At 47.9% G+C, this 283,659-nt stretch overlaps 9 protein-coding genes across 25 annotated transcripts in view; 5 read left to right on the forward strand and 4 right to left on the reverse strand.

Moving 5' to 3' along the window:
* Positions 1–13,572, forward strand: part of wu:fa25f02 (uncharacterized protein C11orf24 homolog) — a 16,368-nt gene extending 2,796 nt beyond the window's left edge. Inside the window, exons 2-4 of one of the 2 annotated variants that reach the window (XM_062460875.1) lie at positions 6,333–6,601; positions 10,538–10,663; positions 10,759–13,572. In XM_062460875.1, the coding sequence (XP_062316859.1) occupies positions 6,445–6,601; positions 10,538–10,663; positions 10,759–12,092 (1,617 nt within the window). In that variant the 5' untranslated portion in view covers positions 6,333–6,444 and the 3' untranslated portion in view covers positions 12,093–13,572. Of the gene's footprint in view, positions 1–6,332; positions 6,681–10,537; positions 10,664–10,758 lie in introns of those variants that run through there. The other variant, XM_062460876.1, reaches the window with a different exon arrangement.
* Positions 13,573–36,746: 23,174 nt separating this feature from the next.
* Positions 36,747–124,575, forward strand: lrp5 (low density lipoprotein receptor-related protein 5). The gene is made up of 24 exons (XM_062460863.1): positions 36,747–36,944; positions 55,785–55,985; positions 59,827–60,043; positions 68,588–68,785; positions 72,672–72,868; positions 73,822–73,953; positions 81,473–81,869; positions 82,008–82,179; positions 106,660–106,876; positions 107,402–107,691; positions 109,355–109,581; positions 110,418–110,602; positions 110,681–111,004; positions 112,179–112,375; positions 112,860–113,077; positions 114,237–114,427; positions 117,512–117,721; positions 119,514–119,639; positions 120,109–120,345; positions 120,492–120,602; positions 120,836–121,075; positions 121,763–121,887; positions 122,267–122,364; positions 122,879–124,575. The coding sequence occupies exons 1-24, from the start codon at positions 36,860–36,862 to the stop codon at positions 123,138–123,140; spliced, it is 4,857 nt and encodes a 1,618-aa protein (XP_062316847.1). The 5' UTR covers positions 36,747–36,859; the 3' UTR covers positions 123,141–124,575.
* Positions 124,576–127,247: 2,672 nt separating this feature from the next.
* ppp6r3 (protein phosphatase 6, regulatory subunit 3) lies at positions 127,248–166,568 on the forward strand. 8 transcript variants are annotated; one of them, XM_062460869.1, is made up of 26 exons: positions 127,248–127,449; positions 129,332–129,557; positions 129,872–130,105; positions 133,001–133,187; positions 136,556–136,693; positions 137,003–137,068; positions 137,197–137,309; positions 137,459–137,572; positions 142,382–142,511; positions 142,710–142,862; positions 143,062–143,211; positions 143,362–143,426; positions 145,249–145,364; positions 145,664–145,749; positions 155,035–155,121; positions 155,514–155,560; positions 156,178–156,232; positions 156,474–156,601; positions 156,768–156,889; positions 156,967–157,150; positions 158,333–158,430; positions 158,626–158,809; positions 159,828–159,845; positions 160,820–160,942; positions 163,101–163,190; positions 165,407–166,568. In XM_062460869.1, exons 3-26 carry the CDS (start codon positions 129,879–129,881, stop codon positions 165,453–165,455), a joined length of 2,730 nt encoding a protein of 909 aa, XP_062316853.1. In that variant the 5' UTR covers positions 127,248–127,449; positions 129,332–129,557; positions 129,872–129,878; the 3' UTR covers positions 165,456–166,568. The 8 variants fall into 8 exon arrangements, with proteins under 8 accessions (XP_062316853.1, XP_062316848.1, XP_062316849.1 ...); XM_062460864.1 differs by having other exon boundaries at positions 127,249–127,449; positions 155,463–155,560; positions 156,471–156,601; XM_062460865.1 differs by having other exon boundaries at positions 127,249–127,449; positions 155,463–155,560.
* A 24,605-nt stretch (positions 166,569–191,173) lies between these two features.
* Positions 191,174–194,705, forward strand: gal (galanin/GMAP prepropeptide). 2 transcript variants are annotated; one of them, XM_062460887.1, is made up of 7 exons: positions 191,174–191,290; positions 191,403–191,477; positions 191,661–191,715; positions 192,995–193,066; positions 194,056–194,142; positions 194,305–194,376; positions 194,478–194,705. In XM_062460887.1, exons 2-7 carry the CDS (start codon positions 191,409–191,411, stop codon positions 194,537–194,539), a joined length of 417 nt encoding a protein of 138 aa, XP_062316871.1. In that variant the 5' UTR covers positions 191,174–191,290; positions 191,403–191,408; the 3' UTR covers positions 194,540–194,705. The 2 variants fall into 2 exon arrangements, with proteins under 2 accessions (XP_062316871.1, XP_062316869.1); XM_062460885.1 differs by having other exon boundaries at positions 191,236–191,290; positions 191,397–191,477.
* On the reverse strand, positions 194,692–198,634 carry zgc:110339 (uncharacterized protein LOC550490 homolog). Its single transcript, XM_062460884.1, has 6 exons — positions 198,343–198,634; positions 198,179–198,230; positions 197,788–197,975; positions 197,302–197,457; positions 196,823–196,933; positions 194,692–195,128 (listed from the first exon to the last, which is right to left on the reverse strand). Exons 1-6 carry the CDS (start codon positions 198,487–198,489, stop codon positions 195,015–195,017), a joined length of 768 nt encoding a protein of 255 aa, XP_062316868.1. The 5' UTR covers positions 198,490–198,634; the 3' UTR covers positions 194,692–195,014.
* Positions 198,635–211,316: 12,682 nt separating this feature from the next.
* Positions 211,317–216,286, forward strand: mpi (mannose phosphate isomerase). Of its 2 annotated transcripts, none has more exons than XM_062460888.1 (8): positions 211,317–211,463; positions 211,942–212,069; positions 212,384–212,584; positions 212,865–213,006; positions 213,208–213,387; positions 213,575–213,745; positions 214,101–214,309; positions 214,736–216,286. In XM_062460888.1, exons 1-8 carry the CDS (start codon positions 211,448–211,450, stop codon positions 214,946–214,948), a joined length of 1,260 nt encoding a protein of 419 aa, XP_062316872.1. In that variant the 5' UTR covers positions 211,317–211,447; the 3' UTR covers positions 214,949–216,286. The 2 variants fall into 2 exon arrangements, with proteins under 2 accessions (XP_062316872.1, XP_062316873.1); XM_062460889.1 differs by lacking the exon at positions 211,317–211,463 and adding an exon at positions 211,579–211,599.
* A 1,868-nt stretch (positions 216,287–218,154) lies between these two features.
* Positions 218,155–219,996, reverse strand: plex9.2 (PML-like exon 9.2). 2 transcript variants are annotated; one of them, XM_062462842.1, is made up of 3 exons: positions 219,819–219,996; positions 218,478–219,121; positions 218,155–218,384 (listed from the first exon to the last, which is right to left on the reverse strand). In XM_062462842.1, the coding sequence occupies exons 1-3, from the start codon at positions 219,874–219,876 to the stop codon at positions 218,295–218,297; spliced, it is 792 nt and encodes a 263-aa protein (XP_062318826.1). In that variant the 5' UTR covers positions 219,877–219,996; the 3' UTR covers positions 218,155–218,294. The 2 variants fall into 2 exon arrangements, with proteins under 2 accessions (XP_062318826.1, XP_062318827.1); XM_062462843.1 differs by having other exon boundaries at positions 218,155–219,121.
* Positions 219,997–220,179: 183 nt separating this feature from the next.
* Positions 220,180–222,134, reverse strand: LOC134021739 (protein PML-like). The gene is made up of 3 exons (XM_062462844.1): positions 221,999–222,134; positions 221,632–221,695; positions 220,180–221,081 (listed from the first exon to the last, which is right to left on the reverse strand). Exons 1-3 carry the CDS (start codon positions 222,005–222,007, stop codon positions 220,522–220,524), a joined length of 633 nt encoding a protein of 210 aa, XP_062318828.1. The 5' UTR covers positions 222,008–222,134; the 3' UTR covers positions 220,180–220,521.
* Positions 222,135–224,289: 2,155 nt separating this feature from the next.
* myo9ab (myosin IXAb) overlaps positions 224,290–283,659 on the reverse strand; it is a 96,784-nt gene continuing 37,414 nt past the window's right edge. The window contains exons 3-41 of one of the 6 annotated variants that reach the window (XM_062460890.1): positions 278,889–278,983; positions 278,536–278,598; positions 274,570–274,669; positions 270,981–271,034; positions 266,421–266,521; positions 265,933–266,059; positions 263,743–263,832; positions 258,486–258,602; positions 256,848–256,982; positions 255,261–255,382; positions 254,653–254,794; positions 253,662–253,857; positions 249,597–249,716; positions 248,527–248,602; positions 247,909–248,037; positions 245,509–245,671; positions 245,337–245,417; positions 245,148–245,258; positions 244,867–244,989; positions 244,450–244,599; positions 243,078–243,412; positions 240,298–241,725; positions 239,749–239,827; positions 238,963–239,310; positions 237,723–237,820; positions 237,515–237,609; positions 235,956–236,182; positions 235,650–235,766; positions 234,173–234,361; positions 234,007–234,054; positions 233,788–233,899; positions 233,386–233,447; positions 232,972–233,164; positions 232,735–232,863; positions 232,389–232,494; positions 231,362–231,493; positions 229,036–229,159; positions 227,743–227,933; positions 224,290–227,429 (exon numbers count right to left, since the gene is read on the reverse strand). In XM_062460890.1, the coding sequence (XP_062316874.1) occupies positions 226,946–227,429; positions 227,743–227,933; positions 229,036–229,159; positions 231,362–231,493; positions 232,389–232,494; positions 232,735–232,863; positions 232,972–233,164; positions 233,386–233,447; positions 233,788–233,899; positions 234,007–234,054; positions 234,173–234,361; positions 235,650–235,766; positions 235,956–236,182; positions 237,515–237,609; positions 237,723–237,820; positions 238,963–239,310; positions 239,749–239,827; positions 240,298–241,725; positions 243,078–243,412; positions 244,450–244,599; positions 244,867–244,989; positions 245,148–245,258; positions 245,337–245,417; positions 245,509–245,671; positions 247,909–248,037; positions 248,527–248,602; positions 249,597–249,716; positions 253,662–253,857; positions 254,653–254,794; positions 255,261–255,382; positions 256,848–256,982; positions 258,486–258,602; positions 263,743–263,832; positions 265,933–266,059; positions 266,421–266,521; positions 270,981–271,034; positions 274,570–274,669; positions 278,536–278,598; positions 278,889–278,983 (6,792 nt within the window). In that variant the 3' untranslated portion in view covers positions 224,290–226,945. Of the gene's footprint in view, positions 227,430–227,742; positions 227,934–229,035; positions 229,160–231,361; positions 231,494–232,388; positions 232,495–232,734; positions 232,864–232,971; positions 233,165–233,385; positions 233,448–233,787; positions 233,900–234,006; positions 234,055–234,172; positions 234,362–235,649; positions 235,767–235,955; positions 236,183–237,514; positions 237,610–237,722; positions 237,821–238,962; positions 239,311–239,670; positions 239,828–240,297; positions 241,726–243,077; positions 243,413–244,449; positions 244,600–244,866; positions 244,990–245,147; positions 245,259–245,336; positions 245,418–245,508; positions 245,672–247,908; positions 248,038–248,526; positions 248,603–249,596; positions 249,717–253,661; positions 253,858–254,652; positions 254,795–255,260; positions 255,383–256,847; positions 256,983–258,485; positions 258,603–263,742; positions 263,833–265,932; positions 266,060–266,420; positions 266,522–270,980; positions 271,035–274,569; positions 274,670–278,535; positions 278,599–278,888; positions 278,984–283,659 lie in introns of all 6 variants that reach the window. The other 5 variants (XM_062460891.1, XM_062460895.1, XM_062460894.1 and 2 more) reach the window with 5 other exon arrangements.

The following is a 283,659-nucleotide window of genomic DNA, read 5'->3' on the forward strand; positions in this document are numbered from 1 at the left end:
GCTAGCCTACTTCTTCTTCTGTTTAACAGTTCAGCTTTCAGCTTCTCCCACATTGTAGGCTATTTTAGCTCTTAGCTTTGTTAAGATGATGCAGTTCAGCTTCCACACTGCCTCTTTTGTGTGACTCACACATTTTTTAAATTCATTTCAGCTTGCGGGTATTTTCTCATTTCTCACTTTTATACTTTTTTAAATATTAAGGTTTTTGTGCAAATTATTCTCCCTTTAAAAGTAATGGTAAATCCTTTCAAATCATTGTTGGAATGCTGCTCCAGTCCCTTTCAAAAATACCTTTCGGTTGCTTTGAAGCTTCAGCTTATAACTTTCTACTAAATGTTCACTATTTTCAGCTTTTTTAGCATGGTCAGCTATCCCCATTCAGGTTTTCAGCATTCTCACTGCTGTTTCGCAGGAACAGCCGTTTCTAGTTATTGTGAGAATGCTGTTCAGCATTCTCACTATTGTTTTCCTGTTTCTCTTTATTGTGAGAATGCTGTTCAGCATTCTCACTATTGCTTTTCAACTTCTCAGTTCTTCCGCCGTTTTTTGGCCTTTAACTCGTTCTGCATACTTTAACCGATTCCTACAACTTTTGTATCAAAACGTTCAGCTCCTTCAGGAGATGATGGCTATGACTTTTGGTATTTCTCACTTTTATACTTTTTAAGACATTAAGGTTTTTGTGCAAATTATTCTCCCATTAAAAGTAATGGTAAATCCTTTCAAATCATTAAAAAGCTTCCTCCTCTTTCAAACGTAACTACTTCAGCTTACTTTCAGCTAGAGACACCATTCAACCTTTAAAATGTTCACAAGACATTCAGCTATTCCCAAATGATTCAGCTTTTTCAAATGTTCAGCCAATTTTGAATTATGACAGTTTGAAATACATTAAAATGTTTGCTCCTTCTTGATTTTTATGAATGAGCAGCAAGCAGAGTGGCACACTGCTGGCTGCTCTTTTTCTGATATTCAACTAATTTGTCAAACAAATTCCTCTAACGTTCATATAGTTTAACTTACAGAAACAAGTTATACCTTAAAATGTAGGAAAAACTGTCCTCTTTCAGCCAATGTAACTACTAAAGAGCTCACATTTACAGATTTTCAGCTATGAGCCTTGAAGCGAGAGCAGCCTTTCAAATTCTCTCACTAACTTCAATGGAGAGGTGAGTAAAATCAGTCAGAGAAAGCAAGAAGGAACAAGATTTTGAAACTGCCGATAGAGTCGTATTTCTGACCGCACAGACATATAAAGGACATCTCTGGTTTCGGCAGAGTCTTGGGTCTTGGAAAATATCCTTATATTTTGGATTGGACGTATAGTTTTGCGTCTAGGTCAACTTGTTTGAGGTGTGGATGCTAGGTAAATGTTCGTTGTTCTCTCTGCCTAGCTCGTTAGCTATCACAGCTGCGCCATCACCGTGGCAACCAAACAAACAAGCACCAGGAAAGCAAAAGGAACACGTTTTTGAAACTGCAGGTAGAGTCGTATTTCTGACTGCACAGACATATAAAGAATATCTCTGGTTTCGGCAGAGTCTTGGGTCTCGGAAAATATCCTTATATTTTGGATTGGACGTACAGTTTTGCGTCTAGGTTATCTTGTTTGAGGTGTGGATTCTAGCTACATTTCTCTTATTCTCTGCCCTCAGCGCGTTAGCAATCATAGCTGCACCATCACTGTAACGACAGACACGCACCACTCAGTCTCTCACACAGGTGATTGGTACGTTTACTTGACCATGAGAAACACGATTACTAGCAATTGTCGGTTTATGCCAATAATACGATTACTCCGTTTACATGTGTAATTAGTTATGCGATTACTCAATAAACGCGTCTACATGATTCTTTTTTATTAATCGTTGTATGCTCCACGGACAAAACTTGCACCATCATCCTTCTGCAACAAAGTGTCGCCGTGTCTTCCTGTATCGGCCCTACTGCTGTATGTTTCATTCCATCAACACATTGAATCCTACTAAGAAAGCCGAGTAAACGCATAGGCTACATCTGCTACTGCTATTACTATCCCAACTATAATTTCAGCTGTTAAAACGATAATATTCTTGTTCCGACTAGCTAGCCTACTTCTTCTGTTTAACAGTTCAGCTTTCAGCTTCTCCCGCATTGTAGGCTATTTTAGCTCTTAGCTTTGTTAAGATGATGCAGATGATGCAGTTCAGCTTCCACACTGCCTCTTTTGTGTCACTCACACATTTTTGAAATTCATTTCAGCTTGCGGGTATTTTCTCATTTCTTACTTTTATACTTTTTAAAATATTAAGGTTTTTGTGCAAATTATTCTCCCTGTAAAGGTAATGGTAAATCCTTTCAAATCATTGTTGGAATGCTGCTCCAGCCCCTTTCAAAAATACCTTCACTATTTTCACTATTTTCAGCTTTTTTAGCATGGTCAGCTATCCCCATTCAGGTTTTCAGCATTCTCACTGCTGTTTCGCAGGAACAGCCGTTTCTAGTTATTATTATATCAACTTCTTAGTTCTTCCGCCGTTTTTTGGCCTTTAACTCGTTCTGCATACTTTAACCGATTCCTACAACTTTTGTATCAAAACGTTCAGCTCCTTCAGGAGATGATGGCTATGACTTTTGGTATTTCTCACTTTTATACTTTTTAAGACATTAAGGTTTTTGTGCAAATTATTCTCCCATTAAAAGTAATGGTAAATCCTTTCAAATCATTAAAAAGCTTCCTCCTCTTTCAAACGTAACTACTTCAGCTTACTTTCAGCTAGAGACACCATTCAACCTTTAAAATGTTCACAAGACATTCAGCTATTCCCAAATGATTCAGCTTTTTCAAATGTTCAGCCAATTTTGAATTATGACAGTTTGAAATACATTAAAATGTTTGCTCCTTCTTGATTTTTATGAACGAGCAGCAAGCAGAGTGGCACACTCTGCTTGCTGCTCTTTTTCTGATATTCAACTAATTTGTCAAACAAATTCCTCTAACGTTCATATAGTTTAACTTACAGAAACAAGTTATACCTTAAAATGTAGGAAAAATTGTCCTCTTTCAGCCAATGTAACTACTAAAGAGCTCACATTTACAGATTTTCAGCTATGAGCCTTGAAGCGAGAGCAGCCTTTCAAATTCTCTCACTAACTTCAATGGAGAGGTGAGTAAAATCAGTCAGAGAAAGCAAGAAGGAACAAGATTTTGAAACTGCCGATAGAGTCGTATTTCTGACCGCACAGACATATAAAGGACATCTCTGGTTTCGGCAGAGTCTTGGGTCTCGGAAAATATCCTTATATTTTGGATTGGACGTATAGTTTTGCGTCTAGGTCAACTTGTTTGAGGTGTGGATGCTAGGTAAATGTTTGTTTTTCTCTCTGCCTAGCTCGTTAGCTATCACAGCTGCGCCATCACCGTGGCAACCAAACAAACAAGCACCAGGAAAGCAAAAGGAACACGTTTTTGAAACTGCAGGTAGAGTCGTATTTCTGACTGCACAGACATATAAAGAATATCTCTGGTTTCGGCAGAGTCTTGGGTCTCGGAAAATATCCTTATATTTTGGATTGGATGTACAGTTTTGCGCCTAGGTTAACTTGTTTGAGGTGTGGATTCTAGCTACATTTCTCTTATTCTCTGCCCTCAGCGCGTTAGCAATCATAGCTGCACCATCACCGTAACGACAGACACGCACCACTCAGTCTCTCACACAGGTGATTGGTACATTTACTTGACCATGAGAAACACGATTACTAGCAATTGTCGGTTTATACCAATAATACGATTACTCCGTTTACATGTGTAATTAGTTATGCGATTACTCAATAAACGCGTCTACATGATTCTTTTTTATTAATCGTTGTATGCTCCACGGACAAAACTTGCACCATCATCCTTCTGCAACAAAGTGTCGCCGTGTCTTCCTGTATCGGCCCTACTGCTGTATGTTTCATTCCATCAACACATTGAATCCTACTAAGAAAGCCGAGTAAACGCACTCAATGGTAGGCTACATCTGCTACTGCTATTACTATCCCAACTATAATTTAATCTGTTAAAACGATAATATTCTTGTTACGACTAGCTAGCCTACTTCTTCTTCTGTTTAACAGTTCAGCTTTCAGCTTCTCCCACATTGTAGGCTATTTTAGCTCTTAGCTTTGTTAAGATGATGCAGTTCAGCTTCCACACTGCCTCTTTTGTGTGACTCACACATTTTTTAAATTCATTTCAGCTTGCGGGTATTTTCTCATTTCTCACTTTTCTACTTTTTTAAATATTAAGGTTTTTGTGCAAATTATTCTCCCTTTAAAAGTAATGGTAAATCCTTTCAAATCATTGTTGGAATGCTGCTCCAGTCCCTTTCAAAAATACCTTTCGGTTGCTTTGAAGCTTCAGCTTATAACTTTCTACTAAATGTTCACTATTTTCAGCTTTTTTAGCATGGTCAGCTATCCCCATTCAGGTTTTCAGCATTCTCACTGCTGTTTCGCAGGAACAGCCGTTTCTAGTTATTTTTATCATTCTTTTTGCCCCCCTAAAACTCAGTCAATATTTGGCCTACATAGACAACCTAGGTGTCAAAAGTTTCGTCTTGGTAGCGATTGAGTTGCTTCTATTGGGATTTACGTTCCGTTGCATGGTTTAAGTGGAAATTAAGTTTTTGTGGCGAAAAGTGAAGCTAACGGTGGCTAACTTGCTAGCCACAGTCAATGACGCTACTTACGTCACTAACGTCACGAAAACTCGCGTGACTACCTCTAGCAGAACATTAGTTTAGCAGCTCGTTAACTTCTGGGAGAGCTAAGCTAACTGCTTTACTGCAAGGCAGCTGCAGAAACGCCACAAGCAAAGAGGCCAGGGTGATAACTATTTACTAATTTTACTTTGTGATATGACATACAATTGTGACGTGAAATGTACAATATAAGCTGATTTTATTAAGGAAGTACATCTACTTTCGGAAACAATAGTCTACTATGTCACTGAAGTATTAGCATCATGACATTAGCCTGTGTTGCCCGGGCAACACATACTACAGTGGTCTATGATGCATCTGTTTTCAATGTTTAAAATAAACATTCCTCACAAATACATTTTCGTTGTAGGATTTATTATGACATTACATTACAAGTAAACGATTTGTGGGTGAAATTATCATTACCTGTGGTTTCAAACCAGTGTTGCTCACTGAAACGCTGTAGCCTACGCGAGACACTACAAAAACATCTACACAGCTGTAGGAAGTCAAACGGCGACAGAACATGTTCGGCACTCCCCTTACTTAAATCAAAAATCTATCTAACTACTAACCTTAACTTCATTGCCACAGCCTAAACTTTGTCAATCTGTTCATGAAAATAATTAATTTCAGCCTAAACCGTACAACGGAACGTTAAATCCAATTCAACCAACGCAATCGCTACCAAGACGAACACAGCAGTAGTCTAGTACTGTACAGTAGTACAATTTACCGGGGCAGCTTCTCCACACAGGGCTATATCGCACTTGGCGTTGTTACTGACAATGATCGCTACCAGTGAGCTTTTTATGAAAGCGATTTTCCACTAAATAAATGTCAAGCTTATTTACGTTTTTGGGGGCATATTTTCAGTTAGCAGATGGTACTGTTTGAATCGCGATTCCATCTTATACTGCCGGTAACGTCGTAGAATAATCTTCAAAGGGGGTTCTTTATTCATGAATGAATGCAATATGAGTAGGCTAAATTCCTTAAAATAGAGATTAGGTCATTTTTTACACCGGTCTACCCAATTTATTCGTTTTGATTCAACGATGAGGCTGCCTCTTGCAGGTGAAATAAGACATCTATTTTATTCTACACTTCACTCGTATTTTCAGTTGTAAATGAGCAGCAAAAAAAAATGGTTTTAAATCTATGTAATCTTTATAAATAATAAGTATGCATTTTTATATAAAGTATACAGAAATATCAGTTGTAAAAATGTCATTCAAAAACCGACCCCTGTGCAACCGACGCAAGCAAGCACACCCTACAATTTCCCCAGAAATTGTACCCTCTCTAGTTTTATATCCACCAGGAACTACTGCTGCTTAATGCAAGCGACACTCCTTTGCAGTTTGTGTACACGAGATGGTGCTATTGAGTCAGATTTTACCCTTAAACGGCTGTAACGACCAGCTGCTTCACGATAAGGAACATACCTTTAACCTGGGAAATGGTAAAAGTTATATAGCATGTATTTATATCATAGTGGACTTGTTTGTAGAAATGAAAAGTTAAGAGTACCAGATGATGTCTTGTTTCAGGAAGTTGTCATGACATTTACTAGCTGTGTTTCTAATTGGGTTTCCTGCTCTGCAGATGTCACAGATGTGATTTGGACACCCTGCCCTCCTCACCAGCCTTCATCGAGACTCAGCTTCCTGTCCTCCTCTTCTTCCCCAGTGTCCCAGTGTGTGATCCCTCCCTCAGCATGACCCTGTCAACTCTCCTGCCCCAGGCTTTGCTGCTGCTGATGCTGCCCTGTGGGACTCTGGCCTCCCACAGCAGCAACCCCACCTTACTGGACCACCACACCACCTTACTGGAACAAAACATCACCACGGACCAGGGACACTGCCAACAGCTATGTACGTTTGGCCGTAGTGAGATAGAGAATCAGATCTACACATTCTGAATGTGTTTGGATGGTTTCACCCAGACCGCCCTGTGAGTTCTACATCCTCTGTTTGGGTGTAGTTGAGGGTTTTCTATGTTTTTATGTTTGTGACCTCTGCACTCGCTTGGGCTACCTCCACCCTCACCTCCACCCTCACACCTCCACAATCACACCTCCACAATCACACCTCCACAATCACACCTCCACACTCACACCTCCACACTCACACACCACCCACGCACACTCACACCTCTACCCACAAACCTCCACTAACACACACTCACACCTCCACCCACCCCTCCACACACACACACACACACACCTCCACCCTCACACCTCCACACACACACACACCTCTACCCTCACACCTCTACCCTCACACCTCCACCCTCACACCTCCACCCTCACACACACCTCCACCCTCACACACACCTCCACCCTCACACCTCCACACACACACACACACACCTCCACCCTCACACACACCTCCACCCTCACACCTCCACACACACACCCTCCACACTTACACATCCACCCTCACACATCCGCCCTCACACCTCCACACACACACACACACCTCCACCCTCACACCTCCACCCTCACACCTCCACACACACACCTCCACAATCACTCTTCCACACTCACACCTCCACCCTCACACCTCCACAATCACACCTCCACCCTCACACCTCCACCCTCACACCTCCACCCTCACACCTCCACAATCACACCTCCACAATCACACCTCCACCCTCACACCTCCACAATCACACCTCCACCCTCACACCTCCACCCTCACACCTCCACCCTCACACCTCCACCCTCACACCTCCACAATCACACCTCCACCCTCACACACACCTCCACCCTCACACACCTCCACCCTCACACACACCTCACACCTCCACCCTCACACACACCTCACACCTCCACCCTCACAGCTCCACAATCACACCTCCACAATCACACCTCCACCCTCACACCTCCACCCTCACACCTCCACCCTCACACCTCCACCCTCACACCTCCACCCTCACACACACCTCCACCCTCACACCTCCACACACACACACACCTCCACCCTCACACACACCTCCACCCTCACACACACCTCCACCCTCACACCTCCACAATCACACCTCCACAATCACACCTCCACCCTCACACCTCCACCCTCACACACACCTCCACCCTCACACCTCCACACACACACACACCTCCACCCTCACACTTCCACAATCACACCTCCACAATCACACCTCCACCCTCACACCTCCACCCTCACACCTCCACCCTCACACCTCCACCCTCACACACACCTCCACCCTCACACACACCTCCACCCTCACACACACCTCCACCCTCACACCTCCACAATCACACCTCCACAATCACACCTCCACCCTCACACCTCCACCCCCACACACACCTCCACCCTCACACCTCCACACACACACACACCTCCACCCTCACACTTCCACAATCACACCTCCACACTCACACCTCCACACTCACACCACCCACGCACACTCACACCTCCACACACACACACTCACACCTCTACCCACAAACCTCCACTCACACACACTCACGCCTCCACACACACTCACACCTCCACCCTCACACCTCCACACACTTACACACCTCCACACACTCACCTCCACACACTCACCTCATGGGTAAACTCTGTACAAATGACTAACATGGGAGTAGTCTGTACAATATCATTTTTATTTTAAAGTAAAGCCATATGTTTATTTATTTTTTCCCTACTTCCCCAAAATCACATCTTTCTACTTGAAGGACGTATCATTCCAAAGCAGCCATGTGTTCCAGATTTAAGATGAAAGCGGTGCCGAGGCCTGTGTTGTTTACAGGCTGCTGCACTGGGCTGCCTCCAGAGAGCCCCGCCCTCCAGGCTCTGTCATGACACGCTTATCTCTTTAAATCTCTCTACACCTCCCACGCTGCACACTCTACCTGAATTTCTTCACCAACACACACACAGCGTCAGACAGTGTATAGGCAGGGCGAGCAGGCAGAATACATGCCCTCCAGGAAGTGTTTTTACTCTGTTAGTGAGGAGGCCCAGCCCTCCTCTCCTGCCCCCTTCACAAGCCCCCACACTCAGGCAGGCACCAGCCCTCCTCTCCTGCCCCCTTCACAAGCCCCCACACTCAGGCAGGCACCAGCTCTGGGCCGCTGCGGTAATGCAGCTTGTAGCTTGCAGTAGGGCAGAGAGACAGGGCAGAGAGACAGGGCAGAGAGACAGGGCAGAGAGCAGTAGGGCTGAGAGCAGTAGGGCTGAGAGCAGTAGGGCTGAGAGCAGTAGGGCTTAGAGCAGTAGGGCAGAGCAGTAGGGCTGAGAGCAGTAGGGCTGAGAGCAGTAGGGCAGAGCAGTAGGGCAGAGCAGTAGGGCAGAGCAGTAGGGCTGAGAGCAGTAGGGCTGAGAGCAGTAGGGCTGAGAGCAGTAGGGCTGAGAGCAGTAGGGCTGAGAGCAGTAGGGCTGAGAGCAGTAGGGCTGAGAGCAGTAGGGCTGAGAGCAGTAGGGCTGAGAGCAGTAGGGCAGAGAGACAGGGCAGAGAGACAGGGCCGAGAGACAGGGCAGTAGGGCCGAGAGACAGGGCAGTAGGGTAGAGAGCAGTAGGGCAGAGAGCAGTAGGGCAGAGAGCAGTAGGGCAGTGAGCAGTAGGGCAGTGAGCAGTAGGGCAGTGAGCAGTAGGGCTGAGAGCAGTATGGCTGAGAGCAGTAGGGCAGAGAGCAGTAGGGCAGAGAGCAGTAGGGCTGAGAGCAGTAGGGCAGAGAGCAGTAGGGCAGAGAGCAGTAGGGCAGAGAGCAGTAGGGCAGAGAGCAGTAGGGCAGAGAGCAGTAGGGCTGAGAGCAGTAGGGCTGAGAGCAGTAGGGCTGAGAGCAGTAGGGCAGTAGGGCTGAGAGCAGTAGGGCAGTGAGCAGTAGGGCAGTGAGCAGTAGGGCTGAGAGCAGTAGGGCTGAGAGCAGTAGGGCTGAGAGCAGTAGGGCAGAGAGCAGTAGAGCAGTAGGGCTGAGAGCAGTAGGGCTGAGAGCAGTAGGGCTGAGAGCAGTAGGGCTGAGAGCAGTAGGGCAGAGAGCAGTAGGGCAGAGAGCAGTAGGGCAGAGAGCAGTAGGGCAGAGAGCAGTAGGGCAGAGAGCAGTAGGGCAGAGAGCAGTAGGGCAGAGAGCAGTAGGGCAGAGAGCAGTAGGGCAGAGAGCAGTAGGGCAGAGAGCAGTAGGGCAGAGAGCAGTAGGGCAGAGAGCAGTAGGGCAGAGAGCAGTAGGGCAGAGAGCAGTAGGGCAGAGAGCAGTAGGGCAGAGAGACAGGGCAGAGAGCAGTAGGGCAGAGAGCAGTAGAGCTGAGAGACAGGGCAGAGAGACAGGGCAGAGAGCAGTAACATAGTAATGTGTGGTATGGTGGAGGACTATAAATACATAATCATGCAGCATTCCAGCCTGGAGACCTGTGTGTGTTTTGAGCCACTTCAATAAAGTGACTCCCCCTCACTCCCAGACCCCCCCCCCCCCTCACTCCAAGACCCCCCCTCACTCCCAGACCCCCCCCCCCCCTCACTCCAAGACCCCCCCTCACTCCCAGACCCCCCCCCCCCCCGCACTCCCAGACCCCCCCCCCTCACTCCAAGACCCCCCCGCACTCCCAGACCCCCCCCCCCTCCCTCAACCCCCCCCCCACACACACACTCCCAAAACCCCCCTCTGTTCCATAAGAATTAGGAATGCATATGGCGAATGCTTTTCTCAAACTGTAGCCTTACTCAGCACTCAGGAAGTGTTGGCTGTGTGAGTTGTTTGGTGCTTGTATTGGTGTACTAAAGTGATACAACATTTGGACGTGAAAGCAAAATATGACTGTTGTTCATCTCTGTTTATACCCCAGGCAAGCTCAATAAAACATGCAATCGCTATATCTTCTGGAAGGAGAGATCCACATGCTTTCTGTTGAAATGCTTTAATGTGTCAGACTGCCCAGATGTCTCTGTGGAGGAACTATTTCCTGGAGAAGGTAGCTGTCATAGTGAACAAGATAAACAATTTGGTAAGCAGTGCATGTTACTTGTTGTGGACTGGATAGTTACTCTTTCATCTGTTGTTTGTCAGAGCTTGACAGTGGTGTCCTCCAGTCTGACGGCAACTCACCCGGAACGCTCCAGGATGCCGACAGCGCAGCCGACAGTCCGAGCAGTGGAGGAAGGGCCCCTCCCTCCCCCCCTCCCTCCCTCAACTCCTCTCCTGTGAGGGGCAGCAGTGGAGGGCTGTCCGCAGGGGACTCTCTCCTCAACAACACTTCAACTCTGTCACTGCTGCATACGCCGCCTGAGAACCCACACCAGGGTGGAAATGTGTCAGACCAGGGTGGAGATGTGTCACACCAGGGTGGAGATGTGTCACACCAGGGTGGAGATGTGTCACACCAGGGTGGAGATGTGTCACACCAGGGTGGAGATGTGTCACACCAGGGTGGAGATGTGTCACACCAGGGTGGAGATGTGTCAGACCAGGGTGGAAATGTGTCACACCAGGGTGGAGATGTGTCACACCAGGGTGGAGATGTGTCACACCAGGGTGGAGATGTGTCACACCAGGGTGGAGATGTGTCACACCAGGGTGGAGATGTGTCACACCAGGGTGGAGATGTGTCACACCAGGGTGGAGATGTGTCACACCAGGGTGGAGATGTGTCACACCAGGGTGGAGATGTGTCACACCAGGGTGGAGATGTGTCACACCAGGGTGGAGATGTGTCACACCAGGGTGGAGATGTGTCACACCAGGGTGGAGATGTTGAGAACCCACACCAGGATGGTAACATCTCCACCCAAGCCCCAGCATTGCACATGTCACACGAGCCAACGAGCTGGAGCCCTGAGGAGACGACCATGACCAGCGCCAGCAGGGCGACCACACCAGTGATAACATCAGGATCAACTACAGCATTATCAGCGACTGTGCCAACAACCACCACGACTACTGCAATTCAACAACCTACTATAGCAACAATGCCAACATCACCAATAACTTCATCAACAACAACAACATCATCATCAACAACAACATCGACAACAACAACATCATCATTAACAACAACATCCGCTGCCTCTGGGCCTCTAGAAACGGAACACAAGCCATCGACCTCTGACCCCCCTGGCCCTGGAGCGACCTCATACCTTCCATCCTCCTCCTCCACTGCGGCTGGATCCATGATCGCTGACGTGGAGGGGAAGAGGGGGGGCATCATGGACGTGGCCGGAAGCCCTCTGACCAAACAGCTGGTGGACACCAGCTCCCTATTGGCTGTCCTGCTGTTTGGCCTCCTCTTCTTCCTGGTTACGGTTGTCATGTTTGTGACTCAGGCCTATGAGAGTTACCACAGGAAGGACTACACACAGGTGGACTATCTGATCAACGGCATGTACTCAGACTCAGGGGTGTGATGGGCCAGACTGTGTTTACTTTTGCCAACATGCTTTCAGTTATTGAACTTTTTTTGATTTAGTATTTTCTAAAAGCACATGGTTCTGTTGTTTCACATGTTGTCAGAGTATCATTCTACCCCCCCAGGGATGGTTGAGGGGACATGGTTCATAAAGTTAACAGTTAAAACTGTTTTGATTGTCAGAGTTGCGCCAGTCTCTATTTGAGACTTTTCTGTCTTAAGGTTTTACCCACCAAATGCACACAGAGATTGACTTACGAGGCACACACTGTGTAAGCTGTCCCCAGCTGTGAGCCTTATTCAGACCATACAATCTTCTACAGGTTGAGTTCTGTACCTCCAGGTCGAGATGTGTACCTCCAGGCCTGAGGGGGTTTCTGTGTTTGTGGTTATGTTTCCAACCATTCAGCAGTGTGTTCATACTGCTAACTGCTAACCCTGCATGTGTCTTAAAGGGGCTTTCACTTTAAACAACAAATTGAAATTAAATATTTTAATAGTGCATAACAATGAGTATTTGCTGGGTATAACTTGGATAGTTCTGACTAACCCCCATGAACGTTTATAGTGGTGTTTGCTCACACGTTACACAGTTTGTGGGTTGCAGAAAGCACATTAACTTTGTACCCACCCACTATGTGTTTTATGTATGATCTCAAAATGTTATAGATTTTGAGGAAGGTTTTTCTTTAAGTTTCTCAGAATGGTTTTTCCAGATACATTCCAGAGGGAATGAATGTTATCTGGTCTTAGATTTCTATGCAGTTGATACTTCCACATGGCTGCCCCATAGGAGAATGGCCAAAGACTGTTGTAATCAGTTCATTTCCTCTCATGTCATTTTGGGTTGCTTTGTAAATTGGGTTGAAAAGGTGTAGCCTAATCATTTTCTTTGTTTACATTCGGCTTGTGTCCACCTGTATGGTTCTTACAGTCCAGTGTCGACCGTAGTCGTAATGAGCAGCTAGTCTGTGATGAAGGGAATCCATGTTGTCTTTTTTCCTTGACCAGATTCATTTGTTTGTCTCTACTCTCAAATTTTTCTGGATGCCAAAACTATCACTGTAGCACTAAAGCACATTAACGCAGTTGAGCCAAGGGAATTGTTTAGCCATTATGAATGAACTCCATTCCACGACATCGAGGATAGAGAGCTCAGAGACCAAAGGAGACACCTTGAAGGCAGCTCTGTCAAGGCCGGGCGTGCAGGTCTGCTGAATGTGATATGTGCCAACTGAAGTCCTTACTAATGCACTTGTGAAGAAGGATGTTATTTGCAGTAACAAATTGAGAAATAAAGGTGGTGAAAGAAGGATGTTACTTCTATCCTTTTTTGCCAAGTATTTCGACAAGTGTCAACAATCTGTGGAAGATCTTTAAATATAGTATAATATATGGAGCATCATAGCAGTAGTATTGTATAATATAGTAAAGTATACTTTATTAAAGTCAAGTATTAGTTATGTGTATCAGATGGATGCTATGAGCAGTGTGAGTGATCTGTGTCATGTTGACAGTTCTTGATAAGTTGACCACAACACCTACAGCTCCACAAAGGGCCTTAAGAACCCTCAAATATAAAGTTGTTTCCCAGAAATGTTTATTAGTGCTGCACATCTGCCAGACCGGCTATAATCAAGGTGGTAAACAAAACCACATCTGTAGACCTCTAATTGTTTCCTGGGAAACATGAATACCGCAGCCAGCGTGTGTGTTTGGGAAAAGTAATGAATGATTAATTGGCAGAAGATTAGAATAACTATAATGGGGTGTGTGTTGGTGGTCCGACACGGCCTCAACACTCACCCAGGAGAGCTGTGCTCATGTTGAGGAACACTACCAGAATCCAGGGTCTACTCCTACTGAGCCCTCATTTTTTGTGGTATTTATTTTTTATTTTCCAAGCTGTTACAAAATGCCACTAAATGTGGTTAGCATTCATACTAATTAGTTAAGGCCTACACACTCCAAGGGTTAAACCCAGCTGCTGCTGGTGTGGCCTAATACAATCAAACGACTCACATTCACTTGCCAACACTTCCAACAGAATGGAATCCTTTAGCTGAGTTCAGTCAATAAAACTCAGATCCACTGAGTTAGTGAACAATAGCTAAGTGAAACGGGGTCTAGTATTGAATATATTATTAATGTATTTGTTAAATAGATTTCAGTATTGAATACATTATTCATATATTCTGTCAATAGGGTATGCTATAGAATATAAATAAATGTGTTGACTATGGTGTAGTATGATGTAGAATAGCCAGAGATGGCAAAAGTACACACATCCTTCACTCAAGTGAAGGATGAAGGACCCCACCGACACTGCCACCAACACCCTGATATCCACATTACAGTTTTTCTCGACTGGTTACACACATTTTCTGAATGCATACCTCATACTCTCAGAACTCTACACACAAATAAAAAAAACACACACACAATGGGCAAAACCCCTAACTTCTCCTGCTATATTAAACTTAACATTCAAAACAATGTTATTTAATCTCAAAATGGTATTTTGTTTTCAAATGACAAACACAAACCATCATATGAATAGACATTTATAAGAACCATTTGAACACTGATGTGCTCAATGTAAAACACTATGATGAATAGAAAACACTTCTTCATTCATCATATGAAGGCTTAGGCCTTTTTTTGTTCAGTGTTACACTTACTACAGACAGTACATACATAAGTGTGTTGTAAAATATTTGAGAATATTGTTTTTTTACTCAGAACACAGAAATACACGGTAACAAATATATTTTACGGATTTTTCCCAGAAAAACAATGTACACAGTGTACATCCCAACCAACACAAAGTTGCACATACAGTGGTCTACATACAAAACAACAGAGTAATTTACTGTATAGTGTATACAGTTACATTATTATTATTTTTCTTTGTATTTGCCGTAATGTTATGGCGTTATTTTCTAGGACCATGTTCATGATTGCAGTTTCCTGTTCAGGAGACAGAAGACGTTCCCGACCACCTTGTGTTGGTAATCTTTCAGTTCTGCCAAACAAATAGTAAAATACTGTAAATACTGTGTAGGAATACAAAGTAGGAATACATTTTCCAAATACTTGAAACATACTTTATTTTTACAGTCCTACAGAACAGTCCACAGGCAATACTGTACTACTGTACTCATTGAGTACTGTATTGATATGCAGTAGTCCTACTGCAATTTTGTAGTGAGAGTAGATTTTTTACCTATTCTCATTTCGGAAAGTCCGGATGATGGATGCTACAGTGTACCTGCTCAAATTTGGCTGTACTCTTTGCCCAGCCTCCCTCATTGTTAGACCATGGTTGACCACATGGTCAACCAAAGCGGCTCGGATCTCATCAGAGATTATGGTCCTTGGCCTTCCTCATCCTCGTCCTCCCCGTCCTCCTCCTCTTACTCTCACTCCTCTGCCTCTGTTTCCAATGTTGGCATCCATTGCTTAAAAACAGAAGAGGTCACCTGTTGCCCTTTTATGCTAAAGCTCTGATTGCTAATTGTAAAACTGTGTGACAGGTGTTTGTCCATGCGATGAGTCAGTGTGCGTATTTGAATGGCAGTGTGTTCCTTGTGAAAACAAAAGATTTTCTTCATGAAAATTGTGCCAAATGCAGAGAATTGTGTGTAGTGTTTTGAAAAAAGTGTGTTTTAGAACTGCAATTTGAGTTTAAAGCAGGAATTGTGCTTGTAGTTTAGCAGATTTGTATCATGGGGTTGGTGCATGAGTTACACGTGGTCATTGCGTCTCAAGTACCAGTATTTGTGTGTAAACAATTGAGAAAAACAGTAACTGCGTCACTTGACACTCTGTCCCCTGTCAACCAGGCCTGCACGATCTTCTCCCTCCTGCCCATGGCTCTCGGTTGTTCTTCGTGAAGAACGATCCACCCTTCGCACAGCTGAGAGTACATGGCGCAAGTCCAAGATGGACCTCGATAAGTATCACTTCCTCCTTAAATCCGTTTCTGCTCACATAACTGGTGCTAAACCCCACTACTTCCTGAACAAAATTAACTCTGCCTCAAACCCTCACAAACTTTTCTCTACCTTCTCCACCCTTCTTAACCCACCTCCCCTGCCCCCCCTCTTCCCTGACAGCAGACGACTTCTCCTTCTTTACATTTACATTACATTTACATTTAGTCATTTAGCAGACGCTCTTATCCAGAGCGACTTACAGTAAGTACAGGGACATTCCTTGTAGGGACTTTCTTTGAGAAGAAAGTCGCTGAGATTAGCAGTCAGTTCCCTGAACCCACCTATCCTACTCACTCACCCTCTATGACTGACCCAACTAAATGACTAAACTCTTTCTCTCCCTTGAGATCTCTGACCTCATCCTCTCTCATCGCCCCACGTCTTGTCCTCTTGATCCAGTCCCCTCTCCTCTCTTTCAATCCATCTCTCCCTCCATCATAACTTTTCTTCTCCATGTCCTTAACTCTTCTCTTACTTCTGGCACCTTCCCCTCTGCCTTCAAACAGGCACGGGTTACCCCTCTACTCAAAAAACCCTCCCTTAACCCTGCCGTCCTCCAGGCCAGTATCACTGCTACCCTTCTTTTAAAAAACAATTGAACCTGCTGTATCTAGTCATCTATCTAGAAACTGCCCTCCTGTCAGTCACTACTGCCCTCCAGTCTGCCAGAGTTGCTTCAAGGTCATCCGTCATCATTCTGTTGGACCTATCTGCAACATTTGACACGGTCAACCACCAGATTCTGCTAGCTAGACTTTTTGAGATGGGCATCACTGGCACTGCACTTCAGTGGATCTCATCCTACCTGTCGGAAGATCCTACCAAGTCTCCTGGGGAGGTAATGGGACCCCGCCATCTCTCCACTGGTGTCCCACAGGGCTCTGTCCTTGGACCCCTCCTCTTCTCCCCGTACACCACCTCACTTGGACCGATCATCCCTTCCCATGGCTTCTCCTACCACTGCTACGCTGACGACACACAGCTGTACCTGTCGTTCAACCTGACTGAGCCGGTGATCTTAACTAGAATCGAGGCCTGCCTCGCAGACATCTCCGCCTGGATGACCAAGAACCACCTCCAGCTGAACCTTGCCAAAACTGAACTTCTCATCATCCCGGCCAAACCCTCCATCTCCCACGATCTCTCAATCACCCTGGGATCTGCGACGTTGACCCCTTCATCCTCTGCCAGGAATCTCGGAGTTACCATGGATGACAAGCTCACCCTCACGGCCCACATTGCTGCGGTCTCCCGGTTGTGTAGATTCACCCTCTACAACATCCGGAAGATCAGGAGATACCTGTCTGAGCATTCCACCCAGCTGCTAGTCCGAAGACTGCAACTCCCTGCTCGCCGGTCTCCCAGCATGCGCAACCCGCCCTCTGCAGAGGATTCAGAACGCAGCAGCACGCCTGATCTTCAACCTATCCAGGCGCTCCAATGTCACCCCGCTCTTCATCTCCCTCCACTGGCTACCCATCACAGCCCGCATCAGATTCAAGACCCTAGTACTGACCTTCCGAGCGGTGAACGGGACTGCACCTGACTACATCAAGTCTCTCGTCCAGCCTTACACCCCCACCCGCCACCTACGGTCTTCTTCTGACAACCATCTTGTGGCGCCACCTCTCCAGAGTGCCCGCTCCCAACCCAAGCTCTTCTCCTGTCTGGCCCCCCAATCGTGGAATCATCTCCCCACATCCATCAGAGATACTGACTGTCTTTTCATCTTCAAGAAAAGGCTAAAGACCATGGGCGTAGGTTTAGGGGGGGAGGCTAGGTACTAGCCCCCACCAATATTTTAAGATGACAAAATTGTCCCCACCAATATTTTAGCGAACTCCTTTGTGCTGCAATTTGGATGGATTCCGAAAAAAATATTTTGCAAAATATATTTGCAAAACTCATTCGCATTATTGTTCGTCGCCCAGAAAAGTGAAAAACACATTCCCAAGTTAACCAATGCGCCCTCGAGCCTGCCAGACAAGATTATGTCATTTAATTGGCTTAAGTGGCAGTCAGAAACACTTCGTGAATCTTGACTTGCAGAAAGAGAGCTGTCAGTATTCTGACACGGTAAACTACTAAATACGCCAGGAAATAATAAAGCCTCATATTAGTATTTCGTTTGGTCTCAACATTTATATTTTTTTACACTTTTGTGCTTTGTAGATAGGAAAATGTCACCCAAAAAGAAGAAATGTATCAGAAGTTTTTTCACCACCCATAGAGTAAGTAGCTATCAAGAAAGTCGTTATTAGTTAGCTAGTAGGAAAATTACCCACACAGTGCAAACCTGCTAGCCTTACATCGCCACCCATTCTACAATGGAAACATGTTTTGAAAGTTGTTACTGTAGAGCATGTAACTTTTGCCTGTATTAAATCTATCCCTAGCGTCTGCAATCTTTCGACCAGTGTGTTAGCTGCAGCTGGTCTTGTTGAAGCCAGAAGGATAAAGCTAACCTACCCACATAATGGGACCGTGCTAGTTTAGCCTAGTACCAGCAGGCTAGCAACTCAAAGTTGATATTAACTGGTAATAAGTAGGCCTATATGATCCCTTGGGTAGTAATATGGCTATCCCTGTAATCTAGACCAATGTCAGCAGTCAACTAAGCATCGTTAGTGTCTGTATTAAATTGATGAATTACTGTGCAGGAAAAACAGCACCCTGAAGCTACAGATGTAGAGCAGGTTGGTGATGAATCAGCATCAGGGGTTCAGGTGAGAAGTTGAATTGTCCATTTTGGTAAAGATTGCATTAAATTGCTGTTTTTTAAGGGATGTTTAGACAATGTTACCCATGAATGTTATCATTCACACTTATACTTGTAGGTAGTAAAAAGGTGCTATAAATTGGGATGCCCAAATATAATTCATTAATTCATTGCTCAGTCCAGTCCAGTACAGATTATGTAAGCCTAGTACAGCTCCATATTACCTGCCGGACAGTGTCCCTACCAAAGCTGAGACCAAACCTACGCCCTTGCTAATAACGCACTTGTTCCGGGAGTACACCAGCACTTAAGAAAGATTGTTGGATCAGATTTCCTCCAGGAACACAATGACAATTGAGGGACGTCTTGCTCTTGTTGGTTAGTTGTAACTGATTTAACTATTTGTACTCGCTGTGAATTATATTATTGTTGTTTGCTTTCCTCCAGGTACACTCTAGCACACTCGAGGATCCTGTTGTTTACAGTTTTTCCCCATTGCTTTGGCTCATTTCACGAAACAGAAATGACATTCTCAAAACAACACGTGCAAACCTCCAAACCACTGGGCACTTGTTCACAAACTATTGGAATTTTTCATTCCTTTAATCAAATTGCAATTGTATTAGCACATCCTCGTAAATGACAAGTGCAATTGCCTACAGTTTGCACAAATTTCAAATGATTTAGCACATCTTTGAAATGGTTAAGTACAATTGCCTTCAGTTAGGCCAATTACCAATTGAATATATCTTGCTGGTCTAAACTGACTGTTGCTTCTCAGTCAAGTGGTTATTCGCTGCAAAACATATTGGCATAATTTCCTTGTGTACATCACCTGCACAATAGTTCACTCCACTGTCAAAATCTTTCAGGCACATAATACCATGAAAAACATCATGGTATATACTGTAATATGGATCTCTTGGATCAACTGGTTACAGTCATTGTCAGGTGCAACTAGAACTTTACTAAACAAGGGGACACATCCGATCACCAATCACACAGTAAGTTTAGTTTGCTGACAGGAGCTATCCAGGAGTATAAATGCTTCCATCAAATATATAGAGCTTGTCCCAGGCTAGCTCGGGGGCAACATCACCATGTGTGCTGCCATTTCAGAGAATGGTGTAGTCACCCACATCCCAGTCTTGGCCCATACAATACCCAGAAGCACCTGGTGTTCCTGGACCACCTGCACTCCGATCTTATCCCTCTACATGAGAGAGGTTTGGTAGGGCCTCACTTGCTTACATTTGTCATTGTGTGGGACAATGTAAGCTTCCACCGTGGCCCACTCATCAGGGTTCACTGCCCATCCAAGAATGCTTATGGTGCTCATCACCTTACTCCCCATTCCTCAATCCTATCGAGGAGTTTTTTTCTGCATGTAGGTGGAGGGTCTATGAGCATTGGGCTCAAAACCAGAGGTCCCTGCTCCAGGCAATGGATGCTGCTTGTGATCATGTCACAGCAGATCAGTGTAGGGGATGGTTGCGGCATGCACAACGATTCTTCCCCTGTTGCATCGCAAGGGAGAACATCAGATGTGATGTCGATGAAATCTGTGGCCAGACAGACAGGAGCGTGAGGATGAGCAGGAAAGTGAGGACGACAACTAGTGAAACTCCAGCTTTGCTTTACTTTCTTACTGTATGTGTTGGTAGTGTAGGTTATACATAATGTTAGTTTTGATGTGCTTATTGTATGACATTATATTGTGCTGTACACATTTCATGTTACAGTAACCACAATGTATGGCAATTACAGTAACAATTTCCAAAGCAGTGTGAGTGCAATATGTGATGTGAAACCTTGTAGGCTACTCTTGAATTACTGTAATATTTTTTCTGTTTGATACACATTTACATTTTATATTTATTCATTTAGCAGCTTTTATCCAAAGCGACTTCCAAGAGATAACTTTACAAATGTGCATAAGGTCAATGATCATAAACAATGAGGTAGCCCCAAAAACATTGTGGGTAGCCAAAACATGAAGCATACATTGTGAAAAGCAAATAAGTGCCAATGGGAAGAAACATAGTTCTTGAAGGTGGAGGTGGGGAGGTGATTCCACCTGGGGGACCTGCTAGTACCTAGCCTCCCCCCTAAACCTACGCCCATGGTCTTTAGCCTTTTCTTGAAGATGAAAAGACAGTCAGTATCTCTGATGGATGTGGGGAGATGATTCCACGATTGGGGGGCCAGACAGGAGAAGAGCTTGGGTTGGGAGCGGGCGCTCTTGAGAGGTGGGACCACCAGACGGTTGTCAGAAGAAGACCGTAGGTGGCGGGTGGGGGTGTAAGGCTGGAGGAGAGACTTGATGTAGTCGGGTGCAGTCCCGTTCACCACTCGGAAGGTCAGTACCAGGGTCTTGAATCTGATACCGGCCGTGATTGGAAGCCAGTGGAGGGAGATGAGGAGCAGGGTAACATGGAAGCGTCTGGGTAGATTGAAGACACATAGTATTCTGGAAAGAAAACATCTACTACAGTAACTGTAGCACAGTGCACATGAGGGATATTTTTAAGGTCCACTGCCATACTGACAAAACATCTAATCATTTTGACCTGCAGTGTTTACACAATGCCAAAGGGACTTCATTTTGGGGGCACTGACTATTTGTATGAGAAAAGGATTTAGTTTGGACTGATGAGTTGTCTGTTTTAGGAGAAAGATGACCCTTTGCAGGTGTGCCATGGTGTTTTGCTGAACCATCTAGGTTATTTTGGCAAATGTATTTAAAGCTTTGAGAATGTCCTCTTTTTTCTCGAGAGATGGGCCAAAGCAATCGAGAAAGAACTTTTCATTTTGGGGGCACTGACTATTTATATGAGAAAATGATTTGGTTTTGAAGCACGAGTTAACTGTTTTGGGTGAGATATGACCTTTTGAAGGTGATCTATGTATTTGTGCTGAACCATATTGGCTATTTTGCCAGATGCACTTAGAGCTTTGAGAATGTCATTTCTGTTTCAAGAATTGAGCCAAAGCAATGGAGAAAAACTGTAATTGTAATCTGTTTAACTACCTGCTCTTCTGGTTCTACCCATTGCCACTTACTTGCTTTTTCACAATGTTTGCTTCATGTTTTGGCTACCCGCAATGTTTGGGGCTATCTCGCTGTTTATGATCATTGACCTATGCACTTTTTGTAAAGCTCTCTCTTGGAAGTCGCTTTGGATAAAAGCGTCTGCTGAATGAATAAATGTAAATGTAAGTACGGGGGGTCAGATGGCTGAGCGGTTAGGGAGTTGGGCTAGTAATCCGAAGGTTACCGGTTCGATTTTGGCTGTGAAAAAATGACGTTGTGTCCTTGGGCAAGGCACTTCACCCTACTTGCCTCGGGGGGGAATGTCCCTGTACTTACTGTAAGTCGCTCTGGATAAGAGCGTCTGCTAAATGACTAAATGTAAATGTAAGTAGAAGTACAGATACTCATGTTTAAAAATACTCTGTAGTACTGACTACACCTTTTCACTCAAGTTAAAGTAAACTATAGTAGCTCTGACATATACTAAAGTAAAAAGTAGTCATTACTATTACCTGTTTTAGTGGCACGCTGGTAACAACATAATTACAGTGTAACAACTGTGTAATAACAACATAATATCAGTGTAACAGTGTAAAATAAAATAAACTAGAGAGGGTACAATTTCTGGGGAAATTGTAGGGTGTGCTCGCTTGCGTCGGTTGCAGGTGGGTCCGTCCCCTTAAGTTTTTCCCATCTAGTGATATTTTAGGGTATGTAAGCATTTAGCCTACTCAAGAACCCCCTTTGAAACAAGCTACTATAACAACGTTGTCACCGGCAGTATTTCCGATGGAATCGTGATTCAAACAGTACCATCTGCTAACTGAAAATATGCCCCCAAAAATGTAAATAAGCTTTACATCTATTTAGGGAGAAATGGCTAATTCAAAAGAAGGCTAGCCAAACTTGACTGAGTGAGGGGATTGTTTTAAGCGCCGGAAATGAGAATGTTTCTTTTGACATAAAGTTTAGGCTGTGGCACTGAAGCCAGCGACGCACCACACAAGCTTGAGTTTAAACTTTACATTCTTTAATGTGACATTACTTACTGTACATGCAAGTCTTGATTTGCTTAAATGTACATGTATGATGCTGCTAGTAGTAGTACACCACGGCACGATACGATACTCGCTGTGCAACAGCACATCAATCCATGCATCGTTGCTAACGTGTGCTGACGTGGTGACGTAGCTAGCACTGATTACCCTTCGTTGACTATAGGCACTTTTTTGCCACAAAAACGTTGTAACCTCCTAAACCGTGCAACGGAACGTAAATAAAAATACAAGCAACGCAATCGAGACCAAGACGAACATTTTGACACAGGCGTTGTCTATGTAGTCCAAATATTGACTGATCCTTAGGGGGGCGAAAATAAACAATAAATAATAACTAGAAACGGCTGTTCCTGCGAAACAGCAGTGAGAATGCTGAAAACCTGAATGGGGATAGCTGACCATGCTAAAAAAGCTGAAAATAGTGAAAATTTAGTAGAAAGTTATAAGCTGAAGCTTCAAAGCAACCGAAAGGTATTTTTGAAAGGGACTGGAGCAGCATTCCAACAATGATTTGAAAGGATTTACCATTACTTTTAAAGGGAGAATAATTTGCACAAAAACCTTAATATTTTAAAAAGTATAAAAGTGAGAAATGAGAAAATACCCGCAAGCTGAAATGAATTTCAAAAATGTGTGAGTCACACAAAAGAGGCAGTGTGGAAGCTGAACTGCATCATCTTAACAAAGCTAAGAGCTAAAATAGCCTACAATGTGGGAGAAGCTGAAAGCTGAACTGTTAAACAGAAGAAGTAGGCTAGCTAGTCGTAACAAGAATATTATCGTTTTAACAGATTAAATTATAGTTGGGATAGTATTAGCAGTAGCAGATGTAGCCTATGCGTTTACTCGGCTTTCTTAGTTGGATTCAATGTGTTGATGGAATGGAACATACAGCAGTAGGGCCGATACAGGAAGACACGGCGACACTTTGTTGCAGAAGGATGATGGTGCAAGTTTTGTCCGTGGAGCATACAACGATTAATAAAAAAGAATCATGTAGACGTGTTTATTAAGTAATCGCATAACTAATTACACATGTAAACGGAGTAATCGTATTATTGGTATAAACCGACAATTGCTAGTAATCGTGTTTCTCATGGTCAAGTGGTGCGTGTCTGTCGTTACGGTGATGGTGCAGCTATGATTGCTAATGCGCTGAGGGCAGAGAATAAGAGAAATGTAGCTAGAATCCACACCTCAAACAAGATAACCTAGACGCAAAACTGTACGTCCAATCCAAAATATAAGGATATTTTCCGAGACCCAAGACTCTGCCGAAACCAGAGATATTCTTTATATATCTGTGCAGTCAGAAATACGACTCTACCTGCAGTTTCAAAAACGTGTTCCTTTTGCTTTCCTGGTGCTTGTTTGTTTGGTTGCCACGGTGATGGCGCAGCTGTGATAGCTAACGAGCTAGGCAGAGAGAAAAACGAACATTTACCTAGCATCCATACCTCAAACAAGTTGACCTAGACGCAAAACTATACGTCCAATCCAAAATATAAGGATATTTTCCGAGACCCAAGACTCTGCCGAAACCAGAGATGTCCTTTATATGTCTGTGCGGTCAGAAATACGACTCTATCGGCAGTTTCAAAATCTTGTTCCTTCTTGCTTTCTCTGACTGATTTTACTCACCTCTCCATTGAAGTTAGTGAGAGAATTTGAAAGGCTGCTCTCGCTTCAAGGCTCATAGCTGAAAATCTGTAAATGTGAGCTCTTTAGTAGTTTCATTGGCTGAAAGAGGACAATTTTTCCTACATTTTAAGGTATAACTTGTTTCTGTAAGTTAAACTATATGAACGTTAGAGGAATTTGTTTGACAAATTAGTTGAATATCAGAAAAAGAGCAGCTCATTCATAAAAATCAAGAAGGAGCAAACATTTTAATGTATTTCAAACTGTCATAATTCAAAATTGGCTGAACATTTGAAAAAGCTGAATCATTTGGGAATAGCTGAATGTCTTGTGAACATTTTAAAGGTTGAATGGTGTCTCTAGCTGAAAGTAAGCTGAAGTAGTTACGTTTGAAAGAGGAGGAAGCTTTTTAATGATTTGAAAGGATTTACCATTACTTTTAATGGGAGAATAATTTGCACAAAAACCTTAATGTCTTAAAAAGTATAAAAGTGAGAAATACCAAAAGTCATAGCCATCATCTCCTGAAGGAGCTGAACGTTTTGATACAAAAGTTGTAGGAATCGGTTAAAGTATGCAGAACGAGTTAAAGGCCAAAAAACGGCGGAAGAACTGAGAAGTTGAAAAGCAATAGTGAGAATGCTTAACAGCATTCTCACAATAATAACTAGAAAAGGCTGTTCCTGCGAAACAGCAGTGAGAATGCTGAAAACCTGAATGGGGATAGCTGACCATGCTAAAAAAGCTGAAAATAGTGAAAATTTAGTAGAAAGTTATAAGCTGAAGCTTCAAAGCAACCGAAAGGTATTTTTGAAAGGGGCTGGAGCAGCATTCCAACAATGATTTGAAAGGATTTACCATTACCTTTAAAGGGAGAATAATTTGCACAAAAACCTTAATATTTTAAAAAGTATAAAAGTGAGAAATGCGAAAATACCCGCAAGCTGAAATGAATTTCAAAAATGTGTGAGTCACACAAAAGAGGCAGTGTGGAAGCTGAACTGCATCATCTTAACAAAGCTAAGAGATAAAATAGCCTACAATGTGGGAGAAGCTGAAAGCTGAACTGTTAAACAGAAGAAGAAGTAGGCTAGCTAGTCGTAACAAGAATATTATCGTTTTAACAGATTAAATTATAGTTGGGATAGTATTAGCAGTAGCAGATGTAGCCTATGCGTTTACTCGGCTTTCTTAGTTGGATTCAATGTGTTGATGGAATGAAACATACAGCAGTAGGGCCGATACAGGAAGACACGGCGACACTTTGTTGCAGAAGGATGATGGTGCAAGTTTTGTCCGTGGAGCATACAACGATTAATAAAAAAGAATCATGTAGACGCGTTTATTGAGTAATCGCATAACTAATTACACATGTAAACGGAGTAATCGTATTATTGGCATAAACCGACAATTGCTAGTAATCGTGTTTCTCATGGTCAAGTAAACGTACCAATCACCTGTGTGAGAGACTGAGTGGTGCGTGTCTGTTACAGTGATGGTGCAGCTATGATTGCTAACGCGCTGAGGGCAGAGAATAAGAGAAATGTAGCTAGAATCCACACCTCAAACAAGATAACCTAGACGCAAAACTGTACATCCAATCCAAAATATAAGGATATTTTCCGAGACCCAAGACTCTGCCGAAACCAGAGATATTCTTTATATGTCTGTGCAGTCAGAAATACGACTCTACCTGCAGTTTCAAAAACGTGTTCCTTTTGCTTTCCTGGTGCTTGTTTGTTTGGTTGCCACGGTGATGGCGCAGCTGTGATAGCTAACGAGCTAGGCAGAGAGAAAAACGAACATTTACCTAGCATCCACACCTCAAACAAGTTGACCTAGACGCAAAACTATACGTCCAATCCAAAATATAAGGATATTTTCCGAGACCCAAGACTCTGCCGAAACCAGAGATGTCCTTTATATGTCTGTGCGGTCAGAAATACGACTCTATCGGCAGTTTCAAAATCTTGTTCCTTCTGGCTTTCTCTGACTGATTTTACTCACCTCTCCATTGAAGTTAGTGAGAGAATTTGAAAGGCTGCTCTCGCTTCAAGGCTCATAGCTGAAAATCTGTAAATGTGAGCTCTTTAGTAGTTACATTGGCTGAAAGAGGACAATTTTTCCTACATTTTAAGGTATAACTTGTTTCTGTAAGTTAAACTATATGAACGTTAGAGGAATTTGTTTGACAAACTAGAAACGGCTGTTCCTGCGAAACAGCAGTGAGAATGCTGAAAACCTGAATGGGGAGATCTGACCATGCTAAAAAAGCTGAAAATAGTGAAAATTTAGTAGAAAGTTATAAGCTGAAGCTTCAAAGCAACCGAAAGGTATTTTTGAAAGGGACTGGAGCAGCATTCCAACAATGATTTGAAAGGATTTACCATTACTTTTAAAGGGAGAATAATTTGAAAATTATAAAAAGTTAATATTTTAAAAAGTATAAAAGTGAGAAATGAGAAAATACCCGCAAGCTGAAATGAATTTCAAAAATGTGTGAGTCACACAAAAGAGGCAGTGTGGAAGCTGAACTGCATCATCTGCATCATCTTAACAAAGCTAAGAGCTAAAATAGCCTACAATGTGGGAGAAGCTGAAAGCTGAACTGTTAAACAGAAGAAGTAGGCTAGCTAGTCGTAACAAGAATATTATCGTTTTAACAGATTAAATTATAGTTGGGATAGTATTAGCAGTAGCAGATGTAGCCTATGCGTTTACTCGGCTTTCTTAGTTGGATTCAATGTGTTGATGGAATGAAACATACAGCAGTAGAGCCGATACAGGAAGACACGGCGACACTTTGTTGCAGAAGGATGATGGTGCAAGTTTTGTCCGTGGAGCATACAACGATTAATAAAAAAGAATCATGTAGACGTGTTTATTGAGTAATCGCATAACTAATTACACATGTAAACGGAGTAATCGTATTATTGGCATAAACCGACAATTGCTAGTAATCGTGTTTCTCATGGTCAAGTAAACGTACCAATCACCTGTGTGAGAGACTGAGTGGTGCGTGTCTGTCGTTACGGTGATGGTGCAGCTATGATTGCTAACGCGCTGAGGGCAGAGAATAAGAGAAATGTAGCTAGAATCCACACCTCAAACAAGATAACCTAGACGCAAAACTGTACGTCCAATCCAAAATATAAGGATATTTTCCGAGACCCAAGACTCTGCCGAAACCAGAGATATTCTTTATATGTCTGTGCAGTCAGAAATACGACTCTACCTGCAGTTTCAAAAACGTGTTCCTTTTGCTTTCCTGGTGCTTGTTTGTTTGGTTGCCACGGTGATGGCGCAGCTGTGATAGCTAACGAGCTAGGCAGAGAGAAAAACGAACATTTACCTAGCATCCACACCTCAAACAAGTTGACCTAGACGCAAAACTATACGTCCAATCCAAAATATAAGGATATTTTCCGAGACCCAAGACTCTGCCGAAACCAGAGATGTCCTTTATATGTCTGTGCGGTCAGAAATACGACTCTATCGGCAGTTTCAAAATCTTGTTCTTTCTTGCTTTCTCTGACTGATTTTACTCACCTCTCCATTGAAGTTAGTGAGAGAATTTGAAAGGCTGCTCTCGCTTCAAGGCTCATAGCTGAAAATCTGTAAATGTGAGCTCTTTAGTAGTTACATTGGCTGAAAGAGGACAATTTTTCCTACATTTTAAGGTATAACTTGTTTCTGTAAGTTAAACTATATGAACGTTAGAGGAATTTGTTTGACAAATTAGTTGAATATCAGAAAAAGAGCAGCAAGCAGAGTGTGCCACTCTGCTTGCTGCTCGTTCATAAAAATCAAGAAGGAGCAAACATTTTAATGTATTTCAAACTGTCATAATTCAAAATTGGCTGAACATTTGAAAAAGCTGAATCATTTGGGAATAGCTGAATGTCTTGTGAACATTTTAAAGGTTGAATGGTGTCTCTAGCTGAAAGTAAGCTGAAGTAGTTACGTTTGAAAGAGGAGGAAGCTTTTTAATGATTTGAAAGGATTTACCATTACTTTCAATGGGAGAATAATTTGCACAAAAACCTTAATGTCTTAAAAAGTATAAAAGTGAGAAATACCAAAAGTCATAGCCATCATCTCCTGAAGGAGCTGAACGTTTTGATACAAAAGTTGTAGGAATCGGTTAAAGTATGCAGAACGAGTTAAAGGCCAAAAAACGGCGGAAGAACTGAGAAGTTGAAAATCAATAGTGAGAATGCTTAACAGCATTCTCACAATTATTGTGAGAATGCTGTTTATACTTTTGGTATTTCTCACTTTTATACTTTTTAAGACATTAAGGTTTTTGTGCAAATTATTCTCCCATTAAAAGTAATGGTAAATCCTTTCAAATCATTAAAAAGCTTCCTCCTCTTTCAAACGTAACTACTTCAGCTTACTTTCAGCTAGAGACACCATTCAACCTTTAAAATGTTCACAAGACATTCAGCTATTCCCAAATGATTCAGCTTTTTCAAATGTTCAGCCAATTTTGAATTATGACAGTTTGAAATACATTAAAATGTTTGCTCCTTCTTGATTTTTATGAATGAGCCACTCTGCTGGCTGCTCTTTTTCTGATATTCAACTAATTTGTCAAACAAATTCCTCTAACGTTCATATAGTTTAACTTACAGAAACAAGTTATACCTTAAAATGTAGGAAAAATTGTCCTCTTTCAGCCAATGTAACTACTAAAGAGCTCACATTTACAGATTTTCAGCTATGAGCCTTGAAGCGAGAGCAGCCTTTCAAATTCTCTCACTAACTTCAATGGAGAGGTGAGTAAAATCAGTCAGAGAAAGCAAGAAGGAACAAGATTTTGAAACTGCCGATAGAGTCGTATTTCTGACCGCACAGACATATAAAGGACATCTCTGGTTTCGGCAGAGTCTTGGGTCTCGGAAAATATCCTTATATTTTGGATTGGACGTATAGTTTTGCGTCTAGGTCAACTTGTTTGAGGTGTGGATGCTAGGTAAATGTTCGTTTTTCTCTCTGCCTAGCTCGTTAGCTATCACAGCTGCGCCATCACCGTGGCAACCAAACAAACAAGCACCAGGAAAGCAAAAGGAACACGTTTTTGAAACTGCAGGTAGAGTCGTATTTCTGACTGCACAGATATATAAAGAATATCTCTGGTTTCGGCAGAGTCTTGGGTCTCGGAAAATATCCTTATATTTTGGATTGGACGTACAGTTGTGCGTCTAGGTTATCTTGTTTGAGGTGTGGATTCTAGCTACATTTCTCTTATTCTATGCCCTCAGCGCGTTAGCAATCATAGCTGCACCATCACCGTAACGACAGACACGCACCACTCAGTCTCTCACACAGGTGATTGGTACGTTTACTTGACCATGAGAAACTCGATTACTAGCAATTGTCGGTTTATGCCAATAATACGATTACTCCGTTTACATGTGTAATTAGTTATGCGATTACTCAATAAACGCGTCTACATGATTCTTTTTTATTAATCGTTGTATGCTCCACGGACAAAACTTGCACCATCATCCTTCTGCAACAAAGTGTCGCCGTGTCTTCCTGTATCGGCTCTACTGCTGTATGTTTCATTCCATCAACACATTGAATCCTACTAAGAAAGCCGAGTAAACGCACTCAATGGTAGGCTACATCTGCTACTGCTATTACTATCCCAACTATAATTTCAGCTGTTAAAACGATAATATTCTTGTTTTGACTAGCTAGCCTACTTCTTCTGTTTAACAGTTCAGCTTTCAGCTTCTCCCGCATTGTAGGCTATTTTAGCTCTTAGCTTTGTTAAGATGATGCAGATGATGCAGTTCAGCTTCCACACTGCCTCTTTTGTGTCACTCACACATTTTTGAAATTCATTTCAGCTTGCGGGTATTTTCTCATTTCTCACTTTTATACTTTTTAAAATATAAAGGTTTTTGTTCAAAATTATTCTCCCTTTAAAAGTAATGGTAAATCCTTTCAAATCATTGTTGGAATGCTGCTCCAGCCCCTTTCAAAAATACCTTTCGGTTGCTTTGAAGCTTCAGCTTATAACTTTCTACTAAATTTTCACTATTTTCAGCTTTTTTTAGCATGGTCAGCTATCCCCATTCAGGTTTTCAGCATTCTCACTGCTGTTTCGCAGGAACAGCCTTTTCTAGTTTTAATTTGTTTTTGTATTGGGTAAAATCGGGTAAACACAACGATGGTTCGTTATGAACCTTTGGGTCATGTGACCCAAAGGCAGCACGAGGGTTAAGAACCCCCTTTGAAACAAGCTGAACCCCCTTTGAAACAAGCTATTGTAACAACGTTGTCACCGGCAGTATTTCAGATGGAATCGCGATTCAAACAGTACCATCTTCTAACTGAAAATATGCCCCCAAAAACGTAAATAAGCTTGACATTTATTTAGGGGGAAATGGCTAAAGCGCTGGAAATTTGAACTTTTCTTTTGACATAAAGTTTAGGCTGTGGCATTGAAGACAACAACGCACCACTCTCGCTGTGCAAAAGCACATCTATGCACGTTGTATCCATGCGTCGTTGCTAACGTGTGCTGGCGTTGTGACATAGGCTACACTGTAAAATAAAACATGAAATTACCGCACTATTACCGCACTTTTTCTGTAAATTATACGTGTTTTTTTTCTGTATTTCTGAATGACAGGAAATACAGATACAGATAGAAATACAATGGCAAACTGTACATTTATAATTTTACATAAAAATTACAGCCAAATGTTGTTACTTAAAAATACACTAAAATGTCAGTTTTTTTACAAATATTAATAACATTTTCATCAAAATGTTCTGTTAAAACACATGATTTCACATGATTTCACATGATATCAAAACTGGCCAATTTAACTGTTATTTTGCAGATATTTACTTTCATCCCACGGACAAATAACTTAATAACATAATTTTTGGTTTAGACATAGGAACCTTGAATTGTGAACTGAGCTCGGGTAGTTGACGTCATGCAATCCCAGCATGCACCAGTCAATATCAAAGACTACAAATGTTTGGGGGCTATCTCGTTGTTTATGATCATTGACCAATGCACTTTTAGTAAAGCTCTCTCTTGGAAGTCGCTTTGGATAAAAGCGTCTACTAAATGAATAAATGTAAAGATTCCAGAGTAGGACGAAGGAAAGTTAATTAGATAGTTGTGTAGCGGCAACGCTCCTGTTACCCAAAGCTACAGAGTTAAAGGTTTAAGCTTAGTTAGATAAGCATTGTTTGGAGTTTTGTTGTTGTGTTCGTTCTGTTTTGATATGTGTAATGTGATGGTCTGTAGTTTGGATACATTAAGTGTTCACCCTGAGTGTGAATGTTGTCCAGTTAGATGGCAATCTAACCTGTCTATAAAGTCTAATTTGCTGCAAGCAATATTCCTCTTCAATTTGCACAACTAGCCGGCGCTACAGTTGTAATCTGAAGCGCCAGTAATGTCTGTAGTGTCTGGATACTGATTGCAGTATTCAGACACACGACATGTTTTGAATGAACGTGTTAAATCGTTATATCTTCAGGGTATCCGCGGGGTCTTAAGAAGTATTAAAAGTTGATAAATCAATTTTGGGAAAATTGAGGCCCTTAGAAGGTATTAAAAAGTCTTAATCCCGATTTTATGAGGTATTAAATTTTGTTCAAGCTTTGTCCAAAGAGTTTGACTCCAAAAAGTGCCTGAATATATGTATTTTCCTCCCCATATTATAAACAACGACATGCTCGGTCAGCGAGTCACATATTTTGCGAAATGCATGGTTAGGTGATGTGTCGCCCTCTACATGTCGCAGCGAAACAGACTCCGAAATGGGGAAATGTAAATTTGCGGACTCCTGGTTAGAGAAGGATGAGTTTATACAATGGCTGAAGCCTGTCGATGAAAACAACTGTGAGGCATTCACACTCCAGCGACGTGAATCGCTTGCCATCGCTCGCTTTCCCACAGTGCACCACGCTTGGGGGGTGTCAGACAGATTAATGCAGAGTTGTAGTTCTCTAAAGTCACTGTTGTAGTTTGTATAACGTAATGGAAAAGTGTGAAGACTTTACGTACTCACGAAGGGTTTACGTACTCGCAATATCGATCAAAATACAACTTGTAGCCTATACAAAATACAAAAATGTTTAATAGACATACACGTTGACATGTGTAAACACGTTTTATTATATTACTCAAAGTCTCTACTAATCTGTCGATACAACTACATAGGGAGTCCAGCCAGGCTAGCTAGCTAGTTACTGTACCACAGAACGAAGTTACGTAATGTGACGAGACTGAATTTGAAAGTACAAAAAAACCACCAGGAGCACCGACAACGTCGGCAACCCTGCGCCAGGCCTCATTCTTTTTATTAATGTCTCTGTACAAATACAGAGACGTATCGTACAGGACTGGATATGCAGCCACACAGGCGATTAGTTTCTCTATCTTGAAACTGAAAGCTAGAAATGTTTACCATGGTTGCTACATTACGAGAAACAAGAACACTCCGAAGCCCATGTTAACAAACAATTTCTAAAAACTTGTAGGCCTAATACATTTTTTGTTTGCCTTAATGTAAGTAATCAATTTAGTAATTTTCATGGTGATATCTAAAGGTTAAAAATGTTACCCTATTCACGTGAGAAAAAGAATGAATAGGTGTATGAATAGTCTTTTTTTAAACTTTCCCCTAATGGGATTCTTCTGGGCTTTTTTTTCCTTACTCGAGACATATTGAGGATACAAAATCAGTTGAGTTTGCTTCTGTTGCAATTTGTCCTAGGTTGACCCCCATTTTGGCTTAAAAGGACTGGACTATATCTGAGTTCTGTTGTATGGTTGTGCTCTATAGATTTATTTGCAAACTACAACTATTTATTAAGTTAAAGGTTTGTTGCAGATTAGAACTTGAAGTGGCGATGAGGTCTTAAAATATTTTGAGAAGGTCTTCAAAAGTCTTCAAAAGGTATCGAAATTAACTTCAGGATTCCTGCATACCCTGATCTTGTTTTGGCTTTATTTAGTATTATTATTTATTGAAAATGTTTTTTTACAGAGAAGTTCAATTAATAAAAGTTTTATTTACCGGCAAAGAACAGCCTATAATGTAATATTACAGATATATCTTGTAAATTTGGTACAGGAGAATTACAATTATTTTACGGTTAATTCATGTTAATGATTTTTTTTTTTTACTGTAATTTAATGGTTTTAATCTGGCGTCCCAGCTGCCAGATTGTTCCTGTTTTTTTACAATGTTTCTTTTTACAGTGTAGCACTGAGTTCCCTTTGTTGACACAAGGCACTTTTTGCCACAAAAACGTAATTTCAGCCTAAACCGTGCACCGGAACGTAAATAAAAATACAAGCAACTAAATCGCTACCAAGACGAAACTTTTGACACCGACGTTGTCTATGTAGTCCAAATATTGACGGATCCTTAGGGGGGCAAAAATAAATAATAATAATATATATGTGAGAGAACAATGGTTGTGCTCGCCGAAGGCGTGAGCCATCCAATGACAGCGTAACATCCTTCACTCAAGTAGAAGTACAGATACTCATGTTTAAAAAGACTGTAGTAAAGTACTGATATCAGAAAAATCTACTTAAGTACAGTAACAAAGTATTTGTACTTTGTTGTTTTTGAGTAACAAAGTATTTGTACTTTGTTACTTCCCATCACTGAGAATAGCAGTATATTGCATTGGGTTTAGTATGCTTAATAGAAATGTATTCATTGAATGTGGTGTAGTATGCTGTAGAATTGTAGTATATTAGTTGACTAGGGTGCAGTATTGAATAGAATACAGTATATTAGTTGTAAATATGGTAAAATTGATCCTTAGTAAACAGGTGAGTAAGTGTGGTAATAAAGTGCTCTGTACCTTGTTACTAACAACCTACACCAGACCTGGGTACTACCTCAGCCCCAACAACAGCTCAGGCTTGTTGCCAGTGAAGAGGAGATAGGAGAGGCAGATGGAATTCACATTCTTCATGCCACAGTAATATGCCCTGTCAGGAAGGGATTGGGGTTAGCTATAAGCCTTGTGACATGATGCCTGCTGCAAACCTGTTGTTGGTAGAGAATCCATCCCAGGTGGAAGTGGTTACAGAGCAGAGGGGGATATTTGTTACTCTGATACATGGGTCTATCACCACTAAGCCCCATATTTATAAGCAGCAGAGTGCAAGGGGGGGGCAGGTCGGTTTCATTTGTGAGGAGGTGGGGATGGATGAAACAGAGAGCCGAGGGGTAGAGCGTACAGGTGGAGAGCCGAGGGGTAGAGCGTACAGGTGGAGAGCCGAGGGGTAGAGCGTACAGGTGGAGAGCCGAGGGGTAGAGCGTACAGGTGGAGAGCCGAGGGGTAGAGCGTACAGGTGGAGAGCCGAGGGGTAGAGCGTACAGGTGGAGAGCCGAGGGGTAGAGCGTACAGGTGGAGAGCCGAGGGGTAGAGCGTACAGGTGGAGAGCCGAAGGGTAGAGCGTACAGGTGGCTGTAAAGGCATGTTTCATTAGGGCTGGAGCCTGGTCACATGTGCTTCCACTTTCCCTCCTTCAGAGCTCAAGCCAACTTGAGCAGCCTCAGTATTTAACCAGAGAAGAGCACTTTCTCTCTCGAAGTCTCTCTCCATGTCTCTCTCTCTCCTCCCTCTCTCTTTCCTCCCTCTCTCTCCTCCCTCTCTATCCATGTCTCTCTCCATGTCTCTCTCTCTCCTCCCTCTCTCTCCTCCCTCTCTATCCATGTCTCTCTCTCCATGTCTCTCTCTCCATGTCTCTTTCTCCTCCCTCTCTCTTTCCTCCCTCTCTCTCCTCCCTCTCTCTCCATGTCTCTCTCTCCTCCCTCTCTCTCCATGTCTCTCTCTCCATGTCTCTCTCTCCATGTCTCTCTCTCCTCCCTCTCTCCTCCCTCTCTCTCCATGTCTCTCTCTCTCCATGTCTATCTCTCCATGTCTATCTCTCCTCCCTCTCTCTCCATGTCTCTCTCCTCCCTCTCTCTCTTCCCTCTCTCTCCATGTCTCTCTCTCCTCCCTCTCTCTCCATGTCTCTCTCTCTCCATGTCTCTCTCTCCTCCCTCTCTCTCCATGTCTCTCTCTCCATGTCTCTCTCTCCTCCCTCTCTCTCCATGACTCTCTCTCTCCATGTCTCTCTCTCCTCCCTCTCTCTTTCCTCCCTCTCTCTCCATGTCTCTCTCTCCATGTCTCTCTTTCCTCCCTCTCTCCTCCCTCTCTCTCCATGTCTCTCTCTCCTCCCTCTCTCTCTTCCCTCTCTCTCCTCCCTCTCCATGTCTCTTTCTCCTCCCTCTCACTCCTCTTTCTCTCCTCCCTCTCTCTCCATGTCTCTCTCTCCTCCCTCTCTCTCCATGTCTCTCTCTCTTCCCTCTCTCTCTCCTCCCTCTCTCTCCTCTTTCTCTCCTCCCTCTCTCTCCATGTCTCTCTCCTCCCTCTCACTCCTCCCTCTCTCTCCATGTCTCTCTACATGTCTCTCTCTCCTCCCTCTCTCTCCTCCCTCTCTCTCTGCCCTCTCTCTCCATGTCTCTCTCCATGTCTCTCTCCTTCTCTCTCTACTTGTCTCTCTCCTCCCCCCTCTCTCTCATTGCCAGGCCTATCCTGAAAGAAGGAAAAGAAAAGGATTTCTTATTGTTATCTTTTCTGTTCTTGTTGTAATTTTGTGAACTTTGCCGAAAACAAAATTAAGATACATAAAGTGACATTAAGGCTTTCGTTCATGTGGCTTCTCTTTATTTGGCCTTACAGGATCAGATGTATCTTGTTGGATATGCCATCTAGTATCCAACTATTTATTTTCTTATCTTCTCAAATCACTACAGGGTAAAGGAGGTTAGTTCTGGGTGTTTGACTACTTGGAGTATGGTCCTGGTAAATAGTTTCTCGCTAAGGTTGGAAAGTTTGGTTTGTTCACCTTCTAGTTTCCCACATTCAGATAGTGAGGCCCCAGGCTAACACAGTTTACGTTATAAAAGACAACGTAATTGCCTCATAACATAAGTCGGAAGACATGAATGCATCAATCATTACTTATGTTATTGACATAAGTGGGGTCTGAACTGTGGGGTCAGAACACAATATATAACTGTATCGCAAAATATTTACCCTTAGTGGTTGGGCTGAAATATTAACACACAGATGTGCACAGAAAGATCTTTTACGTCTGTGTGGTGACGTCACGCAGTTTCCGCTGTCATTCCCCTTCGTTCCTCTCCGCTAGCAGGGCAGAGTGGAGCAGAGGCGCCTTAACAAAAGTATCGTCCGAGAGACCCGCACGGATTCATAACTTTCTCTAGCACAAATATACCGAAGAATGGAGTCGGAATTATGGAATTAAAGTCGAGAGCACTTGCAATGGGTGATTTACTCGCGGGATTACTTCTGTTCGGTAGTTTGCTCTCTGTAGTTGATGGTAAGTATGCTGCTTTAGTTTTGCTCGTATGATCCGCACGAAGGTGGCAAAGTTCGAACATGGTTAGAACATGGACTCTGAAAAACATTACGGGAATTGAACACTAGAATATGCTATGCCATAGGTTTAAGGCATACATATTTCCTGTATTGTAGCTTATTGGGGACAAAATGTTCTTCAAATTGTATGCAGAAGTAGTCAATTTGGAGCATTTCGTTATAAATTAAAGGCTAGGCTATAACCCGTGGCACAAACGCATATCCCAAGTTTCAATCCAAGCCGATAGTCTACACTGTGACGTGTGCGATATCAATTTATGAATAGCCTACGCCCTGCTATAATTTTACTGAAGATTTCTCAGGACAGTTTATTACCTGGCGTGGGGCGACTTAAAAGTTTGCGTTTTAAAGCATTTTGTTTGTTCGGAGGCCTTAACACACGGCGATCGATCTCCGGTGTCGGGTGCCCGAAGACCTTTCTAGCCTACTTAAAAAATAACGTTGATCTTAAATATTAGATCGTAGTCTAGATAAAATATCTCATAAACAAAGAAGACACTAAACAAGGTTTGTTCAATGTGTAAACATTCTCTATTTCCCAACACATAAATAATTATTTAAAAGACGCCGAAGTGAAGTAAATACAATGGTGCAAAATATTGCAGTCTGATAGTAGCCTATGTAGGTTTTGGATGGATGTAGCTATTGTGCCCCACTGTAGCCTCTGCATCAGTAGAGTCCAGTAAAACAACTATGCACCTACTGTGGTGTTTATACTGTAGGAATGGACTTTCCTCTGTTCAAAGTGTCAGTGTGTGGACTGTGTCCCATGCCAGATAGCAATAAGTTACGTTTTCAGTTTTGGTGGATTTCCTGGTCATTTCTATAGTTTAAGTTTTCTGCTGTTTTTGTCTTTTCATTTGCTGATAATACTCTAATGGTTCCCCAATAAATCCAGTGTTGGAGTGTTTTCCTTTTTTATGTTGAAAGTAAGGAGGGCCTAATAACTAGCCTAACTATATGCATCCGGCAGTCTTGTTTCACATTGAAAAACTTTTAACAAGTTTGACTGGGCATTTATGATTAAACATACTTTCCTAGTTCATTTATGATCAATAAGTCTTAGTTATTTTGAGTTCTATTAGTAAAATTCCCAGAGTGATAAAATAACCAGTTTTCCATTTTAGAATTTATGCTGTTCATGCTTAAATACCTTTGTCCACCGTGTGTGTGTGGAGGAAGCGGAAGGCTTAGTTGTCCGCTGAGAGGAGCTGGGAGGAGCTGGGAGGAGCTGGGAGCGAGCTGGGAGGAGCTGGGAGGAGCTGGGAGGAGCTGGGAGGAGCTGGGAGGAGCTGGGAGCGAGCATGGCTCTGCAGGCATGTCGAGAGGGGGTGCGAGGATTTAGCACACTTCACACTCACACTAAAACACTGAGTCAACAGTTAGACTACAGGCCTAAGCTGGGAGAGTGTGTCCAACAAATATTGATCCTTTTCACTGATGCTTTCCTGTAAGTTGCTTTACTTGGTACAGGCTGTACCAAGGGCACTTGAGAAGGGTACAGTTATTGGGCTTCAGTCCTGCTGATGTTTCTTAAACAATGCTTCACATGTACAGCCGTGAGGGTCGAGCGAAGGTGTGGAAGTCTGACTCCATGGCTGAGGGAATGTAAAGAACACATTGAATCTTTTCCTGTTCTTTTCTCTTTCTGGAAATATGAGCAGGTTATTTGTTTCATTCTAATGCAGCCAAGGATGGAAGAATTATTTTTTGACGGAAGTCTGGTGTAGACTACCCTGATTCCCCCAGGGTCTGTCCCTCTCTCTCTCTCTCTCTCTCTCTCTCTCTCTCTCTCTCTCTCTCTCTCTCTCTCTCTCTCTCTCTCTCTCTCTCTCTCTCTCTCTCTCTCTCTCTCTCTCTCTCTCTCTCTCTCTCCGTCTGTCTGTCTCGCTCCCTCTCCCTCCCTCCCTCTGTCTGTCTGTCTGTCTGTCTCTCTCGCTCTCTCTCTCTCTCTCTCGCTCTCTCTCTCTCTCTCTCTCTCTCTCTCTCTCTCTCTCTCTCTCTCTCTCTCTCTCTCTCCGTCTGTCTGTCTCTCTCGCTCTCTCTCTCTCTCTCTCCCTCTCTCTCTATCTCTCCCTCTGTCTCTGTCTGTCCCACTGTTTTTGTGGCATGAGGTTTTGGTCCTGATGGACCGCAGCCTTCTGCTGGAGAGGAGTGACTGAAACAGACTGTGTCCAGGGAGGGAGGAGTTGGCCACAATCTTCCTTTTGCCTCAGGGTGCTCAAGGTGGGCAGGTCCTCGAGGGAAGGCAGATCACCTTCTCAGCAGCCCGGATAATACGCTGCAGTCTGCTCTTGTCCTTGGCAGTGGCAGCAGCGTACCAGATGGTGATGGAGGAGGTGAGGATGGACTCAATGATGGCTGTGTAGAAGTGCACCATCATTGTCTTCGGCAGGTTGAATTTATTCAGCTGCCGTAGGAAGTACATCCTCTGTTGTGCTTTCTTGGTGAGGGAGCTAATGTTCAGTTCCCACTTGAAGTCCTGGCAGAGGATGGTGCCCAGGAAGCGGAAGGACTCCACCGTGTTGACTGGGGAGTCGCACAGGGTGATGGGGGTGAGTGGGGCTGTGTTCTTCCTGAAGTCCACAACCATCTTTACTGTATAGGTATGTAATAGATGGATGGTTTTGTTAGTTTGGTTAGTAGTGTCACCGTGTCTGCTGTGTGCAACTCTAGTGAGTAAAGTCAAATGTGTGGTCCACCAATGTGATGATGGCACCATCAGGATCCACACTCCTGAAAACTATCATCCCTGAGACATATCCCCAGGACTTATTGTTCCTGAGAAATCATCCCTGTACACCATCATCTGATCATTTGTGACAGATATTATCTTTAAATGCAGTTATATTCAAACAAGCTATCACCTGTAGTCAGCACCAGTCAGAGCTGTTTGGAAGAGAGCTGGCATTAGAGGTCGGAGGGGGAGACAGACACTGCCCCCCTTCAGATTTGCTGAAGATTGTGATGTCATACAGGACATGAGCCTGTCACCAAGCTGACGTCAGACCATCACACAGGACACAGTCCTCCCCTGTAGACCCGTGATGGTAGATACAAGGTCTGCAGCATGTCCAGCCAGGGCTCATAAAAGATGCAGCTGTGCAGAGATTTGGGCAGTTTAATCCCTGATGTGATGTATCCACTGGGGGGTGAGGTGTCAAGAATCTTCCCTGGTGGTGCTGACTCTAGTGACACTCTCTCTCTCTGTCTTTTTCTATCTCTCCTGCTCTCTATCTCTCTGTCAGTTTACTGGATCTCTCTCTGCTTCACAACAAAGCTTGTGTGTACCTTTTTTGGATGAAAACTGTATTGTTGTATTGCAAACATAATTTAATTGTGATTATGTCTCTTACTTTTACTCTTACCTGCAAACACTGTTTTTAGGTAGTATTTGTTTTCCATCAGCATAATATGCTGGACTGGTTTCTCAGGGCCTGCCCTCGTGTGGCCTCATGGCAGCATTCCTATAGTTTTCTGTGGCTGAAGGCGGTTATACAGTTCCCCATTGTGCTAATCTGCTGTGTAGGTCACATCTCTCGTCTTACACACCTGTCCTGAAGCCATGGACACAGCTAGACTGGGACACAATCTGGAAGCAGCCTGGACACAGTCTGGAAGCAGCCTGGATGCATCCTGGACCCAGCCTGGACACAGTGTGGACACAGTCTGGAAGCAGCCTGGACACAGTCTGGAAGCAGCCTGGACACAGCCTGGACACAGCCTGGACACATTCTGGACACAGTCTGGAATCAGCCTGGATGCAGTCTGGACACAGTCTGGAAGCAGCCTGGACACAGTCTGGAAGCAGCCTGGACCCAGCCTGGACACAGTGTGGACACAGTCTGGAAGCAGCCTGGACACAGCCTGGACACAACTTGGACACAGTCTGTAAGCAACTTGGACACAGTCTGGATGCAGTCTGGCACAGTCTGGACACAGTCTGGAAGCAGCCTGGACACAGTCTGGAAGTAGCCTGGATGCAGTCTGGACACAGCCTGGACACAGTGTGGAAGCAGCCTGGACCCAGCCTGGACACAGTGTGGACACAGTCTGGAAGCAGCCTGGACACAGTGTGGACACAGTCTGGAAGCAGCCTGGACACAGCCTGGACACAACTTGGACACAGTCTGTAAGCAACTTGGACACAGTCTGGATGCAGTCTGGCACAGTCTGGACACAGTCTGGAAGCAGCCTGGACACAGTCTGGAAGTAGCCTGGATGCAGTCTGGACACAGCCTGGATGCAGTCTGGACACAGTCTGGACACAGTCTGGAAGCAGCCTGGACACAGTCTGTTCTTTATATTCCATGAGTCTTCTGTGCATATTCTGACAAGGATGTTATGAATTGTCATCTGTGTTGCATATGAAAGGGTTACGCAGCACTCCAACATATCGATCCCTATGACACAGTTATATTCCCTTGTTTGTACAGGGACTATGATCCCCTGCTGGCTGTCAGCATGTTGGACACACTGTGGGGGGCGGAGGAGTGAGTCTGTGTGATTTAGATAGCGGCACATCTCATTTCACGTGCCTCGCAGGCTTCATCCTAGCGGCTGCCGAGAGCCAGGTTCAGCACACAGGCCTGAACATGCGGTTCATATGGCTCTTACACACCTGTCCTGAAGCAGACAGGAAGTTGTCCTGAGGAGCAGTGAGAGCTGGGCTCTGGTTGGATGATGGCTCTGATTGGATGATGGCTCTGATGATTGGATGAGGTCTCTGATTGGATGAGGTCTCTGATTGGATGAGGTCTCTGATTGGATGAGGTCTCTGATTGGGAGACAGCAGATGTGTCTTTGAAGTCCAGCTAGTGCAGTGGACAGTTATGCAACATGCACATGGAGAGCAAGACACACTGGCCCTCTGCTTCATCACATGGCACAGCCGTGTGCCTATAACATTTTAATTAATTTATTCAGATGCTTCAATCCAAAGCAACATAATTTATATACATGCATACATTTAGTCATTTAGCAGACGCTCTTATCCAGCGCGACTTACAGTGAGTACAGGGACATTCCCCCTGAAGCAAGTAGGGTGAAGTGCCTTGCCCAATGACACAACGTCATTTCACACGGCCCAGGAATCGAACCAGCAACCTTCTGATTAATAGCCCGATTCCCTAACTGCTCAGCCAAGTGCTCAGCCATCTGACCCATAGAAAAATTACAGCAGGAATACAAGGACCAGAATTTCCCAGTTCCAACAGTATTTGGGTGGTAGTCCAGGCAGCAGTATTTGGGTGGTAGTCCAGGCAGCAGTATTTGGGTGGTAGTCCAGGCAGCAGTATTTGGGTGGTAGTCCAGGCAGCAGTATTTGGGTGGTAGTCCAGGCAGCAGTATTTGGGTGGTAGTCCAGGCAGCAGTATTTGGGTGGTAGTCCAGGCAGCAGTATTTGGGTGGTAGTCCAGGCAGCAGTATTTGGGTGGTAGTCCAGGCAGCAGTATTTGGGTGGTAGTCCAGGCAGCAGTATTTGGGTGGTAGTCCAGGCAGCAGTATTTGGGTGGTAGTCCAGGCAGCAGTATTTGGGTGGTAGTCCAGGCAGCAGTATTTGGGTGGTAGTCCAGGCAGCAGTATTTGGGTGGTAGTCCAGGCAGCAGTATTTGGGTGGTAGTCCAGGCAGCAGTATTTGGGTGGTAGTCCAGGCAGCAGTATTTGGGTGGTCGTCCAGGCAGCAGTATTTGGGTGGTCGTCCAGGCAGCAGTATTTGGGTGGTCGTCCAGGCAGCAGTATTTGGGTGGTCGTCCAGGCAGCAGTATTTGGGTGGTCGTCCAGGCAGCAGTATTTGGGTGGTCGTCCAGGCAGCAGTATTTGGGTGGTCGTCCAGGCAGCAGTATTTGGGTGGTAGTCCAGGCAGCAGTATTTGGGTGGTAGTCCAGGCAGCAGTATTTGGGTGGTAGTCCAGGCAGCAGTATTTGGGTGGTAGTCCAGGCAGCAGTATTTGGGTGGTAGTCCAGGCAGCAGTATTTGGGTGGTAGTCCAGGCAGCAGTATTTGGGTGGTAGTCCAGGCAGCAGTATTTGGGTGGTAGTCCAGGCAGCAGTATTTGGGTGGTAGTCCAGGCAGCAGTATTTGGGTGGTAGTCCAGGCAGCAGTATTTGGGTGGTAGTCCAGGCAGCAGTATTTGGGTGGTAGTCCAGGCAGCAGTATTTGGGTGGTAGTCCAGGCAGCAGTATTTGGGTGGTAGTCCAGGCAGCAGTATTTGGGTGGTAGTCCAGGCAGCAGTATTTGGGTGGTAGTCCAGGCAGCAGTATTTGGGTGGTAGTCCAGGCAGCAGTATTTGGGTGGTAGTCCAGGCAGCAGTATTTGGGTGGTAGTCCAGGCAGCAGTATTTGGGTGGTAGTCCAGGCAGCAGTATTTGGGTGGTAGTCCAGGCAGCAGTATTTGGGTGGTAGTCCAGGCAGCAGTATTTGGGTGGTAGTCCAGGCAGCAGTATTTGGGTGGTAGTCCAGGCAGCAGTATTTGGGTGGTAGTCCAGGCAGCAGTATTTGGGTGGTAGTCCAGGCAGCAGTATTTGGGTGGTAGTCCAGGCAGCAGTATTTGGGTGGTAGTCCAGGCAGCAGTATTTGGGTGGTAGTCCAGGCAGCAGTATTTGGGTGGTAGTCCAGGCAGCAGTATTTGGGTGGTAGTCCAGGCAGCAGTATTTGGGTGGTAGTCCAGGCAGCAGTATTTGGGTGGTAGTCCAGGCAGCAGTATTTGGGTGGTAGTCCAGGCAGCAGTATTTGGGTGGTAGTCCAGGCAGCAGTATTTGGGTGGTAGTCCAGGCAGCAGTATTTGGGTGGTAGTCCAGGCAGCAGTATTTGGGTGGTAGTCCAGGCAGCAGTATTTGGGTGGTAGTCCAGGCAGCAGTATTTGGGTGGTAGTCCAGGCAGCAGTATTTGGGTGGTAGTCCAGGCAGCAGTATTTGGGTGGTAGTCCAGGCAGCAGTATTTGGGTGGTAGTCCAGGCAGCAGTATTTGGGTGGTAGTCCAGGCAGCAGTATTTGGGTGGTAGTCCAGGCAGCAGTATTTGGGTGGTAGTCCAGGCAGCAGTATTTGGGTGGTAGTCCAGGCAGCAGTATTTGGGTGGTAGTCCAGGCAGCAGTATTTGGGTGGTAGTCCAGGCAGCAGTATTTGGGTGGTAGTCCAGGCAGCAGTATTTGGGTGGTAGTCCAGGCAGCAGTATTTGGGTGGTAGTCCAGGCAGCAGTATTTGGGTGGTAGTCCAGGCAGCAGTATTTGGGTGGTAGTCCAGGCAGCAGTATTTGGGTGGTAGTCCAGGCAGCAGTATTTGGGTGGTAGTCCAGGCAGCAGTATTTGGGTGGTAGTCCAGGCAGCAGTATTTGGGTGGTAGTCCAGGCAGCAGTATTTGGGTGGTAGTCCAGGCAGCAGTATTTGGGTGGTAGTCCAGGCAGCAGTATTTGGGTGGTAGTCCAGGCAGCAGTATTTGGGTGGTAGTCCAGGCAGCAGTATTTGGGTGGTAGTCCAGGCAGCAGTATTTGGGTGGTAGTCCAGGCAGCAGTATTTGGGTGGTAGTCCAGGCAGCAGTATTTGGGTGGTAGTCCAGGCAGCAGTATTTGGGTGGTAGTCCAGGCAGCAGTATTTGGGTGGTAGTCCAGGCAGCAGTATTTGGGTGGTAGTCCAGGCAGCAGTATTTGGGTGGTAGTCCAGGCAGCAGTATTTGGGTGGTAGTCCAGGCAGCAGTATTTGGGTGGTCGTCCAGGCAGCAGTATTTGGGTGGTCGTCCAGGCAGCAGTATTTGGGTGGTCGTCCAGGCAGCAGTATTTGGGTGGTCGTCCAGGCAGCAGTATTTGGGTGGTCGTCCAGGCAGCAGTATTTGGGTGGTAGTCCAGGCAGCAGTATTTGGGTGGTAGTCCAGGCAGCAGTATTTGGGTGGTAGTCCAGGCAGCAGTATTTGGGTGGTAGTCCAGGCAGCAGTATTTGGGTGGTAGTCCAGGCAGCAGTATTTGGGTGGTAGTCCAGGCAGCAGTATTTGGGTGGTAGTCCAGGCAGCAGTATTTGGGTGGTAGTCCAGGCAGCAGTATTTGGGTGGTAGTCCAGGCAGCAGTATTTGGGTGGTAGTCCAGGCAGCAGTATTTGGGTGGTAGTCCAGGCAGCAGTATTTGGGTGGTAGTCCAGGCAGCAGTATTTGGGTGGTAGTCCAGGCAGCAGTATTTGGGTGGTAGTCCAGGCAGCAGTATTTGGGTGGTAGTCCAGGCAGCAGTATTTGGGTGGTAGTCCAGGCAGCAGTATTTGGGTGGTAGTCCAGGCAGCAGTATTTGGGTGGTAGTCCAGGCAGCAGTATTTGGGTGGTAGTCCAGGCAGCAGTATTTGGGTGGTAGTCCAGGCAGCAGTATTTGGGTGGTAGTCCAGGCAGCAGTATTTGGGTGGTAGTCCAGGCAGCAGTATTTGGGTGGTAGTCCAGGCAGCAGTATTTGGGTGGTAGTCCAGGCAGCAGTATTTGGGTGGTAGTCCAGGCAGCAGTATTTGGGTGGTAGTCCAGGCAGCAGTATTTGGGTGGTAGTCCAGGCAGCAGTATTTGGGTGGTAGTCCAGGCAGCAGTATTTGGGTGGTAGTCCAGGCAGCAGTATTTGGGTGGTAGTCCAGGCAGCAGTATTTGGGTGGTAGTCCAGGCAGCAGTATTTGGGTGGTAGTCCAGGCAGCAGTATTTGGGTGGTAGTCCAGGCAGCAGTATTTGGGTGGTAGTCCAGGCAGCAGTATTTGGGTGGTAGTCCAGGCAGCAGTATTTGGGTGGTAGTCCAGGCAGCAGTATTTGGGTGGTAGTCCAGGCAGCAGTATTTGGGTGGTAGTCCAGGCAGCAGTATTTGGGTGGTAGTCCAGGCAGCAGTATTTGGGTGGTAGTCCAGGCAGCAGTATTTGGGTGGTAGTCCAGGCAGCAGTATTTGGGTGGTAGTCCAGGCAGCAGTATTTGGGTGGTAGTCCAGGCAGCAGTATTTGGGTGGTAGTCCAGGCAGCAGTATTTGGGTGGTAGTCCAGGCAGCAGTATTTGGGTGGTAGTCCAGGCAGCAGTATTTGGGTGGTAGTCCAGGCAGCAGTATTTGGGTGGTAGTCCAGGCAGCAGTATTTGGGTGGTAGTCCAGGCAGCAGTATTTGGGTGGTAGTCCAGGCAGCAGTATTTGGGTGGTAGTCCAGGCAGCAGTATTTGGGTGGTAGTCCAGGCAGCAGTATTTGGGTGGTAGTCCAGGCAGCAGTATTTGGGTGGTAGTCCAGGCAGCAGTATTTGGGTGGTAGTCCAGGCAGCAGTATTTGGGTGGTAGTCCAGGCAGCAGTATTTGGGTGGTAGTCCAGGCAGCAGTATTTGGGTGGTAGTCCAGGCAGCAGTATTTGGGTGGTAGTCCAGGCAGCAGTATTTGGGTGGTAGTCCAGGCAGCAGTATTTGGGTGGTAGTCCAGGCAGCAGTATTTGGGTGGTAGTCCAGGCAGCAGTATTTGGGTGGTAGTCCAGGCAGCAGTATTTGGGTGGTAGTCCAGGCAGCAGTATTTGGGTGGTAGTCCAGGCAGCAGTATTTGGGTGGTAGTCCAGGCAGCAGTATTTGGGTGGTAGTCCAGGCAGCAGTATTTGGGTGGTAGTCCAGGCAGCAGTATTTGGGTGGTAGTCCAGGCAGCAGTATTTGGGTGGTAGTCCAGGCAGCAGTATTTGGGTGGTAGTCCAGGCAGCAGTATTTGGGTGGTAGTCCAGGCAGCAGTATTTGGGTGGTAGTCCAGGCAGCAGTATTTGGGTGGTAGTCCAGGCAGCAGTATTTGGGTGGTAGTCCAGGCAGCAGTATTTGGGTGGTAGTCCAGGCAGCAGTATTTGGGTGGTAGTCCAGGCAGCAGTATTTGGGTGGTAGTCCAGGCAGCAGTATTTGGGTGGTAGTCCAGGCAGCAGTATTTGGGTGGTAGTCCAGGCAGCAGTATTTGGGTGGTAGTCCAGGCAGCAGTATTTGGGTGGTAGTCCAGGCAGCAGTATTTGGGTGGTAGTCCAGGCAGCAGTATTTGGGTGGTAGTCCAGGCAGCAGTATTTGGGTGGTAGTCCAGGCAGCAGTATTTGGGTGGTAGTCCAGGCAGCAGTATTTGGGTGGTAGTCCAGGCAGCAGTATTTGGGTGGTAGTCCAGGCAGCAGTATTTGGGTGGTAGTCCAGGCAGCAGTATTTGGGTGGTAGTCCAGGCAGCAGTATTTGGGTGGTAGTCCAGGCAGCAGTATTTGGGTGGTAGTCCAGGCAGCAGTATTTGGGTGGTAGTCCAGGCAGCAGTATTTGGGTGGTAGTCCAGGCAGCAGTATTTGGGTGGTAGTCCAGGCAGCAGTATTTGGGTGGTAGTCCAGGCAGCAGTATTTGGGTGGTAGTCCAGGCAGCAGTATTTGGGTGGTAGTCCAGGCAGCAGTATTTGGGTGGTAGTCCAGGCAGCAGTATTTGGGTGGTAGTCCAGGCAGCAGTATTTGGGTGGTAGTCCAGGCAGCAGTATTTGGGTGGTAGTCCAGGCAGCAGTATTTGGGTGGTAGTCCAGGCAGCAGTATTTGGGTGGTAGTCCAGGCAGCAGTATTTGGGTGGTAGTCCAGGCAGCAGTATTTGGGTGGTAGTCCAGGCAGCAGTATTTGGGTGGTAGTCCAGGCAGCAGTATTTGGGTGGTAGTCCAGGCAGCAGTATTTGGGTGGTAGTCCAGGCAGCAGTATTTGGGTGGTAGTCCAGGCAGCAGTATTTGGGTGGTAGTCCAGGCAGCAGTATTTGGGTGGTAGTCCAGGCAGCAGTATTTGGGTGGTAGTCCAGGCAGCAGTATTTGGGTGGTAGTCCAGGCAGCAGTATTTGGGTGGTAGTCCAGGCAGCAGTATTTGGGTGGTAGTCCAGGCAGCAGTATTTGGGTGGTAGTCCAGGCAGCAGTATTTGGGTGGTAGTCCAGGCAGCAGTATTTGGGTGGTAGTCCAGGCAGCAGTATTTGGGTGGTAGTCCAGGCAGCAGTATTTGGGTGGTAGTCCAGGCAGCAGTATTTGGGTGGTAGTCCAGGCAGCAGTATTTGGGTGGTAGTCCAGGCAGCAGTATTTGGGTGGTAGTCCAGGCAGCAGTATTTGGGTGGTAGTCCAGGCAGCAGTATTTGGGTGGTAGTCCAGGCAGCAGTATTTGGGTGGTAGTCCAGGCAGCAGTATTTGGGTGGTAGTCCAGGCAGCAGTATTTGGGTGGTAGTCCAGGCAGCAGTATTTGGGTGGTAGTCCAGGCAGCAGTATTTGGGTGGTAGTCCAGGCAGCAGTATTTGGGTGGTAGTCCAGGCAGCAGTATTTGGGTGGTAGTCCAGGCAGCAGTATTTGGGTGGTAGTCCAGGCAGCAGTATTTGGGTGGTAGTCCAGGCAGCAGTATTTGGGTGGTAGTCCAGGCAGCAGTATTTGGGTGGTAGTCCAGGCAGCAGTATTTGGGTGGTAGTCCAGGCAGCAGTATTTGGGTGGTAGTCCAGGCAGCAGTATTTGGGTGGTAGTCCAGGCAGCAGTATTTGGGTGGTAGTCCAGGCAGCAGTATTTGGGTGGTAGTCCAGGCAGCAGTATTTGGGTGGTAGTCCAGGCAGCAGTATTTGGGTGGTAGTCCAGGCAGCAGTATTTGGGTGGTAGTCCAGGCAGCAGTATTTGGGTGGTAGTCCAGGCAGCAGTATTTGGGTGGTAGTCCAGGCAGCAGTATTTGGGTGGTAGTCCAGGCAGCAGTATTTGGGTGGTAGTCCAGGCAGCAGTATTTGGGTGGTAGTCCAGGCAGCAGTATTTGGGTGGTAGTCCAGGCAGCAGTATTTGGGTGGTAGTCCAGGCAGCAGTATTTGGGTGGTAGTCCAGGCAGCAGTATTTGGGTGGTAGTCCAGGCAGCAGTATTTGGGTGGTAGTCCAGGCAGCAGTATTTGGGTGGTAGTCCAGGCAGCAGTATTTGGGTGGTAGTCCAGGCAGCAGTATTTGGGTGGTAGTCCAGGCAGCAGTATTTGGGTGGTAGTCCAGGCAGCAGTATTTGGGTGGTAGTCCAGGCAGCAGTATTTGGGTGGTAGTCCAGGCAGCAGTATTTGGGTGGTAGTCCAGGCAGCAGTATTTGGGTGGTAGTCCAGGCAGCAGTATTTGGGTGGTAGTCCAGGCAGCAGTATTTGGGTGGTAGTCCAGGCAGCAGTATTTGGGTGGTAGTCCAGGCAGCAGTATTTGGGTGGTAGTCCAGGCAGCAGTATTTGGGTGGTAGTCCAGGCAGCAGTATTTGGGTGGTAGTCCAGGCAGCAGTATTTGGGTGGTAGTCCAGGCAGCAGTATTTGGGTGGTAGTCCAGGCAGCAGTATTTGGGTGGTAGTCCAGGCAGCAGTATTTGGGTGGTAGTCCAGGCAGCAGTATTTGGGTGGTAGTCCAGGCAGCAGTATTTGGGTGGTAGTCCAGGCAGCAGTATTTGGGTGGTAGTCCAGGCAGCAGTATTTGGGTGGTAGTCCAGGCAGCAGTATTTGGGTGGTAGTCCAGGCAGCAGTATTTGGGTGGTAGTCCAGGCAGCAGTATTTGGGTGGTAGTCCAGGCAGCAGTATTTGGGTGGTAGTCCAGGCAGCAGTATTTGGGTGGTAGTCCAGGCAGCAGTATTTGGGTGGTAGTCCAGGCAGCAGTATTTGGGTGGTAGTCCAGGCAGCAGTATTTGGGTGGTAGTCCAGGCAGCAGTATTTGGGTGGTAGTCCAGGCAGCAGTATTTGGGTGGTAGTCCAGGCAGCAGTATTTGGGTGGTAGTCCAGGCAGCAGTATTTGGGTGGTAGTCCAGGCAGCAGTATTTGGGTGGTAGTCCAGGCAGCAGTATTTGGGTGGTAGTCCAGGCAGCAGTATTTGGGTGGTAGTCCAGGCAGCAGTATTTGGGTGGTAGTCCAGGCAGCAGTATTTGGGTGGTAGTCCAGGCAGCAGTATTTGGGTGGTAGTCCAGGCAGCAGTATTTGGGTGGTAGTCCAGGCAGCAGTATTTGGGTGGTAGTCCAGGCAGCAGTATTTGGGTGGTAGTCCAGGCAGCAGTATTTGGGTGGTAGTCCAGGCAGCAGTATTTGGGTGGTAGTCCAGGCTTGGGTGGTAGTCCAGGCAGCAGTATTTGGGTGGTAGTCCAGGCAGCAGTATTTGGGTGGTAGTCCAGGCAGCAGTATTTGGGTGGTAGTCCAGGCAGCAGTATTTGGGTGGTAGTCCAGGCAGCAGTATTTGGGTGGTAGTCCAGGCAGCAGTATTTGGGTGGTAGTCCAGGCAGCAGTATTTGGGTGGTAGTCCAGGCAGCAGTATTTGGGTGGTAGTCCAGGCAGCAGTATTTGGGTGGTAGTCCAGGCAGCAGTATTTGGGTGGTAGTCCAGGCAGCAGTATTTGGGTGGTAGTCCAGGCAGCAGTATTTGGGTGGTCGTCCAGGCAGCAGTATTTGGGTGGTCGTCCAGGCAGCAGTATTTGGGGTGGTCGTCCAGGCAGCAGTATTTGGGTGGTCGTCCAGGCAGCAGTATTTGGGTGGTAGTCCAGGCAGCAGTATTTGGGTGGTAGTCCAGGCAGCAGTATTTGGGTGGTAGTCCAGGCAGCAGTATTTGGGTGGTAGTCCAGGCAGCAGTATTTGGGTGGTAGTCCAGGCAGCAGTATTTGGGTGGTAGTCCAGGCAGCAGTATTTGGGTGGTAGTCCAGGCAGCAGTATTTGGGTGGTAGTCCAGGCAGCAGTATTTGGGTGGTAGTCCAGGCAGCAGTATTTGGGTGGTAGTCCAGGCAGCAGTATTTGGGTGGTAGTCCAGGCAGCAGTATTTGGGTGGTAGTCCAGGCAGCAGTATTTGGGTGGTAGTCCAGGCAGCAGTATTTGGGTGGTAGTCCAGGCAGCAGTATTTGGGTGGTAGTCCAGGCAGCAGTATTTGGGTGGTAGTCCAGGCAGCAGTATTTGGGTGGTAGTCCAGGCAGCAGTATTTGGGTGGTAGTCCAGGCAGCAGTATTTGGGTGGTAGTCCAGGCAGCAGTATTTGGGTGGTAGTCCAGGCAGCAGTATTTGGGTGGTAGTCCAGGCAGCAGTATTTGGGTGGTAGTCCAGGCAGCAGTATTTGGGTGGTAGTCCAGGCAGCAGTATTTGGGTGGTAGTCCAGGCAGCAGTATTTGGGTGGTAGTCCAGGCAGCAGTATTTGGGTGGTAGTCCCAGGCAGCAGTATTTGGGTGGTAGTCCAGGCAGCAGTATTTGGGTGGTAGTCCAGGCAGCAGTATTTGGGTGGTAGTCCAGGCAGCAGTATTTGGGTGGTAGTCCAGGCAGCAGTATTTGGGTGGTAGTCCAGGCAGCAGTATTTGGGTGGTAGTCCAGGCAGCAGTATTTGGGTGGTAGTCCAGGCAGCAGTATTTGGGTGGTAGTCCAGGCAGCAGTATTTGGGTGGTAGTCCAGGCAGCAGTATTTGGGTGGTAGTCCAGGCAGCAGTATTTGGGTGGTAGTCCAGGCAGCAGTATTTGGGTGGTAGTCCAGGCAGCAGTATTTGGGTGGTAGTCCAGGCAGCAGTATTTGGGTGGTAGTCCAGGCAGCAGTATTTGGGTGGTAGTCCAGGCAGCAGTATTTGGGTGGTAGTCCAGGCAGCAGTATTTGGGTGGTAGTCCAGGCAGCAGTATTTGGGTGGTAGTCCAGGCAGCAGTATTTGGGTGGTAGTCCAGGCAGCAGTATTTGGGTGGTAGTCCAGGCAGCAGTATTTGGGTGGTAGTCCAGGCAGCAGTATTTGGGTGGTAGTCAGGCAGCAGTATTGGGTGGTAGTCCAGGCAGCAGTATTTGGGTGGTAGTCCAGGCAGCAGTATTTGGGTGGTAGTCCAGGCAGCAGTATTTGGGTGGTAGTCCAGGCAGCAGTATTTGGGTGGTAGTCCAGGCAGCAGTATTTGGTGGTAGTCCAGGCAGCAGTATTTGGGTGGTAGTCCAGGCAGCAGTATTTGGGTGGTAGTCCAGGCAGCAGTATTTGGGTGGTAGTCCAGGCAGCAGTATTTGGGTGGTAGTCCAGGCAGCAGTATTTGGGTGGTAGTCCAGGCAGCAGTATTTGGGTGGTAGTCCAGGCAGCAGTATTTGGGTGGTAGTCCAGGCAGCAGTATTTGGGTGGTAGTCCAGGCAGCAGTATTTGGGTGGTAGTCCAGGCAGCAGTATTTGGGTGGTAGTCCAGGCAGCAGTATTTGGGTGGTAGTCCAGGCAGCAGTATTTGGGTGGTAGTCCAGGCAGCAGTATTTGGGTGGTAGTCCAGGCAGCAGTATTTGGGTGGTAGTCCAGGCAGCAGTATTTGGGTGGTAGTCCAGGCAGCAGTATTTGGGTGGTAGTCCAGCAGCAGTATTTGGGTGGTAGTCCAGGCAGCAGTATTTGGGTGGTAGTCCAGGCAGCAGTATTTGGGTGGTAGTCCAGGCAGCAGTATTTGGGTGGTAGTCCAGGCAGCAGTATTTGGGTGGTAGTCCAGGCAGCAGTATTTGGGTGGTAGTCCAGGCAGCAGTATTTGGGTGGTAGTCCAGGCAGCAGTATTTGGGTGGTAGTCCAGGCAGCAGTATTTGGGTGGTAGTCCAGGCAGCAGTATTTGGGTGGTAGTCCAGGCAGCAGTATTTGGGTGGTAGTCCAGGCAGCAGTATTTGGGTGGTAGTCCAGGCAGCAGTATTTGGGTGGTAGTCCAGGCAGCAGTATTTGGGTGGTAGTCCAGGCAGCAGTATTTGGGTGGTAGTCCAGGCAGCAGTATTTGGGTGGTAGTCCAGGCAGCAGTATTTGGGTGGTAGTCCAGGCAGCAGTATTTGGGTGGTAGTCCAGGCAGCAGTATTTGGGTGGTAGTCCAGGCAGCAGTATTTGGGTGGTAGTCCAGGCAGCAGTATTTGGGTGGTAGTCCAGGCAGCAGTATTTGGGTGGTAGTCCAGGCAGCAGTATTTGGGTGGTAGTCCAGGCAGCAGTATTTGGGTGGTAGTCCAGGCAGCAGTATTTGGGTGGTAGTCCAGGCAGCAGTATTTGGGTGGTAGTCCAGGCAGCAGTATTTGGGTGGTAGTCCAGGCAGCAGTATTTGGGTGGTAGTCCAGGCAGCAGTATTTGGGTGGTAGTCCAGGCAGCAGTATTTGGGTGGTAGTCCAGGCAGCAGTATTTGGGTGGTAGTCCAGGCAGCAGTATTTGGGTGGTAGTCCAGGCAGCAGTATTTGGGTGGTAGTCCAGGCAGCAGTATTTGGGTGGTAGTCCAGGCAGCAGTATTTGGGTGGTCGTCCAGGCAGCAGTATTTGGGTGGTCGTCCAGGCAGCAGTATTTGGGTGGTCGTCAGGCAGCAGTATTTGGGTGGTCGTCCAGGCAGCAGTATTTGGGTGGTAGTCCAGGCAGCAGTATTTGGGTGGTAGTCCAGGCAGCAGTATTTGGGTGGTAGTCCAGGCAGCAGTATTTGGGTGGTAGTCCAGGCAGCAGTATTTGGGTGGTAGTCCAGGCAGCAGTATTTGGGTGGTAGTCCAGGCAGCAGTATTTGGGTGGTAGTCCAGGCAGCAGTATTTGGGTGGTAGTCCAGGCAGCAGTATTTGGGTGGTAGTCCAGGCAGCAGTATTTGGGTGGTAGTCCAGGCAGCAGTATTTGGGTGGTAGTCCAGGCAGCAGTATTTGGGTGGTAGTCCAGGCAGCAGTATTTGGGTGGTAGTCCAGGCAGCAGTATTTGGGTGGTAGTCCAGGCAGCAGTATTTGGGTGGTAGTCCAGGCAGCAGTATTTGGGTGGTAGTCCAGGCAGCAGTATTTGGGTGGTAGTCCAGGCAGCAGTATTTGGGTGGTAGTCCAGGCAGCAGTATTTGGGTGGTAGTCCAGGCAGCAGTATTTGGGTGGTAGTCCAGGCAGCAGTATTTGGGTGGTAGTCCAGGCAGCAGTATTTGGGTGGTAGTCCAGGCAGCAGTATTTGGGTGGTAGTCCAGGCAGCAGTATTTGGGTGGTAGTCCAGGCAGCAGTATTTGGGTGGTAGTCCAGGCAGCAGTATTTGGGTGGTAGTCCAGGCAGCAGTATTTGGGTGGTAGTCCAGGCAGCAGTATTTGGGTGGTAGTCCAGGCAGCAGTATTTGGGTGGTAGTCCAGGCAGCAGTATTTGGGTGGTAGTCCAGGCAGCAGTATTTGGGTGGTAGTCCAGGCAGCAGTATTTGGGTGGTAGTCCAGGCAGCAGTATTTGGGTGGTAGTCCAGGCAGCAGTATTTGGGTGGTAGTCCAGGCAGCAGTATTTGGGTGGTAGTCCAGGCAGCAGTATTTGGGTGGTAGTCCAGGCAGCAGTATTTGGGTGGTAGTCCAGGCAGCAGTATTTGGGTGGTAGTCCAGGCAGCAGTATTTGGGTGGTAGTCCAGGCAGCAGTATTTGGGTGGTAGTCCAGGCAGCAGTATTTGGGTGGTAGTCCAGGCAGCAGTATTTGGGTGGTAGTCCAGGCAGCAGTATTTGGGTGGTAGTCCAGGCAGCAGTATTTGGGTGGTAGTCCAGGCAGCAGTATTTGGGTGGTAGTCCAGGCAGCAGTATTTGGGTGGTAGTCCAGGCAGCAGTATTTGGGTGGTAGTCCAGGCAGCAGTATTTGGGTGGTAGTCCAGGCAGCAGTATTTGGGTGGTAGTCCAGGCAGCAGTATTTGGGTGGTAGTCCAGGCAGCAGTATTTGGGTGGTAGTCCAGGCAGCAGTATTTGGGTGGTAGTCCAGGCAGCAGTATTTGGGTGGTAGTCCAGGCAGCAGTATTTGGGTGGTAGTCCAGGCAGCAGTATTTGGGTGGTAGTCCAGGCAGCAGTATTTGGGTGGTAGTCCAGGCAGCAGTATTTGGGTGGTAGTCCAGGCAGCAGTATTTGGGTGGTAGTCCAGGCAGCAGTATTTGGGTGGTAGTCCAGGCAGCAGTATTTGGGTGGTAGTCCAGGCAGCAGTATTTGGGTGGTAGTCCAGGCAGCAGTATTTGGGTGGTAGTCCAGGCAGCAGTATTTGGGTGGTAGTCCAGGCAGCAGTATTTGGGTGGTAGTCCAGGCAGCAGTATTTGGGTGGTAGTCCAGGCAGCAGTATTTGGGTGGTAGTCCAGGCAGCAGTATTTGGGTGGTAGTCCAGGCAGCAGTATTTGGGTGGTAGTCCAGGCAGCAGTATTTGGGTGGTAGTCCAGGCAGCAGTATTTGGGTGGTAGTCCAGGCAGCAGTATTTGGGTGGTAGTCCAGGCAGCAGTATTTGGGTGGTAGTCCAGGCAGCAGTATTTGGGTGGTAGTCCAGGCAGCAGTATTTGGGTGGTAGTCCAGGCAGCAGTATTTGGGTGGTAGTCCAGGCAGCAGTATTTGGGTGGTAGTCCAGGCAGCAGTATTTGGGTGGTAGTCCAGGCAGCAGTATTTGGGTGGTAGTCCAGGCAGCAGTATTTGGGTGGTAGTCCAGGCAGCAGTATTTGGGTGGTAGTCCAGGCAGCAGTATTTGGGTGGTAGTCCAGGCAGCAGTATTTGGGTGGTAGTCCAGGCAGCAGTATTTGGGTGGTAGTCCAGGCAGCAGTATTTGGGTGGTAGTCCAGGCAGCAGTATTTGGGTGGTAGTCCAGGCAGCAGTATTTGGGTGGTAGTCCAGGCAGCAGTATTTGGGTGGTAGTCCAGGCAGCAGTATTTGGGTGGTAGTCCAGGCAGCAGTATTTGGGTGGTAGTCCAGGCAGCAGTATTTGGGTGGTAGTCCAGGCAGCAGTATTTGGGTGGTAGTCCAGGCAGCAGTATTTGGGTGGTAGTCCAGGCAGCAGTATTTGGGTGGTAGTCCAGGCAGCAGTATTTGGGTGGTAGTCCAGGCAGCAGTATTTGGGTGGTAGTCCAGGCAGCAGTATTTGGGTGGTAGTCCAGGCAGCAGTATTTGGGTGGTCGTCCAGGCAGCAGCGGTGCTGAAAACTATGACTTCTCCCCCAGGGTCTCCTCTGCTGCTGTTTGCTAACCGGCAGGACGTCAGGCTGGTGGACGCCGGGGGGCCGAGGGCAGAGTCCTCCGTGGTGGTCAGCAGCCTGGAGGACGCAGCAGCTGTGGACTTCCTGTACTCAGAGGGACTCATCTTCTGGACGGACGTGAGCGAGGAAGCCATCAAACAGACATACTACAACCAGTCCACCAGAGGTAAGCAGTTCTGTGGTTCTAGAACATCTTAAGTCTGACTAATTGACTGTTGCTTGTTTTAGCGATAAATCATTCAAGAGTGAAGTCATAATCTAATTTAAGATGTATTGTGCTCATGTATTGATTTGACCATTTATTGCAATGGAAATAGGTTTGTGTTTAGCAGTTTTGTCTAAGGGGGAGCTCCCTGCCCAGGAGCTTGGCTAGCGTAACACATGTACATACACATGTACATACACATGTACATACACATGTACATACACATGTATATACACATGTATATACACATGTACATACACAAGTACATACACATGTACATACACATGTACATACACAAGTACATACACATGTACATACACATGTATATACACATGTATATACACATGTACATACACATGTACATACACATGTACATACACATGTACACGTGTACGTACACATGTACATACACATGTACATACACATGTACATACACATGTACATACACAAGTACATACACATGTACATGCACTAACAAGGCAGGGAGCATAGGATCTAAGATCCTGTGGTGGACAGGAATAATTTCTAACTTAAAGATCCTGTAAAGTGGAATTGAAAACGAGTTTTAAGTTCACCACACCTCAGAATAATGTGTTATTAACTACCCATCCAAATTCGACTGAAAAAAAACACCGGCAAGTATTTAAAATTAGGCTTTGAAATTGTGAAAAAATCAGCACTCTTCTCTGCTTGAGACTGGGGGGGCGTGTCGCCTGAAGGAGCTGAACTCCGCCCATCGCTGCCTACCTACGACCCAGATAATAGACGCTACGTCAAGCCGAACAAAACGGTATAGAATTAGAATGTATTTGTTCAATGAGAGAAACATACAGATGCATATAAATGAAATGTTCCCCGGAGCTGTAACACAGGAGTAAAAATGGACACCAGAGACAGCAGACAGTGAGCTCTCCAACTAGGCTACTTCTAACACATTAGCTACCATTTCACCAAAGTACCATCATTCTACACCGAGTAGCCTAATATCAAGTTAGCGGTTTGCACTAACTCATAGCAGAGATACCTCTGGAAAAGTTATCTAGTATAATTATAACAAGCACACAGAACTGAGTGATGAACTGCTGGCGTCGGTGGATGGTCCAGGTGCGACCTGAGGATGAGCGGCCGGGGGGGCGATGCTCGGTACGGCTCCGCGCTGCAAGAGAAGCCGTGTGTCCCTGAACCCCGTCTGTCTCTGGTCCATGTTAAAACTATCCGCTGTGAAATGGTCACTGCAGATGCGGCTGTTGGAGTTTATCCGAAGCTTTCCATCAGCGTGGCTCTTCACAAAATCAATCCACCTATTTTTCCTTTCCTCGTCAATAGGGAAATTAAATAGTGTTGCAGAGCAGCTGAAGTTCTTGCATCCAGGGAAGATTCAGTTGCGGGTGGAGGGAGACATCCTGACGCTAGCTAGCTAGCTGATGTAGGCTACAATAACAGTACAGCAGGAGGAGCCATTCAGTGATCTGACGTAGATAGGGCGAAATGACGTAGATAAGTAATTTTTTGGCTCCGGCCAATAAAACCTGATCTGAAAACGGAAGAGAAACTGTTCTACGGTCTAACTCCACATTTTAGTGCGACAAAGTTTTCGCGCTTTGCACATGCTTTCAGGAACTCATTTCACACGTATATAATGTACTGAGAAGCAAATCATGGAATTGCTTTACAGGATATTTAACCCTCGTGCTGCCTTCGGGTCACATGACCCAAAGGTTCATAACGAACCATCGTTGTGTTTACCCAATTTTACCCAATACAAAAACAAATAAAAATAATTTTCTTTTAACCTTCGCAATGTGGGGGGTCTGAGACAGCCCAACGGTTAAAAGAAAATGCTTCACTTTGTTTTTGTATGCGGTAAAGTTGTCGCAATACGACGGTGGGTCACAATGACTGATGGGTCAGAACGACCCGAAGATAACACAAGGGTTAAAGCAGATTTCAGTCAAAAGGCTTCACAGAGCATAACAACATCCTGTAGTGTCAGTACAAAAGACAGTATTGAGGAGTTGGGGATGGTGGAGGGAGGCAGCAGTTGCACAATATGCAGGTATACAGCAACGCATGATGTGTGAACATGTGTTCCTGGTTCTGTGAATTAATGCAGTATTCACGTCTTCTAGAGGGGAAGCCTGGACCTTCATCAGCAGTTCAGGATATAAACAAGGTTTTCCCAGAAGGGAACCTTTGTAATGTGTAGATGTGCTGCTGTACAACCGACTGGGGTAGGGCTGGGGTAGGTGTAGGGCTGGGGTAGGGCTGGGGTAGGTGTAGGGCTGGGGTAGGTGTAGGACTGGGATAGGGCTGGGGTAGGTGTAGGACTGGGATAGGGCTGGGGTAGGTGTAGGACTGGGATAGGGCTGGGGTAGGTGTAGGACTGGGGTAGGGCTGGGGTAGGTGTAGGACTGGGGTAGGGCTGGGGTAGGTGTAGGGCTGGGTTAGGGCTGGGGTAGGTGTAGGGCTGGGATAGGGCTGGGGTAGGTGTAGGACTGGGGTAGGGCTGGGGTAGGTGTAGGGCTGGGTTAGGGCTGGGGTAGGTGTAGGGCTCGGGTAGGTGTAGGACTGGGATAGGGCTGGGGTAGGTGTAGGACTGGGATAGGGCTGGGGTAGGTGTAGGACTGGGGTAGGGCTGGGGTAGGTGTAGGACTGGGGTAGGGCTGGGGTAGGTGTAGGACTGGGGTAGGTGTAACACTGCGGTAGGGCTGGGGTAGGTGTAGGACTGGGGTAGGGCTGGGGTAGGTGTAGGACTGGGTTAGGGCTGGGGTAGGTGTAGGGCTGGGTAAGGGCTGGGGTAGGTGTAGGGCTTGGGTAGGTGTAGGACTGGCATAGGACTGGGGTAGGGCTGGGGTAGGTGTAGGACTGGGGTAGGGCTGGGGTAGGTGTAGGACTGGGATAGGGCTGGGGTAGGTGTAGGACTGGGTTAGGGCTGGGGTAGGTGTAGGACTGGGTTAGGGCTGGGGTAGGGCTGGGGTAGGTCTAGGACTGGGTTAGGGCTGGGGTAGGTGTAGGGCTGGGTTAGGGCTGGGGTAGGTTTAGGGCTGGGATAGGGCTGGGGTAGGTGTAGGACTGGGGTAGGGCTGGGGTAGGTGTAGGGCTGGGTTAGGGCTGGGGTAGGTGTAGGGCTCGGGTAGGTGTAGGACTGGGATAGGGCTGGGGTAGGTGTAGGACTGGGATAGGGCTGGGGTAGGTGTAGGACTGGGGTAGGGCTGGGGTAGGTGTAGGACTGGGGTAGGGCTGGGGTAGGTGTAGGACTGGGGTAGGGCTGGGGTAGGTGTAGGACTGGGGTAGGGCTGGGGTAGGTGTAGGACTGGGGTAGGTGTAGGACTGCGGTAGGGCTGGGGTAGGTGTAGGACTGGGGTAGGGCTGGGGTAGGTGTAGGACTGGGTTAGGGCTGGGGTAGGTGTAGGGCTGGGTAAGGGCTGGGGTAGGTGTAGGGCTTGGGTAGGTGTAGGACTGGCATAGGACTGGGGTAGGGCTGGGGTAGGTGTAGGACTGGGGTAGGGCTGGGGTAGGTGTAGGACTGGGATAGGGCTGGGGTAGGTGTAGGACTGGGTTAGGGCTGGGGTAGGTGTAGGACTGGGTTAGGGCTGGGGTAGGGCTGGGGTAGGTGTAGGACTGGGTTAGGGCTGGGGTAGGTGTAGGACTGGGTTAGGGCTGGGGTAGGTGTAGGACTGGGTTAGGACTGGGGTAGGGCTGAAGGGAACCTTTGTAATGTGTAGATGTGCTGCTGTACAAGTGGCCCTGGGCCCTGTGTAGAAGTTCTGCTGTGTGACCTTCCTGTGCTTCTTGTCTCCAGCAGGGAAGGACGGTCTGGGTGCGGGTCAGACAGTGGTGGTGGCTGGACTGGACTCCCCGGACGGCCTGGCATGTGATTGGCTGGGCCGTAAACTCTACTGGACTGACTCTGAGACCAACCGAATCGAGGTGGCCAATCTGGACGGGACATCCCGGAAGGTTCTGTTCTGGATGGACCTTGACCAGCCCAGAGCCATTGCCCTGAACCCTGCCCAGCGGTGAGTCCCTCCTCATCCCTGACCCCTGAACCGGACTGGACTGGTTAGAGCTGGGGTGCAGGACTGGGGTAGGTGTAGGACTGGGGTAGGGCTGGGGTAGGTGTAGGACTGGGTAGATGTAGGGCTGAGGTAGGTGTAGGACTGGGGTATGGCTGGGGTATGGCTGGGGTAGGTGTAGGACTGGTGTAGGACTGGGGTAGGGCTGGGGTAGGTGTAGGACTGGGGTAGGGCTGGGGTAGGTGTAGGACTGGGGTATGGCTGGGGTAGGTGTAGGGCTGGGGTAGGTGTAGGACAGGGGTAGGGCTGGGGTAGGCCTGGGGTAGGTGTAGGACTGGCATAGGGCTGGGGTAGGGCTGGGGTAGGTGTAGGACTGGGGTAGGGCTGGGGTAGGTGTAGGACTGGGGTAGGGCTGGGGTAGGTGTAGGACTGGGATAGGGCTGGGGTAGGTGTAGGACTGGGGTAGGGCTGGGGTAGGGGTAGGGCTGGGGTAGGTGTAGGGCTGGGGTAGATGTAGGACTGGCGTAGGGCTGGGGTAGGTGTAGGACTGGGTTAGGGCTGGGGTAGGTGTAGGACTGGGGTAGGGCTGGGGTAGGTGTAGGGCTGGGGTAGGTGTAGGACTGGGGTAGGGCTGGGGTAGGTGTAGGACTGGGGTAGGACTGGGGTAGGTGTAGGACTGGGATAGGGCTGGGGTAGGTGTAGGACTGGGATAGGGCTGGGGTTGGTGTAGGGCTGGGGTAGGTGTAGGGCTGGGGTAGGTGTAGGACTGGGATAGGGCTGGGATAGGTGTAGGACTGGGGTAGGGCTGGGGTAGGTGTAGGACTGGGGTAGGGCTGGGGTAGGTGTAGGACTGGGGTAGAGCTGGGGTAGGTGTAGGACTGGGGTAGGGCTGGGATAGGTTTAGGGCTGGGGTAGGTGTAGGACTGGGATAGGGCTGGGGTAGGTGTAGGACTGGGGTAGGGCTGGGGTAGGTGTAGGACTGGGGTAGGGCTGGGGTAGGTGTAGGACTGGGTTAGGGCTGGGGTAGGTGTAGGACTGGGTTAGGACTGGGGTAGGGCTGGGGTAGGTGTAGGACTGGGTTAGGGCTGGGGTAGGTGTAGGGCTGGGGTAGGTGTAGGACTGGGGTAGGTGTAGGACTGGGATAGGGCTGGGATAGGTGTAGGACTGGGGTAGGGCTGGGGTAGGTGTAGGACTGGGGTAGGGCTGGGGTAGGTGTATGACTGGGGTAGGACTGGGGTAGGTGTAGGACTGGGATAGGGCTGGGGTAGGTGTAGGACTGGGATAGGGCTGGGGTTGGTGTAGGGCTGGGGTAGGTGTAGGACTGGGATAGGGCTGGGATAGGTGTAGGACTGGGGTAGGGCTGGGGTAGGTGTAGGACTGGGGTAGGGCTGGGGTAGGTGTAGGACTGGGGTAGGGCTGGGGTAGGTTTAGGGCTGGGGTAGGTGTAGGACTGGGATAGGGCTGGGGTAGGTGTAGGACTGGGGTAGGGCTGGGGTAGGTGTAGGACTGGGGTAGGGCTGGGGTAGGTGTAGGACTGGGGTAGGGCTGGGGTAGGTGTAGGACTGGGGTAGGGCTGGGGTAGGTGTAGGACTGGGTTAGGGCTGGGGTAGGTGTAGGACTGGGTTAGGACTGGGGTAGGGCTGGGGTAGGTGTAGGACTGGGTTAGGGCTGGGGTAGGTGTAGGGCTGGGGTAGGTGTAGGACTGGGTTAGGGCTGGGGTAGGTGTAGGACTGGGGTAGGGCTGGGGTAGGTGTAGGACTGGGGTAGGTGTAGGACTGGGGTAGGGCTGGGGTAGGTGTAGGACTGGGTTAGGGCTGGGGTAGGTGTAGGACTGGGTTAGGACTGGGGTAGGGCTGGGGTAGGTGTAGGACTGGGTTAGGGCTGGGGTAGGTGTAGGGCTGGGGTAGGTGTAGGACTGGGTTAGGGCTGGGGTAGGTGTAGGGCTGGGTTAGGGCTGGGGTAGGTGTAGGGCTGGGGTAGGTGTAGGACTGGGATAGGGCTGGGGTAGGTGTAGGACTGGGGTAGGGCTGGGGTAGGTGTAGGACTGGGTTAGGGCTGGGGTAGGTGTAGGACTGGGTTAGGGCTGGGGTAGGTGTAGGACTGGGTTAGGGCTGGGGTAGGTGTAGGACTGGGGTAGGGCTGGGGTAGGTGTAGGACTGGGTTAGGGCTGGGGTAGGTGTAGGACTGGGTTAGGGCTGGGGTAGGTGTAGGGCTGGGGTAGGTGTAGGACTGGGATAGGGCTGGGGTAGGTGTAGGACTGGGGTAGGGCTGGTGTAGGTGTAGGACTGGGTTAGGGCTGGGGTAGGTGTAGGGCTGGGGTAGGTGTAGGGCTTGGATAGGGCTGGGGTAGGTGTAGGGCTGGGGTAGGTGTAGGACTGGGGTAGGGCTGGGGTAGGTGTAGGACTGGGGTAGGGCTGGGGTAGGTGTAGGACTGGAGTAGGGCTGGGGTAGGTGTAGGGCTGGGGTAGGTGTAGGACTGGGATAGGGCTGGGGTAGGTGTAGGACTGGGGTAGGGCTGGGGTAGGTGTAGGACTGGGGTAAGGCTGGGGTAGGTGTAGGACTGGGTTAGGGCTGGGGTAGGGCTGGGGTAGGTGTAGGACTGGGTTAGGGCTGGGGTAGGTGTAGGACTGGGTTAGGACTGGGGTAGGGCTGGGGTAGGTGTAGGACTGGGTTAGGGCTGGGGTAGGTGTAGGGCTGGGGTAGGTGTAGGACTGGGGTAGGGCTGGGGTAGGTGTAGGACTGGGGTATGGCTGGGGTAGGTGTAGGGCTGGGGTAGGTGTAGGACAGGGGTAGGGCTGGGGTAGGTGTAGGACTGGCATAGGGCTGGGGTAGGGCTGGGGTAGGTGTAGGACTGGCATAGGACTGGGGTAGGGCTGGGGTAGGTGTAGGACTGGGGTAGGGCTGGGGTAGGTGTAGGACTGGGATAGGGCTGGGGTAGGTGTAGGGCTGGGGTAGATGTAGGACTGGCGTAGGGCTGGGGTAGGTGTAGGACTGGGTTAGGGCTGGGGTAGGTGTAGGACTGGGGTAGGGCTGGGGTAGGTGTAGGGCTGGGGTAGGTGTAGGACTGGGGTAGGGCTGGGGTAGGTGTAGGACTGGGGTAGGACTGGGGTAGGTGTAGGACTGGGATAGGGCTGGGGTAGGTGTAGGACTGGGATAGGGCTGGGGTTGGTGTAGGGCTGGGGTAGGTGTAGGGCTGGGGTAGGTGTAGGACTGGGATAGGGCTGGGATAGGTGTAGGACTGGGGTAGGGCTGGGGTAGGTGTAGGACTGGGGTAGAGCTGGGGTAGGTGTAGGACTGGGGTAGGGCTGGGATAGGTTTAGGGCTGGGGTAGGTGTAGGACTGGGATAGGGCTGGGGTAGGTGTAGGACTGGGGTAGGGCTGGGGTAGGTGTAGGACTGGGGTAGGGCTGGGGTAGGTGTAGGACTGGGTTAGGGCTGGGGTAGGTGTAGGACTGGGTTAGGGCTGGGGTAGGTGTAGGGCTGGGGTAGGTGTAGGGCTTGGATAGGGCTGGGGTAGGTGTAGGGCTGGGGTAGGTGTAGGACTGGGGTAGGGCTGGGGTAGGTGTAGGACTGGGTTAGGGCTGGTGTAGGTGTAGGACTGGGTTAGGGCTGGGGTAGGTGTAGGGCTGGGGTAGGTGTAGGGCTTGGATAGGGCTGGGGTAGGTGTAGGGCTGGGGTAGGTGTAGGACTGGGGTAGGGCTGGGGTAGGTGTAGGACTGGGGTAGGGCTGGGGTAGGTGTAGGACTGGAGTAGGGCTGGGGTAGGTGTAGGGCTGGGGTAGGTGTAGGACTGGGATAGGGCTGGGGTAGGTGTAGGACTGGGGTAGGGCTGGGGTAGGTGTAGGACTGGGGTAAGGCTGGGGTAGGTGTAGGACTGGGTTAGGGCTGGGGTAGGGCTGGGGTAGGTGTAGGACTGGGTTAGGGCTGGGGTAGGTGTAGGACTGGGTTAGGACTGGGGTAGGGCTGGGGTAGGTGTAGGACTGGGTTAGGGCTGGGGTAGGTGTAGGGCTGGGGTAGGTGTAGGACTGGGGTAGGGCTGGGGTAGGTGTAGGACTGAGGTATGGCTGGGGTAGGTGTAGGGCTGGGGTAGGTGTAGGACAGGGGTAGGGCTGGGGTAGGTGTAGGACTGGCATAGGGCTGGGGTAGGGCTGGGGTAGGTGTAGGACTGGCATAGGACTGGGGTAGGGCTGGGGTAGGTGTAGGACTGGGGTAGGGCTGGGGTAGGTGTAGGACTGGGATAGGGCTGGGGTAGGTGTAGGGCTGGGGTAGGTGTAGGACTGGGGTAGGGCTGGGGTAGGGCTGGGGTAGGTGTAGGACTGGGTTAGGGCTGGGGTAGGTGTAGGACTGGGTTAGGACTGGGGTAGGGCTGGGGTAGGTGTAGGACTGGGTTAGGGCTGGGGTAGGTGTAGGGCTGGGGTAGGTGTAGGACTGGGGTAGGGCTGGGGTAGGTGTAGGACTGGGGTATGGCTGGGGTAGGTGTAGGGCTGGGGTAGGTGTAGGACAGGGGTAGGGCTGGGGTAGGTGTAGGACTGGCATAGGGCTGGGGTAGGGCTGGGGTAGGTGTAGGACTGGCATAGGACTGGGGTAGGGCTGGGGTAGGTGTAGGACTGGGGTAGGGCTGGGGTAGGTGTAGGACTGGGATAGGGCTGGGGTAGGTGTAGGACTGGGGTAGGACTGGTGTAGGTCTAGGACTGGGATAGGGCTTGGGTAGGTGTAGGGCTGGGGTAGGTGTAGGACTGGGTTAGGGCTGGGGTAGGTGTAGGGCTGGGGTAGGTGTAGGACTGGGGTAGGGCTGGGGTAGGTGTAGGGCTGGGGTAGGTGTAGGACTGGGTTAGGGCTGGGGTAGGTGTAGGGCTGGGTTAGGGCTGGGGTAGGTGTAGGGCTGGGGTAGGTGTAGGACTGGGATAGGGCTGGGGTAGGTGTAGGACTGGGGTAGGGCTGGGGTAGGTGTAGGACTGGGTTAGGGCTGGGGTAGGTGTAGGGCTGGGGTAGGTGTAGGACTGGGATAGGGCTGGGGTAGGTGTAGGACTGGGGTAGGGCTGGTGTAGGTGTAGGACTGGGTTAGGGCTGGGGTAGGTGTAGGGCTGGGGTAGGTGTAGGGCTGGGATAGGGCTGGGGTAGGTGTAGGGCTGGGGTAGGTGTAGGACTGGGGTAGGGCTGGGGTAGGTGTAGGGCTGGGTTAGGGCTGGGGTAGGTGTAGGGCTGGGGTAGGTGTAGGACTGGGGTAGGGCTGGGGTAGGTGTAGGGCTGGGTTAGGGCTGGGGTAGGTGTAGGGCTGGGGTAGGTGTAGGACTGGGATAGGGCTGGGGTAGGTGTAGGACTGGGGTAGGGCTGGGGTAGGTGTAGGGCTGGGGTAGGTGTAGGACTGGGATAGGGCTGGGGTAGGTGTAGGACTGGGGTAGGGCTGGTGTAGGTGTAGGACTGGGTTAGGGCTGGGGTAGGTGTAGGGCTGGGGTAGGTGTAGGGCTGGGATAGGGCTGGGGTAGGTGTAGGGCTGGGGTAGGTGTAGGACTGGGGTAGGGCTGGGGTAGGTGTAGGACTGGGGTAGGGCTGGGGTAGGTGTAGGACTGGAGTAGGGCTGGGGTAGGTGTAGGGCTGGGGTAGGTGTAGGACTGGGATAGGGCTGGGGTAGGTGTAGGACTGGGGTAGGGCTGGGGTAGGTGTAGGACTGGGGTAGGGCTGGGGTAGGTGTAGGACTGGGTTAGGGCTGGGGTAGGGCTGGGGTAGGTGTAGGACTGGGTTAGGGCTGGGGTAGGGCTGGGGTAGGTGTAGGACTGGGTTAGGGCTGGGGTAGGTGTAGAACTGGGTTAGGGCTGGGGTAGGTGTAGGGCTGGGGTAGGTGTAGGACTGGGGTAGGGCTGGGGTAGGTGTAGGACTGGGGTATGGCTGGGGTAGGTGTAGGGCTGGGGTAGGTGTAGGACAGGGGTAGGGCTGGGGTAGGTGTAGGACTGGCATAGGGCTGGGGTAGGGCTGGGGTAGGTGTAGGACTGGCATAGGACTGGGGTAGGGCTGGGGTAGGTGTAGGACTGGGGTAGGGCTGGGGTAGGTGTAGGACTGGGATAGGGCTGGGGTAGGTGTAGGACTGGGGTAGGACTGGGGTAGGTGTAGGACTGGGATAGGGCTGGGGTAGGTGTAGGGCTGGGGTAGGTGTAGGACTGGGTTAGGGCTGGGGTAGGTGTAGGGCTGGGGTAGGTGTAGGACTGGGGTAGGGCTGGGGTAGGTGTAGGGCAGGGGTAGGTGTAGGACTGGGGTAGGGCTGGGGTAGGTGTAGGGCTGGGGTAGGTGTAGGACTGGGGTAGGGCTGGGGTAGGTGTAGGACTGGGGTAGGGCTGGGGTAGGTGTAGGGCTGGGGTAGGGCTGGGGTAGGTGTAGGGCTGGCGTAGATGTAGGACTGGCGTAGGGCTGGGGTAGGTGTAGGACTGGGTTAGGGCTGGGGTAGGTGTAGGACTGGGGTAGGGCTGGGGTAGGTGTAGGGCTGGGGTAGGTGTAGGACTGGGGTAGGGCTGGGGTAGGTGTAGGACTGGGGTAGGACTGGGGTCGTTGTAGGACTGGGATAGGGCTGGGGTAGGTGTAGGACTGGGATAGGGCTGGGGTTGGTGTAGGACTGGGGTAGGGCTGGGGTAGGTGTAGGGCTGGGGTAGGTGTAGGACTGGGGTAGGGCTGGGATAGGTGTAGGACTGGGGTAGGGCTGGGGTAGGTGTAGGGCTGGGGTAGGTGTAGGACTGGGATAGGGCTGGGGTAGGTGTAGGACTGGGATAGGGCTGGGATAGGTGTAGGACTGGGGTAGGGCTGGGGTAGGTGTAGGACTGGGGTAGGGCTGGGGTAGGTGTAGGACTGGGGTAGGGCTGGGGTAGGTTTAGGGCTGGGGTAGGTTTAGGGCTGGGGTAGGTGTAGGACTGGGGTAGGGCTGGGGTAGGTTTAGGGCTGGGGTAGGTGTAGGACTGGGATAGGGCTGGGGTAGGTGTAGGACTGGGGTAGGGCTGGGGTAGGTGTAGGGCTGGGGTAGGTGTAGGACTGGGTTAGGGCTGGGGTAGGTGTAGGACTGGGTTAGGACTGGGGTAGGGCTGGGGTAGGTGTAGGACTGGGTTAGGGCTGGGGTAGGTGTAGGGCTGGGGTAGGTGTAGGACTGGGGTAGGTGTAGGACTGGGATAGGGCTGGGGTAGGTATAGGACTGGGATAGGGCTGGGGTAGGTGTAGGACTGGGTTAGGGCTGGGGTAGGTGTAGGGCTGGGGTAGGTGTAGGGCTGGGATAGGGCTGGGGTAGGTGTAGGACTGGGATAGTGCTGGGGTAGGTGTAGGACTGGGTTAGGGCTGGGGTAGGTGTAGGGCTGGGTTAGGGCTGGGGTAGGTGTAGGGCTGGGGTAGGTGTAGGACTGGGATAGGGCTGGGGTAGGTGTAGGACTGGGTTAGGGCTGGGGTAGGTGTAGGACTGGGGTAGGGCTGAGTCTGGCATCTGCCTCTTCGTCCTTGCCTTATCCTCCCTGGCCCGTTAGTCTAATTCCTAGACAGCCCCACCATTGTTCATCTTCCACTTTGTTCCTGCAGTAACTGAATTATAATAGAGGGAGAGGGGGAGGGGTTAGAGAGAGAAGGAGGGGGAGAGAGAGAGAAAGTGTGAGAGAGAGAGAGCGTGCAAGAATAGGGGAACCTCTTAATTGTGAAATGACATGACATGAAATGCTGTGCAGCCATTGGCAAACAATATTGAGCTGCTCTGGGGGTAGAGCAGGTTATGTAGCTCTGGGGGTAGAGCAGGTTATGTAGCTCTGGGGGTAGAGCAGGTTATGTAGCTCTGGGGGTAGAGCAGGTTATGTAGCTCTGGGGGTAGAGCAGGTTATGTAGCTCTGGGGGTAGAGCAGGTTATGTAGCTCTGGGGGTAGAGCAGGTTATGTAGCTCTGGGGGTAGAGCAGGTTATGTAGCCCTGGGGGTAGAGCCCCCTCCTCACCCACCCTCACCCTCCTACCCCTCTATACCCTCCTCCCTGTATGTAACATGTATGTCTCCATAGTGAGATGACTGTATGTAACATGTATGCCAGTGAGATAGGACTTCATTTAATGGTGGAACTCAGATTATATTGTTGACCCCTATGTGACCCCTGTGTGACCCCTGTGTGACCTCAACAGTGTGTGTGGTTGGGAACAAACTGTTAGCTTTGGGTTGGAATGGAAACATTGCTGGTGTCATTAAAATTGTCATCTCGTGCCTGCACGGTTATATAGAGTAACTAAGTAATACGTCTCTGCTGAATTCATACTGCATGCAACAGTACCAACTCTTTAAGGGCAGCTGCACTGCATCCTAGCAGGATTCAGGACCCAGACTAGGTCTCCAGCCATGCCAGTCACACAACAATCTCTTCTGTGTGGTAAACTTTAGGTCCTTATTCAACATTTGTCAATCCAGTTTCAAACAAAACTTCTATATTAAGGTACATATACAACAGGCAGGCATCCCAGGCAGGTGGATGGACAGGAAGGGAAGGGACCAGGAACTCACTGTTGTCAGGGAGACCGATGTCCATGAACTGTGTTGATTGTCTCCCCAGCTTCATGTACTGGACGGACTGGGGAGAGGAGCCCAGAATCGAGAGGGCGGGGATGGACGGCAGCAACAGGAAGGTCATCGTGGAGGCGGAGCTCTACTGGCCAAACGGACTGACCATTGACCTGGACGAGCAGAAGTTGTACTGGGCCGACGCCAAGCTGAGCTTCATCCACCGAGCCAACCTGGATGGATCACAACGGTATGTGATTTATCTGTCTGTCTGTCTCTCTGTCTCCCTGTCTGTCTCCTTGTCTGTCTTCCTGTCTCCTTGTCTGTCTGTCTGTCTCCTTGTCTGTCTGTCTGTCTGTCTGTCTGTCTGTCTGTCTCCTTGTCTGTCTGTCTGTCTGTCTCCTTGTCTGTCTCCTTGTCTGTCTGTCTCCTTGTCTGTCTTCCTGTCTCCTTGTCTGTCTGTCTGTCTGTCTGTCTGTCTGTCTGTCTCGTTGTGTGTGTGATTAAAGCAGCTAGTGTGCTGTACTTCATATTGTTGACTATTATTCTTTTTTATGACTCTAACACTCTGGTTTGGTCTAAAGTTCACACATACACAAACACAAAACCTCATGTTACTTTAAACCAATCAATCACCAAGACCCAGATCAGCCCTCCTACTCCCTCTTCGCACAGTGTCTCTTCAGCTGTATGAGGAGGAGGGTATGGATGTAACCTCCAACCCAAACACTAGGGACTGTGGAGGCCCCAATCCAAACACTGGCTCTGCATGCGGAAACATCTCCAACTCCTCCTGCCCCTGCCCCTCATCCCCCTGCCCCCCCCTATTTCCTCCCCCATAGCCCCCCTGTCCCCCCAACTTCCTCCCCCTGCGCCCCTTGCCTCCCCCTTTCTCCCGTCCCCTAGTCCCTCAGCCTTTCCCTACACCCCTCAAACCCCGCCCCCATCTCTCCCCCAGTATGCTTCCTCCTCCCCCCAGTCCTGCTCATCTGTAACTCAATCTGACTTGGCACCGCCGGCCTGTTTGGCCCACTGGAGGCCTGGGGTCACATTTCCTTTGTGAAACAAGGATTTGATGACGGCCATTTTAATAAAGAGAGGTATGTTTACCTATGCTGGGGGGCTAGGAGGGGGACAGTACAGAGAGAGACAGGAAAGAGAGAGACAGGAGAGAGAGGAGGAGGATAGGAGACAGAGGGATAGGAGAGAGAGGAGGGGGATTGGAGAGAAAGGGATAGGAGAGAGAGGAGGGGGACAGGAGAGAGAGGAGGGTGATAGAAGAGGGAGAGGAGGGGGACAGGAGAGAAAGGAGGGGGACAGGAGCGAGGGGATAGGAGAGAGAGGCGGGGGATAGGAGAGAGAGGGATAGGAGAGAGGGGGATAGGAGAGAGAGGAGGGGGACAGGAGAGAGAGGGAGACAGGAGAGAGAGGAGGGGGATAGGAGAGAGAGGGAAAGGAGAGAGAGGAGGGGGAGGAACCCTTTCCATGAAGAGTCCAGGGCTTGGTGCTACTGGTGGAGTCAGATACAAAACCCTGCTTTCCTCACAACGTTACAGCTAGTCTGGAGCTCCTACACAGAGACACAGGTGTCCGACCCAACTCCCAGTCTTGACATGTGTCTTGAAGTGCAGGGTAGAGACTATAGGGTTAGGGTGAGGGTGACTATAGAAGCTGTGACCTGGGGAGGTCATCGGCCCTGAGGATGGATGACGCTATCCAGCTGTCTGGCCCAGGGCCAGGGTCTGGGCAGGGCTGATGTGATGGCCCTGGGCCAGGGTCTGGGCAGGGCTGATGTGATGGCCCAGGGCCAGGGTCTGGGCAGGGCTGATGTGATGGCCCAGGGCCAGGGTCTGGGCAGGGCTGATGTGATGGCCCAGGGCCAGGGTCTGGGCAGGGCTGATGTGATGGCCCTGGGCCTGCACATCAGCCCTGACCCTTGTCCTGACCCGTGAGAGGGGACATCATCACTTATCACAATGTTGTGGTAGATCTGGTTTATACACTATGCCTGGAGATGTCTTGTTCTCTCCAAGCTTACCGATGCTTTGTTGAACCAGTGAGGTTTGGCTTTCATCTGCACATTCTTGACACATTAGGATTAATGGCCCGGTGTGTAGTATGTTTTAAATGGCGCCAAACTCACACACGTCCTACTTCTAAGTACGTCAAACAAGAAATAGCTGTGAAGTCTAGGGGTCATTAGTCCTCCTCACAGCCGCTCTGGTCTTCCTCTCACACTGTTAAAGTTTGAGGAGAGAAAAGGCAGCTACTCCCTCCAACAACTTTGAAAATATAGTCGACCTTATGAACCCTCTGGCACACATGCACAAGCACACACACACACACAGATACACACACACAAACAGATACACACACACACACAGACAGATACACACACACACACACACACACACACAGACAGACAGATACACATTACACACACACACACATGCACTCACAAGGCAGTAATCCTGTGATTGATGGAGGAACCTCAGCAGAATGCTGCTGGATCAGGACTCTAAACAGCTGAGTGCAGCGTGTTAGCTTTGATCCTTCAGTGTACTTATGTCAGAGTGTGTGTGTGTGGAGCACGCATATGTAAGTGTGTGTGTCTGTGTTTCACAGTACCGTATGATAGACTGTGCTTTCTACAGTACTTAATAAGGACAGTGCCGTGCTGGGGTGGTTGCTAGCAACACAGGAGCAGCCTCACTGATAAACGTTATACCAGATGCCCTCTCTAAATGTTTGACGACAGCCTGATTTGTTTACCCCTCCCCCTCCTACCCCCTCCCACTCCACCCCCCTCCCCCGGGTCCCCCATGGTAGGAAATGAGCGGGGGGCTGGGATTGGGCCCCTCTACCAGGGTTCCAGTATGTTCCACTCTCAGCGTCTCCAGTCAGGGAGATGGATTTCCCAATTGTTGTTTTTGGTGTGAAACTGAGATGTGTGTCTGTGGGCTCCTGGGTTCTGTATTGCTTGTCCAGAGATGTACTCATTCTGTGTCAGCTCATTTGGCTGTCCCTTACGGAAAAAAAGTATATTACACTACAAAATGGATAGTACACTTTTAGTTCACTTTTGATATACTTTTAAGCAGTATGCTTAGAAAAAAAAAGGGTATACATTTCTTCTGGAGTAGGATGTACGTTTTCTTTTATTATACAGCAAAAACAGTCAAAATACTTTTAAAGTACATTACAAGTAAATTTTTTTAGATCCATCTTGTATATTCTAATTATTCATGTATAGGAAACTCTATTATGCATTGCACATTGAGTCTTTTTTGTTACTAAAGCTGTAACCTTAATTACTGTCAAAACATTTTGAAGCCCTATACTCTTATACTGTACTAATAATTATCAATTTGAGTATTAATGTAAAATACGAAAAAGCTACTTCAGAAAGAAGCCGACAGAAGGGTTGCATTATGCATTTGAAAGTTATACTGTCAAACTGACTGAAGAACGAAATAACGACGTGAAAAAATGAAGATAGCGTGGCTCATTGGCTGGTCAATTCCCATGATGCAAGGCGGTAAATAGTGTTAAAATTTGCTGATAAGTTTGCAGTTGGTTTGAAAGGGTTCGTTTTTTTTTTATGTGTCTGCTTAGAATGTAGTGATTTGTTGTGTGGTAATTGTCATTGTTGTGCTGGTTTACCATTGCAACCATGAGTTAAATGACTGTTATGTTTGATAAGAAGAGCTGGATTATTAGAATGTGAGTTCATACACAGTAATTAGCTTCTTTCAGCTAATAATCTGCAGTGTCACTTGGTGAGGGCCCCCGTTCTCGTCAAGTGATGCTAGATCGGCTGCGTTTGTGGGGCCCCTAAACATTTAAATATATTAGTGAATCATAGTAAATGGACATTTATTAAATTTACTTCTATACAAATAGTATACACATAAGTACACTGCTAGTATACTTTAAGTACCATGAAAATAGTATACTTTTTATACTTAAGTATACTTACAAATAAGACTTGAAGTCTACTTTTTTTTTGTAAGGGGTAGCATTCACTTTAGCCATAGGCCTTATGGTTAGGATTAGCTTTAGCACTGGTTGTAGCATTAGCCTTAGCGGAAGGCCTTATCCCTGCTAACCCTGCCCTTGCTGGTGTGTCCCTGCAGGGAGACGGTGGTTGAGGGAACCCTGACCCACCCCTTCGCCCTCACGCTGTCTGAGGAGACACTGTTCTGGACCGACTGGCAGACCAGGTCCATCCACGCCTGCAACAAGCACACAGGGGAGAAGAGGAAGGAGATTCTGAGCGGGATTTACTCTCCCATGGACATCCAGGTGCTGGGTCCGGAGAGACAACCTAACAGTAAGTATTCCTGCTGCCTGGGTCCTGTGTGTGTGTGGAGCATATATGTAACGCTTTTTAAATTAGAAAATCTGTTGCTCGTGAATTCATTAGACAATTAAGTTTTCTGAATATAAATGTTGGCATGTTGATCTGCCAGTGGAAGCTCACTGTAGGGGAGGAGAGAGGGCCGCCCACACCCCATCTCTCAGGGAGCACATTCTAGTGAAACGTTACACCAGTCCCCCAAGCCAGGGATGGAGAATGGTGTGTCCAAGTTCTGTGTGTGTCTGGGAAGTGTTTTGAAGTTTATGGCACATATCTTCTCAGTGCGGGTAAGCCCAGAAGAACTTGTTTTGGGTTCAGCTCCAATTTTCCCAGAAATGTAATTTCAAGTGTCTAGCATTCCTCTCTGGACAAATAAATGGGATGTTTGTGCCAAGTTAAGATGGGCAGAGATGTTTCCAGTTTTGAGTTCCCTGTGTGTGTTTCTACACAGAGCTGTTTGTATGTACTTGTGAATGTGTTTGGGTCTGCTTGGTGTTTGTGTTTTTTGTGGGAGTGTGTGTGCTTGTGTATGTATACGTTTGTGTGAGTGTGTGTGCATGTGTATGCATGCTTGTGTGTGGGGAGTGGAGTTGAGTGGAGGGGAGAAGGAATGGGGGGAGAGGGAGGGGAGGGGAGAGGGAGGGGAGGGGAGAAGGAAGGGGGAGAGATGGAGGGGAGAGGGATGGGAGGGGAGGGGAGAAGGAAGGGGGAGAGATGGAGGGGGAGGGTCAAGAGTAACATTACCAACTTAGCAAACTTAAATCCTTAATACCAGCTCAGCACCCTCTGTCACTTCAGCCAGTTTATCTGCCAGGTAATCATCTCAGGTTATTCTAACATCCTGTACTACTACTACTAAACATTCTAATGTGATGTCTATCTTTTCTTACTTTATCCCTCTTTCTCCCTCCTCCTCTGCCCCCCAGTCCAGACCCCCTGCGATGAGGAGAATGGAGGCTGTTCCCACCTGTGTCTTCTCTCCCCCCTGCAGCCCTTCTACAGCTGTGCATGTCCCACCGGGGTCAAGCTGAAGGAGGACAGCAAGACCTGCATGCCAGGTAAACCCTCACCTGACCAGGTAAACCCTCACCTGACCAGGTAAACCCTCACCTGACCAGGTAAACCCTCACCTGACCAGGTAAACCCTCACCTGACCAGGTAAACCCTCACCTGACCAGGTAAACCCTCACCTGACCAGTTAAACCCTTGCATTAAAATACAGCTTCGCTGCCTGCATGGTTGTTTGACTGTTTCTTATATATCTAAAATTCACGAGGTTAAATTTTAAGACCTTTGTCACATCATTTACCTGTTTTTTAAAGGAGAGATTAGAATCAATAAAAATTCCTAAATATTTAAAGTTTGATACTACCTGTTGCCTCTTACCAGAAACATAAACATCTGGCTCTGGTGACCCTTTGCAAGCCCTCTTTTTGAAGAACATACAAACAGTCTTCTTAACATTCAGGTGAAGGCAGGAATCTGCAAGCCATTTAGTTACATTTGTCATTGTAGATGTGAGCTTAAGTGCAGCTTGTTCTTTGTTTTTTGCATGCACATAAATCACTGTGTCATCAGCGTACATTTGAGTATCACACCCATTGCAGACACCAGGCAAATCATTAATGTACAAGTTGAATAATAAAGGTCCTAAAATAGAACGCTGGGAGACTCCCACTTTGGATTCAAAACTGTGACTTGCACTTTGTAGGACACCGTTTCAACCCATTGAGCTACCCTCAAGGATGAGAATACGTGGTCAGTTACTGTACAAAAAAAAGAAGCCGTTTCTCCTGTAGCACGGATTGTTCGATTCGGCCAAAGTTTAAACAGCTGTAATTCAATGATCTTTTGACATATCAAGGTGAAATTGCGCATGGTACTTCAGAACGATGTCATCCTGTTTAACTAAACAGATATTCAAATTTAAGACAGGCTCAACCACTGTGGCGGGATTCAAACCTACGACCTTATACTTAGCAGGTCACCGTCCCAGCCACATTGAGTTATTCTCAGTCTTGAATATTGTCATGTTCAGTTACTGTATGAAAAAGTAAGCTGTTTCTCCTGTGGTAAGCGTTGTTAGATTCAGCCAAGGTTGAAACAGCTCTAATTCAATCATATTTTGACATACCAAGGTGAAATTGTTTATGGTACTTCAGAGTGATGTCATCTTGAACCCTATTAGGTTTGAAAAACCATCATTCAAAATGACATTTGATTTAGTGACACAAACGTATTGAGGCAATGTGTACATTTAAATAAGTACACCCCTTTCAGCCATTTTGTATTTGATTCAACTGTCTTAAGTAATGTTTTTAGATACATCCATGATACATATCTGTTCAAAATTTCAAGTCAATTAGAGCTTTGGTTCAAGAGAAGAGGAATTTTGAAGGTTTTCCCAAATTATCACTGTACAGGAAAATCCATCATGGCGGACCTTATGGGTCCTTGAGGCTTTTTTGTTCCTCATGAAAAATGAGCCATGCACACCAAGTTTCAGAAGAATAGGAGCAATGGGGTGGAAATGCCATCACTTTGAAAATCTGACTTTTGGGCGTGGCCTGTGGCGCCCCCTATGGTCCGATGTGGCCCATATTTGGTGTGGGGGTACCCACTTGGATGTAGTATCAATGTGCCAAATTATAAAATTTATGACAGGGACTTTTTGAGATATTGGGGCGCAAGGAGAAGAAAAATAATAATAAATAGAGCTGCAAGCAGCGATGCGGGTTCCTCCGCAAAATGGCAAAATATTATAAACATGTACACTGCAGAAGATCGAGAGTTGGACAACAAGGGAGCAAAACTACTTCATGTTTGGCCAACAACAGGCTGAATGGGGATTTGAACTCATGAGCATAAGGTTACAAATCAGTCTCTCTATCCTCTCTGCTACACACCAAATGTTGAGATTGTATGAATAAAAAGGGCAGAGTATTAGCTTTGGTCAGCTTTTGGACAAAGGTTAAGAAACGGTTGACATTTCAAGGTGAAGTTGCATGAAATTGTGCATGGTATTTCAGAATGATGTCATCCTGTTTAACTAAACAGATAATCAAAATTATGATAGGCCAAAAGATAATGGCTGGATTCCAACCAACTACCTTATACTTTACAGGTCACCATGCCAGCACATTGAGCTATTCTCAGTGTTGAATATTGTCATGTTCAGTTACTGTATAAAAAAGTAAACTGTTTCTCCTGTGGTAAGCGTTGTTAGATTCAGCCTAAGTTGAAACTGCTTGTACATTTCCTATAAAAACGGGACAGCGGGATGACTGGATTGCTGCTGTAAAGAATAACTTTGTCATCGTTTTTTTAAACAGGTTGTTTGGAGTGCCATAACTTGTCATGGAAGGGAATTTAAAATAATGCCTAGCATCAGTGGGAATGTGTCCTGGCTTAGGTTACTGAAATGAATTTGTGCAACAGGCAAGCGATCCACCTGAACAATCAATTTACTTCATTAGAGATAACCATTAGAGTTATCTCTACCATGCGTAGACTACAAGTAGCTAGCTACTGTGGTGAACCTGGCTTGTTTTGCAGTGGTTTACACAGTCTCGCTAAACAGATGATCACAGTGTTGTGATGGGCTCAAATAAACACGCATTGCTATGTTTTTACAACCAGAGGATTGATTGGAAAACTAGAAACCGTTTTGTCAGAATAAAATTTTTACAAATATGCCTCTGACTGGTTTTGAACCTACAACCCTTTGCTTACCAGCACAACATCTCAGCCAATTGAGCCATTCCCAGACATGGATTGCACAAAACTGGATAATAAAAAAAGCTGTTTCTCCAATGGCGAGCATTGTCAGATTTGGTCGAAGTTCAAACAGCTGTAATTCAGTCATATTTCGACATATCAAGGTGAAACTTTGCATGGTACTTCAGGGGCATCTCACCTTAAAGCCTATTAAGTTTGAACCATCCTTCAAAAATAAATTTGATTTAGTGACACAAACATATTGAGGCAATGTGGACATTTACATAAATACACCCATTTCAGCCATTTTGTACTTGATTCAATTGCCTTAAGTAACATTTTTAAATACGTCAATGATACATATCTGTACCAAATTTCAAGTCAATTTCACCTTTGGTTCAAGAGAAGAGGAATTTTGAAGGTTTTCCCAAATTATCACAGTACAGGAAAATACATCATGGCGGACCTTATGGGTCCTTGAGGCTTTTTTGTTCCTCATGAAAAATGAGGCATGCACACCAAGTTTCAGAAGAATTGGAGCAATGGGGTGGAAATGCCATCACTTTGAAAATCGGACATTTGGGCGTGGCCTGTGGCGCCCCCTATGATCCGATGTGGCCCATATTTGGTGTGGGGGTACCCACTTGGATGTAGTATCAATGTGCCAAATTATAAAATTTATGACAGGGACTTTTTGAGATATTGGGGCGCAAGGAGAAGAAAAATAAGAATAAGAATAAGAATACCAACAATAACAATAGGTTCCCTCCTACCGGAGGAACCTAACTAGAGAGGGTACAATTTCTGGGGAAATTGTAGGGTGTGCTTGCTTGCGTCGGTTGTACAGGGATTTTAATGCAATTTTTACAACTGATATTCCTGTATATTTTATATAAAAATGCATAGGGCCTACTTATTATGTATAAATATTACATAGATTTAAAAGCATCTTTTTTTTGCTGCTCATTTACAACTCAAAATACGAGTGAAGTGTAGAATGAAATATGATGTCTTCTCATTTCCCCTGCAAGAGGCAGCCTCATAGCTGAATCAAAACGAATACATTTGGCAGACCGGTGTAAAAATGGACCTAATCTCTATGACTTAAACGTCCTTTTAAGTTTTCCCTTCTCGTGATATTTTCAGGCATTTAGCCTACTCATATTGCATTCATTCATTAATAAAGAACCCCCTTTGAAGATTATTCTACGACGTTACCGGCAGAAGATAGAATCGCGATTCAAACAGTACCATCTGCTAACTGAAAATATGCCCCCAAAAACGTAAATAAGCTTGACATTTATTTAGTGGAAAATCGCTCATTCATAAAAAGCTCACTGGTAGCGATCATTGTCAGTAACAACGCAAAATGCGATATAGCCCTGTGTGGAGAAGCTGCCCCGGTAAATTCTACTACTACAGTACAGTACTAGACTACTGCTGTGTTCGTCTTGGTAGCGATTGCGTTGGTTGAATTCGATTAAACGTTCCGTTGTACGGTTTAGGCTGAAATTAATTATTTTCATGAACAGATTGAGGCTGTGGCAATGAAGTTCAGGTTAGTAGTCAGATAGTTTCACCTATTGAAAGACTTTTGATTTAAGTAAGGGGAGTGCCGAACATGTTCTGTCGCCGTTTGACTTCCTAAACAGCTGTGTAAGTTAGATGTTTTTGTCGTGTGTCTCGCGTAGGCTACAGCGTTGCAATGAGCAACACTGGTTTGAAACCACAGGTAATGATAATTTCACCAACAAATAGTTTACTTGTAATGTAATGTCATAGTAAATCCTACAAAGAAAATGTATTTGTGAGGAATGTTTATTTTAACGATTGAAAACAGATGCATCATAGACCACTGTGGTATGTGTTGCCCGGGCAACAGAGGCTAATGTCATGCTAATGCTTCAGTGAAATAGTAGACTACCGTTTCCGAAAGTAGATGTGGGCCTACTTCCTTAATAATATCAGCTAATATTGTACATTACATTTCATAATTGTGTTTCACATCACAAAGTAAAATGAGTAAATAGTTATCACCCTGGCCTCTTTGCTTGTGGCGTTTCTGCAACTGCCTTGCAGTAAAGCTATAGTTAGCCTAGCTATCCCCCAAGTTAACAGATGCGAAACGAATGTTCTGCTACAGGTAGTCACGCGTGTTTTCGTGACGTTAGTGACGTAGTGACGTTAGTAACGTCAGTGACTGTGGCTAGCAAATTAGCCACCGTTAGCTTCACTTTTCACCACAAAAACGCAATTTCTACTTAAACCATGCAACGGAACGTAAATAAAAATACAACCAACGCAATCGCTAACAAGACGAACCTTTTGACACCGCCGTTGTGTATCCAAATATTGACTGATCCTTAGGGGGGCGAAAATAAATAATAAATAAATAAATATATATGTGAGAGAACAAAGGTTGTGCCCTTGCCGAAGGCAAAGCACACCCAATAATAAAACTAACAAATACAATAGGTTCCCTCCTACCGGAGGAAGCCTAATGAGCAGCATGAGTGGGCAACTTAGTGCAATGAGAAAACTGCTCTGCCTTTTCCATACAATGTCACTTATCAACAAGTACATTGTCGTCAATAAAGTACTTGTTCCAGGGTTTGCCGGCCCTCCGCCTCTCGTACCTTATTGCTTAAATAACACTGCTATAGTCTGGGCCTGTGTGAGATATCCAGGTCATCTGTTCAACCTCCACTCTGGTTCCCACCACACCCTTCATCCACCCCTTGTCCATCCACCCCTCTATCACTCCACCCTCTATCCCTGTACCCCTCTATCTCTCCATCCCTCCACCCCTGTATCCCTCCATCTCTCCATCCCGCCACTCTCTATCCATCTACCCCTCTCCCTTCCTCTCCCCTCCCTCCTCCTCTCTCCCCTTCTCAGACCGTCTCTGCCCTCCTCTCCCCTCCTCCTCTCCCCTCATTTACCCTTCCCAGCTCTGCTCTCCTCTATAACTCGGCACAATGACAGGATCTATCAAGATTCTCAGGCCAACAAACAATAGAGCCTTATTCAACTGACCCTCATTCCAGAGGTGCAAATATAACATATAAAAGGCCTGTGTGTGTCCATTCGGTGGGTATATCCCTGACAGAGCAGGGATGTGCTCAGAGTGAATCCAGGCCTGACGGAGCAGGGATGTGCTCAGAGTGAATCCAGGCCTGACGGAGCAGGGATGTGCTCAGAGTGAATCCAGGCCTGATGGAGCAGGGATGTGCTCAGAGTGAATCCAGGCCTGATGGAGCAGGGATGTGCTCAGAGTGAATCCAGGCCTGACGGAGCAGGGATGTGCTCAGAGTGAATCCAGGCCTGATGGAGCAGGAATGTGCTCAGAGTGAATCCAGGCCTGATGGAGCAGGGATGTGCTCAGAGCTAATCCAGGCCTGATGGAGCAGGGATGTGCTCAGAGTGAATCCAGGCCTGATGGAGCAGGAATGTGCTCAGAGTGAATCCAGGCCTGATGGAGCAGGGATGTGCTCAGAGCTAATCCAGGCCTGATGGAGCAGGGATGTGCTCAGAGCTAATCCAGGCCTGATGGAGCAGGGATGTGCTCAGAGTGAATCCAGGCCTGATGGAGCAGGGATGTGCTCAGAAATACTCCAGGCCTGATGGAGCAGGGATGTGCTCATAGCTAATCCAGGCCTGATGGAGCAGGGATGTGCTCAGAGTGAATCCAGGCCTGATGGAGCAGGGATGTGCTCAGAGCTAATCCAGGCCTGATGGAGCAGGGATGTGTTCAGAGCTAATCCAGGCCTGATGGAGCAGGGATATATTCAGAGTGAATACAGATTTACCAGTCTCCAGCGGTATTGACAACCAAGCAGAGAATAAAACAATGGCCCCTTGTAGCCCAAACCTTGACCTCATTGTAGCCAGTCTGATGAGGGAACCAGCCGGCTCCTCTGGGGGGTCTGGGTCAAGACTAAACACAGAGCCAGCATCCACTCTGCTGATTGGTCAAGACTAAACACAGAGCCAGCGTCCACTCTGCTGATTGGTCGAGCTTGGATGACTACGAGGGCTGTTGGTTGTTGTGAGGCGAGGAGGTCCATGTGAGGCGTCTCTCTTGTAGGCCTGAGTGTGAGATGTGAAGTGGACCGAGGGACCCTTGATGAGGCAACGCTCCTGTGCTGTCATTACTGATTGGCGTCCGGGCAGTAGCATACTCTGCTCTGATTGGTCGACTGGCCTGCAACTTGCGGGTGTAGTGGAGCGTGAGAGTTTGAAACGGGAGATTAGATGAGAGAGAAGCTGGACCTAATTGCGTTGCGTATGTGGGGTGTGTGGGTGTGTGTGTGTGGGTGTGGGGGGGCTGTGTGTATGTGTGTTTGGGGTTTGTGTGGATGGTGTGTGTGTTTGTGTGTACAGCTGCTGTTTAAACCTTCAGACTACAACACAACGTTCCCCCAGGGAACGGCTCTGCACACTGCGCTCTGATTGGTCCAACCTGAGAGGATGAAGAGAATAAATGTTAGAATAATTGAAACCAGACATCTAGTTTGTGTCTACAAATGTCTAATGGGTCAACGCATTACGATCATAAAAAAGCATAAAAACTTTAAAAAGCCCTTTAATGGTGGGATTGTCAAAACTCAACATGAAACATTTTACTTTTCTGCACTTATAACAGTACAGCTTGTCTCAGACCTGTCCTATACAGTCTCAGTAATGGAGGAGATGGTTTATTCAACCTTACATCTTCACCAGTCATATTTATATCTCCATCACGACACCTTGTCGCTTATGCCCCTATTGTTGCCCCACTGATCCCCTACTGCCCCCCCTGATCCCCTACTGCCCCATCTGATCCAATAATGCCCCACATGACCTCTTGTTGGCCCCCAGGTGCTGAGCAGGTGCTGCTCCTGGCTCGTAGGACTGACCTGCGCCGCATCTCCCTGGACCTCCCTGACTTCACCGACATCGTGCTGCAGGTGGACGACATCCGGCACGCCATCGCCGTCGACTATGACCCCGTGGAGGGCCACGTGTACTGGACGGACGACGAGGTGAAGGCCATCCGCAGGGCGCGCATCGACGGCAGTGAGGCCCAGACGCTGGTGACCACGGAGGTGAACCACCCTGACGGCATCGCTGTGGACTGGGTCGCACGCAACCTGTACTGGACCGACACGGGCACCGACCGCATTGAGGTGACCCGGCTGAACGGCACCTCCAGACGGATCCTGATCTCTGAGAACCTGGAGGAGCCCAGAGCAATTGTGCTGGACCCTGTTAACGGGTGTGTGTTTGTGTGTGTTTTGTGTTTCTCAACATTTATGAAAGTTGTGATCCACATCCACTCTGTAAATGACAGTAAATGATCCCCCCCATCCCTCCCCCTCCTTCCTCCTCGCCTCCCTTCGCCCCTCACCCCCAGCTACATGTACTGGACTGACTGGGGAGAGAACCCCAAGATTGAGCGGGCCACTCTGGACGGCAGTGAACGTCTGGTGCTGCTGAACTCCTCCCTGGGCTGGCCCAACGGCCTCGCCCTGGACCACGCTGCTGGGAAGCTGTACTGGGGCGACGCCAAGACTGATAAGATAGAGGTGAGCCTCCAGCAGCTCTGGCTCAGCGGAGCTGGGGAGAACATCACTCTGGAACACCTTTGGTGCTAGGTAGTCTCTGGAGGGTGGTTTGCGTGGTGTGTGTGTGTGTGTGAGTAATTGTTGGGTGCTGTTTTGCTCCACGGTTTGTTGTTTGTGGCTTGGTGTTGCTGAATGGAAGTGAAGTTAGTATTAGGGTTATAAAGTCAACAGTTTTTTTTTACCTTGAAAGGTCCATTTTTTGTCTTCGTTATGTCTGGATCTCTTCATAACACAGCAAGCTAGTCTGTCCTGCCTGCCTGCTTGCCTGTCTGCCTGTTTGCCTGTCTGCCTGTCTGTCCTGTCTGTCCTGTCTGCCTGTCTGTCCTGTCTGTCCTGTCTGCCTCTGTTCTGCCTGTCTGTCTGCTGGCTCAATAAGCTCCTTTTGTTTTCAATGTGACTACTTCCTCTTTCATTCTTGTGCTTGATATTTTCATACCAGCACAGAGTTTGAGATGCGTTTGTATGTGTGCATGCGCATGTGTGTGTGTGTATGTGTGCATGTGCACGTGTGTGTGTGTATGTGTGCATGCGCATGTGTGTGTGTGTATGTGTGCATGCGCATGTGTGTGTGTGTATGTGTGCATGCGCATGTGTGTGTGTGTGTTTCTTCAAGGTCCATGTGTGATTTATAGTCTACCTGCATGCACAAGTCCCAGGGTGTCAGAGTACCAAGGTGGCCATATTTCTGCAGTCACATGCTCCATATAATATGTAAACACAGGAAGAGCCAAGCTGCATCCCAGATGACTTCTCATGGAAGATTACTTGGTGGAAATTATGGTCTGTTCACTGGAGTTAGTTTTTCCATCCTCTGTCTGTCTCTTTCTGTACTTTCCCTCAGTTTTATTTTGACGGTTTATCTTCTCTTCACACCCAGACTAGTCTGCCCTACCTAGACTAGTCTGGGTGTGGCAGGACTAGACTAGTTTGGATGTGGCTGGGCTTGGGTTGTACTAGGATAGGTAAGGTTGTTGGACTAGGCTTGGCTAGATTAGACGTGTGGTCAGAATCAGAAAGGGTTTTTATCGCCATGAAAGATTGCACAGACAAGGAATTTACTTTGGCAGGAAGGTGCATACACTAAACATATAGGAATCTTAAAACTTAAATATGTGGTCTAACTATACAAAAGGAACAAAGTCTAGCTGATGGTATTTAGAATAAAAAATACAATATAAAATATAAAGTAGACATTATTTGCAATATAAAAATACAGATAGTACAAAAAATACAAATAGTGCAAAAGATACAATTAGTGCAAATGGCAATGTGGCAAGGTGTCATTGTGCAGATTGTGATTAACTCATTAAAGTCAGTGTGAGCCCTTGGCCTTGTTGAAGAGGCCAACAGCGGATGGAAAGAAACTGTTCTTATGGCGTGAGGTTTTGGTCCTGATGGACCGCAGCCTTCTGCCGGAGGGGAGTAGCTGGAACAGGGAGTGGCCAGGGTGGGAGGGGTCGGCAACAATCATCCTCGCTCGCCTCAGGGTCCTCGAGGTGTGCAGGTCCTCGAGGGTAGGCAGATTGCAGCCGATCACCTTCTCGGCAGTGCGGATGATACGCTGCAGTCTGCTCTTGTCCTTGTCGGTGGCAGCCGTGTACCAGATGGTGATGGAGGAGGTGAGGATGGACTCAATGATGGCTGTGTAGAAGTGCACCATCATTGTCTTTGGCAGGTTGAATTTCTTCAGCTGCCGTAGGAAGTACATCCTCTGTTGTGCTTTTTTGGAGGATGTAGTATGTGGTAGGGTTAGGGTTAGACTCTGACCCCTGGCCTGGATAGCACAATGGAGCCCCATAACAGAGGAGGGAAGAGGGGGGAAGGGGCAGAGGTTCCCCTCCCCCTCCTCTCTCCCCCTCCACCCCCCTCTCCGTTCTGGGGCTCCTCTCCGGCCAGATGCAGCCTGCTTCAGAGGCAGCTGACAAGTGTGTTCTGTTCTGCTCTTTTCAGCCGACTCCTTCAGCTTCACCTAATGAAGGCCTCGCCATTCTCCCTCTCACGCTGAAAAGGTCTGAGGAGCGCTTGAAGTGCTAATAGGGGCGGCCCCCCTCTGCTCAGCCCTTCAGCAACTTTTCATTTAAGTTTTTCTGAAGCTGTTTTTTGTTGTTTGTTTTGGGATTTATTTATTTAATTGCATTTCTTTTACACTTTATTTTATTCTCCCAATTGCTATTGGAGATTCTAGGTTTTCCTCTGTTCTGTAGGAGCCTGCCTTGCCATTTAGTTGTTACTGTTTATCCCTTTTCTTATTAAAGACTTTTCTCTCTTTCTAGATGAAAACAGCGTTCAGTCTTGAATGGGACGTTTTGAAAAAGTGCCTTCTGGCATTTGGAATGCATCAGCTCACTGCCTGAATGGTTTCCAATAGAGGTCTGAAGGCAAGCCCTCCTCCTGGCCTCTCCCCTCACCCTCCTCCTGGCCTCTCCCCTCACCCTCCTCCTGGCCTCTCCCCTCACCCTCCTCCTGGCCTCTCCCCCCACCCTCCTCCTGGCCTCTCCCCCACCCTCCTCCTGGCCTCTCCCCTCACCCTCCTCCTGGCCTCTCCCCTCACCCTCCTCCTGGCCTCTCCCCTCACCCTCCTCCTGGCCTCTCCCCTCACCCTCCTCCTGGCCTCTCCCCTCACCCTCCTCCTGGCCTCTCCCCCACCCTCCTCCTGGCCTCTCCCCCACCCTCCTCCTGGCCTCTCCCCTCACCCTCCTCCTGGCCTCTCCCCTCACCCTCCTCCTGGCCTCTCCCCTCACCCTCCTCCTGGCCTCTCCCCCACCCTCCTCCTGGCCTCTCCCCCACCCTCCTCCTGGCCTCTCCCCTCACCCTCCTCCTGGCCTCTCCCCTCACCCTCCTCATGGCCTCTCCCCTCACCCTCCTCCTGGCCTCTCCCCCACCCTCCTCCTGGCCTCTCCCCCACCCTCCTCCTGGCCTCTCCCCTCACCCTCCTCCTGGCCTCTCCCCCACCCTCCTCCTGGCCTCCCCCACCCTCCTCCCGGCCTCTCCCCCCACCCGCCTCCCATCCTCTCCCCCCACCCTCCTCCCGGCCTCTCCCCCCATCCTCCTCCCGGCCTCTCCCCCCTCCCTCCTCGCCAGCCTCACCCGCCACCCTATCCTCCCGGCCTCTCCTCCTCCTGGCCTCTATCTCCTCCCCCTTCCCTCTCTTTCTGCACCGCTGACAGGGCCTCTTCCTCCTCCCTCCTCCCTGTCTTTCTGACAGGGCTTCTCCCTCCTCCCTGTCCCAGGGCCTGACTCAAAAGAGCTCTTTCTTTTTTTCTCCTCTTTTTTCTTGTTGCTAAGTGAATAGCCTCAGGGTCTGAAGACGTCTGCCATTGTTCCTGTTTGGTGTGAGGGGAGACAGCCTCAGTGGTGCAGCTAAATGTCATCTTCACACCTAGCCGAGTCAGTCATGCTATGGGTGCGTTTCAGTCCTGATTTAGACTGAAGTAGCAGACTTTAGGAAGGGTTCTCTGGCGAGATGCCTCTTGCCTTAAATAAATAGTATTTCAGGGAAGCTGGAGGAAGTTGAAGTGTCATCAGTACAGTGTGATGTGAACAGCTACGGGGAACATTGTTGTTTTCCTATGCTAGACCGGCCTCAGAGTTTTGATATATGATCTAACCCACACACAGTATGGATATTCATACACACACAGTATATACATTCATACATACATATATATACACACACAGTATATACATTCATACATATGCAGGGTTCTAAATTAACTTTTTTGATCACCAGCCAATCAGAATTTCCACTAGCCCAATTTTTTCCGGTGAAAATAAGAACAATTATGAGTTTCACTGAATGCATTTGATCATTTTATTAACATTGTTGGCATGAAAAACACAGAAAATGAAGTAAAATGAAGCACAGAAGTATAATGCAAGGGTATGTGAAATCACCAACACGTGACTAAGTAAGGACACGATTTATTGTAAATGGCTAAAACGTCCATTCGCGTCATGATGAGATTGACTCCTGCCCATGCATTTATAGTAACGTTTTGTCCTAAGCAGGCATTAATTAAACTGACCTAATATACTCTTTATTAAGAACAGTGTATTTACATTACACTAGACTGTGTCAGTAAGCAACATAATTTTTCTTATGCGTAGACTACATGCGGCAATCCTTACAAAACATGACAACATTTTCATTGTCAAACACAAGCCATTCCCGACCCGTCAGCCATTTGGCATTACATTTTCTTTTCTTCGTTTCTCTAGTGCTATCAATATCCTCATCCCCTGCCTCGTTCTTCTTCTCGCCCCCAGAAGTTTGTCCTAACCACCGCTGCATTAAGTTAACTTTTTACTTAACTTTACTACTCTAGCTAGCTCTTATTACCTCCTATGATCCGCTATGCTTCGTTTGACTTCTTCCTTGTGTTTTCTGGTGGACGCTCCGTTCGTTTCCACGGTTTCTCGCGCTGGTTTCACTTCAACTGCGCGCAGGCAATGGGCGTATAAAACGTTATCACGTAGCATTACGGCACAGTATTCATGGGAAACTTAGGAAGTACTGCCAGGGGGATAAATGACCGAGAACCATGCCAAGAACAGAGCCTTATGTATCATTCATGTAATGCCTCATGCATCACCGGCCAAACTGGCTAGTGAGTTTTTATTAACACCCGCCAAAATTAATTTTAACCCGCATTTGGCGGGTTGGCGGGTGTTAATTTAGAACCCTGGACATATGGCATGTTCATGTATGGTGAGCTTCTCAGTTTGAGAGGCTGTTCTCTGATCAGGACAGTACAGAGACCCAGCACCTCTCTGCTACAGCAGGCTGATCAGGACAGTACAGAGACCCAGCACCTCTCTGCTACAGCAGGCTGATCAGGACAGTACAGAGACCCAGCACCTCTCTGCTACAGCAGGCTGATCAGGACAGTACAGAGACCCAGCACCTCTCTGCTACAACAGGCTGATCAGGACAGTACAGAGACCCAGCACTTCTCTGTTACAGCAGGCTGATCAGGACAGTACAGAGACCCAGCACCTCTCTGCTACAGCAGGCTGATCAGGACAGTACAGAGACCCAGCACCTCTCTGCTACAGCAGGCTGGAGGAGTTTGGCTGAACAATGACTACGTGAGAAGAATATGCAGATACACAGGGTAATTTAATTTACCTATTGAAGCATATGTTTTGTGGTTGGGTGTGTGTGTTTAGCATGTTTGGCCACACATGGCCGTGGTGGCTTCATGCTCTCTTGGGTTAGGGTTAGGGTTAGGGTAGGGTTAGCCTCTTGGTACAATGTGTCTGCCTCTGAATTTTGGAGGTTGTGGAAGATGGAGGTTGTGGAAGATTGACTTTGTGAACAAGCTCTAATATTGGCCTCTTTCCTCTCTGAGACCTGCCTGTCTGAAAGCAGGCTGGATGAGCCTGCATGAGGCTGTATGAGGCTGGATAAGGCTACATGAGGCTCAGGGGTTTGTGGAGGTTTTCAGCTGCGAGGGAATTGTGGTCTTTTATTCCAGTCTCACTGTTTTGGCCTTTTTCTGAAGAATCTGACTCCTCTTGCAACCTGCACACCACCACCCTCCCTCCCCCCTCCCTCCCTCCATCACCCCACTGCTGGAATCCTCTGATGTTGCCGCGATGTACCTCCCTCAAATATCATAACCCTCCCTCCCCCCCTCCTCCTCCCCCCCCCCTCCCTCCTAGCAGTGTATGTGCTGGGGGGGCTAGGGGAGCTAGCAGTGTATGTGCTGGGGGGGGCTAGGGGAGCTAGCAGTGTATGTGCTGGGGGGGGCTAGGGGAGCTAGCAGTGTATGTGCTGGGGGGGCTAGGGGAGCTAGCAGTGTATGTGCTGGGGGGGCTAGGGGAGCTAGCAGTGTATGTGCTGGGGGGGCTAGGGGAGCTAGCAGTGTATGTGCTGGGGGGGCTAGGGGAGCTAGCAGTGTATGTGCTGGGGGGGGCTAGGGGAGCTAGCAGTGTATGTGCTGGGGGGGCTAGGGGAGCTAGCAGTGTATGTGCTGGGGGGGCTAGGGGAGCTAGCAGTGTATGTGCTGGGGGGGCTAGGGGAGCTAGCAGTGTATGTGCTGGGGGGGCTAGGGGAGCTAGCAGTGTATGTGCTGGGGGGGCTAGGGGAGCTAGCAGTGTATGTGCTGGGGGGGCTAGGGGAGCTAGCAGTGTATGTGCTGGGGGGGCTAGGGGAGCTAGCAGTGTATGTGCTGGGGGGGCTAGGGGAGCTAGCAGTGTATGTGCTGGGGGGGGCTAGGGGAGCTAGCAGTGTATGTGCTGGGGGGGGCTAGGGGAGCTAGCAGTGTATGTGCTGGGGGGGGCTAGGGGAGCTAGCAGTGTATGTGCTGGGGGGGCTAGGGGAGCTAGCAGTGTATGTGCTGGGGGGGGCTAGGGGAGCTAGCAGTGTATGTGCTGGGGGGGCTAGGGGAGCTAGCAGTGTATGTGCTGGGGGGGCTAGGGGAGCTAGCAGTGTATGTGCTGGGGGGGGCTAGGGGAGCTAGCAGTGTATGTGCTGGGGGGGGGCTAGGGGAGCTAGCAGTGTATGTGCTGGGGGGGGGGCTAGGGGAGCTAGCAGTGTATGTGCTGGGGGGGGCTAGGGGAGCTAGCAGTGTATGTGCTGGGGGGGCTAGGGGAGCTAGCAGTGTATGTGCTGGGGGGGCTAGGGGAGCTAGCAGTGTATGTGCTGGGGGGGCTAGGGGAGCTAGCAGTGTATGTGCTGGGGGGGCTAGGGGAGCTAGCAGTGTATGTGCTGGGGGGGCTAGGGGAGCTAGCAGTGTATGTGCTGGGGGGGCTAGGGGAGCTAGCAGTGTATGTGCTGGGGGGGCTAGGGGAGCTAGCAGTGTATGTGCTGGGGGGGCTAGGGGAGCTAGCAGTGTATGTGCTGGGGGGGCTAGGGGAGCTAGCAGTGTATGTGCTGGGGGGGCTAGGGGAGCTAGCAGTGTATGTGCTGGGGGGGGCTAGGGGAGCTAGCAGTGTATGTGCTGGGGGGGGCTAGGGGAGCTAGCAGTGTATGTGCTGGGGGGGCTAGGGGAGCTAGCAGTGTATGTGCTGGGGGGGGGCTAGGGGAGCTAGCAGTGTATGTGCTGGGGGGGGGCTAGGGGAGCTAGCAGTGTATGTGCTGGGGGGGCTAGGGGAGCTAGCAGTGTATGTGCTGGGGGGGCTAGGGGAGCTAGCAGTGTATGTGCTGGGGGGGGCTAGGGGAGCTAGCAGTGTATGTGCTGGGGGGGGGCTAGGGGAGCTAGCAGTGTATGTGCTGGGGGGGGGCTAGGGGAGCTAGCAGTGTATGTGCTGGGGGGGGCTAGGGGAGCTAGCAGTGTATGTGCTGGGGGGGCTAGGGGAGCTAGCAGTGTATGTGCTGGGGGGGCTAGGGGAGCTAGCAGTGTATGTGCTGGGGGGGCTAGGGGAGCTAGCAGTGTATGTGCTGGGGGGGCTAGGGGAGCTAGCAGTGTATGTGCTGGGGGGGCTAGGGGAGCTAGCAGTGTATGTGCTGGGGGGGCTAGGGGAGCTAGCAGTGTATGTGCTGGGGGGGCTAGGGGAGCTAGCAGTGTATGTGCTGGGGGGGCTAGGGGAGCTAGCAGTGTATGTGCTGGGGGGGGCTAGGGGAGCTAGCAGTGTATGTGCTGGGGGGGGCTAGGGGAGCTAGCAGTGTATGTGCTGGGGGGGGCTAGGGGAGCTAGCAGTGTATGTGCTGGGGGGGGCTAGGGGAGCTAGCAGTGTATGTGCTGGGGGGGCTAGGGGAGCTAGCAGTGTATGTGCTGGGGGGGCTAGGGGAGCTAGCAGTGTATGTGCTGGGGGGGCTAGGGGAGCTAGCAGTGTATGTGCTGGGGGGGCTAGGGGAGCTAGCAGTGTATGTGCTGGGGGGGCTAGGGGAGCTAGCAGTGTATGTGCTGGGGGGGCTAGGGGAGCTAGCAGTGTATGTGCTGGGGGGGCTAGGGGAGCTAGCAGTGTATGTGCTGGGGGGGCTAGGGGAGCTAGCAGTGTATGTGCTGGGGGGGCTAGGGGAGCTAGCAGTGTATGTGCTGGGGGGGCTAGGGGAGCTAGCAGTGTATGTGCTGGGGGGGCTAGGGGAGCTAGCAGTGTATGTGCTGGGGGGGGCTAGGGGAGCTAGCAGTGTATGTGCTGGGGGGGCTAGGGGAGCTAGCAGTGTATGTGCTGGGGGGGGGCTAGGGGAGCTAGCAGTGTATGTGCTGGGGGGGCTAGGGGAGCTAGCAGTGTATGTGCTGGGGGGGGCTAGGGGAGCTAGCAGTGTATGTGCTGGGGGGGCTAGGGGAGCTAGCAGTGTATGTGCTGGGGGGGGCTAGGGGAGCTAGCAGTGTATGTGCTGGGGGGGCTAGGGGAGCTAGCAGTGTATGTGCTGGGGGGGGCTAGGGGAGCTAGCAGTGTATGTGCTGGGGGGGCTAGGGGAGCTAGCAGTGTATGTGCTGGGGGGGCTAGGGGAGCTAGCAGTGTATGTGCTGGGGGGGCTAGGGGAGCTAGCAGTGTATGTGCTGGGGGGGCTAGGGGAGCTAGCAGTGTATGTGCTGGGGGGGCTAGGGGAGCTAGCAGTGTATGTGCTGGGGGGGCTAGGGGAGCTAGCAGTGTATGTGCTGGGGGGGCTAGGGGAGCTAGCAGTGTATGTGCTGGGGGGGCTAGGGGAGCTAGCAGTGTATGTGCTGGGGGGGCTAGGGGAGCTAGCAGTGTATGTGCTGGGGGGGCTAGGGGAGCTAGCAGTGTATGTGCTGGGGGGGCTAGGGGAGCTTGCAGTGTATGTGCTGGGGGGGGCTAGGGGAGCTAGCAGTGTATGTGCTGGGGGGGGGCTAGGGGAGCTAGCAGTGTATGTGCTGGGGGGGGGCTAGGGGAGCTAGCAGTGTATGTGCTGGGGGGGCTAGGGGAGCTAGCAGTGTATGTGCTGGGGGGGCTAGGGGAGCTAGCAGTGTATGTGCTGGGGGGGGCTAGGGGAGCTAGCAGTGTATGTGCTGGGGGGGCTAGGGGAGCTAGCAGTGTATGTGCTGGGGGGGCTAGGGGAGCTAGCAGTGTATGTGCTGGGGGGGCTAGGGGAGCTAGCAGTGTATGTGCTGGGGGGGCTAGGGGAGCTAGCAGTGTATGTGCTGGGGGGGGGCTAGTAGTAGTAGTATGCTGAGGTCATAATAATTGTATTTTATTCGTTTTTCATTCATATTTTTTGAGACGGATGGATCTATTTCCTTTAATTTCTTGTGTGATGCTGAAATGTATTTAACAAGTCAACCGTGGTGTCTTACTCCCCCAGGAAGGTTTCATCGTTTAGTTTCCTCCACACAAAAGCTTCCCATTCAGAGAAAGACTATTGAGAACAGGAGCTGGGCAGCTGAGGCCATGATGGGTGCTTGCCTCTTCCCTTAAAGAGATCAATAATGTTTCCTTAAAGCTCTCTGCTCCCGGGCCATGGACACATTGTTGCTGGCAGGAGCCGTGAAACCTGATTTGTGGAGGATTTTCCAGCAAGGGGCCTCCCTCTAAAACACTGGCCAGGCTAGTGACAGCTTTAGTGGCCGATCTGGACCTTTCCCTGGGAGAAACAAGGAGACAGCAGAGAAAGTTGCACAGCAACACAGAAGCTATACTCTAGTGTAACATATCACATGTACAAATGTATAGAATATATGTTCACATACAGGAATCCGGTGTAGTCTGGGGTAACCTGGGGCAGTCTGGGGTAGCCTGGATAGTCAGGGGAACCGGGGGGAACCTGGGGCAGTCTGGGATAACCTGGGGTAGTCTGGGGTAACCTGGGGGTAGTTGGGGTAGTTTGGGGAAACAGGTGAAAACCTGGCATGGCCCAGCCTCAAGGCAGTGTTTCACTTTGTGTACAGGTCCTGAAACAGACTGCTCTCATTATGAGAGTGTGTGTGAGGATTGAGTCTAGGGAATGGAAACACATGTAGCGCATTAGTCAGACGTGTCCAATAAAAGGCGTCTGTTAGCGTGTGTTGTTGTGGTGAGCTAGTAGCAGCCATCACTGAGAGCTGCACCCAGTCAGCCTCGCTGAGAGGAGAGAGATCTGCAAACAGAAACACAAGGACTCCACCATGTCCACCTTGTCCAGAGAGCCAGGCAGTTAGTTGCCTGGTAACTGTTTTTCATACAGTTGCTCTGTTGCTTCTTTTTGTATACATGTGGAAACGCGCACACACACACACAGTGAGATCTTGAGACTTTGCTGTGCCAAGCTCTTAGGATGTACAGCCGTTTGAGAGAAATAAAAGACACCTGAATGTGGTCATATTTTCCACACTCATCTGCCAGCTCTCTCCTGTCCAAGAGCTCCCCTGAGTTACCTCTCTCTCTTTCCCAATCTCTTTCTCACTCTCACGCCAGCGTGTTATTAGGAAATACTGATCTGTGATTCACATTCAGCTGGGCTGGCCAGAGAGCTGCTCTGAGGTTGATTAACAAGGTCTGAATGTCCAGAGAGCAGCTCAGTGGTTGATTCATCAAGTCTGAATTTCCAAAGAGGCCTTTAAGTGCATTTCCAAGATGGCTGCCTGGCTGTACTGATGGTTAGCAGATGTTGGCTGTTAGTCCGTGAGTCAGAGAGAGTGTTAAATGGATGCAGATTTCCCATGCATTCAAAGTTCATCAGGATTTCGTGTTTGCTCAGGAAGAGGACTGTTAAGATTGTTTAGCTGTCTAACTGTAGATTGTGCACATGCTTTCGAGTGTCTTGAATAGACATTGCTATACAATACTTTCTCCTCATCTTAAAGGCATGGTAGGTCATGTTGTTGAGAAATACTTTTTGTCATATTTGCTGAAATAAACTTCACATCCTGACAGCAACCAATACATCTAAAGATCTGACAGTAAAATGAAATCAGTCCAATATCTGTGGGCGTCGCAGGACTGTAAAAAACAAGATCAATCATTAAGTTCATACCGACCTTAATGACTGGACGGCATTCGGACCAAACGCAGTGATTGGACGGGCTACTTGTCCGTCTACCTCCCGGCAATAGTCAAGCAGCGTTCATGTGTTTTGGTGGAGTGGCTTTGAAGGGAGAGGTGGGATATTTTGGTTTGAATCCTTTAGAACTCTAGCTATAATTGTTAGTCTCACAAAACTTACTGATCCTGCCTTTAATAGATCTGCACCATAAAAAACATTGCCCCAGCCTCAGCCCCAGCCCCAGCCCTAGCCCCAGCCTTAACCCCAGCCTCAGCCCCAGCCTCAGCTCCAACCTGGAAGAGGAAGGTGAGGGGGAGAGAACAAGCAGCAGGTTCTATGTGAACGTACAGGTGGTGAGGTGATATGGTGAGGTGTTGTGGTGAGGTGATATGGTGAGGTGATATGGTGTGGTTACATGTTATGGTGAGGTGTGGTTACATGTTGTGGTGTTATGGTGAGGTGTTGTTACATGTTGTAGTGTTATGGTAAAGTGTGGTTACATGTTGTGGTTTATGATGAGTTGTGTTTGTAAATCGGAGTACCTGCCGCACTGGAATATAGGCTGCACTTTAATCGGGAACAACGATACCATAGCGCCGACTAGCGTTGAGAGGAACAATGTTCACGACTGTTTATTTCTCCAGACACTCTTCCATTGGATAGCTTGGATAGCCTTAACTTTGTAGCTTTTCAGCTTGCCGCAGGGCATTCTGGGTACCAAGAGCATGAGGTGTGTTCGACTTCATGCAACGCCACAGCCGGCTGACTTGAAGCAGTGAATTTAATAATCCAAGATAGCGCCGACGAAGGCTGCCTCGGTCGTTAGGTGCACTCTTTTCTGTCTTGTTTTGTCTGTTAATTCAGTGTTCTGCCAAGATTTCCGGGGTTCTCTAACAAGAGAAGTACTTCTAAACATCAGGACTACAACTCCTGTGGATTTATTTCCCACTTTTTTGCTTCAAGCGGCAGAATTAGTGGGAATTATAGTCAAAGCCGCCCTCGGCTTTGTCCTAGCAGCGAAGCGTCGTAGGAGGCAAACGAGCCGGTGCTCTGGTGCGACTCCGTCGGCGTGGGGCACGCACAGTGTTACCGGGGATATTTCTCTCCAACGTGCGTTCACTGAGCAACAAACTGGATGAACTTCAGCTACTGGTGTGGAAAAACAGAGACTTTCATTCATCTTCCGTTTTGTGCTTTACGGAGACATGGCTGAGTGAACTGATCCCAGACTCTGCGCTACAGCTAGCAGGTTTCAAACTGCTGCGAGCGGATTGTGACCCTGTGCTCTCTGGCAAAACGAAAGGCGGTGGTATTTGTTTTTACATTAACAGTGGCTGGTGTGAAGATGTGACAGTGATTCTGCAGCACTGTTCTCCTGATCTGGAATCATTTTTTATTAACTGTAGATCTTTTTACTCGCCACGAGAGTTTGCATCATTCATTCTGGTTGGCGTCTACATGCCTCCGCAGGCTAGCGTCAACGAGGCTCAACGTGTGCTCGCCAGCCAGATACTGAGTGTGGAGCATGAAAGTCCGGATTCCTTGGTTATTGTGCTAGGCGACTTTAACAAAGGCAATCTCACTCAAGAACTCCCAAAATATAGACAATTCATCAAATGCCCTACCAAAGAAGGAAACACCTTGGATCACTGCTACTCTACAATCAGCAAAGCATACCATGCGGTCCCCCGAGCAGCACTGGGTCACTCTGACCACGCCATGGTCCACCTGATTCCTGCATACAGGCAGAAGCTAAAGCGCTGTAAGCCTGCTGTGAGGACATCAAAACAGTGGACCAGTGAAGCTATGGAGGATCTGCGGGCGTGCTTGGACTGCACTGACTGGGACATGTTCACGTCTGCTACCAATAGTCTGGATGAGCTCACAGAGGCTGTGACATCATACATCAGCTTCTGTGAGGACTGCTGTATACCAACACACACCAGGGTAAGCTACAACAACGACAAACCCTGGTTTACAGCTAAACTCAGAAGGTTGAGGTCAGCGTTTAGAAGTGGGGACAAAGACAGTTTCAAGGAGTCGAACAGGTTTAGCAAGGCGGTGAGGGAGGCTAAACGACTGTACTCTGAGAGACTAAAACACCAATTCTCTGCAAACGACTCTGCTTCGGTCTGGAGAGGGCTCAGGCAGATTACCAACTACAAGCCCAGAGCCCCCCACTCCACTAACGACTCCCGCCTGGCCAATGGCCTGAATGAGTTCTACTGCAGATTTGAAAGACAATTGGACAGTCCTGAACTACCCCTTCCCACCCACGAGGCCTCCCACCTCCCCCCCTCTACAGTGACGACTCTCTCCATTCAGGAGGGTGAAGTTAACAGACTTTTCAAGAGGCAGAATCCCCGCAAAGCAGCTGGGCCGGACTCTGTCTCTCCAGCCACCCTCAAGCACTGCGCTGACCAGCTGTCTCCGGTGTTTACCTACATCTTTAACACCTCCCTTGAGACATGCCATGTGCCAGCCTGTCTCAAGTCCTCCACCATCATCCCTGTGCCCAAAAAGCCAAGGCCAACAGGACATAATGACTACAGACACGTCGCCCTGACCTCTGTGGTAATGAAGTCTTTCGAGCGCCTGGTGCTGGCACCTCTTAAATCCATCACTGACCCTCTACTGGACCCCCTGCAGTTTGCCTACAGAGCCAACAGGTCTGTGGACGATGCAGTTAACATGGCCCTCCACTTCACCCTACAGCACCTGGACTCCCCAGCATCCTATGCCAGGATCCTGTTTGTGGACTTCAGCTCTGCCTTCAATACCATCATCCCCGCCCTGCTTCAGGACAAGCTCTCCCAGCCGAACGTGCCTGATTCCACCTGCAGGTGGATCACAGACTTCCTGTCTGACAGGAAGCAGTGTGTTAAGCTGGGAACACAAGTCTCTGACTCCTGGTCCATCAGCACCGGATCACCTCAGGGCTGCGTCCTTTCTCCTCTGCTCTTCTCCCTGTACACCAACAGCTGCACCTCCAGTCATCCGTCCGTCAAACTCCTGAAGTTTGCGGACGACACCACCCTTATTGGGCTCATCTCTGGTGGAGACGAGTCTGATTATAGGTGGGAAGCAGCCAACCTGGTGACCTGGTGCAGCCAGAACAACTTAGAGCTCAATGCTCTTAAGACAGTGGAGATGGTTGTGGACTTCAGAAAGAACACAGCCCCACTCACCCCCATCACCCTGTGTGACTCCCCAGTCAACACTATGGAGTCCTTCCGCTTCCTGGGCACTATCCTCTCCCAGGACCTCAAGTGGGAACTGAACATCAGCTCCCTCATCAAGAAAGCACAACAGAGGATGTACTTCCTTCGGCAGCTGAAGAAGTTCAACCTGCCAAAGACAATGATGGTGCACTTCTACTCAGCCATCATTGAGTCCATCCTCACCTCCTCCATCACCGTCTGGTACGCTGCTGCCACTGCCAAGGACAAGAGCAGGCTGCAGCGTGTCATCCGCACTGCTGAGAAGGTGATTGGCTGCAATCTGCCTACCCTCGAGGACCTGCACACCTCGAGGACCCTGAGGCGAGCGAGGAAGATTGTGGCTGACTCCTCCCACCCTGGACACTCCCTGTTTCAGTCACTCCCCTCCGGCAGAAGGCTGCGGTCCATCAGGACCAATACCTCACGCCACAAAAACAGTTTCTTCCCTTCCGCTGTTGGCCTCTTCAACAAGGCCAAGGGACCACACTGACTCTAATGACTTCCTGCTTAAAACACACTGCTTTTTGCACTGCATTACAAAATGTTATCTTGTACATTTGTATTTTTTGTAATATTTGTATTTTTGTATTTTTATATTGTAATTTACGGCAATTTATATTTTATTTTATTGTATATTTAATTAAAGAGGGGAACCACCACCCCGGTCTGCCAGTCCAGAGGCACTGTCCCGATGTCCACGCGATGTTGCAGAGTCGTGTCAACCAAGACAGCCCTACAACATCCAGAGCCTTAAGGAACTCCGGGCGGACCTCATCCACTCCAGGGGCCTTGCCACCGCGGGGCTTTTCAACCACCTCGGCGACCTCAGCCCCAGAGATATAAGGGCTGGACTGGCAGACTGGGGTGGTGGTTCCCCTCTTTAAAAAGGGGGACCGGAGGGTGTGCTCCAACTTTAGGGGGATCACACTCCTCAGCCTCCCTGGGAAAGTCTATTCAGGGGTGCTGGAGAGGAGGGTCCGTCGGATTGTCGAACCTCGGATTCAGGAGGAGCAATGTGGTTTTCGTCCTGGCCGTGGAACTGTGGACCAGCTCTATACCCTCGGCAGGGTTCTGGAGGGTGCATGGGAGTTCGCCCAACCAGTCTACACATGTTTTGTTGATTTGGAAAAGGCGTTCGACCGTGTCCCTCGGGGGCTCATGTGGGGGGTGCTCCGGGAGTACGGGGTACCGGACTCCCTGATCGGGGCTGTTCGGTCCCTGTACGACCGGTGCCAGAGTTTGGTCCGCATTGCCGGTAGTAAGTCGAACTTGTTCCCGGTGAGGGTTGGACTCCGCCAGGGCTGCCCTTTGTCACGGATTCTGTTCATAACTTATATGGACAGAATTTCTAGGCGCAGCCAGGGCGTTGAGGGGGTCCGGTTTGGTGACCTCAGGATCAGGTCGCTGCTTTTTGCGGATGATGTGGTCCTGTTGGCTTCATCGGGCCGTGACCTCCAGCTCTCACTGGAGCGGTTCGCCTACCGAATGCGAAGCGGCTGGGATGGGAATCAGAACCTCCAAATCTGAGGGCATGGTTATCGACCGGAAAAAGGTGGAGTGCAATCTCCGGGTCGGGGAGGAGATCTTGTCCCAAGCGGAGGAGTTCAAGTATCTCTGGGTCTTGTTCACGAGTGAGGGAAGGATGGAGCGCGAGATTGACAGGCGGATCGGTGCGGCGTCCGCAGTGTTACGGGCTCTGCATCGGTCCGTCGTGGTGAAGAAGGAGCTGAGTCGAAAGGCGAAGCTCTCTATTTACCAGTCGATCTACGTTCCTACCCTCACCTATGGTCACGAACTGTGGGTAGTGACCGAAAGAACGAGATCGCGAATACAAGCGGCCGAAATGAGTTTTCTCCGCAGGGTGTCCGGGCTCTCCCTTAGAGATAGGGTGAGAAGCTCGGTCATCCGGGAGGGGCTCAGAGTAGAACCGCTGCTCCTCCGCGTCGAGAGGGGCCACTTGAGGTGGCTCGGGCATCTGATAAGGATGCCTCCTGGACGCCTCCCTGGTGAGGTGTTCTGGGCACGTCCCACTGGGAAGAGGCCCTGGGGAAGACCCAGGACACGCTGAAGGGACTATGTCTCTCGGCTGGCCTGGGAACGCCTCGGGGTCCCCCAGGAAGAGCTGGTGGAAGTGGCCGGGGAGAGGAAAGTCTGGGCCTCCCTGCTTAGGTTGCTGCCCCCGCGACCCGACCCCCGGACAAGCGGAAGATGATGGATGGCTGGATGGATGGTATATTTAATTGAATTCTAATCCCACTTAGTACTGCTAGTTTATGTACCCTTAGTATAGATAGTCCACATATTTAAATTTTAGGTCCCTATATGTTTATTGTATGCACCTTCCTGCCAAAGCAAATTCCTTGTCTGTGCAAACTTTCATGGCGAATAAATCCCATTCTGATTCTGAATTCTGGTTAGACATTTTGTCCGACTTGAGACGGCATTGAGGCTAGGTCACTGTGACATATCCATCAAAGTACCGTGAGATTGATTCGAGAACAGCCGGCTGTGTAGCCGAGCGCATTTTCTCAAGAGCAACCTCACGTGTTCTAATGACGACACAGCTATTTCATGATTGGCCAGATTCACACACGACAACTTTGATGCGTGTTTTGTATTTATTCTGACACCTTCAGTTTCGCCAATGCTCAAATCGGGACCAAACTGTTTAATTGAATTAAATATTTGTTGAAGAAAAGGTTTTAGTCCGTCTCTTCACTAACGGAAAGACTACGTTTAATTGAGTTCTGGTTGAATTATCTATCTGAAGATTGGAGAAAGAGTTTAACATAGCCCAATACATAAAATGACACATTTCAGTGCAAGTTCGGATGCGAAAACAATTAAATTCACAACCATGCAGTTAGTCAGCGATAAAGTAAGCAAACAGCGCTTGATCGGCCATGACTGACGTCAACGCAGCAAACCACGTGAAGCAGGAATGTCCGACTTTAAGGAGGCGTTTTTAACTCCTCCCCGACTGCAAGCGGCAACTGTCGCCGGTCGTTTCATGCAGCAGCAGTTGATGTCGAACGCACCATTGTGGCTACTAGTGATGGGAAGTTTGGATCATTTTACTGACTCGGTTCTTTGAATCTCGTTCAGTAAAATGAACGAATCTTTTTTCGAGTCATTCGTTCATTTCAACGGGGGGGGGGGGGAATTTACGTCCACTGCAAACATTTATCATATTTTCATGTAGGCCTATAGCCTATGTTCGTGCATGTAAACCAGCAGATACTATTTTAAATGAAATGCCTGCTTTAAAATAATGAATCATGACAGTTTGTATGATTTGAAATGGTCATTTCACAGTAACATTTAATTATCACGGCAAACAATTACACTGCACTGAACTGTAAGTAAAGTACAAAAAAGTTAAAATAACAAAACCTGTAATTATTACTTGTGAACGAATATCATACACGTCTTACTAAACCTAGTCACGCAAAAGTGAACGAGGTAAACAAATCCTTTCTGTTTCCTCTTCTGAGCCTATGCAGGTCACTTGAAAAATGATCCAAAGACCCGTCAGATGAACGAATCGTTCACCACCAACCATGTCTTTGGATCAATGTTCCGTTCTTCTGCCAACCGAGTCTTCTGATCAATGTTTTTGTTCTTTTGCCAACCGAGTCTTCAGATCAATGATTCGTTCATCTGCCGGGTATGAGTCATTGGATAATTTTTCACGTGACCTGCATAGGCTCAGTACTGGTAGCTAGAGGAAATCAAAATGATTCGTTCATTTTGACTGGTTCTTCGGGTACGGGTCTTTGGATCATTGGGCGTGTTTGAGTGTCTCTGCTATGAGGAGCTCCACAGCCTTCTCTCCAAGTCCCGTCTTTCACGGGAGCTAAGCTATTTTGGAACAAGTTTTTCTAACAGTACTGAACGTTTATTTTTACTGATTCTTTTGTGGGTGATTTGTGAGACGCTAAACTTTGATATCATATATGCATTTTCACTATTTCAACAGAACTGTCTGGAGGCTTTAACCTATTACCTCTAGCTAGCGAAATCCTAACTTAAACAATGTGAATCTGATAGCAAATAAACAGGCTAAATAGCCTACATTTCAACTATACGTAATAGCATGCCCATTCAATTTCTGCAAATACATTTATATATTTAAAACTATTTCTGTAAAGAAACTCACCTTTTGAAGTAATTATTTTCGAGGTGAAAACCAATGCGTGAAAGGCGGTGGAACGTAAGATCCCCCTGCAAAATCTCTTCTGAAACCCCAGTTTCAGCGATGCGTTGAAGTGGGCAAGCGCAACGTTGTTGCTCAGGGGCAGACTAAGGGGCAGGTTTGCTAAGGAAGAACTGTAATATTCTGTGATGACTTGTCTTTGGAAATTAATCTCTTAAGAGTCGCTTACCTTTTGGTCACATTGAACAATTTTGTATTACAAAATTATTGGAGCACAAATTTGCATTGTGTCATACAGCTTTGGTATGCTATACAAAGAATGTTTGCTTATGTTACACATCACCAATTGATTGCTTTTGTACATGTTTATAGTAGGCTAAACAATGAAAGACTAAATTATATTCCAAATTCAGTGAAGTATTTTATTTATTAAAGCTACGTTTCTGCATATGAGAAAATTGATGACCAATGACATGCTGGGGCTGAGTTGCACATGAATTACATGCATTGTCTAGGCCTACATTTATACGTGCTGGGATGCAACATTTAATATTGTGTGTGATTGAAATTCATGTAGACTACATTACAAAAGTGTCAGAAATGAGAGCAGTCCAGTGTGATCTCTCCATCTCTGGATAAACCACATAATGCACTCGAGATCCGTTGTCCTACGACCAAAGAGCGACGTAACGGCATCGTAACCCATGGTACCAAAATTAACGTATCCAGCTGACCAAGGTAGGAAGGTAGGACGTCGCGCCAACGTTGTCCACGGGACCAACTGGCAACATTCAATCTATAACGTTGCTACGACGTCGCGGCAACGGTGCCAGAAGGTAATAGCAACGTTGCCGCAATGTCATGTGTTAGTTGGGAATGTAACGCCTGCTTATCGCAGCACAGCAGAGCGCAGGGCAGCTATTTGACCGGTAAACAAATTATATAAACACTTAAAAGTCGTTTTCAAGCCATCCAGTGAAAGGGTGTATTGTTGACTTGTTGTAGCACACGAACATAGCACATCTGGCACAAATCCACCTAATTATTTAATATTTTAGCAGCGGTACTTCTCGGCAGTTCTCCATTGACTTGAATGACATCCCCGGTAAACCGGAAGTGCCATTACAACGGAAGTACAAAAAGAAGAAAAAGTGGGCAGGGCGGAATAAGGTGAATAGGTAGGGTGACCAGACGTCCTCTTTTACCCCGACATGTCCTCTTTTCGAGACCTAAAAAATGCGTCCGGCAGGGATTCCAAAATTTTCCGGGATATTTGTGTTTCTCTGGGTCTTTCACAAACTATTACGCCCTTATAAGTTTTGGAAAGGGTATCTCCCTTACGTGCCACCTTCTTGCGCGAGCTCTGACTGTAGAGAGAACTGTCATTTTGATCACATAGTGCGGCATGCAATACACGACCAGCACCCCATCTTGTATATTCTAATTATTCATGTCTAGGAAAATCTATTATGCATTGCACATTGAATCTTTTTTGTTACTAAAGCGGTAACCTTAATTACTGCCAAAACATTTTGAAGCCCTATACTCTTATACTATACTAATAATTATCAATTGGAGTATTAATAGAAAAAACAAAAAAGGTACTTGAGAAAGAAGCAGACAGAAGGGTTGTGTTATGCATTTGAAGGTTATACCGTCAAACTGACTGAAGAACGAAATGACGAAGTGAAAATATGAAGAAAGCGTGGCTAATTGGCTGGTCAATTCCCATGATGCAAGGCGGTAAATAGTGTTAAAATTTGCTGATAGATTTGCCGTTTGTTCGAAATACAAATGCAACTTCATGAATTTCTTTTTTGTAATGTGTCTGCTTAGAATGTAGTGTTTTGGCGTGGTAATTGTCATTGTTGTGCTGGTTTACCATTGTAACCATGAGTTAAATGACTGTTACGTTTGATAAGAAGAGCTGGATTATTGCAATTTGAGATCATACGCAACTCAACTCATAATCTGTAGTATCACTTGGCGAGGGCCCCAGTTCTAGGCCTGGTTGTAGTTCCCCCTCCCCCCAGTACCGGCCTGGTTCTAGTTCTACTAGTACTGGACTGGCTCTAGTTCTGCCCAGTACCGGCCTGGTTCTAGTTCTACTAGTACTGGACTGGCTCTAGTTCTGCCCAGTACCGGCCTGGTTCTAGTTCTACTAGTACTGGACTGGCTCTAGTTCTGCCCAGTACCGGCCTGGTTCTAGTTCTACTAGTACTGGACTGGCTCTAGTTCTGCCCAGTACCGGCCTGGATCTAGTTCTGCCCAGTACAGGCCTGCTTCTAGGCCTGTGTGTTGCTCTGTATCCCTGAGTGTGGGCCCATGGTGATGCATGTTCTATCGGAAGGCTCCAGTCACAGTTAGCAGAGCGTCCAGTCTGATAGTCTTGTCAGAATCACTGCAGGATGTTGATGTGGTATTTGTCTGTTTAGAAGTTTAGTAAACAGGAAACACATGCTGGGTCTGAAAGCTGTGTTAACCTTGTTATCTTCACATGATGCTTCAGGTCAACTCCTACCCACTACTACTAGTTAGTCTTTACTGCTCTCTACTGTGAAGACAGAAATAGAGAGAAAGAGACAGATGACAGTGAGGCTGTGGTAGTTAGTGATGTTGTTATTGGTCTCAGAGGACAGAGTGTGAAACAGAGAGGAGGGAAGGGTGGGGAGGAGAGAGAATGGAGGGAGAGAGCACAGGAAGAGAGGAGAGAGAGAGAGGAGGGAGAGAGAAGAGGGGGAGGGGAGAGGGGTGGAATGGTGGGGAGGGAGAGAGGAGAGAGACAGAGAGAGAAAGGGGGTGAGGAGGGGAGGAGTGATGGGAAGTGAAAGAGCAGTAGGGACATTCTGTTTGAATTAAGGCTTCGCTGTTCTTGGCTTTACGTGAAGACGAAACGGCAGATAAAAAGATAACATCATCTGTTGCCGAGTCGGGCCTCTGAAGACTGGGCCAAACCTCCAGCGCAGGCCTCTAATATTTCAAAGAATCTCACATTGAATAGGGCGGCCTGGGGGGGGTCAGAATGGGTGGGGCAGGGTTAGGGGGAGGGTAATTGATAAAAATCTGCCAGGTAAGTGAAGTGGCAGTGTTCATCGGATGGAGGCAGTGGGCTGTGAGGTTCAGGTGTGTGTTTGTGTATGTCTGTGTGCGTTTGATTTGTTTACCTCTCTTCATGCAGTTCGGGACCGTCACCAGTGTGAATGTGTCAATGATGGCATTGAGCAGTTCATCTATCTCTAAAGTTCAAAGCTTTCTTGATTTTCTTTTTACTTCACTTTTTGTTGCTGACTAACAAAAAACTGGTACACTAATTAGCAGACTGTCACGTTTGTATTGAATTATTTATCCCACTCACTTCAGATACAAGACTGTTTCTTTAATTAGTAGAGTGTTCCTTTAGTTGGCTGTTTTACCTCCAGCTCCAAGACTGTCCTTTCCAGTTGCTGGAGTGTGACTCAGGCCCTCAGCCCGTCACAGAAGCCTGCAGATTGAATTAGTGGCGCCTGGAGACACAGAGGAGCAGAGCGCAGCTTCACAATCAGCCTCCATTGAAGCCTGACTTCTCTCTGCATCTCTGATTAGACTTTTGTGTTTTTGGTTTTGTTTGTTTTGTAACGTTTTTCCTCGGTCAAGAAAATGGGGGTTCTCACACGATATAGAAAAGCCCTCCCTCTACATGATTCTCCTTGACAAACCAGACCAGAGACGGAGAGAGACAGCTTCGTTCATAGGAGAGGGCCATGTCTAATTGTCTCTCAGGAAATGAAAAGCATTTTTGTAAAGCAGGAACGGCTTCATGCTGGCAGGAGCGCCTCTGCATTTGTTTGGTTTGGTTTCTTGATTGGGCCCAGAATCCGGCTGGGTCAGAACTAGATAGAAATACAGCCCAGTAGAAATACAGCCCAGTAGAAATACAGCCCAGTAGAAATACAGCCTAGCATCTCATCCATCTGTGTCTGGCCTCAGAATGTCACAGCCTGTTTTCACAACAGAGTTGTTGTCTTGTTTTGACACATTTATTTGTTGCCAACCTGAAATGTCTATCTTGACAGAAACATTTTCTAATACTTGTTCAGATGTTTGCTTATAGAGGTCATGGTTTCCCTCGATTACTGTTTGTTTGAGCAATTCACACAGCCTGGAGGCGTGTGTGTGTACGAGTGTGTGTGTGTGTGTATGAGTGTGTGTGTGACCTCAGCAGGTCTGTTCTGGGATAATTAGCCGAGGCAGCTGGGCTGCCTGAGCATCACAGAGGGGCCTGTGTCCACTGGCAGCCATGCGTTTACCCACACAGTCCCAGGACACCCCCCCCCCCCCCCAGGATACCCAACCCCTCCCTCCTACCCCCTACCTCCTATCCTCTACCTCCTACTCCCTACCCTCTACCTCCTACCCCCTACCTCCTATCCTCTACCTCCTACTCCCTACCCTCTACCTCCTACCCCCTACCTCCTATCCTCTACCTCCTACTCCCTACCCTCTACCTCCTACCCCCTACCTCCTATCCTCTACCTCCTACTCCCTACCCTCTACCTCCTACCCCCTACCTCCTATCCTCTACCTCCTACTCCCTACCCTCTACCTCCTACCCCCTACCTCCTATCCTCTACCTCCTACTCCCTACCCTCTACCTCCTACCCTCTACCTCCTACCCTCTACCTCCTACCCCCTACCTCCTATTCCCTACCCTCTACCGCCTGCCCTCTACCTCCTACCCTCTACCTCCTACCCTCTACCTCCTACCCCCTACCTCCTATTCCCTACCCTCTACCGCCTGCCCTCTACCCTCTACCTCCTAACCCCTACCCACTACCCTCTACCTCCTACCCCCTGCCTTCTACCCTCTACCCACTACCCTCTACCTCCTACCTCCTACCCCCTGCCTTCTACCCTCTACCGCCTGCCCTCTACCCTCTACCTCCTAACCCCTACCCACTACCCTCTACCTCCTACCCCCTGCCCTCTACCCTCTACCTCCTAACCCCTACCCACTACCCTCTACCTCCTACCTCCTACCCCCTGCCTTCTACCCTCTACCGCCTGCCTTCTACCCTCTACCCCCTACCCTCTACCTCCTACCCCCTACCCTCTACCCCGTAAGCGCTTTTCTCCGCCCACTATACCATACATTGCAAGAATTTAAACGCGCAATTGAATGGGCCTCCTTCTCTCTTTCTATCATGGATCAGCCACCAAAGTCAAAACAGCGAAGACTGTTTGAAATGATCCTGATGTCAATATTTGTAATGTAGCGAGGAGTTTAACAACTGCTGGAATGGAATGTGAACGCTGAGTCGGAGATTCAATGTAATCTTTGATTTCTTCCAGTAACTGTAATATTGCATGGCTGCTTAATCTGTAACGCGTAATGATTTTGTGTTCACTCAACTCAAAAAGTGTGAAAATTCTTTGTCCTATGTCTTCATCTTGATCGGGTTACGGCTGCCATTACACCAGGAGGCATATGCGCATCCTGGTTTACGCCTTTTGTAACAGGCAGAGAATTTTCACCGCAAAATAGAGGTGCGCTTTCACAGGCGGTTTTTGTACATACCGCGGAATACATAATTAGGCGCACTTTACGCATCCCCTCCCATCTCTTTATAGGAAACTCCCACTTTCCCCTTGACCCTCCCGTGAATGCATATGCATGACACGGTAAAGTGCAATTTGCCATTTTCAGTTCCCGCGACAGGCAGTCTACGCTTTTACCTCAGTGCGGCATGTTTGTGCATACCTCGCCATTCTTTTACACGCAAATTGCGAAACAAATACGCCTGAAGTGGGCGCAAAAGCGTTAGTACATAAGGCCCTCAGTGTGCAAGCCCTAACCTTAACCCATGTCTGGAGACGCTGAAATACTCCTGCAGCTGACATCAGTTAGCTCAAATCTACCAACTTGCAGCTATTTGCAGCCTCTGTAACAGTAATGCAGGCTCAGGGTTGAGCAGACTGTAATTGCTGCTTTCAGAGAAATTAGACACAAGCCTGTCCTCCCTCCCATCTTGTGTGTGTGTGTGTGTGCATGCGGGTGTGTGTGTGTGGTTCCCCATGTTCCTCATGTTTTTGTTTTTGATTGGCTGTATAACTTGAGACAGCTCTCAACTTATTCTCAACAATTTCAAACCCTGCCACCTTGTACAGACCTTGTGTGTGTGTCTGTGTTTACTTCAATAAGCGCTCTCCCTGCCCCTCAGGTGATGAACGTGGATGGCTCTGACAGGAGGGTGCTCCTGCAGGACAAGCTGCCCCACATCTTTGGCTTCACGCTGCTAGGTGACTTCATCTACTGGACCGACTGGCAGCGCAGGAGCATCGAGAGGGTGCACAAGACCCAGGCTATACGAGAGATCATCATCGACCAGCTGCCCGACCTTATGGGCCTGAAGGCCACCAGGGTCACAGAGACCTTTGGTAAGGGGGAGGAGCAGGAGGAAGAGGAGGAGCGGGAGGAGTAGCAGGAGGGGGAGGAAGAGGAGGAGGAGGAAGTAGAGGAGGAGGAGGAAGAGGAAGAGAAGGGGGAGGAGTAGCAGGAGGGTGAGGAGGAGCGGGAGGTAGAGGAATAGCAGGAGGAACAGGAGAAAGATGAAGAGGAGGAGCAGGAGGGGGAGGAGCAGGAGAATAGGAGGAAGGGGTAGAGGAGATAGTGGAGGAGGAGGGGGATTGAAGTAGGGAGAGGTACAGGGAAATGATGGAAGTTAAAAGTGAAGGAGAGGGTGTAAGTAGAGAAGAAAAGAAGAGGGATAAGGGATGGTGTGGTTTGATGAGGGGATGTCCACTAAGACCTTTGGTGAGGCGAGAAGGACAAGTCGTTGATAAGAGACCTGTGGAGAGATAGTAGCTACACATGCAGTGGTGCTTCAAATAGGGATGTACGTCTACACACACACAGAACAAAGTTACACTGACCTATCACCATTCCCCCCCGCCCCCATCCAGGTACCAACGGCTGTGCGGAGGTCAACGGGGGTTGCAGCCACCTGTGTTTCCACCGTCCGCAGGGTCTGCGCTGCGCATGCCCCATGGGCCTGGAGCTGCTGAGCGATCTGCACACCTGCGTGGTTCCTGAAGCCTTCCTCCTGTTCACCAACCGGGCCGACATACGCAGCATCTCCCTGGGCACCAACAGCAACGATGTGGCCATACCACTCACCGGCGTCAAGGAGGCCTCCGCACTCGACTTTGACGTCTCCGAGAACCGGATATATTGGACCGATGTCAGCACCAAGGTGAGGGGAGGAGGAAGAGAGAGAGGAGGAGAGGGAGGTGGAGGAGGAAGAGAGGGAGGAGGAGGGGGAGGAGGAGGAGGAGAGGGAGGAGGAGGAGAGAGAGAGGGAGGAGGAGGAGGAGGAGGAGGAGAAGGAAGAGGAGGAGAGGGAGGAGGAGGAGAGAGAGAGAGGGAGGAGGAGGAGGAGAAGGAGGAGGAGGAGGAGGAGAGGGAGGAGGAGGAGAGGGAGATGAGGAAGAGAGAGAGGGAGAAGGAGGAGGAGGAAAGGGAGGTGGAGGAGAGGGAGGTGGAGGAGGAAGAGGGAGGTGGAGGAGGAAGAGAGCAAGAGGGAGAGGAGGAGAGGGAGGAGGAGGAGAGGGAGGAGGAGGAGAGAGAGAGAGGGAGGAGGAGGAGGAGAGGGAGGTGGAGGAGGAAGAGAGGGAGGAGGAGGAGAGGGAGGAGGAGAGAGAGGAGGAGGAGGAATAAGAGAGGAGGAGGAGGAGGAGAGGGAGGAGGAGGAGAGCGAGAGGAGGAAGAGAGAGAGGGAGAAGGAGGAGGAGGAAAGGGAGGAGGAGAGAGAGGAGGAGGAGGAGGAGAGCGAGAGGAGGAAGAGAGAGAGGGAGAAGGAGGAGGAGGAAGAGAGGGAGGTGGAGGAGAGGGAGGTGGAGGAGGAAGAGAGGGAGGTGGAGGAGGAAGAGAGGGAGGAGGAGGAAGAGAGCAAGAGGGAGAGGAGAGGGAGGTGGAGGAGGAAGAGATGGAGGAGGAGGAAGAGAGCAAGAGGGAGAGGAGAGGGAGGTGGAGGAGGAAGAGAGGGAGGAGGAGGAAGAGAGCAAGAGGGAGAGGAGAGGGAGGTGGAGGAGGAAGAGGGAGGTGGAGGAGGAAGAGGGAGGTGGAGGAGGAAGAGAGGGAGGAGGAGGAAGAGAGCAAGAGGGAGAGGAGAGGGAGGTGGAGGAGGAAGAGGGAGGTGGAGGAGGAAGAGAGGGAGGAGGAGGAAGAGAGCAAGAGGGAGAGGAGGAGAGGGAGGTGGAGGAGGAAGAGGGAGGTGGAGAAGGAAGAGAGGGAGGAGGAGGAAGAGAGCAAGAGGGAGAGGAGGAGAGGGAGGTGGAGGAGGAAGAGGGAGGTGGAGGAGGAAGAGAGCAAGAGGGAGAGGAGAGGGAGGTGGAGGAGGAAGAGAGGAAGGAGGAGGAGGAGAGCGAGAGGAGGAGGAGAGAGAGGAGGAGGAGGAAAGGGAGGTGGAGGAGAGGGAGGTGGAGGAGGAAGAGAGGGAGGTGGAGGAGGAAGAGAGGGAGGAGGAGGAGGAAGAGAGGGAGGAGGAGGAAGAGAGCAAGAGAGATAGGAGGAGAGGAAGGTGGAGGAGGGAGGTGGAGGAGGAGGAGAGGGAGGAGGAGAGAGAGGAGGAGGAGGAGAGCGAGAGGAGGAAGAGAGAGAGGGAGAAGGAGGAGGAGGAAGAGAGGGAGGTGGAGGAGAGGGAGGTGGAGGAGGAAGAGAGGCAGGAGGAGGAGAGGGAGGTGGAGGAGGAAGAGAGGCAAGAGGAGGAGAGGGAGGTGGAGGAAGAGGAGAGGGAGGTGGAGGAGGAGGAGAGGGAGGTGGAGGAGGAAGAGATGGAGGAGGAAGATAGCAAGAGGGAGAGGAGGAGAGGGAAAAGGAGGAGTTTGAGTGTGGTGTGTCCTCTTGCTGTCCTTCAGACGATCAGCAGAGCCTTCATGAACGGAAGCTCTGTGGAGCACGTCATCGAGTTCGGCCTGGATTACCCAGAAGGCATGGCGGTGGACTGGATGGCCCGGAACATTTACTGGGCCGACACCGGCACCAACAGGATCGAGGTCTCCAGGCTGGATGGGCAGTACAGGCAGGTCCTGGTGTGTAAGGACCTGGACAACCCTCGCTCCCTCGCCCTGGACCCTGCCAGAGGGTGAGAACGACCTCCATAGGTTCACCTGGGGCTCAGAGGCATGCCAAGCCATAGAGAGATACCTACAAATGTCAGAGAACAAAATTTGACCCCGATAAAAACCCTTCCTCCAACCAGCACTCTCCCCAACCCCAACAACAGCACCCTTTACAACCCCAACAACAGCATGTGGATTTCCTGTAGCTACAGACTACTGTGTTCCTTAAGTACACCTCACGTCTCTGGGTGTGGCTGGCCTCCTACTGCTCCTCTAACTCTTACTGGCAGGTTGTCGTCTGTGTAGCAGGAACACACTCACACATGCTCACTGCACACACACCGCACAACGCCCACACACACACACATGCTCACTGCACACACACCGCACAACGCCCACACACACACACACTTTCACACTTGCTTGTGCCGCAGTCTTCACATGCCACTCTGGCGGTGATGTCATAGCCTGAGGCAGGCAGCAGTCATGCTTGTTCTCTTCTAGTAAATCTGTACAACATGTCCCTCCCCCAATGAAGTGGCAGAGAAGCCAACTGCCATTCACCAAATTACGCTCCATTCCAGTTAGTGTGGGAATGCAGACATGTGGCCTGTGGGTGGTGCTTTGATGGAGGGGGAGGTGACGGGCGTAGGGAACACCGCTCCAGTGTGCTCATACCTGCCTGGTGTTCCAAGTATTCTAGCTTCATGTTTGGTGCTTCTCAGCTTGAGGCACATCATCCCATCCATCCCCACTGCCAGCCCAATCCTAAAATCCTCTTGGTTGTGGTTCTGAGGCAGTGTTCTGGTTCTGAGGCAGTGTTCTGGTTCTGAGGCAGTGTTCTGTGTCGGGTCGGCAGGTTCATGTACTGGACAGAGTGGGGCGGCAGGCCTCGCATCGCCCGTGCCCACATGGACGGCAGCAGCATCGTCACCCTGGTGGACAAGGTGGGCCGGGCCAACGGCCTCACCATTGACTACACTGACCAGCGACTGTACTGGACCGACCTGGACACCTGCATGATTGAGTCCACCAACATGCAAGGTAACCCGAACACTTTGATAGACCTGTAATTTCCTCCACCCTACTTCCTCCACCCTAAACCCTTCCTCCTCCCCCCAGGTCTTCAGAGGGAGATTGTAGTGGATGACTTGCCCCACCCGTTTGGCCTCACCCAGTACCGGGACTACATCTACTGGACGGACTGGAACCTGCGCAGTATTGAGCGCGTGGACAAGCGCAGCGGTCTGAACCGCACCGTGGTGCAGGGCCAGCTGGAGTACGTCATGGACATCCTGGTCTTCCACTCCTCCCGCCAGAACGGCACCAACCAGTGTTCCCAGGGCAACGGGAACTGTGCCCACCTCTGCCTGGCGTCTCCCTCTGGAGCCCAGTGCCGCTGCGCCTCCCATTACACCCTGGACCCCAACGGACGCAACTGCAGCTGTGAGTCCCTCATAGACTGGGTTAACCTAACCCCTCTAATCCTGCATAAACTGGGTTAACCTAACCCTCTCATCCTGCATAGACTGTGTTAACCTAACCCTCTCATCCTGCATAGACTGGGTTAACCTAACCCTCTCATCCTGCATAGACTGGGTTAACCTAACCCTCTCATCCTGCATAGACTGGGTTAACCTAACCCTCTCATCCTGCATAGAATGGGTTAACCTAACCCTCTCATCCTGCATAGACTGGTTTAACCTAACCCTCTCATCCTGCATAGACTGGGTTAACCTAACCCTCTCATCCTGCATAGACTGGGTTAACCTAACCCTCTCATCCTGCATAGACTGGTTTAACCTAACCCTCTCATCCTGCATAGACTGGGTTAACCTAACCCTCTCATCCTGCATAGACTGGGTTAACCTAACCCTCTCATCCTGCATAAACTGGGTTAACCTAACCCTCTCATCCTGCATAAACTGGGTTAACCTAACCCTCTCATCCTGCATAAACTGGGTTAACCTAACCCTCTCATCCTGCATAAACTGGGTTAACCTAACCCTCTCATCCTGCATAAACTGGGTTAACCTAACCCTCTCATCCTGCATAAACTGGGTTAACCTAACCCTCTCATCCTGCATAAACTGGGTTAACCTAACCCTCTCATCCTGCATAAACTGGGTTAACCTAACCCTCTCATCCTGCATCCCCTGATCATACGGCATACAGGGATAAATGGATTGATTGAAACATTGATTGAAAAATGTATCGATCTTAACCCTTCACCAGTCTTGGCTGGTGAAGGGTTAGGGTTAGGTCCTGTCTGTTCCTGTTGCAGAGCTCCGTCTCTCCAGAGACCCTGTTTACATTCTAGTGAGCTGATGACTTCCTGAGTCATGGGGCGCTGGCTGGAGTTGGTGTGTGTGTCTGTGTGTGTATGTGTGAGTGTTTATATGTGTTTATTTTTGGACCCCTGACCTCTGTCCCAGCCCTACCGGCCTAACCCCAACCCTAAACCCAAAACTAAACCCAAAACTAACCAAACAGTCACTGTGCCAGCCATCCCTATATTCACCCACTTTTCTCCTCTTCCACCTTTCCACCATCACCCTCCTATATACACATCCCACCTCCTTGCTCCTCTCCTTTCCCCTCCCCTCCTCCCCTCCTCCAGCTCCCTCCAGCTTCCTGCTGTTCAGCCAGAAGACCTCCATCAGCAGGATGGTTTTGGGGGAGCAGAGCCCGGATATCATCCTGCCCATCCATGTTCTGAAGAGTGTTCGGGCCATCAGCTATGACCCCCTGGAGCAGCTGCTGTACTGGGTGGACGGGCGGCAGAACATCCGCCGTGCACGCGACGACGGCACGCAGGTCAGAAACTGAACCATCGTGTTCCTCCCAGTCATAACATTATGATATTATTTATATCAAATTGATTTATATTAAGAAAACAATAAGGTGACATGAGGTAATACTTGAGTGTAATACTTGATACTTGATACTTGATCTACTGATGATCATATGCCAGTGGCAATCAGCATGTCCATAACTGATCAGATGAAGTTAGTGAAAGCATCAATCAGCATGTCCATAACTGATAGATGAAGTTAGTGAAAGCATCACAATACACATCTGTTTATGTATGTGTAACATTTTTCTGGTGTGTGTGTATAAAGTATCACATCACTTATTCCTGCTTTTATAATACCCATACATCCCCTCCCCACATCCTCATACACCCCCCTCCCTTGCTGTTCCTCCATTCTTCCCTCACTCCCTCCATCTCTCCCTTCCTTCCTCTCCCTCCATCGCTGTCCTCTCTTCCCTACATCTCTCCTCCTCCTCCCCCCCCCAGTCCTCCGTGGTGGTGTCCACCTTGCCTCCAGCCCCCCAGCAGAGCTCAGAGAAGCAGCCCCATGACCTGAGTGTGGACCCGTACAGCCGGCGCCTGTACTGGACATGTGAGACCACGAACACCATCAACGTCCAGCATCTGGATGGGGAGGCCCTGGGGGTGGTGCTCAGGGACGAACACGACAAGCCCCGAGCCATCGTCGTCAACGCAGAGAAAGGGTGAGGGGGGCGGGGGGGGAGCATGGTTGATTGCAGGGTTACGGAATGAATCTCAGCACATCTTCCAATGCCTTCAAATACTTGAGGTACATTTGGTTCAGTTGGTGCAGCTAGTAGAAGTGATATTATCTCTGCAAACCCAGCCCACCCAGTGTGTCAGGAGAAGCACATCAAATGCACCTCCAGGACTTGAACTAAAGCTGTTTTGGACCTGGTCTGGAGGGCTGGAAGGTTCTGAAAGGTTCTGGCTGAACTAGGCCTGTCACTGCACCCCTCTACGCTGTGGTTGAAACAAATGTTGTTTTGAATGTGGTAGACTTGGAAATAAAAAGCAGAGGGAATTCAAAAAATGAAAAAATATGCAGGGACCAAAATAGTTCCTTGTGTTTCTTTATGAAATGTTTCAGAAGGATGCCACTGTGTAAATATAGTACAGTTAGCTCTGCTGATCTGGGTGGGAAGGTCCTCCAGCAGGGTAATTAGTGGGTGATCAGGTGAGGGGGGTTTTGAGGGCAGTTAGGAGTGGGAGGGGCTGTGGACATGGATGGGAGGGGCTGTGGACAGAGTTTATTTGCTCTTGATCGGCCAGGGAACCACAGGACCTCAGAGAGCAGGAGACAGGAGGAGGAGGAGGCAACCATGTGTGAAACAGATGGTGGCTGTTTGGGTGCTCTCCTCTTTGCCTTGGCTCCTCCTCCCCTCCTCTCCTTTCCTCTCCCCTCCTCAGGGAGGTTGGAGGCCTCCTCTGTAACACCGTGGTTCTACTGCTGAAACGTCTCTACTAGTGAGTCCCTGCTCTGAGTGGGAGAGACAGGAGCCAGACGGATCTGAATGACTAACAGATGAGAAGCTGTGTTGTCTGCCGAGATCTCCTGCAAACAACAGTTGGAGAGAAGCTGACATGTTATAACCCAGGACAGTCAGACTGGAAAGCTGTCGTCCTCCAGACACAAGCCAAGCAGACTTCACACTCAGTTTCCTCTCAGTTTACTCTTATAATGTTTACGGTTCTGTTTTCTAACCCTGTTTTGTCTCTCCCTCCCTCCATCCATCCCTCCCTCTATCCATCACTCCCTCTATCCATCACTCCCTCTATCCTTCTGTCCATGCCTCCCTTCCTCTATCCCCTCCCTCTGTCTCCCTCCCTCCCTCCCTGTAGGTACATGTACTTCACCACCATGCAGGAGCGCTCAGCCAAGATCGAGGGGGCGTCTCTGGACGGGACGGAGCGAGAGTCTCTGTTCACCACGGGGCTGATCCGGCCTGTGTCCCTAGCGCTGGACAACAAGCTGGGAAAGCTGTTCTGGGTCGACGCCGACCTCAAACGCATCGAAAGCAGCGACCTCACCGGTGAGCACACCAACATTGAGTCAAAACATGACTATTAAATCAACAAATATTGTTGATTTAAAAAATATAATTTAAAAGTGGAAGAGAGAACGAATTAAGAAGAGTACATTCGTATAAAATAGAAAACAGGGTAGACTGGACTGCAAATCTGCTGAGCATGTAAATGCTGCCACTCTGTCTCTAATGGGACACAACCTGGTCTAGTGGCTTATGTTGCCCCCTATGGTTCACATGCAGTACTTCAGTCACAGAAGGTGTAGCTTCTCGTTCCCTGGTGTCTGTTTATCCTCAGCCTGAACCTGGCTGGGCTGGGGAGCTAGGGGGCTGGCTGGCTGAGGGGCTGGGCAGGGGGGCTGAACTGGGGGCGGGCTGTGCTGGGGGGCTGTGCTGGGGGGCTGAACTGGGGGCTGGCTGTGGGGCTGTGTTGGGGGGCTGGCTGGCTGGCTGGGGGGCTGGCTGGCTGGGGGGCTGGGCTGAACTGGGGGGCTGGGCTGGGGGGCTGGGCTGAACTGGGGGCTGGCTGTGGGGCTGGGCTGAGGGGCTGCTGGGGGGCTGTGCTGGGGGGCTGTGTTGGGGGGCTGGGCTGGGGGGCTGGGCTGGGGGGCTGGCTGTGGGGCTGGGCTGCTGGGGGTCTGCTGGGGGGCTGTGCTGGGGGGCTGGCTGGGGGGCTGTGCTGAGGGGCTGGCTGGTGGGCTGGGCTGGGGGGCTGTGCTGGGGGGCTGGCTGGGGGGCTGTGCTGGGGGGCTGGCTGGTGGGCTGGCTGGGGGGCTGAACTGGGGGCTGGCTGTGGGGCTGGGCTGGGGGGCTGGCTGTGGGGCTGGGCTAGGGGGCTGCTGGGGGGCTGGGCTGGGGGGCTGCTGGGGGGCTGGGCTGGGGGGCTGCTGGGGGGCTGGGCTGGGGGGCTGGCTTGGGGGCTGGCTGTGGGGCTGGGCTGGGGGGCTGGGCTGGGGCTGGCTGGGCTGGGGGGCTGGGCTGGGCTGGGCTGGGGGGCTGAACTGGGGGCTGGCTGTGGGGCTGGGCTGGGGGGGCTGGGCTGGGCTGGGCTGGGGGGCTGGGCTGGGGGCTGGCTGTGGGGCTGGGCTGGGGGGCTGCTGGGGGGCTGGGCTGGGGGGCTGGCTGGGGGGCTGTGCTGGGGGGCTGGCTGGGGGGCTGTGCTGGGGGGATGTGCTGGGGGGATGTGCTGGGGGGCTGGCTGGGGGGCTGTGCTGGGGGGCTGTGCTGGGGGGATGTGCTGGGGGGATGTGCTGGGGGGCTGGCTGGGGGGCTGTGCTGGGGGGATGTGCTGGGGGGATGTGCTGGGGGGCTGGCTGGGGGGCTGTGCTGGGGGGCTGTGCTGGGGGGATGTGCTGGGGGGATGTGCTGGGGGGCTGGCTGGGGGGCTGTGCTGGGGGGCTGGCTGGGGGGCTGTGCTGGGGGGCTGTGCTGGGGGGCTGGCTGGGGGGCTGTGCTGGGGGGATGTGCTGGGGGGCTGGCTGGGGGGCTGTGCTGGGGGGATGTGCTGGGGGGATGTGCTGGGGGGCTGGCTGGGGGGCTGTGCTGGGGGGCTGGCTGGGGGGCTGTGCTGGGGGGCTGTGCTGGGGGGCTGGCTGGGGGGCTGTGCTGGGGGGATGTGCTGGGGGGATGTGCTGGGGGGATGTGCTGGGGGGATGTGCTGGGGGGATGTGCTGGGGGGATGTGCTGGGGGGATGTGCTGGGGGGATGTGCTGGGGGGATGTGCTGGGGGGATGTGCTGGGGGGCTGGCTGGGGGGATGTGCTGGGGGGATGTGCTGGGGGGATGTGCTGGGGGGATGTGCTGGGGGGATGTGCTGGGGGGATGTGCTGGGGGGATGTGCTGGGGGGCTGGCTGGGGGATGTGCTGGGGGGATGTGCTGGGGGGATGTGCTGGGGGGATGTGCTGGGGGGATGTGCTGGGGGGGTGTGCTGGGGGGATGTGCTGGGGGGCTGGCTGGGGGGATGTGCTGGGGGGATGTGCTGGGGGGATGTGCTGGGGGGATGTGCTGGGGGGCTGGCTGGGGGGATGTGCTGGGGGGATGTGCTGGGGGGATGTGCTGGGGGGCTGGCTGGGGGGATGTGCTGGGGGGATGTGCTGGGGGGATGTGCTGGGGGGATGTGCTGGGGGGATGTGCTGGGGGGCTGGCTGGGGGGATGTGCTGGGGGGATGTGCTGGGGGGATGTGCTGGGGGGATGTGCTGGGGGGATGTGCTGGGGGGATGTGCTGGGGGGGTGTGCTGGGGGGATGTGCTGGGGGGCTGGCTGGGGGGATGTGCTGGGGGGATGTGCTGGGGGGATGTGCTGGGGGGATGTGCTGGGGGGCTGGCTGGGGGGATGTGCTGGGGGGATGTGCTGGGGGGATGTGCTGGGGGGCTGGCTGGGGGGATGTGCTGGGGGGATGTGCTGGGGGGATGTGCTGGGGGGATGTGCTGGGGGGATGTGCTGGGGGGATGTGCTGGGGGGCTGGCTGGGGGGATGTGCTGGGGGGATGTGCTGGGGGGATGTGCTGGGGGGCTGGCTGGGGGGATGTGCTGGGGGGATGTGCTGGAGAGCAAGGTCTGTGAAGGCCAGGGGCCTCATGTATAAAAGTTTCCGTGACGGCCCGCACATTCTCACGTCAAGTACATTTTTATACATCACACCGTGTGCGTGAAAACCGGCGTACGCAAGCTTTCCGTGTGTACTCATCGTTTATACAGGAGGCCCCAGGCCTTGTTTGGTCTCACATGTCTGCCATCAATCCAGCATACCTGGCTTCAATCCAGCATACCTGGCTTCAATCCAGCATACCTGGCTTCAATCCAGCATACCTGGCTCCTGGGAGGAGGGAACTACTCTAGTTCTTCATCTGAGCCTGTCTGGTTAGGAGGAGCCAGGGGGGAGGACCAAGCAGTCAAAACAATACGCCATCTGGGACCAGTTATTTCAAAGTTCAAAAGTTTCATAAACTGTAACATTGTCAGTGTAATATTTTCATTAATAATACAGTCTAGTTTACATTTAAGCAGATGCTTTTAACCACAGCGTCATACAGGTGTTTGTGGGAAGGAACCCAAGTCCCCTTCTGATGATGTCACCCTCCCTCCCTGCAGGAGCCAATCGCATTGTGCTCCAGGACTCCAATATCCTGCAGCCTGTGGGGCTGACCCTGCTGGGGGAGCACCTGTACTGGATCGACCGGCAGCAGCAGATGATCGAGCGCGTGGACAAGCTGACGGGCGATAAGCGGACAAGGATCCAGGGACGCATCATCTACCTGACCAGCATCCACGCTGTGGAGGACATGGAGCCGGCAGAGTTTGGTACGCCCCCGTGGATCAGGCTTACATTAGAATCTAACACTGTATAGCAATTGTCGTGAAAAATCTTCTACGTCTTCAATCAATATCAACATTTTAAAACAGCACTGAAACTCAGCAAAGTTTGACGCGAAGTGTTTATTAGAATTCAGAGTGACAGAGATTCCAACAAACGTGAGCAAGATCCAGGGATCACACTGAAGTTTTCTCCGGACATTTCACTTTTATAGTTTTTTCCCCATTGTATGGCAATATGGTACAATATTTGTTGGTTACATATACATTAGGCATTCTTACACAGTGGGTTTCCAATAGTATAGCATGTACTAAAAGTGATTACAAGTTTAATTAAATCCATAATCATTACCCATCTTCATAAATAGAACAGTGTGATGTTTTTTCTACAACACAATGTGGATAACAGTTTAAATTAGTGGTGTAACGATGCACTCAGTTCACGATTCTATACATATCACGATACTGGGTTCACGATACGATACACATCACGATATTTTGAACAAAATTAAACTGAAATTCAATTGACAGCTTTATTTCCAAAACGTTAAAACATTTCCAAAATTTTCTTTGTTGTACATACAACTTGGATGGGATCAAACATCGTATTGTCATATTGCCATAACTCTACGATACATCTTGTTCAATTTTTGCATTGTGATATATTGTGCCATGATATATTGTTACACTCCTACAGTAGATATATTGTTACACTCCTACAGTAGATATATTGTTACACTCCTGTATAGTGTAACCTCTAGTTGAAATGTTTGTTAGCTGTGTGTGTGGCTGTCGTGTGTGTTAATAATAGTGTCAATAATAATAACTATGACTAAATATGATCAACAGTTTTATCATATTCAGAAGCCAGGGGTCCGTTTTTCGTACGCCGCTTATTAGATTGGAGATCTAATGGCACATCCAAGATGACATAATCTTGGGTTAGATCTGGCTAATTCGGTTCTTCAAACACCCTTGTTGTTTATGATTAGTATAGCTGGATTGAGTTATACGTTGGTCTGAAAGGGGGTATGTATCGATAGTAGAAACCTTGATCAGCAACGCTGCTATTGGCTGCTCACCATGGCCAAAAAGAGTGCCCCGTTTTTTTCCGCAACAACAGCAAGAGCTTGCTCGAAGGTTACTCCGAATTTGAAGATGTAATTAGAACGGCAGGGAACACCTTAAAGTCTACAGAATCCAGGAGAGAGGGCTGGCAAAGAGTAGCAGACTAATTAAATGTATAGTAGTGACCATAGATTACAGTAGGCTAGGCCTATTTGTTTTTGTATTTGCTTATTTTCATAATTACACTGTTTATCATCTTTAATGTCATATAGCCTAATTTAATGTGGTTCCAACAAATTAATGCTGTAAATGACACCCTCACGAGAAAACCGATAGGCTGTCTCTCAAAAACTATAGTAGCCTGTCTCGCGGTGCTAAATTATCAACAGGTTGTTGTTGGAAAAACGGACAAGACATGGCTGTGACAGACTTCCTGTATCACCTCTGCTTATAAAGTTGCAATTAAACATTGTTTACATAAAATAAACCTGCTCCCGAGCAGGTTTAAGCTAAAGGACTTGTTGCTATGACAGCAAGTTCTGAATGAGCTTCGAAGAACCGAAAAATCCAAGATAATGACAAATCGTCAACAATCAAATCCAGCTAACTGAGTTAGCAACGCACCAAGAACGGGCCCCTGAGGCATTTGGTCTATGTCACTGTTGTTGCTGGATGGTATGGGATGTTGAATGCTCATTGTCTTTCCCTCCAGTGTCTCATCCCTGTTCCCGTGACAACGGAGGATGCTCCCACATCTGCATCGCCAAAGGCGATGGGACGCCTCGCTGCTCATGCCCGATGCACCTGGTACTGCTGCAGGACCTGCTCCACTGTGGAGGTACACACACACACACCACACACACTGCTGCAGGACCTGCTCCACTGTGGAGGTACACACACACACACCACACACACTGCTGCAGGACCTGCTCCACTGTGGAGGTACACACACACACACCACACACACGCATACACCACTCATAAACATACACACCACACACACACCACTCGTACACACACACACATACACACCACACACACACGACTCATACACACACCACACACTCACACCACACACACACACCACATACACACACCACTCATACACACACTCACACCACACACACAACACACACCACTCATAGACACACTCAAACTACACACACAACACTCATACACACACACCACACACACAACACTCATACACAAATACACACACACCACACACACACAGAGGACAGCCAATTAAATGATTGTGATCATTTCTCCACTCCTCCACCCCTTCTCCTCACATGTCCTGCCCCCAGAGCCCCCCACCTGCTCCACAGAGCAGTTCACTTGTGCCACGGGGGACATTGACTGCATCCCGCTGGCCTGGCGCTGCGACGGCTTCCCAGAATGTGACGATAACAGTGATGAGGAGAACTGCCCTGTCTGCTATGCCTTCCAGTTCCAGTGTGACAAGGGTCAGTGTGTTGACGCCCAGCTGCGCTGCAACGGCGAGCCCGACTGTGCCGACCACTCAGACGAGCAGGACTGTGACAGTACGTTGTTCAACCTCAAGATTAGCCCTTGTGATAACACCCTCATGATAACTCCACTCATGACAACCCATCATACCCCCCACCTACCCAGTTATCATCATTATTGTCATGAATAACTGAGGTACAACATTTTCCTGTTGCTGCAGTCATCTGCTCTCCGGGCCAGTTCCGCTGCCTGAACAACCAGTGCATCCAGAAGAAGCAGCAATGCGACTCCTACAGCGACTGTTCTGACGACTCTGATGAGCTGGGCTGTGGTGAGCACAGCTCTGTGACTGCTCTAGTCTCGTGTCTCCTCAGTGTCAGTTTCAGGTTCAGTTTCTTTATTGAACATCTTGAACATCTCGGTAGAATTAGAACATCTTATTCATCGTTTCTCTGGATCTTAGAACATAATATGTTCCAATTCTCGTTCTCTTAATAGAACGTCAGACATTCTGTCTCCTCAGTATCTAGTAGAACATCTGACGTTCTGTTTCCTCTCTATCAGGAGACTTCCTGGTGCCGTCGTCCAGCGACCTCCCTCCCCACTCCAGCACGGTGGGCCCGGTCATCGGCATCATTCTGTCGGTGTTCGTCATGGTGGGCGTGTACTTCGTGTGCCAGCGCGTGGTGTGTCGGCGCTACAAGGGGCCTAATGGATCCTTCCCCCACGAGTACATCAGCGGGACGCCCCATGTCCCACTGAACTTTATCACCCCCAGCAGCTCCCAGCACGGCACCTTCTCAGGTGGGAGAGGGGAGAGAGAGGAAGGAGGGGGAGAGGGGAGAGAGGGAGGAGGAGGAGAGGGGAGAGAGGGAGGAGGGGGAGAGGGGAGAGAGGAAGGAGGGGGAGAGGGGAGAGAGGGAGGAGGGGGAGAGGGGAGAGAGGAAGGAGGGGGAGAGGGGAGAGAGGAAGGAGGGGGAGAGGGGAGAGAGGAAGGAGGGGGAGAGGGGAGAGAGGGAGGAGGGGGAGAGGGGAGAGAGGAAGGAGGGGGAGAGGGGAGAGAGGAAGGAGGGGGAGAGGGGGAGAGGGGAGAGAGGGAGGAGGGGGAGAGGGGAGAGAGGAAGGAGGGGGAGAGGGGAGAGAGGAAGGAGGGGGAGAGGGGAGAGAGGGAGGAGGGGGAGAGGGGAGAGAGGAAGGAGGGGGAGGAGGGGGAGAGAGGGAGGAGGGGTGGGATGGGATGGGGGAGAGAGAGAGGAAGAGGAGGGGTGGGAGGGGAGAGAGAGGGAAGAGGGGTGGGAGGGGGAAAAGAGAGAGGAGGAGGAGGAGGGGATGAGAGGAAGGAAAGGAGGTAGGAGACATCATCAAAAAAACAAAATTGAGCCATTTTGAAAGGAAAAATATTTTCACATTCTCGTTATATCCAGATGCCCTTTTACACTTTGAATGATTAAAAGGCTTTGTAACATGAATGTGTGTTGCCGTGGTGACCAGGTATCTCGTGTGGGAAGTCCATGCTGGGCAGCAGCAGCAGCGGAGCTCCGCTCTACGACAGGAACCACCTGACCGGAGCCTCCTCCAGCAGCTCCTCCAGCACCAAGGGGACTTTCTATCCTCAGGTACCTGCTGCCCCCTGACCCCACCTACCTTAGCCTGCCCCCCCAACCCCACCTACCCCAGCCTGCCCCCCGGACCCCACCTACCCCTACCCACCCCACCTCACCTACCCCAGCCTGCCTCCCGGACCCCACCTACCCACCCCACCTCACCTACCCCAGCCTGCCCCCCGGACCCCACCTACCCCTACCCACCCCACCTCACCTACCCCAGCCTGCCCCCCCACCCAACCCCACCTCACCCCCACTTACCCCAGCCTGCCCCCCCCCGACCCCACTGACCACAATCTGCCCCATTTTACCCTGACCTACCCCAGCCTGCCCCCCACGACCTACCCTATCTTACCCCAGAGTTTTATATTCTCTGTGTGTCTCTCTGTAGATGCTGAACCCTCCTCCGTCCCCGGCGACAGATCGCTCCCTCTACAACGCAGAGGGCTTCTACTCCTCCAACAGCCCCTCCACCACCAGGTCCTACAGGTAGGGGGCAGCACACACATGCACTACCAGGTCCTACAGGTAGGGGGCAGCACACACATGCACTACCAGGTCCTACAGGTAGGGAGCAGCACACACGTGCTGCCAGTGGGTATCTCTCATGTTGGGAAAGACAAGTTCAACTTTATTGAGTTTAAAGTGCATTTAATGAGATGGTCGCAAATACACTTTACAGCACAGAACAGGATATGCCTAGAAGAAGGCCCAATAGCGTCTCAGTGTTTGAAGGGGTGGCAAAGGTGGTTTAGTGATAATATAATGGAAACACATGACCTGTTCACTGTGAATTCTCAACATGTAACTGCTTCTCAGTCTGAACCTCACAGACTGTTTGTTCCTTCCTCTAACCTGTGAAACACTTAGGACTGTGCACTTCTGATCCATGATTATCTGATGGACTTGCTATATGCAATATTTGCTTGTTTTCTTTTGATAAAAGCAACTAATAAATGACTCAAATGTAAAGTTGTACCCCATGTCTCCCCTGCTCTGTGAGGCCGTACCTGAAGCGCGGAGGGGCTCCCCCCACCACCCCCTGCAGCACCGACGTGTGTGACAGCGACTACACCACCAGCCGCTGGAAGAGCAACAAATACTACATGGACCTGAACTCAGACTCCGACCCCTACCCCCCGCCCCCCACCCCCCGGAGCCAGTACCTGTCAGCAGAGGAGAGCTGCCCCCCCTCCCCCTCCACGGAGCGGAGCTACTTCCACCTGTGCCCCCCTCCCCCCTCGCCCTGCACCGACTCCTCGTGACAGCTGGAGAATGTGATTCAGCCTGTAAATAATGTTTAAATACGAACATATGAGATGATTCTATAGTATTCATGCCTCCATCTTGGTGTGGTGAGAGGTGGGGGAAGGGGTCTGTCTCAGATCTCTTAAACAGTGTGAATCTTACCACTTTTCATCATGTTGCCATTGGGTGGAAACCCTCCAAATTAGATTTTCGAAATAGATACATTTCTACCTATCAAAATTTGCCTGCACCTTTCAGCAGTTATAAATGTGGCTCTTAGAAAGCTGGAAACACGAGCACACTGTAATATACCTTTCCAAATCAAGATGAAAAATACCAAATGAGCCTCTTAGAAAAAGAATTGTAAATATTTGTAATTAAACGTAAATAATTGATTTCTTTGAGTTCATTATAGCCATGAGATGTTCTTATTAATTATTATCTTTGTGAATCTGAATTGGTCCCATGCAGAAGTTTTGTTTTCCAGTTTGCTGCTACTGTACATATATGACTATGAGTTATGGTTTTAAAAAACACTTATGATTTAAATATTACAACCAACAGTAGATCATGAAGCTATTTTACTTTTTAAACAAATTGTATTATTCTTATAGCAATGTTGCAATTGTTGTATGTAGAGCAGTATGTATGTATTCTTGTTTATATGGGAACGTTTCATATTTTGAAGGAGTTTCTGTCTAGAATAGATTAGAAACAGCTTCATCCTTGATGCAGTTGTGAGTTGAGGGATCCAGGGCCGACAACCCTGGTGTTGCATCCAGACATTTACACCCTGTCACTTTATCATGTCATTGATGTATGCTATACATTGAGCCATCTCTCAGAAAATACAGTCATCCAACAATCTTAGAAATAAATGTTTTTCAATTGTCCTGAGGAAGATAGACTAATATCTCCCAATATCCAGCTAGTCTCCCGTCTGTGAAACATGCTCAATGTGCCTCACTATGTTCTCTGAACAGGGCTGTCCTGTTAGAGTGAGCACTTACTAAAGAATGTTGTAATCACGTTTATGAAAACTAAATTTTACAATTAATGAATTGCTATTAATTTAATTGTAAACCCACCACAAGAGTTCATAACATTGCATCAGGTTGTAGTGTTAAGATTTTAACTTGACGATCTACATCCCTGTTAGGAACCCTGCTAGGGCTAGATTAGCCCGGCTAGTTCTGGTGTGTGGAGCCGATAGGAACACACGCTGCTGCAGCTGTTCTGTCACACAGAGGACAGCAAAGCATCTTTTCATCCTGAGTGCTGCTCAGTGATCCTCACTTCTCCCAGGACAGGAGACACCCACTGTGCCAGTATAGCAAGGCTCTTGAAACAAACTGTGTATTGTCTTTTGTCTGTAAATGCCTTCTGTAATTTACACTTGTGACAATTTTTGTATCAAAACATTTTATATAATAAAGGTTCTATTTTAAAGAATTTATGGTGCTTGTTTTTGTAACGTATGAAACTTTCGTAAGTAGACATCAGAGACACTGACTGTCTCCCCACCTTCAAGAAAAGGCTCAAGACACACTTGTTCCGGGAATACAACGGTACTTAGGAATGATTTGCTGGACCTGATGTTAGTTTCCTCCAGGATCACAAATTACTCTTATTGAGAGACTTGTTGCTCTTGTTGGTTAGTTGTAACTGATTTAAAATTATTGTACACGCTGCGAAATATAATACTGTTGCTTGTTTTTTCTACAGGTAGCCTACACTCTTGCACTTTTGAGGTTCATGTTGTTTAATTGTAACTTGTTTAACTACATGCTCTTGTGGTTCTGGCCTGTGGCACTTATTTGGTTTTTACAATGTATGCTTCATGTTTTGGCTTCCCGCAATGTTGGGGCTATCTCGTTGTTATTATCAGTGACCTATGCATGGGCGGAAATCCCGGGGGGGACAGGGGGGACACAACCCCCCCAATCCTGGGAAAATGATTTGTCCCCCCCAATAAATCACTGTAAACATAACTATGTAATTTCAATAACATTGACAATATGCAATGAAAGCGCTTTGCTGATTATGGACACAATGGCGCTTTTTTTAGTTTAAAAAGATTGCGAACCCTGCCCTTGGTCCCACATGGTTTGATCCACAGCCCCATCCCACAGCAGTGATGCAGGTGCGTGTGTGAAAATCGGACAGTATCTGTTTCAGTGTGATGGTGGCTGATGTCCAGTAAGTAGTTGTAAAAAAGGATTGGTTTGACAATTTATTTCTACCACCCAATACAATAAAACATTCATAACTGTCACCATTTTCCCTGCATTGATCACTATGTTAGGTAGCTAGCTAAGTAACATCACCAGCTGTTTGAATTAGAGTCAGTGACTGAGAGAAGCTAGCAATGCAGTAGTTGTGTTCCTTATCTGACAAGGTGACTTGAGTGTCTACCATCTGAAATGCACGTAGCTAACGTGAAATTAATCCAGTTAATCGCACCATAGGGATTTCACTATGTTGGCAGGGTTCACACACACTAAGCTAGATGCATTTGCATAGCTAGCAAACAAACCGATGGACCAAACATTAGCTAGCACCTATTCCATTTGGCATTGTCAAAAGATGGAAACAGATGTCACAGCCATGGCAGGACCGGAGGTCAACCTTTATGCCAGCAGCACCAGTATAGGAGACACACACTGGCACAGCACTGTCTAGTTACCTCAGTGGTGGCACAGAACCATATCAGCCACACCCACAATTTATAGAACCGCAGACTCTTGCCAACAAAGTGTTGACATTTCAAGAGAAATGGTTTCGCGAGTTCCCCCGACTTTTTATGATGGTTCAATTGAGATTATTTTAGATGAGACTGCACCATGCCCATTGTAATAACATAAACTGCACACCTGCATTCATACTTGACTGATAAGAAACACTACTATAACTACATTTGAACAAGTTGAGACAACCCTTCAGTTACTAACTATAAATTATCCAGGAGTATTAATTATGGTTCCTCAATATACATTTAACATATTACAATTTAGGCTGTGTTACAGCAGTCATTTTGGTGTCCCCCTCAGAAATTGCTCTTGAGAAAATGTCATATAATTGTCCCCCCCAAAGTTGATAGCAGATTTTCGCCACTGGACCTATGCACTTAAAGTTCTCTTGGAAGTCGCTTTGGATAAAAGCGTCTGCTAAATGAATAAATGTAATGTAGACGAAAATTAACACACGTTAAGTTCTGTTCCTAATCCAACAAAAAGTGAACTTTAGAAATGTTCTAGAAACATTACGTATGACAATTCTTCTATAGTAGCCTAACTATTTGGAAAAGTTTATGGAAGTAGAGATGGACACACGGCACATTACTGCTGCTATAGTGCCACCATGTGGTCACGTCGAATCTCATGTAACAGCACCTCAACGCACAAGCCTTTTTGTCAATCTGCTTGTATCTCTACTCAACGAATAGCCTACTAACCAACAAATCCGTCTATAAGGTTGTATATTCAAGAAAGACTGAACGTCGACGTTTTAACTTGGTTGACTAGCTCTAAACTTCGCCATAAACCACACAGAATCACGCCCCATCTCTGGGAATTCAAAACGTCAAAACATCAAGTGCAAAACCATGAGGGCTGAGACTCCTGATTCTACAAGTTGGCATGGATGTGGCAGGCAGTTAGCCCCAACTCGGCATTTAGCGCCTCGGAAATATTTTTTGAACATTCAGCCAAGAAATTGAAACGTCGCTTTTGTTCCGCCCTCTACCTGCAGAGACGAGTTTCTAAACGCAACAAGGGAGAGGAAAACTCAGTTCTCTACTCGATATGGTTCGCCAAGCGTACCGAATGGGTGGAGTTAGTGTCACACAATATTATTATTTTTAATTAATTGACCAATCAGACAAAAGGGGGAGTAAATGAATACAATTTGATTTGCACAGCAGAATGTTTATAAACCAACAAACTTAAAATAAGGCGTAATAGTTCGTGAAATTTCTGAAAGTGCAACCTCCGCTTTAACGGCGTGCAAAATATACCAAGTCGAGTGAGCGTGTGGTAATAACCGACTTTAGTTGACGTGGTTCGTAACCAATAGAACCCCAGCGCTTGGTTTGATTGACAGGTACTTTACTTGTGGTGGGGGAAGGGGCCGTTGAAGTTGATGGAACCGCCATCTTGAAAAGTGCCCTCTGATGATCTACCTTTTCGCGCCTGGAAGAACCAGTTGTAAACACTTTATTTTTCTTTCTATGATTTGGAAATTTGTATATCTTTGTTTTGTTAAGACTTTAGGCAAATGGCCAAATGAACTACATGCCGGGGACTCGCCATTTACAGTTGTTTATCGGTACGTACTTGTTAGCCCCTTCACGAACCTCTTTTTTGCCTTACTTAGCGTTAGCTAGTTTACTGCTAACATCTTGCTACAGTATCTGTCGGTACTACGAGCAGTTTGCTAGCCGACGACGTACCCGGCCAAAGAGCAAGCCGGAATATTTTGTGCCGTTAGCTAGGTAGTGCTAGCAAATAATGTGCAGATCTTTGTAGGGTTAGCTAGCTAAACGGATAGCAAACTTAACCTGCGGGTATGTTTTAACCTACACTAACTCTGAGACTGCAGTTGACGTCAGGCTAGGTACTGTAGTGTAGCCCTTCTGGCGGTTTCATTGAAAATGTTGACTTTTAACCGGGGAAAGACAGACTAGTCACTGATGTTACAGTAGCTAACTAATATTATCTGGTTAGACTTAACGTAGCTACCGAGTATAATATTTTCCTTTCACGACAGAGAAGTGTACTACTGTAGTATCTACTAGAAACCTAGCAAGTCATCTTCTCATTGGCTAACATTTTGACAAGTTAGCTTCTAGTGCTGCTACCGAGTACCGTGACACGGCCTGTTCTCAGAGATTACGTTAACTGCTAGCTCTAGCTAGTTTGATACACTTACTAGTTACGTTAAACCATATTAATAAATTGCTAAACATAGAATAACACCTGCCATCAGGTGGGTGAGGCAGATGTCTCTCCTAGCACAAATGGTAAGCCCGGTTGGCTTTTTAAATATTGGCCTCCGAGTGCATTGCGCATTGAAATGGCTAAAGAAGGCCGTTGGCTACGCGGTTGCAGCTCAGTAGCAACTACCACTAGCTAACGTCGTTAGCTGGTAATCAAACAACGCTGACAGTAACTATCTTGCTATTCTACGCCCATTCAACCAACATTAGCTAGCTAGGTAGAGTAACGCATGGTTGCAAAGTAACTGAAGTTGTGTTGCTATCTGACCCTGATATTTGCATCAAGCTAGCCATAAATTATACATTAGTGAGCAAGAGATTGCGCTGGCCAGTTATACCTGTCTGTGCTGACTGATGGCATTTTGCTGTCTAACAACTGGTGCAAAGTTTGTGGTTTTAGACAGCAAACGCTAACACGACTTTGAGTACTAACGAGTTAATCGCCCAGCTCTCGGGCTTTCAACGTTAGTTTTTCCTTGGCATCGTTTACAGGATTGTTAAAGTCACGCGAAGTAGTGGATTTAATGTTGAACTGACTGGTTAATTTTTTCAACGTTAGCTACCTAATTGATGTCAGCCAGCTCAAAACAACAATTGGGGTAGTTTTGGTTTTGAAATGACTGGTTGGTTAACTAGCTATCTTAAATTTATATCGATTAGCTACAATTCCGTTTTCTCAGGTAACCTGTTTTCCTGTCTACACAGCGACTCGAGGGTGCATCTGATTGACTGATGTCACATGCTGCTACACAGCGTAAGGGTTGGGCCTCCAGGGCTCTGTGTTGTAGCTGTTGGTTGAGACGGGTGTTCTCATAGGATTAGGCTTCTTATTTTGTTCATAAGGCTGCTGCACTATTGTCATATTACCTAGTGTATTTTTACAGGCATGTTCTCCTCAGTACTAGTGCATCTGTACCTGTGCAACAGCAGGGTACTCTGCTAACTGTGTTCCTGTTAAGAAACTGTGACAAGTCTTTCATTTTCAACCAGGATTAATCCCTTGTAATACAAGGGACCTGAGTTGTTTCAGCCTGGTTTCTTGAGCTACTTACAGTAAGCTACATGAAGATGTGTGAAATGGTCATTTTTAATGTCGGTTCAGAAACAGCAGTTATGCTAAAGGGATGAAAACAGCGTTTGTAAACCATAAATAACGCTGACACAGCAGTGTTTACAGAAGGGTGACATGTCTGTATGTGTTCTGTGTTGCAGGTGAGCGCTGCTGTTGAGCTGAGCGCTGCTGCTGAGCTGGAGCTGGATGTGCTGCATGTGTGCTGTTGAGCTAAGCTGAGCTGGATGTGCTGCTTGTGTGCTGTGTCCAAGGGCCTCTTCTGTCACTGCAGCCTGTGGAGCCTGTAATGGGCCAGATCTCACAAAGAGCACAAACATTATTTTATTTTTAATCAGAGTTTCAACCTCTGGACTCGACCCCAGTCAGGTGAGCTTGATGTTTACTCTGAATCTGTCTGCAATTTTGTATATATATATATATATACATATACATACCTCAACACCACCATTACTGGGTAACCTGGAAACATACTGTCGCAATGATATGCTGTCAAAACAAAGCAGGTATCTGGGGGGTCAAAGGGTGTTGGTGTGTTTGATAACAAATATCCTGTTTACAGACGCTCCCTTTACATATGTAAACGGAGCATGTTTTTCTTTTGGATCTGATATAGACAGTCCTCCTATTCAATTTCCTGTATTAGATCAAAATAAAAAATGAACCCTAATATGGTTGTGCAGAAGCATCATGTTTTGGAAGTTCGACCTGCACACCACGTCCCACATCGACACTCTCCTGGAGAAGGAGGACGTGACGCTGACAGAGGTGATGGACGAGGAGGATGTGCTGCAGGAGTGCAAGGCCCAGAACCACAAGCTGGTGGACTTCCTGGTTCGGCCCCAGTGCATGGAGGACCTGGTCACCTACATCACGCAGGAGCCCAGCGACGACGTGGATGAGAAGATCAAGTATAAGTGAGTTTAGAACCCAGTTTTCTCATAATGTAATGTTAGGCTTTTTGCAGTCAAGTACATGCATACAGGGTTGCCCACAGGATTTTGAGAGACCCTGTCGGTCCCTGTAGGGTTAAATCCATTGAGCTGGTGCACTTTTTGAGCACCGGATCGCAAAATTGAGAGGCAGTCCATGAGCACAGTAGTACTCTTCTTTTAGTTAAGAAGATTATGCTGTTTGTCATGTAAGCGCAATGAGTTAAAGGTTTGGCACACATGTCTGTGACCTCAGTCATAATGCCGTCCAGGATTCCACCTTAGTGTTTCTTTTCACCTGGATGGCATAAACAAACAGGGTATCCGCGGGGTATTAAAAAGTATTAAAAGTTGATAAATCAATTTTGGGAAAATGAAGGCCCTTGAAAGGTATTAAAAAGTCTTAATTCCGATTTTATGAGGTATTAAATTTTGTTCAAGCTTTGTCCAAAGAGTTTGACTCCAAAAAGTGCCTGAATATATGTATTTTCCTCCCCATATTATAAACAACGACATGCTCGGTCAGCGAGTCACATATTTTGCGAAATGCATGGTTAGGTGATGTGTCGCCCTCTACATGTCGCAGCGAAACAGACTCCGAAATGGGGAAATGTAAATTTGCGGACTCCTGGTTAGAGAAGGATGAGTTTATACAATGGCTGAAGCCTGTCGCTGAAAACAACTGTGAGGCATTCACACTCCAGTGACGTGAATCGCTTGCCATCGCTCGCTTTCCCACAGTGCACCATGCTCGGGGGGTGTCAGACAGATTAATGCAGAGTTGTAGTTCTCTAAAGTCACTGTTGTAGTTCGTATAACGTAATGGAAAAGTTTGAAGACTTGGGTTTACGTACTCGCAATATCGATCAAAATACAACTTGTAGCCTATACAAATTTTTTTATAGACATACACGTTGACATGTGTAAACACATTTTATTATATTACTCGAAGTCTCTACTAATCTGTCGATATGACTGCTGTAGGGAGTCCAGCCAGGCTAGCTAGCTAGTTACTGTACCACAGAACGAAGTTACGTAATGTGACGAGACTGAATTTGAAAGTACAAAAAAAACACCAGGAGCACCGACAACGTCGGCAACCCTGCGCCAGGCCTCATTCTTTTTATTAATGTCTCTGTACAAATACAGAGACGTATCGTACAGGACTGGATATGCAGCCACACAGGCGATTAGTTTCTCTATCTTGAAACTGAAAGCTAGAAATGTTTACCATGGTTGCTACGTTATGAGAAACAAGAACACTCCGTTGCCCATGTTAACAAACAATTTAAAAAAACTTGTAGGCCCAATTAAATTTGTTTGTCTTAATGTAAGTAATCAATTTAGTAATTTTCATGGTGATATCCAAAGGTTAAAAATGTTACCCTATTCACGGGAGAAAAAGAATGAATAGACGTATGAATAGTCATTAAACTTTCCCCTAATGGGATTCTTCTGGGCTTTTTTTTTCCTTACTCAGGACATATTGAGGATACAAAATCAGTTGAGTTTGCTTCTGTTGCAATTTGTCCTAGGTTGACCCCCATTTTGGCTTAAAATGACTGGACTATATCTGAGTTCTGTTGTATGGTTGTGCTCTATAGATTTATTTGCAAACTACAACTGTTTAAGTTAAAGGTTTGTTGCAGATTAGAACTTGAAGTGGCGATGAGGTCTTAAAATATTTTGAGAAGGTCTTCAAAAGTCTTAAAAAGGTATTGAAATTAAGTTCAGGATTCCTGCATATACCCTGACAAAATAATTATTTCCCACATACACCAACTTCTGACCTACTGTCCCTTTCTCTGCTGTCAACCTCACTTGCTGTCCTGTTACACCTGAGAACTACCTGCCATAAAACTATCCTAGCTAACCTAGCTGGCTATTTCTGTTGATGTATATTACTGAATTGGTGGATTTAGTTCTCTTTAAAATAGATGATCTAAAAATCAAGGATAGAAACATTAAGCATTAAACAAGTGTTAGCTACTTCAACTTCATCTATAGCCATAGTTACATGATGAGCCAACTTGCTCCTCAGATGCTGAAAATGGTTACTTGTCAGAGCAGCTTGTAATTACAACGTTAACATTTATAATTAGCTGACTTTAGTTAGCTAGATGTAAGCAAGGAGTCTAACAACTAACTTTGTTAGCAGTCATACGATGTGTCTTGTGTGGCAAAACAAAGTGTCTTGGACACAGGCAGCCAGGAACGATCCAGTGCGGGTGTGAATGACTGAAAGCCTGCACATGTACCGCGGGGGGGACAGAGGGGGTGACTGACTGGGAGTGAGAGATGCTTTGCTAAAGCAACAGCGTAAAACACAACTTTAGAGATATCATGTAATATGAAGTGTATGAATATTTTCGGTTCATTTTGAAACGTTATGAAACTATGGCGGGACAAATTAGACGTCATCACTATCGCGTCATCACTCTCGTCTAGAGCACAACATTGTGATATTTGTTTTTGCACAAAGTTCATCCATCGGGCCTCTTCATTTAGCTCTAGAAGTTGCACCCGAGGTTCACACCAGATTGATGCATTTAACTTGAAAATGTGGACCTACAGTTCTACAGTTTCTTTCTGTGTCCCTCCCAGAGGGTCGCCGGGCCACCGACCACAGTCTCATAGACGAGCAATAGTCATTACTGTAGATCCCTGTTGCTGTTTTACTGACTGTATTCAGAAAGTGTCTCAATACACACGCAGTTTCCTCCATTTCATAAGCTGAGTACACTTCCGATTATTAAATTGTGCCAGTGTATTGTACCATCCCAGGGCTATCAAGACAGAACAACTGTGTAGATATTGTGGCTGTGAAACATGGTCACACCTGCATTCAGACTGAAGAGTGAGCTTGTCTCCTGTTCTCAGGTACCCCAACATATCCTGTGAACTCCTGACCTCTGACGTGGGCCAGATCAACGACAGGCTGGGCGAAGACGAGGGCCTCCTGATGAAGCTGTATGGGTTCCTGCAGAACGAGGCCCCCCTCAACCCCCTGCTGGCCAGCTTCTTCTCCAAGGTCCTCAGCATTCTCATTGGCAGGAAGCCTGAACAGGTCAGCTGCTCTGGGGGGAAACGTGTCCCTCAGACATGACCCCCACACTGCCCTCCTAGTCCCTCAGACATGACCTCCACACTGCCCTCCTAGTCCCTCAGACATGACCCCCACACTGCCCTCCTAGTCCCTCAGACATGACCCCCACACTGCCCTCCTAGTCCCTCAGACATGACCCCCACACTGCCCTCCTAGTCCCTCAGACATGACCCCCACACTGCCCTCCTAGTCCCTCAGACATGACCCCCACACTGCCCTCCTAGTCCCTCAGACATGACCCCCACACTGCCCTCCTAGTCCCTCAGACATGACCCCCACACTGCCCTTCTAGTCCCTCAGACATGACCTCCACACTGCCCTCCTAGTCCCTCAGACATGACCCCCACACTGCCCTCCTAGTCCCTCAGACATGACCCCCACACTGCCCTCCTAGTCCCTCAGACATGACCCCCACACTGCCCTCCTAGTCCCTCAGACATGACCCCCACACTGCCCTCCTAGTCCCTCAGACATGACCCCCACACTGCCCTCCCAGTCCCTCAGACATGACCCCCACACTGCCCTCCCAGTCCCTCAGACATGACCCCCACACTGCCCTCCCAGTCCCTCAGACATGACCCCCACACTGCCCTCCCAGTCCCTCAGACATGACCTCCACACTGCCCTCCTAGTCCCTCAGACATGACCCCCACACGGCCCTCCTAGTCCCTCAGACATGACCCCCACACTGCCCTCCTAGTCCCTCAGACATGACCCCCACACTGCCCTCCTAGTCCCTCAGACATGACCTCCACACTGCCCTCCTAGTCCCTCAGACATGACCCCCACACTGCCCTCCTAGTCCCTCAGACATGACCTCCACACTGCCCTCCTAGTCCCTCAGACATGACCCCCACACTGCCCTCCTAGTCCCTCAGACATGACCTCCACACTGCCCTCCTAGTCCCTCAGACATGACCCCCACACTGCCCTCCTAGTCCCTCAGACATGACCCCCACACTGCCCTCCTAGTCCCTCAGACATGACCCCCACACTGCCCTCCTAGTCCCTCAGACATGACCCCCACACTGCCCTCCTAGTCCCTCAGACATGACCCCCACACTGCCCTCCTAGTCCCTCAGACATGACCCCCACACTTCCCTCCTAGTCCCTCAGACATGACCCCACACTGCCCTCCTAGTCCCTCAGACATGACCCCCACACTGCCCTCCTAGTCCCTCAGACATGACCCCCACACTGCCCTCCTAGTCCCTCAGACATGACCCCCACACTGCCCTCCTAGTCCCTCAGACATGACCCCCACACTGCCCTCCTAGTCCCTCAGACATGACCCCCACACTGCCCTCCTAGTCCCTCAGACATGACCTCCACACTGCCCTCCTAGTCCCTCAGACATGACCCCCACACTGCCCTCCTAGTCCCTCAGACATGACCTCCACACTGCCCTCCTAGTCCCTCAGACATGACCTCCACACTGCCCTCCTAGTCCCTCAGACATGACCCCCACACTGCCCTCCTAGTCCCTCAGACATGACCCCCACACTGCCCTCCTAGTCCCTCAGACATGACCCCCACACTTCCCTCCTAGTCCCTCAGACATGACCCCCACACTGCCCTCCCAGTCCCTCAGACATGACCCCCACACTGCCCTCCTAGTCCCTCAGACATGACCTCCACACTGCCCTCCCAGTCCCTCAGACATGACCCCCACACTGCCCTCCTAGTCCCTCAGACATGACCCCCACACTGCCCTCCTAGTCCCTCAGACATGACCCCCACACTGCCCTCCTAGTCCCTCAGACATGACCCCCACACTGCCCTCCTAGTCCCTCAGACATGACCCCCACACTGCCCTCCTAGTCCCTCAGACATGACCCCCACACTGCCCTCCTAGTCCCTCAGACATGACCCCCACACTGCCCTCCTAGTCCCTCAGACATGACCCCCACACTGCCCTCCTAGTCCCTCAGACATGACCCCCACACTGCCCTCCTAGTCCCTCAGACATGACCCCCACACTGCCCTCCTAGTCCCTCAGACATGACCCCCACACTGCCCTCCCAGTCCCTCAGGCACCCAGACTGTAGACAACCTGGGCTCCGCTTCCCAAAAGCATAGTAAGCCTAAGTTGATTTTAGATTCCATCGTACGACAGATCTTAGTTTTATTGGCCGTTTCCCAAAGCCATCGTAGCTAAAGTTGAAAATTTGCATCTTGATATGCCCCAACTGTGAGGTGGATGAATTTTCTCGGCAAAGGAAAAGTACTCACTAACACAGATTTGTGAACAAGATTTGAGAGAAATAGGCCTTTTGTGTACATAGAAAAAGTCTTACATCTTTGAGTTCAGCTCGTGAAAAATGGGGGGCAAAAACAAGTGTTGCGTTTATAATTTTGTTCAGTGTAATTGTTGAAAGTGTACAGTCTCTCAAATCGACCTTTTGGGAAATCGAAAAGTTGTTCAAAATTTAATGCAGATGGTTAGACATAGCACAGCATAAGCAGACATAGCCTAAAACTTTCTGAAACATAAAAATCCTAGTCCTATATGCTACACACTGTAAAATAATGATCCGATGGCCAACTTAAGGTTTACAAGTGGTAGGCTACATCATAGTCGACGTTGAACTATGGAATATAAACCGTTGTTGGCAGTGTGCATTCAACATGTTTTGAGTCACCCGGTACTTTGATAAAATGCTTCCATACCACAGATTTCTTTGCCATTTTGCTTAAAGGATTACTAACACCAACTGTAGACAAAGTAAGCCTATGGTAGAGTTTAGGCTAACAGCTACAATTGTGCTCAAGTGCCATGTGCAAAAAACAGAACAAAACAAACGCAGATTAACGAAAGGGAAAACAGAGTAACACCTTTTTATTATTATATATTTTGAGTTGCTTTATTTGTCTTGAATAATATAATCTACAATTTCTGTAGAACATTTCTTTAAATCAGCAATGTTGACACAAGCGGGAATCAGATCTCACACTACCATACGACAGTTTGATTTAAAAAAATCGACCAAGAGTCAGGTGGCTGAGCGGTTAAAGAATCTGGCTAGTAATCCGAAGGTTGCCAGTTCGATTCCCGGCCGTGCAAATGACGTTGTGTCCTTGGGCAAGGCACTTCACCCTACTTGCCTCGGGGGGAATGTCCCTGTACTTACTGTATGTCGCTCTGGATAAGAGTGTCTGCTAAATGACTAAATGTAAGAGCATATAGACCAAACAATCAACTAGTCGACTGAGTGGGGACAGCCCTACTTACATCAATAGAAACGCAGAAAATCCATGTGCTTAATTGAACAGTTTGACACTGTGGCCTCTGACTGACGTGATCTAACTGTTATAACTGCTGTGTGTAGATCGTGGAGTTCCTGAGGCAGAGAGAGGACTTTGTGGACTTGATGATAAAACACATCGGAACCTCCGCTATTATGGACCTGCTGCTCCGCATGCTGACCTGCATCGAACCACAGCAGCTGAGACAGGACGTGTTAAATGTGAGTGCTGTCAGGCTGCTGGGGAGGTGTTTACATGTATGACTAGCTGTTAGGCTGCTGTGTTTACATGTATGACTAAGGTGCATTATGCTTGTATTGAGCCAATTTCTTTGTTTTCAAATTTTTAAGTGAATGTTTCGTTAAATGGAAAAGTGGGTTGTTTAAAGTGGAACACCCACAATCCACAGAAGCTAGTGAAGGCTGAAAAGTCGTCTGTGGTTTTGTTTCATGCTGTTATGTTATAGTAATTAAATCATAGCCTAATGATACAAGTCATGAGTCATCTTTGCCTTGGGGTTCTCTCCCTAGTGGCTGAATGAGGAGAAGGTGATCCAGCGGCTGGTGGAGATGGTCCAGTCGTCCCAGGACGAGGATGTGAGGAACCATTCTATCAGCTGTTTCTAAAAGAGACTGATCCTAAACCTTGTCTCTATATGAATGGTTTCTGTTTTCAAATGTATGTGTTTATACGGAGGTGGTAATGATGTCTTGGCCCCCCCCAGAGGCACTCCAACGCGTCCCAGTCCCTGTGTGAGATCATCCGTCTGAGCAGGGATCAGATGTTCCAGGTCCAGGGCTGCTCGGAGCCTGACCCGTTGCTGGCCACGCTGGAGAAGTAGGCCTGGTCATGCCTCTAGCTGTTTTCAGCATGCCCTCCTGCAAACAGCAGTCCTGAGTGGACTTGATGATTTATGCAATGTGTTGCATATTTATGCACGGTCTTAAAAATGGCTATAAAAATTTAGCTTTTTGTTTCCTCCTCAGACAAGAGACAGTAGAGCAGCTGCTTACAAACATCTTTGACAAGGAGAAGAATGAGTCTGCGATCGTCAGCGTGATTCAGATCCTCCTCACTCTGTTGGAAACACGGAGACCAGCGTGAGTTCCCTCCCCAGGGGCTGTTTGACCCTGTTCACACGTGGTACTGGTTTACGGTATACCAACATTTTGGTACTTTTCGATATTTATTTGTTAAAAACGGTTCGGTATTAGAATTTCCCAATGTTCGGTACTTGTAGGTCAAACGAGACTAAGCGATTCTGAAGTCTACTGTGGGGACTACTTTACCTACAGAGCCGACGCTGATGGCAAACACACGGACATTACGAAGCCTATTTGTAAAAGCTGCTATAAAAGTGTTGTTCAAGGGAGGAAATGCTTCTAACCTCGCCAAGCACCTCAGAGGCAGACACCAAGACCTACACGCCGAGTACAAAAAACGACAGGTTAGCGAAAAGGCTAGCTGGCTAGCCAGCTGGTAGGATGGTGAAATACGTATGTCAGGCTGACCCTATATCATAAATAGCATGACAAGCAAGCATATTAGAAAATGTGAGTTCCAAAACGACAAATATGTGACACGGTCTGATAAAAAGGGGACGTTGTCGGCCAAGATCATTTCTCACTTTTTTTTTTTACAGTTTGTGAAAGTGCAGATTGGAAGCTTTCAAATGATGTGAAAATACATTGAATACATTGAAATCTGAAAATAGTACGCGTATCTGAATGTTGATAAACCGAGAAGGCTCTATCCCAGATATTCAGCTTCAATTTCTTTTGACCTTTTCATGCTTTGAGAGAGGTGTGGTTGTTTTGTGTTAATCATTAGATGCGCTGGTTATTTCACCACATCAAATTCCAGGATCCTGCTTTCTTGACTTATCCTAGACGTGTGTTTTATCACGCACTATTTTTGCACTGACGACATTGCAATATACCTGACCCTATTATGGTTCAAGTTATGTGTTACGTTTTTGGTAGAGATGCTCCGATCAGGTTTTTTGGTGCCGATCACTGAAATCAGTATCTGCCGATCCAATATCACTGATCACGGTGTCGATTGAAGCATTCTATTTATTGTGTAGCATTATTTATGAAATAAATTATTCTTAACAACATTGGTATTGTATTTTAAGTATTTAAATAACGAGACGAGAGAGTATCATGAATTGACAACCATCCGTTCTATTGCAGGGAAAATCTTTAAATAAAAATCACAACAATAGAATCACATGTGCAACATTCCACTCTCTAGAGGCTCTCAAGAGAACTTGGAGCTTATACAGTAGCTTTCCTGTGGAAAAATAATACAAACTTAACTGCAACATAAACAGGCTATAGCCAAATATCCAATATGTTTCAAGTCAGTCAGTTTCAAGTCAATTTGTCTGCATTTAGGAGGAGATAACAGACAGAATAAAGATAAAAGGTGCACAGGAAGTCAGCAATTAAACAAAAAAACAAAACATGTATATCTATCTGTATATTTTTACATTTTAGTCATTTAGCAGACGCTCTTATCCAGAGCGACTTACAGTAAGTACAGGGACATTCCCCCGAGGCAAGTAGGGTGAAGTGCCTTGCCAAGGACACAACGTCAGTTGGCATGACCGGGAATCGTACTGGCAACCTTCGGATTACTAGCCCGATTCCCTCACCGCCACCTGACCCTTGGTCGATTTTCTTTAACCCTTGTGTTATCTTCGGGTCATTCTGACCCATCAGTCATTGTGACCCACCGTCGTATTGCGACAGATTTACCGCATACAAAGACAAAGTGAAGCATTTTCTTTTAACCGTTGGGCTGTCTCAGACCCCCCACATTGCAAAGGTTAAAAGAAAATTATTTTAATTTGTTTTTGTATTGGGTAAAATTGGGTAAACACAACGATGGTTTGTTATGAACCTTTGGGTCATGTGACCCGAAGGCAGCACGAGGGTTAATCAAGCTGTCGTATGGCAGTGTGAGATCTGACCGATCAAAACCGATAATGGCAATATCGGCCGATATGGATCGGCGCCGATCAGATCGGAGCATCCCTAGTTTTTGGTGCAAATCGCATATTCCGAAAACGGCCTGAAAGATGTAGCCCAGGGGTTGGCAATTAACATGGGCCGCAGGCCAGTATTTTTCCTCGCCACTAGATGGCGGGCCAGAGTCTGGGTAACTGCCTATTTAGACGCTGTGATACGTGCACTCGCAACAACTATATGGAGTCAAATTAGGGTCAATAATAATTTGCAGTCGCAGATAACGATTAGCAGGAGCAGAAAACGATTAGCAGGAGCAGAACACGATTTGCAGGAGCAGAACACGATTTGCAGGAGCAGAATACGATTTGCAGGAGCAGAAAGAGATTTGCAGGAGCAGAACGAGATTTGCAGGAGCAGAACGAGATTTGCAGGAGCAGAACGAGATTTGCAGGAGCAGAACGAGATTTGCAGGAGCAGAACGAGATTTGCAGGAGCAGAAAAGTGTCATAAATAATTCGCATAATACTTTTGCATAACACTTTTTTTACGGATGCAAAACTATTCCTGCTCCTGCAAATCGTTTTCTGCTCCTGCAAATCGTTTTCTGAAACTGCAAATTATTATTGACCCTAATTTGACTCCATACAACTAGGCCTGCATGGAGAATGGGTAGGTCTACTACAAATAACTAATGATAATAAACCATGTGAATTAGCCCATTGGTGGTCTGTTTGAATAATTTCATTATTTTAACGAACTCTATCAACATGGTCGTCACTGTCATCCCAACATGGTGGGTCGTCATCTTTGGTGCACATAAATACGGTCTCATCCAGTGAGAATAGGACTACTAGGACCTAGTCAAGGTTTTGATGTGAGGTGAAATCTGAACTTCTCATTAATGCGAGCAAATTTTTGCATTAATTTCAGTGCAAAATAGTTTTTTAAGCTTTATGTAGCCTAGCCTAATATAAACATTAGCTACATTGGACTCATATTCTTATATTTTCCGGAAATTACAACCCAAATGTTTACCGATTAAAGATTCAGGGCTTTTGAGAAAGCATTTTTCCCACCCTTGCAGGAACCTAGATTTATGAAGTGACAGATCTTTCTTTTTTTTTACCTGGCTTTTTCAGTTCCTCCTGGGATCTTTTTCCCTTCCATTTTATTCTTTTCGCATCAGCTTAATCTAGCTAACTCCCTCCACAACAATAAATGATGGTTTAGGGTTGTCTCCATAGCAACAACTTGGTACACGTACTTGTGTTTGAGAAAGAGAGCATGCGCGACAACTGAAAACAGCACTTTTTAATGCACGGTCTGATCATGCGCTTAATTAGATTAAAACCTAATGTAGCCTATTAGCTTACTCATCAGTCACAGTAACTTAACAAACTTAAGACATCCTTTTATTCGGTGTGTGTGAAAAAACAAAGAGAAAGCAGGCGATCTTCTGGCCCAAGCGGGCAGCGCGGCCCACCGTGAATTCTCCCTATTCTCCCAATGGCCACTCCGGGCCTGAAAACTATTAATTAACAAGCAATATTTTGGGGGGTGCTATCGGGTGCTTTGGTATTTCTTGGGCGTGCTGAAGCACCTGCTAGCCCCTCCCTAGCGCCGCCCATGATTACTAGCCATAACTGTGGCTTTCTTCTCAGGCGATCTGTCAGCCGTGAGGTGTAGCGATCATATGTCTATGGTAGCGATGACATAGCGAAAAAATACTTCAGAAAAGTCAATGACACCATACCCAGTTTCCGGTTTCAAAATAAAAGTCGACGGGGAAAAAAACAATACAAAAAAAATATTTTCTGAAATATTTTGACGGGCCAAATAAAATCGCTGGCGGGCCACAATTGGCCCGTGGGCCGCCTGTTGCCGACCCCTGATGTAGCCTATTCATGGTTTACCAGGTCAAACAAAGGAAAAAGTCCTGTGTGCGATGCAATGCCCGAGATTAGCCTATTCATTGTATAGTCCGTGGATGTAGGCTAAAACGAACGTATGACACAAATGTACAGCGAACACGCAGAAGGTACTTGACTCGAGTCCAAATCTGCCGATTCACTACTTGATTAGGAGGGGGGGATGGGGGCGTACTTTGTACAGACAAACACAGCCTACAAACTAAACATTACAGCTCGTACCACCGCGTTATAAGTAGCTTAGGGAAAAGTCTGCATTGTAATGCACATCACGCATGATGCGCCCACAACTTAACTGGAAGCTTGGGTAAACAAGAACAAATGATGAGTGTTTAGTGATCCTAAACATGTTGTTTATTGGCTTCTTCAACACAAATTTTTGGCGTATGCAAGAAAATTAAAACAATAAAAACAGCCCCTTTTCGCTGGACCGTGTCACATATATTAAGCTACAGTTATTTGGGGGTCTAATTTTGGTGCTTTTTTTAAAAGGTCACTAGCTAAATAGCATAGTAGAGATATGAGCTAGCTACATGTCAAGGTGGCTCTATATTGTCACAGAACGGCTGATTTAAAAAAACATTCATTGTAAATTTAACGAACAGCATTGCAATTGGAAAAACTAGTTTGAGACTTGCAACTTGACTTACAAGGCTGTTAATAAACTTTGAATTTGTTGAAAATGTGATCAACCCTTTTTGACTGTCTGTCTGTGATCTTTTAGGTATCAAATCAGTATCGTTTCGGTATTGAGTATTGCGATTCTAAACTTGGTATTGAAGTCAAAATTTTGGTATCGTGACAACACTACCTACTAACACACCCAGTACTGACATACCGGGTACTGACACATAATTGAACATTGACACTTTTCAGAAATGTAATGTCCACTTCCTTGTCAAAGGGACAGCTTATCATGTCCACCCAGCTGACTGTGGCCACACACAGCTCCGACCAGCTCCGGAGGGTCTGAAAGATCAGATCTCAACGCCTCTCTCTGCTGCAGGTTCGAGGGCCACCTGGACGCCTGTCCACCAGGCATGAGCCACCCAGCCTTCTCAGTGAACCACAGCATCCTGGAGGCTGTCAGACCGCGCCTCAAGGACTTCCACCTGCTTCTGCTGGAGCCCCCCAAGGTTAGTTAGCATCGTCACACCTGTCTAAGGTTAGTTAGAATCGTCACATCTGATCAAATATTACCCACAACACTTTTGGTAAAAAATATGATGTATAAATGTTTTAATTGTGTTTGTCTTTTTTAAATGTATTGATTAGTCCCGTTTCTGGATGAGGAAGTAGTGTTGGTACTGTAACCCAGGCTGTGTGTCTGTCAGAAACATGTGATGAGGACGACCTGGGGCGTGCTGGACCCCCCGGTGGGGAACACACGGCTGAACGTGGTGCGTCTGGTGGCCAGCCTGCTGCAGACCAACACCCACATGATCAGCATGGAGCTCATCACTCTCAACACCCTGGGGGTCATACTGGTGAGTAGGGAACAGACCAGGGGTCCTACTGGTGAGTAGGGGTCATACTGGTGAGTAGGGGTCATACTGGTGAGTAGGGAACAGACCAGGGGTCATACTGGTGAGGAAACACAGCTACCTCTATAATAACATTTCAACCTCAACAGATGACACCACCATCAAGGCTAAAGGTTTTTTTTCCTTTAACTCTTCTTTGTAGGATATGTACTTCAAATATATATGGAATAACTTCCTGCATATCCAAGTTGAGATCTGCACTGCCATGATCCTGGCCCTTCCCCCTGCCCACAGCCCTGAGATCAGGGAGCCACACCAGCAACCCCTGGCAGAGAGCCACCTCATAAAGCACGTGAGTCTGCCTCGCCCCTCCCTGCCTCACCCCTCATTGTAGAGCCAAGTACAATTAATGCATATAAACAGTACTCTTGTAGGTTGTTCTTCTCTGAGCAGTGCATTTTGCAGACTGTTCAGCCATGCTCACCCCTCTCTCTGCCTGCAGCTGTTCCAGAAGGGTCAGTTCATACAGAGAATCATGGACGCCTGGAGCTCCAACGAGAAGGAACAGTAAGTTATCTTTTAATCAGACTGGGAGCTAGTCTCTTTAGCCAGGTGGGTTAGGACCAGACTGGGAGCTAGTCTCTTTAGCCAGGTGGGTTAGGACCAGACTGGGAGCTAGTCTCTTTAGCCAGGTGGGTTAGGACCAGACTGGGAGCTAATCTCCTTACCCAGGTGGGTTGGGACTAGACTGGGCGCTAATCTCCTTACCCAGGTGGGTTAGGACCAGACTGGGAGCTAGTCTCCTTACCCAGGTAGGTTAGGACCAGACTGGGAGCTAGTCTCCTTACCCAGGTGGGTTGGGACCAGACTGGGAGCTAGTCTCCTTACCCAGGTGGGTTAGGACCAAGTCCTCTCTCTGCCTCAGGAACTCCACGATCTACACACAGCAGTTATAACAGGTAGATCACGTCAGTCAGAGGCCACAGTGTCAAACTGTTCAATTAAGCACATGGATTTTCTGCGTTTCTATTGATGTAAGTAGGGCTGTCCCCACTCAGTCGACTAGTTGATTGTTTGGTCTATATGCTCTTACATTTACATTTAGTAATTTAGCAGACGCTCTTATCCAGAGCGACTTACAGTAAGTACAGGGACATTATCCCCGAGGCAAGTAGGGTGAAGTGCTTTGCCCAAGGACACAACGTCATTTGGCACGTCCGGGAATCGAACTGGCAACCTTCAGATTACTAGCCCGCTTCCTTAACCGCTCAGCCACCTGACTCCCATAGTTAGGTTTAGGGTTAGGACCAGACTTGGAGCTAATCTCCTTACCCAGGTGGGTTAGGACCAGACTGGGAGCTAGTCTCCTTACCCTGGTGGGTTAGGACCAGACTGGGAGCTAGTCTCCTTACCCAGGTGGGTTGGGACCAGACTGGGAGCTTGTTGCTAGATGGTTGACCTTAGTGGTTTTGGTCTTGTTGTCACTGGAATAAAAATCTTACAATCTACTTTGCAGTACCAGCTGAAATGGGCCTGAATAGCTCAATTTATTTAATTCCACAGGGTTCCCACGAGGTCTTAAGTCTAAAATTCGGAACTTTAAATTTAAGGCCTTAAAACGTCTTAAAAACTGCAAGATTTTCATCCGAGGTCTTCTATTTAATTTAGTCAAGTCTAAAAAAGGTTATACCCTCGTTCATTTCCAGAAAAGCTGGCCGTGGAAAGTTATTACAACGTAGCAAAAAAGTATTTAGTCGTAGCCTACAAAGCAAGTCTTTGCTACAAACGAAACCAGCAGAATGCTGCCCTCAGAACATTGGTTCGGTGTGTTGTAGTTCTTTCTGGGGGATATTGGTGTTGGTACGTACGCGGTGATGAAACTACAAATCCTGTGATGAATACAATACCTGCCCGCGAAATACGTCTGTGCTTCCTCAGTTTATTAAAGTTCGGCTACGTGTGGAAAATGGGAAAGTGTACTTTCAACGAGACATGGCTAGCGATTTCTGCTGTTGGTTACAAGCGGTACCCAGCTCCAGGTACAAGGCTCTCTGCAAACTTTGCCCCAGAAATATTCAATTTGGTTACTAATGTGATTGCTTTATCTGTAAATTAAATGTATGGTTTTTCAATGACTGAATTCATTTAAATAAAATGTTTTCAGAATTTCTTAGATTTTTATATTTTTGGGGTAATATGTCGTGTAGGTCTTAAATTTCAATCTTTATGGTGTTAAAATGTCTTAAAAAGGTCTTAAATTTGACTTACTGAAACCTGCAAGAACCCTGATTCCAGCTGTAGTAATCTCAGTTCTGTAGCCTCTGCTCCCCGGACCTCCTAGGTGTTCAAGTGTTTCTGTTTAGCCGACCATGTTGTTGTTGTGATGCAGGTCTGAGGGTGGACGCCGGCGAGGCTACATGGGACACCTGACCAGGATAGCCAACTCCATCGTCCACAACTGTGACAAGGGCCCCAACGGAGCTCAGATTCAACAGCTCATCTCAGGTCACTAGGCAACTGCTGTCTTGATGTAAAAGTGTGAGAGAGAGAGAGAGAGAGAGATAACTCACCTGCTGTGTGGGTGAGAGAGAGTGAGAGATGACTCACCTGCTGTGTGAGTGAGATGGAGTGAGAGATGACTCACCTGCTGTGTGAGTGAGGGATGACTCACCTGCTGTGTAAGAGAGTGACAGATGACTCACCTGCTGTGTGAGTGAGGGATGACTCACTTGCTGTGAGAGTGAGGGATGACTCACCTGCTGTGTGGGTGAGAGAGAGATGACTCACCTGCTGTGTGGTTTCAGAGCTTGTGGAGGAGGACAGGGAGCGCTGGGAGGCCTTCACCTCCGGCCAGCTCGCCGACACAAACAAGAAGAACACTGTTGACCTGGTAGGTACCAGCACTAAACGCCTCACCTGTAGACCTGGGGGGTGTTCCATCAACGTCGATTAAGGAAAAGCGAGACTTATTTAGCCAAGTCTCGCTTACTTCAGCGAGAGTTCCGTTCCATTAAGGTGGCTTATTCTAGTTCTAGCTACGTAACCAAGGTAACTTATACTTCGGAACTAGCCTGATCTGTGTCAGGCTAAAAGTCAAGCTAAACTAAAATGTGTTGCAAATAATTTCAAACAGGCGGAAACAGAATCTCAAAAGACGGTTCCGTCGAGTAAATTCCTGCACGCAAAGCACTTTGTTCGGAAACATAAGTGCAGACTTTTTGAAGTGCAGACATGAATGAATTTGTGTTTACTTCATCTCCAAAGAATGTATTAATTTAAAGTGGCGATTGACTGTTTTTTTGGGGTATTTCACACTTCGTTAAGGTCTCTGAATAGGGTATGTAATATTGGTTGGGCTGAAAATGGCCCGGGTGCTGTTCTATGCTAGCCTGGCTGTGCCCTCCTACGTACTTCCGCTCAATTTTGATTTTGCTTCTGTACTAGGTCTGGCCATGAGGTACGTAAGTCAGATGTCTCCAGATAATTTTCTACCGGCCAATCAGCGAACAGAGAGAGTGGCTGAGAACGATGACATTCATGTAATGCGCTAGTTTGTGTTGTAGTTCCGTAATGGCGGCGGAGAAAGATGCGAGCGAAGCCATTCGGTCCGTTGTAGCAACGCTGCCGAATATCCATAAGCTAAAGCCAGAGCAAGAACAAGTTTTGCTGAGTTTTGTTGGTGGCCATGATGTTGTGGCCCTCCTCCCCACGGGGTTCGGGAACAGTTTGATTTTCCAGCTACGGCAGCTAGCTCTGTTACAGTAGTGGTGAAGGAATTGGCTAAGGCGAACGCTAGCGATTTGGTTATGGCAGATCAGAGTGGCTCTGGGCAGATCCAATAGTTTTAAACTTCAACAGAGTACCCGCCTACAAGGAAGTCAACGCTCGTCAATGGAGCGAGGCCAGACTCTCTGTACAAATGAAATGTACGAGAGTCTGGTTAGGACCAGGCTAGTTCTATGCCCCCTGAAATTTGAAATGTTCCCGGGAAAAAACGCTAGGTTTTCTCCTTTTATGGTATGCTTATTCATATTTAGATGAGCTGCGTGCTGATTGGTTGGTTTACAACGAGTGAAGCTGAGGAGCAAAGACGCAACACGGCCAACAGCACTCACTGAAACAACGAAGGTGGAGACTTGAAATAAAAACGAACAAATAAATCTATTGTGTCTACACAACACTGTTTTCAACACATTGACTAGATATAATTTGAAATTATTACGTTAGTTGTTTCCACTTCTGTTGTCGAAGCAAACTGGATCGACTTGGGTGGGTAGAACGTTACAGCTTAGCAACCAAACTATATCGTGATTCAACTCAGCTTCATTTAGCTAGATAAAAAATAACCTGACAAAGATCTGGACAAACATGCATTGTGAATTGGAGATTTACATGTATGGGTTATTTATTCGAATGAAAGTCAGGAACATGAAATAACGCGTTAGCCCCATTGCCAATACATTTACATTTAGTCATTTAGCAGACGCTCTTATCCAGAGCGACTTACAGTAAGTACAGGGACATTCCCCCGAGGCAAGTAGTGTGAAGTGCCTTGCCCAAGGACACAACGTCAGTTGGCATGAACGGGAATCGAACTGGCAACCTTCGGATTACTAGCCCGACTCCCTCACCGCTCAGCCACCTGACTCCCAATAAACTTCAAAAAAAATCATCACACATTCTACCTATGCTCTTGCGTTAGCAAGCTAAACTAGTTTACATGCCTACAGTAGGTGTTTTCGCTATCTAGCTGTTCTTGCATTCCTTGCAAATCAACGTTAACTAGAGAGGGTACAATTTCTGGGGAAATTGTAGGGTGTGCTTGCGTCAATTGCAGAGGGGTGCGGTTTTTTTAATGACATTTTTATTTCATTTTTATATTTCAGTGTATTTTATATAAAAATGCATACTTATTATAAAGGTTACATAGATTTAAAAGCATATATTTTTTTGCTGCTCATTTACAACTCAAAATTCTAAGAGTGAAGTGTAGAATGAAATAGTTGTCTTATTTCCCAAAAGTAAATGGTGATCAGACGCCTCATAGTTGAATCAAAACGAATACATTTGGCAGACCGGTGTAAAAATTGACCTAATCTCTATGACTTAAACGTCCTTTCAAGTTTTTCCCTTCTCGTGATATTTTCTGGCATTTAGCCTACTCATATTCCACTCATTCATTAATAAAGAACCCCCTTTGAAGATTATTCTACGACGTTACTGGCAGTAGAAGATGGAATCGCGATTCAAACAGTACCATCTGCTAACTGAAAATATGCCCCCAAAAACCTTATTTAAGCTTGACATTTATTTAGTGGAAAATCACTCAACCATAAAAAGCTCACTGGTAGCGATCATTGTCAGTAACAACGCAAAATGCGAGTCCTGTGTGGAGAAGCTGCCCCGGTAAATTGTACTACTACTGCTCTGGATAAGGGTGTCTGCTAAATGACTAAATGTACTACAGTACAGTACTAGACTACTACTGTGTTCGTCTTGGTAGCGACTGCGTTGGTTGAATTCGATTTAACGTTCCGTTGTACGGTTTAGGCTGAAATTAATTATTTTCATGAACAGATTGACAAAGTTTAGGTTGTGGCAATGAAGTTCAGGTTAGTAGTCAGATAGTTTCACCTATTGAAAGACTTTTGATTTAAGTAAGGGGCCCGCCGAACATGTTCTGTCGCCGTTTGACTTCCTAAACAGCTGTGTACTGTACAGTAGATGTTTTTGTTGTGTCTCGCGTAGGCTACAGCGTTGCAATGAGCAACACTGGTTTGAAACCACAGGTGATGATAATTTCTGCTACAGGTAGTCACGCGTGTTTTCGTGACGTAGTGACGTTAGTAACGTCAGTGACTGTGGCTAGCAAATTAGCCACCGTTAGCTTCACTTTTCACTTAAACCGTGCAACGGAACGTAAATAAAAATACAACCAACGCAATCGCTACCAAGACGAACCTTTTGACACCGCCGTTGTGTATGTAGTCCAAATATTGACTGATCCTTAGGGGGGCTAAAATAAACAATAATAAATATATATGTGAGAGAGCAAAGGTGCCCTTGCCGAAGGCAAAGCACACCCAATAAAAAGCAGGAGTCTAGCTAACATTGACTCGACGGGCATGGCTGATGTTTGTCTATACCGTAGCTCTAGCGAAGAAGATCCCTGTGCAAGCAAACAGGATCGACTTAGCTCTAGGTGGGTAACGTTAGCACTACAGCTTAGCAAACGATGTGATTCAACTCAGCTTCAGTTAGCTCTAGCTATTTTACAGAAAAATAGATCTGGACAAACATGCATCTTGAATTGTAGATTTACATGACAACACAGGTTATTTATTTGAATGAAACACAGTCAGGAACATGAAATACGTTAGCCCCATTGCCAATAAACTAAATCATCCCACATTCTACCGATGCTAGATACAGGCAGGATACGTTAGCATTGCTAATAACTGTTAGTGACGACATCATAGCTTGCCGCTGTGATGAACATAAGGTCGGAACAGCACCTCTTTACAGCAACAGCTTCATAGCAAATTATGCTTTACATTGTCCCAGGTTTTCAAAACTGTCCTCTGTGAAATGGTTCCAGCAAATTGAGGGTCGAACTGCACAGGGATCTTCTCATAAACATCACAGCCGTCGAGTGTTTGGTTCCTTAGGAAGACTCTGAAAAGTGTCAGCATTCCCTGTATAGGTTGGAACACTGCATTTACGACCGTAGTCCATTTTCAATATTCTTGAAAAACGTTCTTCTTTGTAATTCCGTGGAAGAACACAGAGCAGCGCGCAGGGGCGTGACAAAGGTACAGACCAGAGACAAAAAAGGTGGAGCCACTGAACCGACATCAGTTCGGTGGCTTTTTCAAAACCTACCGTTTTACAGCTAAATTTAATTGTGTGATTTGCATAGGAAAGAGGTGTCAATGGACTTAGGAGTTCACTGTGTGTCCATTTTACCCACTGAACTGTCGTTATTCAACTGTGACAAGGTAAATTCGGTTCTGCAATCAATGACTCCTTTAAATAAACAAGTTAAGAAATAATGTCACTCTAACTGCTTTCAAAAGCCATTGGTTAATTGACATAAAATAAGGCCTTAGAAACTAAACAGAGCGTCTACACAAGTTACAATCAATTATGGCGTATCCGTTCTTTGAGAACCCTGTGGATGAAGGTGCTCAGATTATACAAAGAGCGTTTATCCCACCAGCCCCAAGGGTCTTCAGAGACGGAAGTAATGCTTTCCTGACCAGTATATGTGGAAGAGGTATAGGTTCAGCAGGCCCAGCATAGTTTATCTTGATAGATTTTTTTGTCATTCTTAAAAAATATATAGAAAAACACTTCAGCAACTCTTAAGGATGGCAATGAACACGAGCAGCCTACCATCCTTTGAGAAAGTAGTAGAAAGGAGAGTAGTAGAATATAATAGTAGAAATGAGGGTAGTAGACTGCAGTCTGTGTAGGTAGATCTAGACTAAGTAGTCCGCTGGAATCGCACACAAGGAAGCAAACTCACTGTAGCCAAGCCTTGACCACTGTTCAGTCTGTCTGCATCTCTGTGTGTCTTTGCATGTGGGACATTCTTGAACAGGGTTGGTGACTTAAAAAGCTTTAGCAAAGGCAACTATGCCAGGAAATATTAGGGGTATACCTTGCTCCAAAGCAGTACTTGAATGTTATCAGTTTTCCGGGTCATATTGAAACACAAAGAATCAAGGAGACTTTTTATTCAATTGTATAACGCATTTTCATTGTTTTAAGTAGCCTATATGTTGACAAGCCTCTTACTTCATCCTCTCCATCTGGCTTCCCCAATATTATAGGTGCAATATACTGTCCCCATGGTGTATCCAGGCCCACTGGAAGACTCAGGGGGTGACTGCCTAGTGCCCCCAGGGTTGAAAAAGCGTTTTTAAAATGCTCTCTAGAGTGGCATGATGAGACCAAGTGCCCTCCTGTCTGCCATTCACATTGTGAAATATGCTTGAGTGCCCATGGTGCCCCTTAATGCAATAAATGATAGTGTGCCCTCTATAAATTTCAAAACATGTCTTAATGAGTTCCTTCATAGTAGAGAAAATGTGATGCAGTACCTTATAAGGTGCCCTTATAATGGTCTATATTTGACTGTTCCCGTGCCCTTACTTCCAATGGAAAAGGGTGCTGTTATGAAATGCCCTTTATGCTGCCCCTACATTAGTGTCCCAAATGGTGCCCTTTCCCAAGAAGACGATAAGATGCTGTGCCCAACAGTCTCCCCTACAATGTGCCCACTAGGGCATGCTTTCCCAAAGTGAGGCCGTGACGACACTTTGGGTGTCGTCCCATTACCATAGTTACACTGGTGAGAGCCCATGTCGTGCAGTAGCAGCCCTTTAAATGTTTCCACCCCTGACTGTCCAAGCCCTTCAAACAGCCACAGTCTGCTACTGTCCAAGCCCTTCAAACAGCCACAGTCTGCTACTGTCCAAGCCCCCTCTAGATATGTGGAGGCAGACTTCGCTAATTGGAAATATGGAAATATGGGGCCGCTGTCCATACACTGTCAGCCAGAATGGTAATATTTGGATTAAATCTGCACGTGTAATTTAATAATTATATATTCTTAGTCATGCTGAACAATTTTAAATGACTGTTCTGCCAAGCAAAGTGTGCTACAGTTTGGGTCACCTTCTGATCTGAACGTTTGTGCTGGATCTGTGCAATAATACTTATTAGTGAATCCCCATTTTAGTCATGGTTATCTTTCCCATTTATCTTAAATTTCTGCATTTACCTCAGTTAATAAATGTGTGTGGCAAAGTTATTTTGAAGTAATTTATTAATTTTGTTCAAGATGTGAAAATAATGATACATTATTAGCCCACATCAAGTGCAATTAACCATGGCCGCCTTCAGTGTTTTGAATTTTATCCTACAATTTTCAATTGCTGCCACGTTCTTTTTTGGGTCATTATTCTCAATCTCCTGTTGAGAATATTGGCCATAGGCTAGGCCTACTGTCAGAACGGTTTTAGACAGCTCATCAAATTACGCTAATCATCAGTAGGCCTAACTGCATATAGTTGTAGATTTGGTAAGCCTACAATTTACGCATTTTAATGGTTGTAATGGTTTGACAAGTTGTGTCCCTTGCCGTATTAAATGTGGCAACATAGCAATTTTTTGAGGACAAAAAAAATCAATTTACGCTGCTGAAAATAACACCCCTCTGCTGGTTTACGCTTTGCTTTTTGCGACATAACTCCTCTTCGACGATCGCCTGATCTGGGCTGCACAGTCTAAGCTTATTGAGGTCTAGCTTGAATTAGCGGTGCCTGTTAGTGGAAAGTAACGTTAGTGGAACGGCTTGAGGCTTAAGTCTAAGTTGACGTTTACCCAAGTGAGACTTATTCGTGTAAGCGCGACTTGCGTTAGCGACGTTGATTGAACACCCCGCAGTACTATAAACACCTCACATGTAGACCTGGGGCCCGTTCTCCGTACGTCGCTAACTCAGTTATAGGCCACTGTTAACAATTATGTAGCTATGAAAATAAACCTGGGATCATTTAGATTGAGATATACTGCGGTGAATCATCGTTCTCCCGTTGGGTCAGCGTTACAGGAACGTTCCCCTGTTGGGTCAATGTTACAGGAACGTGTGGTTAAGCAACAACACGGGCTAAGCCTGACAGTTAGCCTGCCCCGGACCAGGCTAGTTTTGCAGCATAAGTTGCCATAGTAACTGAGTTCGAACTACACTATATTGCCAAAAGTATTCGCTAGTCTGCCTTCACACGCATATGAACGTGAGTGACATCCCATTCTTAAAACCATAGGATTTAATATGATGTCGGCCCACGCTATGTAGCTATAACAGCTTCAACTATTCTAGGAAGGCTTTCCACAAGGTTTAGGAGTGTGTTTATGGGAATTTTTGGCCATTCTTCCAGTAGTGCATTTGTGAGGTCAGACACTGATGTTGGACGAGAAGGCCTGGCTCGCAGTCTCTGCTCTAATTCATCCCAAAGGTGTTCTATCGGGTTGAGGTCAGGACTGTCAAGTTCTTACACACCAAACTCGCTCATCCATGTCTTTATGGCCCTTGCTTTGTGCACTGGTGTGCAGTCATGTTGGAACAAGAAGGGGCCATCTCCAAACTGTTCCCACAAAGTTGGGAGCACGAAATTGTCCAAAATGTCTTGGTATGCTGAAGCATTAACAGTTCCTTTCACTGTAACTAAGGGGCCCCAACTCTTGAAACAACCCCACACCATAATCCCCCCTCCACCAAACTTGACACTTTTGCACAATGCAGTCAGAAAAGTACTGTTCTTTTGGTAACCGCCAAACCCAGACTCGTCAATCAGATTGCCAGACGGAGAAGCGTGATTGGTCACTCCAGAGAGCTCGTCTCCACTGCTCTAGAGTCTAGTGGCAGCGTGCTTTACACCACTGCATCCAACGCTTTGCATTGCACTTGGTGATGTAAGGCTTGAATGCAGCTGCTCGGCCATGGAAACACATTTCATGAAGCTCTCTAAGCACTGTTCTTGAGCTAATCTGAAGATCACATGAAGTTTGGAGGTCTGTAGCTAATGACTGCAGAAAGTCGGCAACCTCTGCGTACTATCAGCATCCACTGACCCCTCTCTTTGAGTTTGTGGCCTACCACTTCAGGCTGAGTTGCTGTTGTTCCCAATCGCTTCCACTTTGTTATAGTACCACTAACAGTTGATTGTGGAATATTTAGTAGCGAGGAAATTTCACAACTGGACTTATTGCACAGGTGGCATCCTATCACGGTACCACGCTGGAATTCACTGAGCTCCTGAGAGCTTTGCGATTTCACAAATGTTTGTAGAAGTAGTCTGCATTTCTAGGTACTTGATTGTATACACCTGTGGCTATGGAAGTGATTGGAACATCTGAATTCAATGATTTGGATAGCTGAGTGAATACTTTTGGAATTATAGTGTACGTTGAGCTGGCTTTATGGAACCGAATGAACTAGAAATGAGTCCGACTAACTGTCGATAAACTTGCTTTATGGAACAGGCCTCAGCACTATAAACACTTCTACCTGTAGACCAGCACTATAAACGCCTCATCTGTAGACCAGCACTATAAACGCCTCATCTGTAGACCAGCACTATAAACGCCTCATCTGTAGACCAGCACTATAAACGCCTCATCTGTAGACCAGCACTATAAACGCCTCATCTGTAGACCAGCACTATAAACGCCTCATCTGTAGACCAGCACTATAAACGCCTCATCTGTAGACCAGCACTATAAACGCCTCATCTGTAGACCAGCACTATAAACGCCTCATCTGTAGACCAGCACTATAAACGCCTCATCTGTAGACCAGCACTATAAACGCCTCATCTGTAGACCAGCACTATAAACGCCTCATCTGTAGACCAGCACTATAAACGCCTCATCTGTAGACCAGCACTATAAACGCCTCATCTGTAGACCAGCACTATAAACGCCTCATCTGTAGACCAGCACTATAGGAAACACACCATCTATTTGGGTTGTTGAAGGGTAGTCTCTGTGTGTGGGGAGTAAAGGCCGATTTATACTTCTCCGTTTTTACGGAGACAGGAACGCCCTCTCCGTCAAGGAACACCCTCTCCGTGCCCTCTCCGAGCCCCTTGGAGAGCTCTACGTGCACCTCCTGATTTTCCTGACTATCCGTCCGTCATTTTACGGATACCCCTTGGCTGTGATTGGCCCGTATTAAGAACCGCTTGCGTCAGGGGCGGGGGCGAGGTTGCCGTGATAAACAGGACGAACAGAATCCTTTGATCGTCATTGCTGTAAGTTTTTACAATTCATATTTCAGCTAAACAGTACATGTAAATCAGCATCTGAATTAAAATGTGACGAGAAATGGGCAGTGTAGTTGCTGAAAATGTGCGTATTTTATTGATGAAACGGCTAATTTGTACATTTGCTCCGACTTCTCGATAACCTAGGTAAATAAACACTCGACGACGACTTACAAAAAAACGTTGCGCCACCTACTCTAATGGCGGTGAATTGTTTTCAGCACCCACAGCCTTCGGAGTACTATAAATTCAACCTGTCCGTAACGGAGTCGGAGAAGTATAATTCGGCCTTTAGTGATGTGTGTGTGTGTGTGTGTGGTTGTTGTTGATGTTGTTCCCAGGTGAACACGCACCACATCCACTCATCCAGTGACGATGAAGTAGACTTTAAGGAGAGTGGCTTCCACCAGGACTCCTCTCTACAACAAGTAAGTCTGTACCCGTATCACACCTAGCTGGCAGCGTGCACCAAGCACGCTTCATATGTTAACTATGTTCTTGTACTAATGGAGTCTCGTGTCTAAGTAATGTCAGTTGTAATAAACAAATGTGAAAATAAACAAATGTGAAAACGATTACTGTAATACAATTGCAATGCATGCTTTTAATTTTTTGATATACATTTAACCTATAAAATGATTAACCTGTGTAGCCATTGCTAGCAAATTGTTGAATTTTTCATTAAAAAAAATGAAAAAGAAACAAATATTTGCCCAAGCTTTGTGTAGTGGCCAGACTATATCATTACCGTTGGTCCTGGGTTGGCCAGGCCTTTTCTGATTATCAGATGCAACAAATGACGTCCAATTTTATTGAGCAGTTTGGCTTCAATGACGAAGAGTTTGCTGATCGGGACGATGTTGTGGAGTGAGTACTGATCCTGCATGTTCCTGCTGTCTGTCCTCATGACCTTCCTGCTGTGAGGAGCCAGCTTTGCTGCCTAGTATTAATACATCCACTATCCTGCTTCACTTAACACAACTCCCAGGGACTCCTTAGTCTACTGCTCCTAGCTCTCTTACAAATATGTGGGGGTTTCAGTGTTGGTATTTACATAGACAAGACTCAGATTATTATATTTTATTTTGTAATGATCATATTTGAAATCAAAATACAACTGCCTAGGTTGACGGTGTGAATAGAATATGGTAACAAAACACTGGAGCTGATTTACATGGACTTGGCCTGAATCAACTTCACCCTCCCCCCTCTCATCTGCTCCTGTGTGGGTCATGTGTACTGCTCTGGGGTAGTCTCCAGGTGTTTCTAGTCTCCAGGTGTTTCTAGTCTCCAGGTGTTTCTAGTCTCCAGGTGTTTCTAGTCTCCAGGTGTTTCTAGTCTCCAGGTGTTTAGGGGATGGGGGGTGTAAGCAGTAGGGGGGCTGGTTGTGGGGGCCCGGGTGACAGTGTGGAAAGGAGTCATGTGATGTCATTGTATCTAACAACTTTTAACTAAACTAATTTATTTTCTCTTTAACATTGCAGTATTCCCTTTGATAGAATATCAGACATCAATTTTTCCTTGAATACAAATGAAAGTGTAAGTATTTTGTGCTTCAACGTGATGTTAGACCAGGTGGGCGTGATGAGATGTTATAAATGAATGCCCATCATTTTCACAGATGGGTTATAGTTGGAAACCCCAGATCTAGGGTGAAAGCACACTATTTATTTATTATGACAAGTGCATTTAGATGTCTTAAGTAGCTGATTTTTCCCTGCTGGTCAGTCCAGACAGAGGGTTGTATTATGTGACGGGGCCTGTTGCTGTGTTGCAGCAGAGCATAGCTCTGTTTGAGGCCTGCTGCAAGGAGAAGATCCAGCAGTTTGAGGACGCCGGCTCAGATGAGGAGGACATCTGGGACGAGAAGGATGTCACGTTCGCTCCAGACGCTCAGAGACGGCCTAGGTACGCACGCACACGCTCAGGCACGCACACACGCATAGGCACGCATCACCAATATTTCCAAATGTAATAAGTATGTCATCAATGCAGCAGGACCTGAATCATGTCTTATGTGCCATCAAGTCTCTGGTTGTCCTTAATCTCCCCTGATTGGTTGGCTGTGTGTCAGGAGTTCCGGCAGCACGGACAGCGAGGAGAGCACCGACTCGGAGGAGGAGGACGCGAAGAGAGACCCGTTTGAGCCTAGCAGCGCCAGCGCCGACGACAGGATGGAGGTGGACTCGGGTGACGGTGAGTTCAGCAGCGGCGACCCCATATGCGTGTGTTGCTGCTGCATTTTCTCTGTGCTGATCTGTGAGTGTGTCTAGGCCCAGTGTGGACAGCCAACTTTGACGACATCCCCATGGACACCGGCAGCTCCACAGCCAACCCTGCCCCCTCCCCTGCCAGCCCCGCCCAATCCCCGGCCGCCAGGACAGACACGGCGGGTTGGAGCTCTCCCCGCGACTCGGACACGGGCTGGGCTGACTTCACCAACTTCTCCCCTGTCAGGTCAGCATCTCTCACTGATGCTGCCAGCACAGTTCATTCAGCCTTGGAACACAGTCAGTGTTTCCCCTACCATTATATTAGGGGGGCGCCCCGCCCCCCCAACGGCACCCCCCGCTACCCCTGGAAGGTCAAGTTAATTTTTATTTTTATTAAATAAGTCATTTAAGGTTACCTTTCCTATAAAACAGGTCTATAGCTTGCTCTTTTATTAAACAAACTAAATGGCCTTATGTTATTTATCTTATTTACACGACGGCATGTCATTTCTGTTTCTACATGTTGGGGCGACCGTGTCTCTATATGGTCGCCCCCCCCATCTTAAATGTAGATGCCCATCGTGTTATTGCACGACTTAAAAACAACGGCATATCACGTAATTAATACGGGCCAGCAGTTCGCCTCGTTCCCCCAGGCTATTGAACTGCAGCAGAAGAATGGTGTTGACTTGGGTACTTAGCATTTCATCAGTATGATACTATGGAAGCTTTTATATATTAGCATTGAGGGACCAGAGGTTTCAGTTTCTGCCAGACAGTTGTGCAGAGATGGCTGTCAGCAGGGAAGAGAGCACGTCATGTTTGAGGTTGTCAATTGTTTTGCTGACTATTACCTTTTTATTTTTTATCACTAGAAATGTGATTTCATTATTGTTCTTTTTATATCCAGCATGTGTTTAATAAATGGTTAAACATGTTAACAGAATAACACAACTTCTAAGTCTTTGGTTTTGTTGTAACAATGATAAATTACAACTTTTGGAGGGGGGGCCAGTAAAAACTGTCTTGGGGCCAGCGGGCCAGTGCCAAAAAATGTTAATGTTGAGCCCTGAATAGTATTCCTATCTTGAGAACAAGTAAGAAGTTTAGACGTTCTAACAGTAGAGGGTCAGAGTCAAGGAATTTCCTGTGTAATCCCACAGTGTAAAGTAACATCTCAGCTACCAGACAGTGTAAAGTAACATCCCTACTACCAGACACAGTGTGAAGTAACCATATCTCAGCTACCAGACACAGTGTAAAGTAACATCTCAGCTACCAGGCAGAGTGCAACAACATTAATATTTCACCCAACACCCACAGCAAGACTCGCCGTCTATAAATTGACTATATTGGTCATAATTGGTAAACATATGATGAATTCTGGGATTATTATGGGATTCTGACTGGTCATCTCTCCCTCCAGCCCCAAACACCCCCTTAGAAGCAACTCTCCGGTTGCCATGGAGACCAGCATAGAGACCATGGACCCCCTGGGTGTGAACGCACCCCTGCAGTCTGCAGGTAAGCACTGCTCTCAGAACCAACCGCTTGGTTGATTTATTAATCGATCTCATTGATGGATGTCATTTGATCATGAGAAAGACTAGTTTAGAGGCCCTGTTGTTCAGGAGAGCATCTCTTGGTTGTAGTCTCAGACTCACTACCCTCCTACAGACCATGTCCTCATCTGCCCCCATGTCCTCCTCTCTGCCCCAGACTCAAACCCCTGGCAGGTTGTGGTCCCGCTGCCCCCCTCCCCGGGGGGCCAGCCTGGGAGGGGCTCGGATGCGGAGGAGGAGCTGGCCAGCGACCGCATCACAGAGACAGTCACCAACGGCTCCATGAAGGAAACAGTCAGCCTTACTGTAGATGCCAAAACTGAAACTGCTGTGTTCAAGAGGTGAGGAAACCACTGCCCTCTCCTGCCACCTGCTCTGGGCTGAGGCCCACAAGGCTGAACCGGCTTCTCTCTCTCCTCCTCTCCCAGCCCTCTCCTCTTTTTCCTCACTCTTCCTCCTCTCCACCTTTTCCTCCTCCAGGAAAACTCAACTCTTCCTCTACTCTGAGGACAGGATAGCTCTGCTCCTCCTCTACTGAGGGCAGGATAGCTCTGCTCCTCTACTGAGGACAGGATAGCTCTGCTCCTCCTCTACTGAGGACAGGATAGCTCTGCTCCTCCTCTACTGAGGACAGGATAGCGCTGCTTTTTCTCTGCTGAGGACAGGATAGCTCTGCTCCTCCTCTACTGAGGACAGGATAGCTCTGCTCCTCTACTGAGGACAGGATAGCTCTGCTCCTCTACTGAGGACAGGATAGCTCTGCTCCTCCTCTACTGAGGACAGGATAGCTCTGCTCCTCTACTGAGGACAGGATAGCGCTGCTTTTTCTCTGCTGAGGACAGGATAGCTCTGCTCCTCTACTGAGGACAGGATAGCTCTGCTCCTCCTCTACTGAGGACAGGATAGCTCTGCTCCTCTTCTACTGAGGACAGGATAGCTCTGCTCCTCTACTGAGGACAGGATAGCGCTGCTCCTCTACTGAGGACAGGATAGCTCTGCTGCTCCTCTACTGAGGACAGGATAGCTCTGCTCCTCCTCTACTGAGGACAGGATAGCTCTGCTCCTCTTCTACTGAGGACAGGATAGCTCTGTCCTCTACTGCTTCTCAGGAAGTTGCTCTGTGACCAATGTACTTTCATCAATGTGTTTTATGGTTAAACATCTTTGTATTGACTGGGTTTAGCCAGCATTGTCTACTGTATCTGCCATGTATGTATGTATGTATGCATCACTCAGTCTGCAGGTCCTACATTGCTGTGTGTCTGTGTTTGTAACCTAAAGAAAGACTGTCCTTCCCTCTGATTAACTGCAACACTTAAACATGAGCTTCCTCTCTCTCTGGCGTGCGTGTGGCTTCAGAGTGTTGAAATCTTATCGGTATGTACAGCCAATCGGGGGCAGTCGCCTGCCATGTCTTGTTTTCATGTCAGCCACTGAGTTTTATTTTGATTGGTTTATTTTGCCATTCCCATTTGCATGTTTCTCTCAGATGTCTGTCCGTTGTCCAGTGACGACGGGGAAAAAACTGGCCTTGATAGGCCATGGCCATTTTGGGATTAACCAATCCCAGGCTTTCTGAATTGGCCTTTGCTCTCTTTCTGCTGGTTGTTCAGTTTCAGTTGTGGAGGTCGATTGGTTAAAACAGTTTACAGGATTACGATTATCTGTTATTCTCTGCCTCTTCTCAATTCCAGTTCTTATTGGCTCTCAGCCAATGGCATTGTGAGGTGGACAAAGTTTGAGTAGGGAGAAAGGACCCTACTGTCCTGCTGAGCAACAGAAGCCTCCACTACTCTCCTGCTAGACCTTACCAGTACTGCTTGAGCATGTCAAGATTATCTTAAATTCCATAATATTAGCTTTCCTCATTTCATATATACACGTACATACAGTATATCAAGGAAATGGCTCTATAAACAGTAATACCCTCAGTTCTTTAGCACCTTGACTAGACTTTTGGTGGCTTTCTGACAAAAAAAAGCAAGACTGAAGGCTGGCGTGAGTTTCAATCAATCAGAACATTTCCAAATCTGTAGTTAGACCAATCGTCTGAGGCTGTGACGTTACCCAGCAGGCAGCTGGGTTTCTCCAGCTGCTGTGTGGAGTTACTATGGTTACTGGGGTCAGATCCGGACTCTGGCTCTCCATTAGCTGTACATGATGAAGCTCTCATCTGGTTTAAACAGCCAACCACATTTCAACACTTTCCTTTTGATCCTTTTTGCTTTGATGTAGTCTGTCCCATCCTGCATGCATCTGTCCTGTCTAAGCTGCGTGCGTGGGAGGGGGGGGGATCTGCCCCGCCTGCTGTGTGTTTATGCTCTGTGTAAACGTGTGTGTTCTCTCTGCAGTGAGGAAGAGAAGTTGTCTACCTCGGAGGAGGCTTCTTCTAAGTATGCCGTGGGAGAAGGAGCCGAGAGTGTGAAGAGCAGCCCTGCTCTGGCCCAGCCCGCCGCCAGCTGTCCCAGAGCCAGGTCAGACAGGTTTGGGTGTGTTATGGCCAAGGCTTTGAACTGGTTGGTATTTTTTGAAACAATTGGTATTTCGATATTTGTTTCGAACCAGTTTGGGAATGAGAATTTTAACCCCTTTGGTCATCCTGTTCGCCCGCGAGACAAAAATGCTGCCTCCCCCTCCCTCAGTTACGACGCACTAAATTCTAACAAATATATTTTTTAGACACTACACATGTTATACATCATTGGAAAGCTACGATTCTTGTGCTTCCATTGAAATAAACCAATTCAAGATCAAGTCGCAATAGCAAGCAAAGTCAACGTCTTTTTCCGGTGAACATTCCTTCAACAATGCCAAAGAAAAAAGTTTTACTCACCCTAAGTGGTTCAAATAGGTCCAGGTGTGCAAATCATGCCATCAAAACTTGATCTGCTTACAGTCCCAAGGGTTCAAAGTATCTAACCATGTAAAGTAATTCGTCCAAATACAATGTTTTACGTTCATGAATAGCCATTATCCTTTGTTTCATTATGCAAGTTAGCCGACGGAAGAAACAACTTGTTCACATAAAAGTGTTCTTTTCTCCGGTTAGCAACGGAGTATTTACAATATGAAGGCATCAAAATGTCCGTTGAACCCTCCCCTTTTGATTGACACCTTGTTTGACCCAATAGGAGCTTCCATGCCCCGTTGACAGCCCTCTAAAGCCAACTAGGTCTGTGCGTCCCGCCCCCCCCCCCCCCCCCCACTCGTTCTAAACAAATTTCTCGAACTGGCTTCGACTGGCTCTGAAATTAGCTCGTTAGCCTTGTAGCTGACAGCTAGCTGAAAATGCCAATACCTCATTTGTATGCGTCTGTGGAGCCTTCAAAATAAGTCGATTGCGCAATATGGTTGACAGAATCAGTGTTCTTTGTGCGCCAATCCTTGGAATCAGATAAAGCACTCCAATGTGTTCATGCTTCAGTTTTTGTGTTTCAGTAATAATAATTAGGGATTTAGCTATTATATATGATAGTTCTAAGTACTACCTTTCATTAGAGATAACAATTATGAAAAATAATACCTTTTTATCCTGAGTATTTGACCTTGGTTACAAAGGGTCATTTTGGAGTCTCCAAAAGGCCCTTTTAGAAAATGCCTGGATGTACTCTTATAAAAACGTGTCAAATATAAATATATTGTGGTATTATGTTTGACTTTTGATTTGAATTGGGTAAGGCTTCAACCTGTGGTCCAATTTAGTCTTCCAGCTAATACCTACCACCTCTAGGCCTCTTCAGGCCTCTGTTTTCAAAACAAAATCTAGGCGGAAATAGAAACTTTCACTTTCCTTGTGTTCAAGCTTCTATTACTCAACACCAGTAGGACTGACAGGGGTCCTGACAACAGGGGAAATAACTTCAGTGTCAGCTTTCAAAAGAGATCATTTACATGCATGTACTCCAAATGGTTCAAGAACAGCTTTCAATTTACTTTGGGTATGCTGTTTAGGCGTTTTCAGGCAAATTTAACAGGAATATGAAAAGGTTAAGGTGGACCTTTAAACCGGAAACGTTAAAGCCGATTCTGCTCAGAACAAACCAATTTGAAAATGTTTCTTGTACAAAGCCCAGATTAGGTTAGCCGTCCAGGTTAGCCACACCAGTTTATAAAAACCTGCTGTAGTAGTTTTGTGTACTCTTATTTCACGCACAGGCCGACTTACACCGTAGCAACATAGACACAGTACTGTCTACCTCTGTCTGTAGATAATAATATTTATGAGACTCAAATTCCAACTTCCGAGTACATCTTGGAAGCACCTAATGTTATTTTGTTAGTAAATCATAAAAAAAAGAACATTATTACAACAGTAAAGTGATTGTCTGGTTTGCATAGATTAAAGCTTGATTCAGCTCAGGAGTCGGGACTGTTTTGATTGTCTTAACACCATAAGGTATTATAGGAGAGGAAATGTTGTGAATGAAGAAATGTAGGTTGTAAGGTATGCATTAGGCAGAATTATGCATCAGTAAGTTGTTAATACAGTTAGTTAAATGGTGAGTCTCTCAGTGGTTAGTTGATTAATCGTTCTAATAAGTGTTAGATCTATCAAAAATAATACTTTGTGTGTGCGTGTGTGATTAAGCATGCTGTTGTCCCTCTCTCCTAATGTCCCCTCTCTTCCTTCAGCACTGCAAAGCAAACAGAAGACAAGTCCAGACCTGCTGGCGATGTGGTTAACGGCCCCTCAGAAGAGGCAGCTGTACTGGAGGAAGCCAAGTAAGAACCACCAGACTGCTTCTAGGGTTAGGGTCAGGCCCTGCTTCTCTAGGGTTAGGGTCAGGCCCTGCTTCTCTAGGGTCAGGCCCTGCTTCTCTAGGGTTAGGGTCAGGCCCTGCTTCTCTAGGGTCAGGCCCTGCTTCTCTAGGGTTAGGGTCAGGCCCTGCTTCTCTAGGGTTAGGGTCAGGCCCTGCTTCTCTAGGGTTAGGGTCAGGCCCTGCTTCTCTAGGGTTAGGGTCAGGCCCTGCTTCTCTAGGGTTAGGGTCAGGCCCTGCTTCTCTAGGGTTAGGGTCAGGCCCTGCTTCTCTAGGGTTAGGCCCTGCTTCTCTAGGGTCAGGCCCTGCTTCTCTAGGGTTAGGGTCAGGCCCTGCTTCTCTAGGGTTAGGGTCAGGCCCTGCTTCTCTAGGGTTAGGGTCAGGCCCTGCTTCTCTAGGGTTAGGGTCAGGCCCTGCTTCTCTAGGGTTAGGGTCAGGCCCTGCTTCTCTAGGGTCAGGCCCTGCTTCTCTAGGGTTAGGGTCAGGCCCTGCTTCTCTAGGGTTAGGGTCAGGCCCTGCTTCTCTAGGGTTAGGGTCAGGCCCTGCTTCTCTAGGGTTAGGGTCAGGCCCTGCTTCTCTAGGGTTAGGGTCAGGCCCTGCTTCTCTAGGGTTAGGCCCTGCTTCTCTAGGGTTAGGGTCAGGCCCTGCTTCTCTAGGGTCAGGCCCTGCTTCTCTAGGGTCAGGCCCTGCTTCTCTAGGGTTAGGCCCTGCTTCTCTAGGGTTAGGATCAGGCCCTGCTTCTCTAGGGTTAGGCCCTGCTTCTCTAGGGTTAGGGTCAGGCCCTGCTTCTCTAGGGTTAGGCCCTGCTTCTCTAGGGTTAGGATCAGGCCCTGCTTCTCTAGGGTCAGGCCCTGCTTCTCTAGGGTTAGGCCCTGCTTCTCTAGGGTTAGGATCAGGCCCTGCTTCTCTAGGGTTAGGCCCTGCTTCTCTAGACACCACAGTGGAGGCAGTCCTCTTGGACATTACACCAGTTTGAGGAGCTTTGCTGATGTTGTTAACCACACACTGTCACCTTTCTCTCCACCCCCTCCACTCCCTCCCCATCCCTCCCCCTCCACTCCCACCCCATCCCTCCCCCTCCACTCCCTCCCCATCCCTCCCCCTCCACTCCCACCCCATCCCTCCCCCTCCACTCCCTCCCCATCCCTCCCCCTCCACTCCCACCCTCCCCCTCCACTCCCTCCCCATCCCTCCCCCTCCACTCCCTCCCCCTCCACTCCCACCCCATCCCTCCCCCTCCACTCTTTCCCCATCCCTCCCCCTCCACTCCCACCCCATCCCTCCCCCTCCACTCCCACCCCATCCCTCCCCCTCCACTCCCTCCCCATCCCTCCCCCTCCACTCCCACCCCATCCCTCCCCCTCCACTCCCTCCCCATCCCTCCCCCTCCACTCCCTCCCCATCCCTCCCCCTCCACTCCCACCCCATCCCTCCCCCTCCACTCCCTCCCCCTCCACTCCCACCCCATCCCTCCCCCTCCACTCCCACCCCATCCCTCCCCCTCCACTCCCACCCCATCCCTCCCCCTCCACTCCCTCCCCATCCCTCCCCCTCCACTCCCTCCCCATCCCTCCCCCTCCACTCCCACCCCATCCCTCCCCCTCCACTCCCACCCCATCCCTCCCCCTCCACTCCCTCCCCATCCCTCCCCCTCCACTCCCACCCCATCCCTCCCCCTCCACTCCCACCCCATCCCTCCCCCTCCACTCCCTCCCCATCCCTCCCCCTCCACTCCCTCCCCATCCATCCCCCTCCACTCCCACCCCATCCCTCCCCCTCCACTCCCTCCCCATCCCTCCCCCTCCACTCCCTCCCCATCCCTCCCCCTCCACTCCCACCCCATCCCTCCCCCTCCACTCCCTCCCCATCCCTCCCCCTCCACTCCCTCCCCATCCCTCCCCCTCCACTCCCTCCCCATCCCTCCCCCTCCACTCCCACCCCATCCCTCCCCCTCCACTCCCTCCCCATCCCTCCCCCTCCACTCCCACCCCATCCCTCCCCCTCCACTCCCATCCCTCCCCCTCCACTCCCTCCCCTCCACTCCCTCCCCATCCCTCCCCCTCCACTCCCACCCCACCCCATCCCTCCCCCTCCACTCCCTCCCCATCCCTCCCCCTCCACTCCCACCCCACCCCATCCCTCCCCCTCCACTCCCTCCCCATCCCTCCCTCCACCCCCCAGAACAGAGCAGAGTGTGCCCTTGCCGGAGGCTGTGAACGGCCCAGCGTGAGACTGAGGGAGGTGGACGCTCTAGCCAGCCTGTTCCTGCCACGCACCACCCCTGGCTCACCAGCAGGGGGCAGTGCCAGTCCAGACTCAGAGCTGCAGCTGCACTAACTTCACCACCAGATCAGGACCAGCAATATTCATATTAGAATACTATTACAGTTGTACAGACCTGTTGGAACTGAAATGAAGAGACACACACATACTCTAATGGATTCAGATTTTTGTTTTGTTTTTTTGCATTTGTTTATATACTGTTGTTCTGGGGTGATCTGTCTATCTTGCCACTCAAACTTAAAAAGTAATGTTGCTATAGTTAAAAATGATTGTATGAATAAATATTTTATAAAAGAAATGTATACAGAAACAAAAGATGAATAAGGGTCAGAACCTTCAGTCACCAAGACCAAGCTGTTTATGAATAGGATTTTCTCTCCTGCACAAAATCTGATATTTAATTTTCAATTAAAGGCAAACAGCTACCTTGAGATGATAATGGGCTACCCATGTTGGTCTGTGAATGAGTACACTTGATATTAATGGAATTGATAATTTTAATATTCAAAAGGGTTTTTATTTTTGACACTGGTATTATTTGTAAATGTTTCTGTATTCTCTCAACATGAGCAACATTTGACAGCCTTTTTTGGTATAGTTAATTTAATTTATTGTTACAGTAGATGTGTCAGCAAGAGCCATACTCATGTTGTCTCCCTCCTCTCCTCTGACTAACTGTTCAACCCCCAAGGTTCCAGGGCTGGAGGGGGGGGGGGGGGGGCGTCGTCCAGTCCACACGTAGCTTGTGAGCCGGTGCTGGTCCTTTGTGGAGGCAGGTGATAAGTAGCTGAGCTTGGCTGTCTAGCTGCTGGGTAACTCATGTTTTAGAAACTATCAATCATGCATCTACCTGGCTTGATCTCCATGTTATGATTTTGATTTTTTATTGTTGGTGTGAGCAGCAGAGGGGAACATTTTTCCCACCCCTTTTTCCCCCACAGATAATTACATTTTATCCTGTAATTATATGATGTTATGAAGCTAATTCCTTTTAACCTTTCTGACACTGATTCAGGATTGTTTGATGAATGATGTCTTACTGTAAATACTCTGTTCATGACTGGTGTCTCCTTATTCTAGACAGGGTCACACTGCCACAACATTCTCCAGGAGAATGTCAGGGGTTTCATAAAAATGTCAAGAAGTCAACATTCACTTTGTATAAAAACACAACTGAAATGAGTTGTTTAGAATAGTAGTAATACTATGGTTGGTGTCATAAGCTTCCCACTTCTTAGACACATCCTCTCCTACACATCCTCCAGACGTGAAGGGATGTTTTGGTTTGAAAGTGTCGAACAAAACTCACAACAGAACACGTTTAACGTTCCCATAAAAACGTATACTTTAATGGGATACTTTTATAGGTATTGTATATGTATATTCTGGTTTGACCAGGTTTAAGTTGGTGTTCATTGATCTGGTTGGTTGGACTTAGCTACTCTGAGCATCCTACTGATCCCTGCTCTGAACTGGAATCTCTGGTTGACCCTCTGAATGCATGGAAAATGAAAACACATTTTGTCTAGCTTGAGCAGGTCTGGTGTTGTGGTTCTGGAGGCTGCTCACCTGGAGGCTGCTCACTTGGAGCCCTGGTGTCGTCTGGGCTGCTGTCTGGCAGGCTGTCCTCTGACGTCACCTGTACACATGAGGGACTATACATCTCTGGGGGACACTGGGACTTGTGTAAAGTGGGCTGGTATGTGTGTTTGCGTGTACTATGTGGAGCATAGGGTTAGGGTTCCCGATTCTTCAGGCCTTGAAGCTGCAACAGAACCAGCCCTCAGTGACGGTGCTCAAGCTACATGACAGTAACCATGGCTACATGACAGTAACATCACTGGCTCCAGGACTTCCTGCCTACCTCTCCTCAGCGCCGCACGTCTCAGGCAGGGCACACTATCCAGAGAGCCAGGGTCCCTCCTGCCATGCTGGGGCTGGGGATGACCATCAGCTTGGTGGTGCTGGAGGTTCCCACGATCTGCACCACAGATCAACATGCTGAGCAGACGACCAGCAGAGGGCGCCGACACCTCAATGTGTGTTAGATGCTGAAGCGTCTATAACCTCATTCAACACTGAGGACTTCACGTGTATGGTAACGCAGCATTCTTATAAAATTCGAAGGTTAAATCATGAAATGAGTATTGCAAATACTAATGATGGCCATGGTCAAGAGTGTGGTGAGAGAGAGGGGACCTCGAGTCAAATGTATCAAACTCTATATTCATCCGTAAAGATATGCATACGGAGAAAAAGGGAAAACTACGCAACGTTTTTCTCAGATTTATGAACACACTGACCCTGCCTACGTGACCGATATTACACATTTGTCTTAATAGATTCCACTTGTGATTGTGGCACGTGAACCAGTTCGTTGTCCACACCCCGTAAACTCCCATATTTGACCTGACATGGTTGATGAAACACCAATATTTTTTCAGGTTTCTCAATAAACTTCTCAATTAATCTATTGTCATTAACAATGAATGATTCTTAATGAGAAATGGCTAAGGAAACTAAAACGGTGAAAAAGATTTCCATTTGACTGAATGTCATACTCTTCATTTGCGAGTATTTTGTTTAGGCATGGTTAGGCTAGCAGTTGAGTTAAAAATGTATCAACCCATTGTGCTCTTATCGTAACGTGTACAGTCAATAGCACTTGTATTCGATCATCCCACACTTATGGCATCACTTTGAGGGTGGATTGGCTTATCCCCGACCTGTCTGCCAGCTCGCGAAAAGTCCCAGTTGCAGATAACTTACAGTCGGTGATCTAAAATAGACGCGCAAAACGCATTTGGTGGTGTGGTCCAACATAAAACTCCACGCTCAGCTTGGAGGGAGGGAAAACCTTATTGTTGAGTAAACAATTGGTGTCAAGTTCGCTCTGAAAATGGCAGGGGAAAAATGCTCAGCAAAACGAAATATGAATATGAACACAGGACGTTTTTAACAGTGGGAGACAGGGCCGGATGCAGCCTGCTTTGACTGGGGGGGCAGTGAACATTTCTGGGGGGTATCATGATTACGGAAAGGGATCGTATTGTTTTTTATATTACCATTATGTTACCATGTTTGAGTCTGCTTAACGATCCGAGTGTTAATCAGGCCAGACGTTATAAACATTCGGAGCTTAGCCCAAATCTATGACGTATCGGGTTTTATGTGATGCTGGATATGGACCTCCACGATTTAAGCGAGTGCGCCTAGCGCGCGAGCGAAGCTGTTGTGGAACACCTCCAACACCTCCTCCTCCATGCTGCCGTCGTACACCACCTCCTCCATGCTGCCGTCGTACACCACCTCCTCCTCCATGCTGCCGTCGTACACCACCTCCTCCATGCTGCCGTCGTACACCACCTCCTCCTCCATGCTGCCGTCGTACACCTCCTCCTCCATGCTGCCGTCGTACATCACCTCCTCCATGCTGCCGTCGTACACTTCCTCCTCCATGCTGCCGTCGTACACCTCCTCCTCCATGCTGCCGTCATACACCTCCTCCTCCATGCTGCCGTCATACACCTCCTCCTCCATGCTGCCGTCGTACATCACCACCTCCTCCATGCTGCCGTCGTACACCACCTCCTCCTCCATGCTGCCGTTGTACACCACCACCTCCTCCTCCCTGCTGCCGTCGTACACCACCTCCTCCTCCATGCTGCCGTCGTACACCACCTCCTCCATGCTGCCGTCGTACATCACCACCTCCTCCATGCTGCCGTCATACACCACCTCCTCCATGCTGCCGTCATACACCACCTCCTCCATGCTGCCGTCGTACATCACCACCTCCTCCATGCTGCCGTCATACACCACCACCTCCTCCTCCCTGCTGCCGTCGTACACCACCTCCTCCTCCATGCTGCCGTCGTACACCACCTCCTCCTCCATGCTTCCGTCGTACATCACCACCACTTCCTGAGGAGGAGAGAGGGGCTGCTAGCTAGGGAGGAGGAGAGGAGTTGCTAGCTAGGGAGGAGGAGAGAGGCGCTGCTAGCTAGGGAGGAGCGGGGCTGCTAGCAAGGGAGGAGAGGAGTTGCTAGCCAGGAAGGAGAGGATTTGCTAGCTAGGGGGGGAGGAGAGGATTTGCTAGCTAGGGGGGGAGGAGAGGAGTTGCTAGCCAGGGAGGAGGAGAGAGGCGCTGCTAGCTAGGGAGGAGCGGGGCTGCTAGCTAGGGAGGAGTTGCTAGCCAGAAAGGAGAGGAGAGGAGTTGCTAGCCAGGGAGAAGAGGGACTGCTAGCTGGGGGCTGGCGGTCAGAGGGTGGTAGCTGGGCCACAAAGTGAATCTACCCTCCCTGCTCTCTGTCACTGTCTAGTCATCATGTCACCTGGATCAAACTGGCTCATTCTAACCAAGTTTAGACACTGTCTAGTCATCATGTCAGCTGAATCAAACTGGCTCATTCTAACCACATTTAGACTGCATCCTAAAATGAAATCACATCAAATTGTGGTTCATGTGTTGAATGTGTTTAAACCCCCCAGGTTGTGGTTGACACGTCCAGGCTCTTCACACTGAGACTGATGCAGAGAGAGAAGCCGTTTATCTCACTGGATATACAGATGTGAAACTACAGTTACCAGATCATAAGATGTGCAAAGGTGTCGACACAAAGAGACACATTACTCCCTGTCCAAATAACCCATAATTGCTGTATTAGGCTGTAATGTGTTGAAATGGCTTATAATGTGCTCCATTTTAAGGTGACCAAAATTACAAGCGATTAAGTGTAATTTGCACATATTAAAGCACATATTAGCATTGACTGTGTTCCGTCATCACTTATAATGCACAGCACGGAGATAATCCTGAGATATCGTTAAACTACCCACCAATGACTATCCGGCCTACAGTTTTAATTTATGTTGCTCAAGAAAACAACCGGATGCGTAGTACAAAACGACATTCATGGTTCATGAGAAGAAAAATACGTTACACCCTACTGTTCTGTTCCTACAGTACAGATGACACGCCCGACTGTTTCTGTCCCTCTCCCCAGGGCTGAGTGCCCGTCCTGGGGCCCAGTGCCTCAACCCTTAGCCCGTCTCAGGGTTGAGTACCTTGACACATGTTACCTTGACCATGCCGGATATGATGAGGTGGATCCCCTGCGGAGCCTCCTTCTCCTGGATGATGGTATACAGCAACTTGGCCACCCTCTGGAACAACAGCGGCCAATCAGGACCAAGACACTCAACACCTCATCTGAGCGGAACTAGGGGCCAAATGTATCAAACTCTGTGTATATTCATCCGTAAAAATATGAATACGGAGAAAAAGGGAAAACTACGCAACGTTTTTCTCATTTTTATGAACAATAAACTTATCAATTAACCCATTGTGATACAATGAATGATTCTTAATGAGAAATAGCTAAGGCAAATAAAACTTCACTGAATGTGAATTGGAGATCTTAATTTGTGAAATAGGAGGAGCATCTTGTTTGGTGGGGGTGGATTGGCTTATCCCCGACCTGTCCGCCAGTTCCCGCTGAAATGACCCAAATTCACACGTTTTCTTTTTGGCTGAATAGGCTAAAGTGAGATCATTGGCATAATTTGTAGATAACCTATATAATGTACTCCCATTGTAGATCAAGTAAAACTGTAATTTGTTCCGCATGCACTTTCTCTCTGCCTCTCGGTCCCTCTGTGTGGCTCTATCACATCTCTAAGCATGGTGTACGCATGGGTTCTAAAGTGCGCTGAAGGTACGCAGATTATCACGCCACGTAATTTTTCATCAATCTGAAACTGTGTAGAAACACCCGTACACGAGTATGTAATGTTGGTTGGGCTGAAAATGGCCCGGGTGCTGTTCTATGAGCCCTGATGCATCCTGTGAAATAGCCCTGTAAAAAAACGAGAGGTTTTCTCCCTTTTATGGTATGCGCATGAATAGATAGTAAGCTGCGCGCTGATTGGTTGGTTTACAACGAGTGAAGCTGCGGAGCAAAGACGCCACACGGCCAACAGCACTCACCGTTAGCACTAGGGGTGGAACGGTACATGTATTCGTACCGAACCGTACGGTACGGGCGTCACGGTTCGGTGCATAAAATTACACGGAGAATACACGGTATAAAATAAATAAAAACTTGCGTGCAAATTAATTAATGTCATGCGGAACTACTGTTAGATACTTGTGTACTTTGGCAGGGTAGGCACTGCCTACCCTGCCAAACATTTTTTATTAAATCATTTTATTTAGCAGTTACGCATAATCAAATACAAAAAAAAGCAGAATAAGTAGTGTTTTTACTGTCCGTTCACTGCGGTTGACAAGCAAAAAACTCACTTGCGCAATTCGATCCTGTATTCTTAAACATGTACAGTACCAGTCAAAAGTTTGGACACATTTTCCCATTCAAGTGCCTAGCCTCTTACTGACATCACCGCACGTCACTGGTTGTGGGGTATGTGAGTGGAAATACAACATGCTAACGCATATAACACATCTGGCGTGTGCTAAATGACGAAAAATATCCGACACCATCACCCAGGTGTGCCAATCACTGGAACGAGACAAAAAACTGTCCAACTTCTTCTCCCTACAGTGCTTAACCAGCTATTAGATACACATACAAATAGGGCCAAAAAAATACTGACGCAATCGGAATTTACGTGTCCTCTTCAATGCGCCGTATTCACTCGTAGAGGAACCTGGTTTGTTTTGCTTTTCCCTCCATTACCAAACTCGTACCGAACCGTGATGTCTGAACCGCGGTATGAACCGAACCGTGACTTCAGTGTACCGTTCCACCCCTAGTTAGCACTACAGCTTAGCAAACAAACTATCGTGATTCAACTCAGCTTCAGTTAGCTCTAGCTATCTTGCTGAAAAATAGATCTGGAAAAACATGCATCTTGAATTGTAGATTTACATGACAACACAGGTTATTTATTTGAATGAAACACAGTCGGGAACATGAAATATCATTAGCCCCATTGCCAATAAACTAAATCATCACACATTCTACCGATGCTAGATACAGGCAGGATACGTTAGCATTGCTAATAACTGTTAGCGACAACATCATACTACAGCTTGCGGTTGTGATGAACATAAGGCCGAAACAGCACCTCTTTTCAGCAACAGCTTCATAGCAAATCATGCTTTACATCGTCCCAGGTTTTCAAAACTGTCCGTGGTGAAATGGTTTGAGCAAATGTGTAATTGAGGGTTGAACTGCACAGGGATCTTCTCATAGATAAACATCACAGCGCGTCGAGGTGTCAATGTACTTTGAGGTTCACTCTATGTCCATTTTACCCACCGAACTGTTGTTATTCAAATATGACAAGGTAATCTCGGTTTTAAATCAATGACCCCGATAAGGGAGGTGGTACCCTGATGAAGGTGGTCTTGTGGTGGTGGAGCCGGAGCAGGCTCTGAAGCAGCTGCTCTGCCGTGGGGGCGGAGGGGGTGGTGGAGCCGGAGCAGGCTCTGAAGCAGCTGCTCTGCCGTGGGGGCGGAGGGGGTGGTGGAGCCGGAGCAGGCTCTGAAGCAGCTGCTCTGCCGTGGGGGCGGAGGGGGTGGTGGAGCCGGGGCAGGCTCTGAAGCAGCTGCTCTGCCGTGGGGGCGGAGGGGGTGGTGGAGCCGGAGCAGGCTCTGAAGCAGCTGCTCTGCCGTGGGGGCGGAGGGGGTGGTGGAGCCGGGGCAGGCTCTGAAGCAGCTGCTCTGCCGTGTGTCGAGTGTTATACACTCGTGGTGTTATACAGTAGTGGCTGTACTGGGCTTCATACATCATTCCAGCCTAGGAGGCAGGTTCACAAAAAATAACTAGAGTTCAATACAAGAGGTGAAGACGAGATCCATGATAGGGTTAGGGTTATAATTCAGTACTGTACAGTACCCTAACCCTATACAGTACTGTACTGTACTAACTCTAACCCCAATACAGTACTGTACAGTACTAACCCTAACCCTATAAAGTACTGTACAGTACCCTAACTCCAATACAGTACTGTAATAGGGGTACTATACAGTACTGTACAAGATTTACTGTACAGTACTGTAATAGAGGTACTGTACAGTACTGTAATAGTGGTACTGTACAGGACTGTACAATAGGTACTGTACAGTACTGTAATAGAGGTACTGTACAGGACTGTAATAAAGGTACTGTACAGGACTGTACAAGAGGTACTGTACAGTACTGTAATAGAGGTACTGTACAGTTAGGGTTAGTCTACTGTAGGGTTAGGGTTAGTCTACTGTTGTCGACTCTGTCTCATCTAAGACGCCCCTAACCCTAACCCTGGCCTGTCTGGTTTCACTGAGATCACAGCTTGTGTGGTTAGGGTACTGCACTGAGATCACAGCTCGTGTGGTTAGGGTACTGCACTGAGATCACAGCTCGTGTGGCCTGTCTGGTCTCACTGAGATCACAGCTCGTATGGCCTGTCTGGTCTCACTGAGATCACAGCTCGTATGGCCTGTCTGGTCTCACTGAGATCACAGCTCGTATGGCCTGTCTGGTCTCACTGAGATCACAGCTCGTATGGCCTGTCTGGTCTCACTGAGATCACAGCTCGTATGGCCTGTCTGGTCTCACTGAGATCACAGCTCGTATGGCCTGTCTGGTCTCACTGAGATCACAGCTCGTATGGCCTGTCTGGTCTCACTGAGATCACAGCTCGTGTGGCCTGTCTGGTCTCACTGAGATCACAGCTCGTATGGCCTGTCTGGTCTCACTGAGATCACAGCTCGTATGGCCTGTCTGGTCTCACTGAGATCACAGCTCGTGTGGCCTGTCTGGTCTCACTGAGATCACAGCTCGTATGGCCTGTCTGGTCTCACTGAGATCACAGCTCGTGTGGCCTGTCTGGTCTCACTGAGATCACAGCTCGTGTGGCCTGTCTGGTCTCACTGAGATCACAGCTCGTATGGCCTGTCTGGTCTCACTGAGATCACAGCTCGTATGGCCTGTCTGAGATGGCGATCTCTGGATAGTCTCTCTGTAGCATTCCTGAGGAGAGAGGAGGGGACACCATGTATCCACCACAGAGCTCCTTCCCTCCTCCTGTCCCAGTAGTGAAGCCCATATGTGGACTGGTCTGACATCACTTATCCTCATCAACAGGAAGTGATGAGTTTGCATACTGTGCTGTGTGCTTCCCCACAGCAGGGTCCCAGAGGAGATGGAAGGTGTGTGTGTGGGTGTGCAGGGGGGATGGAAGGTGTGTGTGTGTGTGTGGGTGTGCAGGGGGGATGGAAGGTGTGTGTGTGGGTGTGCAGGGGGGATGGAAGGTGTGTTTGTGTGTGTGTGTGTGTGTGGGGGGTCTTATTATAGCACTGTGTCCCACTGTGTCCTTGTATTGCTACCCAGAACACATTAGGATCCTAACCCTAACCATCAGGACAGCTCCTTACAGCTCCTCAGAGGAGTTGCCTGACTAGCGGATGTCCTTTTCTCAGGCTTTTATGGGTTACAATGGCCTGGTAGTTACAGCTCCTTCCCTCTAGATTTACTGTCAGACACAATCATCATCTCGGCAGCTGTGTCCCTGTTGCCTTTGATGGCTGATGGCTGAAGAGACCATTGTGAATGGAAATACAGTCATAGCCTTGATCATCCTACTGCAAATCCCTCACAGCGTAGGCCTATGACCTGGAACAACAGCTGGTTAGGTAAGGTTTTACAGTGGAATGATTGGCATGGACAATATTTCATGTTCATATTATCATAAAATACCTCATGTATTGTAGAAAAGCCAATGGATTCAATCTTTGGAGTTTGGCAATGAAAAAGCACAGTTTTATCATATTATATTGATATAATCAAATATCACACGATTCTTTTGCATATCATGCATAAGGTAACATGTCTATGAGAGGCCGTATAGGCCTTAATTCATACTTGATCTCACATACACGCCATGACCTCACATATATACCATCATACTCTCACATATATACCATTATACTCTCACGTATATACCATTATACTCTCACATACACGCCATGACCTCACATATATACCATTATACTCTCACATATATACCATTATACTCTCACGTATATACCATTATACTTTCACGTATATACCATTATACTCTCACATATACACCATTATACTCTCACATATATACCATTATACTCTCACATATATACCATTATACTCTCACATATATACCATTATACTCTCACATATACACCATTATACTCTCACATATATACCATTATACTCTCACATATACACCATTATACTCTCACATATATACCATTATACTCTCACATATATACCATTATACTCTCACATATATACCATTATACTCTCACATATACACCATTATACTCTCACATATACACCATTATACTCTCACATATACATCATTATACTCTCACATATACACCATTATACTCTTGCACATAAACTGGCATACTCTCTTACACACACAAAAATACCGTCTTATATGCACCATCATACTAAAGTATGACAATATATGTAAGAGACAAATAGTATGTGTGAAACAGAATGTTACTATATGCAAGAGAATAACAGGATGTGTAAGAGAGAATACTTATCTATGTGAGAGAGAATACTTGTCTATGTGAGAGAGAATACTTGTCTATGTGAGAGAGAATACTTGTCTATGTGAGAGAGAATACTTGTCTATGTAAGAGAGAATACTTGTCTATGTGAGAGAGAATACTTGTCTATATGAGAGAGAATACTTGTCTATGTGAGAGAGTTTGATTGAAACGGAAGGCAGTTTGATTGAAAAGGAAGTAGTACTGAATTCTCAGTTCCTGATTGGCTTACACATGAAGAAGGATTTGGGGTAGATGTAGCTAACGCCCACCTTCCCTATCAAGACGAGACTGAGTGACATGACAAGATGGATTCATCAATAACATTTTGCATACTCCAAATCCTAAGGCGTCATTGTCAGAAATGTTGTATCAAGGACGACAGCCATACGCGGGGGCTGTTTCTAACGCTAACGTTGACAATGAAATGCGCCGGCTCTTCAGACCTGGATCAGGTGCATCAAGGAGCGGCAGCAGCACTCTGTCAGGAGCTCGTCTTAATGCCAGCCAAGTGATGGCGCAATCCCAATATCAAACTCCGCAGTATTTCGGTTAAGACTCCTGACAGAGTGCTGCTGCCGCTCCGTGATGCACCTGATCCAGGTCTGAAGAGCCGGCGCATTTCATCGTTAGCGTTAGAAATAGCCACTGTGGATGGCTGTCGTCTTTGATTCCAACATTTCTGACAACGATTCAAGCAAATCCACTAAAAAACTCAAATGTAGAATTCCATAGTTGTTTAGGAAGCTATACCGACCCCCACTACTTGAGTCAAAAGTCCTAGATCAGTTTTTCAATTGATGAAACAAACCATCATTTAAATTAAAGCCAATGCCTGTGTGAATACCGTCCCGTGGCACTGGGGTTTTAACCGTTGACGTCTTTAATTAGCCGAGTGGTCTTTACACCCTTGGCTATTAACCTAAACTTCAATGCCACAAACTGAACTTGATGTCAATCTGTTCACAACATTTTCCAGTTGGGACTTTTAAGATCCTATTTGAGTGTAGGCCCCTATGCCCGATGAGTGCCCGCACCCATTCACTGCAACGAAAGCTTCATGGATCCGACTCGGAATCTGAGTTTAGAGACGCTTGACAAAAAAAATTGTTTGGCGTGTGGTGCGTTTTGGAATTGTTAATGTGATGTGTTCCCATTTAAGTTTACAAAGAAGAGGTTTGTTAATGTGACTGTATACATATCTCACTCGTACTGGCTAATCAGCTAACATGTTAAAGTAGCCTAGTATACATCCAAAGTCGCTGTCGTGAAACTAGCCTCATTTTCACAAAAGGCTTCGAGGTCAAATTAAAAACCTTTAAAAACGTCTACATTTAGCAAATATTATTGTGCACAAGTATTTTAGTATAGTTAATATGTAATTTAATTCCATAATTTCCCCAGGAATAACTGTAAAAACGTAATTCAGGAACGGGTCTGTCCTCCCTACAATAACGCCGCAGCATTTGGAGTATAAAATGTTAATAAAATGTTAATAAAATGTTATTAATGAGTCCAATGGCTTCATTAAGCCGCCCACTCTCTGCCATCTTATCATGTCACTCAGTCTCGTCTTGATAGGGAAGGTGGGCGTTAGCTACATCTACCCCAAATCCTTCTTCATGTGTAAGCCAATCAGGAACTGAGAATTCAGTACTACTTCCTTTTCAATCAAACTGCCTTCCGTTTCAATCAAACTCTCTCACATAGACAAGTATTCTCTCACATAGACAAGTATTCTCTCTCACATAGACAAGTATTCTCTCTCACATAGACAAGTATTCTCTCTCACATACACAAGTATTCTCTCTCACATAGACAAGTATTCTCTCTCACATAGACAAGTATTCTCTCTCACATACACAAGTATTCTCTCTCACATAGACAAGTATTCTCTCTCACATAGACAAGTATTCTCTCTCACATAGACAAGTATTCTCTCTCACATAGACAAGTATTCTCTCTCACATAGACAAGTATTCTCTCTCACATAGATAAGTATTCTCTCTTACACATCCTGTTATTCTCTTGCATATAGTAACATTCTGTTTCACACATACTATTTGTCTCTTACATATATTGTCATACTTTAGTATGATGGTGCATATAAGACGGTATTTTTGTGTGTGTAAGAGAGTATGCCAGTTTATGTGCAAGAGTATAATGGTGTATATGTGAGAGTATAATGGTGTATATGTGAGAGTATAATGGTGTATATGTGAGAGTATAATGGTGTATATGTGAGTGTATAATAGTGTATATGTGAGAGTATAATGGTATGTATGTGAGAGTATAATGGTATATATGTGAGAGTATAATGGTATATATGTGAGAGTATAATGGTGTATATGTGAGAGAATAATGGTATATATGTGAAAGTATAATGGTATATATGTGAGGTCATGGCGTGTATGTGAGAGTATAATGGTGTATATGTGAGAGTATAATGGTATATACGTGAGAGTATAATGGTATATATGTGAGAGTATAATGGTATATATGTGAGGTCATGGCATGTATGTGAGACCAAGTATGAATTATGGCCTATACGGCCTCTCATACATGTCTGTTGTTATCATACACACATTTCAAAGTTAAGCCTTATTGGGTTAAGTTGGAAGTGACATGGTAACTAAATAGTGCTGGATACAAACTGCATGATTTGAGACCAGATCTATTTAGACTTTAGACAGAGGCTGACTGTGTATGTGACTGGGAATCATAAGAAAACAGCAGGTCCTGTAATTTTGTATCTATAGTAGCCTAACCCTAACCCTTTTGTATCTATAGTAGCCTAACCCTTTTGTATCTATAGTAGCCCAACCCTAACCCTTTTGTATCTATAGTAGCCCAACCCTAACCCTTTTGTATCTATAGTAGCTAACTAACCCTAAAAATCTGATCTTCTATAAGGATGTACTGTATGGTTGTGGAAACTGTACACGCTGAAGGTCTGTCTTACCTAGCTTTCTGTCTGTCTCCTAGCCTTACCTAGCTCCTTGTCTGTCTGTCTCCTAGCCTTACATTTACATTTAGTCGTTTACCAGACGCTCTTATCCAGAGCGACTTACAGTAAGTACAGGGACATTCCCCCGAGGCAAGTAGGGTGAAGTGCCTTGCCCAAAGAAACAACGTCATTTTGCACGGCCGGGAATCGAACTGGCAACCTTCAGATTACTAGCCCGATTCCCTAACCGCTCAGCCACCTGACTCCCAGCCCTGTCTGTCTGTCCCCTAGCCTTACCTAGTTCCCTGTTTGTCTGTCTGTCTCCTAGCCTTACCTAGCTCCCCGTCTGTCTGTCTGTCTTCTAGCCTTACCTAGCTCCCTGTCTGTCTGTCTGTCCCATAGCCTTACCTAGCTCCCTGTCTGTCTGTCTCCTAGCCTTACCTAGCTCCCTGTCTGTCTGTCTGTCCCATAGCCTTACCTAGCTCCCTGTCTGTCTGTCTCCTAGCCTTACCTAGCTCCCTGTCTGTCTGTCTGTCCCCTAGCCTTACCTCACTCCCTGTCTGTCTGTCTCCTAGTCTTACCTAGCTCCCTGTCTGTCTTCGTGTCTGTCTGTCTGTCTCCTAGTCTTACCTAGTTCCCTGTCTGTCTGTCTCCTAGCCTTACCTAGCTCCCTGTCTGTCTGTGTCCTAGCGGTATCTAGCTCCCTGGTTGCATCCTGTGTGTTTCTAGAATCTCTTTCAGTTTCTGCAACACAACAGGCCGCATGCTGATTTCAACCCTCCCATTAATAACCAAAGTTTAGCTTGTCTGCATAATACATACACACATAATACATACACACATAATACACACTCATAGTACACACACTCATCCTAACACAGAGACTTGGAGATGCTAATGTCGTCTGAGATGTGGTCTATGATCCTGCCGACAGCCTCTTCTCCTACCACGTAGCCCTTGCCGATGTAGAAGCCAAGGCTCAGCTGCTTGTGGATCTGGAGGTTGGTGAGAGCGATCATCTTGGGGATCAGAACCTGGAACAGAGGCAGTGTGAAGGACAGAGGCAGTGTGAAGAGCAGAGGCAGTGTGAAGGACAGAGGCAGTGTGAAGAGCAGAGGCAGTGTGAAGAGCAGAGGCAGTGTGAAGGACAGAGGCAGTGTGAAGAGCAGAGGCAGTGTGAAGAGCAGAGGCAGTGTGAAGGACAGAGGCAGTGTGAAGAGCAGAGGCAGTGTGAAGGACAGAGGCAGTGTGAAGAGCAGAGGCAGTGTGAAGGACAGAGGCAGTGTGAAGAGCAGAGGCAGTGTGAAGAGCAGAGGCAGTGTGAAGGTTGTGTCTGTGCAACTCAATATCACAACACTGCAGCTGCAACACTCCAACTGCTACAACGACACAATGTGTTCATTCTACAGGATCTTTTATACAAATCCACATACTGAAGTGAATCAAACCTGCAACATGTTGATCGCCAATGAAATGCTCTACCACTGAGCTATAAGCACCCCATCTCACCACTTCATCTTAAGGACCCAGATTCAGGCTGTAATCATTCATGGGCTGAAGACATCTTGTGGATGAACATGAGTGTAACAGGAATAATGGGTGTTTCATGGCGTACCTTGGTCAGATGAAAAACCCGAAGCATTGATGGTGTGGAGGTCGTCCCTGTCCACCAGGCCCTGGACGATGATGTCCACAAGGGCCAGGATCAGCACCACCAGGTCCAAGTGGTTCCAAGGGTCCAAGAGTTAATCTTTCCTCATGGCCAGCACCTGCAGAGCACAGACACCTGCTACCACCACCCATCCATATCCTGACCCACCCATCCATCTCCTGGCCCACCCATCCATCTCCTGGCCCACCCATCCATCTCCTGACCCACCCACCCATCTCCTGACCCACCCATCCATCTCCTCAACCATCCATCCATCTCCTGACCCACCCATCCATCTCCTGACCCACCCATCCATCTCCTCAACCATCCATCCATCTCCTGACCCACCCATCCATCTTCTGACCCACCCATCCATCTCCTCAACCATCCATCTCCTGACCCACCCACCCATCTCCTGACCCACCCATTCATCTCCTCAACCATCCATCCATCCCCTGACCCACCCATCCATCTCCTCAACCATCCATTCATATCCTGACCCACCCATCCATTTCCTCAACCATCCATCCATCCCCTGACCCACCCATCCATCCCCTGACCCACCCATCCATCCCCTGACCCACCCATCCATCTTCTCAACCATCCATCCATCTCCTGACCCACCCATCCATCTCCTCAACCATCCATCCATCCCCTGACCCACCCATCCATCTCCTCAACCATCCATCCATTTGTATCTTTACCCATCCACCCATCTCTTTTCCCCATGAGCTATATGTCTGTACTGAACACCATGAGCTACATGTCTGTACTGAACACCATGAGCTACATGTCTGTACTGAACACCATGAGCTACATGTCTGTACTGAACACCATGAGCTACATGTCTGTACTGAACACCATGAGCTACATGTCTGTACTGAACACCATGAGCTACATGTCTGTACTGAACACCATGAGCTACATGTCTGTACTGAACACCATGAGCTACATGTCTGTACTGAACACCATGAGCTACATGTCTGTACTGAACACCATGAGCTACATGTCTGTACTGAACACCATGAGCTACATGTCTGTACTGAACACCATGAGCTACATGTCTGTACTGAACACCATGAGCTACATGTCTGTACTGAACACCATGAGCTACATGTCTGTACTGAACACCATGAGCTACATGTCTGTACTGAACACCATGAGCTACATGTCTGTACTGAACACCATGAGCTACATGTCTGTACTGAACACCATGAGCTACATGTCTGTACTGAACACCATGAGCTACATGTCTGTACTGAACACCATGAGCTACATGTCTGTACTGAACACCATGAGCTACATGTCTGTACTGAACACCATGAGCTACATGTCTGTACTGAACACCATGAGCTACATGTCTGTACTGAACACCATGAGCTACATGTCTGTACTGAACACCATGAGCTACATGTCTGTACTGAACACCATGAGCTACATGTCTGTACTGAACACCATGAGCTACATGTCTGTACTGAACACCATGAGCTACATGTCTGTTTGCAGATGCCTCACCTGGACAGCTTCAGTTTGTCCCACTTTGTTGTCCAGCCAGTCCTCTAACCTCCTCTTCAGGGTGAACACGCCCTTCAGCTCCCAGCTGGATGTCCTGTACACTCATGAACCTGGTCAGGAAGGAACAGCTGCTGCTCTAGTTCTGCATTAGGCTGGGTGCAGGGGAAGGCACTATGGACAGACTGTAGGGAGTATGTGTTCTGCATTAGGCTGGGTGCAGGGGAAGGCACTATGGACAGACTGTAGGGAGTATGTGTTCTGCATTAGGCTGGGTGCAGGGGAAGGCACTATGGACAGACTGTAGGGAGTATGTGTTCTGCATTAGGCTGGGTGCAGGGGAAGGCACTATGGACAGACTGTAGGGAGTATGTGTTCTGCATTAGGCTGGATGCAGGGGAAGGCACTATGGACAGACTGTAGGGAGTATGTGTTCTGCATTAGGCTGGATGCAGGGGAAGGCACTATGGACAGACTGTAGGGAGTATGTGTTCTGCATTAGGCTGGGTGCAGGGGAAGGCACTATGGACAGACTGTAGGGAGTATGTGTTCTGCATTAGGCTGGGTGCAGGGGAAGGCACTATGGACAGACTGTAGGGAGTATGTGTTCTGCATTAGGCTGGGTGCAGGGGAAGGCACTATGGACAGACTGTAGGGAGTATGTGTTCTGCATTAGGCTGGTTGCAGGGGAAGGCACTATGGACAGACTGTAGGGAGTATGTGTTCTGCATTAGGCTGGTTGCAGGGGAAGGCACTATGGACAGACTGTAGGGAGTATGTGTTCTGCATTAGGCTGGGTGCAGGGGAAGGCACTATGGACAGACTGTAGGGAGTATGTGTTCTGCATTAGGCTGGGTGCAGGGGAAGGCACTATGGACAGACTGTAGGGAGTATGTGTTCTGCATTAGGCTGGATGCAGGGGAAGGCACTATGGACAGACTGTAGGGAGTATGTGTTCTGCATTAGGCTGGGTGCAGGGGAAGGCACTATGGACAGACTGTAGGGAGTATGTAAATGATCATTTACTGTAATGTGTAAAGGAGTATACAGTATAATGGAGAATATGAGGCGGTGTGTAAAGGAGTTATATGAGATTCTGGATAAGATCACGCCTCCCATTTATAATTGTTCTGTATACAGTAGTATGACCTACCTGACAGTGTGTTCCTGCTCTCAGCACCCAGCCCTCTCAATCCCCAGCCCTCTATCAGTTATCCAGGCTTCTGCCCCCCCCCCCCCAACATTCTGCATTATCATTCTCTATCTATGTCTCATGCATTCATTCCTTCCTTCAATAAAAGGTCTAAACGGTTTTCAGTTATTGGCATTGGCTTTAAACTAGTCGATGCCAATGCACAGTAGGTGCTGTTCTATATCTGCCACCGAGAGGGAATTGATCTTACCTGGACCACTTCCACACTCACAGGCCCCGCGGGACACCTGAACCTGAACCCAGCTAAGATGGAAACATCTAAGAGGTGCTTAAACCAAGTACATAATGAACAGCAATTACTGGGGTTTTTTCTTTTGTAAAGGGTCCCCAACACGCCTGTCAATCAGAATTCAACATGCTTCATTACACACATCAACATTGCCAGGAAGGAGACTGAGTTTTCTAATTCATGTGTTGCATTTATGAACATTAAGTTGCATCATTGTTATGGCAGTGTGTATATCTCTAGGAAGTGCTATGTAAACACTGGCTGGTGGAAAAACGCTTTATATGGTTCATCAACTGGTCCATTTACTGCTGACAGATTTGACCCTGTGACCTCTGACCTCCAGACAGGAAGTGAAAAGCAGAGACTTCCTTCCCTTTGTGTTCAGGCACGTTCTCCACCGTGTTTCTGAGGGTCCTGGCAGCCTGGGTAGAACATCCCAGAGCCGTACTGCTTCCAGTAACTAATCTGCAGGGGGAACCAGACTGTGAGCACCTTGCCGGCAGTGTACCAGGACAGAGCATGGCTCTCTTTTACAGTGAGCACCTTGCCGGCACAGTGCACCAGGACAGAGCACGGCTCTCTTTTACAGTGAGCACCTTGCCGGCACAGTGTACCAGGACAGAGCATGGCTCTCTTTTACAGTTTTTCTCAATTGTTTACACACAAATACTGGTACTTGAGACACAATGACCACAACATGTAACTCATGCACCAACCCCATGAACCAATTCTGCTAAACTGCAAGCACAATTCCCGCTTTACACTCAAATTGCAGTTCTAAAACACACTTTTTTCAAAACACTACACACAATTCTCTGCATTTGGCACAATTTTCATGAAGAAAATCTTTTGTTTTCACAAGGAACACACTGCCATTCAAATACACACACTGACTCATCGCATGGACAAACACCTGTCACACAGTTTTACAATTAGCAATCAGAGCTTTAGCATAAAAGGGCAACAGGTGACCTCTTCTGTTTTTGAGCAATGGATGCCAACATTGGAAACAGAGGCAGAGGAGTGAGAGTAAGAGGAGGAGGACGGGGAGGACGAGGATGAGGAAGGCCAAGGACCATAATCTCTCATGAGATCCGAGCCGCTTTGGTTGACCATGTAGTCAACCATGGTCTAACAATGAGGGAGGCTGGGCAAAGAGTACTGCCAAATTTGAGCAGGTACACTGTAGCATCCATCATCCGGACTTTCCGAAATGAGAATAGGTAAGAAATCTAGCTAACGTCAACACAAAAAAAAAAAATATATAAAATGATAAATCTAGACAAGTGACTTTTGTGCATGGACAAGTGAAACGTTAATGTACTTCTCCAAAGGACAAGAGCCTCAAAGAGTTAATGTGGAGCCCTGGTCTCAGGTCGATACTGATAGGAGTGAAGAAAACCAGAGAAAGGCTAAGGAGTCTAACTTTCAAACCTAATGTTATTACAGAACATATTTCAGACAAACAGAACTTTCAACCCCATACCAAATTGTTTTATGAATGATTTCTCAACTGGACCTGCGTACTAAACATTCCAAAATGCAGGAATCATCATGTCTAAATAATGTCACGAGTCAACATTATATGATGTGCTGTCTTAAAGGCTTTGATTCGCATAGTCCTGTAAATAACTCTAAACACTATGAATACTATGTATCCTTCCTTAAGTATTCCTGTAAATACTAATAACATATACAATGATGTTCCTAATGAAAGTATTTGTAGGAGAAAGTCTGGAGGTGAGAGAGGGGAGGACTGGGCTCTCAGGAGAAAGTCTGGAGGTGAGAGAGGAGGCAAGATGGAGCCAACAGAAGGTTGGATCCCATGGCTGCCGGGGTGTAGGGCTGCTGGGATGTAAAGGTGCCGGGGTGTAGGGCTACAGGGGTGTAGGGCTGCTGGGATGTAAAGGTGCCGGGGTGTAGGGCTACAGGGGTGTAGGGCTGCCGGGGTGTAGAGGTGCCGGAGTGTAGGGCTGCCGGGGTGTAGGGCTGCCGGGGTGTAGGGGTGTAGGGCTGCCGGGTTGTAGGGGTGTGGGGTGTAGGGCTGCTGGGGTGTAGAGGTGCCGGGGTGTAGGGCTGCCGGGGTGTAAGGGTGTAGGGTGTTGGGGGTGTAGGGCTGCCGGGGTGTAGGGTGTAGGGTGTTGGGGGTGTAGGGCTGCCGGGGTGTAGGGCTGCCGGGGTGTAGGGTGTAAGGCTGTAGGGGTGTAGGGTGTTGGGGTGTAGGGTGTTGGGGTGTAGGGCTGCCGGGGTGTAGGGTGTAAGGCTGTAGGGTGTTGGGCTGCCGGGGTGTAGGGCTACAGGGGTGTAGGGCTGCCGGGGTGTAGAGGTGCCGGAGTGTAGGGCTGCCGGGGTGTAGGGCTTCCGGGGTGTTGGGCTGCCGGGGTGTAGAGGTGCCGGGGTGTAGGGTGTAGGGCTGCTGGGGTGTTGGGGTGTTGGGCTGCCGGGGTGTAGGGCTGCCGGGGTGTAGGGTGTAAGGCTGTAGGGTGTTGGGCTGCCGGGGTGTAGGGCTGCCGGGGTGTAGGGGTGTAGGGCTGTAGGGTGTTGGGCTGCCGGGGTGTAGGGCTGCCGGGGTGTAGGGCTGTAGGGTGTTGGGCTGCCGGGGTGTAGGGCTGCCGGGGTGTAGGGGTGCCGGGGTGTAGGGCTGTAGGGGTGTTGGGCTGCCGGGGTGTAGGGCTGTAGGGGTGTAGGGGTGCCGGGGTGTAGGGCTGTAGGGCTGCCGGGGTGTAGGGCTGTAGGGCTGCCGGGGTGAAGGGCTGTAGGGCTGCCGGGGTGTAGGGCTGTAGGGGTGTAGGGCTGCCGGGGTGTAGGGCTGTAGGGCTGCCGGGGTGTAGGGCTGTAGGGCTGCCGGGGTGTAGGGCTGTAGGGCTGTAGGGGTGTAGGGCTGCTGGGGTGTAGGGCTGCCGGGGTGTAGGGCTGTAGGGGTGTAGGGCTGTAGGGGTGTAGGGCTGCCGGGGTGTAGGGGTGTAGGGCTGCCGGGGTGTATGGTGTAGGGCTGCCGGGGTGTAGGGGTGTAGGGCTGCTGGGCTGCCGGGGTGTAGGGCTGTAGGGCTGCCGGGGTGTAGGGCTGCAGGGCTGCCGGGGTGTAGGGCTGTAGGGGTGTAGGGCTGTAGGGGTGTAGGGCTGCCGGGGTGTAGGGCTGTAGGGCTGCCGGGGTGTAGGGCTGTAGGGCTGTAGGGGTGTAGGGCTGCCGGGGTGTAGGGCTGTAGGGCTGCCGGGGTGTAGGGCTGTAGGGCTGCCGGGGTTTAGGGCTGTAGGGCTGTAGGGGTGTAGGGCTGCCGGGGTGTAGGGCTGCCGGGGTGTAGGGCTGTAGGGGTGTAGGGCTGTAGGGGTGTAGGGCTGCCGGGGTGTAGGGCTGCCGGGGTGTAGGGTGTAGGGGTGTAGGGCTGCCGGGGTGTAGGGTGTAGGGAATGCTCTTGTCACAGTCAGGACATGTGGTCATCCTGGCAATCGGGCTGAACTCCTCCATGTTCACCTGACACACACACACGCATGCACACACACACGCATACACATGCATACACATACGCACACAAATTAGATACCATTCAACACTGCTTCAATTCACGTGTATAAAACTCGGACTTCTTCTTTAAGTGTGTTTGTGCTTGTGGTGAGGTGTCATGGTACCCTGTCATCAGGGGTTCCCAGCCAGGAAGCGGTCCATCTTCAGCAGGCTCACGGGGTTCTGAGTGCTCTACGGATCAGCTTGACAGAGCAGTTTGTTAAGTTTGCTGACGACACAACCATCGTGGGCCTCATCTCTGACAGTGACGAGTCAGCCTACTGAGAGGTTGATACCCTGACATCATGGTGTCAGGACAATAACCTCTCTCTCAACGTCAGCAAGACCAAGGAGATGATGTCGACTATAGGAGGCGGCAGGAGGAGGAGCATGCACCCCTACACATCAACGGATTTGAAGTGGAGAAGGTCAGCTGCTTCAAGTTCCTCGGGATGAACATCAGCAATGATCTTACCAGATCTGTTCACACGGACAAGGGGGTCAAAGCGGCCCGTAAAAGCCTCTTCTTCCTGAGGAGACTGAAGAAGTTCGGCATGAACTCAGTCACTTTGACAGATGCACTATAGAGAGCATACTGACTGGTTGCATCACAGTGTGGTATGGGAGCTGCACAGACAGGGACCGCAAGGCCCTACGTAGTGCGGTCCGTTCTGCTGAGTTCATCATCGGCAGGAAGCTCCCAGCCCTACAGGACACCTACCACACACGTTGCCTCAAGAAAGCTGGCAGGATTCTAAGAGACTGTTACCACCCATCCTTCAGTCTCTTTACCCCATTGCCTTCTGGCAGGCGTTACCGCCGCACGGTCGCGCACAGGCAGACTGGACAACAGTTTCTATCCAAGGGCTTCTGAATGGACATTGATATGGACAGTGATTCACTTCATACTAGTCACTTCACACACTGTCACTTTCAGCTACTGGTTGCACTATCAGTAACATTGCACTACTGTACTTCACTGTACTTCGCCATCAGGCTCCTGAATGGACATTGAAATTGTAATTCTTTAGCTTTTTTGGGGGGAGAGCTGCAGGATCCAGGATCCAGGGGAGGGAGAGCTGCAGGATCCAGGATCCAGGGGAGGGAGAGCTACAGGATCCAGGATCCAGGGGAGGGAGAGCTACAGGATCCAGGATCCAGGGGAGGGAGAGCTGCAGGATCCAGGATCCAGGGGAGGGAGAGCTACAGGATCCAGGATCCAGGGGAGGGAGAGCTGCAGGATCCAGGATCCAGGGGAGGGAGAGCTGCAGGATCCAGGGGAGGGAGAGCTGCAGGATCCAGAGGAGGGAGAGCTGCAGGATCCAGGATCCAGAGGAGGGAGAGCTGCAGGATCCAGGGGAGAGAGAGCTGCAGGATCTAGGATCCAGGGGAGGGAGAGCTGCAGGATCTAGGATCCAGGGGAGGGAGAGCTGCAGGATCCAGGGCAGGGAGAGCTGCAGGATCTAGGATCCAGGGGAGGGAGAGCTGCAGGATCTAGGATCCAGGGGAGGGAGAGCTGCAGGATCTAGGATCCAGGGGAGGGAGAGCTGCAGGATCCAGGGCAGGGAGAGCTGCAGGATCTAGGATCCAGGGGAGGGAGAGCTGCAGGATCTAGGATCCAGGGGAGGGAGAGCTGCAGGATCTAGGATCCAGGGCAGGGAGAGCTGCAGGATCCAGGGCAGGGCGAGCCTAGACTACTTGTTCTGAGCAGGTGTTGTCAGTGAACAGGCTGTAAAACTGTTGGTTTAGTTACAGACACTCATGAAAAACTGCTAATTATCTGGGAAACATGTTCTAACATTTTCTAAGTTGTCATTGTTTGTGTCAAACAAGTTGGGAATTAGTTGTAACATTAAAACATGAGATCATGACTTACTCTGTGCTCAAAGTGATGCTCGAGCTCCAGTGGTTTCCTAGGTGAACGAAACTTTCGGAAGACGTTAGGTGCCTTCGACTTCATGCAGCGCCGGCGTCGCCTGCAGCCGCCTACAGCCCGGCTGACATGAAGCAGCCCATGGCATTCTCAGCTTCAAGGCAGCCGGCTGTCGGCGCCGCCAGCGCTTCATGAAGTCGAACGCACCTGTTGTAGCAGAATCACAAGAACAATTCCAGGATATGCTTTTTTTCCATGGGTTGTTGCGTTAAATGTTACCCAGAAACAATAGTGCTATTTTCTGATTAGCTATTGTGTAGACCTTTTCTTTTTTTGGATTGGGTGATAAGTGGCAGGCTTGACTAAGAACTCCAGGGGAGACGCGCTTGATTCCTGCCGGTTCCATAGTGAGAGGCGCGGCCACGTAAGCAAACAGCGCTTGATCGGCCATGACTGACGTCAACGCAGCAAACCACGAGGAGCTGGAATGTCCGACTTTACAGAGCCGTTTTCAACTCCTCCCCGACTGCAAGCGGCTACTCTCGCCGGTCGTTTCATGCAGCCGCAGTCCATGTCGAAAGCACCTTATGTTACAGCGACCTATCTACGTCAGATCAGAGACGGTAGCATTCTGTTACTCAGCTGATAAATGCAAAGACAAAGTAATTAACATATAAAACACTCAGACACTGCAGGTAAGTCTGTTCCGATATCTGCAATTGATTTAGCTAGTGTTGCTGTTGTTGCTATTCAATAAATTCGAGGGGGCAGAGCTTCAGCTCCTTCAGGCAACACGACCCCCAGTCTTAACCCTTGTGCTGCCTTCGGGTCACATGACCCAAAGGTTCATAACGAACCATCGTTGTGTTTACCCAATTTTACCCAATACAAAAACAAATAAAAATAATTTTCTTTTAACCTTTGCAATGTGGGGGGTCTGAGACAGCCCATCAGTTAAAAGAAAATGCTTCACTTTGTTTTTGTATGAGGTAAATTTGTCGCAATACGACGGTGGGTCACAATGACTGATGGGTCGGAATGACCCGAAGATAACACAAGGGTTAAGCAGTGAAGACAGCTGATTTTCTCACGATTTCAAAGCCTAATTTAACATACTTGTCCATGTTTTTTTTTCATTCAAATTTGGATGGGTAGTTAACAACACATTCTTCAGTGGCGTGAAGATCTTAAAACTAATTTTCAATTCCACTTTACAGCATCTTTAAGCTGTGGGTCACAAAAAGAATATCCTAACTAAAGTTTTATTTACCAACTTTTGGAGCCTGTAGCTTACAACGTAGGCTTAATGCACTCTCCCTCAAAATGTCAGGATGTAGGCTGGTTATCATGCACTTTCCTGACACATAATGCAGACCAACCTGCTGCTGGTCTTGCCAGTACTGGACCTGCGACATTGGAGGGCTTCCCACACAGCCGATGAGGGAAGTGGCAGAAGTGGCGGGTCCCCAATTACAGAACCAGAAATTGACGCGGACACCTATGGAGGAACAAGGCGGACTTTGGAGAGGAGCCACTCTTGTTTGTGTTCCATTTTCCTCAGTGATGGTTGCAGTCCTATACTGTTACTGAAAAGCTCCAGGACCGTGGTTCACTGACATCTCCCTCTGAATAACTTCCCTCGCCCGGAAACCAGATCTTGACGTTATACTTTTCGATAGTTTGTTCCACTTATAAAGCATTGAATGTCTTGACTTTGATATTGTGGTTGCCGTCTTTTATATTTTCTATCCTTTTTTATTTTCTTACATAAAATAGTTTATAGGTCCCCCTCACCACACAAACACTTTTTATACATAGCCTTTATTATTATTATTATTATTATTATGCAGCGGCCTATGGGTTTTCTTTTCTGATTCGTTTTAGAGAGTTGATGTGCTACTTTTTCTTTTCTATTTGGCTATCTATTCAGAGCTTCAACACACATTTGCACATGTGTAAAATGTTCTTAAAATCTGATCACGCCATGATTAAACGACTATTACTGTTGTTGTCCAATACACTGTCTCTGATGGCAAGAAGAGAACATGAGGATATTATTGTAATTTTCATAGCATCGTGACATGCAGTCTTACGAGAGGGAGGCGGTCGATTGACGTCAACATTTTAGCAGGTACGCCTTTCCTTTTATGATTTTTTTTCTCCGTGGTGGATTATAAAAGCCAACTAAAATATCTGTCAAACAGAAGCACCACGTAAACTCCACAAAGTATAATTCTATGAGGTAGCACATTTTACAAATCTTTCAGAATCGAAACTTTTTATTTAAACAATAAGAAAACTTCAATTCAAAGGTAAGCAGCTAATACGTTTTTTTTAATTCATTATATTTTTCGTTTTAGAATTATATGACATAGCATTTGTTTTGTAGGAAATTGACGGTAATTTTATGATCCTTAGATGCAGAAGTGTATGGGGCTGTTGTGCGCGGCGCTCATCTTTTGCGCAGCTCTGTCAGAGACTATTGGATTAGTAATTGCGGTAAGTAGTCTACATTCATTTGCTTACTTCTCTGGAAAAGAATGCATATAATTAAATACTGGAAACATATTATTCCAAAAGGAAATTCAGATAAAGGCTCACGGGAAGATGTACATAAGACAATTGATCGATGAGTGTGTTTACACACACCTCATCTTATAACACCTGTTTCAACATATATAGGCTAAAGAGAAGCGAGGCTGGACTCTGAACAGCGCTGGTTACCTCCTCGGACCCCGTGAGTACTGAAAACGGAAAGTTATAGAACTCTTATCACCAGAAATCAATTTTAGAGCTTACAACTGTTGCATTCTCTTATCACATTTCCATAATTTTAAACCTTTCATACTTTAGGTGTTAAGTGTGGAATGATTTCACACAACTGTAGTCCCTATTGCCTGTGCATCGGGGATAGCTTTCACAATAATAGCCCACAGTGCAGTATGAGATAATATGGATAACCTGACAGTGCAGTATGAGATAATATGGATAACCTGACAGATAACACAATAATAGCCCACAGTGCAGTATGAGATAATATGGATAACCTGACAGATAACACAATAATAGCCCACAGTGCAGTATGAGATAATATGGATAACCTGACAGATAACACAATAATAGCCCACAGTGCAGTATGAGATAATATGGATAACCTGACAGATAACACAATAATAGCCCACAGTGCAGTATGAGATAATATGGATAACCTGACAGATAACACAATAATAGCCCACAGTGCAGTATGAGATAATATGGATAACCTGACAGATAACACAATAATAGCCCACAGTGCAGTATGAGATAATATGGATAACCTGACAGATAACACAATAATAGCCCACAGTGCAGTATGAGATAATATGGATAACCTGACAGATAACACAATAATAGCCCACAGTGCAGTATGAGATAATATGGATAACCTGACAGATAACACAATAATAGCCCACAGTGCAGTATGAGATAATATGGATAACCTGACAGATAACACAATAATAGCCCACAGTGCAGTATGAGATAATATGGATAACCTGACAGTGCAGTATGAGATAATATGGATAACCTGACAGATAATCCCTTATTTGTGTATTTGTGAGCCCCATAAAGTCTCCAGTAAATGTGAACACTATAAATCTGAAGCAGTCCTTTTCTTTCCACAAAGGTTGTCTTTGATCCACTTCTCTGTCTGGGAACATTTTTATTTAAACTTCACCTGTTTGAAGTTGGATTTATTTATTTATTTGTAGTTAATGTATCTTATTAAATAGTCTGATCACACAGTTAAGAAGTAGAGGGATTATTATTTGGGTGGAATAAATTGCCTTTCACTGTATGATATCTACAAACCCTGAACTCCATTTCTGTGTATTTGCCTTCCAACTGTCGCTGTTGCAATATAACCAGACGATCAATCAAAGATGTTCATGCTCAGGGTATAAAGCATCCTGTTAGAATGACAGGTGCGTGTTTGATAAAAGTTCAGGTCAAATGCCCTCCCCATCCCTGTGTTTCAGGTCGTATTGATCACCTAATACAGATAAAGGATTCTCCCAGTGCGAGGGGCAGGGAGGAGCGGCTGGGTCAATGTAAGATGGCTCCTGCAGGACGGTGAAGTCGGCAAAGGGAATTGCTTTGTCTGCTTTGCTCATTGTGCTTTTATGGTTTGCAGAGTAAAAGAAAAATCAAAAAAAGTAATACATCCAAGTGATGGGTTAGTGAAATTGTTGTTCAGAAATGTTATGGCAATTCTTTATTTGCCTGGAAAGGAGACTCTAGTCATAATTAATACGTTTTAGGGTTACTTACAAGCATACATAGGTAACGTCATAAGAATGAGCTGTTTATCTCAGAGACAACAGGTGTTAACCCTAACTGCTTCATCTGTGTCTGTGGGCCAAGCATCAGGTCTGATTCAGCATGTAATTACCTCATGCATTATGTCTAGTGAGAAAGGTGTTAAGGCCGTCTGTGTTGACTGGGTCAGCTCCACTCAGCATGACTGTGCTTATATACTTATTCAGTGCAATTAACCCCCATGTACTGCCTGGCAAAATTACATTTCAAATGTTATTGGTGGGGAATAATATGCTTCTGTTTTTTTGTTGTTGCAATTAATAACCCCATCAAGATTCACATTTATCATACAAGGATCTCTGAGATGGACAGCCCTTGTCGATTAGGTAGTCTCTCTTTCACTCCCCTTGTTTGTTATTTGTTTTTTCAGATGTGTTTCCTAGGCATGCCAAGAGACTCCTTATCATTTATGTTCAGACTTTGTGTTTTTTTTAGTCCCCATGAATGTGCATGTGCCTTTGCTTCATGCATCTCATCTGTGATTAATTCTACAGCAATTCCGCGACTCAAGCCCTGCAGGTTGCTTTTCAGACTCATGTCAATTGAAACTAAACAAAACGTACTCAAAACCACAACAAAAGCATTCGCTGAAATGAAGGGCCGTCATGTGAGCTTTAGTCAGGGCTGCAGTGGATGTGCCTGTGATGCACATGCAGTAGGATGCCTGCTGAGACATGTAGAGGTTAAGCTGTGGTAACCTGGACTTTGCTTTGTTGTCCAGATGGCATAGACAGCCACAGGACCCTTAGTGACCGCCATGGCCTGGCAGGGAAGAGAGACATGCCTGTAGATGAGGACTTCAAAACAGGTAAGTAAGCTCTCTTGTAACATCCCTCACTGCTTACTGATGTGTTTAATCTTCAGTTGTTAATGACACAGAGTAGATATAATGCTGCTCTGCCCCACAACATTAATCAGTCTTGTCAGATGTACTCTTTTGGAAGTCCCAGAATGCTTATTGCTTCTGCAGGTACCCTAAGACTAGCGGACGAGGATGTAATACACACCGTCATTGACTTCTTATCATACCTGAAACTTAAAGGTGAGTTCCCCACAAATAATTGTTATACAAATGGTTGCATTTTATGAATGCAAGTCCTTAACCATGAAATACATTTGAATAACAGCTATTGTACTCGACAGAACTCGGTGCCCTGGACACCCTGCCTTCCTCTCTTGCCTCAGAGGAGATGGTGGAGCCTTAGCTTGGTGACTCCACCCCTCAAATCTCTTCTGCAGTTCTCTCCCTCGTTACCCACCCCCCTTCCTCAGCCCAGTGCCACACCCCCACCTTTATCTCTCTGATGTGTACCGAAGAATGACTGATCAACATGTGGGAGATAGGAATAGATAAAACTTTTGAATGGCATTGGAATCATCTTGTGTGGTTTATTCTTCCTAATATGCAGTACTGAGCACATTTTCATCGTTATACAGAATTGCAAACTCAGCTCTATTCTTCACTTAAAAAACACTTTTATAATAAAAAAGATGTAATGAATTCCACCTGCTTGCACAACTAAAACATACAATACTACAATGCATATACATACATTTCGGGCCATAGTGCACTGCTTGTTGTTCATCAGAGGTGGACATCCCAGCTTCAGAGCAACAGATGAAAAACAACATCTATAGGACTAAAGTTTGATGTGATGATCCTCACAGCCTTCAGAAGGTTCACCACGGCAGGGTCTCTCCAGAGTAGTCCTTAAAACCTCCATGATCCTGCTCGGTCAATCTAGCCACCACAGCCAGCAGCGAGGGGATGCTCTCCTCAACAGAGAGATCCGCCTATAGATAGATACGTATATAGATAGGAACATTGGTAAATAGACAGATTGGCAGGTATGTAGGTAGGTAGATATATGAATTAGTGCTGTCAAACGATTTAAATATTTAATCGCATTAATGTCATAGTTAACTCGCGATTAATCGCATATTTTTATCTATTCTAAATGTCCCTTGATTTCTTTTTGTCCCATTATTTTTTCTCATTTAAATGCTATTATCAATATGGAAAAGTGGATTGGATTGCTTAGTTAGTGCAAATGTTTTTTTTTTAATTGAAAACAACATTGCCTGGCTTTGACGAGGGGGTGGAGAATTCGCTTCAGCTGTGTGCTTGGCCATCAAGTGATATTTCAGACTGGACGTGCTGCGATGATAGCTCAGTTCACAACGACAAAACACACAGATCAATTTGGTCTTGTCAATGGAACCATTTGGCAACTTTTTAAAAGTAACCTTTCCAATCAGAATCTAATTGGCATCCATTTTGGCGTCTCGCGCTCGCTATCCACTCTAAACGTAACGTTAGCCTACTACTCTTTAGCCGGCTCGCAAGCCCAAACAAGTGTGTGCGGCGTGCCTGTTGTTTTGTTTCCGGTCTAGCTACATCCGGTGTGGTGTTAGTTTTTCTAACGTCAGTAGTCATTGCAACAGCATGTGAAAAAAACTACAAAGTTTGCTAGGCCAAAAAGAGCGTTAATCTCGAGATAAAAACGTTAATAACGCGTTTAACCGACAGCACTAATATGAATATAATATCCATTTCAACAAAGGAGCTGATCACAGCTCAGTATTACAGCCCAATCACTCACAGTGTTACAGGGCTTCTGACTGAAGTCACAGGTTGTAGAGCCCCCCCCCCCCCCCCCCCATGTCCATACAGACCCACCTGAGGCCCCCCCCCATGTCCATACAGACCCACCTGAGGCCCCCCCATGTCCATACAGACCCACCTGAGGCCCCCCCATGTCCATACAGACCCACCTGAGGCCCCCCCCCCCCATGTCCATACAGACCCACCTGAGGCCCCCCCCCATGTCCATACAGACCCACCTGAGGCCCCCCCCCCCATGTCCATACAGACCCACCTGAGGCCCCCCCATGTCCATACAGACCCACCTGAGGCCCCCCCCCATGTCCATACAGACCCACCTGAGGCCCCCCCCCCATGTCCATACAGACCCACCTGAGGCCCCCCCATGTCCATACAGACCCACCTGAGGCCCCCACATGTCCATACAGACCCACCTGAGGCCCCCACATGTCCATACAGACCCACCTGAGGCCCCCACATGTCCATACAGACCCACCTGAGGCCCCCCCATGTCCATACAGACCCACCTGATGCCCCCCCCCCCCCCATGTCCATACAGACCCACCTGAGGCCCCCCCATGTCCATACAGACCCACCTGAGGCCCCCCCATGTCCATACAGACCCACCTGAGGCCCCCCCATGTCCATACAGACCCACCTGAGGCCCCCCCATGTCCATACAGACCCACCTGAGGCCCCCCCATGTCCATACAGTCCCCCCTGAGGCCCCCCCATGTCCATACAGACCCACCTGATGCCCCCCCCCCCCCCCATGTCCATACAGACCCACCTGAGGCCCCCCCATGTCCATACAGACCCACCTGAGGCCCCCCCATGTCCATACAGACCCACCTGAGGCCCCCCCATGTCCATACAGACCCACCTGAGGCCCCCCCATGTCCGTGCGGACCCAGCCAGGGTGCAGCGCCACACACAGGATCCCCTCTGATTCCAGGTCAGTAGCTAGGCACCTTGTCACCATGTTCAAAGCAGCCTGGCCAACAACAATGATTTATTTTAGATTCATTTGAGAATATAGGTTTTAAACAATGTTGTTCTGATGATAGTAATAACAGCACTGTCCTACGATCAGAATTGTGTAAGTAATACTGTAGTTAAGATACTATTGTTCCACTGTGTCTGGTAAAAATACAAACCATTCCTTGGCGCAAACCATGAAATACTCTTTGAATTCTGATGATTGATTATCTGCTGTACGTACCATATGCAGTATTTATACATTGTTTTGAATCAAATTGTGTGGCAAATGAAATGGACTCCAAATGAGAACTATGTCAAATATAATAAACACAAATATAATAACAAGTGTTGACATGTTGGAGCGTCCTACGGATCTGTAACCTTGGAGGTCCTGTAGGCATAGCTCTTGAAGGCAGCTGCGGAGCCCCAGTTACAGCTGATGGAGCCCAGGATGGATGACATGTTGATGACGGCAGCTCTGTGGATCCCCAGCCCTGTCTCCCTGGCAGCAGCTGTGTGGAGCAGCGGCAGGAACGCCTGAGAGAAACATGTGGAAACACAAACAATAATGTAAACAACACAATCTGTGTATGTCTGATTGTCAACAGGTGCATCAGGGATTGATTTTGAATAGAATGCTGTCTAAAATTATTTTGTTACTACAAAAGTTTCAAGGCATTCTTGTTTAAACACAAAATAACAAAAATGATGTCTTATGACCTTTCAAATGTCACAAATATAATTTACGGTATGTATATAATATGTAGGCTGATATACACATATGCTATATTAACCTATTTAGATGTTCTACACTACAGAATCCAATGATCTTCTAGAGTCCTCTAGACCAGACACAACATAACATACCTTGGTGACAAACAAAGGAGCAACAGTGTTGCTCTCAAATGTCATCATCATGGCCTCAGGTGTGACAGTGTTCAGATCAGTGGAGATGTTGATGGCTGCGTTATTGATTAGACAGTTTAGCCCATCTTCCCCCACTATGGACTTCACTTCCTGTAGTGCCGCGTCTATACTGGGCTGACTTGCCACGTCTTAAACAGAGTGACACCAAACAAGAGATACCATTCAGAACTCAACTGAACAAAAAAAGTTAACTAAGAAACATTCAGCCATCGTCCACATCAGTTTTTATTTTTCTGGTTGTGTTTGGTAGGCCTACTGCGACATTCAACGTTGTGGCGCCATCTACTGTGATGAGTCATTGTGGCAATATATAAAGTTGTAGGCTACTCACCGAGTGTCACAATGTGAAACCCAGGGAATGACTTAGAAAGGTCTTGTAGGTCCTAAAATATGAACACGTAATTTGGATAAAATGGCAACACGTTTGAGTCACGTGGTTTGTAGGCTAATATTATTACGTTTTAGGGTAGGCTATCACAGCCTGCGTGCTCTTACCTTTGAAGCAACTGGATTGCGAGCAGTCGCTATAATTGTTTTTGGTCGTTGGTTGCTATTCGCTAACTCTTTTGCCATCGCCAGACCAAGACCTCTGCCAGCTCCGGTGATCAAGACGGAATGACATTTGCTGAAATGAAAACTCATGATTTAATCTAGGCTACTCTGGCAATATGCTATCTATATGTAGGCTAGTTAGCGACGTTATCTGTTCCTTTTTGAACTTCCTAACCAAACATGCGTTTAAGTGTATAGTCACGAAGTTTGTCTACCCTGCAAGAGGCGTGGCAGAGTCAGGAGCAAATGAGAATGTTGCTGCTGGGGGAGGGGGTGCTTATTGGGTGTGCTCAAGCCTTCGGCGAGAGCACAACCTTTGTTCTCTCACATATATATTTATTGGGTGTGCTTTGCCTTCGGCAAGGGCGCAACCTTTGTTCTCTCACATATATATTATTATTTTTATTATTGGGTGTGCTCAAGCCTTCGGCGAGAGCACAACCTTTGTTCTCTCACATATATATTATTATTATTATTATTCTTTTTGCCCCCCTAAAACTCAGTCAATATTTGGCCTACATAGACAAAGTAGGTGTCAAAAGTTTCGTCTTGGTAGCGATTGAGTTGCTTCTATTGGAATTTACGTTCCGTTGCATGGTTTAGGCTGCAGTTAAGTTTTTGTGGTGAAAAGTGAAGCTAACGGTGGCTAATTTGCTAGCCACAGTCACTGACGTTACTAACGTCACTAACGTCACGAAAACACGCGTGACTACCTTTGGCAGAACATTCGTTTCGCATCTGTTAACTTGGGGGATAGCTAGGCTAACTATAGCTTTACTGCAAGGCAGCTGCAGAAACGCCACAAGCAAAGAGGCCAGGGTGATAACTATTTACTCATTTTACTTTGTGATATGACACACAATTGTGATGTGTAATGTACAATATAAGCTGATATTATTAACCCTTGTGTTATCTTCGGGTCGTTCTGACCCATCAGTCATTGTGACCCACCGTCGTATTGCGACAACTTTACCGCATACAAAAACAAAGTGAAGCATTTTCTTTTAACCGTTGGGCTGTCTCAGACCCCCCACATTGCGAAGGTTAAAAGAAAATTATTTTTATTTGTTTTTGTATTGGGTAAAATTGGGTAAACACAACGATGGTTCGTTATGAACCTTTGGGTCATGTGACCCGAAGGCAGCACGAGGGTTAAGGAAGTACATCTACTTTCGGAAACAGTAGTCTACTATTTCACTGAAGTATTAGCATCATGACGTTAGCCTGTGTTGCCCGGGCAACACATACTACAGTGGTCAACTGTAAACGATTTGTGGGTGAAATTATCATTACCTGTGGTTTCAATCCAGTGTATCACTGCAACGCTGTAGCCTACGCGAGACACTACAAAAACATCTACACAGCTGTAGGAAGTCAAACGGCGACAGAGCATGTTCGGCACTCCCCTTACTTAAATCAAAAGTCTATCTAACTACTAACCTGAACTTCATTGCCACAGCCTAAACTTTGTCAATCTGTTCATGAAAATAATTAATTTCAGCCTAAACCGTACAACGGAACATTAAATCCAATTCAACCAACGCAATCGCTACCGAGACGAACACAGCAGTAGTCTAGTACTGTACCGTAGTAGTACAATTTACCGGGGCAGCTTCTCCACACAGGGCTATATCGCATTTTGCGTTGTTACTGACAATGATCGCTACCAGTGAGCTTTTTATGAATGAGCGATTTTCCACTAAATAAATGTCAAGCTTATTTACGTTTTTGGGGGCATATTTTCAGTTAGCAGATGGTACTGTTTGAATCGCGATTCCATCTTCTACTGCCGGTAACGTCGTAGAATAATCTTCAAAGGGGGTTCTTTATTAATGAATGAATGCAATGAGTAGGCTAAATGCATGAAAATATCACGAGAAGGGAAAAACTTAAAAGGACGTTTAAGTCATAGAGATTAGGTCAATTTGTACACCGCTCTGCCAAATGTATTGGGTGTGCTCAAGCCTTCGGCGAGAGCACAACCTTTGTTCTCTCACATATATATTTATTATTGTTTATTTTCGCCCCCCTAAAACTCAGTCAATATTTGGCCTACATACACAACGGCGGTGTCAAAAGGTTCGTCTTGGTAGCGATTGCGTTGCTTCTATTGGAATTTACGTTCCGTTGCATGGTTTGGGCTTAAGTTAAGTTTTTGTGGCGAAAAGTGAAGCTAACGGTGGCTAATTTGCTAGCCACAGTCACTGACGTTACTAACGTCACTAACGTCACGAAAACACGCGTGACTACCTGTAGCAGAACATTCGTTTCGCATCTGTTAACTTGGGGGATAGCTAGGCTAACTATAGCTTTACTGCAAGGCAGCTGCAGAAACGCCACAAGCAAAGAGGCCAGGGTGATAACTATTTACTTATTTTACTTTGTGATGTGAAACACAATTGTAAAACGTAATGTACAATATTAGCTGATATTATTAAGGAAGTAGGCCCACATCTACTTTCGGAAACGGTAGTGTACTATTTCACTGAGGCATTAGCATGACATTAGCCTCTGTTACCCGGGCAACACATACTACAGTGGTCTATGATGCATCTGTTTTCAATCATTAAAATAAACATTCCTCACAAATACATTTTCGTTGTAGGATTTATTATGACATTACATTACAAGTAAATGATTTGTGGGTGAAATTATCATTACCTGTGGTTTCAAACCAGTGTTGCTCACTGCAACGCTGTAGCCTACGCGAGACACTACAAAAACATCGACACAGCTGTAGGAAGTCAAACGGCGACAGAACATGTTCGGCACTCCCCTTACTTAAACCAAAAGTCTTTCAATAGGTGAAACTATCTGACTACTAACCTGAACTTCATTGCCACAGCCTAAACTTTGTCAATCTGTTCATGAAAATAATTCATTTCAGCCTAAACCGTACAACGAAACGTTAAATCGAATTCAACCAACGCAATCGCTACCAAGACGAACACAGCAGTAGTCTAGTACTATACTGTAGTAGAATTTACAGGGGCAGCTTCTCCACACAGGGCTATATCGCATTTTGCGTTGTTACTGACAATGATCGCTACCAGTGAGCTTTTTATGAAGGAGCGATTTTCCACTAAATAAATGTCAAGCTTATTTACGTTTTTGGGGGCATATTTTCAGTTAGCAGATGGTACTGTTTGAATCGCGAGTCTATCTTCTGCCGGTAACGTCGTAGAATAATCTTCAAAGGGGGTTCTTTATTAATGAATGAATGCAATATGAGTAGGCTAAATGCCTGAAAATATCACGAGAAGGGAAAACTTAAAAGGACGTTTTAAAAGTCATAGAGATTAGGTCCATTTTTACACCGGTCTGCCAAATGTATTCGTTTTGATTCAGCTATGAGGCTGCCTCTTGCAGGGGAAATGAGAAGACATCATATTTCATTCTACACTTCACTCGTATTTTGAGTTGTAAATAAGCAGCAAAAAAAAGATGCTTTTAAATCTATGTAATCTTTATAAATAATAAGTAGGCCCTATGCATTTTTATATAAAATATACAGACCCCTGTGCAACCGACGCAAGCAAGCACACCCTACAATTTCCCCAGAAATTGTACCCTCTCTAGTTCGTTTTGATTCAGCTATGAGGCTGCCTCTTGCAGGGGAAATGAGAAGATCTATTTCATTCTACACTTCACTCGTATTTTGAGTTGTAAATGAGCAGCAACAAATATATGCTTTTAAATCTATGTAATCTTTATAAATAATAAGTATGCATTTTTATATAAAATATACAGAAATACGGACCCCTGTGCAACCGATGCAAGCAAGCACACCCTACAAATTCCCCAGAAATTGTACCCTCTCTAGTTCTTTTTGCCCCCCTAAAACTCAGTCAATATTTGGCCTACATAGACAACCTAGGTGTCAAAAGTTTCGTCTTGGTACCGATTGAGTTGCTTGTATTGGGATTTACGTTCCGTTGCATGGTTTAGGCTTAGGTTAAGTTTTTGTGGCGAAAAGTGAAGCTAACGGTGGCTAATTTGCTAGCCACAGTCACTGACGTTACAAACGTCACTACGTCACTAACGTCACGAAAACTCGCGTGACTACCTCTAGCAGAACATTAGTTTAGCAGCTCGTTAACTTCTGGGAGATAGCTAAGCTAACTACTTTACTGCAAGGCAGCTGCAGAAACGCCACAAGCAAAGAGGCCAGGGTGATAACTATTTACTAATTTTACTTTGTGATATGACACACAATTGTGATGTGTAATGTACAATATAAGCTGATATTATTAAGGAAGTACATCTACTTTCGGAAACAGTAGTTTACTATTTCACTGAAGTATTAGCATCATGACATTAGCCTCTGTTGCCCGGGCAACACATAACAGTGGTCTATGATGCATCTGTTTTCAATCGTTAAAATAAACATTCCTCACAAATACGTTTTCGTTGTAGGATTTATTATGACATTAGATTACAAGTAAACGATTTGTGGGTGAAATTATCATTACCTGTCGTTTCAAACCAGTGTAGTAGCTCATTGCAACGCTGTAGCCTACGCGAGACACTACAAAAACATCTACACAGCTGTAGGAAGTCAAACGGCAACAGAACATGTTCGGCACTCCCCTTACTTAAATCAAAAGTCTATCTAACTACTAACCTGAACTTCATTGCCACAGCCTAAACGTTGTCCATCTGTTCATGAAAATAATTAATTTCAGCCTAAACCGTACAACAGAACATTAAATCCAATTCAACCAACGCAATCGCTACCAAGACGAACACAGCAGTAGTCTAGTACTGTACCGTAGTAGTACAATTTACCGGGGCAGCTTCTCCACACAGGGCTATATCACACTTGGCGTTGTTACTGACAATGATCGCTACCAGTGAGATTTTTATGAATGAGCGATTTTCCACTAAATAAATGTCAAGCTTATTTACGTTTTGGGGGGCATATTTTCAGTTAGCAGATGGTACTGTTTGAATCGCGATTCCATCTTCTACTGCCGGGTAACGTCGTAGAATAATCTTCAAAGGGGGTTCTTTATTAATGAATGAATGCAATGAGAAGGCTAAATGCCTGAAAATATCATGAGAAGGGAAAAACTTAAAATGACGTTTAAGTCATAGAGATTAGGTCAATTTTTAGACCGGTCTGCCATATTTATTCGTTTTGATTCAACGATGAGGCTGCCTCTTGCAGGGGAAATGAGAAGACATCTATTTCATTCTACACTTCACTCGTATTTTCAGTTGTAAATGAGCAGCAAAAAAGAAGCTTTTAAATCGATGTAATCTTTATAAATAATAAGTATGCATTTTTATATAAAATATACAGAAATATCAGTTGTAAAAATGTCATTCAAAAACGGACCCCTGTGCAACCGACGAAAGCAAGCACACCCTACAATTTCCCCAGAAATTGTACCCTCTCTAGTTATTATTTATTTTTGCCCCCCTAAGCCTCAGTCAATATTTGGACTACATAGACAACCTAGGTGTCAAAAGTTTCGTCTTGGTAGCGATTGAGTTGCTTGTATTTGGGTGTGCTCAAGCCTTCGGCGAGAGCACAACCTTTGTTCTCTCACATATATATTATTTATTGTTTATTGTTTATTTTCGCCCCCCTAAAACTCAGTCAATATTTGGCCTACATACACAACGGCGGTGTCAAAAGGTTCGTCTTGGTAGCGATTGCGTTGCTTCTATTGGAATTTACGTTCCGTTGCATGGTTTGGGCTTAAGTTAAGTTTTTGTGGCGAAAAGTGAAGCTAACGGTGGCTAATTTGCTAGCCACAGTCACTGACGTTACTAACGTCACTACGTCACTAACGTCACGAAAACACGCGTGACTACCTTTGGCAGAACATTCGTTTCGCATCTGTTAACTTGGGGGATAGCTAGGCTAACTATAGCTTTACTGCAAGGCAGCTGCAGGAACGCCACAAGCAAAGAGGCCAGGGTGATAACTATTTACTCATTTTACTTTGTGATATGACACACAATTGTGATGTGTAATGTACAGTATAAGCTGATATTATTAAGGAAGTACATCTACTTTCGGAAACAGTAGTCTACTATTTCACTGAAGTATTAGCATCATGACATTAGCCTGTGTTGCCCGGGCAACACATACTACAGTGGTCTATGATGTATCTGTTTTCAATCGTTAAAATAAACATTCCTCACATATACATTTTCGTTGTAGGATTTATTCTGACATTAGTAAACGATTTGTTGGTGAAATTACCATTACCTGTGGTTTCAAACCAGTGTAGCTCACTGCAACGCTGTAGCTTACGCGAGACACACTACAAAAACATCTACACTACACAGCTGTTTAGGAAGTCAAACGGCGACAGAACATGTTCGGCACTCCCCTTACTTAAATCAAAAGTCTATCTAACTACTAACCTGAACTTCATTGCCACATCCTAAACGTTGTCAATCTGTTCATGAAAATAAATAATTTCAGTTTAAACCGTACAACGGAACGTTAAATCCAATTCAACCAACGCAATCGCTACAGTACCAAGACGAACACAGCAGTAGTCTAGTACTGTACCGTAGTAGTACAATTTACCGGGGCAGCTTCTCCATACAGGGCTATATCGCATTTTGCGTTGTTACTGACAATGATCGCTACCAGTGTGCTTTTTATAAATGAGCGATTTTCCATTAAATAAATATCAAGCTTATTTACGTTTTGGGGGGCATATTTTCAGTTAGAAGATGGTACTGTTTGCATCGCGATTCCATCTTCTACTGCCGGGTAACGTCGTAGAATAATCTTCAAAGGGGGTTCTTTATTAATGAATGAATGCAATGAGTAGGCTAAATGCCTGAAAATATCATGAGAAGGGAAAAACTTAAAATGACGTTTAAATCATAGAGATTAGGTCAATTTTTACACCGGTCTGCCAAATTTATTCGTTTTGTTTCAACGATGAGGCTGCCTCTTGCAGGGGAAATGAGAAGACATCTATTTCATTCTACACTTCACTCGTATTTTCAGTTGTAAATGAGCAGCAAAAAAAGATGCTTTTAAATCAATGTCATCTTTTTTAAATAATAAGTAGGCCCTATGCATTTTTATATAAAATATACAGAAATATCAGTTGTAAAAATGTCATTAAAAAACGGACCCCTGTGCAACCGACGCAAGCAAACACACCCTACAATTTCCCCAGAAATTGTACCCTCTCTAGTTTTATTTACACTCTGTTGCACAGTTTAGGAGGTTACAACGGTTTTGTGGCAAAAAGTGTATTCTGTCAACGAAGGGGACCAATGCTAGCCTACGTCACTACGTCAGCACACGTTAGCAACAATGCATGGATACAACGTGATAGAGACGTTCTAGCACGCAAATTGGAGCTTGGATTATGAGTGAAAAATGCCAACCACCAAAATTACCAACCATTGGGTTTTGTTGAGAAAGCAATTTCGAGTGGAACTGCCATCTCGGATTTTTTATTTAGGTCGTGAAAGTCTTTGTAATTTGAGCGAGTGCGCGTCGCCCGTGAGACTGCCTAGGCGGCAGCCATGCAAGCGTCATAGTAGTTTAGTATTTTCGTAATTTTATAGTTCGGTCAATTCTACACCAAAAAACAGAAGGAGGGCAATGTTATGACGATATGACTATTGTGAAGACAGCCAGTTGGTGACATTTTAATGTAGGTTGCTGTAAAAACTTTGGTTTGCTACGTGAGAGCCCCGTCAGCCTCCGTTGACGATTGCGTCAGCTGTTGTTGATCTCTGATGAGTATTTTCTTAATTTCGTACCAGGGTCAATTCTACATCAAAAATCAGAAGGAGGGCAGTGTTTTAAAGATTTGGCGATTGTGAAGATAGCCAGCGGGTCAGCATATTTTTGTGATTTGTGTAAAACTTGGAATTTGAGTGACACCGCGGCTTGTTTTGACATTAGCCTCAGTCAGACTCTGCTCGCCCACTGGCAGTGTGTCGTACTGTCTTCAAAGCCACAGCTAAACTTTATGTCAAAAGAAACTTTCTCATGTCCGGTGCTTTCAAACAATCAGTGAAATGTTGAGCAACAGCAGCTAGCTTGCCTCTAGCAAACTTATTTTGAATTAGCCATTTCCCCCTACATTAATGTCAAACTTATTTACGTTTTGGGGGGCATATTTTCAGTTAACAGACGGTACTGTTTGAATTGCGATTCCACACTGCCAGTGACAACGTTGTTACAGTAGCTTGTTTCAAGGGGGTTCGCAGCTGTTTCAAAGGGTGTTCTTAATGAAATATGCAATATGAGTAGGCTAAATGCTTGAAAATATCACTAGAAGGGAAAAACTTAGAGGACGGACCCACCTGCAACCGACGCATGCAAGCACACCCTACAATTTCCCCAGAAATTGTACCCTCTCTAGTATATCGTTCTTACCTGTAATCGTAAATATTACTTTACGCCCTGGAGAAGAAGTCGACCCCCCCCGATTGTCATTGTATAATTCGTACTCTGCGGTGTAACCTCCATCTGTATGGAGGATTAAAGGGGCCAAAACTAAATAAATAAATACATAAATAATTAAATAATTGAATGGTTAAATACTTGGATAAGGGTTAGCAACCCTTGTTGCAGCAAAATAAATCTTTCGTCCCCCCTCAAAAGTCAGGGGGCGGGTTAAAACCTCTGATTGGTGAATGAACAGTATTACACACCAGGCAAGCTCAACCAGTCGATCAAGCTCTCTTCGATCCAGAGGGATCATCTATAGTCTCACTCTGAACTAGGGGTGTGCAATACTGCAAAATGTGGTATCGATCCGATACCAAGGAGTAAATACCAATACGTTTTACTCAGGGCTGGACTGGGACAAAAAATCGGCCCTGGCATTTTTGACCCAGGCGGCCCACACCCACCGTGACTGGTCAGACACATTCCCTGCAGACAGTCCTTAAAATATGGGTGCATTCTATAATATGAGTTGCCTAGTGTTCTGCGTTCATGTGATAGTTTTTGAACCTTCAAGGAGAGTCTCAAGACTTATCTGTCGATCTTACACTTAAATAATTAATTAATTCTTAGAGTTATGATTTGTATATGGTATAAAAAAATATCTACATATTGATATTTGATATTGTATTGTGATTATTACTATTTTGCTTAATATTGTCTTAGCAACTTTTAAAACTGTTACTGTAAATTTAAATTAATGTAAGATTCATATTTTGTGGCTTTGGACAAAAGTGTCTGCTAAATACAATACAGAAACACACACACAGCCTCCCTCCCTTCATGAGTCCCTGTTAATTTGCCTACTCCTTACCACGTCGTCAACTACTCTCTCTTCCATCTTTTCCTCACTCGCTCCCATGGCTGTGATATGGAACATTCCAGCAGCGCTGTGATTCACTGTGTAGATTTGAATAGTCAAGAGATGGCGGTTACAATACATTTATTTTGCTTGTACAAATCAATATTTAACAAAGTACTTTGTGATCAGTCATAACGAAGGAGGTGCTAGCCACAGGTCGTTCGCCAGAGTGATACAGAACAACCCCAAAACCCTGCCTTATATAAATTTTAGATCAAATGGTTTTTCTGAACTCTGTGATTGGTCAGCACTGCTCAGTGACAGTGACTTCATATCAAGTTCCCACGGTTCTTTAATGTGGCCTCTCTCCCCAAACCAGTCAAATGGTCAACTTTCCTTTGTGTGGGCACTTCAAACAAGTCTACAGGAAGGGTCAGAGCAGCAGATCACAATAACAATACAGTTGAATCCACATTGTCTCCAGACCAACTGTCTCTTCCTCCCCAGGTGACAAGAACCCTCTCAGGTCACCCAGACTTCCCGTCTCTTAGACTTCACGTCTCCTAGTTATAAAACTGCAAATGGCATCTCTACCAAATGGAGTTGACTCTTAATCAACTTTAGACTTCCGTTAAAACACATTCCTCATATATGAAACACACACATTATAACTGTATTCCAAAATTTCCATGACAACTGTCAATAGCCTCGGCCTCTCTGAGACAGCCACCTCTCCTCCTTCCTCTACAGGTAATGCTGCGAAGCAGCTAAAGCCCCCCCAAACATGTTTTTGCACATTTTGTGGCATTCACCTGTAGATTTTTTATCTTTTTCTCCCTTAACTTTTCTGCGCATCCCTTGCGCTTTGGTGGTTGTTTCTCCATTCTCCCGAATATCAAATCAAATGTATTTGTATAGCCCTTTTTACACGCAAGCATGTCACAGAGGGCTTCACATACGCCCATAGAACTGCCCCTCAACCAACCTAAACCCTCAAGGAAGACAAGGAAAAACTCCCAGAAAAACTCAACAGGAGAAAAAATTGAAGAAACCTTGGGAGGAGCAATTCAGAGAGGGATCCCCTCCTCCAGAGACGGTTGGTGAGAGAGAGGAGCAGAACACAGGCTAAACATAGTCATACAGTGTCGATGGGTTTTGAAACACCAAAATCCATTGTTCAACTTTATAGATGTAGGACAGGACCGGGAGACTTGCGACCAGGTCCAGCGTTGGCCGACCGACGACCAGGCAGGTGCTGACAACTCAAACCCCCCACACCACAAGGGATGTGTGTGTGGGGGGGACAGAGAGAGGAGAGCAGGGATTAGAGAATGCCAGGAGCAGCTAACAGTTACAGTCATAATAGAATGAGATCCCCACCGGTCAAGTGTGGACTGGTGCAGCAATTTAACAGAGCAAAAAAGGGGAATTTGATGCAGCCCCACACACCAAGACAGCGACAGCCCCCCTCGGTTGGAACATGAAATCTGTTCCAGGGGAAGAGAACTCTAAAATAAGTTATACTTATAGAATAAGGATGGAAACAACCCGTCCCCCGTTGCCTCCAACTAGTAACATACTTACCTTTAACAGTCGTAGAATTGACTAAACAATAACGTTTTTAACCTAATTTTAAATGTCAAAACAGTATCAGATTCCTTAATTGAGACAGGTAATTTGTTCCAGAGAATATCCAACAGCTAAAGCCGGAGCAAGAACAAGTTTTGCTGAGTTTTGTTGGTGGCCATGATGTTGTGGCCCTCCTCCCCACGGGGTTCGGGAACAGTTTGATTTTCCAGCTACGGCAGCTAGCTCTGTTACAGTAGTGGTGAAGGAATTGGCTAAGGAGAACGCTAGCGATTGTTTATGGCAGATCAGAGTGGCTCTGGGCAGATCCAATAGTTTTAAACTTCAACAGAGTACCCGCCTACAAGGAAGTCAATGCTTGTCAATGGAGCGAGGCCAGACTCTCTGTACAAATGCAATGTACGAGAGTCTGGTTAGGACCAGGCTACCCCATTCTGCCACTGCAATGCCTTAGCTCACACGCTCGCAACCATATAAATCTATGCTCGCGACTGGTTGTCGCAAAGTATGACGTGTACAGCTAGTTGCAAGCGTGCACAAGGTCTCGGAGCAAGGGAAAAAAAGAGCCACTGTTTAACCCTTGTGCTGCCTTCGGGTCACATGACCCAAAGGTTCATAACGAACCATCATTGTGTTTACCCAGTTTTACCCAATACAAAAACTAATAAAAATAATTTTCTTTTAACCTTTGCAATGTGGGGGGTCTGAGACAGCCCAACGGTTAAAAGAAAATGCTTCACTTTGTTTTTGTATGAGGTAAATTTGTCGCAATACGACGGTGGGTCACACGGCTGATGGGTCAGAATGACCCGAAGATAACACAAGGGTTAAAGCTAGACCGGAAGAGTCGAAAGTGGAAAGATGGCGCGGTCCAGTTTCGTGCTCTCGCTTGCCTCACTGCGCCACTGAGCACTTTTCATAGAAATGAATGGGGACGCCATATTGGAAGACAAATGTTGCTTCCTCTAGTAATATTAGGTGCGTTCGTCATGACCTGACTTCATGCAGCGCTGCAGCCGGCTGCAAACAAGTTACAATTGAACAACATGAAACTCCCCACAAGAGTGCAAGAGTGTACCTGTAGAAAAAACAATCAACAGTAAAAATATTTCACAGCGAGTACAAGAATTTGAAACTAACCAACAAGAGCAACACGTCTCTCAATACGAGTCATGGTGATCCTGGAGGAAACTAACATCAGGTCCAGCCAAGCATTCCTAAGTGCCGGTGTACTCCTGGAACAAGTGCGTCTTGAGCCTTTTCTTGAAGGATTCCTGATGGAGGTGGGGAGTTGATTCCACCATTGGGGGGCCAGACAGGAGAAGAGCTTGTGTTGGGACCGGGCGCTCTTGAGTGGTGGGACCACCAGACGGTTGTCAGAAGAAGACCGTAGGTGGCGGGGCGGGGGGGGGGGGGGGGGAGGAGGCTGGAGGAGAGACTTGATGTAGTCGGGTGCAGTCCCGTTCTCCGCTCGGAAGGTCAGTACCAGAGTCTTGAATATGATACGGGCCGTGATGGGAAGCCAGTGGAGGGAGATGAGGAGCGGGGTAACATGGGATTGTCTGGGTAGATTGAAGACCAGACTTGAAACAGTGAATTCTGGTTAGACTTTTTGTCCGATTTGAGAGGCGCCAAGGCTAAGTCACTGTGACGTAGCCATCAAAGTACCGTGAGATCGATTCGAGAACTGCCGGCTGTGTAGCCGAGCGCATTTTCTCAAGAGCAACTGAATGGGTTCAAATGACGACACAGCTATTTCATGATTTGCCAGACTCACACACGACAACTTTGACGCGTGTTTTGTAATTATTCTGACACCTTCAGTGTCGCCAATGCTCAAATCCGGACCAAACTGTTTAATTGAATTAAAAATATGTTGATGAAAGGGTTTTAGTCCGCCTCTTCACTAACGGAAAGACTACGTTTATTTATAAATAAAGTAAAGTAAGCAAACAGCGCTTGATCGGCCATGACCGATGTCAACGCAGCAAACTACGAGAAGCAGGAATGTCCGACTTTAAGGAGGCATTTTTAACCCCTCCCCTACTGCAATCGGCAACTCTCGCCGGTCGTTTCATGCAGCCGCAGTTCATGTCGAACGCACCTAATAACATGAAGGCTACCGTAACAAGGCTGACACCATTGTGGAAACACAAAGCCCATCTCACTCATGACGTCAGTAGTGCCGTGACGAGTCGACTACGTTGACAACCATGGAGGAAGTAAGAGGTAAGACCTATTCTTCCGTTTATAAAGTCTTCCCTGAATTTATTTAATATTTTGCGCGTGGTAATAAGTCCACTAGCCCTTAAAGCATCGAAGGAAATGTGTACGTTGTAGCCAAACGAGGATTCGTAACCATCTAGTATGTAGGAATGATTGCCAACTGTTAGGCTACGTTTGTTACAGCAAACCTAATCTTCAGAAGAGCAGACAATTTGTTTAGCCTCCCGGATTGGATAGCTATAGTTTCAAAGTAAGGTTGAGAAACACGGCAATACGTCAGTTAAGGCTCAGTGTTTATGTTTGGATTTCCATGGACGGAGATTCAGGGGTAGGGTTAGATTCCGGAATATCCTATGTAAGGGAACGTGTAAAAATGGCACGCTTTGTTAGACAGTAGGCCATTAACGTTTATAACAGTTTTACAATTCTCAAATGAACATTTTCATTTTAACTTGAGATTTGACTCAAACTTATTTTTCAGTCTTTCCACTATCCTGTGTGGTTCAGAAGTATGCGTGGGGAAAGATTGGCCTGGACAGTGAAGTTGCCAAACTAGTTGTGAGTGGAGATCCATCAGCTGTTATAGAAGATGGCGAACCATACGCAGAGGTAATTACAAATAAATAATTATCCAGTACCACCTGGCAACATTCCTATATCAAGGTTGATGCACATGTCATGTCAATGGAACAAGGTAGGGGCTCTACCAGTGAATGGTTTACTGATTCCTGTGCACACACAAAGCCCCACAGGATCTTGTCTGAGTCTCTTGCTCTGTCAGTTGTGCTGTATTTACAGTATCTCCTGGGTCGTCATCTCCCGTTTAGGATTATGTTGTACAGTGTAAACAACTGTGATCAACCTAATACATTACGCCATGGTTCTAAATATGGACAACTGTTGTTTTTAAATACCTCTTCCAGTTGTGGATGGGGGCCCACCCAAAAGGAGACGCTCTCATCATAGACAACAGGATACCCCAGAGGACCCTGAGCCAGTGGATAGCCGACTACCCCGGAACCCTGGGTTCAAAGGTCAAAGACACGTTCCAGGGCCAGCTGCCTTTCCTGTTTAAGGTCCTATCGGTCAACACAGCCCTGTCCATACAGGCCCACCCCAACAGAGTAAGACCTGGAACCACACAAGAGAACAGCTGATAAATACTCCAGTGTTCTTCCCAAGTGTGTTAAAACATTTGGGCACATATTAGAACATTGCATTTGTGTTAATATATATAAATATGCTTTAGGTAATGAATGTAAGTATAGGGAATAGTACAGTAGTAGGTACTGTATTTTATATAAAATATAAATATATAATCTAAATCAATAGTTTCCTCTTTTTACTGAAAACAAATAAGAAACTATGTTGAGTATTCCCCTGACCATGCTGGTGCACCATCAGGAGCTGGCTGCAAGGCTGCATTCTCAGTTTCCAGAGCACTACCCAGACAAGAACCACAAGCCAGAGATGGCCATTGCCCTCACGCGCTTTGAGGGCCTGTGTGGCTTCAGGCCTGTGGAGGAGATAACTAGCTTCCTGACATGTGAGTCCCATCCTCGGGTGTTAACTAGACTAGCATTAGACTCAGCTAATCTGGGTTTATGAAGCAATAACAGACAATAAAACTCAAAAGAAAGTACCAATACTAACTATTAAGAAATATTCTAAACAAGTAAAAATGGTATGATCCTATATAATGGTGTTAAAAGGTAAAAAGGTTGTATAGAGTATGTGTGTTTTCCAGCCGTGCCAGAGTTCCATGCCTTGGTGGGGAATGAAGCAGCTGAAGAGTTGCTAAGCAGCATGGGAGATGCAGTCTGCAGCTCTCTGGCCTTGAAGAAGTGCTTCACCAGGATGATGAACTGTGAAAAGAAGGTGTTTGTAGACCAGCTCAACATGCTCGTCAAGAGAGTCACTGAGGAAGGTACAGTACCAAACCTACAGGGTCTGTATCAACATTATCCAGTATGTCAACCCTTAATTTTGTATTGTTGGATATGTAATAAGAGTATTGTACATCCTCACCTAGAATTCAGTGTGAAACCAGTTTCAACACTTCGACATGGTAGCAGCACGATGCAGATGTTAACCCAGCAGTGTGGTGATCCTAGGGGCGGCCGGGAGGGACTCGGGCAGTAATGGGGAGCTGCTGCTGCGGCTGCACTCCCAGTACCCTGGAGACATTGGCTGCTTCTCCATCTACTTCCTGAACCGCGTGATCCTGGAGCCGGGAGAGGCCATGTTTTTGGGAGCCAGCGAGCCTCACGCATACCTGTGTGGAGGTACAACACAGCTCACCTGACCTCTGTTTCACCTGACCTCTGTTTCACCTGAACTCTGTTTCATGCTACTGATCAAGTACTGGCATCATATTACTGAATGCATGTTGTATGGTTTTATATGTTCAGCAATTAGATGTGATATAGATCTTATGTGAACTCTTGTTTTCACATATAAAGTAATTTAGCAAACAAAAAATATACAAATACAAATTAAGAAAATAAAAAAACATCCTACTGGACCTATCTCAGGCTAATCTAGAACAACACCACATTTACATTACATGTTATTCATTTAGCAGAAACAGCAATATCAAAGGCGATGTACGACCTCCTGTTTGTCCCCCGTGCTGTTCAGACTGTATCGAGTGCATGGCGTGTTCTGACAACACGGTGCGCGCCGGACTGACGCCCAAGTACATGGACGTCAAGACGCTGTGTGAGATGCTGAACTACAGCCCCGCCCCAGCGAGCGCCAAGATCTTCCCCTCTGTATCCGACCCCTCCGACCCCAACATCCTCCTCTATGACCCCCCCGTCCCTGACTTCACCGTCATGAGGATACAGGTACACCAGAGGGGGGAGGGAGAAACAGTAGATACAACTCAACTATTTCAAACTGGCTCCGTTCAAAGGCCTTGAAAGTATTTATGTATTTCTAATAATTTACTAATTGTGGTACTTTATTACATAATTTCCCAATGTTATATGGAGAGCTGTTGCTGTCTACTTTTTTCTTTTAATCCAATTGGTGGGATCAGCAAAATTTTCTTGCAACATCAACGGTCAAATAAAGGATGCTTCATCACTTTTATTGTTCACCAAAACCATGAGCAACTATTACTGTCATCTGTGTCATCTGTAAGCTGCCATCTAAAGTTGGTATTATTAGCTTATTTTCCCTCTGCTTTCTCTCTCTCTTCCTCCCTTCCTTTCCCTCTTCCCTACTGACTGTTCCTCCTTCCTCTCCGTCCTGCTATCCTGCCTCGCCAGGTGCCCCCGTCTGTGAAGAGGTACAGTGTGGCTCCGCTGGACTCTGCAGGCCTCCTCCTCGTGGTCGAGGGGGAGGCCACAGCCACTGCAGCGCTCGCTGACATCACCCTGACCAGGGGCACGGTCATCTTTATCTCAGCCAATGAGAGCGTCTCCCTGCATATCACCTCCCAGTTTGGAATGACCATGTTCCGGGCCTGCTGTCTCCTGTAGGCCCATCGACCTATCTTGCTGTCTCCATCATCATGCTAAGGCGATCCATTAGCACCAGTGTACCAGTGTGGGTACACAAATCATGCATGATCTATGATCTGTACTGTAGGAAGATCATATATTTTCATTGGTGCAGTAATGTGTATCTACCTGCCCCTCTTTGGGATGATTAAGCATGTTTAGTCTCTGAACCCAATGAACCCAATGTCATTATTTGCTACAAAGAAATCTTCCTCTAAATATTCGACTGTTCATTTCCCAACATGGTAATGTCATATGTTGAGATTCCTGCATGTTTAGGAATAATAAATACATGCCTTAATACACACTGCTGCATCTACAGTACATTATGTAATTATAGATTGTCTGTTTAATTACAGAAATGAGTGTGCTGGTACTGTATGATATAACTTGATACATTACTTTGTTGTGTTTACAAAGATGTTTGCACAAGGGCCAGTGGCGTTTTCATTTCAAGTAATTGCTGAAAAGACTTGAAGTATGGTCTTCCTAGAACATAAACTCACAAGGCCATTCACGAGTGAGAGTACCTCAAACTTCTGGACACAAAGTATTGAAACATTTTCTGGTTATTTGTAGTATTGTTTGAGTCATACTGTGTCAGTCCAAAACCAGTTCCACGGTATTAAATAGTAAGGAAAATAATACTTGGGGTTTCAAATTAAGTCATATTCGGCTACTGAAGTTATGTTTTGGTTTGAGATTGTTGAACTGTTTGAGGCCTATCCCTGTTTTGCTTCAGTTCCGGGTACTGATCTGTCATGAAATTAAAACTGTATTTAACCCTCGTGCTGCCTTCGGGTCACATGACCCAAAGGTTCATAACGAACCATCGTTGTGTTTACCCAATTTTACCCAATACAAAAACAAATAAAAATAATTTTCTTTTAACCTTCGCAATGTGGGGGGTCTGAGACAGCCCAACGGTTAAAAGAAAATGCTTCACTTTGTTTTTGTATGCGGTAAAGTTGTCGCAATACGACGGTGGGTCACAATGACTGATGGGTCAGAATGACCCGAAGATAACACAAGGGTTAAGGAACTGACAATGAGTTACTGAACTTGTTTTTCTGCCAATTGGTTCAGCTGATATTTAGTTATATAGAGTCAGTTTGCAATTAAATATTAATAACATTTTGGTTGAAAAATACTAGTTGATTTGAAGTGCGTTGTATTGCACAGTTTGACTTTATCACAAATGTTATCTTTTTCCAGTGAGGGATTGGGCATGGGTTTTGCATTTAGAACACTAGCATGGATTTCTACAGAGAATGGCTGCATGTTAACCTGAATTAATAAAGACCTTGTGCAGCCAATCTCATGTTTCCATTACAGTACATGTGGTATTTAACAGACTGGATGAAGAGGATGAAGACTGGGTGTAATGTACAACATAGCAGAAGCAATGTATACATTATAAACATGTATAATACATCTAAAAAGACAAGACATAGAAGCATTGTTAAACCAGACTCAGACAAATCAAGACGATTTAAGAATACTGCTGTAGCAGAGCCAACAGACAAACCACGTACCATCACACCTTTCCCCTACCCCCGACAAGGAGAAAGGGGGTTTTCCCCCCTTGTCCTTATCTCCAGAGCAGGAGCTTCAAAGCTTCTGGCCCAGCATGGGGTCAGAAGGTAGACCAAAATGGCCTTACAGTATGGAGACAAAGGATTTTAAGGAAGAACTAACTTTTCTGGATTTACAAACATATTCTCAAGGACTACATGGCTCATGGACACTATTTCAATGACAGTAGTTGATGTGTTATAATATGTTATATTATATGCATATATGTTATGTTATATGCTTTCCCTTTAATGCTGTGTTGATATAATTTGATGTTTTAATGTAACTTCCTTTCCTGTTATGATAAATCAGTCAATCTTGATATCAAAATGATTCTAATCTACAAACTAAACCATTTATTAATGTTGTATTGTTATATTTCGAAGTATAAGCAATACATGGACATTTGAAATAGCTGAACTCTGAAAAGTTATCAACCACTTCACACCCATACGTCAATCTCAGGATGGACGCCCAGGTGGGAGTAACTGACCAATCAAAGAGTTCACCTCCAAAAGGATACCCCCCTTTCTCAAGGATTATAAAACCTTGACGCACAAGCAATACTGGCTTTTTCTCAAGGATTCACCGGAAGTGTTCGCGACACATCTGACCTATCCTTCTCAATCAGCAACTCACTGGACCACTAGGAACTTGAAGAAAGATTCCTGAAAGATTTTGACAACGACGAACGGAACTTTGACTCTTCTTCTTCAAACTGACAACAGTAACTGCGATATTGCTACATTTCTTACTTGTGAACATTGGCATATTGTGATTTAATTTGTTACGTTTGATTTTAGTTTGCAAATGATTTAACCTAACATTCGTTAGGATTAGTTAACATACTCTCCCATTGTTCTCCAGAAGCCTATCTCTCTCTCTCCCTCCCCCCTCCCCATGCGCTCTCAACCTACCATCTTGTACCAACCCTCATCATAGTTTAGGACCTACTGTATACAGTTCAACTCAACTCACTTTCAACTCAACTAACCTATAACTTCTCTGGTATTTGTTCATTATAATTACATTTCCTTAAATAAATCATTGTTTATAATACTCGCGTTATCCCTCACGTTATCTGATCTGCTCTACTTTCATAGAAATTCACTACTTAAGATTGGACTGATTATTACGAAGGCTATTATTCAATAAGGTTTCCTCTGTCCCTTTAACACATAAGAGGTGGTGCCCCCAAGAACTACATACTTTATTATAAATTAAGTATTGCTAATCTTAAACGAGCAAACCCCGCTACACTGCTGTAATAAATGTTAGTCTAAATGCTTGATTTTAGTCTTTAATATTACCTAGCGCAGTGCCCATAATAGAGCTAGTGATTAAGATGTTGGTAAGTTAATTCAGTGTTGACCTAATTGGAGTTTGTGTGTGTTTCGTTAACGCAGGCAGTTTTGATGTAGTACAGTGCCTGCTCGCAAGATCCCTGTCTTCATCGCTCAGGGCAGCTCCACTCTGCATCTACGCGCTTATATATTATTCTCTGCAAGTCCTTGGGCCCTGAACACACAGCTGTTCACCTGCAACGTCACACAGCACCTGATTTTCCACATAACAACTTTTCCACATTTCCAAATAATAAGAATAAAAGCATTGCAATAAAATAAATTTATTTCCAATATTTTAAAATATGTATTTCAGGCTCACGCTAAAACAATATAACACAATGATTCTTCACCATGGCCCTGAGAATCTAACAGAGGGGTCGCTGTTCAACCGTGCTGGGTTAGCGTTAGTGATGGGTGGATCTCTCCCCCTCTTCATCTCCAGTTAGAGAGGTGCACTCTCCTCCTGGGGGGGGGAGGCAGCCATCTTGTGTTTTCTGACCAGCGAAGTAGAGGAAAGCAGAGAGAGAACAACACTGTAAGTTCTCCAACTTTCTGGACCTTCACGTGCCAGAAGCCTCTTTCTGCACCTCTGAAATCGTGACAGCTTGTCTTAGATGCTCCCACAGGGGGCGCTGTCCTGTGAGTTTAAATGGGCCCTCAGTGTTAGAGCAGGGCAGCTTCCTGGCTGGAGGGCCAGCCGTGGTCTCCAGGAGGAAGGCATGTCTGAGGACCTGCTCTGGTGTGGGCTCCAGCGCTGTGTAGAGCATCTGCAGCGCACTGACATCCTCCAGAGCATCGTGGGCCTTGTAGGAGACACCCAGGATTGTCCTCACTAGCGCCTCCTGGCGGAAGCTCTGCAGACCAGCATCCTTCAAAAGCTCTCTCGCTAGCGGCAGAGTGTCCAAGCAACCAGAAATCACTGACACAAACTCAGTTCTGAGGTCACACTCGTCCAGCGCTCTGGCCAGCACCCGGCAGTCGAAGCGTCGGATGTTGTGGCCGATGATGAGAGGCCGCTGGAGCATGCGCAGGAAGGCTATGAAGGATACGAGAACCTCTCTGAGAGAGTTGGTCAAGACCGGCTTGCGATGGAGGTACAGCTTGTGTCTCCGGACCCTGAAGCCTGTGACTGCGGCGGCCCGGGGCTGCACCCTGCAGCGGGGGACGGAGTACAGGCTGAGGGAGTGAGCACCACTCACCGCCGCCAGCTGGACGATCTCACAGCTCAGACCTGAGCACAGACCAGAAACACTTAACACACAGACAACTTATGTTTCCTTTTTTTATGGTTTTGATGCCAAGTTGTTTCTCAAAACAAACTGTTGAAGTAGTTTTCAGGATAATTTATAACAGCAAAAACAACGGGCTATTAATCAAAACATACAAAAGTCAGCATATGGCTCTTGCAAGAAGTGACTTGATGTCTTTAGAAAGTCCTCATCCTGGATGAGGGGATTCTGAGTGGTCATGATGAGACAGACTGCGACCTCTCAAAGGGAGCACATGAATACTTACTCCCATTATCTATTGTTAACTTGTCACTTATGTTACTGTATTTTCACTTTCACTGTGTGACCTCGGACTGCATATTTTGTCTCCCAACTCTGTTTACTTTTAGCTCCATCATCAGACGAACGAACAACGACTTGGCAATGAACTACTGAAGTAGAAACGTTATTAGATCGATGCACTTCGAGGATGTAGGTTTGAGTCTGAGATGTACAGGCATAATCAGGGCTCTCAAGTTTTATCAATAACTTTATTAAGTTTCACCCTCACCACATTTTCTCAGCGTGAGAAATGGTTGAAATGCGTAAGAAATACAAGGTGTTGCCTGAGAGCTTGAGAAATTGCCGAAAAGCGTGAGTCTGACGGCGAATGCGCAAATTTCACATTATTTAAATCTACAAATAAAAATAAAAACTCACCAAGCCCTGTTGTCTCCAAGTCAAAGAACACCACATTTTCGACTTTGATAGGAAACATCTCCAAATTCTAATCCTCATCAAATTGATTCAGTATCTCCAAATGCACCCTTCTTAGATTTTAAACAGTTCGCCACGCTTTCATTCCTCATTCGATCTACCTTCCTGTCCTCAACTGCGTTCCACTCGGTTCAGTGTCCAATCAGAATCTTCTGAGTTTAAGGCACGGTCAATCACTTCGTCCCAAACTGTAAAACGTAAAATGTTTTACATTCATTTATAATTTCCTCATTAACAGAACTTAAACATCAGCATTAGTGGGTGTAACTTTCAAATAACATAAGTGAATTGACGTCACTGATTTGATTATTGTTTTTTATTTAGGTACATTTGTATATGCCAACATGATTGAACAGCAATGTGTCATGACCAAATTGTGTTACAAATCCTGTTCAAATTAGAAAATATCTAATACAAAACTATATTACATTTTGAAAACTAGTTAGTCCTTGTTTGACAACAGAACAAAAGCATTTGGTCTGTTTCACTTTGACCTCCTGTAGTCTAACCAAGTGCACGAGTCAATGACCAGGGTTCTAGGTTTCATTATATACACTACATACACTGTTTATTAAGAACATTACATTTAATGGCCGCATCCAAAAAGCTGTCCATACCCACATTTGAAATCAAACCTGCGCCCCTGTCAGGGTCTAACTCTCTCAGGAGTATGTAACACCTGCTGCAGGGGGAACTTGAACCTGAGCACCATCTCTTCACTGGGTCTCCAGGTGTGAAACAACTCCTGCAGGGCTTTGACATCCTCTATTGCATTATGGGCCTCGTAGGACTTATCGAGAAAAAACTGAACCAGGAAGACCTGCGAGTACCTTTCCAGCCCGGGAGTGAGATCCCTGCTCATCTGTAAGGTATCCAGGAAACCAGACGCCACCTGAAGGAACTCCTGCCTCAGGCTGCATTCCTCCAGAGCCCTGGCCAGGATGGGGCAGTCAAAGCGTTTGGCGTTGTGGGCTGTCAGCAGGGGTCGATGGAAGGACCGGAGGAAGGTGATGAAGGAGGAGAGGGCCTCTCTGAGGGGCAGCGTGTCCACTGGTCGGCCATGGAGAAGCAGAGTGTGGTCGAGGACGGTGAGCCCGCTGACTCTAGACGCTCCATCTGAGAAGCTGCAGCGAGGGAGAGTGTACATGTTGAAGCTCCTCCCTCCACTGATGGCTGACAGCTGGGCGATGTCACATGCTGCAATGTCTGAGAGGAAGGAGGAGGAGAGAGAAGGATGTTTATACTCTTCACACTACAAGTCTTAGTGTGAATCAAGACAGATTTGCCTTACTTTTATATCCTTAACGCCGTGGCTACACCAAGCGCAGAAATGTTGCCTTGTGGACGCGGTGTGGACTCAGCAGAGTTCTAATCCGTTGTAAGCAATGAGAGTGGCTACACCAGACGCGGAAACTGAATTTACTCCGCGCTTGGTGTAGCCAAAGATTTACATTTAAGATGAATCCGTTATCTGTTTTTCTGTGTTTGTTTACCAGACTCTATGTAAAAAGGACCACGCAAACCTTGCGGAAAATAATTAAAATAGAAGCCAGTCTATTTATACATTTTCCGCACGGAAATTTCCGCACGGAAATTTCGTTTTCGCGTCTGGTGTAGCCACTCTCATTGCTTACAATGTATTAGAACTCTGCTGAGTCCACACTGCGTCCGCAAGGCAACATTTCAGTGCTTGGTGTAGCCACGGCGTAAAATCCGACAGTTTGACTAAAACCGTCCCATCTGTAAAATCACCTACCTAGACCAGTAGTCTCCAAATCAAAGAATACAATTGTATGATCCCCTGAAATTACTCCATTAGCCTATTAGAAAAATGTAATTTAAAATGTTAGTCTGTTATTCAAAATAATAAAGTTTTAAAGGGTTATGTAAACAGCTTTATGGCAGTTTGTCAGACATGGACTGAGCTCAGTCCTATCCTGATGGAGATCTTCATAAACATTCTTACTTTAGGACTTAATGTATGTCTGGGAAACGGGTCCTGTAGGCCTATTAATGGCCTATAAAATATGTAGAACGTGTATAGGCTATTGTAAAACATCATGTTATATGTTATATTCAACAGGTCTAAATCATTCTCTTTCAGAAAAAAATACGGATCTTACCGACTGCATGACGACGTCAAGACGGACCTATTATCAAATGAAATAAGTATTCTGTCGTTATGACTCTGGTAAACAACGCCTACAAACGTAAACTTTCGTTTTGTTTCAAACAAAACCTAAAATAACTTTCTTTTTGTCATTCGGTGAATAGGGGGATATTCCAGAAAGCGGGTTTAACAAACTGTGAACCTAACCCTGAACTCTGAGTTTATTTACCTTATGTAACTGTCTTGGAGAGTTACACCTTAAAATGTGAAACTCTGACTTTTCGGTTCCAGAACAGCTGATTTGAAAGAGTTAAATCAACTGGGAATATGTCCACTCGGAGTTAAACGCGTGAATGAGGTCTATTTAAGCCAACATCAATGGAACTCCACTCGGCTACAAAAAACGTCATCCTACTTCACCCCACTTCAGAAGTGTTAATTTATGGTGAATCTGAGCACATATTCCAGAAAAAAAGCAACACGGGTGTAGCAGCAGAGAGACAATTGGCGTGGGAGACAATTGATGGCCGAGTCAATGCATACGTTTGAATGCAGTAGCCTAGTCCATAGGCCTACGTTTAACATTTAACCACACTGTCCGTTAATATTACAGGTGAAAAAGGGGTGGAATGTAGGCTAATTTAATCAAATATCATGTTCACGTGCATCCCACGGCCGCAAAGCGCACTTGGCAGCATCTTAAAATGAAATAAAGGCAATAAAGAAGAAATGAAATGATATGTCTTTATTTCAGTGCCCAAAAAATGTGGTCGGTTGTGAGTGCACGTCCACGGTGTGTAACATTAGCGATTTAAGGGCTGAGAATGTTGCTAAAAAAACGTCAGATCACAGACGGTTGCATTCTGTTACTCAGCTGGAAATACAAAGTAATTAACATATAAAACACTCAGAGACTGCAGGTAGGTCTGTTGTGATATCTGAAATTGATTTAGCTAGTGTTGCTGTTGTTGCTAAATTCTGTAAGGTTTACAATTAATGCATATATTTAGGGTAAATCTACTAAATATATATTTACAATGTTTACACAGTTAACTACTTATATACTGCATATTTGTGTTACACAGTTATTATATGGTTACGATAATCTACCTCTGTGGTTTCCTTACATTTACATTAGTTGAAGCTCTTTCGGGCGACACGCCCCCCAGTCTCAAGTACATTTACATTTATTCATTTAGCAGACGCTTTTATCCAAAGCGACTTCCAAGAGAGAGCTTTACAAAGTGCATAGGTCACTGATCATAAAAACATTGCGAGTAGCCAAGTAGTAGTCAAGTAGAGAAGACTGATGATTTTCTCACGATTTCAAAGCCTAATTTAACATACCGGTACTTGTCGGTGTTTTTTTTACATTCGAATTTGGATGGGTAGTAAACAACACATTATTACGTAACTCTGTCATTGTGGCATTTCGTTCTTCTGTTGTTGACTATTATTTTTTTCTTCAGAAAAGTCCTGCTTCCTTCAACTGTTTTTAGCGTGCGCATAGGCTACTTATTTTAATGTTGTGAAACGTTAACAGCATATCTAAGATTATTTCATAGGAATGTCCCTGATTAAAATAAAGAGTAGTGCAAGTCATGACTCTGAATTGTTAACACAAATGTTTTTCTTCTTTTCTTCCAACCAAAACGATCAACTTCATGGTAATGACAGAGTTACGTGGACCAGGATGGTTGTTTCGCTATCGATTTTGACGTTTAACATGCAATTTATACTTTTGCATAAGTAGCCTACTACTTGCTACATGCTTCGATAGCCTAACAAATGTCCTGGTGCACGTAACTCTGCCAGGCTATTGCATTTTGTACTTCTGTCGATCAATTTCTTGTTAGTTACAGCATCCATTCAGTGACGAAGTGTTGTACCTACCCTTTCCGTTTTTGAGTTAATGTAATGTCGTTTCCATTTTGGTGGAGCGTGTCTTTGTATTGGGGGGAGGAGAGCAAGTCATCCTATTTGGGGGGAGTTGACTCGTATTTGGGGGATGCACTCATGTTAGTGTGTGTGATTTGCACTTCAGGGCCACCGCACATTCTTCTGTGGTGTGGTAAACTTAAAACTAATTTTCAATTCCACTTTACAGGATCTTTAAATGAATTGTGTTAAATAAAAGATAGTCTGTTGTTTGCTACGTCTGTGTCGGCCTGAGTTATTGGGTATTACACCGAGGGCTCAATGTTGCGAGTAGACAAGGGTGTTGGTAATCCACATCTTAATAATACTATACCTCTCTACGTGACAATATTGCCAGAAATAAATTACAATTCATATCACTTTGACTCCGGTTTAGCTTTTTTTAATAAGCTTTTTCTTTCATAAATTCATTTTTTTTCTTTTATTTTTTACAACCATAGACTTTGTATCTTTAAAAAAAACTACACAAATTGCACCTTATACATACAACTGTGTCCAGAGAAGCACACACTAACAGATACAAAGCTCAAGTTGGATTTTTGCTGTTTTAGCACAAGTATGACAGAACAATCATGATCTGTTACACCGTTGGACATGGTTAATCATATGAGTCATACACAGGATAATATATCCTTTTATAACAGGCATTATTTCAATGTACAATCTAAAACATGATCATAAATACAATATACATCCTGTGTATTCAAGGAAAAACAAACATGTATATAAAGCAGAGCATGCCAGTGATAGGTACATTCACAACAGCAGAATGCCTTGGCCGCTGCCAACTTGAATCACTACAAAATGTCATCTTTTCTTTCCATAGAGGGTATTGGACCAGTTTGGATGGACTACATCTCCCATGCTCCAATGGACTGGATGGACTACATTTCCCATGCTCCAATGCCTTACATTAAGTGTGTTCGACTTCATGCAGCACCGGCGGCGCCGACAGCCGGCTGCAGCCGGCTCCCTTGAAGTTGAGAATGCCATTGGCTGCTTCAAGTCAGCCGGGCTGCAGGCGACGCCGGCGCTGCATGAAGTCGAACGCACCTAGTGCTTCACTCTCTGGGTTGCGGCTCTTCCGTACAACCCAACTTGGTTGTGAAAAGTGTCCGTCTTCATCATGTAGATAAGAGGTAACTATAGCAACAAGTCTCCACTCATCCTAGAAAAGGTTGAGAATCTAAATGACACGACTAAGACTTGATCCGTATGAGGTGGGATTGTGACGAGCCCGTGAGTTTATAAGATATGAAGACCTGCCTGGAAAAGAGGCCACTGAAGCTGTAATCTTGGTCCTTGTTGTTGCTTACTGTAGTACTATGACGAGCAGTTACTGTACTGTCAAACCACTAAATACTGTCTTCTCTCATATACAGGGCAAGCACAGGTGTTGAGATATAAAATCCTTAAAGGATGTACAGTAGATAGGATATTGCACAGTGGGTATAGATACTTTAAGGACAGAGAAAGTCATGATTCATGTAGAGTACTGTACCATTGATAGTTGATAGTAGAGCCAGATAGAATGGACGGCTGAAACAGACACAGCTTTTTATATCTAAAGCTTATCGAGTTGCATGATCGTACTCTAAAATTCTACTTCTTCAAGCCCAACCTTGGATGGAGACAATGTTATTTAACTTGTGTAAACACCTAGCACATGATTGACAGAGGTGAGCGATTTGGCCAATGGAGCAAGACACACATGGCTGCAGTGTGTTTGTGTGTGTGTTTCTGAGGATGGACAGAACATGATCTGTTGGGAAAGTAAATGTTCACATTATAGCCACACACACACAAACATTATTGGCTTACATCTCAACTAAACATTACCATGCCAAGTCATGATAACATTGATAGAAAAAATGGCAATAGAAAATAACAAGAAACAAACCAATAACAAGACATCCAAAAAGCTTCAAGTCCTGACGGCTAACTCTAACCCTGGGGTCTCAGACTGGCTAACCCTGGGGTCTCAGACTGGCTAACCCTGGGGTCTCAGACTGGCTAACCCTGGGGTCTCAGACTGGCTAACCCTGGGGTCTCAGAACAGACCAGAGGGTTGTGGCCACCCAGTCAGTGGTGGGAAAGACATTGCATGTTATGGCTGATGACCCCTGACTCCTGACCATGGCCATTGCTGCACTGATGAGGGGTCAGTAGAGTCAGACTCCACCAGTAGAGGCAGTAGAGTCAGACTCCACCAGTTAGAATAATGGCACCAACTGAACACAAGTGGTTTTGTTCATTTAAACATAAACAGGAAAAAACAAAACTTGAATCCCATAAAGTTCAGAGATGGATATATCAAGTTCACCTCCTGCTGGGAGATAGATATATCTACCACAGACGATGCAGCAGCACTGAAGTTTATTTCTATGTACAATGTTTACTCAACAACATAATTAATAATAATAAGAACAACAGCAATACTAATATAATTGTACACATTTTTATATTTCAACAGTCTCTTAACAGATACAGTATAGGAAAATGTTAAATGAAGGAGCATGCAGCCTTGACAGGCTGGACTGTGTAAACGTGGAAGCTGACAGAAGAGTAGTATCAAATGACCAAAATGCTCTTGTACTCTTCAATGGAGTGTTCAGTCTGTTTGATTGCCAGTCCTTCTGCTCAGCAGAGGGTGCTGTTACTTTGGCAGTGTCTCTGTCTGGTTAGTCTACTGTCTAACCCTCTGGACCTCCATCAAGAAGAAGTGTAAAGCCCAAAGCCACTTCTCTTCTCCTACTTCTCCCCAGTCTGTAGCCATCTTACCGTCTCAATGTTCCATCCTTCCATCTCCCTCCCACCCCTCACCTCCTCAGAGCTCTCTCCTGTCCAGCACAGAAATCCCACAATGCACCTGGGTCTTGAGGGGCCCCCGAGGCTGAAGGCAGGAGGGCTGAGGAGAGCGTGACCCGCTGACGGGGGCGTCACCTGCAGCCCTACCAGCCCCTCTCCAATCCTAGCTTCCTCCACCACGAAGGGACCAGAGCACGGCCCTCCTGTCCTAAGCTCACACCATGAACTCGTTGCTTCCATACAGGACCAGCTGCTGGGGCGGGGAGGAGAGGTGGGCGTCCCTGCTGCGGCCCTCGTCCCGGGGGGAGCTCCTGCTCAGTCTGAGGCGGCTCTTCACCGCCCTGGGGTCTCCCTCCCCCGTCGGCAGGGGCGTGGCCAGGGAGCAGGAGAGCAGCGGGCCGGAGGACGAGGAGCGGACCCGGTAGAGAGGAGATGGAGGGACGGTTGAGGACAGAGAGGAGGAGGGGTGGTAGGAGGAGGAGGAGATGGAGGAGGAGACAGAGGAGGTGGAGTCCACAGAGTCGGGCTGGTGTTTAAGGGTGCGCCGGATTTTGCCGTCCAACTTCCTGGATCGGTACGTGCCGCAGTCGGAGGAGGTGGAGGGGGCATGGAGGTTCTCAGAGCTGCCGATGGAGGCCTCTGTCTCATCATCAGACGCTCGCGGCTCCAGCACCAACATCTCATATGTCAGCTCCTCCCTACACAGATAATACACAGCACAGGTTACACACAGTACAGGTAACACAGCATACAGGTTACACAAAGCACAGGCTATACACAGTACAGGTTACACACAGCACAGGCTATACACAGTACAGGTTACACACAGCACAGGCTATACACAGTACAGGTAACACAGCACAGGCTATACACAGTACAGGTAACACAGAATACAGGTTACACAAAGCACAGGTAACACACAGTAGAGGCAGTCCAGCTGGCAAACATGACAAAACAGACAAAAACAGGGATGGAAGTGTACTGGAGGTGAGTCGGAAGAGGAGCTCGTACTTCTCCTTCTGCAGACTCTCGATGTGCTGGCTGAGGATCCTCTCCTCCTGCAGCAGGTCTGCCTGCTGCTCCGCCAAGTCCAGCTCCGCCCCCCCGCCCGCAGCCCCCCCCGGCCCCCCTTGCTCCACCGGGACCTGGGGGCTGAGCGGGGGGGCGGGGGTGTGGCCGCTCCCCCACACGCGGCCCTTGCCCTGCAATGACATTGGGGACAGGGGCAGTTAGACAGAGGGGCAGGTAGACAGAGGGGTAGGTAGACAGAGGGGTAGGTAGGCAGAGGGGTAGGTAGGCAGAGGGGTAGGTAGGCAGAGGGGCAGGTAGACAGAGGGGTAGGTAGGCAGAGGGGTAGGTAGGCAGAGGGGTAGGTAGGCAGAGGGGTAGGCAGGCAGAGGGGTAGGCAGGCAGAGGGGTAGGCAGGCAGAGGGGTAGGCAGGCAGAGGGGTAGGTAGGCAGAGGGGTAGGTAGACAGAGGGGTAGGCAGGCAGAGGGGTAGGCAGGCAGAGGGGTAGGTAGGCAGAGGGGTAGGTAGACAGAGGGGTAGGTAGGCAGAGGGGTAGGTAGACAGAGGGGTAGGTAGGCAGAGGGGTAGGTAGGCAGAGGGGTAGGTAGGCAGAGGGGTAGGTAGGCAGAGGGGTAGGTAGGCAGAGGGGTAGGCAGGCAGAGGGGTAGGCAGGCAGAGGGGTAGGTAGGCAGAGGGGTAGGTAGGCAGAGGGGTAGGCAGGCAGAGGGGTAGGCAGGCAGAGGGGTAGGCAGGCAGAGGGGTAGGTAGGCAGAGGGGTAGGTAGGCAGAGGGGTAGGTAGGCAGAGGGGTAGGTAGACAGAGGGGTAGGTAGGCAGAGGGGTAGGTAGACAGAGGGGTAGGTAGACAGAGGAGTAGGTAGGCAGAGGGGTAGGTAGGCAGAGGGGTAGGTAGACAGAGGGGTAGGTAGGCAGAGGGGTAGGTAGGCAGAGGGGTAGGTAGACAGAGGGGTAGGTAGACAGAGGGGTAGGTAGGCAGAGGGGTAGCAAATACCCTTCAGCTGATTTACATGAACACCCCAAGGTGGTTGGGAAACACTTCAATGTCAATGTGGTTGGATCAGTATGGATCAGTATGGGTTCACTGGGATAGTGATGATGTTTCAGTCATAGTCTGCAGTTTGCATATCCAGCTAGTTAGGTCTGGGAGTCCCAAACACAGACTGACAGGTGACAGGAATATGGGATTCAGAAAAAGAGGGTGAGTTAAATCGTCCTCCAGAGCTGTGCTGAGCTACAGAGTTGGTGGTTATATTGTGTAACAAGGTGCAGTCCTACCATAGTCCTCCTGAGATGGGAAAGACGGCTCCGTGCCTTGTTCTCAGCAAACTCCAGACTGCTGATGTCCTTCAGACGCGCCTTGTACTTGCTCATTTGCTCGTTAATGACCAGCTCCACACACCTGGAGGACAGGGCGACAGTCACACACAACCCTACAGAACAGGACTGAGACTTTACTATTAGCCTGCATTTTTGCATATGTAACCGCATCTCAGCTACCAGTCTCAGACACAGTGAGCATAAACTACTACAGTGCAACAATAACATCTCAATTCTTTCTCTCTTTAGATAAAAGCTAAATAAAATGTAAGACTTATAGTGTGACGTGATGAAGCTGTCTGTGTCATGAGTTGGCTGTGAGGTCAGGTGAGGAAAGGCTGGCTGTGAGGTCAGGTGAGGTCAGGCTGGCTGTGAGGTCAGGAGAGGTCAGGCTGGCTGTGAGGTCAGGAGAGGTCAGGCTGGCTGTGAGGTCAGGTGAGGAAAGGCTGGCTGTGAGGTCAGGAGAGGAAAGGCTGGCTGTGAGGTCAGGAGAGGAAAGGCTGGCTGTGAGATCAGGTGAGGAAAGGCTGGCTGTGAGGTCAGGAGAGGTCAGGCTGGCTGTGAGGTCAGGAGAGGAAAGGCTGGCTGTGAGGTCAGGAGAGGAAAGGCTGGCTGTGAGGTCAGGAGAGGTCAGGCTGGCTGTGAGGTCAGGTGAGGAAAGGCTGGCTGTGAGGTCAGGAGAGGTCAGGCTGGCTGTGAGGTCAGGAGAGGAAAGGCTGGCTGTGAGGTCAGGAGAGGTCACGCTGGCTGTGAGGTCAGGAGAGGTCAGGCTGGCTGTGTTGTGAGGTCAGGAGAGGTCAGGCTGGCTGTGAGGTCAGGAGAGGAAAGGCTGGCTGTGAGGTCAGGAAAGGTCAGGCTGGCTGTGAGGTCAGGAGAGGAAAGGCTGGCTGTGAGGTCAGGTGAGGTCAGGCTGGCTGTGAGGTCAGGAGAGGTCAGGCTGGCTGTGAGGTCAGGAGAGGTCAGGCTGGCTGTGAGGTCAGGTGAGGAAAGGCTGGCTGTGAGGTCAGGAGAGGTCAGGCTGGCTGTGAGGTCAGGAGAGGTCAGGCTGGCTGTGAGGTCAGGAGAGGTCAGGCTGGCTGTGAGGTCAGGTGAGGAAAGGCTGGCTGTGAGGTCAGGAGAGGAAAGGCTGGCTGTGAGGTCAGGAGAGGAAAGGCTGGCTGTGAGGTCAGGAGAGGAAAGGCTGGCTGTGAGGTCAGGAGAGGAAAGGCTGGCTGTGAGGTCAGGAGAGGAAAGGCTGGCTGTGAGATCAGGTGAGGAAAGGCTGGCTGTGAGGTCAGGTGAGGAAAGGCTGGCTGTGAGGTCAGGAGAGGTCAGGCTGGCTGTGAGGTCAGGAGAGGAAAGGCTGGCTGTGAGGTCAGGAGAGGAAAGGCTGGCTGTGAGGTCAGGAGAGGTCAGGCTGGCTGTGAGGTCAGGTGAGGAAAGGCTGGCTGTGAGGTCAGGAGAGGAAAGGCTGGCTGTGAGGTCAGGAGAGGTCAGGCTGGCTGTGAGGTCAGGTGAGGAAAGGCTGGCTGTGAGGTCAGGAGAGGAAAGGCTGGCTGTGAGGTCAGGAGAGGTCAGGCTGGCTGTGAGGTCAGGAGAGGAAAGGCTGGCTGTGAGGTCAGGTGAGGAAAGGCTGGCTGTGAGGTCAGGTGAGGAAAGGCTGGCTGTGAGGTCAGGAGAGGAAAGGCTGGCTGTGAGGTCAGGAGAGGTCAGGCTGGCTGTGAGGTCAGGAGAGGAAAGGCTGGCTGTGAGGTCAGGAGAGGAAAGGCTGGTTGTGAGGTCAGGAGAGGTCAGGCTGGCTGTGAGGTCAGGAGAGGTCAGGCTGGCTGTGAGGTCAGGAGAGGTCAGGCTGGCTGTGAGGTCAGGAGAGGAAAGGCTGGCTGTGAGATCAGGTGAGGAAAGGCTGGCTGTGAGGTCAGGAGAGGAAAGGCTGGCTGTGAGATCAGGTGAGGAAAGGCTGGCTGTGAGGTCAGGAGAGGTCAGGCTGGCTGTGAGGTCAGGAGAGGAAAGGCTGGTTGTGAGGTCAGGAGAGGAAAGGCTGGCTGTGAGGTCAGGAGAGGAAAGGCTGGCTGTGAGGTCAGGAGAGGTCAGGCTGGCTGTGAGGTCAGGAGAGGTCAGGCTGGCTGTGAGGTCAGGAGAGGTCAGGAGAGGTCAGGCTGGCTGTGAGGTCAGGAGAGGAAAGGCTGGCTGTGAGGTCAGGAGAGGTCAGGCTGGCTGTGAGGTCAGGAGAGGTCAGGCTGGCTGTGAGGTCAGGAGAGGAAAGGCTGGCTGTGTTGTGAGGTCAGGAGAGGTCAGGGAGTCTCACGCGGTGGTCTTGCTGATGTCCTGGACACTCTGCAGGGGGTCGGTGGTGTCAGGGCAGCGCAGGATGCAGGGGGCGAACACGATGGCCAGGGCGTTGGCAGACATCCTGTTGGTTTCCTCCTGCAAAGTGATTCTGCAAACGCACACACACACACACGTGCACGCACACACACACGTGCACACACACACACACGTGCACACACACGTGCACGCACACACACGTGCACACACACACACACACACACACGTGCACACACACACACGTGCACGCACACACACACGTGCACACACACACGTGCACACACACACACGTGCACGCACGCACACACGCGCACGCGCACGTGCACACACGTGCACAAACACGTGCACGCACACACGTGCACGCACACACACACACACGTGCACGCACACACACACGTGCACGCACACACACACGTGCACACACGTGCACACACACACGTGCACACACACACACGTGCACACACACACGTGCACGCACGCACACATACACGCATGCACACACACATACACGCATAGATACACACACGCACACACATTAGAGATCTTTGTAGTAACTGATATGCTATTTTTTAAATGTATTTGTTTATTTGTCAGGGACAATGCAGCGCACATTATTACATACATAGATAATGTTGTAGATGTGTTGCATAAAAGGTTTTTAGCCAATAGGCTAATTTGCAACCCCAGTCCCTGGTCAGACCTTTCTAAAAAGTTAGGCAAATACAATTTACTGCATAGTGTGAGTTACTCAATCATGCAGCACATGCAATGTATTAGTATATCAACATTTCACAGATTCATGACCACATTACACACAACAGCACATCACGTAACAACACAATACATTACAACAGGGACAACAGAGACACACTATGATACTGGATGATGGATTCCACAACATTCACTTACATAAAACGTTACTCTGCTCCCAAATAACCCATTTTCAGTACCCTCATTTGCAACTGCTTATACCCTGATTCAGCGGGCTGTTGTCCCTGGTGCCGTACCTGACCAGGTGGAAGAGGAGCCTCTCCAGGGTGCTGAGGTGTGTTCTACTGAGCTGGTCGATCACAGCGTACACCCCCCGGACCTCGTCCCGCCTGTCTGCCTGGCCTGCAGAGGAGCAACCATTCAGAACACTTCAGCAACAGGCCGCTGCCAACACACACACTCTCAAGGTTTCTGCCGAAGACGAACACTGAAGAACAGTTCAGCTTGCTGCAGAACATGCTGATGCCATGAAAAAAGCCACCCTGGCTAGATCTGTCAAAGCCATCCATTCTTGCTACACCACTACAGATAGCCAGTTCCTTGAAAAGCCAGGATCCAGTCAGTCAGGATGGATGTCCTTACCCATGGCTCTCAGGAACTCCTCGTAGAGTTCAAAGGTCATCAGGGGGTTGGGGAGGTCGCGGAGCCACTGTTTGAGCACGCTGGCGATGACGTGGATGTTGTAGTCGTCCAGATTCATGCTGTTCACATCTGACACAGAAAGGGGGAGGAGGTCAGGGCGCTCAACCTTTAATGATCCCACGAATAAACATGGCTGGCTGAGAACCCTGTTAACCCTAACCCTAACCTTAACCATACCCGTGTCCAGGCCTTGCCGGAGCTCCTTGATCTTATTGGTGGAGCCAGACTTCCTGAAGATGCCCTCTGTATACAGGCCGTGCATCTCGATGTAGTTGATGAGCTTCTCCACCACTAGAGGCACTGTCCTCTCCTCGCTGGTCAGACGAGACAGCTCCACTCCAAACTGCCTGGAAGACAGCTCTGGGTCGTACTGAACACACACACACACGTACACACACACACACACACGTACACGTACACACACACACACACACGCACATGCATGCATGCATGCATGCACGTACATACATGCGTCACTGACAGCCATTGAGATTGCTGTCCAAGGTATAAAATGTTGGCTATACACTATGAATATGTAACATTTATTAACAGTGATAACGTATCGTATATAAACTAAAATTTCCCTCCTACCTTTTTACTACACTGACTGGTCATCCTGGAGCAGCACTTCCTGTGGCACGCGTAGCGACACACTGGAGGAAGGAGAAGAGCACAGACTCAGAGCCGGTTCTAACCTCTTTACCAGCTGTAAAAACATCTGGCATTCGCCCGCCAGTCAGTCAAAGACCAGGAAGACGAGCTAAGGTTGATAACAGAGCTGCAGGCAGGCTGGGGAGACGTGTAGCATGTAGCTACACCCAGAGATGAAGATGCCATTAGGGCTGGTATAGAGGCTCTGTTCCAAGATGGAAGATGGGTTTATTAGAGACGAGCAGAAGGTCATCTGATTATGACACTTAGAAACAAGTGGGATAAATAAAGTAAGAGTGGAAGGGTGTTTCAGAGTAGTTATGCATGTGTGTGCGCGCTCACGTTTGCAGACACAGGCGCGGTCCATCATCCAGATAAGGGAGGAGCAGTACTCGCAGTAGGTGGGGATGCTGTACTGGGTGGACCTGAACATGTGCCCGTTATGCTCCTCCACCTGCCACAGACACAAGCACCGCTCATCTGACATCTGTCACAACATTTACTGCAGGAGACAAGAACAAAATAAATACTCGATGATGGTTGTTTCTGGATGAGACTTACAATATCGCTTTCCTTTTTCCTCCTCTTCTTGCGTTCTGGTTTGGGAACCTGGGAGAAGAGCCGGCAAAAGGGACTGGTCAGTGACGGCTGCTCTGCATGCCCTGGTCTAACAGACATGAACCACACCACTTGTAGAAAGTAGAGCAGCAGCGGTCTGGGAGCCTACCTTGCCGATGGTGCCGTCCGTGGGCTTGTACGCTGTCATGAACTCATCCAGGAACACCTTGAAGGTGTTGACCCAGACCGTGACAGGAGACTCGCTCCAGTCACGCTGCTCCAGACGCATGCTCTTTTCCAGGATGTGCTCAAACAGGGCGTACAGGTCCTTGTAGCGGATACTCTTCCCATCATCCATCTGGAGCCGAGAGCAAGGGAGAGGTGGGGAAGTGAGACATTGGATAGTTCAACATTTGATGGAGATACTTTGGGTAAATGATTTACCATGTAGCAGTGCTCCCATTCTGATGACTCAACATAGTTTAAATCAATCTGATGTTGCTATGGTGATCCTGAGTGAACTGTGCTGAGGCCTCAGAGATCCATAACCCTGGGTGGGATGACCAAGGCTAAACCCTAACCTTAACCATCCCTGGGTAAACTGCAGATCTAGGGAGAGGGAGGTTAGGGTTAACTGCAGATCTAGGGAGAGGGAGGTTAGGGTTAACTGCAGATCTAGGGAGAGGGAGGTTAGGGTTAACTGCAGATCTAGGGAGAGGGAGGTTAGGGTTAACTGCAGATCTAAGGAGAGGGAGGTTAGGGCTAACTGCAGATCTAGGGAGAGGGAGGTTAGGGTTAACTGCACATCTAGGGAGAGGGAGGTTAGGGTTAACTGCAGATCTAGGGAGAGGGAGGTTAGGGTTAACTGCAGATCTAGGGAGAGAGAGGTTAGGGTTAACTGCAGATCTAGGGAGAGGGAGGTTAGGGTTAACTGCAGATCTAGGGAGAGGGAGGTTAGGGTTAACTGCACATCTAGGGAAAGGGAGGTTAGGGTTAACTGCAGATCTAGGGAGAGGGAGGTTAGGGTTAACTGCAGATCTAGGGAGAGGGAGGTTAGGGTTAACTGCAGATCTAGGGAGAGGGAGGTTAGGGTTAACTGCACATCTAGGGAGAGGGAGGTTAGGGTTAACTGCAGATCTAGGGAGAGGGAGGTTAGGGTTAACTGCACATCTAGGGAGAGGGAGGTTAGGGTTAACTGCAGATCTAGGAAGAGGGAGGTTAGGGTTAACTGCAGATCTAGGGAGAGGGAGGTTAGGGTTAACTGCAGATCTAGGAAGAGGGAGGTTAGGGTTAACTGCAGATCTAGGGAGAGGGAGGTTAGGGTTAACTGCAGATCTAGGAAGAGGGAGGTTAGGGTTAACTGCACATCTAGGAAGAGGGAGGTTAGGGTTAACTGCAGATCTAGGAAGAGGGAGGTTAGGGTTAACTGCAGATCTAGGGAGAGGGAGGTTAGGGTTAACTGCACATCTAGGAAGAGGGAGGTTAGGGTTAACTGCAGATCTAGGGAGAGGGAGGTTAGGGTTAACTGCACATCTAGGAAGAGGGAGGTTAGGGTTAACTGCAGATCTAGGGAGAGGGAGGTTAGGGTTAACTGCAGATCTAGGAAGAGGGAGGTTAGGGTTAACTGCAGATCTACAGGGACTCACCGCCAGCGCAGTGGAGTAGGAGTTGAAGATGTTGAGGCGGAACTCCTTCAGAGCCTTCTTGAAGACCACATCCACTAACGTGTCTTTCTTCCCATCCTCAGAGTCCAGGTCGTTGATCTGGAGAGTTGAGGAGAATAGAAAGGTATGTATTTGAACATGAGAAAAACAGCTGGTCATTACTATGAACTGTGAACTGACAGAGTGAAAGAGAGTTACGTTGCCTGTGTATGGGTAAGTACATGAGTATATCGTATGTATGTATACTGTGTATGTATGTGTGTATGTATACTGTGTGTGTGTGTGTACCTTCTTCATGAGGAAGTCGTTCATGCTGCGGTAGTCGTGGGCGCTGGTGAGGATGTGCAGCGAGTCGTTCTGCCAGGGGGCGGGGTCCAGAGCCGCGCTGCTGATCTTTACGCTGCGCCGACGCACCTTAGGACATGGTTCTTTGTTCTCCTTCCACTCCCGAGCCACCGCCCTCAGCGCCGCCCCTGGCCCCGCCTGCCCCGGACTGGGGGGGGGAGATACACCCTCTGGAGAGAAGGAGAGAAGTGGGGAGAAAAGAGGCAGAGAAAGAGAGAGATAGAAAGAGAGTGAGAGAGAGGAGGAAATCCCCAGTCACGAAGTAATACCGAGAGTCCTGTTCACAGATAAGACCTCCTGCCCCGCCCAGACTATTACCCCGGGTTCCCCCCAGTCTCCTACCCCGGGTCCCCCCAGTCTCCTACCTCGGGTTTCCCCCAGTCCCCCAGACTCTTACCCCAGGTCCCCCCAGTCTCTTACCCCGAGTCCCCCCAGTCTCTTACCCTGGGTCCCCCCAGTCCCCCAGACTCTTACCCCGGGTCCCCCCAGTCTCTTACCCCGAGTCCCCCCAGTCTCTTACCCCGGGTCCCCCCAGTCCCCCAGACTCTTACCCCAGGTCCCCCCAGTCTCTTACCCCGAGTCCCCCCAGTCTCTTACCCTGGGTCCCCCCAGTCCCCCAGACTCTTACCCCAGGTCCCCCCAGTCTCTTACCCCGAGTCCCCCCAGTCTCTTACCCTGGGTCCCCCCAGTCCCCCAGACTCTTACCCCAGGTCCCCCCAGTCTCTTACCCCGAGTCCCCCCAGTCTCTTACCCTGTGTCCCCCAAGTCCCCCAGACTCTTACCCTGGGTCCCCCCAGTCTCTTACCCCGGGTCCCCCCAGTTTCCCAGTCTCTTACCCCGGGTCACCCCAGTCTCTTACCCCGGGTCCCCCCAGTCTCTTACCCCGGGTCCCCCCTGTCCCCCAGTCTCTTACCCCGTGTCCCCCCAGTCCCCCAGTCTCTTACCCCGGGTCCCCCCAGTGCCCCAGTCTCTTACCCCGGGTCCCCCCTGTCCCCCAGTCTCTTAGCCCGGGTCCCCCCTGTCCCCCAGTCTCTTACCCCGGTTCCTCCCAGTCCCCCAGTCTCTTACCCCGGGTCCCCCCTGTCCCCCAGTCTCTTAGCCCGGGTCCCCCCAGTCCCCCAGTCTCTTACCCCGGGTCCCCCCAGTGCCCCAGTCTCTTACCCCGGGTCCCCCCAGTCTCCCAGTCTCTTACCCCGGGTCCCCCCTGTCCCCCAGTCTCTTTTCCCGGGTCCCCCCTGTCCCCCAGTCTCTTACCCCGGGTCCCCCCAGTCCCCCAGTCTCTTACCCCGGGTCCCCCCAGTGCCCCAGTCTCTTACCCCGGGTCCCCCCTGTCCCCCAGTCTCTTACCCCGGGTCCTCCCAGTCCCCCAGTCTCTTACCCCGGGTCCCCCCAGTGCCCCAGTCTCTTACCCCGGGTCCCCCCAGTCCCCCAGTCTCTTACCCCGGGTCCTCCCAGTCCCCCAGTCTCTTACCCCGGGTCCCCCCAGTCTCCCAGTCTCTTACCCCGGGTCTGGCCTAGCTCCAGCTGGCACCTGCTGCTTCGTTTCTTGTCTCCATGTTTAGTCTTACCCCAGAAACGCATCCTCCCACGCCTGCTGCTGCAACACACACACATATGTACACACACACACGTACACAATCACATGGCTTGTAATTCACCCAACTTGCATAAAACCATGGCAACAGGTTTGTGGGCGTGGCCCCAGGTTACCTGCTGTCCTGGCTGCAGGTCTTGCTGAGGGCCTCCACCTTGCCAAGGTCACCTGACGACATGGTTTTGTGGATCTTCTTCTGGTCCTTGTGAGAGGGCTGGGGAGGGAACATCCCACATTACTCTTCATCTGCTTTCAAACAGGCACCACACTCAACATACTAGGGGCCTGGCTGGAGAATGATGCAGTTAAGACAGAAAACCTTCCTACAGAAAAAAATATAGGTGTTTGTTTGATAGTTGGCAGGACTCCATTATTCCATGAGTTCATGCGTGCGGTCCGTTCTGACTGACAGCAGCAGCGCAACCCTGCTGAACAGGAAGGACAGGTGTTCCTGAACAGGAAGGACAGGTGTTCCTGAACAGACGATCCTGCCTGGAGCAGCTGCCTGAGAGTGAGTTGATGTTTGTTAAGTCATGCTGTCCAGTTAGGGAGAGAGATTGGTGTGCAGGTTAAACGGATGTTTTTTGCATGCAGTTGAAACAAGAGGAAGGTCTGCCAGTCTTCAGTCTAATCCTAACCCTCCACAATCAGCCGTAGAAGACGGAGAGCTCAGACACAGGACTTGTCGCAGTCGTCAGTAAACAGAGTTTGATACAGGGGTTAACGTTAGCGCCTAGTGGTCAGTAAACAGAGTTTGATACAGGGGTTAACGTTAGCGCCTAGTGGTCAGTAAACAGAGTTTGATACAGGGGTTAAGGTTAGCGCCTAGTGGTCAGTAAACAGAGTTTGATACAGGGGTTAACGTTAACGCCTATTTGTCAGTAAACAGAGTTTGATACAGGTGTTAACGTTAGCGCCTAGTGGTCAGTAAACAGAGTTTGATACAGGGTTTAACGTTAGCGCCTAGTGGTCAGTAAACAGAGTTTGATACAGGGGTTAACGTTAGCGCCTAGTGGTCAGTAAACAGAGTTTGATACAGGGGTTAAGGTTAGCGCCTAGTGGTCAGTAAACAGAGTTTGATACAGGGGTTAACGTTAGCGCCTAGTGGTCAGTAAACAGAGTTTGATACAGGGTTTAACGTTAGCGCCTAGTGGTCAGTAAACAGAGTTTGATACAGGGGTTAAGGTTAGCGCCTAGTGGTCAGTAAACAGTGTTTGATACAGGGGTTAAGGTTAGCGCCTAGTCGTCCCCTCCGGCCCCCGCAGAAGGAGCGGCTAGAGGGGGGGGGGGGGGTCTGAGCAGACCAGGGGACAGAGAGGACGGGATGGGGTGGCCACCAGACCCCTGGACGCTCACCATCTCAGAGTCGCTGTAACAAGCGAGCTCTGGGGCACCCCCTCCTGGGCGTGGCTGGGGGGACAGGGGGAGCTCTGGGGCGCCCCCTCCTGGGCGTGGCTGGGGGGACAGGGGGAGCTCTGGGGCGCCCCCTCCTGGGCGTGGCTGGGGGGACAGGGGGAGCTCTGGGGCGCCCCCTCCTGGGCGTGGCTGGGGGGACAGGGGGAGGGTGCGGGAAAGGGCGGGGGTGTAGAAGGCATCGTCTTCCTCGTCTGATTGGCCCGCACCCTCAGAGTTACAGCGGGTCAGGAAGTCGGAGCGAGTCCGAGACATGCGTGCTTTCTTTTTGGGACCTGGGCGGCCCAGCTGCTGCAAGCACACAACCTGCACAGGTAAGCAAGGTAACCCTAACCCTGCACAGGTAAGGCTTGTTGACTTGCTGGTGTGTGTGTGACTGTATTAGTACAGATTTGTGGGTTTGTGAGTGTTTGTGTGTGTTTGTGTGCGTACAGCCCGGTATAGCCTTCCAATGTTGAAAGGTGTCATATAAGTTAGTGTATCAACCTGTTGACTCCCTCAAGTGGGTTCTCAACATAGTCGTTCCCTTGAATGTGCTAACATTAGTCATAACACTGTATTTATTTAGCAGGCACTTTAAACCACATTGACATACGGGGGGGATTTGACCCAGCAACCTCTTGAAACTCGCCCAGCCTGCCTGCAGCTCACCTCTCTGGGTGTGGTTCCTCCAGCCTGCCTGCAGCTCACCTCTCTGGGTGTGGTTCCTCCAGCCTGCCTGCAGCTCACCTCTCTGGGTGTGGTTCCTCCAGCCTGGTCCATCAGCAAGGCCAGGGAGCGCTCCTTATTGACCAGGTCCTTATCAGACCTGCACACAGCACACAGCTCACTGGTGGGACTGAACACCCAGTATAACACTACTGAATGTTTTATTCTTAGATTGTTTAGTTCTTAGGAATAGTTCAACTTCTGTACCTTTACTTAATTTAAGATTCGTATATGTTTAGTGTTTGCACCTCCCTGCCACAGTAAATTCCATGTTTGTATAACATACATGGCGAATAAACCGAATTCTGATTCTGATTCTGAATACACCCAGTATAACACAGTCCACTATACTAGGACAATAACACTTAATTCAGGGTATCTGGTGGTGGATCCTACATATATTTTGAAAAACAATTGAAAAAGCTATATATTATATCAGATGCTGTGTTTTTATCTAAAATATATATTCATGTTGATCAGAGGCCAAACATTAGGACAACTTTGAGAATCGCTAGACACTGATGTATCAACTTGTTCTGCTCTCTGAACATGCATCAATGTCACACTCACTTGGAGAAGGGCAGCTTTCGTCTGTGAGGAGAGATGAGCGGTGGTTTCTCTGTCATGCTGATGGTGTTGGTGGGGGTGCTGTGTGCTGCAGGTCGTCTGTTGACCTCCCTGGGGTCCAGGCCTGGGCTGCAGGACAGCTTGCCCCCAGACGTCCTCTCCTGGCTGGGGGGAGCGCTCGGGGCAGGGTCCTTGGGCTCCAGGACAATGTGGATGTCCACCTCTGAGGAGCCAGGCTCAGAGCTGGAGGGGGCAGCTCTGTGGGGACTGGAGGAGAGGAGCGCAAAAGGCATCCTCGCCCCAGGCACATCTCTCTGAGGCTGGGGCGGTCCTGCCTCCAGACTGGGGGGAGCTGACTGCATCTCCTCCACAGGGCTCTCCTTCTGCATGCTGATCACCACTACCACAGGCCGTCGCGAGGCGGACTGTCTCCGCTCCGGGAGGGCCTTGCTGGGGCTGTCTGCGTGAGCATCCTGTTTGGGGCTGGGGTCCGAGAGGATGTAGAAGGTCGCTCTTGGGGTCTCCTCCTGGGTGAGTGACAACAGGGTTGGGTTTCCAGAAGAGCTGAGCTCATACTCTGGAGGGATGGAGTCCATGGTGGTCTGAATCGCCCCGGAGGGGAAAGTGGGGTCATGTGTCTCCAGCTCGTCTGAATTGAGGAGCTCGAAGCTTCCATGACTGGCTGGAGACCCCCTGGAGGGGGGGTGTTGGTGGTCCTCTGGGGCCCCCTGGGAGGGGGGGTGTTGGTGGTCCTCTGGGGCCCCCTGGGAGGGGGGGTGTTGGTGGTCCTCTGGGGCCCCCTGGGAGGGGGGGTGTTGGTGGTCCTCTGGGGCCCCCTGGGAGGGGGGGTGTTGGTGGTCCTCTGGGGCCCCCTGGGAGGGGGGGTGTTGGTGGTCCTCTGGGGCCCCCTGGGAGGGGGGGTGTTGGTGGTCCTCTGGGGCCCCCTGGGAGGGGGGGTGTTGGTGGTCCTCTGGGGCCCCCTGGGAGGGGGGGTGTTGGTGGTCCTCTGGGGCCCCCTGGGAGGGGGGGTGTTGGTGGTCCTCTGGGGCCCCCTGGGAGGGGGGGTGTTGGTGGTCCTCTGGGGCCCCCTGGTGGAGGCTGCTGTCTGGGTCCTCAGACAGAGGGCCTCCCACACTGCTGGTTCTCACCCTGAGCAGCTGCAGGCTGAACGTGGCTTGTTCCAGCTCTCTCATCCTCCGGCTCTCTCTCTTCGACCTGCTTCTGTTGGTCGCCTCGTCGCTGCTTCTTCCTGCCTCTCTGTCCTCCACCAGACACTCAGTCGGGTCGTCTGCTGAGGGTTTGTCTGACACGTCTGGGAGTTCTCTGTCCTCAAGCAAACCTTCCTCCAGGACCATGATGCTCTCTGGCTCCTCCCCGAGGGTGGGGCTACCCGGCCCCTCCCCGCGACGCTGCTCTTCCAGATCCCTGAACCTGAGGAGACAGGATGCATTCACCTGACCATGGGACCACCTCTATGAGCACCTCCAGATGCACCACCTCACCAGCAGGTCTGCTGAGTACTGATGCATATGAGTGAAGCATGGCACTCGGGCAGCGCGCGTCATATCACCCGTCGCCGTGTTCTCAGGTCATAGGCTTAGCTCAATAGGCGGCGCTAAAAAGTCGCACCATGCACGCATTGTCGATTACCTAGTGTTCTGCGCCACCCACCACCATCCCCTTCTCCCCCATGTTGTCTGTCTTTTCCCTGTGGGGGATTTAACTCGTTGCTCCCTGCCTCACATCATGCATGTGCAGTGAAGGCAGGGAGCGCTTCCCCATGTACATCCATTCTGCCAATGTTAAACCATTTGTCATGTGTATGAATAAATGGTGAAATCAATCACGTGAGTGTCTTGGCTGAACCTGCTACACTTGGTAAACACAGCAATTCTCTTTAAATCAAACTAATAATCAAATCAGTTTATCTAACCCTGGTTCCCCTCACCCTGATTCCCCCCCTGGAGCACCTCATCCTGGTTACCCCCCTGGAGCACCTCACCCTGGTCCCACACCCTGGAGCACCTCACCCTGGTCCCCCCCCCCCTGGAGCACCTCACCCTGGTCCCCCCCCCCTGGAGCACCTTACCCTGGTCCCCCCCCCCGGAGCACCTCACCCTGGTCCCCCCCCCCCCCTGGAGCACCTCACCCTGGTCCCCCCCCTGAAGCACCTCACCCTGGTCCCCCCCTGGAGCACCTCACCCTGGTCCCCCCCCCCCTAGAGCACCTCACCCTGGTCCCCCCCCCGGAGCACCTCACCCTGGTCCCCCCCCCCCCTGGAGCACCTCACCCTGGTCGTCGTCCCCCTGGAGCACCTCACCCTGGTCGTCGTCCCCCTGGAGCACCTCACCCTGGTCCCCCCCCCCCCCCTGGAGCACCTCACCCTGGTCCCCCCCCCCCCCCTGGAGCACCTCACCCTGGTCCCCCCCCCCCCTGGAGCACCTCACCCTGGTCCCCCCCCCCCCTGGAGCACCTCACCCTGGTCCCCCCCCCCCCCTGGAGCACCTCACCCTGGTCCCCCCCCCCCTGGAGCACCTCACCCTGGTCCCCCCCCCCTGGAGCACCTCACCCTGGTCCCCCCCCCTGGAGCACCTCATCCTGGTCCCCCCCCCCCCTGGAGCACCTCACCCTGGTCCCCCCCCCCTGGAGCACCTCACCCTGGTCCCCCCCCCTGGAGCACCTCACCCTGGTCCCCCCCCCCCCTGGAGCACCTCACCCTGGTCCCCCCCCCCCCCTGGAGCACCTCACCCTGGTCCCCCTCCCCCCGGAGCAGCTCAGCTCACCTGAGCCGAGCGAGATGTCCCCTTCCTGCAGCCTGTAGCTGCAGGGCCGCCTCCCTCTTCCTCCAGTATGCTGTCCTCTCTCTGTAGCCCCTCCAGGCTGCCTGCAGCGTGAGGGCTGCTTGGCCACGGCGCTCGCACCAGACCCTCCAGCTCCTCTGGAGCAGCAGGGCCGCGTCCCTCTGCAGCAGGAAGCTGCTCCGCTCCCGGTAGCCCCGCCACACCGCCTGCAGCCTCAGCGCCGCCTCCTGCTGGAGGGCAGGGTCCACTCCACCCAGCTGCTGGAGGGCAGGGCCCACTCCACCCAGCTGCTCCTGGACACGCTCTCTCCACCAGCCCTGAGGGAAGCAGGAGCCATCAGGATGCTGACACAATTTGATCAGGTTACAGTAAGGTTGGCGTGTGCAAGCTAGGAATGACATAAATAAGGTAGTGAAGTTTGTGGAATTTTATAAAAAACTATTTATCAAGTGTGATGACAATGACACAGGAATATTGAAAGACAATTTTGAGTTAACATAAAAGTAATATAAGTGCACATAAAGTTGTTTTCCTCAAACCTAGAACAGTATAAATTACACTTAACTATATCAACATAGCTAATGAAGAAAATACTCCAGAGTAAAACTATGTGCTGAGGAATTTTAATGTACAGATTCATGTGCCGATTAACAGAGTCAAAGAATACAATTTTAACTGCCTTAACCAACCCTGCACTTAGTGATACCAGATATACCTCCCAACACTGGAACACGCATCTGTACCTGTTTTAATTATTGTGCATAGCTATTGTATGTATGTATTTATGTATATTTTGTGTGTTTCCTTTATGTAATATGTGGTAGTCAGTATGTCTGTATGTATTTATGTTTGTGTGTACCCCTCTTTAACACACGTAGGGTTAGGGTTAGGCACTAACACACGTAGGGTTAGGGTTAGGCACTAACACACGTAGGGTTAAGGTTAGGCACTAACACGCATAGGTTTAGGCACTAACACACGTAGGGTTAGGCACTAACACACGTAGGGTTAGGTTAGGCATTAACACACGTAGGGTTAGGTTAGGCATTAACACACGTAGGGTTAGGTTAGGCATTAACACACGTAGGGTTAGGGTTAGGCACTAACACACGTAGGGTTAGGTTAGGCATTAACACACGTAGGGTTAGGCACTAACACACGTAGGGTTAGGCCCAACACATGTAGGGTTAGGGTTAAGCACTAACACACTTAGGGTTATGGACCATGTAGGCACCTCTCTAACCCTAACACTAACCCGAACCCACACGTAGGCACCTGTGTGGGATGAGGAAGATTCTGTTGGTATGATGTCTTTAATCTGTACATTCAACATTATTCTGTATAATCCGCCCACCTGCAGCACGCTTGCGGCTCGCCTCATGCTGAGGAAGCGTTTCCTGCCCAGCACGGCCCGGAAGCGGCGCTGCAGTGCCACGATGTGTCGCAGCACCTCCTGGTGGAGGAGGGACTGCAGACGCTGGCGCTGCGCCTCCCGCAGGAACACCTGGGGGGGAGGCGGGGCATCAGCCACTAGACACATCGAATACACATCACATACAGTATATCACTAGAGAGGAGAAGTGTAGCAACAGGTTTATAGGAAAAAGGACATGTTGTAAATAGCTACAATAGAGGTGTAGCTCAGAGGTAGAGAGTTTAACTGCAGACCAAGAGCTGGTAGGTTCAAACCCCCTGTGTGCTTTGGATAAAAGTATCTGCTAGATGCTAACACATGACAGTATTATTATTGTAGGTAAGAGAGAGTTGGTACCATGGTGTTGCCCACTTGGTAGCCGGCGGGCGTCAGGTGGACCTGTCTGAAGAGCTCTCTGATGCCTGACTTGGTGGGGCTGGTGCCCCGAGGAAGCAACACGTGGAAATGACGCACAAAGTCCTGAACACACACATGACACAGAAGTGAACACACAATGCTACAACTCAAAACACACATATCACATCATTATGTTTCTGATCTTTGACATGTTTCCTAGGTTATCTGTGAGGGATGGTCTAACTCACACTGTGTAATGATTGGCTGTTGTGAGGGCTCACCTGGAAGGTGTACTTGAAGCTGTATCCTGATTGGCGGATGCGGACAGTTTCCAGCATGCCTGTGTACCTGAGCTGGCGGAGCACCAGGGAGTCGTTGAAGCGCAGGGGAAGCTGGAGGAGAGGAGGGAGATTATGTCACATCCTGCTTCACCACAGCCCTGACGCCAGGCTTCCTGTGGAGCTACATACCTTCTCAGCGTTGGATCTGATACACTTCACAAAGTACGGCTCGGACTGGCCCAGGGTCTCCATCAGCTTGTTCAGTGAGGCCTAAACAAACAAGAATAACAACACCACCACATTTAGTCCACCTCAACAAGATGCAGTACACCCTGCAGGCCACAGGAGGGCGGCGTCTCACCTGGAACTGGGCACTGATGCTGGGGGCCTTCTTCTTCTTGTGCAGGAGCAGCAGGGACTTGGTGATGCGGTCGTGGAGCGTCACACTGCTCAGGTGTCTCAGGGAGCGGACACTCAGCAGCTGTTTGGGAAGGTTGGGTCTGGACCTGGAGGGCTTACTGCGCCTGGGGAGGGGGGATGGGGGAGGGGGCTGTTAGGGTGTGCATTTGGAGATATACAGTGCCTTGCAAAAGTATTCGGCCCCCTTGAATTTTTAGACCTTTTGCCACATTTCAGGCTTCAAACAAAGATATAAAAATGTAATTTTTTATTAAAAATCAACAACAAGTGGGACACAATCATGAAGTGGAACGAAATTTATTGGATATTTCAAACTTTTTTAACAAATCAAAAACTGAAAAATTTGGCGTGCAAAAGTCCAGAAGTTCAGTGAGGATCTCTGAATGATCCAATGTTGACCTAAATGACTAATGATGATAAATACATTTACATTTAGTCATTTAGCAGACACTCTTATCCAAAGCGACTTACAGTAAGTACAGGGACATTCCCCCCGAAGCAAGTAGGGTGAAGTGCCTTACCCAAGGACACAACGTCAATTGACACGGCCGGGAATCGAACTGGCAACCTTCAGATTACTAGCCCGACTCCCTCACCGCTCAGCCATCTGACTCTCATTTGACTCCAGGTGAAATAGAATCCACCTGTGTGTAATCAAGTCTCTGTATAAATGCACCTGCTCTGTGATAGTGTCAGAGGTCCGTTTAAAGCGCAGAGAGCATCATGAAGAACAAGGAACACACCAGGCAGATCCGAGATACTGTTGTGGAGAAGTTTAAAGCCGGATTTAGATACAAAAAGATTTCCCAAGCTTTAAACATCCCAAGGAGCACTGTGCAAGCGATAATATTGAAATGGAAGGAGTATCAGACCACTGCAAATCTACCAAGACCCGGCCGTCCCTCTAAACTTTCAGCTCATACAAGGAGAAGACTGATCAGAGATGCAGCCAAGAGGCCCATGATCACTCTGGATGAACTGCGGAGATCTACAGCAGAGGTGGGAGACTCTGTCCATAGGACAACAATCAGTCGTATACTGCACAAATCTGGCCTTTATGGAAGAGTGGCAAGAAGAAAGCCATTTCTTAAAGATATCCATAAAGTGTTGTTTAAAGTTTGCCACAAGCCACCTGGGAGACACACCAAACATGTGGAAGAAGGTGCTCTGGTCAGATGAATCCAAAATCGAACTTTTTGGCAACAATGCAAAACGTTATGTTTGGCGTAAAAGCAACACAGCTCATCACCCTGAACACACCATCCCCACTGTCAAACATGGTGGTGGCAGCATCATGGTTTGGGCCTGCTTTTCTTCAGCAGGGACAGGGAAGATGGTTAAAATTGATGGGAAGATGGATGGAGCCAAATACAGGACCATTCTGGAAGAAAACCTGATGGAGTCTGCAAAAGACCTGAGACTGGGACGGAGATTTGTCTTCCAACAAGACAATGATCCAAAACATAAAGCAAAATCTACAATGGAATGGTCACAAATAAACATATCCAGGTGTTAGAATGGCCAAGTCAAAGTCCAGACCTGAATCCAATCGAGAATCTGTGGAAAGAACTGAAAACTGCTGTTCACAAACGCTCTCCATCCAAACTCACTGAGCTCGAGCTGTTTTGCAAGGAAGAATGGGCAAAAATTTCAGTCTCTCGATGTGCGCAACTGATAGAGACATACCCCAAGCGACTTACAGCTGTAATCGCAGCAAAAGGTGGCGCTACATAGTATTAAGTTAAGGGGGCCGAATAATTTTGCACGCCCAATTTTTCAGTTTTTATATCCAATATCCAATAAATTTCGTTCCACTTCATGATTGTGTCCAACTTGTTGTTGATTTTTCACAAAAAAATTCATTCTTATCTTTATGTTTGAAGCCTGAAATGTGGCAAAAGGTCGAAAAATTCAAGGGGGCCGAATACTTTCGCAAGGCACTGTATATGGATATACAGTGTTTCCCCTAGGTTTACAGCTTTGGGGGGGGGGGGGCATGTAGAGACAGAAATGACACGCCGTTGTGTAAATAACATAAGGCCATTTAGGCTGTTTAATAAGAGCAAGCTAAAGACCTGTTTTATAGGAAAGGTAACCTTAAATGACTTATTTTGTGATCGGGTGCTATATATAAAAATAAAGATGTCTTTTTTCTTTTTATTAACTTGACCTTCCAGGGGGGGCGGTATACCATTCAAAAGTTTGGACACATTTTCCCATGTGTGTGTGTGTATATATGTGTGTGTGTATATGTGTGTGTGTATATATGTGTGTGTGTGTGTGTGGATATGTGTGTGTGTATATATATGTGTGTGTGTATGTGTGTGTGTGCTCCGCTCACAGCAGGAGACCCTGGGCTCTCTCCAGCAGCTTGCTGCTGGCTGAGTTGACAAACAGGCCGTCTTCATCCAGCCCTGAGGACAGCCGGGTCAAGCCAGGGCTGCGGCCATTCCAGCCCCAACCCCCCTCCCTGGGGGAGAAAGAGGGAGGGAGGGGGAGGAGGGAGGGAAGGGGAGGAGGGAGGGAGGGAGGGAGGGGGGGAGGGAGGGAAGGGGAGGAGGGAGGGAGGGAGGGAGGGGGGGAGGGAGGGAAGGGGAGGAGGGAGGGAGAGGGGGAGGAGGGAGGGAAGGGGAGGAGGGAGGGAGGGAGAGGGGGAGGGAGGGAGGGGGGGAGGGGGGGAGGGAGGGAGGGGGGGGTAGGAGGGAGGGAGGGAGGGGGGGAGGGGGGGAGAGAGGGAGGGGGGGGTAGGAGCGAGGGAGGGAGGTGGGGAGGGGGGGGTAGGAGGGAGGGAGGGAGGGAGGGAGGGAAGAGAGGAGGGGAGGAGGGTAAAAAAGGGCAGTATGGAAGAGATGAGCGTGATACTGAGGGCAAGAGAGATGGTTGCTTGCATTTCATAAAGGCATGACTGATAAACCATGCAGGCACACATACACACACAACATAGCCTTGAGGGACATACCAGGTAGATTTCTCATTCAGTGCGTTGATGCCCTGAAGGTCAGACAAGGGAGTCCTTGGATTCTTACGAGTGATGTCTGCAAGAGAGAGAGAGAGACAGAGACAGAAAGAGAGAGGATGGTTATGATTAGTTGCTCCCGAGGGGCAGGCGGCGCCTTGCACGGCAGGTCCGCCGCCGTCGGTATGTGTGGGTGCGAGTGTGAATGGGTGAATGAGAAGCAAAATGTAAAGCGCTTTGAGTGCCGCTAAGGTAGAAAACGCGCTGTATAAATGCAGTCCATTTACCAAACCCACAGAAACATCCAGAGAGACACTTCCCTGCACTCCCTTTTCTAATACTCTGTAATTCACTCCCCTCTCCCTCGAGACGACTGCAGTGAGATGACTGAAAGTGATCTGAGCCCCTCTCCTCCTCTGTACTGGAGTGTGCTGTCCCAGCTGGTTTCCTGCCGTGCTACAGCAGTGGAGCAATGGAGGGGAGGCGTGTCTCCCAGACTGGTTCCTGTGGGAGCAGCAGGCTGTGCTGAATGTGAGCAGTACATGTTAGCGCCCTGGCTAAGCTAGTCACACTGTGCTGAATGTGAGCAGTACATGTTAGCACCCTGGCTAAGCTAGTCACACAGTTCAAGCCAGCGGCTGTACGTGCCGCTGCAGCATCGATCTGCATTAAGATGCTTGAAGCATCAAGATCATCCCTGGACTTGTGTCACTCATTTAGTGTCATTACTGGCAAGAAACACAAGCACAGAGGGGTCAGCACAGATCTTAGCAAAGAGTGAGAGAATGAGAGAGGAGAGAGAATGAGCGAGGAGAGAGAGAATGAGAGAGAATAAGAGAGGAGAGAGAGGGGAGAGAAGCAGAGCCTATTGACCACAGCCTGCCATCTAGCCACACAGCAGGTGTGTTAGGACTCCAGGAGGAAACTTCAACCAGGAACACCTGTTTGACCTCAGATTACAGAACCAATCAGAATGGAGTCTGTTCACTAAGCCTGAAAACGATTGAAACCTATTTATTACAAATTTGACCTCTGGATATTGTGTGAAACTAATTTAAGTGAGGCAGTCTTACTGTGTTTCTCGTCCTTGCATCTCTGCAGGATCTCCAAGCTCCTCTGGTGCACAGGGTGGTGCAGGAAGCTGAAGCTGTCCACACTCTTGACGATAGGACAAGGCAGGGCAGGGTCCGTACCTGGGGAGGAGAGAGGGAGGGACACAAGAGATACAGAGAGACAGACAGACAGACAGAAAGCAAGTCACGTTTAAGGAAAGGTGATAAAAATCATCTGTGGTTGAAGGAGCCACTGTCCTCCTAATGCATATTTAAACATCCCAGAATCACAGTCCGTCTCTATGGTGATGAATAATTAAAATGCTGAGTTTGGGGAAAGTTGAAGTCAACACTGAAAAGATTCAGAAGACACATTATGTGTCGGCAGAAACTTTCTCCTCAGCCCTGGGGTAAGAGAACTAACTAGATTCTTCTGTGTTTCTGTCGTCCCAGAGATCAAAACATTCTTTCCTGTGTGAGTGTGAGCATGTGTATGAGGGTGTGTGTGTGTGTGTGTGAGGGTGTGTGTGTGTGTGTGTGTGTGTGAGGGTGTGTGTGTGAGGGTGTGTGTGTGTGTGCGTGTGTGTGTGTGTGTGTGTGTGTGTGTGCGCATATGAGTGTGAATGTGTGCCCAGCGGTCTGACTAGAAACCCCACCCTACCACCTTAACTAACACATTTTCTGCGGGTGTCGTTATTGTATGCACTGCTGTTCGTAGACTAGCTCCAGCGCTTGTTGCTAAATGATAGCAACTCACCAGGAAACTTCACCAACTCTCCACTCATTCTCCTCAGACCATGCATTTAATTGGCTTTGACGGCTATCTGTTCTCGGCAATTCCTCATTTGACCTCTCACGTCTGACAGGTTCGAAATTATGATGGGCATTCCGGCTCTTTTTCGTAAGCCGGCTCGTTTGACTCACTGAAAAGAGCTGGCTCTTTTGGCTCCCAAACGGCTCTTTAAAAAATAAATGTTGTAACTATGACTTTGACTATGATAGGTGTGAAAACAATTCTAAATATAGCTGCAAGCAGGGATGCGGGTTCCTAAGCAAAATGGCAAAATATTATAAACATGTACACTGTAGAAGATCGAGAGTAGGTCAACAAAAGAGCAAAACTACTTCATGTTTGGCCAACAACAATAGGCTGAATGGGGATTTGAACTCATGAGCTTAAGGTTACAAATCAGTCTCTCTATCCTCTCTGCTACACACCAACTGTTGACATTGTATGAATAGAAAGGGCAGAGTATTAGCTTTGGTCAGCTTTGGGACAAAGGTTAAGAAACGGTTGACATTTCAAGGTGAAATTGCGCATGGTATTTTAGAATGACGTCATCCTGTTTAACTAAACAGATAATCAAAATTATGACAGGCCAAAAGATTGTGGCTGGATTCAAACCTACAACCTTATACTTTGCAGGTCACCATCCCAGCCCATTGAGCTATTCTCAGTGTTAAATATTGTCATTTTCAGTTACTGTATAAAAAAGTAAGCTGTTTTTCCTGTGGTAAGCATTGTTAGATTTAGCCAAAGTTGAAACTGCTCTAATTAAATCATATTTTGACATACCAAGGTGAAACTGTTTGTGATACTTCAGAATGATGTCATCCTGTTTAAACTAAACAGATAATCAAAATTATGACAGGCCAAATGATTGTGGCTGGATTCAAACCTACAATCTTATACTAAGCAGGTCACCATCCCTAGCCTGGTCCTAACCAGACTCTCGTACATTGCATTTGTACAAAGAGTCTGGCCTCGCTCCATTGACAAGCGTTGACTTCCTTGTAGGCGGGTACTCTGTTGAAGTTTAAAACTATTGGATCTGCCCAGAGCCACTCTGATCTGCCATAACCAATCGCTAGCGTTCGCCTTAGCCAATTCCTTCACCACTACTGTAACAGAGCTAGCTGCCGTAGCTGGAAAATCAAACTGTTCCCGAACCCCGTGGGGAGGAGGGCCACAACATCATGGCCACCAACAAAACTCAGCAAAACTTGTTCTTGCTCCGGCTTTAGCTGTTGGATATTCGGCAGCGTTGCCACAACGGGCCGAATGGCTTTGCTCGCATCTTTCTCCGCCGCCATTACGGAACTACAACACAAACTAACGCACAACATCAACGTCATCGTTCTCAGACACTCCCTCTGTTCGCTGATTCGCCGGTAGAAAATCAACCTGAAAAATCTGACTTACGTACCTCATGGCCAGACCTATGTACAGAAGCAAAAATAAAATAGAGCGGAAGTACGTAGCAGGGCAGAGCCAGGCTACACTATCCCAGCCCATTGAGCCAATCTCAGTATTGAATATTGTCATGTTCAGTTACTGTATAAAAAAGTAAGCTGTTTCTCCTGTGGTAAGTGTTGTTCGATTCAGCCAAAGTTGAAACTGCTCTAATTCAATCATGTTTTGACATACCAAGGTGAAGTTGTTTATGGTACTTCAGAGTGATGTCATCTTGAACCCTATTAGGTTTGAAAAACCAGTCAAAATTATATTAGATTTATTGACACAAAGATATTGAGGCAATGTGGACATTTACATAAATACACCTCTTTCAGCCATTTTGTATTTGATTCAACTGTCTTAAGAAACTTTTTTAAATACATCAATGATACATATCTGTATACAATTTCAAGTCAATTTGACATTTTGTTTAAGAGGAGATCGATTTTGAAGGTTTTTGCAAAATGTCGCTGTACAGGAAAATCCATTGTGGCGGACCTTATGGGTCCTTGAGGATATTTTGTTCCCCATGAGAAATAAGGCAAGTATACCAATTTTCTGGCATTTTGGAGTAATGGGGCGCTGGGGAAATCACGTAGACTTTGGGCGTGGCTTATAGCGCCACCTATGGATGTACATGGGCCACTAGCCGCCTGGGAGTTGTGAGTGACCTGTTGTATCATTGGGCCAAATTTGAAAAGATTGTGTCGAGGACTTTTTGAGGAAACGAAAACAATAGGTGCGACAGCAGCCTTGCTGCTGCTAAATTTCTATAGGCTATATTTTTTTAAATAGAGTTTTAAATAGAGTTTTAAATAGAGTTTTAAATAGAGTTTTAAATAGAGTTTTAAATAGAGTTTTAAATAGAGTTTTAAATAGAGTTTTAAATAGAGTTTTAAATAGAGTTTTAAATAGAGTTTTAAATAGAGTTTTAAATAGAGTCGGCTCTTCAGATATGCGACCTAGCTCCTGACGTTCACCTACAAGAGCTCTTAGAGCCGGCTCATTCCGGCTCATTCCGGCTCATTCCGGCTCAGTCCGGCTCAGTCCGGCTCATTCACGAACGATCCATCAATAGTCGCCATAGTTCTAATACTAGGCTGAGGCTAGTCTCCTCTACGTCTCCCCAACGTTAAGTCGTCACCGAATTGTGTAAAAAAATGAAACCCACTAATACCAAAAACGACAAAAACTGGCCTTTAACACCATTTGGAGACATGTTTTAAATGATATACATATCTTGAGTGCTTTACATACCCATTAATCGACAGTGGTCGTTAACCTGCAACATGGCCTTGAAGATTTCTCTCCAATCCTTAGTAAAAGTTGGTGTCAGAAGCTTTGTGAATATGTTTTAAAAGGAAACTCTTAGCTAAGAACCTTTACTGCTATTTAGGAGAACTCTTAGTGGTAAGATCAAATGTTTTGTGAATACAACCCCTGGTCATCAAGGACAGTGAGCTGCTCTGTGAGTGTATATTGTGTGTGTGTGTGTGTGTGAGTGTGTATACTGTGTGTGTGTGTATACTGAAGTGTTTCCCACACGTAGACTAATTTGTGGCGGTGCGCCACAGAATCAACACCGGCCACCACATATTGCGTTTCGTAAAAAAATGTTTTAACACTATTTAGGCTGTAACACGCAGCGTATTCGTTCAGCTGCATTTCCTTTCCCTGCTCTCCCTCCGTCTCTCTGTCGCTCACGCGTCTCTCTCACATACACACAGTTACAACGTCAGCACACGTTAGCAACGATGCATACACTGTGTGTGTGTATACTGTGAGTGTGTGTGTATACTGTGTGTGTGTGTGTATACTTTGTGTGTGTGTTCCCAAGGGTGTCCTCTCACCAGTCTTCCTGTGGGCGTGTCTCCTGCCTGCGTCCCTGAAGGCGATGGAGGCTCTGAAGGAGGCTCTGAGCACAGCCCAGCGGAACAGAGCCACGGGGTGGACGCCCATCAGGCCGCAGATGAAGGCGCTCTGGCTGCTCTTTAGCAGACACACGATGTCTGGACGCATGTGGTCAGTGTTCTTCTCTCTGAAGTCCTGCTCACATCAGACACGTTTCACTACTCCTACATCACCATTAACAAAACAGTAGCAATAACACTGGTTTCATGAAGTGTGTTTACATGGAAGGAAAAAGCCCTGTAGTGTAACATGAAGATCATATCTATATAACACCCTTCTCCAGTGCAACACTGCAATGCCACAGTGAATAGCATTTTCAGATTTTCTATTTCCAAACAATTGTTTTTGTGTATCTAAATAGAGTGAATTGAACCTCAACAAAATAGCAGAACATTTAGACTTCAGAATCATATTATCCTTACATGGTTGTGGTGCACATGAACACATACACATGCAAAGTATAGCTAACAGCTAACGTGCTCCAGGCTATGCCCCTGAAGACAGAGGGGCAGTAAGACCTGCCACTGAGGAAGACAGAGGGGCAGTAAGACCTGCCACTGATGAAGACAGAGGGGCAGTAAGACCTGCCACTGAGGAAGACAGAGGGGCAGTAAGACCTGCCACTGATGAAGACAGAGGGGCAGTAAGACCTGCCACTGAGGAAGGCAGAGGGGCAGTAAGACCTGCCACTGAGGAAGACAGAGGGGCAGTAAGACCTGCCACTGAGGAAGACAGAGGGGCAGTAAGACCTGCCACTGAGGAAGACAGAGGGGCAGTAAGACCTGCCACTGAGGAAGTACTGATGCTTGAGGAGGAGGGGACAGGCTTGTTGCTTGGTAACGCTGGTTCACCTGACTTCTGTAACAGCACGACACACACACTCTCACAAACACGCTTGCACACACACTTCTACATTAGCGGCCGCCTCACCTTGACCCGGTACTTGACCTTGCCGGCATAGTGGCGGATGATGAAGGCGGGCTCCATGACAGCGGGGAACTCGATGTAGCTGCTGCCCTCGTGTTGCCGCTGGAACTTATCCAGCAGAGTCTGGTTAGAGGCCTGTGGGAAACTAGAGGGGTAGGGGAGGGCAGGGGAGGGGAGGGCGGAGGAGGGCGTGGCAGGGGAGGGGAGGGCGTGGCAGGGGAGGGGAGGGCGTGGCAGGGGAGGGGAGGGCGTGGCAGGGGAGGGGAGGGCGTGGCAGGGGAGGGGAGGGCGTGGCAGGGGAGGGGAGCGGAGGGCAGGGGAGTGGAGTGGGGTTTATAGTCATTAGCATCGCATTCCTCCGTGTGTTGGAATTAATCCCAGCAGGGGGCTGAGAGGAGAGACCCTCTCTGGGAACACAACCCCCTCTCTTCCAGCTTCCAGTCACAGCCAATAGATGAGACTGTCAACTATCAACGAGTCCTTTCAGTACAAAGAGGATGTGTGGTGCTTCTAACACCTTATCAACCCATATCGTTTTTAAAACATAAATCATCACATCTTCATATTTCATCATGTTTAGTATTTCCCTGCAGGATGGTGCGATGACATACTTGCTCTCCTCGTCCAGCAGGGGGAGCAGGCCTGTGGGCTTCCTGCTGATCAGGTGGATGCAGCCCGTGTTGTCGATGTAGTCGATGTTGTGCCAGGTGATGCCCTCTGCCCTGTACTCCTCCTGAGGGCACAGACATACAGCATGTAGACAGAACACACCGTGCTTCCAGGTACTAGAGGTACTAGAACTGGACGCTTCTGGTCCTAGAGCTTCTGCTGGACTTTCTATGGGCTCTAATTGTACATCCCTTTGGAGACAAGCGTCTGTTAGATCAATACAATGTGAAGAAGTGTGCAGCAAAGTTAACAGAAACTAGGAAAGCAGAACTATAAGAGAGCTTAAGGAGGAAACCCTCCAAAAGTAAAAAAGTGGAAAAGGATACTTTTCTCAAACATAATTTAAGATTGAGTCACGACTGACTCATGAGGGTGGTGCTGGAATTAAAGTATTTAAGCAAATAAAACATTTTTCCCTGTGCCTCCAGCCCTGCTGTGCCTCCAGCCCTGCTGTGCCTCCAGCCCTGCTGTGCCTCCAGCCCTGCTGTGCCTCCAGCCCTGCTGTGCCTCCAGCCCTGCTGTGCCTCCAGCCCTGCTGGGTGCCTCCAGCCCTGCTGTGCCTCCAGCCCTGCTGTGCCTCCAGCCCTGCTGTGCCTCCAGCCCTGCTGTGCCTCCAGCCTGCTGGGATTAGTAATGTCCATCAACCTCAGGGCAGTCGAGGTTTAAACCTTCCTGGATTACAGCAGGAACAGGAGTTTTATGCCCTGCTCTGCCCTGCCCTGCCCTGCTCTGCTCTGCTCTGCCCTGCCCTGCTCTGCCCTGCCCTGCTCTGCCCGCCCTGCCCTGCTCTGCCCTGTTCACCCACCTCACCCAGCTCTCTAACTTCTAGCCCCCAGCTCAGTCAGTCTCCCAGAGCAGCCTTCTTCTCTCTTCCCTCACTACAATGTCGTCAGGATAGATTTCCGCTCTTGGATGTTCCTTCTGGGAAAGTGGCACCAGTGAGGAAGAACTAGTTTAACTGGACCAAACACGAGGAAGCAGACCAAACAGAAGACCAAACAACAGCACAATGCAGCAGTACTTGGTGCTTCCAGAGTAAACACAGACAGAGGCGAGATTCAGATGGGGGCAGCCTTACACGTCTCTTTACCCCCCCCCCCACACACACACACACACACACACACACTCTCACACACACACACACACACACACACACACACACACACACACACACACACACACACACACACTCTCACACACTCACTCACTCACACACACACACACACACACACTCTCACAAACACACTCACACACTCACATACCCCGACAGTGGTACACACACTGCGCTGTTGTGTGGAACGATGTTGAGATACAGTAAAACACGCACACACACCACAATAGTTGTTGTGTGGGTTAGGGTTAGGGTTAGTAGCATGTAACCCATAAACAAAGCAGAACTGCTTTCAGTGTAATTGCTGCAGGCATCACAGGCACACATCTCTGAGTCACACATCAGACCAGCAGGGTCCTCCTGAACGAACACCCCGTTACACCCCAAGAGAACAGAATCCACCCAACAGCAGTCGTACCTGTTCTAGTTTGAAGATGTGCTGGTTGAAGTAATGCTGCAGTCTCTCGTTGGCAAAGTTAATACAGAACTGTTCAAAGCTATTGTTCTCGTAGTCCTCAAACCCAAAGATGTCCAGAACGCCGATGGAGAGAGTCTACAACAGAACAAATGAGTTAAAACCTGGAAACACACTTCAATAAAATTAACTGATGTTCTATGTAAAATATAAACACATCCTCAAGGTAAGAAGAGCAGAGCATGTATGTAGTAACATGATGTATAAAATATGTCTCTGTAAAAAGAAGATTAAAGTGGACCTTTAAGCTAGCAACTTTATAGTATTATTATCAAGGCAAATACCCTTTTGGGGTAGAGAGAGAGGAGGGTATAAATTATTGACATACAGCTACGATTCAATATGCTAGTTCTCAGACTCTATTAGACCATCAGTTTTGCTCTGAGGTAGGGAGAACTTAAATACAGAGGAGGGAGGGAGGGGGAGGGAAAGAAGGATCCTTCTTGAGGTTGAAACCACATCAGTCTAAATATGTCCTGATCTAGAGCCCGACCGATTTATCAGCGTGCCGATATTATCGATATTAGGCATTTTCCTAATTTACTATTGGTATCGGCATTTATAATGGCTGATAATTTTTTTAAATCTTTTTTTTTATTATTATGCCTTCACAATACAAACAAACAAACAAGGTACAAAATCAAGGCTCATAATGGCCGATAAATGAATATAAAAAATACAAAGTCCCTGTTGGCAACACTCGTGTTTAGAACGCCACAAACCCTACAAACATCTGATCCAGCCAGAGTTGGGCAGAGTGTTAGGGAAATCTGTTTATGTTTTGTTATGCGTTTCTGGATTTTTTTAAATTTTTATATATATATATATATATATATATCGGACAATTTAAATCACCAAATATTTGTATCGGCCTTAAAAATCCTTTATCGGTCGGGCTCTAATCGGATCTCTCCAGCTCTATAAAGAGCAGACACACAGACTAGCTGAGGCAGACAAACACAAACAGCTAAACACCGCTGACAGCCAGGGCAGCACGCATCACTAGGATGATCCCTCAGGAGGGCAGAGGAGAGAGGGCAGCCTGGCATCTTCCCTGCGTCCGTGGTGAGAGCACACACACACAGGAGGAGGAGGAGCCACAACCATCTGTTATCTAATCCCAGGATGCCCTCTGGGCAGTGGGCACATCAAGCTGCCTTAGAGCACACGAGCACACACACACACACACACACACACACACACACACACACACACACACACACACACACACACGAGCACACACACACACACGAGCACACACACACACACACACAATCCTTTGTGGACTCATGTTACCCTTCAACCCCAACAATACTGTACAGACAGAGCCAAAACAGAGTGGGAGAGCAACAGAAAATGAAAGAAGAACCAATAGACAGACGGATCTGAACAGAAAGAGAGGTGAGGGCACCATCTCGTCTGAGTTCCCCAACTCTCCACACACACACACACACACACACACTCTAATACACTTTAACAATTCAAGAGTCTCAAACGACCTTTGTGAAGTGCCTTACTGACCTGTGTGTGTGTGGTATGTATGCTGTGTGTGTGGGTGTGTATACGGTTTGTGTGTCCTACCGTGGCGCTGTCCTCCAGGTCCTTGGTGTTGAGCAGGGCATGGTTGGTCCTGAAGACGATCCAGTCAAACAGAGCGCTGTAAAGAGACTTGGCCATGGAGTCACGAACTGTTCCAGCCTGCGCGCACACACACGCACACACACACACATCAACACAGGGACATGTCACCCACATCCCTCTTTTCTCCAATCAGATGCCTATACACTGAGCATTCCTGTAATCTGGAGTGACGGCTGATCCTATTAGCTCCCTCACCCCCCCCCCCCCCCTCACTCCTCCCCCCATAACACTGTGACACACCGTAAGACAAACAGGACAGCACAGAGTTAAAGTCCTTCTTACACAAGACCTTACATAATGTAGATTAGGATGGTATAGGCACGAAAAACCCGAACACCCTCCACAGAAACGGATGTCCATTACACTGCATGGCAAACAGATGTCCAGTACCCAGCAGATTAGCCCACCAGACAGAGAGAACACATGCATGTGTGTCTGTGGCCACCATATTTAACTTTTTTCTTTAAGAATGAGTCCAGATGTTTCTCCTATCTTTCAGTGCTTACTAATCTTCCTACAGTACGTGGTCTTAAAACATCAACTGCTGTGCCAGAATACAAGTTCAGCAGTTCCCAAACAAAGCCTTCAGCTGGGACTTACTGTAGAAAACATCATCTCTGCCTCCCTGCCTGCCTCTCTCCCTCCTTGCAGTACAGTATCAGTGACAAAGGAATGATGAGTCATTGTAACACAACTCTCTTTCCTCCCCCTCTATCCTGCTCCTGACAGGAGTGCAGCACTACTGTGTTCTACAGCAGTCTAGCCAGGTACAGGAGTGCAGCACTACTGTGTTCTACAGCAGTCTAGCCAGGTACAGGAGTGCAGCACTACTGTGTTCTACAGCAGTCTAGCCAGGTACAGGAGTGCAGCACTACTGTGTTCTACAGCAGTCTAGCCAGGTACAGGAGTGCAGCACTACTGTGTTCTACAGCAGTCTAGCCAGGTACAGGAGTGCAGCACTACTGTGTTCTACAGCAGTCTAGCCAGGTACAGGAGTGCAGCACTACTGTGTTCTACAGCAGTCTAGCCAGGTACAGGAGTGCAGCACTACTGTGTTCTACAGCAGTCTAGCCAGGTACAGGAGTGCAGCACTACTGTGTTCTACAGCAGTCTAGCCAGGTACAGGAGTGCAGCACTACTGTGTTCTACAGCAGTCTAGCCAGGTACAGGAGTGCAGCACTACTGTGTTCTACAGCAGTCTAGCCAGGTACAGGAGTGCAGCACTACTGTGTTCTACAGCAGTCTAGCCAGGTACAGGAGTGCAGCACAACTGTGTTCTACAGCAGTCTAGCCAGGTACAGGAGTGCAGCACTACTGTGTTCTACAGCAGTCTAGCCAGGTACAGGAGTGCAGCACTACTGTGTTCTACAGCAGTCTAGCCAGGTACAGGAGTGCAGCACTACTGTGTTCTACAGCAGTCTAGCCAGGTACAGGAGTGCAGCACTACTGTGTTCTACAGCAGTCTAGCCAGGTACAGGAGTGCAGCACTACTGTGTTCTACAGCAGTCTAGCCAGGTACAGGAGTGCAGCACTACTGTGTTCTACAGCAGTCTAGCCAGGTACAGGAGTGCAGCACTACTGTGTTCTACAGCAGTCTAGCCAGGTACAGGAGTGCAGCACTACTGTGTTCTACAGCAGTCTAGCCAGGTACAGGAGTGCAGCACTACTGTGTTCTACAGCAGTCTAGCCAGGTACAGGAGTGCAGCACTACTGTGTTCTACAGCAGTCTAGCCAGGTACAGGAGTGCAGCACTACTGTGTTCTACAGCAGTCTAGCCAGGTACAGGAGTGCAGCACTACTGTGTTCTACAGCAGTCTAGCCAGGTACAGGAGTGCAGCACTACTGTGTTCTACAGCAGTCTAGCCAGGTACAGGAGTGCAGCACTACTGTGTTCTACAGCAGTCTAGCCAGGTACAGGAGTGCAGCACTACTGTGTTCTACAGCAGTCTAGCCAGGTACAGGAGTGCAGCACTACTGTGTTCTACAGCAGTCTAGCCAGGTACAGGAGTGCAGCACTACTGTGTTCTACAGCAGTCTAGCCAGGTACAGGAGTGCAGCACTACTGTGTTCTACAGCAGTCTAGCCAGGTACAGGAGTGCAGCACTACTGTGTTCTACAGCAGTCTAGCCAGGTACAGGAGTGCAGCACTACTGTGTTCTACAGCAGTCTAGCCAGGTACAGGAGTGCAGCACTACTGTGTTCTACAGCAGTCTAGCCAGGTACAGGAGTGCAGCACTACTGTGTTCTACAGCAGTCTAGCCAGGTACAGGAGTGCAGCACTACTGTGTTCTACAGCAGTCTAGCCAGGTACAGGAGTGCAGCACTACTGTGTTCTACAGCAGTCTAGCCAGGTACAGGAGTGCAGCACTACTGTGTTCTACAGCAGTCTAGCCAGGTACAGGAGTGCAGCACTACTGTGTTCTACAGCAGTCTAGCCAGGTACAGGAGTGCAGCACTACTGTGTTCTACAGCAGTCTAGCCAGGTACAGGAGTGCAGCACTACTGTGTTCTACAGCAGTCTAGCCAGGTACAGGAGTGCAGCACTACTGTGTTCTACAGCAGTCTAGCCAGGTACAGGAGTGCAGCACTACTGTGTTCTACAGCAGTCTAGCCAGGTACAGGAGTGCAGCACTACTGTGTTCTACAGCAGTCTAGCCAGGTACAGGAGTGCAGCACTACTGTGTTCTACAGCAGTCTAGCCAGGTACAGGAGTGCAGCACTACTGTGTTCTACAGCAGTCTAGCCAGGTACAGGAGTGCAGCACTACTGTGTTCTACAGCAGTCTAGCCAGGTACAGGAGTGCAGCACTACTGTGTTCTACAGCAGTCTAGCCAGGTACAGGAGTGCAGCACTACTGTGTTCTACAGCAGTCTAGCCAGGTACAGGAGTGCAGCACTATGTTCTGCTGCAGCAGTACTGTGTTTTGTGTACAGCAGTTTGCAATGAATCTCCTTCCCCCACAATGCATTGCATTACATCACGTTGGGGAGACGAAAGACCAAAGCCTGTCTTGAGACCGAGCAAATATAGCTACAAACAGGACATGACATTGTCAGACAAATAAATTAGGACTTCAAGCGAAATTATGACTTTGTACTTCAAATGTTGCCTTCATCAAGTATCCAGTTTTTTGTTTTTGCAGCAATTTCAACCATTCTAGCTGTCACTTTTTCCTAGCAATCTGATGGTCCCCGTGTGTCATCCACAGTGGAGGCAGTGTGTCATCCACAGTGGTGGCAGTGTGTCATCCACAGTGGAGGCAGTGTGTCATCCACAGTGGTGGCAGTGTGTCATCCACAGTGGTGGCAGTGTGTCATCCACAGTGGAGGCAGTGTGTCATCCACAGTGGAGGCAGTGTGTCATCCACAGTGGTGGCAGTGTGTCATCCACAGTGGTGGCAGTGTGTCATCCACAGTGGTGGCAGTGTGTCATCCACACTGCCACCACTGTGGAGGAATGGAGGAATTGTGATGAAGCAAAATCTCATCTCTAAAAGCCTTCTGTTCCCTCCTGCATTATTGATTGTTGTTTTATTTTTATCCAGGGGCCGTCACTTGTGCTCCAGAGGTTGTGTACGGCTATTTGCATTATGCAAGACTTCACGCTAGGATCAAAATGACGCCATTCAGTGGCTTCGTAAAGGATGGGAACGGAGATGACTGCTTTTGGACACCTAGCTGCAAACATCTACTGTCACGAATGTTATGTGGAAGTAGTTCTTACAGTTCTTACTTGAAGTGGTTTTATTCAGGCCTGCTGCAAGCCTCAGACAGGCCTGGTGCAAGCCTCAGACAGGCCTGGTGCAAGCCTCAGACAGGCCTGGTGCAAGCCTCAGACAGGCCTGGTGCAAGCCTCAGACAGGCCTGGTGCAAGCCTCAGACAGGCCTGGTGCAAGCCTCAGACAGGCCTGCTGCAAGCCTCAGACAGGCCTGGTGCAAGCCTCAGACAGGCCTGGTGCAAGCCTCAGACAGGCCTTGCTTGTGCTGGAGATTAGCAGGGTGTTGGTGCTGAACTGAGCTGAATGTGCTTTCCCTCTCTGGCTCATGGCTCGCAAACACACAGGAGGTGTTGAACACACCTCCTGTGTGTTCCTCCTTCCACACAGGAGGTGTGGAACACACAGCAGGTGTCCCAACCACACGATGTGTCCCAACCACACGATGGGACACCACACGATGTGTGGTTGGGAAACAGGGGGAGAGAGGGAGAAAGAGAGGGAGAGACACTTGCCCCTTTCACAGATCCCTCATACAATAACAGGGTTTTATGTAACGGTTCAAAGTCATAGATTCCAGCAGCCCAGCTGGCTCCAGGACACACCAGGTCTGGTTTCCCCAGCTGGGACTGCAGACACCTGGGCAACAGCAAGCGCTGCTCCCCCCTCCACGCTGCTCCAGCTCAGGGCGGAGGACTGAGGGATCGGCCTGATGGATAGACACGTATGGGTGTGATGGATAGTAGATAGATGGATCTTTATTCTTTATAAGCACTCGTGTTGGTAGACATGCTGACGGCTTGTGTGACACTGTGATGGAGAGACTTCCCTCATCCAGCTCTCTCTCTCTCTCTTTCCCTCTTTCCCTCTTTCCCTCTTTCCCTCCCTCTCTCTCCCTCCCTCTCTCTCTCTCCCTCTCTCTCTCTCCCTCCCTCCCTCTCTCTCCCTCCCTCCCTCCCTCTCTCTCCCTCCCTCCCTCTCTCTCCCTCCCTCCCTCTCTCTCCCTCCCTCCCTCCCTCTCCCTCCCTCTCTCTCCCTCCCTCTCCCTCTCCCTCTCCCTCTCCCTCTCCCTCTCCCTCTCCCTCTCCCTCTCCCTCTCCCTCTCCCTCTCCCTCTCCCTCTCCCTCTCTCTCCCTCTCTCTCCCTCTCTCTCCCTCTCTCTCCCTCTCTCTCCCTCTCTCTCCCTCTCCCTCTCCCTCTCCCTCTCCCTCTCCCTCTCTCTCTCCTCTCTCTCTCTCTCTCTCTCTCTCTCTCTCTCTCTCTCTCTCTCTCTCTCTCTCTCTCTCTCTCTCTCTCTCTCTCTCTCTCTCTCTCTCTCTCTCTCTCTCTCTCTCTCTCTCTCTCTCTCTCTCTCTCTCTCTCTCTCTCTCTCTCTCTCTCTCTCTCTCTCTCTCTCTCTCTCTCTCTCTCTCTCTCTCTCTCTCTCTCTCTCTCTCTCTCTCTCTCTCTCTCTCTCTCTCTCTCTGGAGGGGTTGTGCTCACCTCAGCCAGCTTGTACGGTACGATGAGCCTGTCTCCTACGGTGACGGTCTTCCTGGTGGTCAGCGCCTCAAACAGAATGTCCTCCTTCACCTGCAACACAGAGCAGCTCAGCGCTGAACACTTCCTCTGCTCACACAGGGGCATCTCTCACTGAACCTTTCAACACATTACAAGTCATTACCATTCAATGTTTCTACGGAGACGATGCTCAAAGTAACCCTGCATAGCTAGTCAGTAGTTTTAAGAGCGTGCACACAAACACACGACTGGGCTCCCAGACATGGTCGCAGGCGTGAACCTGGTCCCAGACGTAGTGGTGACAGCAGGACAGTGTTGAGACAGATGCCTCTCCTGTCCACAGGGACGTGAGGCTGGGCCACACAACAGCTGCCAGGGCCAATGGGGCTCACATGGCTGTCGGGGGGTGTATGTGGGCTTATATGAGCATGTGCGTACAGTTTTAAAGTAAGGTCTGAAGGAGGTATGGTGAGGTCTGAAGGAGGTGTGGTGAGGTGTGAAGGAGGTGTGGTGAGGTCTGAAGGAGGTGTGGTGAGGTGTGAAGGAGGTGTGGTGAGGTGTTAAGGAGGTCTGAAGGAGGTGTGGTGATGTCTGGTGAGGTGTGGTGAGGTCTGAAGGAGGTGTGGGGATGTCTGGTGAGGTGTGGTGAGGTGTGAAGGAGGTGTGGTGAGGTCTCAAGGAGGTGTGGTGAGGTGTGAAGGAGGTGTGGTGAGGTCTGAAGGAGGTGTGTTGAGGTGTGGTGAGGTCTGAAGGAGGTGTGTTGAGGTGTGGTGAGGTGTGAAGGAGGTGAGGTGAGGTCTGAAGGAGATGTGGTGATGTCTGGTGAGGTGTGGTGAGGTGTGATGAGGTCTGAAGGAGGTGTGGTGAGGTGTGAAGGAGGTGTGGTGAGGTCTGAAGGAGGTGTGGTGAGGTGTGAAGGAGGTGTGGTGAGGTCTGAAGGAGGTCTGAAGGAGGTGTGGTGATGTGTGGTGAGGTGAGGTGTGAAGGAGGTGTGGTGAGGTCTGAAGGAGGTCTGAAGGAGGTGTGGTGATGTCTGGTGAGGTGTGGTGAGGTGTGAATGAGGTGTGGTGAGGTCTGAAGGAGGTGTGGTGAGGTGTGGTGAGGTCTGAAGGAGGTGTGGTGAGGTCTTAAAGTGTGGTGAGGTGTGAAGGAGGTGAGGTGAGGTCTGAAGGAGTTATGGTCTGGTCTTGTCTGAAGAAGTGTAGATTCCGTGCAAAGGAAAGGTTTGCTTATTATCCCCGCGATCAGAAATGCAGAGTTCTACAGTTCAGAGTCAAGGAATGGTCTTTATTTCCTGGCCCCAGCGTAAAGGAACCACATCTCAGCTGGCAGGCACGAGGAGCGAAACTGAATATCATTGAGCAACAATAACATCTCACATACTTAAACAACTCGATTACAGTAGCTGGCTAATTAATGCAAAAATAATACCACGATGCAATACAAATATTTCAGTTCCTCCACAGTGTTGGTGAGGGTCAGAGTGAGGGCTAATGAGAGGAACGCTTCCTCTGCGGATACCTCAGGTCCTCCAGTGTTGGTGAGGGTTAGAGTGAGGGATAATGAGAGGATGACTTCCTCTGCAGATATCTCAGGTCCTCCAGTGTTGGTGAGGGTCAGAGTGAGGGATAATGAGAGGATGACTTCCTCTGCAGATATCTCAGGTCCTCCAGTGTTGGTGAGGGTCAGAGTGAGGGATAATGAGAGGAACACTTCCAGGACTGGTTCTGTTGGCTCCACACACGGCAGCTAAACTGAACACTCCAGCAGCCATCAGAACTAGCTGTGTAGACGGTATTTGTCATCATGGCATTTTACTGTGCTTGAAAACAGCCTCACACTGAGCACTGCTACATGGTTTACTGTGAGGGCCAAAACTGAGCACTTAAATGCAGATTGTCAATCCCTAAGGGTCACATATCTCTTTCATTATCTATCATGGGTACATAGGTCTGGTGTGTGATGTGTGTGTGTGTGTTTGCGTGTGTCCGGTCCTGTTCTGGTGTGTGTGAGTGGTGTGTGTCAGGTCCTGTTCTGGTGTGTTTTTGTTGTGTGTGTGTCTGTCTGTTCTGGTGTGTGTGTGTGTGTCCAGTCTTGTTATGGTGTGTGTGTGTGGTCTGTGTGTGTCCAGTCCTGTTCTGTTCTGGTGTGTGTGTGTTTGTGGAGCCTCACCTCCAGTAGCTGTGAGACTGTGGGCAGCACTTCTGGGTTGCAGATGTCTATGGAGTCATCTCTGTAGGTCTTTTTCTTGTAGCGGATGTTACCCAGCAGCAGGATGGCAGACAACAGAGAGAATATCCTGGGGGGGAGACAGACAGACAGACAGAGAGAAAGAGAGAGACAGAGAGAAAGAGAGACAGAGAAACAGAGAGAGACAGACACAGAGAGACAGACACAGAGAGAGACAGAGAGAGACAGACACAGAGAGAGACAAAGATACAGAGAAAGAGACAGAGGGGCAGTGGAAGACAGGAAGAATCGTGAAGTTGACCTCTGTGTGTGTTGTGTGTTACATGACATGATGGTGGGATGAAGAAAGAAAAAAGTTACGTCAGGATGTGAGAAGAGAGAGACAGAGATAGGAGAGATAGAGAGACACAGAGAGAGAGAAGAGATAGAGAGGTGCATGTCGTGGGAGGACATCTTGTGTGAGTTCTTACTGCTTGCGTGTAGCGGGGAGGAATCCCACCATCTCCATGGCCAACTGCAGCCTCTCAAAGTCATGCTTTAAGTCCTCCCCCTCCACAGAGAAACAGTCCTGCTGGAGTAACACACACACAGAATTTAGCATTAAAACATGATACATACACTCACCTCAGCCTTGCGTCAAACCACAGCCACTGCAAACTTTACATTGGAAACTCCAGTACCTACACTCCCACAAGCCAGCGTGGGCAGCCAGAGTGGGCAGCCAGCGTGGGCAGCCAGCGTGGGCAGCCAGCGTGGGCAGCCAGCGTGGGCAGCCAGCATGGGCAGCCAGCGTGGTGTAGCTGGGGAGCGGTGAGGGACACAGACATGCACACACACACAAACACACACCCAGAGTGCTGTGTCAAGCCACAGTGCTGGGAGGGGGACGTGCTGGCAGACAGACTGGTCTGGTCCCTCTGGCTGGGTGACAACAGAGCGCCTTCACAATCTAATGATACTGGTGTGTGTGTCTGGGTGTCTGGGTGTGTGTGTGTGTGTCTCTGGGTGTGTGTCTCTGGGTGTGTGTCTGGGTGTGTGTGTGTGTGTCTGGGTGTGTGTGTGTGTGTCTCTGGGTGTGTGTGTGTGCCTCTGGGTGTGTGTCTGGGTGTGTGACTGGGTGTGTGTGTGTGTGTCTCTGGGTGTGTGTGTGTGTCTCTGGGTGTGTGTGTGTGTCTCTGGGTGTGTGTGCGAGTGTCCTCCTCACACCTGGGACACGCTGCTAAGCGCCCGGAAGCGTCACGATCGGCTACGATCGGCTCAAGGTTGTGCACGCACATTTCTCCGCGCCGGTCACCAAGCCTTTCACCTCATCTGAGCTTTCCTTTTTTTTTTCGACACACAATTGTGATGTGTAATGTAACTACAATATAAGCTGATATTATTAAGGAAGTACATCTACTTTCGGAAACAGTAGCCTCCGCTGCGCGTCGGGCCTAACAACACCCTTGAACACGTCCTTTATTGGCGATAAAGTACTGCCTCTCGTACCTTATTGCTTTTATAATACGGTTGCCAGCGAAATTATAAATAGGAAATAAATAGTAAGCTGCCTTTCAGCACAAAATAGTTATAGACAACAAACATTGTGTATCGCATTTCAGTATCCGAGAGAAAATAGTCCCTGTAAACAGTGGCTGTTGCTATGCAACGGACAAACAGCATTGTGAACTTCACGTTTGTTAGCCTAGCTAGCTAGCTAGATCTCGCAATTGACTTTGCTCATTTCATAAAAGCTGCCTTTAAAATAACAACAATGACAATGGGACACTTTCAATAAAATAATATTTATTTTAAACATTAGGTCTAAACATGTTACGGTTTGCTTATATTGATTTGGATATTTCCACTAATTGTGCATCCATGGAAAACGTTTCTCATGTCCCCTTCGTCTCTGATGACATCGCTTTCGACCACTCTTGCTCACTCTTGCTCTCTCATCTTCGGCTAACCACTCATCAAAAGTTCTTCCCCCAAAAAGATCGAAGTTAACATGAAACATGTTTGCTTACTGTTAATCTTGAAATGACAACCAAGTGACAACGAAAATGACCAATGACAACCAAAAATGTAACCGTTATTTTGAGTGCGCACTAATATGGAACGCTCCATTTTAAGGCAAATGTAAACAGGCGTACTGTAATCACCTGTACACCGTACAGTACTTTATGCTCAATAAAGCACACCCCGTGACTCACTCTCAACCAATCAGAATGCTTGATTTCAACCACCCGTATTATAATAATGAATGAATGCAATGAGTAGGCTACATGCCTGAAAATATCACGAGAAGGGAAAAACTTAAAATGACGTTTAAGTCATAGAGATTAGGTCAATTTTTACACCGGCCTGCCAAATGTATTCGTTTTGATTCAACGATGAGGCTGCCTCTTGCAGGGGAAATGAGAAGACATCTATTTCATTCTACACTTCACTCGTATTTTCAGTTGTAAATGAGCAGCATTTTTGTCAGTTTTTTTTAAATCTATTTAATCTTTATAAATAATAACTATGCATTTTCATATAAAATATACAGAAATCAGTTGTAAAAATGTCATTCAAAAACGGACCCCTGTGCAACCGACGCAAGCAAGCACAGCCTACAATTTCCCCAGAAATTGTACCCTCTCTAGTTTTCATTCTTTTTTATCAGGGTAACCACATGGAACGGCCGTTCGTTACCAACATTGTGTAGTTAGGTTTTATATAGAGTGAATATTGGTAAAGTAGCCTACGTAGACCTCCAAAGTAATACTACAAAAATAATTATAAAGTCTACAACTTTACAAATGTTCCCCGTAGTCTACAATTAATGTAGTCAAATCGTAATAACATAGTTTTTTATTCAAATATATCAACTATTATGGTGTATTTTATCATCCTGCAGCCGATTTTGCAAGCGTCTCGCGAAAAAATGTGTGTGGCCCAGGCGTCAGGCCTCACACACTAGGACAGCGTGTGAGTGTTCATGGTCTGTAATTTCCACAGACCAGCAGCAGAGCCCTGCAGACCAACAGCAGACCAGCAGCAGACCAGCAGCAGACCAGCAGCAGAGCCCTGCAGACCAGCAGCAGACCAGCAGCAGACCAACAGCAGACCAACAGCAGACCAACAGCAGACCAGCAGCAGAGCCCTGCAGACCAGCAGCAGACCAACAGCAGACCAGCAGCAGACCAACAGCAGACCAGCAGCAGACCAGCAGCAGACCAGCAGCAGACCAACAGCAGACCAGCAGCAGACCAACAGCAGACCAGCAGCAGACCAGCAGCAGACCAACAGCAGACCAGCAGCAGACCAGCAGCAGACCAGCAGCAGACCAACAGCAGACCAGCAGCAGACCAGCAGCAGACCAGTGGGCAGGCAGGATGACACTCACATCTCCTCTGCTGGACCATGCAGCACCAACAGCTACAGTTCTATTGTTTAGATTTCAGCTCATCATTCCAGGGTACATAAAGTACAGTAAGTTGAAGGGAGTCAGTTGGCTGAGCGGTGAGGGAGTCGGGCTAGTAATCCGAAGGTTGCCAGTTCGATTCCCGGTCATGCCAACTGACGTTGTGTCCTTGGGCAAGACACTTCACCCTACTTGCCTCGGGGGAATGTCCCTGTACTTACTGTAAGTCGCTCTGGATAAGAGCGTCTGCTAAATGACTAAATGTAAATTGTAGAGTGGGCACATTTTCTTTGGAGGTCAAATTTGCAGTTTCTTCAATTACAAGAGATTTGAGGCTTAGTGAGCCTGGGGTGAGTCTTGGACAAGAGTTTTGCAAATTGACGGGTTTGTTTTCCCTCCTGATGGCAGGGAGTCTGCTGTGTCAGAGGGATGCAGGGAAAATTAAGACATCAGTGTTGGCTAGTTCCTCTGGAATCCTTTGGTCCTCCACCAAACCCTTAACTCTACTCCATGTGTTCGAAAAACACCAGAGTTGAGTGAGCTGGGTTCCATTCAGAACGCTCTGTTCTCCTTCACCAGGGAGAGCAGGACATCTCTATTCAGCTGACTGTGCTGATCTTCAGGCTGCTGTACAGGATGTCTGGGGGTTGTCCTGCATTGATCCTGAGAGTCTCACCTGAAGAGTCTCACCTGAAGAGTCTCACCAGAGAGTCTCACCAGAGAGTCTCAGCTGAGAGTCTCTCCTGAGACTCTCCTGAGAGTCTCTCCTGAGAGTCTCTCCTGAGAGTCTCTCCTGAGAGTCTCTCCTGAGAGTCTCACCTGAGAGTCTCACCTGAGAGTCTCACCTGAGAGTCTCTCCTGAGAGTCTCACCTGAGAGTCTCACCTGAGAGTCTTTCCTGTTTGTTCTGTCACACCTGGCAGCGTGCAACCGATCAAGCCAAGAACACACCACACAGCAAATTAAAACATCAATAATACGTTTGGTCATTGTGATACTTCATTAGACAGTGTCCTGTGCCCCTCCTTCAGAGAGCTGTGCCTAGCAACTGTATTAACAGGTAAAAGTTCAAAGAGCTTTGCTGAACTATTTACTACAGTTCTCCATGCCACATGGCTGAAGTTAGGGTCAGAGGTCCTGAGACACACAGCATGTAAACAAACACGAGAGAGAGAGAGAGAGGGAGAGAGAGAGGGAGGGAGGGAGAGAGGGAGAGAGGGAGAGGGAGGGAAGAGGAAGCATGAGAGGGATCATGTGTTGCTTCCCTCTTCATGTGTTGCTTCCCTCTTCAAATCAAATCTACTCTCTCTAGTGTTTGTCAACCAGCACATTAAAGTTATTTTATATTAAGAATTAAGAAAATCTACAGATGATCCAGGCATCACAATGACCAATTCTCTCTCCAGCTGAGGTAAAGGCTGTCAGACAGTAGCAGGCTAGCGAGGAGACTCTGGACACACACACTGTACAGAGACAGCAAGAGAACCACACACGCACGCACACATGTACGCACTGTACACAGGGAGAGACACACACACACTGGACATACACTTCAAAAGGTTGAGAGAGTGTGTGAGATGTGATAGGCCCAACCCAGCACCATTACACCAACACATCTACTACACTCAGACTATACTGACCAGCTCGCTCTCATAGAAATTGTCCCAGTGGAGTTTGTGGGATTTCTTTGTCATCTGGAAATAAGGTAGAAAAGGTAAGATGTACACACACACGTCATATAGACCCACACAGGAGTCATATAGACCCACACAGGAATCATATAGACCCACACCGGAGTCATATATTGGGAGTCAGGTGGCTGAGCGGTTAGGGACACAGGCTAGTAATCTGAAGGTTGCCAGTTCGATTCCCGGCAGTGCAAAATGACGTTGTGTCCTTGGGCAAGGCACTTCACCCTACTTGCCTCGGGGGGAATGTCCCTGTACTTACTGTAAGTCGCTCTGGATAAGAGCGTCTGCTAAATGACTAAATGTAAATGTAAATATAGGAGTCATGTAGACCCACACAGGAGTCATCTAGACCCACACAGGAGTCATATAGGAGTCATGTAGACCCACACAGGAGTCATATAGACCCACACAGGAGTCATGTAGACCCACACAGGAGTCATATAGGAGTCATATAGAGCCACACAGGAGTCATATAGAGCCACACAGGAGTTATATAGGAGTCCTATAGAGCAAAAGTGGAGTCAGTTGGCTGAGCGGTGAGGGAGTCGGGCTAGTAATCCGAAGGTCGCCAGTTCGATTCCCGGTCATGCCAACTCAATGCCAATTCCCGGTCATGCCAACTCAATGCCAACTGACGTTGTGTCCTTGGGCAAGGCACTTCACCCTACTTGCCTCGGGGGGAATGTCCCTGTACTTACTGTAAGATAAGAGCGTCTGCTAAATGACTAAATGTAAATGTAATGTAAATGTAAAAGAAACATATGGACTCAGGCACACAATTGATCCAAGTAGTACCAGACTGTGATCCGCACGGATGGTGTTTCATCTCCATAGTGATGGTCAGAGATGGTGTTTCATCTCCTTAGTGATGGTCAGAGTGTGAAGGATTTAGACATGCAGGGGTCAGATGGCTGAGCGGTTAGGGAATCGGGCTATTAATCCCAAGGTTGCCGGTTTGAATCCTGGCCGTGCAAAACGACATTGTGTCCTTGGGCAAGGCACTTCACCCTACTTGCCTCAGGGGGAATGTCCCTGTACTTACTGCAAGTCGCTCTGGATAGGAGCGTCTGCTAAATATGTAATGTAAATGCACACACGCGCAAGCGCATGAGACGCCATGCCCCTCTGCACGAGCGAGTCAACCAGATTAACTCTTTCTGTTGCTATGGAAACAGGGGTGCATAGTAACAGACGGCATGGAGGTTGTGTTGCCGCCGGGGATAGAAGAGGGGTTTGGAGGGGAATTAGGGAGGGGTCTGGAGGGGAATTAGGGAGGGGTCTGGAGGGGAATTAGGGAGGGGAATTAGGGAGGGGTCTGGAGGGGAATTAGGGAGGGGTCTGGAGGGGGATTAGAGAGGGGTTTGGAGGGGAATTAGGGAGGGGTCTGGAGGGGGATTAGAGAGGGGTTTGGAGGGGAATTAGGGAGGGGTCTGGAGGGGAATTAGGGAGGGGTCTGGAGGGGAATTAGGGAGGGGTCTGGAGGGGGATTAGGGAGGGGTTTGGAGGGGAATTAGGGAGGGGTCTGGTTTCTGGGACGCCAACCACACCGCGTTCCAAATGATTATGCAAATTATATCTTTGTCTGTTTTTCCTAAATAGTCGATGCAAATGACAGTCAGTATAATTCATCAAGTCATCAACCGTTAGGGTACAATTCAAATTTTATTGAACAAACCTCCCAATGATAACAGTATTAATTTTTTTTTTTTTTTTACTCAAAATGCATTGTTCCAAATTATTATGCAACAGTTAAATTATAACAGTTTCAAAACATTTTATAGGTTGTAAAGAACTAAAAATTGTCATTTGTTGAATTTGCAGCATTAGGAGGTAATATTTACTGAAATCAAAAGCTATTTCAATCAAAAACATCTTAACATGTTAACATAGGAGCCCTTCTTGGATACCACCTTCACAATTCCTGCATCCATTGAACTTGTGAGTTTTTGGAGAGTTTCTGCTTGAATTTCTTTGCAGGATGTCAGAATAGCCTCCCAGAGCTGCTGTTTTGATGCAAACTGCCTCAATAGGGTTGAGGATGGTGGCCACACAAAGAGTTTCTCTCCTTTTATGCCCATAGCAGCCAATGACACAGAGGTATTCTTTGCAGCATGACATGGTGCATTGTCATGCATGAAGATGATTTTGCTACGGAAGGCACAGTTCTTCTTTTTGTACCATTGAAGAAAGTGGAAAGTCAGAAACTCTATACTTTGCCAAGGTCATTTTCACACCTTCAGGGACCCCAAAGGGGCCTACCAGCTCTCTCCCCATGATTCCGGCCCAAAACATAACTCCGCCACCTCCTTGCTGACGTCGCAGCTTTGTTGGGACATGGTGGCCATCCACCAACCATCCACTACTCCATCCATCTGGACCATCCAGGGTGGCACGGCACTCATCAGTAAACAAGACTGTTTGAAAATTAGTCTTCATGTATTTCTGGGCCCATTGCAGAGCAGTGAGCCCAGTCTGCCCAGTCTGCTTGTGAGCATTGGTTAGGGGTGGCCGAATAGTAGGTTTATACACAACTGCAAGCCTCTGGAGGATCCTACACCTTGAGGTTCGTGGGACTCCAGAGGCACCAGCAGCTTCAAATACCTGTTTGCTGCTTTGTAATGGCATTTTAGCCACTGCTCTCTTAATCCGATAAATTTTTCTAGCAGAAACATTCCTCCTTATGCCTTTATCTGCACAAAACGGTCTGTGCTCTGAATCAGCCACAAATCTCTTCACAGTACGATGATCACGCATACGTTTTTTTGAAATATCTAATGTTTTAATACCTTGTCCAAGGCATTGCACTATTTGACACTTTTCGGCAGCAGAGATGTTTTTTCTTTCCCATATTGCTTGAAACCTGTGGCCTGATTATTAATGTGGAACGTCCATCTTAAGTAGTTTTACTTTAATTGGGCTCACCTGGCAAACTAATTATCACAGGTTTCTGAGATTGATTTCAGTGATCCAAAGAGCCCTGAGACACAATACCATCCATAAGTTTAATTGAAAAACAAAAATAATTATGTTTATGACACAAATCCAATTTGCATAATACTTTGGAACGTGGTGTAGAAGCAGGGAGAAGTGAAGACAAGAATAACAGGAGTCACAGTGGAGCCCACCTGGCTGAGATAGTGCTCCTCAGGTACTGTGTGTGTGTTTGAGTGAGAGAATGTGTATGGTATGTGTGGTGTGTGTTTGTGTATCAGCCCTCTACAATGCTAGTAAATCACTCAGATATGCGACCAAATTTCACGCTAGGCGACAAAGAATTCTCTTTGATTAGCCAATGGATAGTAAATTGTCCTTAACATGATCTATGTCCAGTGTTGCTACTGGGAGGGTGAGTTAACTTAACATGATCTATGACAACACAGAAGTGTAGTTATTTGCTGCTGCTCAACAAAGACAACAGAGATTTCCAAAGTAGCGGTATATCGCTAGATTTGGAGCTAGTTGCTTGCCAATGGCGACACAAGCTACATTGTGTCCGTAGAGCACTGTGTGTGTGTGTGTGTGTGTGTGTAGAGCCCACCTGGTTGAGGTAGTGGTACTCTTCAGGTTTCAGCAGGTGGAAGGTGTTCCTCTCATCCTCGCTGGCTCCTGCCAGCAGGTAGTAGAACACGTGATAGTTCCTGAGGAGGAGACAGGGGGAAGAGACGGGGGAAGGGGACGGGGGGGGGGAAACGGGGGGAGAGAGACGGGGGGAGGAGACGGGGGGAGAGAGACGGGGGAGGAGAGGAGACGAGGGGGAGGGGACGGGGGGAGAGAGACGGGGGGAGGAGACGGGGGGAGAGAGACGGGGGAGGAGACGGGGGGAGAGAGACGGGGGAGGAGAGGAGACGAGGGGAGGGGGAGGGGACGGGGGGAGAGAGACGGGGGGAGGAGACGGGGGGAGAGAGACGGGGGAGAAGAGGAGACGAGGGGAGGGGGAGGGGACGGGGGGAGAGAGACGGGGGGAGGAGACGGGGGGAGGGGGAGGGGACGGGGGGAGAGAGACGGGGGGAGGAGAGGAGACGAGGGGAGGGGGAGAGAGACGGGGGGAGGAGAGGAGACGAGGGGAGGGGGTAGGGGACAGGGGGAGAGAGACGGGGGGAGGAGAGGAGTAGAGGAGACGAGGGGAGGGGAAGGGGGTAGGGAACAGGGGGAGAGAGACGGGGGGAGGAGATGGAGCAGGTTAGAAGCAGCAGGCTGGGACAGTACAGCTGTACTTTATACTGATGTGTCGTCCATCAGAATGTGTGATATAGTGCAGAATGCTGGATGCTGAATGCAGAATACTTTGCATTTACATTTAGTCATTTAGCAGACGCTCTTATCCAGAGCGACTTACAGTAAAGTACAGGGACATTCTCCCCGAGGCAAGTAGGGTGAAGTGCCTTGCCCAAGGACACAACGTCATTTCGCACAGCCGGGATTCGAACCAACAACCTTCTGATTAATAGCCTGACTCCCTAACCGCTCAGCCATCTGACCCCCAGCTTTGACCGGGGAAGGGTGATGTACAGTTAGGTCCATAAATATTTGGACATTGACACAATTTTCATCATTTTGGCTCTGTATACCACCACAATGGATTTGAAATGAAACAATCAAGATGTGCTTTAAGTGCAGACTTTCAGCTTTAATTGCAGGGTATTTACATCCAAATCAGGTGAACGGTGTAGGAATTACAACACATTTTATATGTGGCCCCCCCCTTTTTAAGGGACCAAAAATAATTGGACAAACTAACATAATCATAAATCTAATTGTCACTTTTAATACTTGGTTGCAAATCCTTTGCTGTCAATGACAGCCTGAAGTCTGGAACCCATAGACATCACCAGACGCTGGGTTTCGTCTCTGGTGATGCTCTGCCAGGCCTCTACTGCAACTGTCTTCAGTTCCTGCTTGTTCTTGGGGCATTTTCCCTTCAGTTTTGTCTTTAGCAAGTGAAATGCATGCTCAATTGGATTTAGGTCAGGTGATTGACTTGGCCATTGCAGAACATTCCACTTCTTTGCCTTAAAAAAACTCTTTGGTTGCTTTCGCAGTATGCTTTGGGTCATTGTCCATCTGCACTGTGAAGCGCCGTCCTATGAGTTCTGAAGCATTTGGCTGAATCTGAGCAGATAATATTGCCAGAAACACTTCAGAATTCATTCTACTGCTTTTGTCAGCAGTCACATCATCGATAAATACAAGGGAACCAGTTCCATTGGCAGCCATACATGCCCACGCCATAACACTACCTCCACCATGCTTCACTGATGAGGTGGTATGCTTTGGATCATGAGCAGTTCCTTCCCTTCTCCATACTCTTCTCTTCCCATCATTCAGGTACAAGTTGATCTTGGTCTCATCTGTCCATAGGATATTGTTCCAGAACTGTACAAGGTCTTTTAGATGTTTTTTGGCAAACTCTAATCTGGTCTTCCTGTTTTTGAGACTCACCAATGGTTTACATCTTGTGGTGAACCCTCTGTATTTACTCTGGTGAAGTCTTCTCTTAATTTTTGACTTTGACACAGATACGCCTACCTCCTGGAGAGTGTTCTTGATCTGGCCAACTGTTGTGAAGGGGTTTTTCTTCACCAGGGAAAGAATTCTTCTGTCATCCACCACAGTTGTTTTCCGTGGTCTTCTGGGTCTTTTGGTGTTGCTGAGCTCACCAGTGCGTTCTTTCTTTTTAAGAATGTACCAAACAGTTGATTTGGCCACACCTAATGTTTTTGCTATCTCTCTGATAGGTTTGTTTTGATTTTTCAGCCTAACGATGGCTTGCTTCACTGATGGTGACAGCTCTTTGGACTTCATATTGAGAGTTGACAGCAACAGATTCCAAACACAAATACCATACTTGAAATGAACTCTAGACCTTTTATCTGCTCCTTGTCAATGAAATAACAAACTCCCATGAGGGAATAACATACAACTGGCCATGGAACAGCTGAGCAGCCAATTGTCCAATTACTTTTGGTCCCTTAAAAAGGGGGGGGCCACATATAAAATGTATGGTAATTCCTACACCGTTCACCTGATTTGGATGTAAATACCCTGAAATTAAAGCTGAAAGTCTGCACTTAAAGCACATCTTGATTGTTTCATTTCAAATCCATTGTGGTGGTATACAGAGCCAAAATGATGAAAATTGTGTCAATGTCCAAATATTTATGGACCTAACTGTATGTCCTTCATTAACAGTAGATGCGGCGCATTAAGCGTAAATTTAATATTTATTTATATTTAGTCTGTCATGCCTGACATGCCTTCTTTAGTGTCAGTCCAGTTCACTGGAAAACATTATCTTTCATGGCTAAACTCTTCTCTTGTGAACCTGAAAACGATCCCGACATGCCAGCAAATTCTGCTGTACTGTAAGTAACAAATACATGAGAAATTCTACACAGTGTGAGCTTGTGTTTCCAGTCAAACGAGAGGCCCAGTCTGGTGTATGGCTTGGTTCTACCAAGAGGCCCTGTCTGGTTCTAACCACCATCAGCTGGGACAGACAAATGGACTGAATCAAACTGTTTTTTTGAACAGAAGAAAGAAAAACGACTTGAAACAGAAATCATCTGTTGGTTCCTTTAAATCGGAGTCGCATGCAGCAGGATCTCTCCCACCCTGCCTCAAGGACTGGGAGGAAAGGCTCTTTTCTGGGGTGTAGATCAGAGAGAACTGCATACAGATCCACCAACGTGCTCTGGTGATTATCTGTGTTAGTCAGCTAAACTGGGTCTGCTATAAATACACTGAAGCGGTTTTATAATATTTATGCTTTTACACAAAACGATTATGTATTATTCATAGAGGCCAACTATTGATTTAACTCTGGAGGGAAAAACAATAGTCTCAGTATGCTGTGGTCAGAAGTTGATGAAAGTCTGTAATTCCGGTCTATTTTAGATGTGTATAAGATATCCTGAGTGCTTCTCAGAAATGAGAGCTAAGTCACTGTAGTGTTCAAGAGAGAGACAGGAGAAAGAGGAGATATGAGTTAAGGGATATCACCTCTCTGCCACAGACACAAGCTGCTTTTCACTATCTCTATAATAGCTGCTGTTTAAAGCTCAGAGTTATGCCAGGAATGTCCTTACTCTGAAATACGAGATGTTTCTATATAATTAAGTTTGCGCTTAAGTATCCCAACCTTGTAAACTACAGACCAAACTCAGACTAAACTAGGCTGCATGTGGATCACCGGCGTTACCATGGGTAAGGTGTTGCCGTGGGTAAGGTGTTGCCGTGGGTAAGGTGTTGCCTTGGGTAAGGTGTTGCCTTGGGTAAGGTGTTGCTGTGGGTAAGGTGTTGCCGTGGGTAAGGTGTTGCCGTGGATAAGGTGTTGCCGTGGATAAGGTGTTGCCGTGGATAAGGTGTTGCCTTGGGTAAGGTGTTGCCGTGGGTAAGGTGTTGCCGTGGGTAAGGTGTTGCCGTGGATAAGGTGTTGCCGTGGATAAGGTGTTGCCGTGGATAAGGTGTTGCCTTGGGTAAGGTGTTGCCTTGGGTAAGGTCTCACCTCTCGCTGTGCTCCTGGGAGACCAGGCGAGACTTCTCCAGCAGGTACTTCTCCACGTATGCTCTGGATACACAAACACAAACACAACATCTGATTAACACAGCAGAGAAAAGCTCAGTGGTTAGAGCATCTGACTGCAGATCAAGAGGTTGCGGGTTTGAATGCCCCTTCTTACATTGCTTTAGATAAATGAATACATCATCATCATCATCATTATTATTAGGTGAAAAGGTACTAATTCAAGCAACAAGGAATCAAATAAAAGAAGTCAGTTTTGGAAGTGTGTGTTCAGATAATCTAGTTTGGAAGTGTGTGTTCATATAGTCAGGTGTGTGTGTGTCCAGGCGTCTCACCCTCGGACGGTCCCGTTCTCCTGGTAGTTCACCTGGATAAACTTCCCGAAGCGGCTGGAGTTGTTGTTGTGGGCCGTCTTGGCGTTCCCGAAGGCCTGCAGGAGACAACCACGTTTATTACACCATCAGAGGATAGACCACGTTTATTACACCATCAGAGGACAGACCACGTTTATTACACCATCAGAGGACAGACTGACTGAGAACGAAAGGTGATGAAGGGTGGGAAGAAGGGATGGATGTGAGAGAGATATATATATATATATATATATATAGAGAGAGAGAGGGAGAGGGAGAGAGAGATTTACAGCACATAGTCCATCAACCTGAGCATAGACTTCATGACCATGTTGAACTTTGACTTTCAAATCAGGTGCTGAAGGAGCACTGACTGGTCAGAGCTCTTTGTCAACAGTTATGGGCCTGAAGTGGGACTCGCAAAGGCAACCCCACACACAGTATCTCACACACATGGTATCAAAACTATCACACACACGCACACACCCGAGATGGGTGCAGATTCCAGCAGGCCATATCCCTCCCATCAGGGAGTTACAAAACACACACAGAGACGCCACACCGCTCAGGTCCTAGTGCCCCTCCCCTCACACTCCTCATACCTCCTAACATCAGCAGCCAATGAGAAACATCCCACCCTCCACTAGTCACAGCAGGTGATCCTGACCTGGGACTAACCTGCAGGGTCATCTAAGGTCATGGTTGTGTCCGTCTGCTTTAAGGTGTAAATGAGCCCTGTAACTATCTCAGAGAGGGAAAGAGGGAGAGAGAGATGATGGGTGAGAGACAGCTGGAAAAAGTGAGAGAGCGTGAGCAAGAGCGAGTGGAGGGAGCAAGCAGAGTTGCTAATGTGATGAGAGAGGATCAGGCCCGGGGTTGTGCAGGGCCAGGTAGGCCCAGAGGCCACTGGGGCTCCAGAGCTGTTAGAGCTCATTAGGGGCCCGATGGGGCCAGGCACCGCTGAGACCCCGCGATACTCTGGGTAATCTGAGACGCAGTAACAGGAGCTCTGTGGTGAGACTTTATTAACCCCAGGACTGGGGTGTGTGTGTGTGTGTGTGTGAGTGTGAGAGTGTGTGAGTGAGAGAGAGGGGGAGAGAGAGGGGAAGAGAGAGTAAGAGTCAAATTTAGAGAGAGCATGTGGGAGATTTGAGTTAACTCTTATGTAGTTTGATCAACAAGATGATTCAAGATTCCTCTTTCAAGCATGTCTGATCTGTTTACATTATATTATTGTTACTTGCTTTTCTACAGGTACACTCTTGCACTTTTTGAGGTTCATGTTGTTTAATTGTAACTTGTTTAACTACATGCTCTTATGGTTCTTCCCTTTGGCACTTATTTGGTTTCCACAATGTGTGCTTCCGCAATGTTTTTGAGGCATCTCGTTGTTATGATCAGTGACCTATGCACTTTTGTAAAGATCTTTCTTGGAAGTCAAAGCGTCTGCTAAATGAATAAATGTAATGTAAATGTTCACGGCTAGCTGGGAGGAAGTGAGATAAACATGTTAAGAAGCCACTTCATGACCTGGTCTACAGCTCTCCTGGCCCCTAACACTGACAGTCTGCTCCCTGTAGAGTCATTCATCCAGCAGACTGTTGGTGACCCCAGTCAAGACCCTTTAAAACACACACACACACACACACACACAGGCCTCTGCTGCTAAAGCATCGCTTCATCACTTCCCTCCTTTTAGGCCATTCCTCTTCCCTCCCTCCCTCATTATAGATTACCACAGAGGTAGTTCAGAGGCAGAATTCCAGCCAGATTTCAATTAGGACTTTATGAGCTGGAACTGTGAAGCCGTCTGGCTCAACCAGCCTGTGTTACTCTAACTGCTGATGGAGACACAGAGAGAGGGAGGGAGAGACAAGAGAGAGAGGGAGAGAGACACAGAGAGAGGGAGGGAGAGACAAGAGAGAGAGGGAGAGACACACAGAGAGAGGGAGGGAGAGACAAGAGAGAGAGGGAGAGACACAGAGAGAGGGAGGGAGAGACGAGAGAGGGAGAGAGACACAGAGAGGGAGGGAGAGACAAGAGAGAGAGGGAGAGACAAAGATAGAGGGAGAGACAAAGAGATAGGGAGGGAGAGACAAGGAGAGATGGAGAGAGACAAAGAGAGAGGGAGAGAGACAAAGAGAGAGGGAGGGAGAGACAAAGAGAGAGAGGGAGGGAGAGACAAAGAGAGAGGGAGAGAGACAAAGAGAGAGGGAGGGAGAGACAAAGAGAGAAGGAGGGGGAAACAAAGAGAGATGGAGGGAGAGACAAAGAGAAAGGGAGAGAGAGACACAGAGAGAGGCTTAAATGCCCCCTGTATGTTCCCTTGGATGACAGTCTGCTGATGATCAGCACAACAACCATTCCAATGGCAGGCTGACCCCTGACCCCCCCTGCTGACCCCCCCCCCCCCCTGCTGACCTCTGACCCGCCTGCTGACCCCCCTGCATCCTGGCCAGGCTAGCATCTACAGTCACTAGTTAGCATACCATAGATTGTATATATTGTATATATAAATATTTAAAAGGACGTTTATCTGGAATACTATATAGTTATGAGTAACGTCATAGGAGGAAGGGGGAGAGGAGGAGGGAGGGGGAGATGAGGGAGGAAGAGGGGGAGAGGAGGGGGAAAGGAGGAGGGGGAGAGGAGGGATGAGGAGGGGGAGAGGAGATGGGGAAGAGGATGGAGGAGGGGGAGAGGAAGAGGGAGGGGGAGTGGAGGAGGAGGGGGAGAGGAGGAGGTGGGGGAAAGGAGGGGTAGAGGAGGGATGAGGAGGGGGAGAGGAGATGGGGAAGAGGATGGAGGAGGGGGAGAGGAAGAGGAAGGGGGAGTGGAGGAGGAAGGGGGAGAGGAGGAGGGGGAAAGGAGGAGGGAGGAGGAGGAAGGGGGAGAGGAGGAGGAGGGGGAGTGGAGGAGGAGGGGGAGAGGAGGAGGGAGGAGGAGGAAGGGGGAGAGGAGGGTGAGGGGGAGAGGAAGAGGGAGTGGAGGAGGAGGAGGGGGAAGGGGGAGGGGGAGTGGAGGAGGAAGGGGAGAGGAGGAGGGAGGAGGAGAGGAGGAGGAGGGGGAGTGGAGGAGGAAGGGGGAGAGGAGGAGGAGGGGGAGTGGAGGAGGAGGGGAGAGGAGGAGGGAGGAGGAGGAAGGGGAGAGGAGGAGGAGGAGGGGGAGTGGAGGAGGAGGGAAAGAGGAGGAGGAGGGGGAGAGGACAGAGGAGGAGAGCTACAAAGCTATACTCAGTATTTAACTCCACCTGATGAAAAGTCAATTACCCAACTGGATCTGACAGAACTGTTGGGCCTATGCCTGGCTCCAGTGTGTGTGTGTGTGTGTGTGTGTGTGTGTGTGTGTGTGTGTGAGAGAGAATGACCTAACCAGCTTTGATACAACTGTGGGTCTGGGAGCAGGCTCACTCACAGAAAAAGCAAAATAATTATATCCATAAAGTACATCACACAGTCACTACAGAGTTAATTCCCAAAAGCACCAGCCAACACACAACACATCTCATTGCAGATAGAGAGAGACAAAGATGGAGACAGGCGAAAAGAGAGAGGGAAATGGAGAGGGAGGGGGGGTGGAGAGAATGGGAGAGAGAGACAGATGGAGAGACAGAGACAGAAAGAAAGAGCGAGAGAAAGACAGACGGAGAGAGACAGAAAGAGTGCATGTGTGCACAAACTGACAGTTCTCCCTCTCTGGTCCTATATAACCAAGCTACTTTGACAATTTCTTTATAAATCTGGTGGAACAAGCCAAGGCTGCTTTTACTTTTAATTTCATTGGATTTAATGCAATCATTTAGGGTTTGAGTTAGTTCTGGCTTGACTCCAGCCCCCACAATGCACTCCATATCCAACACTACACCTGAAAACAGTATGCCCTCCCTCACCTAGATCACACAGACCTCAACCTGAATCACATCGATCTAAACCCACACTTCAAATGAGAAGCTCTCCCAAGTGCTTTTCTCTTTTGGCAAAGAACTTAAATGAATTCCTCACTGCAGATGACTGAACATACTCATGACAGAACAGGATTCAGGCTTTTAGAAAAACACAGAAGACAGGTTTCACTGTCTGACAGACTCAGACTAGATCCAGCCTGAACTGTTCTCTAGTGGTGATGATGGCGTGCTGTACAGCTGCCTGAACCCTCCATGAGCTCTTAGATGGTGCAGTGGCTCTGCTATGCAGGAACTGTGAACCAGAAAGAACCTACATCAGTAGATCCCTTCAGCCCTGTCAGAGATGTGTTTGTGTGTGTGTGTGTGTGTGTGTGTGTGTGTGTGTGTGTGTGTGTGTGAGAGAGAGAGAGCCTACAGTATGTGTGGGGAGGTAGGCTCAGAAAAATGTATGAATTGCTGACAGATTTGTAAAGTGTGGGAGAGTGTGGTGTGTGAGGGAGGGTGTGAGGGAGGGTGTGAGAGTGTGGTGTGTGAGGGAGGGTGTGAGAGTGTGGTGTGTGAGGGAGGGTGTGAGAGTGTGGTGTGTGAGGGAGGGTGTGAGAGTGTGGTGTGTGAGGGAGGGTGTGAGAGTGTGGTGTGTGAGGGAGGGTGTGAGAGTGTGGTGTGTGAGGGAGGGTGTGAGAGTGTGGTGTGTGAGGGAGGGTGTGAGAGTGTGGTGTGTGAGGGAGGGTGTGAGAGTGTGGTGTGTGAGGGAGGGTGTGAGAGTGTGGTATGAGAGGGAGGGTACATGAGCATCATCCCTCAGCAGCCAGACAGGCTCAGATAGGGACGGGGCTCCCGGAGAATCCA

Source organism: Osmerus eperlanus, chromosome 5, assembly GCF_963692335.1.
Source record: "Osmerus eperlanus chromosome 5, fOsmEpe2.1, whole genome shotgun sequence".
NCBI lineage: Eukaryota > Metazoa > Chordata > Actinopteri > Osmeriformes > Osmeridae > Osmerus > Osmerus eperlanus.

What these genes read in the sequence shown, in the direction of transcription:
- lrp5 (XM_062460863.1), top strand. Translation starts at nt 36,860, where the DNA reads ATGGAATTAAAGTCGAGAGCACTTGCAATGGGTGATTTACTCGCGGGA. An exon ending in TGAGTCCACCAACATGCAAG is followed by an intron (nt 110,603 to 110,680) that starts GTAACCCGAACA and finishes TCCTCCCCCCAG; the next exon opens with GTCTTCAGAGGGAGATTGTA. An exon ending in GGACCTGCTCCACTGTGGAG is followed by an intron (nt 119,640 to 120,108) that starts GTACACACACAC and finishes TCCTGCCCCCAG; the next exon opens with AGCCCCCCACCTGCTCCACA.
- ppp6r3 (XM_062460864.1), top strand. Translation starts at nt 129,879, where the DNA reads ATGTTTTGGAAGTTCGACCTGCACACCACGTCCCACATCGACACTCTC. An exon ending in TTGGCAGGAAGCCTGAACAG is followed by an intron (nt 133,188 to 136,555) that starts GTCAGCTGCTCT and finishes TGCTGTGTGTAG; the next exon opens with ATCGTGGAGTTCCTGAGGCA. An exon ending in GCCAGCTGTCCCAGAGCCAG is followed by an intron (nt 160,943 to 163,100) that starts GTCAGACAGGTT and finishes CTCTTCCTTCAG; the next exon opens with CACTGCAAAGCAAACAGAAG.
- gal (XM_062460885.1), top strand. Translation starts at nt 191,397, where the DNA reads ATGCAGAAGTGTATGGGGCTGTTGTGCGCGGCGCTCATCTTTTGCGCA. An exon ending in CTATTGGATTAGTAATTGCG is followed by an intron (nt 191,478 to 191,660) that starts GTAAGTAGTCTA and finishes CAACATATATAG; the next exon opens with GCTAAAGAGAAGCGAGGCTG. An exon ending in AGATGAGGACTTCAAAACAG is followed by an intron (nt 194,143 to 194,304) that starts GTAAGTAAGCTC and finishes TTGCTTCTGCAG; the next exon opens with GTACCCTAAGACTAGCGGAC.
- zgc:110339 (XM_062460884.1), bottom strand. Translation starts at nt 198,489, where the DNA reads ATGAGTTTTCATTTCAGCAAATGTCATTCCGTCTTGATCACCGGAGCT. An exon ending in GTTTCACATTGTGACACTCG is followed by an intron (nt 197,976 to 198,178) that starts GTGAGTAGCCTA and finishes ACTCTGTTTAAG; the next exon opens with ACGTGGCAAGTCAGCCCAGT. An exon ending in ATGCCTACAGGACCTCCAAG is followed by an intron (nt 196,934 to 197,301) that starts GTTACAGATCCG and finishes GTTGTTGGCCAG; the next exon opens with GCTGCTTTGAACATGGTGAC.
- mpi (XM_062460888.1), top strand. An exon ending in CAAGAGAGTCACTGAGGAAG is followed by an intron (nt 213,388 to 213,574) that starts GTACAGTACCAA and finishes TGGTGATCCTAG; the next exon opens with GGGCGGCCGGGAGGGACTCG. An exon ending in TCACCGTCATGAGGATACAG is followed by an intron (nt 214,310 to 214,735) that starts GTACACCAGAGG and finishes CTGCCTCGCCAG; the next exon opens with GTGCCCCCGTCTGTGAAGAG.
- plex9.2 (XM_062462842.1), bottom strand. Translation starts at nt 219,876, where the DNA reads ATGTTTCCTATCAAAGTCGAAAATGTGGTGTTCTTTGACTTGGAGACA. An exon ending in CTTGGAGACAACAGGGCTTG is followed by an intron (nt 219,122 to 219,818) that starts GTGAGTTTTTAT and finishes GTCTGTGCTCAG; the next exon opens with GTCTGAGCTGTGAGATCGTC. An exon ending in AAGCTGTCACGATTTCAGAG is followed by an intron (nt 218,385 to 218,477) that starts GTGCAGAAAGAG and finishes TTCGCTGGTCAG; the next exon opens with AAAACACAAGATGGCTGCCT.
- LOC134021739 (XM_062462844.1), bottom strand. An exon ending in TTTGGAGACTACTGGTCTAG is followed by an intron (nt 221,082 to 221,631) that starts GTAGGTGATTTT and finishes CCTTCCTCTCAG; the next exon opens with ACATTGCAGCATGTGACATC.